Here is a 279,776-nt window from a genome sequence, read left to right on the forward strand (position 1 = left end):
CTGGCCTTCCGGTCTTCTGTGAGGGCAGGGAAAAAAGAGGCTAAGAAACTCCTCTGAAGGTCACAGCCCAGGGACTCTGGCCCAATAACAACAACAAAAAAACCCACGGAGATTTAATTATAAGATTATAGAACGTTTCTCCCCATAACCTTCCAAACAGAAAGCACCAGGTCCAGACAGCTTCACTGGTGGATTCTACGAAACATTTGAGGAAGAAATGACACAAATTCTCTACAATCTCTTCTGGCAAACAGAAGCAGAGGAGACACTTCTAAAATTCTATGAGGCCAGAAGGTATTACCCTAATACCAAAACCAGGTGAAGACATTACCAGAAAGGGAAACTGTAGACCAATACCTCTCATGAGCATAGGTGCAAAAGTCCGCAGCATAATACTGAATCCAACAATGTGTAAAAAGAAATACACACCACGACCAAGTGGGGTTTATTCTAGGTATGCAAGGCTTGTGCAACATTCAAATATCAATTAATGTCTTCAATTAAACTAAATAAATAAATACTGAAAAAATTCAGTTCATGTAATCTGTCACACTAAATGGCTGGGGAAGAATCATATCATTATATCAATAGATACAAAGACAGCATTTGACAAAATCCAACACCCATTTCGTAAACCGGCATAGTCAGGAACGTTCTCATCTTGATAAAGAACATCTACTATCTGCTAAATATTCTGGAAACTTACAACCGCTCTGAAAAATAAAGTCTATTAATTTAAAAAATACTGTGAAAAGCAAAACCAAAAAAATTTATTTATTTATGGTTTATTGAGGTGGGTAATCCTTGCATATGGCACAAAATGCAAACAGGGTGAAGGGGAAATCAGTCTCCCTCCCACCCCAAACCCCAGATACCAAATTTCTCTCTCCAGAGGCAGCTGCTATTAGCAGATTCTCTTTATTCTTCTAGAGATACTGTTTGCATATACAAGTGTATCTACCCTTAAAATGTATGTGCACCCACGTGCACGCGCGCGCACACACACACACAGACACAAACACACAGCCCCTTGCTTTCTCCCTTAAGGAGAGAAAGAAATCCTACCTTGAAGGATTTTCCATGACAATAAGCAGCCAAGTCTCTCAACCAGGTTCACTGGGAGATTTGAGATTTAAGGTCTACAGAAAAATGATGAGGGTAGTTTTCTCAGTAATCCCAATGACAGGACCTTTCTGATGCATAGGAGAGAAGCTAATTCATGGTCATAGTTTCTGGACTGGGCAAGGCCTGTTCCCCCCCTCCATGTGCTACTGCATCGTGTCTCCTGGCAAGGCTGTGTTATGGGTATTTAAATGGTCCCCTGCTTCTGGACATCTTTTAATTCTTTCTTCTTTTTTCAAGGGGGAGTGGCTATTACAAACAGTGCTGCAATGAAAATATCTGTGCATTTTAAGTCATTTTACCTCTGCTCTGTACCAGCTGTGTGATCTTAGGTATGTTCTGTAACCTCTCTGTGCCTTGATTTATTTTCTTTCATTCTTCCTTGTGTGTTAACATAAACAAGTCCTGTCCTTCAGTATACACAGAGCATTGCTTTATCCTGAATCCCAAAGGGCCCGACATGTGCTTTTGTTATTGTCTTTTCTAAATGTTCTGCAGATCAGATTTTGATTTCCTTTCCCCCCACAAGTATTGTTTAAGAGGGTTTAAAATTTTCTGAGTCCTGGGCCTTTGGGGAATTTGTTTATTTTACTGTCTGTTATGGGGAGAATTGTGTCGCCCACAAAGTTCATGAGTTGAAGTCCTGACTTCCCTAGTACCTTAGAATGTGACTGTATTCGGATACAGAGTCTTTCAAGAGGTTATTAAGGTAAAATGAGGTCATATAGGTGGGACCTAGTCCAGTATGACTGGTGTCCTTATAAGAAGAGATTAGGACACAGACACACACAGGGATGACCATGTGAGGACACAGGGAGAAGATGGCCTCAGAAGAAACCAATTCTGCCGATACCTTGATCTCAAACTTTTGGACTCTGGAACTACGAGAACATCAGTTTCTGTGGTTTAAGCCCTCCAGTCTGAGCTGCTTTGTTTATGGTGGCCCTGGGACAGGAATACACCGTCTTAACATGTCTTATTGCATCATGCTCTGCCCTACTTCCCCTTGAGGGCGTTTATGGAGTCTTTCTGTGTCGTCTGCTAGCATGCACAGTTTTTTGTGAATGTCTTGCTGGTGCATGAAAGGAAAGTGTGTTCTGTTTTCAAAGTGCAGAATTCAGTAATCTCAATTAGATCAGCCTTACCGACATTTACATGGATTCACTGCTCACTGAATCACGAATGGTCCATTCATGTTCTGGTTGTTGAAACTCATCTTCTAACTGTTTCTTTAAGAAGAGACCATGGAAACCATGTTCTCTGCATTCTAGCATGCTTTAAAATACTTGTCTGTGGCCTTTACACTTCAAAAAGCAATCAGGCTGGCTATAATATTCTGGGGACAGGGTAAGCCCAGTCCAGCACCAAATGCTGCTATGGGGTCTGAGGTCACCCTTACAGGTGACATTATTATTTTGCCTGGATGATCAAAGAATTATTTTGTTAAAGTTTAGTAACTTTACTAAGATGAGCATTCTGCATCAATTTTTTGTGGGACACCATGTGCCCTTTTGTGAAATTTAGTTTTCATTTTTATCTAAGTTACACATGTACATAGTTTAAAGGAAATTAGTCCTATAAGACTTATAATTTAAAACACTAGTCCTCCATAGCTGGGGACTCCCTCCTCATCATTACTCTCCAGAAGCAGACACTTTCAACTATTTCCTTGGATATTTACCTCGGTGGTAGACACTGTTGGCCAGCTGACCCAACTTCCATTTCTAACTCTCTTTTCTTTTGCAATACTCAGTTAGGGTGGCCAAGTGACCAGCAGGCACAGGGAAAAGTCTGCTATGAGGTTTCTGAAAAAATGGTTTCTTTCTTGTCTCTTCCCCTACTTCCTGCTAGAATATGGATGTGGTCGTTGGAGCTGCAACTGCCATTTTGTAACCATGAAGCCTAAAGAAAAGGCAAAGAGAATCTCAAGACATTGGCTGTCATAGCACCAAGCCTCTAAACTAATCCTAGAAGCTGCATACTTCCAGAATTCTTGTTATATGAGGCAGAGAAAGAAATAGAAAAGGGAAATTTGAGCCTTTGTAATTGGTGTTCGTGGTTTTCTTATTGTTTTTATAGGCAAAGTTTTTTCTAACTGATACAGCCCCCATAATTTACCATTGTAAGTGTATACCGCCATTTCTTATTTTTTTTAAGTTATGGGTAATTTTTGGAAATTGAGGATTTAGCTTTCTTACTCCCCTCCTCACAACACCCAGTTCCCTTCCCCCACCTCCCCAACCTCTGCTCTGCTTATCAGAGGTTCCGCACCTCTTGTCCTGTATGGCTTCAGATTTCTGCAGATATCTGGGGGAAATAGGAAGGATGTTGGGCTCAGTTCTCTGTCTTTCCCTTCTCTCTGGGATCCTGGCCCTCAAGACTCTAAGTTTTGCTCAGAGCCTTGTGTTAGTTTCTGGTGTACAGCATAGTGATTCAGTTATATATGTGTGTGTGTATATATATTCCTTTTCATATTCTTTTTCATTATAGACTACTACAAGGTATTGAGTAGGACTGTGTTGTTTATTTACTTTATATATAGTAGTTAGTATCTGCAAATCTCTAACTCTCAGTTTAGCCCTCCACCCCCCCTTTCCCCTCTGTTAACCTAAGTTTGTTTTCTATGTCTGTGAATCTGTTTCTGTTTTGTAAATAAGTTCATTTGTGTCATTTTCTAGGTTCCACATATAAGTGATATCATATGGTATTTTTCTTTCTCTTTCTGGCTTACTTCACTTAGTATGACAATCTCCAGGTCCATCCATGTTGCTGCAAATGCTATATATATTATATATATAAAAAAGTTGTTCTATTCTATTATATATATATATAACAACTTCTTTATCCAAACATCTGTTGATGGACATTTACATTGCTTCCATTTCTTGGCTATTGTAAATAGTGCTGCTATGAACATTGGGGTGTATGTGTCTTTTTGAATTATAATTTTTTCTGGCTATATGCCCAGGAGTGGGATTGCTAGATCATAGGGTAAGTTTATTTTTAGTATTTTAAGGAATCTCCATATTGTTTTCCATAGTGGCTGCACCAAATTACATTCCCACCAACAGTGTAGGAGGGCTCCCTTTCCTCCACATCCTCTCCAGCATTTGTCATTTGTGAACTTTTAAGTGCTCGCCATTCTGACTGGTGTGAGGTAATATCTCATTGTAGTTTTAATTTGCATTTCTCTGACAATTAGTGATATTGAGCATTTTTTTGATGTGCCTATTGGTTATTTGTATGTTTTCATTGGACAAATGTTTATTTATGTCTTCTGCACATTTTTGGCTTGGTTTTTTTTGTTGTTGAGTTATGTGAACTGTTTGTATATTCTGGAAATTAAGCCCTTGTCAGTCTCATCATTTGCAAATATTTTCTCCCAGTCTGTAGGTTGTCTTTTTGTTTTATTTATAGTTCCCTTTGCTGTGCAAAAGCTTATAAGTTCAATTAGGTCTCATTTGTTTATTTTTGCTTTTATTTCTATTGCCTTGGGAGATTGCCCTAGGAGAACAATGCTAAGGTTATGTCAGAGGATGTTTTGCCTATGTTTTCTCCTAGGAGATTTATGGTGTCGTGTCTTGTATGTAAGTCTTTAAGCCATTCTGAGTTCATTTCTTTGTGCATTGTGTGAGGGAGTGTTCTAACTTCATTGATTTAAACGCGGCTGTCCCGCTTTCCCAACACCATTTGCCGAGGAGGCTGCATTTTCTCCATTGTATATTCTTGCCTCCTTTGTTGAAGACTAATTGACTGTATGTGTGCTAACTGCTTTTCAAGCCGACATCCAACCACTGTCCCCCTGCATTTTTCGAGGTGTCAGCCTTGCTGGGCTCTGCAGCTTCTGGAATTGGCCACATCAGCATAGGGTTCATCTTCCCTGTATCTATTCAATGAGTTACTTTCAACCATCTGTCATCCAGCTTCCAAAGTGTTGTCACCATCTCCTTTTCTATTATTTCTGTCCTTGAGGATTTATGCTTTTAAAAATATCCTCTTTGTGTCATTTTGATTGAGTTTTGGAAGAAAGTGGAAGTGGTTCTTCAGTGTAAGACCTCAATCTCACCACCAGCCTTTGTAGGAAGGATTTTCATCTTGTTTTACAGATAAAGAAACTGAATCCCGGAGAGGTTACCTGACCCACTGAGGTCTGTGCACTGAATGTGGGACTTGGACCCATGCGCATCTTCCTTCCTCTTTCCAGTTTGCTCAGCAGCCCCTGGTTATGACTTGTTGGTTGGTCAACCCAGCAGAACGTAGAGCTGCTTGCATCGCTGGAGTGCCTAGAAGACATAGGAAGCAGCAGTAGCAGGTGTGAGAAGGGCTTTTGCAGCCTGCCCAGTGCTGTGTGGAGGCTGGTTACTTACTGCACAGAGTTTGGTCTGATGGTTAAAGCCATCAGCCACCTGGGTTGAGTGCTGACCCAGCCCTGGGCCAACCGTGTGACTCTCCCCAGCCTCAGAGGGCATTGCTGGCCCCACTGCGGGCTTCGTTGGAGGAATTGCCTGAGATGATGCAGGTGGAGCACCGACACATAGCCAACATCTATTACAATCTTCTTGGATGGTCCTCTGGACTGCAGGACAGCAGCTTTCCAACAGGAGAGTGCACCAGAATCCCTGGGTTGGCTTGTTACAACACAGATGCGGGATCCCATCCTTGGAGTTTCTGATTCAGTAGATCTGGGTGGGACCTGATAACCTGCATTTCCAACAGTTCCCAGGTGACGCTGCTGCTGCTGATCCCGGGACCCCACTCTGAGAACCACCAAGGAAGACTTTCTGGTTTGTATCAGGTTCAGCAGCCTGGCATTGGGCCATGCTGGGATCTGGCATCCAAACCCCCTACTCAGCTCATGCCGACCTTGGGTCTACCCCGGAAGATTAGAGAAGAGGGCAGGCTTATTCTTGGGGGACTGTTTGCTCTTTCTGAAGAAGGTGAGGGGGACACAGGGGACTGGCAGCTTCTACCCTTCTGTCCTGGCTGCTGCCTGATGGAGATGCTCCCCCACCAGATAGAGACCTGGAGGCCTGAAACCCTGTTCTACCCTAACCCCCAAGGCCCCGTAGTTTCCCGATCCTCTTCTGCCAAGAGTGCTCCTGGCCCTGGAAGATGAGAGGCCTTTGGAAGGAGTTCTGGGGAAACCCTGTCTAGGGCAGCTCTGGGCCAGGAGGCTGAAACTGGGGTTTGTCTTCCACAGTGGGTTTGGAGACCGCAGTGGGCCAGTCTCCAAGTTCTTCTTGGACCCCAGGGTCTCTGGCTATCTGCCCTGCCTGGCCTCTCGCTGCCCCAGTGTGGTCCTGGTTAAACAGTAGGGGCTTAGTCTACACTCTCCCCTTTTGGCCCCACTTACCAAGGGCTTCTGGAGGGCATGCCTAGGTTCAATTCAAACCAGGGCTCAGGCAGTGTTGGGTGGATGAATGAATGAATAAATGAATGAAACGAGGCTTCTCAAAAAAAATCAGCTCAAAGTGCCTTTTTATCTCTAAGTGGTTTGGTTTTGATCCCTTCCAGTAACTAAGAAAGAGAAACCACGATCCCCCCTGAAATGACGGGATCATAGCCCTCATCTGACTTTCAGTTCCGCCCAGGAAGCAGGTGAGTCGGAGGTCACCGTCCCTCCGTGATAGGAGACTATCACTGGGGGGTGATGTGACTGCCTCAGGCCTGCTGGGCTCCTGGCAGTGCCCCTCCCTGCACTGGGCTCCTCCAGCTCAGATAAAGGCATTGCCCGAGTTGGTAGATGCCAGCACTGCTGAAATCTGAACAACTACAAAGGAGGGAGTGACTGTGTCTGCTCTAGAGCTGAGTCTCGAAGCATGAAAGGCATTTCGTCCATAGCCGGCCAGTGTGGCGAGGGCGCACCTGGCAGAGGGAACAGCTGTGCAGAGGCACAGAGGCAGGACAGCTGCTCAGGGAAAGATGAAGAGTTCAGTTTTGACCTGTTACACCTGGGCTGTGTCTCCCCTCTCTGGAAGGCACCTGTGAACCCGGAGGTCAGCAGAGCAGGCTAGAGACGGGATTTGGTGGATACAAATGCCTTGGGGGGCCATGGGGAAAGGTCAGGACAGAGCCTCTGGGCCCTGCAACATTCCAGGGCCAGCGGGGAGTGAGGGAAACCGCCCTAGCTCACAAAGAAACCAGCAGAGGCGAGATCTGCCGGGAAGGAGGGTGTGAGCAGCACTGGACCCTGCAGCGGTCCAGGGGGATAAGGGTGCAGCGTCCCTGCAGGTGGGACTGTGGGAGGAGAGGCCAGAGGGAAGAAGGGGAGACATCTCCTGAGACGTGTGAATGCAAAAGGGAGGCAGGAAGGGCCAGGAGCCAAAGGGAAAGAGTAAGGTTTGGTTGTGTTTGTTTTCAGGTGGGGAGGCCTTTGAGACTGAGCCAATCAGGATTCTTCCAGTTGAAAGTGTCAGAAACCCAATTCACATTCTCCTAGACACAAAGAGGATTCATCGGCTGGTAGAATATGCAGAAGATTCCAAACTGAGGGATGGGAAAACTTGTCATCCTCTCAGGTGCTATGGACTGGCCTGAGAGTTCCCTGACATAAGACAGATGAACAGGAGAGAAGCACGTGCTTTGCTTAATATTTTTACATGGACATAGGCGTCTTCAACAGGAAAATGAAGCCCCCAGCATACTCTTAGGGCCCAGAGCGTACGTGCCTTTTTACATAAAGAATGACAGGTTATATTACCTCCCTCACCCTTCTTGCTACACACACAACAACAAAAAACAAAACAAAACAAAACAAAACAAAGAATAAAAAAAAAAGAACGACACATTTGGGGATGTGACAGGATGAAGGGGCAGGGGCCGGGTTAGAAAGTTGTGGAACAGTGACCAGGAAATATGTGGGGGAAACTAATAGAAAAATAAGGGTTATTTGAGTAGGTTTGTTTGTACAGATCCGTTTCAGCATCGAACCCCAGTCTCTGGTGATAAGAATGTTCTCTTCTTGGTGCAGGGAGGGCACCTTTCTCTTGGGAAATTTATGACCTTCTTTTAGGTAGAAGCGGGAGGGCAGAGAGCCCTCCCTGCAGCTCCTGTTTCTCAAGTACCTTCACCTCAGAGTAATCAGTATTCCAGAACAGAGTGTTTTGGGGTGGCATGTTCTGAACCCCTTCAAAACCAAATCTTGGGAAAGGCAGAAATGCTTCAAGCCTGGGGCTCAAATGCCACCCGCCTCCCCATCAGGAGAAGAGGGCTCCCTGCACCATCCCCACCTCATGCCTTTTTTCTCACCAAGTGTCCTGATCTCTCCCTAGGAGACCAGCTTCATCCACGTGGTCAGAAACGGCTCTAACAAAGGCTTCCAAGTTGCACCTGAGGCATTTCCCACCCCTGGGAAACATTAAATTCTCTTCCTGGGCTCCAGTTTGCAAAATCCCAGATCTGGGTTCTGACTGGTCCTCCTGGGCTAGGGGCCCCGCTGTGAGACAGTCAGCAGGGGTGTGGACAGAGGTTCCTGCTGTGGATGCTGGGTGGCTTCACACCATTTCCCTGTTTACACCTCCAGGCCAGGTGCCTATGATTTGGACACTGGATGGCTGGTCAGAGCAACCTCTCTCTCTGGGAGGACCCTCCCCTTAGTGACCATCTGGTATAACAGGAAATTGAAAAACCATGAGGGTCTAGGCCAGGGGACACTCAGACTGGGCTGGGGCCAGAGAGGCCTCAGTCCTGGGCTGTTGACTGGCTTCTCAGAGGACCAACACTTCATTTTTGATTATGTCAGTGCCTCCAGGGAGCTCCAGTCCTGCCCACCTCCTCTGTTGGAGTCTTCAGGAGATTGGAGTGGGCATCTGGGGCCACTTCACCGACACATACCCCTAGAGCCTGGGGTAGGAAGCCCCTGGTGGAGTGGGGGTTAGACATTTGGAGCCAAGCTGAGCCTCGGCCCTGGGGATGGCCTGGCAGGCGGCCCACCTGGCCTCCCCTCTTGAGGCCTCTTTCTTTCTGTTGTTTGGCCTTTGTTTGCCCCCAGTTTCCTAGGAAATTTGCTTGGGGGAAATTCCAGCTGGTCTCAGCTGAACCAAGAGTCCAGTCTGTGTTCATCCCTCAGGTTTGTCAGACTGGAGCCTGGGAGCATCCCTGGAGGCTGGGTGGGAAGAATAAGGCCAGGAGGAGGTGGGCAGGGGTACCAGGGGACTGTGAGAGTGTGAGAGGGGGAAGAGAGGATGAAATAGTGATGAAGAGACACAGAGAGAGGACCAGAGATGGGACAGAGAGAGACAGAGAAGGTCAGGAGTGAGGAGGGAGACCAGGTGGGAGAGGAGGCCTTGGGAGGGAGCCCTAGAGATGGCCCCACTGCCCCACCTGCACTCTGTCCCCAGGGGCCTGAGGTCAGTCTCAGCTCCAAGCAGCTTGAGGCATTTTGCTATCTGAGCCAGAGGCAGGAAAGCCCTGGGGGTCCCCTTTGGCCCTGCAGCTGGAGAGAAGGGAGTTGCGAGCTGCTGCTGGGGCCCTGGGCCTCCTGGGACGGACACATTTGGAATCCATCCTCCCAGGCAGTACCATCAACACCACGTGGGAACACTTACTTGACTGAGCCAGGCCACACGCCGCGCGGACCACGACCACACCACCCCCGGGCACTGGCTACAGGCCCGGGGCTCCCTCATTGTGACCAGACACTCAGAGGTCGCTGAGCGCAGGGCTGTGGCCACAGTCAACAACAGCCCAGGGTATTCTCAGCGGCAGACCCACTCATTCATCCAGCAACCCCCTCGGAGCACCCCAGAGTAGGCTCTGCGCTGCCCCCTGGGGACCTGGCCACTGGAGGGGCTTGCAGCTTAGGGGAACAGGCCAGTCAACCGTCTTGGGGCCACAAGAGCCCAGCAGAGGTGTCTGACCCAGTGAGGCACATTGGGGAGGCTTTCTGGTAGGAAAGGAGAAGAGGGAAAGTTGGCTGGAAAGGGTGTTCCAGGCAGGGAAACAGCCTGAACAAAGGCCTGGGGTAGGGGGGGAAATGCGAGGCCTGTGGGGGAAGCACGGAAACTGAGGGAAGAGCCAAGTCACAACCAGGCACAGAGCAGGCGAGTCCCGTGGCATGAGCGTGCGGAAGGGAGCCGAGAACACCCAGCACGATCGTCTGGGCGCAGGAGGGACAGCCTGGCAGGGTGCGAGCTGAGAGCTGGAACGAGAGAAAGGGGTCTCCTCGAAGGCAGACGGTGACGGCCTCTCCCTCAGGCCCATGTAGTAGGAAGAAGAAACTAAACCCATTACAGCCACATGAAGCGGGAATTTTCAAAGGGCACTGAAGTCCCAGGTTAGTGATGACCGTGGCCCCTGGCTCCTGGAGAAAGCAAGTGGGAATCCTTCTTGGAGGAAAGCGTCCCCAGTTTGGGCTCTCTGGATTTCCAGATTCAGTTCAACAATATATGAATTTACAAAACACAGAGACACACACATGGACACACACACACACAGTGAGAGCTGAAATAACACATGAGAAATGTAGGCATAACTCTTCCCACACCAAGAAATATAGGTAGTTGATATCACACTTAGAATGTAAAACCACCAAGTTTCAAATGTTTAGAAATATAAGAGATGGAGTGAAAAATAGTGATCAGAAGGGAGGGTATAGCTCAAGTCATAGAGCGCATGCTTAGTGTGCATGAGGTCCGATCCCCAGTACCTTCTCTAAAAGTAAAATAAATAAACCTAATTATCTCCGCCCCCTAAAAAAAGTTAAAAAAATTAGTGATCAAGGAACGAGAGGCCATCCAAAGCAGTCAGGCTGATTTAAAATGAAACCAAATGTGTAGACATTAAAAATACAAAATTTTAAAACAATTTTTTAAAACACTTTTGGGTTTTTTTGTCTGTCTTTTTTTTTGGTGGTGGGACAATTAGGTTTGTCTGTTTGTTTATTTAAATGGCGGTACCGGGGATTGAACCCAGCACCTTGTGCATGTTAAGCACACTCTGTACTACTGAGCTATACCCTCCCCCACAAAAATACAATTTTTAAAAATTAAATTCTCAACAGAGAGGGGCTTAAAAAGCAGATTAGATACAATGACGAGTTAGCTGGAGGGTGAAGATGGAAGAGAAATATGAAGAAATTACTCAGCATGCAGCAGAGAGACAAGGAGACGGAAAACGCAAGAGACTAAGAGACAAGCAGGTAGAGTGAAAAAACATGGCAGGGTCCAACCTGAGTCCCAGAGGCTGAGGCTGGAGGAAAGGGAGCAAAAGGAGAGATAATGGCAGAGAATTTTCAGGAACAATGCAAGTCGTGAATCTACAAATATAGGAATCACAACATATATTGAGCAGAACAAATAAAAATAATCTAAACCTAGGTATGGTTTGAGAGAAGTGCAACATTCAGACACCTCCTCTGAGCTCCCATGCTGCTCCCTTGGTCAAGGCCGGCTCCTCCGACTTCATAGCCGGGCTCAGGGACTTGCAGGGCTCACTCCGCTGCTCCCCAAGCCCCAAACTCTCCTGAGAGCTGCTTGTCCTCCCCCCTCCCCCTCCCTTTGGAGGCCCGGTGGCTGGCCCTTACCACCCCCTGCACCACTGCCCGGTCCCCAGATCTCACCAGGCTCACTCTTGCAGCCTCTCTGTCCTCAGCCTCAGGAGGCCTGGGTGCAAGTCCTGCCACTGAGCCTGAGCGGTCCTGGCCAAGTTCCTTGCCCTCTCTGGGCCTCAGCTTCCAGCCTCAGTTTGCTCCCCACCCCACCTGCAGGAAAGGCTGTGGCAGCTGCAGAGTGCAGCCCACCCCGAGGGAGTTTTGGATTCTTTGATGGAGGAGGAAGGAGGAGTCCCTTGGGTCTTAAAACATCTCCCTTCTTACCCTGAGCAAGTCCTGTCTTGCTGGGTGGTTCCTCTAGGTGCCCAACTGCTGCTGTCAAAGGCTAGACCAGACCCAGCCAGGCCTCTCTTGGGCACCCTGAGTGCCCTGCCTGGGATATAGGCCCGTGGCTGGCCAACGACTGATGGCCTCAGCCCAGGCTCAGGTCCTTCATCACTAATGTCAACAATATAAAATGAATCAACAGTGGGGAGGGTATAGCTCAGGTGGTAGAGCACATGCTTAGCATGCATGAGGTCCTGGGTTCAATCCCCAGTACTTCGTCCAAAAATACATAAACATAATTACCCCCCTCCCCACCAAAATAAAATAATTAGATAATACAATAGAAATGGATAATACAAAGAAATGGAAAATTTTGCTCATGCCAACCTAAGGATTATAATATGGGAAAGCTCTGAGGACTGTTTGGCCCACTAGAGGTCAAAGCCCAGTTACGCAAGTTTTCGAGACAAAGGGTTTACGTCAAACGACGTGTTATTGACAGTTTAGACAATGCAGATCTACGTGTGCAAAGTGAGCAGTGGGTCATGGGTCACCGTGGCCCCTTACAAGATGAAGACGGGAGGTTATTTCCTAAGGAGCAGTGACCCTCTGATGAGATTAAGAAGGAATGTCATCTCCTAAGGAGGTCTGGCCAGTGCAGCTGCACAGCTCACGCTGCAGGGGAGGGAGGAGGCCCAGGAGGGCAAAGGAAAATTTAATGTTTAAATTTTTCTCGTTTTGCCATAAAATAGGAACTTCACTTCCTCACCTGTAAGCTACGACCCTGTGAGTCTTGCTCTCCCATCAGCCAGCCGCTCTGACTCCTGCCATGTATTTATGACTCTTGTCCACTGAGCACCCACGGTGGGGCTGGCTCGACTCCAGAACCTTCTGGGACTCTGTTCACCAAACAAATGAGTCTCCAGGAGGCAAAATCAAGAACAAAGGGGAGAGAAAATGATGGACAGGTTGCTTCGCTCTCGCCAAGCCTTATCAGGTGGGACCAGACAACTGTCTCCAAGTTGCAGCCAGGGAAGAGGGGTGGGGGCTGCAGCCAGTGAGGGGCTGGCAGCAGGGGCTGCGCTGGGCTTTGGGGCCAGGCACCGGGACCCCAGGGCTCTGAGAAAGGCCTTCTTCTCCACCAGGTTTGTGCAGCTGGGCCCAGACCCAGCAGGATCAGGACAACGTTATCCCACGGCCAACGATTCACAACAGGAAATTCCTCCTGGACAGGTGAGGCCTCCCAGATGGTGGAAGCGTAGAAAACTAACAAGATGGCTACTGAGTTGTTCAGGCCTATGCTCTGAGCTCAGCTGATCTTATGACTAACAGGCTCCCCTCCCTCTGCACTCTTTTCTTAGAATAACTTAATTTTTTTCACTCTAGAGGTCTTGAAAAGGTCATGGACTGAACCTCAAGAAAATGGGCAGAGCCTCCTAAATTCCCCCATAACAACAGCAAGTTCTTATCAAGATGAAGACAGTGTAACACCCTGTAAAATGCCCTGATTGTTATCACCATCCCTGTTTCATTCAGGTTTTCTATAAAACCTCAAGACCCCAACCCCAAGACGGGTTCACAGTTTCCAAGGCTGATGTGACTCCCCTTTGCCAGGCAAAGCAGTGAAGCTGCTCTTTGCTTTGCTCTCAAAGCTCTGCCTCTGAGTTGGAATTTGCTTTTCAGGGTGCAGAGGCTAACAAGGGTGAGGCCAGGGTGAGTGGAGAGCTTGGAGCCCCATCTGTCTCTGTGGGTGGCCTGGGGCCGGGCCCGCGGCGCCACGGGTCTATCAGTGTCTCGCCAATCGGCAGAATTCAGCTGCCCTTGGGTCGGATCTGACTTTCTCTGACTATCCCACTCTAAGCTGCTTTGGCCTGTCATTTGAAGTAAAATAAAACAATCAAGAGATAGAACTAGTCCACTAATCAACTTAAAAATGGTTCCCCAGAAAAGCAGGACGAAGGACAGTGCTGCCCAGAAACATGTCAACCACTTGGGAACCATGACAGAGCTTTAAATTGTGCCTTGAATCATAGACACACGTGGGAGGGGGGCAGGCGTCCCCCATACTCGCAGCATTGAGAGCGGGCTCCCTGGACTGGAATCTGTCTCTGGGTCTCCTTAGGGGTCAAGGGGAGAGAAGAGGGGCAGAAATGCCAGGGAGCCTCTGTCCCTCTAGGCCAGAGGAGGAAGGGGCTGGGGCCAGGGTGGACTCCCTCCCCACCTCCAACAGTCTCCCAGCCTTGGGCTTGCCTGGGTGCAGCGTCACTCAGCTGCTCATCCTCCAGGAGACTGGGTCACTCGGAGCCTCAGTTTCTTCATCCTCAAAGTGGAAATTATACTCATCTCTCCCCCCAGGTTCAGGGTGAAGTGCTGTTCACCTGGGGGTCTGGGCAGGGAGGGCACCATGGAGGTGCACGGGGTGACCCCATCAGCCATGAGGGCTTATGGCTCAGTGGCCCGTGGCCTCCCTCCCTCAGCCCTCCCTGGACACTGGTCAGGCTTTCTGTCCACACAGCTTTTGCCCAAACCAAATTATCTGGGCATCTGGCTCCAGTTCCAGCAGACTCCCTTGCTACTGCACCCTCCCCAAATGGACAAAACCAGCAGATTAAATATCAGTTATGTCCCCATAACTTGCAGCTGGGTTTTCCTGGCCTAATGTGGCATTTTTCTAAGTGAGAGGAAGAAATCAAAGAGGCAGACTCCTGACATTTCCAAAGTGCCTTCGGTGCTCTGGTAAGTTCCAGGGAGACTCTCTCACTTACCCACCTGCCCAAGCCCTATATACACCTCTTCCAGGAAGCCCCAGAAATGTCCCAGCTTCGGCCACTCCAAAGTACATCCCCTCCTCAAGTAGGATTGTCTTTCCCTTTGGGCTCTGAGTCCCTGTCCTCCAGCTGAGGCCAGCCAGGAGCAATGGACCAGACAGCCCCTCCCTGGATGTGCAGGATGGTCTGAGAACAGACTCAGCATCCTTATCATCAACATCACCATCATTTCTCCTTCAAAACAGCCTTAGAGCTGGACCTGTCCCAGCTCTGCCACATGGGTAGTACCTGCATGCTTTGGGGAAATCCCCTGGCTTCTGCACCTGTCTCCTCCCCTGCAGAATGGTGGTAACAGTGGACAATAGGCCGGGTGAGCTTTTAATAGGGAAGTGAGCATATGGCCCAGGCAGTGCCAGGCACACCACAGGGCTCAGCAAAAGGGGCCAATTTCATGGTGGCCACTGCCCAGCCCCTGCCTGTCATTCCAGCGCACATGTGGTCCTTTAGTTTTAAGTAAATTTTAAAGAAAACTCACAATTGTTGAAATAAGAGAAATAAAATGTAGGAGTTCAAAAACTAACAATAGTGACAATAACACATCTTTAATAAATGGTGTAGAGTCAATGAGATATCCATACGGATGTAAGTGAATTTTGACATCCTTCAATTCTCAGTGTATTAAGAATCAAACAATGAGAAGGGTAAACAATAAAGCTTCTAGAAGAAAACAAGTGACTATCTTCACTGGGTTACATAAATCCTGGTTTTTTTTTAATTTTTACTTTTTTCTGCATTGCTTTGTTTTTGTTATTTTGCTTTGATGGGGAGGTAATTAGGTTTGTTTTTTTCTGTATGTATGTATGTATGTATGTATTTAATGGAGAGACTGGGGATTGAACTCAGGACCTCATGCATGCTAAGCATTCACTGTAACACTGGGCTATATTCTCCCCCAAAGATTTCTTAAAAAGCACATAAAAAGCGTTCATGTATAACTGAAAAATTGTCCTCTACCCTGGAATTTGACACAACATTGTAAGATCACTATAACTCAATAAAAAAAATGTTAAAAAAAAAAAAGACCACAAAAACAACAGGATAAAAAAAAAAAGAGCACACAAAAAGCACTAACCACAAAAGAAATGGTGAATAAACTGAGCTACACTAAAATTAAGAATTTCTGTTTATTAAGAGAGAGAAAAAGGTAAACTGCAGAGTGGAAAAAGATATTTGCAGTATAAATTTATGAAAAAGGTCTGTGTCTAGAATATACAGGAAACTCCTACAAATCAACGTGGTATAGAGGATCGAAACAGGAATGAATGATTTCACAGAAGAGGATCTGGAAGTGGTCAGTGCTAAAAGCACAGCTGTATTAGTCACCAAGGAATGCGATTAAAAGCATCCTGCCACATTATAGCACTGCTCACCGCCCAGCAGGGCTCAAGTGAAAAGACAGGAGCCACGCACAGCCGGGGAGACTGTGGCAGGACTCGGGTGCCCAGGCGCTGCTCATGAGTGTGCCCATGGCTACAGCCTCCTTGGAAAACCTGATGGCAATATCTTCCGAAGACACTCATCCCACGACCTGGCAATTCCATCCCCTTGGTACATGCAACAGAAAGTGCATGGATGGTCCCCCCAAATCTTGTACCTGAATGCTCACAGCAGCTTCATTCATAATAACCCAAACCAGAAACAACCCAAAGTCCATCAACAAGAGAATGGATACTTACCTGTGGTGTATTCACAAAATGGAAAAATACACAGCACTGAAAACGAGAAAATCACACCACCACAACAGCATGGACAAAGCTCACCAATGCAAGACGGAGTGAGAAAAGCTAGACACACAGAAAAGGACAAACGTGGGCAGTGCCTGCGGGGGTTTGAGAGACCTCGTGATGGGAGGCCGTGGCTGGGAAGGGCCCAAGGCAGCTTTCTGGGGCTGGTTTTACGGTAGCATCACTTGTGAAAATCCATCCTGTTGTATGTATTTTTGTTGTCATGGACTACTTCAAGAAATTACTTTAAAAAAGTAACAGTAATAATTCAAAAATCAACTCCAAATCCTGTCCCGGAAGAAAGCTGACATGGTGACAGTTTTCCCCAAACGCATCTTTACCTGGGTTAGGATGCATGTCACGCCATACATCCCATGTTGTTTCCTGATTCTCCGTTCCTACTAAACTGGAAGATCCTAAAGGCCGCTTGGCTTGACTGCCTGTGATGATCAGTTTTCTGTCAACACGGTTGGGCTATCGACACAGTTATGCAATCAAACACTCATCCGGGTGCGGCTGTGAGGTGTTTTGTAGATGTGTTCAATCTCCTATAAAGGAGATTATCCTGTATAGTGTGGGTGGGCTGGCTCCCACACATTGAAAGGCCTTAAGAGCCAAACCACTGGTTCCCCAAGAAGAAGAAATTTCGCCTGTGGCAGCACTGTCACCTGGTGGCCTGCACTGCACATCCCAGACCCTGACTCAGGTCAAACCTGGGCTCAGACGCTGGGGGTGCTTCCCCAGGAGGCTGCGGTGTGACCCCAGGTGCTCTATGTCTCTGGCAAGTGCCTCTCTGCTGGCATCTGGCTTTGGAGGTTTCTCCAAATTCTGCCATGATATTTAGAAAAACTAATGACGCGTCATTGACTTAATCCTGAGCCCAGTAACAAAACGAAGAGGCGGCACTCACGCCGTGGAGCCAGACAGCCGGGGAGCTGTCCCGGGTCCCCACTTCGCAGCCTGTGACTGTGAGCAAGTCACTGCACCTCTGCGGCCTTAGCGTCCTCACCTGGAAGCCCAGGTAAAAGTACCTGCCAGAAAACTCATTGTGAGGATTGGAGTGTGAACATGCAAGGTGCTTAACACAGCGCACGGAAGGACGGCTTCGCTAAATGCTGGCTAAGATGATTATTATTTGGTTTTTGTTACAGTAACCCCCCCGTTATCTGTGGAGAATACATTCTAAGTACCCCGGTGGGTGCCTGAAACCACAGAAGGTACAGAACCCTACATATACTGTGTTTTTCCTATGCACATGTACCTATGGTAAAGTTTAATTTATAAATTAAGCACAGTAAGAGATTAACAATAATAACTGATAATAAAATAGAGCAACTATAACAGACTGTAATAAAAGTTATGTGACTGTGGGCTCTTTCAAATATCTCATCATACAAATTTAATGACATTTCCCACCCTAACTACGCACTTACACGCTGTGGTTGTAACTTTTGCAGTTTGAGGTGCGACAACAAAACAACCTGAATTTCTTTTTTCTTCTTTGCAATTTCACAGACAGTGGATTTTTTTTTCATACTATAGATCTTAGCAACCTCATCATACGATTTTTTTTTCTTTCCTTAAGCGGAGAACTTAATTTGGTTTCATTCACAACTCTCCTTATCTCTTTCATCACCAAATCAAATCAAGGGGTGTACTGTGGACCCCAACAGGTCTCTGAGCAATGGGAAGGGTGGAGAGACATTCGTGCACAACCTCTGTTACTGCAAGGATGCTGCACGTGCGTTTGGTGCTCCCTCAAAGCTGACGTCACCTTGGCTTTTCCTTGTGGGGAGGGTATGGCTGAAACTTACCATGCACGAGGTCCTGGGTTCAATCCTCAGTACCTCCCCTAAATATAAGTAAATAAATATACCTAATTACCTCCCCTTCATAAAATGTGGCTTTTCCTTTCTATGATGAAAAGGCAATGGGATAGTGGCTGCACCAATTTACATTCCCACCAACAGTGTACAAGAGTTCCCTCTTCTCCACATTCTTGCCAAGATTTGTTATTTATGTTCTTTTTTGATAATGGCCATTCTGACAGGTGTGAGATGATATCTCATTGTGATTTGGATTTGCATTCCTCTGATATTAGTGATGCTGAGCAACTTTTCATGTTCCTGTTGGCCGTCTGCATTTCCTCTTTTGGAAAAATGTCTGTTCAGTTCTTCTGCCCATATTTTAAATGGGGTGGTGGGTGGTTGTTTGCTTTTTAATTGAAGTACAGTCGATTAAAAATAAATACACTTTAGAAAAAAAGAAAGAAAAGGCAGTGGGGCATTTACACGCACACACACCATCTCTTCTCCTGAGCCTGGGTTTTCGGTGATAAACAGAGTGGAGGCATCAAGCACATCCCCCTGCTGCACACACTGCGGAGACATCAGTGGTTCTGTTCAAACATCAAAAATATCTACAAGTCCCCGTGGGCGGGCTTTACTGCTGTCCCACCTGGTGTGCAGCTTATGACGAGGAATTCTGCCAACTGTATGTCACACTTTCTGAATGCAGAGCCTTGGGCAGTGTACTCGTGTACAACCAATGCCACACACTGGGCTGCTTAAACAACAGAAATTTATGTTCTCACAGTTCTGGAGTCCGGGAGTTCAAGATCGCTGTGCTGGCAAGGCCGGATCCTTCTGAGGCCTCTCTCCTGGGCTTGTAGCCCACTGCCATCTCCCTGTCTTCCCATGGTCTCCCCTGTGTGTGCGTCTGTGTCCTCATCTCCTCTTTCTGTAAGGACAGCCATCACAGGGGATTAGGGCCCCACACCCCATGACCTCATTGAACTGAACCATCTCATTAAAGACCTTATCTCCAAGTACAGTCACATTCTAAGGTGCTGGGGGTTCAGACTTCAACTTATGAGTCTGGGGAAGAGCAGGGACACACACTTCAGCTGATAACAGACAGGTTTTCCTACTTTCTTAGCAACAGCGTGACTGGCTTCTCTTTTCTTACGAGAAGAAAGAGCACGTTGAACGGCTTCTCTATGGTTTGGACATCTTCTCTGCCTTTATTGTCAAAATTCATCAGTTTTGTGCTTGAAAGAATTATTATCTTTTTTTGCTTGTTCCAGAAATAGCCCTATGGGTTTACCCAGTATCATCTTTGAAAATGAGCTCCCACCACTCGTACACTAACTGACAAAAGTTGCATCAATCACTGCACTGGGATCCAGGGCCAGATGGACCTGACAGAACCACTGTCCACTCCGCATCGGCATCCTTCCTCCTTGCTCCTTTCTTCTCTAGCTGCTTTGTGGAAGCATCGCACCTGCGGTTTTGCTGGCCCTGAACATGCAGACCCACACACTCTCTGCCTTTGCATTGCTTTCTTACTCCTGTATTTATGTTACAACATCATTCTGGGTTAGAATTAGAATTAGAATTTACACGTCTTATTGCATCCTGACATTTATGCCTTAGTGCATTGCTTTGAGCCATGTATTCCATCTCTGAGTTTTGGGGCTATAATGCAATACCTCAGTAACAAAGAAAATGCAAACAACACGTGTAAACTCTAACAGGCAAATGATATGAAAATGCGGCAGCTGAGGGGAACTGGCCACCAGCGCTCAATTGCGTCCTTCAAGGACCTGATGATTATTAAGAACATGGGGAGATTTCTGTGAGTCGTCATCATCAATCTTACATCACACATTGGTGAAATTTATGGAACAGATTTGTATTTGTTGCTCTTTTCTCTATCAGCGTAAACTCCCCGAAGGACCCTTGGATAAGCAAATCAGAATCTGCCCAGACTCAACTTGGGAGCAACCCTGTGCTCCGGCGATGGGAGGAAAAATCCAGAGTGGCCTCTGCCTTCAAGGTCTTACGATCTTTCATGAACATGTACACTGCAAGAGAGAGGCTGTGAAGATGAGGCCATGATGCAATGGGGAGTGGGGAGTGGGGCGAGCCAGGCTTTGGCATCCAAAGACCTGGGTCCTAATCCCAGCTCCACCATATACTAGCTGTGTCATGAACTCCCCCACCCAACTGTCTGGTTCCCACCGAGCACCAGCTCTTATGGGACCACCCTCAGGCTGCTCTTGATTGTCAAGTTGGGTGGGTCCTGAATGGAGCAAAGCCAATCAGAGCCCTTTCCCGGGAGTTTATTCGAGCCTGAAGCCAGGAGGGCTCATGGAGAGGGAGCTGCAAGATGCAGTGCTCAGAGCCTTCTTCCTGCTTCTGTCTGGCAAAAAAGTCACCTGGGGTGAAAGAGGATAGAGCCAGGTGGAGGGTGACATGAGGAAATTCTGCTGGCCCTAGAGAGCCTACTTCCAGTTTCTGAGGCCCCCTTGCATCTCTGTCCTCTCCGTATTTCAGTTTCACTGCCCAACTCTTCCCTGGGGACTAGTAGGACCCCACACGGCAGCCCCTTCTCTCACTCACCCTGTTACGGAAACGACAGGCCAGTCAAGACACAAGCACCACTCGGAGGGCTGGAGTACTCAGATGTATTACGCCGGCGGGCTCAGAGGGGCTTCTGCTCCGAAGCTCTGAGCACCTCCAAGACTGTGCGCATGAGGTTTTATTGGGTAAAGTACAAGCTTGGGGTATTCGGCCAATAGGCATGGAACAGCTTTAGCAGCATTATCATCACAAAAGTGGAGGCGGGGAGGCAGCAAACCAACATTCCAAAGCCAGATATGTATCTTTGAAAATCCAGCTGGCTAGCAAAAAACATGAACAGCAAACCAACACTAATTAACCTAGATCGACAAGTTAGTCCAGCAGAACTCAGATCGGTATTCCAATACTTAGATTTGTGAGTTATCTTGTTAGCCCAGCCCAGCCTCTCCTTCACATTCCTAGACTTGTGAGTTATCTTGTTAGGCCAGCCCAGGTTTTTCCTTCACAACCCCACCTGGAGGACGCCCTCAGCATTTGCCACAATCTCCCTCCCCAACCTCATTAACAAAACAACAGTTTTGGTGAATAAAGCTGGTTTTACAGGACATTCACAAAGTGAGATGGCAGCCAGCAGTCATCCAGTTTTCTGTTCTCTCTCTCTCTCTCCAACACCCCCAGCCCCCAGCCCGCACCCCCACGGACCCTGTCCCAAGCTCTCTTCACTCCCTGTACCACCTCCAGAGTCTCCTCCTTTTATCTCTGTGTCCACGTGCAGCAATCCAGCTGCACAAGGCCACTGCCACAAGCCCCAGAGTCCCCATAGTGACTGCCTGTGGTTCTCCATCGTGACTTCAATCAACTAAAATTTGGACTGTATCAACTTTTGCCCCAATTCAATGCTGAATTCTCCTCTGCTCAAGCCCCTGCATGAATATCCACATACCTTTAGCTTAAAATTTCCCGTTTTGCTATTCAGGGAGACACTGCTTTGCGAAAGGTCCCTGGTGTTCTCCTTGCTTGCTGCAAGTAATAAATCCTTCCTTCTCTCGGTCTTCGGCTTGGCTGTCTTGGGCTCAACACTCATCAGGAGGTGAACCCAGGTTTTGGGTAGGAGTGTTGCGGAGAGATCGGCCCCGGCCCCTGATGGGCCAAATAACCCAGAGACAAGGTCTTGGATCTTAGAAGAAAAGAGGCAATTTCATGCTTTGCTGGGCAAAGGGGACTCACAGCAGGCTAGTGCCTTCAAAACTGTGAACCCCCCTTGGGGATGGAGTGGGGTGGTTACATAGCCATAGCTCAAACAATAAAGCATTGATAACAATCAACAGATTCATTTTCTCATCAGAAGACTTAGAATGGCGTCATGATGCCTCCAGGCGATCCAGTTCTACAGAGGCCAGCAGTTAGATACCTTCATCTCGTAAGCACTCAAGGTGTGGTCTTCTTGGTAATTCAGGCTATTTTGTAAGATTACAGTTCTGTGACCTTCTCCTTGGAAAAGGACTCAGAAACCAAGCATGATTATTACTTTCAATTACTGGAATAAAATAGAAACAGTAAGATCAATAGCTTTAGTGTTAACAACGGGCCTGGAACTGTGAGTAGCAACCTGGTCAGTCAGGTCAGTTGACTGTTTTGAGGGCAAGCATAAGAATAAGCAATCTGTTAGCCTAAGTGCTGGCCATTTTATTAATCCTCCCTCAGGAGCTCCACACAGAGAGGCCGTGCAGTGTTCCCACAGGCACCTGTGGCCCTCCCCCGGCCCCCCGGTACATATGGCTATGCTGCCCGCTGGGCCCGGCTCAAGAAGACCTGTAGCGGGGAGAGCCCACCCTGACAGCCCAGTCGCTAGGGAGTCTCAAGGGGCCAAGACACTTGTTTCTGTCAGGGAGTCAAATACAGTTGGGGTCAATCTTGGGAGTCTTGACCCTGATGCAGGAAAACGGATGTGGGCTGTGAGAAGGGCCATGTCCCAGGTCTCGGTTGAGCCCCTGGGACTGTGCCCCGCCAAGCTGTGGGTCCTTGGCTTCGCATCAGGAAAGAATTCAAGTGCGAGCCACAGTTCAGCAAAGGTAGATTTACTTAGAGAGAAACACACTGCATAGAGTGTAAGGCAAGAGAAAGGCAAGGAAAGAGGGGTGGGCATTGGGTGCTCAGGTTAAAGCAAAAGTAGGTACACACTCTATAGACAGAGTGAGGGCCATCTCCAAAGAGGAGGGAGTGACAAAGGGTCTCTAGGCATGGTGTTGCCAGTTTTTATGGGCTCAGTAGCTTCACATGCCTACAAGTGGGACCATTCCAACTGTCCTGGGAAAGGGGCTGAGATTCCCAGGAATTGGGCCACTGCCCATTCTTTGGCCTTTTGTGGTTAGCCTTGAGACTGTCATGGCGCCTGCAGGCATGTTATTTATCATGCTGTTACAATGAGCATATAATGAAGCTCAAGGTCTGCTAGAAGTCACACCTCTTAATCCTTAAGGCCAACTAGGAGTTGAATCTTCCATCATTTTGGTGAATCTTCCACCTTTTTGGTGTTAGATTGCTGTCATTCTTCGAGTGGCTGTGCCCTGCCCCCTTCCCTCCCGTCTCAACCCCACATCCTGGTGGCTGGGGCCTTCCCTTAGCTCCTGAAGGGCGACTCAGGGTGAGGCCTCTACGTATTGCCCAGTCCTACTCAAAGACTGGAACAGGTCATCATGTCCTCGTCCCAGTCCTGGAATGCCCCCCTTTTGTCCCTAAATTTGTCTCCCCACCTGCCTGCACAGCCATGGCCAAGCCCGCTCCATGGGGAGGGACTTAGGGTGTCTCTGTGATGTCTGTTGGGTGGGGACCAGCCTCCAGGCCAGACCCTGCCAGCCTCAGTGCCACCAAGGTCCACCTTGATTGCAACCCCTGAAATGCAGTTTTGTTCTCACTCAGCAGCCCACTGCCTCTCACTTCCTCTTCCTCTTCCTAAATTAGCCTTATTTAAAATGGAAGAGGACCCTGTGGGGTCCTCCCTGGTACAAATCCTTTCCATCTCCCATTTATTGTTTGTAGGAAATACATTTCATTTAGCCTCCTTGATCTTCCCCAGTTTCCAAAGGGCAGATTCAAAGAGCTGCTGATTAGGGAAGAGAAGGAGTGCTGAGACAAGGGAGGAACATTCAGGAAACAACGGTGCAGCCTCAGGGCAGGTCCTGTCTCTTTCTCAAGGGATACTCGTAACAATATCTTTGAGCTCTTCTGCAGGAACTAAGGCTCCCTCTGAGGTGGATGATGGCAACTTTAGACTGAGTCCAAGATTCTTGGAGCACTGCCCTGTAACCTCACCACTAACCAATCAGAAGAGAGTCACACACTCTGCAGCTCTCACCCCAGATTTTGCCTATAAAAACTTTTGCCCAAAACCCATCAGGGAGTTTGGGTGTTTGGGGCACCAGCCACCCATTCTCCTTGCTTGGCCCTGCAGTAAACCTTTCTCTGCTCCAAACTCCATTTCTGTTTGGCCTTACTGTGCGCTGGGCACAGGAACTTCCGTTTGGTAACACATTGACGAGGGAACTTCAGGAGTTAGGTGGCCTCCTGACTTCTGGTAAAGTCCAGTTTCCTAGGGAAGTTTCTATCTAAGCTACTGCCCCCGGGTCACCTTCTGCCAGACCCGGTTCTCCAAGTTGACCCCACCTCCCCACCTCCTATTATGCCGTGGGGCTCCCAGCAGGAAAGAGAAACCTGTGAATCCCAGTAACTCCCAGTGCTGGCATGTCCTTGCAAGGGCTGTTGGGCATTAAGCCCCAGGGACAGGGCTTTGTGACTTTGAGTCTCGAGACCCCCAGTCCTCCCTCGGGGTTTGTTACTAGTATACCTCTGAGCCCTGTCACACAGGGACATTTGGGGCTCAGGGAAGGGGACACTGAGTCTCCTCTCCAGGCACTCCCCACCACCTGTGCATGATTCCAAGACCCACCTGAGTTTCCCAGCAATCGGCCTGGGTAGGGGGGTGCTGTCTTGGTGGCATCCCAGGCCAGCCTGAATCAGTAGCATTGTCTGCTGTTGCTCTCCTGTGCTGAAGTCAGACACCATGTTGTCTGGATTCAGCTCAGTCCAGGATATTATGGGGAAGTTTCTTGAACTTCCTTGACAAGTGACTATCCCCAGCACTGAGCCAGAGGGGCATTTATACAAAGCCCAGGGAGCTTGAAGCTTGTAACAAGCCCTCGGAGGTGCCCTGAGGATGCGTCCACGTGGCTGGCCGCTTTTGTAACATTTGGGAAAGTAAGACATTCTTTTTGTCATCAGATAAGACCACTGGCTCTTTCCACTCTGACCTCATCCCCTTCAACATCACCTCTGTGCGTGGGGCTGGCTTTGGCCTCAGCATGGGCATTTTGGAAATCCAGCTGTAGGAATGCTGAGTTGAAGGGTATTTGCTTTGGGTTGAGTGGAATACATTTATGTGGTCTGCGTTCCCCACTGGGTGTCCCCAAACACAGCCACCCAAATAGTATCCTATGGCGATCAATGGACAGGCCATGAAGAGAAGTGGGTAATGGGGGGGAAAGTACAACATTTAACAATGAACAATGGTTAACAAAGGTTGAAACCATACAAGCCAGAACCTAGATGGTGAAACATTCTTCCAAACACCAGGCAGGTCAAAGAGTACACAGGGAATCTGATCCTCATGGATGTCTGGTCCAAACTGTCTGTAGTAAAAACAAAAAATTTCAATTAACCATGCTGGAGGAAAGGTGGAATTGACGTTCTAGTCTCTCAATGAAAAATGGTATTACAAATTGTCATTTCACAAAGAGGTGATCAAAAAGTACTGAGGGGGAAGTAACAATGGAAAAAAATACACTAAAAAAATAACTAAAGTGTTATGTTAAGTTTTTGGATCTAATTATGCTTATGCTATTTATTATATTTTTAAGTTTTGCAATGTGTCCTGATTTCTTTACTCTTAATATGCACTTTCATATTTAATTTTATATTAGCAGGTTTTTTTTTTTTCACTTAAAGTAGCATCTAAACAGTCCACTTACTGTCCAGCTGTCCCCCTCCTGAGGGGGCACTGCCAGTCTGGGGGTAGTTCCGGCCATTTACCTGGGGACAGGGGTGTGTGGGATCCCCAGGGTCAGGTGGGGTGGTCTCCCTCCATGTTGCTGACAGTTACAGGGAGGGCTTGCTTTTGGCTCAGTGCCAGCGGGCTTGGTTTAATCCAAGATACAGCTGGGTGTTACTCAGGAGTTAAAACTCCCAAGAAGCCCCGAGTGTAATCAGGCTTTGTGAGGCCCCGTGGGCAGCCTGGCCCGCTGCTGGCCCCCCGCCTGCTCCGGCTGTGAGACTCCCTTCCTACAAGAGACACAGGGCAGGAGGTGGGCTGAGCCCAGAACCACGTAGCTGGCGCCGGCTCTGCTGCGCTCCAGTGCCCGTCCTTGGGTGCCTCCTTGTGCCTTGGTTTCCCTTTATAAAGACAGATGGTGGTGTTCCTCCCACACAGAGCCTTGTGAGGGTGAGATAGGTCAGTGATGCCTGGTATCTGGCTAGCTCTGCAAGACTGCGATAAACAAATGCTCCATGAGTTAACCACCCTTATTGACCCTTCAGCTGGATGAACCCAGGACCCCATGCCTGCTGAGCTATACACACACCCTTACTTTGTCTGTATTTCCAAGAGCTTCTTCTTGTTCTCTAATAGTTTTGTTTTATAGATTTCCATGCTTAACAGGTGCAGTATCTTTTCCTTCTTTCTGAGGATTCTAATCATAGTTAAAAATTTTTTTAATCTCCTGCATGATTTCTTGCCTCTACATTGCCCTGTTTATAACTGTTTTCTTGGTGTTCATTTTTCATATTATACTCATGCCTCAAATGTCTGGTGAGCCTTAGCTGTCCACTTCCATTTAAGAAAGAAGCACCAAGTTGCTTGGACACGATGCCCGCTGCTGGGGTTATTGGTTGTGGGAGTCACTGTATGGTAGACCAGTTGGACTGTTTTAATGGGAGCCCTGCTGATGCCAGTACCTGTGGGTCTTTTCTCTTAGGTCACTCAGATTTCCAGAGAAGGACATTACAGTGTCCTAGGTAGGGGACAGCAATCTAGGAGCCAAGGGGGAGGACGATGAGTTTTATGCAAGGTAAAATGGTCCCCAAAGATGTCCATGCCCCAATCCCTAGAACTTGTGAATATGCTATGTTACAAGACAAAAGCAACTCTGCAGGTGTAATTAAGGTTATGGACCTTAAAATGGGGAGAGAGATTTTCCTACATTACCCAGATAGGCCCGATCTAGTCACACGAGCCCTTACACACAGAGGACTTTCTCTGGCTGGAGGCAGGAGATACACAGGAGATGTCAGAAAGAGTCCCAGTGTGAGAAGGATTCGATGCGCTGTTGCTCTGAAGGAGGCGTCCTCTGCCGGGACTGGGGAGCCTCGAGTTGCTCAGGGCAGCCCCCGCTGACAGCCAGCAAGACAGCAGGGCCTCCGTAAGGAGCCCTCCCACACTGCTGGCGGGAATGTAACCACCATGGAGGACAGCATGGAGGTTCCTTAAAAAATTGAAAATAGTTACCATACGATCCAGCAATCCCACTCCTGGGCACGTATCCACAGAAAACTCTAATGTGAAGATACATGCACCCCAATGTTCAAAGCAGCACAGCTTACAATAGCCAAGACATGGAAGCAACCTAAATGTCCATCCACAGATGACTGGATAAAGAAGATATGGCATGCATACACACACACACACACACGAATATTACTCAGCCATAAAAATGAAACAATGCCATTTGCAGCAACATGGATGGACCTAGAGATTACCAGACTAAGTGAAGTAAGCCAGATAAAGACAATGATATCATATGATATCATTCTATATGTAGAATCCAAAAAAAAAGTACAAATTTTATTTACAAACCAGAAATAGTCTCATGGACATAGAAAACAAACTATGGTTACCAAAGGAGAAAAATGGAGAGAGGGATAAATTAGGAGTTTGAGATTAACATACACACACTACTATATATAAAATAGATAAACAAGGACCTACTGTATAGCACAGGAAACTATATTCAATTTCTTGTAATAAGCTATAATGGAAAAGACCTGGAAAAAAATGTGTGTGTATATGTATAACTGAATAGCTTTGCTGTACATCTGAAAGTAATGTTGTAAATCAACTACACCTCAATAATAATAATAAAAAAAAACCCTGGAGTCCTATAGGAGTCCTGTGGTCCTATAACCACAAGGAAGCCGATTCCACCAACAACCTAAATGAACCTGGAGGCAGACTCCTCCCCAGATCCTGCGGAGAGGAACACAGCCCCGTTCAGCAGGCGTTAGGCCACCTCCAACATCCCTTTGACTTACATGGGGGACCAGAATATGCCACTTTGGCATAGGGAGTATTTTGAGCTGGAGGATCAACAGATGCAGAAGGATGTCCTCCTTGGGCCTCCCTCAACTGGCTAAAAGCAGAAACTTCTGAAAAGTGGGGCGGCGAATCCCCTCTCCCAGGGAAGTTTCACAGACACAAAGAAGATGGAATGTCCGCGTCGAGGTGGACCTACAACCTCGCTCTGTTAGTTTCCCCTCCCACAGTCTGTCACCCTTGAAAGCCCCTTTCCTATGTCACTTCTCTAAGGACTTTTTATTTTGTTGTTAAGCTGCTATAGAAGCCCTGGTCCTACCACAGGTGTCCCCAGTTCACATGTTAACACGCTGCTGTTTGCTTTTCTCTTGTTTATTTGCCTGTATTCAGTCTAATTTTACAGGGCCCTAGCCGGAGAACCCAGGAGGGTAGAAAGAAAAAGAATTTTTCCTCCCCTACACTTACCACACTGAAGCTAGAGCCGTGCTTGGGTCTGTCAGAGCCTCGCCTCCAAAGCCTGAGGAACATGGGAAGTGAGCGGGACAGAGGTCCATCTGAATGGTGATTGCGTTTGGGGAATGCGAGGGGCACAGGGAGCCTGCTGGGGTGCCAGAGGGTGGTTACACGGGTGTGTGCTTGAGAGCACGTGGCAGGTGTGTCAGCAAATGAGTGAGACTAGTGTAGCGAGGCCACATGGCAGCGGGAGGCCCCAGGCTAATGCCCCTCGCCCCCACCAGGTACCGTGTGGCTCTGTGCCTCTGCTGCTTCCTCCGTGAAGGGGCAGTGATGCCTCATCTGCCTGCGGAAGACAACCTGCCTCCCCCAAGGGTCCAGGGCCTCACGCCTACTGTGTGCTGCAGGCCCCACTACGTGCCTCATACACTTTCTGTGATTCCTTCCAGTGGCCGCGAGGTGGTGGGCGCTGCTCTTCCCCCGATTTGGATGACAAAGCCATGAGACGATCATTGCCCCTCATAGCCTGTCCACCTCCTGAACCAGCTCTTAACTACCACCTGCGAGGCCTCCTTCCTGGCAGAGGGGCCCCTGGGGAAAGGCCCAGAGGAGAGACAGAGCCTGGCTGCCCTGGGGCCTGTGAGGGGCAGGGCGGGAGGAGCCCTGAGGGTCTGTGGGTCACTCTGAGGAGCTCAGGACTCGGGAGAGCAGAAGGAGCTGGTGGAGGGAGTCGGCTGGGAAGACAGGAGCCGCCTGCGCGTGTGAGCGGGCAGCTGAGGAGGGGCCCCCGGCTGCGGAGTCCTGGCTGGAGACAACGGGGGCTCCGGTCAGGTGGAGGAAGTAGGGTTGGGGACACTCAGGAATTAGGGTCTACAAACCGATGTCTGCTTGCATGTGGAAGGTGCGGGCAGCGGCAGGGTGGCCAGAGCAGCCGGGCAGGTGCCTGGCAGGTGCTGCCTCTCACCAAGGCCCCAGCAGTCTTTGGAGGACCAGGTGGGGAGGTGAGGGAGGAGGCTGCCTGCACATGTGGGGTTGCAGGGCCTTGTTTGAGGGAGGGGTGTCTGGACATTCCCCAGGCCTAAACTCAGGCCAAGCCCTGGGTTCCTCCGCCCCAAGCCCGCCCTGGGCCACCTGTGCCTGTTGTGGGCACAGCCTCAAAGGAGGTCAGCGTCTATGCCTGCGGTGTGTGGTGCAGACTGGGGCCTGGCTAACCAGCTGACGGGAAGGTCAGAGGGTGCAAGAGAGGGACGGGGAGTTCCGGAGACCCAGACCATGTCTGGTGCAGGTGGCAGCGAGGGGACGGTGTCAGAGAGGAGTGTCCTGGTGCTGCAAGTCAGCACCAAAGCCTAGGGGCAAGGCTGGGATACCAGCTGTCAGGGGGCCCATGACCCAGCGCCTCAGGCATGGAGAGGGACCAGCACAGAGGGAGGGAGGCCAGGGGAGGGAGCCTGTGTGGCCAGAGGGACCCTGGTGTCTCCGTCCATCTGTCCATCTGTTTGTCCGTACCAGGCCCACGGCTGGTGTTCCTGCCACTGTGCTCTTGTTTTTGGTGCAACAAATAACTTGCGCAAGTAGAACGATAAGAACTACAAATAAAGGGAAAGGGGCCTGAAATGGAAGGGCCAGGAGAGCACAGGTGCCTTTGTAAATGGATCACACGACTCAGTGCAAACAGCGGTATCTGAGCCGCATAAACACGGAGAGCAGAGCCATTTTCAGGTCTGGGAGGAAGGTCAGCAACCCCACATCCGAGAGCGGGAGCACCCCTGGGAGAGGGCTGAGGCCTCAGGGTCTGACCCTGGGAGGTCAGTCACCCGAAGTCCCAGTGGCAGACCCAGACCCCAAGGCTGGGTTTCCCAAGTCCTCTTGCCCCACTGCCACCACCCACCACGCGTCCCAGGAAGTTGTCACTCATCTGCCCACCTTAGCAACCTGCTTTTTATGGCAATGGGCCTGTCGGGCTCTCGTGGGCAGGGAAAGGGTCATGAACAAACCAAAACGAGTGGAGGTGATAGATGGCTGGGAAATGTGCCTCAAATAGGGAGTGTGAGGGGTTAAAGGTGCTGGGTTCGGGCTCCACCCAGTTCCTGGTCTGGCGTCTTCTCCTGCCAACCTGCACAGCACCCTCCCCAGGGCGGGGTTGGGAAGACGAAGCTCCTTCATTCAAAGTGCGTTCTGGGGGCGTGCCAAGATGGCGAAGTAGGGAGACTCACAGCTCGCCTTCTCCCACAAATGTACCAAGAATTACATCTACAAACCCACTGAATCGCACAGAACACCTACTGAACTCTGGCAGAGTGTCTCTCGCTTCGAAATACAGGAGGATTCTCACAAAATCCAGTAAGAGAAAAAAGAAAAAGTAAATTGGTGTGGGACCAGTCCTGCGGGGAGGCAGCAGCAAAGAGAGAAAGGCACCCTCACGCTGGGACGCCCCCCTCTCCAGCCGAGAGGTCAGCAGGGACAGAGCGGAGCTTCCGAGGCTCGGAGGAGACAGAACTGAGGGAAGCTGGCCTAGTGGAGCCCTGTGATCCCCAGCCCTAGACGCAAGCTGGCAGGGACCGGCTGCTGGAGATGGTGAGGAGCCCGGGCAGAGGGCTGCGGCCCACTGCACAGCGGCAGCCTCAGGGAGCTGGAGGGCAGTCTGAGCGCTGACGAGGGGTGTGTGCGGAACAGAACAGCCCGGGGCCCCCATAAAAAAGCACCAGGGCTGGTGTGCGTGAGGGGGAGGTGTGCAGCACAGCTGCTCCACAGCCGTCTCCGCTTGGGCCAGTGTGGGTGTGTTCTCGCGAGAAGAGGGGTGGGGCTTGGTCATAGCCATCACTGCTGCGTGGCTAAAAGCTGAGGCCATGCCTAGTGGCTCTGGAACGTCACAGGCAGGACAGATCTGTTTACAGCCCCAGGCGGAGAGGGCGGATTTGCTCTCTGGACCGTTTGTGGACCATTTGTGGACCCGTGCGCCGGTACAAACAGGCAGTGAGTGGAGTTCCTGCGCACAGCGGGGGTGAGTACGGTATCTACCACAGGCCTGCGCACCGCGCTGCATGCGGAGGCGGGGCCGGGGTCTGCCGCTGTCCCTGCTGGCGCACCACGGATTTAGGCGTGTGACTGCACGCTCCCTATGGCAGGCCCTAGCGCCTGTCATTGGCAGATCTGTGCTGGTGGTTCCTGGGTCCCAGAACCTGGGGGACACCAGAGTGGGAGGCCAACATTCCCACCGCTAAGGCGGGGACAAATGCAGCGTCAATAAAGAGTACTTTCTAAGCCCACATAACACGTGACAGACAACACCAGAGGGCACTTCCCAGTGGACATCTCCAGCAGAGGTGCACTCAGCAACTCTTCTTCCCAGATGAAGCGCTCCAACCCTGCCTACCACACACCACAGCTCAGAAATGGGTCTAGGAGCTTCTATTCCAGCAACAAGGGAGCAGACTGGGTCCTGTCAAGGCTGTGACAACCACAGAACTAAAAAGGAGGCCAAACTCAACAACAGTCAGGGCAGGCTCTGATCACAACACCAGCCACACCCCCAATCAAAGAGGTAACAGCCAACACACGTGGAAGACAGACGTGGAGACCAGCCACACTGAGAACAGCCCTCGCTACAAAACTATTATGCACACAGTCTACACAGGAATGCTGCCACTTCAAATACAAAAAATAAAACAGCCCTTCAAGACCACAGTAGGTGACTGACGCTTCTCAATCCACAGAGCCAGAGAAATATAAGTAACATGAAGAAGCAGAGGAACCTCTGCCAATTAAAAGAACAAGAGAAGTCCCCTGAAAGAATGAACAGTGAGATAGACCTTGACAGTCTACTAGGTCATGACTTCAAAAAGGGGGTGATAAAAGCACTGAAGGAAGTAAGAGAGACTATGAATAGAGACAGAGAATACTATGAAAAGGAAATAGAAACTATAAAGAGGAGCCAATTAGAAACAGAAAACTCTATGGCTGAGTAAGAGCTGAGCTGAAAGCTGTCAAAAGCAGACCAAATAATGCAGAGGAACGAATACGTGACTTAGAAGACAGGATAACAGAACTCACCCAATCAGAACAGCAGATAGAAAAGCAAGTAAAAACCAACAAAAGCAATATAAGGGACCTAGGGGATAACATAAAGTGTGCCAACCTACACATAATAGGGGTCCCGGAAGGAGAAGAAAGAGCAAAGGGGATTGAAAAGGTATTTGAAGAACTCATGACTGAAAACTTTCTAAACCTAAAGAAGAAATCAGATACCCAAGTACAGGAAGCACAGAGGGTCCCAAACAGGAAGCCAAACAGACCTACATCAAGACATATTATAATTAAGATACCCAAAGTTATGAAGATAAAGAAATGATTCTAAAGGCAGCAAGAGAAAAACAAAGAGTTAGTTACAAGGGGCCGTCATAAGGCTTTCAGCTGATTCTACACAAACACTGCAGACCAGAAGGGAGTGGCAAGATATATCCAAAGTCCTGAATGAGAAAAAGCTGCAACCTAGGATACTGTATCCGGCAAGACTATCCTCTAGACTAGAAGGAGAGAGAAAGAATTTCACAGACAAGCAAAAACTAAAAGAATTCAGCAATACTAAACCTATCCTAAAAGATGTATTGAAAGGTCTACTCTAAATGGAAAAGAAGCAGGAAGCTATAGAAATGAGAAAACCATAATGGAAATGTGATAACTACAATGAGTTGCAAGAGAATAAATATGAAGATGTGAAAAAAAAAATAAGGGTTTCAAAATCATAAAAGGTGGGAGAGGAGAGCAAGTAAATACAGATTTTTTTCTCTCTTTTTTTTTTCTTCATTTTTTTTCTTCATTCTTTTTAGGATGTGTTTGAGCCTACATGGCTACCAGTCTAAAGCAAACAGATATGGTAAGGTGTTAACATACTTGAAAAACAGGGTAACCACAAATGAAAAGCATACAATAGAGTCATAAAACCCAAAAAGAAACCAAGCTAATACAAAAGAAAATTATCAAACCAGAAAAATACCATATGACATCACTTATATGTGGAATTAAAAAAAAAAAAGACCAACAAACTTATTTACAAAATAGAAACAGACTCACAGACATAGAAAACAAATTTATGGTTACCAGAGGGGGAAGGGGGTAGGAAGGGATAAATTGGGAGTTCGAGATTTGCAGATACTAATATATGTAAAGTAGATGAACAACAATTTCATACTGTATAGTACAGAAAACTATATTCAATATCTTATAGTAACTTATAGTGAAAAAGAATATGAAAATGAGTATAAGTATGTTCATGTATGACTGAAGCATTATGCTGTACATTAGAAATTGACACAACATTGTAAACTGACATACTACGATAAAATATATGTAAAATAAGAAAAAAACAAAACAAAAAATACCTTAAGGAACCTCTAGGTTAGTATGTATTAGCCTCTGTCGACTATAAAGCCCTCCCTCCCTTAGGTGTTAATTACCAAGATTCAATACACATAATTCTAATTTTAGACTAAGGTTATTGGGAGTCAGGGGAGAGGCAATTTTTATCAAATTTACCTTGACTTCTTCAACAGAATTCCACCAAATACAAGACTTATTTTTGAAGTGGAATTAGTGGATATTGACTGAAATAGTAATGCTTCAGCTCTAAAGACATCAGCAACAATAAAACATAGCCCTGAAGGAAACTTACGCGTCTAATTAGAGCTGGCTACTATTATAAGCGAAGAGTCAGCTGGAAAATTCAAGAAGTTAGAGCTTGTTTACTTGATCCCCAACTTTTAAGAAGTATAATCTGTTACAAATTCTTGAAGTTTAAAATATTTTCCTACAGCTGTGTAAACTATTGGCTAAAGAGAACTGATTTTCCTGTTACCTCGTGCTGTAAACTAAAAGGCTCAATAAGAATTTATCCAATAAAAAATAGTACTAAAAATTACCAATATAGGGATAAATGACAGAAAGGCGTCCTTGCTGGGAAGATGGGAGGTTTATGCTAAATAAATGCACTAGCTTGCAACATGTTGTATTACTGCTTTGCAGATCAGAAGCGGTCAAAATGTTATAATTTCACATGGTTCAAACTAATGCATAACCATCAGATCCTTTATGAAAATGCTTTTCGAAAGTTGTTTTCTCTGAGTTAAAAAATAATACATTTGTACTGTAGAAAGTGTGGGGAAAGATGAAAATGACGAATGAATATAGTAAAGATCACTCATCCCTCAAACCAGAGATGATCATAGTTAATATTTTGGTACATTTATATCTACTTTTTCCTAAAATGTGTACATGGTATATTTTTCAAATATCTGAATCATGTTGTAAAGTGGTTTTATAGCTTTATTTTATCACTTATGAGTATGAACATTCCCTCTGAAATTGGAATCTGGATCCAAATCCCAGTTCTACCATTCATTAGCTGTGTGACATCATGCCTGTTACTTCATCTCTGTGAGTTAGTTCCTTGGAAAACAGGGAAAGAAGCTTGAATTCTACCGCAAATTAAGATGATTATTTAGGACATATTCTCCATCTGCTGGCTGTATATATATATATATAGAGAGAGACAGAGACAGCGACAGAGACAGAGAGGGAGGGAGAGAGTCACCACAGTTTCTGGCAGACAGTAAATACTTAATGTTAGCTATCACTAATAACTAGTATTTGGAAACATTTCAAGGCTACATTGTATTCTTTTTTTTAAAGATTGAAGTACAGTCAATTACAATGTGTCAATTTCTGGTATACAGCACAATGTCCCAGTCATGCATATACATATGTTCATTTTCATATTCCTTTTTCTTAGATTATTATAAGATTTGAACATAGTTCGTGTGCTATACAGAAGAAACTTTAAAAAAAAAATCTATTTTTATATGTAATGGCTAGCATTTGTGAATCTCAAACTCCCAAATTTATCCCTTCCCACCCCTTTTCCCGGGTAACTGTAATATTGTGTACTATGTCTACATTTACTATGTCTTACTATTCTATTTTGTAGATGAGTTCATAGTGTCCTTTTTTTTTTTTTTAAGATTCCACATATGAGTGATGCCATATGGTATTTTTCTTTCTTTCTGGCTTACTTCACTTAGAATGACAATTTCTAGGTCCATCCATGTTGCTGCAAATGGGATTATTTTATTCTTTTTTATGACTGAGTAGTATTCCATTATATAAATATACCACAACTTCTTTATCCAGTCATCTGTCGATGCACATTTGGGTGGCATTCATGTCTTGGCTATTGTATATAGTGCTGCTATGAACATTGGGATTCATGTATCTTTTAAAATTAGAGTTCTCTCTGGATATATGCCCAGAAGTGGGATTGCTGGATCATATGGTAAGTCTATTTTTAGTTTTTTGAGGAATCTTCATGCTGTTTTCCATAATGGCTGCACCAAACTACATTCCTACCAACAGTGTAGGATGGTTCCCTTTTCTCCACACCCTCTCTAGCATTTATCATTCATGGGCTTTTGAATGATGGCCATTCTGACTGGTGTGAGGTGATACCTCATTGTAGTTTTGATTTGCATTTCTCTGATAATCAGTGATACTGAACACTTTTTCATGTGCCTATTGGCCATTTGTATGTCTTCACTGGAGGATTGCTTATTTAGGTCTTCTGCCCATTTTTGAATGGGGTTGTTTGTGTTTTTGTTATTAAGTTGTATGAGCTGTTTATATATTTGGAAATTAAGCCTCTGTCAGTCGCACCATTTGCAAATATTTCTCCCATTCCATAAGTTGTCATTTTGTTTTGCTTATGGTTTCCTTTGCTGTGCAAAACCTTGTAAGTTTAATTAGGTCCCATTTGTTTATTTTTGCTCTTATTTCTGTTGCCTGGGTAGACTGCCCTAGGAGAACATTGCTAAGATTTATGTCAGAGAATGTTTTGCCTATGTTTTCTTCCAGGAGATTTATCATGTCTTGTCTTATAGTTAAGTCAAGTCTACATAATATTCTTTCATACAGTAATTGTTTAACCAAATATTTTATTATGGGGGAATTGGATTGTCAATGTATTTTCATTGTGACGTACAACGCTATAATAACCAAAAAACAAAAAACCAACCCCCAAACCAAAATGCATTCCAAGCACAGTCTTAGGCACGGGGAGAACCAGTGAACCCAGTGGACCAACAGCCCTGTCCTCAGGGCACTTCTGTCCTAATGGTGCTGGGAAGACAATTAGCAATAAACAGGATGAGGGAGAGGATTGAGGGAAAAGGCAGAAGGAGATGACTGGGGATCACAAGTGCCTGGTGAGGGCTGTAATCTTTAAAAGGGAGATCAGGGTCACAGAGGGGTGGGACCCGCAGGTGGGAGTGAGCCACACTTGCCAGCAACCAGGCAGCTGGCGTGGCCCCAGCGAGTTAGCCTGGAGGGTGAAGGGCATGTCAGGGAGGCAGGGGAGCTGGGCCACGTGTGCGAGGGCCCCTGCAGAGCGGAGGTCTGGATGGAGGCCCTGACGGATGGAAGGGCCAGTGAGGAGACCCTGGGCTGTGGTGCCGCAGGATTTGGGGGAGGGCCGCATCCAGAGACGAGCAGGACTCGGTGGGCAGAGCAGGTGTCCTTGTGGAGGTAAAAGTGCCTGCGGGCAAATGGGAGTGGGGAGTCTTGGCTGAGATCCTGGGATCCCGTCAGAGGCCTTCAGGTCACTCTGCTTGGCCGCCCAGCGTCACCCAGGCCACCAGGCTCCCCCCGTCCTGGGAGCCCTGTGATTTCACTGTTGGGCTCAAGCTTCCGGGAAAGCCCCCTCCAGGCAGCACCTACCTCTCTATTCTGTTTCTCTACATTCCAAACAGCTCTTCAGGGTGATGAAAAAATGCTGCATTTTCAAAGAGGATTTGTTCTGGTAAAACATCCCCTTTGCTTTCATAACTCTGCAGAAGTATCTGGGTCTTACTGGGTTTGCTCTCAAGAACAAAAGCGCAATAAATACCTTTTTCAAAGCACTAGTGCTTAACCCTTTAGCCTAGTCTTGGCCAGTTTCCACAGGTCCTTGGATTGTCATATCACCATTTTCTTTTTAATCAATAGATCCTGAATATGTTTTGTTAGAACAATTATTAATTAACATCTTTACTATTTGAAGCACTCATGCAAATTGATTACAAAATAAAACACCTAAGGCCCAAGGATAAATGGGCCAGGAATACAAACTAGTCTCTTTCTTTCTCTCTCACACACACACATGCACACACACACACAGACACACACATACGCACACAGACACATGCACACACACACACACACATAAACAGCACACATGCACACAGATACACACACATGCAGACACACACACACGCACAGGCACACACGAGCACACACACACATGCAGACACACAGACACATGCAGACACACAGGCACACATGCTGGGACCGGGGGAGGGGGAGGGGCAGCAGCAGGATGAGCCCAACAGATGGGGCTCCTGCCGCCCGCCCTGCTGTCAGGGAGGACCTTCTGCGGAGTCTCACTCACCCTCTCTGTAAAATGGGAACATAATCTGCTCGGAAGGCCTCCCGGCGGTGGACTGAGCCCAGGCCCCAGCCTGGATGGGGCTAAGCCAGTGTGGGAGTTTCTCATGGACACTTGAGGACTGAATTGTGTCTCCCTAAAGTTCCACACAGTTGCATTTGGAGGTGGGCCTTTAAGGAGGTAATCAAGGTTCAATGCGGTCATAAGGGTGGGGTCCGAATCCCACAGGACTCATGCCCTTATAAGAGGAAGAGGCGACAGAGGGACCTCGGGCTGTTTCCGAGGAAAGGCCAGGTGAGGACACGGAAGAGAAGGCAGGGGTCTACCAGGTGGGGGAAGAGTCCTTCCCAGAAACCGCCCCCGATGCCGCCTTCGTCGTGCACTGCTCACCTCTGGAACTGTGAGAAAGAACACTCTGCTGGTTAAGCTGCCCGGGCTGTGGCGCCTTGTTTGGGCCGCGTCTTGGGCTTGAAAGATGTCACTCTGCACACCCTTTTTTTCAACACGGGCTCCCGCCCTGCCCCTGGACAGCTGCCTGTCAGGCTCCACACACTCAAAACACCTGTGATTGTATCCTAAACAAATGCACACCCATGTTATATATACCACAAGCCCGGATTTACCACTCATTACGAAAGCTTTCGTAAAAAAGCAGGCACAATCTGCTGTAACTGTTTATTATATTTAGAAGTCTACAAATTTGAGCTTTTAAGAAAAACTCACAAAATACTCAGCTGAAACCACATTTCTGGTTCATCAAATTTCAAATATATTTTACTGTGCTGAACAATATATTCTAATGCTGTCTAAAACACAGCCAAATTATTTTTCTTTATTCATTTGTACACATTCTGTAATTTTTTGAAAACCAAGATTAAGATAAAAAATATTAAGAAAACTACCCAATTACAACGACTATTTTCTCATAAACTGAAATCCTTTCTGTGGGTGCATCTTCTCACCTTACTCATTTTGACTTCTGTACACTATATCGATTTACAAACGCACTTAGGGAGTTCTCACCTTACATTTCTCATCAATTCAAACAGCAAACATCTTGTCAGAAGATTAATTTGCTTAGCAATACAGAAGCTTAGGCTGTTAAAAGCACTCACTGAAGATTATTTTTAAATTTATAGATCATACAAAATAAACAATTTCAAAGGGACAGACGTCTTTAAACATTATTTTGAAATCACCTTAATATGTGGAAGTATATGAAGCAGTCTGTCAAATTAGACACCAGTCATTTTTGGTCTTTTTTAATTTTTTGCCCCCTTTTTAATGAAACGTATGTGGTGAATTTTGTTGCGCCAGGCCCTTCTTGCATCAGCTGATTCCAGTAGCCCTTAGCCCACGAGTCTCACAGCACCGAGATCCTCCCACGAAGGCTCAGTCCTTGGAGAGGTGGGAGGAGCCCATGTCTCCGGAGTCCCAGCTGTTGGAACCAAAGATTCCAAGAAAATAAAGCAGGGATGTGCACGGATGTGCCAGGAGGAGGGTGTGTGCAGGAAGTAACGCGGAACAGAAATACAATAAAGCTTCTACTACATCAAACCTAAGAATTTCTCAAAAGAAATGTTAAAAACCAGTAATGTATATATACCATGTGAAAAAGTTGCAAAACAATCTGTAAAACTGGCTGGTCTTCACTGCGGTCTGTGATGTGGTCACTGGTTCACTTAAAGAGGAATCTTTCCAGGAAGCACGTACTGAGAGGTCAGTATTAAGAACCGTAGCGATCCTAAAGAGAGAACCAACACTCAGCATCACTTCCTCATTCTCAGCATCACCAAAACTGTCCGCAATGACACGGAGCACCAACTGCCAGGCCGCGGGGCAAACCGGCGCCGAGGGTGCCAGGAACCGGAAGCATCCAGCCCCCGCTGCCCCACGCTGTGGGCCGGGCTGAGGGGCACAAGGCCACGCGGGGAGCCCTCCAGGAGGCAGGTGTGAGGGGAGAGAGGAACCCATTTGGAGTCTGAACCCTGAAACTGGTTCAGCCGAGAGATCCTGCAGCAGCAACCTGACCTCTCTGTGCCTGTTTCTTCATCTGCACAAGGGGGAAGTAAAAGGGGACAAACTGTAAAACGGGGACAATCACCTCTAAGATAGGGATGTCACCTCCTTGGAAGGACAGATGTGGCCTCAGCTGAACGAAGGGACATGCAAAGAGCTCGGTGAATTCTAACCAGAGGTTGTGTTACCAACAGTAGGAGCAGCAGGGCTGAGGAATCCTCCACGGTGGGGGCACCCTACACCTCGCCAGCCTGGGAGACCCCCTTAGAGGCACCCGAGTCCACGCTGATTGGGTCCTACCCCTATGGTCGTGTTTTACGTTAATAATCGCACACTAAAATCACTGGACGTGAGCAAGAAAGTTCACGAAACAAGCCTTCATAGAATCAGAGCCAGCCTTAAAGTGTCATTCACAAGCATGTTCCATCCTCGCCTCATTTAGAAGTTGGAAATACAACCTAAACACCCAACTCAGGCAATAGTTAAATACATTACACGTATTTTCACTCAACAGAATGTGGTTTCTGGGAGGGGAGGGTATAGCTCAAGTGGTATAGAGCATGCTCAGCATGCATGAGGTCCTGGGTTCAATCCCCAGTACCTCCTCTAAAAGAAAGTAAATAAATAAATAAAAAATAAATAAAATGACCTTACCTCCAAAAAATTAAAATAAAAAAAAAAAAGAATGTGGTTTCTGAAGAATTTTTAATTACGTAGAAGTGCTTGTAAAAAAACATCATGAAGAAAGAGAGAATATAAAACCGAATATACAATGTAATCCTTTAAAAATTTTAAACAGATATGCATAGAAATCTAGAATTAAAATAAACCAAAATACTAACAGAAGTTTTCCCCTGTGAAATGGGATTGTGGGTAATTATTTTCTTCTTAATATGTTTCAATATAGGACAAAAATAGATAATGATCATGACATTCCTGTAACAGTTCCTCTACAGTCATAAATTAGAAAATTTAAACAAACATGAAATTATCATTTCTGATTTTCTTGATGTCCTGGGTTACACTGTAGCAAACATATAAATCAATAATATAAAATCTAATTTTCCAGCAACTGAAGAGTGGTCCAAATCTCATTTTCAGAACTATGAACCCACCATCATGCTCTGTTAACGCCATCCCAGCTTCACTGACCTGAATTGAAGTCATGACTCCGTTAGCAAAGACGGAGAGCTTCCCAGCAACAGATCTCACCCCCTGCTTGAACTGGGCCATGTCGGGAGCCGTGGGCAGCACGCTCGTGAGGTTGTAGTTTCCTGCACACAGAGCACACGCTGGCTCATCACTCTAGCTCAGCAACAGCACAGCCGGCGCCCCCTCCCCTCCTGCTTCCCACAAGCAGCCGCTGCGTTTAAGGGAAAAGGACCCTGCACTGGGTTTCAGCACCAGCCTGGCTACGAACCAGCTGCAAGACCTCATGTGAGAAGATGCAGTACTAGGTCTTCGGACTGTCACAGGTTCAAATGCTGGCACTGCCACTTCCAAGCTGTGTGCCTTTGGAGAGGTTTATTACCCTCTCTGGGCCCCTGTTTCCTCCAGGTGCTTAACACAAGACCTGACAGGTAAGTACTCAGTAAGTGGCAGATGGGCAGACACCTGTGGGTTTTGTGGGCTCAGCGTCCCTTCCCCTCTTTATGTAAAAGCCCTCCCTTCCTCTGGGAAAAATCCCTTCCCTCGACCCCCCTAGCCGCGTGTGGACACGTGACCCGGAGCTGGCCAATCGGAGCCTTCCTGGGACTGCAGTATACTCAAGGGGGAGGAGCTGTTTGCTTGCTCCCTGGTTAACAGCGGGGATGAGTTATTGGCAGGGATGAGGCACCGCTGTAACTGGCTGTGATCAGGGCTGTCCCCCCTCCCACTGACTCTCAAGGAGGGAAGGAGGAAGCCTGTCGCGGCAGGAGAGAATGAGGCTCAGCCAGGGAGGTGAGCCAGCGTCAGGTGAGGCTGTTTGGAGGCTGTTAGCTGACTCTGAGCTCACTGCCAGTGCTCCAGGCCTGGGGGCTGACCCCTCACCTTTACCGAGGCTGGCGTCAGCTGGGTTTCTGTTGCTTAAGTTTTGGTTGTCCCAACACAGACATTAGCATGCTGAACCAACACAGGTGGAGTGTGTCACGTTATCACACATAAGGGGTCCCCAGAGCTGACAACCGGTCTTGCGTGGTGCACTTTTGTCACATAGTTATAATAAGGCTCGGAGACTTTGTGAGTGAATCCAAACCCTGCAGGTCCTCCAGGGAGCCAGCCCAGTTACCCCTTGGCTCCACACATGACCTGTTTACACCTGCCTGTCCTTTACGCAGTAGTAGTTCCTTCCAAGAACAAAATAGAAGGGACACCACCCAGAAAAGACAGTGATTGCCCACAGTGCTGTTCCCATGCCAACCATGCAGGAGGGGCCCCAGGTGTGGGTTCTTGCCTCTTTGCCTCCCCCCTGATTTTTTCAAGTTCTGTAGCCCTTTGCCAATGACGGAGCGGCAGCCCAGCCCAGTGACAGGACTTGGGTTCAAATCTCAGCATAGCGGTGTTGCCAGCCTGCAAAATGGGTCTTGGAGGAAACAAGGAGCTAGTGTGAGATCCTGAGTGCAGAGGGCCAGCATCACAGCTGCTCTATTATTTGGAGGGGTCCAGAGTGGCCAGGGAGATGTGGACCAGAGGTCAGCAGGGTGACCTCAGCAGAAGCACCTCACTTATGAGTTTCCAGCTTGAGAAATGTTTAAAGAGAGCACAGCTGAGGCAGGACGGTTATGGGACCACGATCCCTCACCAACTACATTCAGTCCCCAGGTGCTCCAAGTGCCCACATCATTCCTCTCCTCCTCGTCTCTCTACAGGATCCCCAATTTCTAAACCTTACAACAAGATGTGTCCCAGTGACAGAGTTCTGGTCAATGGGATGTAAGCAGAAACGCCTTGCAGAGCTGGGGCATGCCCTTTTCCTTCCTTCTTCCCCCTTCCTGCTAGCAGGGATACAGATGTGATGGCTAGAGCCAGAGCAACCATATTGGGCATGAGGTGAGATAGAGAATGGAGGTCATGAGCAACAAGATGAAAGGGGCCTGGCACCTTGGCCCCAGGGAACACAGCTCCCCAGAATCTGTGACCGAGAAACAAATTTGGACCTGATTTAGCCTCTGCGATCATGCAGCTTCATTCCTTCCTTAATCCTCACTAACAATCTAAGCTCCTGGGGGTATGATGCGTGGCAACTCCTAGAGGAGGTGACAGGTCCCCAGCAAGGCGGTGCCCTCCCAACCGCCCCTGCAGCTCTGCTGCCCCGGGCTCGATGGCTCCAAACTTGAGAAAACTGACTGAAGATCTCCTGATCTTTGCAAAGTCTCCTCCTTTGGTATCCGGGCACTGTGTCTCCTCTGAGGCTGCCCGGGGCAGCGGACAGGAAAGGACAGGCGGCAGTAGTTAAAGGCTGTCCAAGTGTGCCCAGGCTACACAATGGGCTCCAGGAAATGACAGCTCAAGCCACTTTCTCAGAAGAGGCTCCTTGACCCATGAACTAGTCAGGTACCCCATGACAGCCACAGGGGGTCTGGTGCAGAGAACAACACAGACCTGCTTTTCCAGAGCTCATCGCCCACTGGGGAAGTCACACCCACAACTGGCAGCACTGCCTGAGCCAGAGGCAGTGGGATCAGGAGCCAACGGGCCTGAGCGTCCTGCGGAGGCTTACACACCCACTGGCAGCGGGAGGCTGGGAAGGAGAGGAATTAAGGACGACTCCCAGGTTTCTGGCTCGAGTTACCAGGAAGATGGAGAGTCCCTTCTCCAGATAGGCCCTGGGGAGAGGGAGGGCAGGCCCAGGGCAGGGGAAGCAGAGCCATGCGGTGCTCAGGGTTAATGTGGAGGCCCTGTGTCTGTCTAGAAGGCCAGGTGACACTCTGCCCCATGTGGGTAGGCAGGCTGTCTGCTCGTCACAGGCACTGGGGATTCAGGCCCATAAGGCCACCTCCCACTTGGAGCTTCCACGGCCACCACATAGGGAAGGAAACAAGAACTTGCACACTGGCTTTTAAAGCTCCAGCTGGAAGAGGAACACAGGGCCTGTGCACCTGTCACTGGCCACGTGGCATCAGAGTTGGTGGAAAGTACATCCTCGTCTGTGTTGGAAGAGGAGCTGGCGCGGTGGGGACCATGGTTCCAGCGCTCAGCCTGATGGAGGGGCCCACTGACCAGTGCCCCGGCTCCGGGAGCTCAGCGGGTGCCCCAGTTCATTCATTACCCATCCATTCACTCCCTCAGCTCCCCCAAGGGCTTCCTCTGCATCAGGCACTGCTGGGCACACAGGGTCCAGAGGTGAGAAGGGACAGGTCCCACCCTTGAAGGGCTCAGGTCCAGTCTGAGGAGACGGTCATTAGACGGCATCACGCCCACTGGATGGAGCAGAAGGGCGGTGGCAGTGCGCAAAGGGAACCTAACCTGGTAAACAGTAAGATATGAGCCTGGAAAGGCCAACAGGGGCCACAGTCCGGCAAAGTGGAGCCGGCGGAGGAGCTGCACTCCAGCCTGGGGGGAGGATTTAAAACTCAGGACGACTGGGCTGGGCTTTGAAAGATCGCCTGCGGAGGTGGGCTCAGTGGGAGCCCAGCCCGGAGGCAGGAGGAGGGCCTGGCCTGAGGGAGGGCCAGAGCGCCCAGTGAGGACGCTGGCAGAGCCTGGGACAACCCCCAGGTGTTCAAACACTGAGTTTAACAGAACATCATGTACCAACGTCCCTGAAATGGAACAAACCAAAAGAAGGAGGGTTTCCAAGATGACACGAATGACAAGCGTAACGTGGAACCAAAGTGCTGCCGTGGCTGCCTTTCTCGGGCTCAGACTGATGAGACGGCGTCTGTGTGACTGAGCCTGGTTGGAGATGCCACCACACAGCTGTGACGTGTGACAAACACACGCAGCAAATAACCAAACAACACTGCCTGACGGCACACTGAGGTCAGTGCTTTGGAGGCCTCATTCCTGGACTCTGGGCCAGAGCAGTGAGGAAAGGAGAGCGTGGCCAGGTGCCTTGAGGGGCCCTCGAGATCCAGGGACAACAGCAAATAGGCCATGGAGCCCCCACGATGCTGGGGCAGTGAGGGTGGAGCCCGAACAGGGGCATCTACAGCATCCTGGCTTTTCTGGGTGAGCATGGTCTGATCCTAATGACCAGAGTGGTTTTCCGGAAAGAAATACACCGAGAGGGGAGCTGGGGTTTAAGCTTCTCTGTTCCAATATTGCTCTCACAAAGCTACCTCTGCTCTGTCACCTGGCACCCTCTGAGGCAGTACCCAGTACTCACTGTTTCTCAGTCCCTCCCCACAAGACCCTGAAAGGGTATGGCCCTTGAGAAAGGCACGGTTGAACTCTCCCCCAGGAAGGATTTCACTTCATCAGGGGGCATTTCTGATTTGGAACCATCCTTCCCCCAACCCCAAAGAAATTATAAAGGTATCCCATGATCTGCCCAGTGGCATTGATACGGCACAGATGGGGAAACATTCTCAGATAAGGGATACAGAATACTCTCCTACAACCGGCTTTTGCTCTTTGCTGAAAAGGACTCTAAATAAAATGTAAATATTTAATGAGAGTTGTTCAATGCTCTTACATTTAGAGCAGTTATTAAAGGCATCTGATGAGAGATGCAGATGGAGGGTAATCGTGGTCTGAACCATCCGGGCTTGGAATGGAGGTGCTGTGAGCAGCAGAACACGGGCCAGCTGGGGAGGGGCTGAGGGCCCTGGGTGGCCTCACACCCCAGGGTGTCCTGGATCAGCCTCGCACACCAGGGTGTCCTTATCCAGGACAGGAGCTTGTCTGGGACCCATATAGGGAAAAAAAAAATTAATGGATCTTTGTTCTCTGAAAGAGGGCAGGAAGGTAAACACAGGCAGCGGCAACCTCCTTTAACAATTGGAAAGGCCACTTGCTTAACCTCTAAGAGGTTTTTTTTAAACAAACAATAATGTGCCAGAGCGAAACTTCTAACAACTTGAATTACAAACACACACGTGGCAGGGGGTGAACCTGTTACGTTCTCTGGACTGACCTTCCCCCTGTGCCAGGGGACCCTGCGTGCAAGCGGGGTCGAGGTGGGGCTTCAGGGAGACCTCTGCAGGGGCTGAGCACCCCCTACTGGGCAGGTCACACAAGGGAGTCATCCTGACAGGAGGTCAGGACACTGAGAGTTCCAGATGAGAACACAAGTCCATGAGCCACATCTGCCCCCGCCCACCCCAGCGCAGGAAACACCCAGTCAGAAAGCCGCCCCTCCTGCTCGAGGCCTGAGGGCGAAGCACGGGATGCTCCTGGCCCAGAGGGCAGCACCCAGCACTGGCCCTGGGCCCCGCCTGTGGCTAGAAAGCTCCCTCTCACTGTGGCACCCAAGGGCCACGTGTGTCTTGCAATGTCCCCCAAACTCCAACACAGACGGCCCCAACCCCTTGGGCTGATCCCGTGACCTGCTCTGTTGACGCTGCTTCTGTCTGGGCTCAGAAAGCAGTTGTTCTTTGTGGCTGCAAGGCCAAGTGGCTGCGCATGTGGGTCACTCTAAGCCCAGGCCCAGCTCCTCCAGGGCTGCAAACAAGGAGAGGGAAGGTGGTCCTGGGCCTTGAAGGCCTTGGAGATCTAACCCCGTGGGCTCTCCTGCTGACAAGTGGGCTCCTGAAATGGCTGCAGAGGACCCTGCTCCTTTAGTGCCAGCTGTGACACAAGAGGGACCTCTGTCAGGACAACTTCCCCCTCCAGCAGGGGACGCTCAGCCCCTGTGGAGGGCTGCCTGCCCCTTTCCCCCTGTCCTGACTGAGGCTCGAGTGGGGCTGGAACATGGCTGCCCTACGGCTCAGGGACAGAGGCCCAAGCAGAGAGGGGCACGGTTCCAGGCATCCCTGACGGGCCTGTGCGATGAGGCTCACTCCTGGGGGCCCCCAGGCATCTCCTCATCGGGGTCTGGACCCTGCTCTCCACCTGCCCATTTCCTAAGCCCCACTGTGTCTCCCCAAGAAGGTGGAGGCTGGGGGAGTCACCTATTCTATCTGCTCTGCCTACCACTGCCATGTGCCAGACCCCTAGGTGGCACTTTACATAAAGCACCGCATTTATGCTTCAGTACAAGCTGGTGAGGTAGGTATTGTTCACCCACTATACAGAGGAGGAGACTGAGGCTAAAAGAGACCTGAAATACTCCAGGCGTCACAGTTAGGGTTGGGCAGTGTCACAGGAGCCCAGAGCTGTCACCTCCAGGGCTGTGACAGCACACCAATCAGACACCAGGTTCACACCATGCTCGGAAATGCCCAGCTATGACCATGTTTCAGGAGGATGACCTGCCAGGTAACTCTGGGGAGGCTGCTCACATTTCACGACTTAAGTCTCTTCACGAACGAAGACTGAAATAATAACTTCCACTCTGCCTGACTTACAGAGGTGATGAGCCATCAAATAATGGCTGCTAATAATCTTGGAAAAGTAAGAAGTCCTATCCAGAGACAACATATGCATGCCACAGGCGTGCCGGAGACCGACACTGTGAGCCCCCGCCACTGCCCCCATTACCTGCGGTCTGCTTCCTCTGCTCGTCGAACAGATCCGCTGAACTGATGGACGAACTTGCCGAAAGCCTCTCCAGACGAGCCCTGGTTTCATACTAGAGGGGACCAGGGAAAGGAAACATTAGGCTCCAAAAACCATGAGCAATTTTGCAAAGAATCACTAGGAGCCACAACAGCCAGGCTGGGGGCTGGCATGATACTCGGGTTGTGAGCAGACAGATCAACAGGAATGCCAGGGCCAAGGACGGCCAGGGGTGCGGGCGAGAGTGACATCTCTGTCACGGTGCTCCTCTCACCCAGATGCCAGGAGGCCACTCCATGAAGCAAGCTCTCAACAGACATTATGCTATTTTGTAACTGAACTTGAATGTTGTCAACTTTAAAACAAGGCACATATTAGGGGGTGGAGAATAGGCAAGTGGCAACTCTGAAGACTCTCAAAGTGCTTGTGGAGGTTCTACAGCCACAAAACAAAATCAGTTCACCTCAGATTCTCTATACTGTGCCGGAAGCCTGGTGATGACACGTATCTCTAAGAGTTTTGCATGAGCACACTAGTGCTTCTGCATTAGGAGGAAAACTTACAGCTCTCCATCTCCATTTGAGTCTTACTGCTTAGCCGGGCTCCACTAAGATACGCTCATTAACATTTCTGAGAAAAGAGGCAACTACTGAAAAGAAATTGATCCACCTTCAAGAAATATATCTATATACTTCATTTAACTACGGTCACAAAACTACAAGGAAAATTTCAGCTGTATCAAAAATTGCCTGAAATTTATTCAGAAGATATTGAATGGATTCAGAACACTGAGAAAGGAATAAGAGAACATGAGACATAGTCCCCACCTTCCAATCACTCCTCTAGCTGGAGCAGCAAAGTGGGGTGAATAGTCAGTAGGACCTGGGTGTGAGGCTTGGCTCCACACTTGGGGCCAGGGGTCCCCTGCAGCCTGAGTCCGTCTCACTCAGCATCCAGCACCTCCTCCCTACCTCCCTCAGCCCTGCTTGCTTCCTGCTCCGTGGGGCCCCCACGGAAACCCTCTGGACACTTACATCAGCTTGGGCTTGTCTTCCAAAGTACATATCTGAGGAAATGGCTTTGACATTGCCAAACTTCTTCTGGGCCTCATCTGTATTTTCAACTGGCTCATAGTCTGGCTTGCGGCGAGCAGTAGGTCTACAGTTAGAAACAGCCGAGACAGAAATGACATCAGTAAGACAGCGGGACAGGAGTTTCCTCCCATCATCCCCCTGTAGAGAACACTGGTTTTGACAATCAGCCACAGTGGAGAATGCCCCTGTGGGAGTCCAGGAGTCCGGCAGAGAGGTTCCAGCACTGTAGGAGCAAAAAATCCAAGACTGGATGCATTAATCAGGCTAAGAGGAACAGTTTCACTCCTCCTCCAGGGCAGCACAGCTCAGTGCCAAGAGAGATCCACCTGGCCTGCAATTTCTCCCGTGGGTGAGCGGGTGCCCGGTTTCCCCAGGTGTGTGGGACACTGCCAAGGATGCCCACTTCTTTCTCATCCCACCCAGAATACTGAGGTGATCTGCACAGCTTAGGGGCTGGGAGAGGCTGGAAGCACAGCAGCCAGCGCTCGGAACTCATTAAAGGCACGCGGATTCTACTAACCACTTCCTGGACTCCACTGGGTACACTTTGCCTGTGGAGCCCCCAGCTGGCCCATGGGTGCCCTCCAATGCTCTGCATGCCTCACACATGCACAGCCCCCATAGCCGGCTCCCTGCACATGCCCCCACAGATGGTAAGTGCAAGCCTTTGCAGACAGCTAGTGAGCATGTGCAGAAAGCCAACCTGACTCTGTGGAGTTGGCAGAAAGCACACAAACTTGAGCATTTCAGGGCACCATCCTAGGGAAAGCAAGCAGGAGGCTCTCAGCACCTGGCCCTGCTTTGTGGGATTGAGGGAAGACATACCATCTTAAGAATTCACCCTCCCCCCAAAATACTAAGAAGTGTGGAGTGAGTGCATCCATAGAAAATGTCTGAGACAGCCTCAGCATCTCTGGCAGGGCTCACTATTGAAAGTATTTCTCAAAGCCAGGCAGTAAAGACTGGAGGAGGGGACTGCCCCTTAAAATGCAAAGACAGCAACACAAGACTCCAAGGAACATGAAAAATCAAGGAAACATGATACCACAAAGGGAAGCGATAATTTTCCACTAATTGACCCCAAAGAATTGCCTGACAAAAAATTCAGAATTATTGTTTTAAGGAAGCTCATCAACCTACAAGAACACAGATGGACAACTCAGTGAAATCAGGAACAGAATACACAGACAAAATGAGACGTTCAACATAGAGACAGAAAAAAATAAATAAATAAAAGAACCAAACAGAAACTCCGGAGCTAAAGAATACAATGAAGAAATGAAAAGATGCAATAGAACACATCAACAACAGACTTAATCAAGCAGAAGAAAGAATCTGTGAACTTGCAGACAAGCCATTTGAAATTATCTGGTAAGAGGAGAAATAAGAAAAGAAAAGAAAAACAGTGAAGCAGCCTATGTGAAAGAAAGAAAACAATTACACATTATGGGATTCCCAGAAGGAGAAGAGAGGAAGAAAGGGGCAGAAAGCTTATTTAAAGAAACAGTAGCTGAAAACTTCCTAAATCTGAAGAGAGACATGGACATCCAGGTACAGGAAACTCATAGGTCCCCTAGACAGTTTCAACCTAAAGAAGTCTTCACCAAGACACATATAACGAAACTGTCAAAAATCAAAGGCAAAGAGAATTTTGATAGCAGCAAGAAAAAGAAATGCATTCCATATGATGGAACCCCTGTAAGGCTATAAGTAGATTTCTCAGCAGAAACCTTGCAGGCCAGAAGATAGTGGGATGATATATTCAAAGTGCTGGAAACACAAAAACAAAAACAACTGCCAGCCACCAGCCTTGTCTTATAGGAAATGCTACAAGGATTTCTTCAAGCTGAAATGAAAGGATGCTAATTAGTAACACGAAAGCACACGAAAGTATAAAACTCACTGGTAAAGGTTAAGTATGTAATCAAACTCAGAATACTCTAATTCTGTAACAGAGTTGTTAAATCACTTAAATCTAGTATAAAGGTTAAAAGACAAAAGTGGTAAAAATTAACTATAGCTACAATGATCTGTTAGTGGACACACGACATAAACATGTAAATTATGACATCAGGGACATCAAATTCAGGGGAGAAGAGTTAAAGAGTAGAGTTTTGAATGCAATCTAAGTTAAGCTGTCATCAGCTTAAAACACACTGCTGTAACTGTAAGGTGTTTCATGTAAGCCTCATGGTAACCACAAGGCAAGAACCTATAGTGGATCCACTGTGGAAAATCATCAAATCACTGAAGGAAGACAGCAAGAGAGGAAGAAAGGATCAGAAGGACTACAGAACAGCCAGACAACAGTGACTGAGAGAGCAGCAGTACATCCTTACCCATCAGCAATTACTTTAAATATAAATAGATTAAATTCTCCAATCAAGACACAGTATCTGAACAGATTAAAAAAAATAAACAAGATACAACTACATGCTGCCTATGAGAGACTCACTTCAGCTTTAGGGCTAAGAGTGAAGAGATGGAAAAAGATATTCCACATAAATGGAAACCAAAACATGTGTGTATCAGCCAAAACAGATTTTAAGTCACAAACTGTGACAAAGACAAAAGTCATTACAGAATGATTAGGGGGTCAATTTATCAAAAGGATATAACAATTGTAAACATTTATGCACCCAACACAGGAGCACCCAAATATTAAGCAAATATTAACAGATCCAAAGGGAGAAAATGTGCTGCAGCAGTAACAGGGGACTTCAATGCCCGACTTTCAACAGTGGGCAGATCACCCAGAGAGAAAGTCAATACGGAAAACTGGACTTGAACCAAATGGATCAGCAGACACATTCAGTGCATTCCATCCAACAGCAGCAGAGCACATTCTCAAGTGCACTGAGAACATTCTCCAGGATAAATCAGATGCTAGGTCACAAACAAATCTGAAGCATGTTAGGTCTTAGCAAATGTAAGAAGGCTGAAATCACAGTAAGTGTCTTTTCCAACCACAATGGTACGGAAATAGGAACCGACAGCAGGAGGAAAAGCGGCAAGTTCACAAGCATGAAATTCAGCAGCGCACTCGCGGGCAGCTGAAGGGCCAAAGCGGAAATCGAAAGGGAAACCAAAGGACATCTTAAAACAAATGAAAATGGAAGCACTTAAGAGATACAGCAAAAGCAGTTCTAAGAGGGAACTTTACGGCCAACAGGCACATGAAATGGGGCTCAACATCACTAATCATCAGATAAATGCAAATCAAAAGCCCAATGAGATATTACCTCACACCCATTAAAATGGCTATTATCAAAAAACCCACAAAAAACAAGAGATAAGTGTTGGTGAGGACTGGAGAAAAGGGAACCTTTGTACACCACTGGTGGGAATGGAAATTAGTACAGCCATATGGAAAACAGTACAGAGGTTTGCCAAAAAAATAAAAATAGAGCTACCATATGATCCAGTAATCCCACTTCTGGGTATATATCCGAAGGAAACAAAATCAGTATCTTGAAGAGATCTCTGCACTCCTATGTTCATGGCCGCATTATTCACAGCAGCCACAATATGGAAACAACCTAAGTGCCTATCGGTGGTGAATGGATAAAGAAAATTTGATATATATACATTCATACATACATATACAACGGAATAATATTCTGCTACAAGAAAGGAGGAAACCCTGCCACCTGCGACAGCACGGATGAGACTGGAGGGCACTGCACTACAGGAAGCCAGACAGAGGAAGACAAACATTGTATGTCCTCACTTATAAGTGGAATCTAAAAATTTTTTAAAAGTTGAACTCAGAGAAACAGAGAGTAGACTGGTGGTTCCAAGGGGCTGGGGGGTAGAGGAAATGGGCAGATGTTGGTCAAAGGGAACAAACGTTCATTTATCAGATGAATGAGTTCTGGGGATCTAAGGTACAGCCTGGTGACCACAGTCAATGATCCTGTAGTGCATACTCGAGCTGTCGGAAGAGAGTAGATCTTAAGGGTTCTCAGCACAAAAAAACAAAAGCCAACAAACAAAAATAGCCAAAATAGATTAAACTGATTTGAGGTAAGGCAAATGCATTTCTCATTTATAATGTATGCACATGCCATTTTACTTTTTAAAAAGCAACAGCAGGAGTCTTGTAAAAGGATTTCAGGCCACTTTAAAAAGCCTGAAATTTTTAATTAAAAAAGTGAATAAATATCCAAACCACACAACATTTGAAGGAATTTTCCCATTTAAAATAGGCCTGTTACTTCACTCTGCAGGTCCATGGACCAATTAGTAAATGGTGAACACGTTGTGATGCGTGTAAGACACTGCTCCACAGGAGGCAGGACACAAAATGAGGAGGATGACGGAATATTCCAGTTACCCAGGACAATCGCAGGTTACACCTGTTGTCCCAACGTATGGGCAGTGTCCCCTGCACTCTCAGAGGGTGGGACAATGCTTTACACAGTCCTCCATCATAATCACCAAATACTGGAGACGGTTCTCCGAAAGGTAGATAGATAAACAGACTCCAAGTTACAGAGGAATGAGCGCAGCGAGCTGAGGAGTCTCGCGTGCGCTCAGAGGAGCCAGAGGAGCCCGCCCCACGAGGCCAGGCACCGCGCGACTCCAACTACATGACATTCTGGGAAAGGCAAACAGTGAGGTCAGAAAACAGACCAGGGCGCGAACAATACTCTTGGAGGAGTAGAACATGGTCACTCACTGGTCCTGGAGAACCCCCTAGGGACGCACAGACTCCCCATCCACAGCCCCATGGCCCTGGCTCCTACCTGTCTGCACAGCCTGTGGTTTTCAGAACTGTGTCCGTGTCTCTGATGGCCTCTTTTTTCCAATAGGAATCTGAACTGTCATCCCAGCTAGAGAAAGAACTGCTCCTTAACTCCACTGGCTCATCGAAGTACCTGTGAGAGAGAGCGTGACAGTGACTCTGCAGGACCTTACTGATGTCCACCCACATCCGGGATGCGGGTACTGCACTTCCCCGCCCCCCTGAAGTTGGGGGCAGACATATGATCTGGCCAACGTAACGGGAGCAGACACAAGGCAAGTCACTTTCAAGTCCTTTCAAGTGCCCAGTCCTCCCTCCCCTTGCCTCCTGGAAGAGGTCGTGTTTCCCAGGTGCTGCAGCCTCGGGCAGGTGAAACTGCCATCCATCTGGACAGTCAAGGTGCCACCAGAAGGACAGGCAATCTGGCAAATCGCCTGCACCCTCAGCTGACTTTGGTGAACAGGATATAAGCCATCGCTGTGTTAAGCCTTTAAGATGGTGGGGGGACACTTATCGCTGCTGCATAACCTAGCCTATCCCAACAGCACATGACATCTTCGAGCGTCACCCATTACAGGTTACTCAGTCATAAATAATGCTGTGGGGCCTGGAGAACTGTCCCCACCTGAGGAGCTTCTTGTTGGCAGTCCTGCCCCGTTAGCCACAGTGTAAGGCACCACTCCTAACAGTAGCTACCACTTAGTGTAAGTGGTGCTTATCAGCCTCCTCCTGGACTCAGACACAGAGCTCCGGTTGCTGGTCCCTGGACCAGCCTGCAGATGCTCACTCAGCCTAGAGCTTGAGGTGAACTTGGTCAAAGCATCTCAGGGGAGAAGCTGGCCTTCTGGGCGGTTTACACTTTCATTAGCTGAAGCACCACTGAGCAGGACATTGCTCAGAGAGCAGAACTCAGTGGCAGCTTTTGGTCTTGTGAGGCAGGAGGAAAAAAACCTTGACCAAGAGCAGCAGGGTTTGCCTGGAACGGGACAGAGACTGACGGGCGAGGCAGATGTGCCAGAGCCCTAATAGCAAGAGCCATCTCAGAATTCATGTCAACTTAGGATGGAGAAGGCCCGGCCAGACATGCACTCCTTATGAAGACGGTTCGAGAGGTTCAGAAGAGAGAGGCAGATTCCAGATTCCGATGTTCAGGTCTTAGGAAAGGAAAAATGATGGAGGAGAAGGTGGAGGCTTTCAAAAGTGTCACCGGGCTTTCTGCAGAGATTAAGAACAGAGGTACACAGGAAACAAGGTGAGCACCAAGCTCCGAGGCCACGAGGAGGTCACATTCAAAGATGGAAGGCCTGGGCTGTCAGGGGGGCTCGTGATCAAAGGTGGACACAGGAAGGTGGCAGGAAGCTGTAAGAATAGGCCAGGGACCCAGATGAGCTAAGACTGCGGGGTTGGGAATAAGAATAAATACACTTTTTTTTTCTCGCAGGAAAACAAAGAGGGGATGGATAAACTTGTTGGAAGCAGATGGCATGACTCTATATGGATAATAGAAAAAAACCAGAATTTCCAAATGTGGTTTCTGCCTTCTCTGGTGAGGAGGTCATTAGGAACAAATCTTGTTACGCTAGCCTTCTCTCCCCAAGAAGGGAAACAGGCAGTGTTCAAAGTACATCTGGATTCCAGCTAGAAAATGACCAGGCTCTCCGGGGGCTGACCGGTGGATGAGCCCTGAGCCACAGGCTCTGCTTGGAGGAAAAGAGACGAACAAGCCCTGTGCAGAGAAGAGACCAGGACAACAAAGAGGCTTGGGGTCACATCTGAGAACGAAGTTTTGAAGGATATGGCGCACATATTGGCCTGCAAAGCTACCTTCAAATATTTGAGGGACATATTTGTAAGGGCCCAAGTGGAAGAACCAAGACCAGTTCTATGAGGAATTTTAAAACTACTTAATAAGCACCTATGAGGGCTCAGGGACTCCTCCACTGGGTGAGGACGTGTGGCAAGGAGACATACCCAGTCCCTGCTCACGTGGGGATGGCTGATCTCAGCTCAGAAACCCAAGGAGACGCGTAAGCATAAGACAGCGCTTCCCCCGGAGCTGCCCGTGGACTGAACGGCTGCCTCAGGGAGGAGGAGTGAGAGGGGGCTGCGTGGTCCCCCTGGAGGGCTCTGGCGGGGGCAAGCACTGGACAGGGGTGAGTCGAACTTCCTGGCTCTTCACAACTTGGAGGTACTGGGACTCAGGGTTTTTCCAATTTACTATCACTCTAAGGAAATATTCTTCATTCATATAAGCCAAAGGGTTTATCCTGGAATGTAGGGGCAACAGAATTTTTTATTTTTTCTTAATGATTGGGCAATTCAAAAATCAGGAGAGAGAAAGCCATTCTGTTAGGGTCCTGCTGATTAGCAGGAGCCCGTTACACAGGGTTCTCTGGGCTGCCGCGGGGTGGGGAGGGGGCGGGGAGGGCGTGGGTGCTCTTCCCCCCATTCACCCAGAGAGGCTCTCTGCTCTCACACCTTGTGGGAAGGACACAGCAGCTCACTGCGGAGCAGGCAGATGCCCAGCCAGGCCTCCAGACGCCCATGGGAAGGATGCGGTGAGGGTAGGGTGAGGATGGCTGTGGGGCACCTGCCTTTGCTCAGAAACACAACAGCTGACCTGGCTCTCTACATCTTTATTGACTTTTTTATGTTGCGATTTCTGGATCCTAGTCCTTAATGCTTTTCACTTTTATTTTCGCCCTCCCACTCTGTCTTCATCCAACCCTGAAGACATTCCTTGCAATCTCTTGCTAAGAGCACCCTGATATCACGTATCTGATTCATAGCTACAGACAACTGTGTATTCCCCACACCGGCTTTATAAGGCTGAACAAATTGTTCTAGTTTCATTATTTTGTACTACATATATAATTGCATTGTTTACATCCTGGAAATAATGGAACTCAATAACAACAACAACAACAAACCCCAAAGATATGGTTGATCTTATTTTTAACAGAAACAGCACTCTTTCATAATTCATAATATTCAATTTCTAATGGGCTAATGAATAATTTGGAAGCCATGAGAGCTCTTCGTGGTATATGCCTGCTTCCCGAGTCCACATTCATTTTACTTCATTTGTCAAAGTGAGTATTGTTCTGCCAACAGCGGTTACGACCCAGGAGGACCATCAGAGGCGTCTGCGTCCCTATCAGACAACCGCAGGTGAGGATAAATGACGCACCAGGGTCTCTGGCAGGAACCCGGTGTGTGTGGTCAACGTAAAAACTGCCACCTGCAATCTGGCTTCAAACCATAAATAATTATTTCATAGCAACAAAGGCCTCGAGGGCGAACTCCTCCGACGGAGCTTTGGGGGCGGGAGTCTCCCGACAGGCAGGTGAGGTCCCCCCGGAGCCTGTCAGGGGCCTGGGGCGGGCGAGACGCACGGCCCGTCCTCACTGCAGCGGCCTCTCCTTCCAGCTCAGGGGTCGCAAAGCAGTAGCGATGGGACTTCCAACTTCCTCCCTCTACTCTCCTAAGCTCTCAGCTGCAGGAGTTGTGACGAATGAGCACCAAAATCATCAAAAAGGTTCTGTGGAGAAGCCAAGCAGGCGAGGGCAGACCCTGCACCACCAGGCGTTTCCTCCACCCAGACTCATCCCTTCACCGCGGGCGCACCTCTCAGGTGACCTGACACGCATGCAGCCTTCAAATCAAGTTAGACATCTAATTTTATCCTGAAGAAAATGAATTTAAATATTTTAAAAGGCATGATTTGGGAGTCACCTCTAAGGGACCTGAAACCTGCAGCGTTACACAGGTTACTGATGAGAGGGGAGCATACAGCCATCTCTGCCCCTGAGAGCACTGACGGGGAGCGCCTCTCAACCACTGACCTTTTTCGGTAAAATATTTGGATTGAAATAATGTGAAGCTAGGCTAGGAGAATGGTTTAAGGATAATTCTCTGTATTACAACTCCTTACCTTCGAACTTTGATAGGAGAATATATAATTTCACGATTAGAATCTAATTAAATAGTTAACATGTATTTGTATCTGCTTTGTATATGAAAATGTTTCAAGCCTGTATAATTATCAGGTAACAGTGAGGCCCTTTGGGATGTGAGTGATGGTGTCTCTTGTAAGGACCGCCCGTTTACTGACAGGCACACATTCAATTTTCTTAAACTGCAAATTTGCAGGTGGCCTTCAATGTGGTTAACTTAAGTATCTAACAATAGTAATGAAACATTTAGACTGAGTCACATGTCTCTTGAACTGAGTTTCGATATAATAACAGCTGAACATGACGTGAATCATACATAGTCAAGCACTATTCCGAAAGCTCTGTATGGTTTAACTCACTTAACCCGCACACAGCCCTGTGAGGTTGATACTGCTGGTGTCCCTGACTTACAGAGGAGGAAGCTGCCGCACAGAGAGGCTGAACAGCTGGGCCAAGGTCACACAGTCACTAAGTGGCACAGCCAGGCTTCAAATCCAGGCCACTCTCACGTGCCCTCCTCAGCTGGTGCCCACCCCTGAGATCCCAGGCTTACTGGGAGCCCGTTTAGCAGGCCTCTCCCTGTGCTGGTCAGGTTCTTGGAGGAACCGCATGGACTGAGTCGATTCAAGTTTAAACTTGTTCTCCAGCCCCTGCTGGCAGCTTGAACCTGAACCACGGCCCCTCCATGGTCAGCTTCACACTGGGGTTAGACAACTTGTCCCTGCTGGACAGTGAGCGCTGAGGGACAGGGACTTGGCTTATCCTGGACCCCCTCCCTCAGAGAGCAACAACGTTTTCCATTCATAAATTCGCACACACAAACAGCATTTATTTAATATTCTATTCAGCCAGTTGGAGACTCCAGAAGCTGGTATTCTGAAACAAAAGAATATGCTGAAGGTGGAGTCGTGAAATATTCTAACTAAACAGCGTATGCCTTTGGGATTTTGTGTATTTCTTCCACTTCACATTTTAGATAAACACAACTTCTCCGCCTCTAATTTTAACTCTTGGTTGCTGATTTTATTACCATTTTACTATCAGCAAACATCATTCACCGAAGAATGCTTCCCCAATTTTTTTCCAAAGGGCATACTTGACTCCAGCCAAAGCTTTAAAAACAATGAAGTAAACTGATTTGTATTCGTTCCTAACGTAAATAAACTAGTAAGTCCATACCCATCACTGCTTTCAAAACAACACTTCAAGGATGTTTTTTTAACAGATTACCTTGAGCTGGAAGTAAAATAGGAGTCATCACTGTCATCACTATACTTTTTTCTCGGTTTTGCTGTGATTGGCGTCTCCTGTTCAATGGTCTGCATGTCGGAAGTCACTGAATGTGAAATACCACTTGAGAAAGTCGAGAATAAAATGGAACAAAATACGTTAGTTCACGGAGACACTTGTGTTCACCAAAGAATGAATGTTTTAATCTATACTCTCCATAAAAATATACTTATTAGTGTGGTTGAAAACATGAGCAATAAGAAAAAAATTTTTTTCTGGTATAATCATTGAAGAATACTGGACCTTGGTGAGGACTGTAACTGATTATACAAAATACAGTCATATATATCAGTTATGTTTGTGGCATCCACTTAATGATAAGTCAGAATTATTTCCTTTTATCTAAGAATCAGATCTGGAATTTTTCATGTTATAGTGAACACAGTCATCCCTCAGTATCCAAGGGGGGTTGGTTCCAGGACCCCAGCAGACACAAAAATCCGCTGCACTACTTTGCACTTTAAGTCATCTCTAGATTACCAATAATACCTAATACAATGTAAATGCTACGGACATAATTGTAAACACGATGAAAATACTAATGTAAACAGTCGCCCTTAGTGCTGTATGCGCAGCAAATTCAAGTTTTGCTTTTTGGAACCTTCTGGAATCCCCCCCCCCACCCAATAGTTTTGATCCACAGTTGGTTGAATCAGCAAATGCAGAACCCATGGATTCAGAGGGTGGAGAGCAGAGAACAACTGAAGAAACGGAATAATGAGAAAATACTTCTGAACTTGGAATTAACAAGGAAAAATTCGTTCATGATTAGCAAACTGGTTTAAATTCTTAAGTCCAAGAAAGCAGAGTCTTACATACCTTCTGCAGTTTCCAAATCCCATGCCAAGTCTCTCTGATTCTACCTTTTTTTTGCCACTCATGTTCATCTTTTCATCTTTCTTCATCTGAATTTCAAGATCCTTATAAGCTAATCGTAACGATGAAACACTGCCAGAAAAACCAAATGTTCCTTAATTTAGCTTTAATTCTGTGTTCTTAAGTTAAAATACTAAGAATATTACACATGTCACTCATACTTCTGGCTTTCTGCTTCCTTCCATGATGAACAATTATGAAGGCAAGTTGGCATTTTTTCCCTAAAGTTCTTTTATGAGTAGATGCTCAGGAGAATTTGAATGAGTTTACAGCCACTTTTTGGATGCAACTGAACCTACGTTACTGTTTTGGTTTATATTGCCTATAATCAGATAATAATAATTCATGCTACCTATTATAGAGTACACAGAAGTTATTTCTATACAGGATAGTAAGGAGCAGAATTTCTTACTTGGCCTAGTATTTTATCCCTTCCATGTCACATATCAAAAGTATTAGGTTAGTCTCACTGGTTTGCTTTGGTTAAAGATAAAATATACATAAATCTGACTTTAGAAATAGATAGATAAAGAAGATTACTTCATTGCAAAACGATTCTTCAGTTTACAAGAAAGTCTCCCTGAGGGTCTCCTTATGGACTCAGCCTCTGAGAGCATTTAAAATGGACTGGTCACTCCTCAGCTCCACCAGGCAGAGACACGTCCTCTATCTATCAAATATCTGTGACAAGTAATGCACCCGGGGGAGAGATGTGGCAAACACTGTCCTTTACCCTCAGATTTCTAAAAATGCTATAAGAACTTTATTTTTCTAAAGAAAAGCAGGCCTATATTAGCAATAAGAAGAGTATTTTATCATGTTAGCAAGATAGCAACAAAACTTCAGGACCTCGAAAAATGATACACCCACCTTATCAGGATTTCTAAGCCATCATCCATTTTGTAAAATTGTGTAAAATATCATGAACTCCTCATAGGACAGGCACTATATGAATCCCATTATAATATAAATACATTTCTCTATAGTAAGAGGGGATGACAACAGAATTTCTTACTAGGAAAAAATAATCTTGTTTTTGCTGTTTTGTTCCTTCGTGAGTCAAGCAGGATTTCTATTTTGTTTTAATCTAGCAGTTTGTTTTCTTTCCTATTATTCCTACAGATCAGGTAATGCAATATACCCACATTATTGCTTGGAAAATAAATGATACTCCTTCAAAGTATAATTTTTGGAGTAAAACAACAGATCTGTTTAAAATCATGAACAGATATACCTGTGGTAACAGAGTATCCCGAAAACGAATGAACAGGAATGAAAAAGTTCTACTGGAAACACATGAGATGGGGAAACCTTCCCTCTTGGGGTACCTGGCATGGGATTGGGTCTATCCCTTATTAAAAGGGTGTACTTTTATTTAATGATTTTATTTTGGGGGGAGGTAATTTAAGTTTTTGTATTTTGAGAGGACATGCTGGGGATTGAACCCAGGACCTTCCTGCATGCTAAGCATGTGCTCTACCACTTAAGCTATACCCTCCCCCTAAAAGTGTGCACTTTAACACCCAGGCCCTGGAAGCACTAATGGAATGAAGAAGTCCGGACTCCGTGCAGGGAGCCCTCCCAGCCCCGGCTCACAGGAGGGCTTGCAGACACTCAGGTCAAGTGCAGGGAGCAGCTCTGCCTCCTCTGACCAGCTGTGCACACAGACACCTCGGAGGATGGGCTGAGAAACCGCCACACGGGGAGGGTCAAGCTACTGCACTGAGAGCTGAGTTTCAGTCTGAGTAGACGAGAAACTGCTCCTGACAGCTAAGTGAATGCAAATAACTTTATTTACAGCCATTAGGAAACTGAACTTGCAGGAGACTAACAGAAAACACGGGCACCTTCTCTGAGCTGGCATGGCACCGGTTCGGGGAAACTGAGCTGTGGTGGGTCAGAGTGGGAGGGTGGCAGGGCGCGGAGGTGAAGCTGTTCTGAAGTTCCTAAATCAACTTCATATATACCCCCAGGATCTGCATCTTCGCTTTTGTGCTGTGTTAAACAGTCCTGATGGAAGATGCAAGTTAAGGGTGGTGGTGTTTCTACCATTAATACTCTAACTTCCATCCACCTGATGTGCAGGGAGGGAGCTGCTGCTTTCTGGATTCTATGTCTTTTGTTCGGATCAGGCAGGGATTTTAAACGTTCTCTGGGAAAATCTTATACATGAGCGACCTGGACAGAGTCCCCTTCCAAACACACTCAGATTTAACCTTCCCCCTTTTCCAGTGTCAAAAAACCCAGCTAATTTCAAAATGTAGACTAGATAAACAAGATTATACTGTATAGCACAGCGAAATATATACAAGATCTTGTGGTAGCTCACAGTGAAAAGAATGTGACAATGAATATACATATGTTCATGTATAACTGAAAAATTGTGCTCTACACTGTAATTTGACACAATATTGTAAAATGACTATAACTCAAAAAAAAATGTAAAAAAAACTCATCAGCAAAAAAAAAACAAAAAAAAAAAAACCCAGCTAAGTCAAAGAAATTAGCGAAGAACTAGAAAAAAGTGAAGTCTGTGACAATTCAGTAAATTTTACAGAGCATTTCAAATCATACTTAACCTAAATACAGTTTAGTGCTGCCCCCTATGTTCTGTGAGTTAAATGATGATGAGAAATCAGCAACAATTTCATACAATATGTGGTTTTTGTGACCAGTTTCTTTGTTAGAATAAACTTTTCAGGATTCATCCATGCTATAGCATGCATCAGTACTTTATTCCTTTTTATGGCCAAATAATACTCCACTCTTTGTTTATCCATTCACTAGCTGATGGACACTGGGATTGTTTCTGCTTTCTGGCTATAGGGATTAATGTTCCTGTGAACACATGTACAAGTTTTTGTGCAGATGTGTGGGTGTATCTTTTAATTTCTCTGGGTATGTACTTAAGAGTGGAGTTGTTGAGTCACGTGGTAACTCTGTGTTTACAATCCCACCAGCAAAGCATGAGGACTCCAGTTTCTCTACCTGCCACACAACTTCAGCAGGAACTGATGGCTGCCCTCCCTCACCTAGTCTCTCCTGCCAATCCACACATCCCTGAGGTATCAGTTTTCATAGAACTAAATTCTGCAGTATCCTCCTCACACACATATGTAAAAATAAACAGCGTTTGGAAAGCAGATCTCGGAGTTCTTTAATTGACAGTTTTAGTCACTGGAAACGTATTACTCTGCTCAATCAAACTTACATTGATTCTTCCTTAGGTGCCGCCCTGGCCGGAAGGTCTTCCTGTTCCTTCATTTTATCTACAGCTTGGGCTTGTTTTTCAATTTCATTAAAGCACGTATTCGCCAGTTTCTGGGCTCCCAAACTTCCTTTTTTGGCCCCAAGCTAGAAGATATAGTATAAGATTACATTCTACCCCAACTGTTTGGAAACATTTCCAACAACAGCTAATGTGCACTGAGGGGTATTACTTCGTCCTCGAGACTCTATGAGATTGGCATTATCATCATCCCCAGGTGACAGATGAGGACCTGATGCTCTTGCCATTAAGTGACTCAGCCAAGATCACACGGCCAGCAAGTGACAGGGTCAGGATTCAAACCCCGAGCCAGCCTCCAGAGCAGGGGCTCTGAAAGGAACCACGGCATCTGAGCTCTAAACCGATGACAACCCCCCAAGTTGACCAGATGGCATCACTTTTAGAAACGTAAACATGACAGAAACTCCCAGGGAGCCTCTGCTGGCTTTTTCCAGATTTTTGTCATTGACAGAGAAATGTTAAACACTCATTCTAGAAAATCTTCACTAAGTATAACATTCACCACATTGAACAAAAAACCACTTTTCAGTGCAGAGCGACACATTATAATATGGCTCACAATAAATAAAAGTAACGTGACAAAGGTGGCTTTCTTGAGTGCATAAGCCAAGCTAGAGCTTGACTACCAGATATTTTATACATAATACTCACTCCTCGTTTAGCTTGATTTGGTTTCTTTTTTATGATAGAGGAAACTTCTGTGAAAAAATAAAAAGTAGAAAGTCAGACCAATGGAAATATATAATTTTTCTTTTAGTATATCTTTTAAAAAAATTCTAAGGTACTGTGTATTATTATTTAAGAGACTATAACGTTTTCCACATTAGTTTGTCATCCAAAAGACTCACATATACGGGTGTATTTTAGGTTAACAGAGCTTCACCAAAATGGAGTCCTCAGGATTTCCATGTAGCATCCAAACTCAGAGAGCAGAGAAGTAAAGAGCTTGAGCTCACCTCATTCATCATTTCCTCAGGAGCACTTCTTATGCATATTAGAATAAACTAGGGGAAGGATATAGCTCAGTGGTAGAGCATGTGCTTAGCATACACAGCATACACGAGGTCCTGGGTTCAATTCCCAGTACCTCCATTTAAATAAGTAAATAAATAAATAAATACCCTAATCCCCTCCTCCCATTAAAATAAAATAAATTGGAGGGAGAGTATAACTCAAGTGGTAGAGAGTATGCTTAGTATGCATGAGATCCTGGGTTCAATACCCAGTATCTCCTCTAAAAATAAATAAATGAATAAACCTAATTACCTACCCCCAAAGAAAAATAAAGAAAATTTAAAAATAGAACAAACTCTCCTATTAATCTCTACTCCTCAAAAACTTTCAAAATTATTTTAAAATACAAAGTTAGCCAGGCATTATGTACACAACTAAAGGTCAATGAAGGGCTTTCCTACCCAGACCTACATACGGACTTTATCTTATCATATTAACCAATGAGAAATATAAGACATTCCATTTTTTGGTAGCATTACTTTCTAAATTGCACAAAAATACGTGATGCTTTTAGGTAAGTTTTCTTAAAAATAGACTTCTGGGTAAATTTTAATCATAGATTATAGATCCTCTGTTTTTAGAATTATACTTAAGAGACCTAGTAAGAATAAAATCTTATTTTTTTCTTACAAAGATGAGAATATGCTTTAATAGGAAAAGATAGCATAAAACCACAAACAACCAGATTAAAATGTATAGTCCTAGTGAGAGAATAACATCATTACATTTCAAGTGTAAAAAAGACATCCATGGAAATTTTCCTTTTCATCACTTTCTTTTAGATTTGTAGTATAAAGTCACGTAATCTGCTCCCAACCTCCTGCAAGTCTATTATTACATGATGAAAACACCTGGAACATTTCTAATACTTTAGTTATTTTTCACCAAAGCAACTGCTTTCCAATTAATGTAGTGTAATATACACTAACTTCAGGTTATAATTCCCTGATGATGAGAAATTAGAGATTAAGTTCACCTACGATAAAATCAGAAAGAGAAGGAAACGCTAAGATTTCTTGAGTGACTAGGAACAGTGTGGCTGCTCTGACTTCTGCTTGTGCTGGAAAGTAAACCAGCAAATCAAAAGCATCCACAGCAACTTCACTGGGTACACAGGTGGCTGCATTTCACAATCATCAACCTGGCTGAAGCAGAACAGCATTTTTCGCTTAAATAAATCTCATTAACAGATTACATGATGCCATATTATTCTGTAAGTTCTAGGCAGAAGGTAAAGACAGGATTAATTTTCCTTGATTAAATATCACTCTCTAAATCAGAATATAGGGTAATGCATATCACCTAAAGCAGCCTTTGCTGGTACATTAAGACCTTCCACGCTTGGTCCTTGTTCTGGTCCACCTGAAAGTTAAAAAATATTGATATTAACGTAGAAAACTGACTCATCAAACGTGCTTTTGAATATGTAATACATTCCATTTGCTCAGGACTGCATACCTTATCCAATTCCATCAATGGTTGCCTTTTTTCAAGCTCCATATTCTATCATTTTAAGAGTTTTGAATTAAAAGCCCATTAAAATAAAAGTGTATTTGGTATCCAGTTGCTTTGTAGAATAAAAATGTTACTGGTCTCCTTCACCAATATCATTTGGAATTCTACCTTATGATCTAGTGCTTTAAAGTAAGCTGTTTTGAGACACCTAGTACATATGTGGACCATACACCCAATATATATTAACATTTGGAAATTCTAATACTAATTATATCAATGATAAGACACCTAAATTTTCAGTTGGAAAGAAATCTGCTCTGTTTTCTAGTTTACCTAAAAAATGATCCTGGTTAGGAATTTCATCAAGCTTTTTTTCTTAATTTTAAATTTTATTCATTACTTTAAAAATGGATAAACAAAATGCAGTATATTTATGCAATAGCATATTATTTGGCCACAAAAAGAAAAGAAATATTGATACATGCTACAACATGGGTGAACCTTGAAAAAATTACACTCAGCACAAGAGGCAGTCACGAAAGATCACGTATTATGATTCCGCATATATGAAGTGTCCAGAAGAGGCAGATCCTTAGAGACAGAAAGCAGACTAGCGGCTGCCAGGGACTGGGGGCAGGGGCAGGGAGAGAGTGGGGAGTGACTGCTAATGGATAGTGGTTCCTTTTGGGGCTGCTGAAAATGCTAGGAAATTAGGTAGCAGTGATGGCAGCACAACCTTCTGAATATACTAAAACCCACAAAATTGTATACTGTAAAAGGGTGGACTTTATGGTGTGCAAATTATATCTCAATAAAGCTGTTATTTTTAAAATGGCAAGCCCAAATGGGGGGAGGGTATAGCTCAAATGGTAGAGCACATGCTTAGCATGCATGAGGTCCTGGGTTCAATCCCCAGTACCTCCTCCAAAAATAAACCTAACTACCTCCCCACCTCCCCAAATAAAATAATTAAATAATAAATGAATAAAAAAATACAAAAATATAAAATGTTTAAAAAAGTATTAAAAAAAAAAAAGGCAAGCCCAAGAGTGGTTTAGAGGAAACTCAAGTATTCTATTTTTATAAATCTGTGAAAAGGTAAACGTCAGTTAAGGCATTTAAATAGGCAAAGCAGGATGAGTGAGAAGATGACACTCTGTAGACAAAGAGCTGACAACACATTTGTTAATGACCTGCTATGGGCCAGGAACTGCTCTGGGCGCTGGAGAGACAGCAGTGAACAAGAACACAGAAGTGGAGTATTTCAGGCCACATATTCTACTTGTTAAAACTCTTTTGTTCTCTCCTTTTCATTGTGTAATCCTGAAACTTACTCAAGACTGTGCCTTGTCACTCGATGCTAACAGATGAAATTCTAGGTTAAGCCTTGAGATAACAAGTCTCCCGAACTCTCCACTGCTTAGGAAAAATTCCAGAGGGAGAAGATAGAGGAAAGTTGTTGCAGGTGCAGAAGGAGATGGAATTCTAAACAACAAAACCTTTCAGGAGAAATTCTTCAGCTAAGAATGCAGATTCTAATAGATTTACAAGAATAAAATCTTGTTCTGTATTTAGTGATCTTAGTTTTCTGTTAGTAAAACAAGCTGAGACATCTGGGCTTCAGAAGTTACTAGGACTTCCTGTGGCAGGTAACCTTCAATCTCAGAAGGCCTTTTATGCTAGTAAGTTGTCATAGTAACAATATTCAAATTATCACCTGTACTTGCAGAGGGTACAAAGCCCACCTTTTCTCTAGTCAGAAGAGTGTCGGAATTGTTTTTTCTCTTCTCTCCTTTGGATAATGAGCAACTGATCAATAGCTCAGGGAGTTTCCTTAAGAAAAGTCTCTCTCTGGGGGAGTGCGCAGCCCAGGAAAGAGACACACGATGAACATGCAAGCTAACGGACATGGTGATTCCCAGAGCTGAGACGTGCTGCACAAGAGGAAGACAATATACATGAACGTGGCTGTGGCGGGACACACCTCTCTGAGGAGAGGACTCGGAGCTGGGACCAAAGAAGAGGCGGCCACGTGACCACCAGAGGCAAGATTTCCATTCCAAGTAAAAAAACAGAAAGCAAACAGAACCAAAGGGCCAGCACAGTGCAAACCTAAGAAATAAAAAAACTGAACTCCACCGAGAAATGTGTAAACGTCTTCTCTGCAGGCATTTAGAGTCACATGCATAAAAAAAGAAATATGAAAGAAAACTCACTGGTTGCAAATCATACAAAAACCAGCCGTGTCGCGGTTGTTTGCAAGGAAAGAAAATTTTGTCCATATATGCATTGTAAATGTTTATCACTGGTCTTTAAAGCCCATCTTTGGAACAGAAATGTTACATTTCTGGTGGCTGGATTTATTAATGAGGCTTGGATATGCAGGAAGGCTTCCCCATCCAGGATGACAAAACAGTGCCGCCCACGTGTCCCCAGGACCTTCATGCTTCCGTGTTTTACACTTAACTCTCCAATCCACCTGAATTTAGCTTGGTGTAAAGAGTAAAGAAGGAATTCTGCCTTGTTTTACTATTTTTTCCAAAATGCTGGACACTCGTCCCAACTCCACTCATTGTTCCCCAGGATGCAAAATGTTCCTATCCTGATTCACTGACGGTCCTACTCCTGGACCAGGAAAATGAAAAACAGGCGTCTGAAAATCTGCTGTTTGATGGCATCTCAGACACTCCCACTCTTACACCCGTAATTCAACAGACGAAATGACTTCGTTTCTCACCACAAGCTCCCCGACTCCACTCTCACGCAGAGCTGAATTTACAAGAATAAAATCTTGTTTTACACTTAGCTACCTCCGTTTTCCTGTTAATAAAACCAACTGAGAGTCTCTTCGTGGACTCTTTACTTGATAAATGCCAATTATTCTCCAACCCTCCAGCAAAGTCCTTGCCAGAAACTGCCTCAGCACTATCACCCAATCTGAAGGTTGGTGACTGTCTAGTCCTTCCTGTTACACTAAGTTCCTCAAAGCGGTTCCAGGTTCAACTCACACGAGCCAGCACTTCCGAGGGTCCCACCCACTAGTTCACTGCTTAGCTGTCAAATGTTAACGTTTTTGTTGTTAATTCACACTAACATTCTGGGTAACAAAGAATGCTCAATTTTAAAACAGAAAGTGTTTTGATCCATGTTATATCACATGAGCAATTTTTTAAATGTAAGCAACTGATGTAAGTATGTTTACAATAAATGTAATCCTATAATAAAGCTGCCAAATGTTAATCGTTAGATATCAACTATTTACAGAATAGTTTAAATTGAGATCTTGTGTCCTGATTTTAAAAGTAACATATACATACTTATTATAAAAGTTCAGTCACTTCAAAACTATATTAAGTTTAAAGTAAAAATCCTCAGTAATTTCATTCTCCAGTGAACAATTTGATGTTAACTGTGTATGATTTTGGTCTCGTTATTTACAAACATGAGATCATATTCCACGTTCAGCAATCTTTCATCCCCACTTTATAATCGATCATGGGCATCTTTCCCTGTTAAATGTGAGGGTCTCATCTTCTAGTAGTTTCATGGCATGCCAGTGACGTGTAGGACAAGTAACAGGCCACTTCTCAGGGCTACCTTCATTGTCTGCTGGAGCAGTGTCCACGTCCCGCTGGTGTCAGGGATGGTTCGGGTTGTGCTGATGCCCACCCTGGGCCACTCACCTGAAGTGAGGGGAGAAAAGTCATTGGCAACAGAGCAAGAAAAGTCATAAGAAACAAATCAGAACAGGGTTGGACAACCTAGTAATTTAGACAGTCACTTTCTGAGTACCTGGATTAGTGGGAAGGAAGGATAATATTAAAAATTATCTATTCTTAAGATACATGCACCACAATGTTCACAGCAGCACTGTATACAGTAGCCAAGACATGGAAACAACCTAAATGGCCATCAAAAGATGATTGGATAAAGAAGTTGTGGTATATTTATACAATGGAATACTACTCTGCCATAAAAAGAATAAAATAATGCCATTTGCAGCAACATGGATGGACCTAGAGATCGTCATTCTAAGTGAAGCCAGACAGAGAAAGAAAAATACCATACGATATCTTAAAAAAAAAAAAAAGGACACTATGAACTCATCTACAAAACAGAAACAGACTCATAGACATAGTAAACAATCTTATGGTTACCAGGGAAGGGGGGTGGGAGGGGATAAATTTGGGAGTTTGAGATTTACAAATGTTAGCCACTATATATAAAAATAGATTTTAAAAAAGTTCCTTTTGTATAGCACAAGGAACTATGTTCAATATCTTGTTATAACCTTTAATAGAAAAAAATATGAAAATGAATATATACATGTATATGCATGACTGGGACACTGTGCTGTACACCAGAGACAGACACATTGTAACTGACTGTACATCAATAAAAAATAAATAAAATTAAAAAAAGAAAAAATTATCTATTCTTAAGTCTCTGTTTCAATGCTCAAATTCCTCAGTTTTCTTTTTTTTTTAATAAAAACTTTATTGCACAATGATTTCAGACTTACACAAACGTGGCAAAGATAATAGTTTCCACATACTCTTCACCCAGCTCCCTCTAATGTTAAAATACCCAGGGTACATTTGTCCAAACTGAGAGTTATCATTGGTACAGTATCAGCTAAACTCCAGACTTTATTCAATTTCATCGATTTTCCCACCAATGTCCCTTTTCTGTTCCAGGACCCACTCAGGAGCCCGCACTGCACCCATCACATCCCCTCAGTCTCCTCTGCTTGGTCACAGTTTCTCAGACTTCCCTTGTTTTGGGGACCTTGAAACTTTTGAAGGGGACTGATCAGGCATTCTGAAGAAAGCCCCTTAGGTGGGTTTGTCTGATGTTTTCTCACAACCAGACTAGGTCTGAGGGAAGAATACCAGAGAGGCAACTCACTGCCTCCCACCTACACGACTGAGCACCGGTGACGCCAGCTCCCATCCTTGGTGAGGGTGCTGCCTGCCCGTCTCTGCCCTGCAAAGCCACCGTTCTCCCCTTTCCATCCTCTAAGTCCTGGGAGGCGAGTCACTGAGTCCAGCGACATACAAGGGGAAGGGGAGGGGTGGAGACATATATGTATGATTTGGAATTTTCTCTATGAGAGACTGTACCCCCTACACACTTATTCAATCATCTATTTATATCAGTATGGGCTCCTGGATATTTATTTATTCTTTGGATTACAGCCAAAAGGTCATTATCTATTTTGTTGTTCAGATTGTTTCCACTTTGACCATTGGGACCTCTTTCAGGCTGGTTCCTGAGTCCTTTAGACATGTGCGCATCCACTCCCCCAGCCCCGGCCTCCTAGCACATCCCGACCTCTCGCTCTATAACGTGCTCCAGGCTCACCCGCCCCAGGAGCCCCAGTCCTAGGATCTGCCATCTCTTCACAGGCAGCCCTGGTTCCTCTTACTGGAGAATGGCATTCAGAAACCAAGATACGGGTGTTGGGTGTGACTGTTGTGCGGGGAATCCTGTCTCTGGGCCTCTGAGTGGACAGAGCTAGGTAATATACTTACGTGTGTACACACACATCTATAATTAGTTCTCCATCGTGTGTGTGTGTGTGTGTGTGTGTGTATATACACCCACATGCATATATATACACACACAGGGACACACTAAAGTGAACTAATGCATATTAACGTCTCCAACTCTAATCCACACCAAACTGTTCATCTCTCTCCTCTTTTTAGCCCATCATTTCTATTCTTAACATTTCTCCGCTACTAATCACAGATATTCTATATCCAGCTCTGTATTAAACACCAGCAGCAGATCACAACAGAGCGCCTTATGTTTTCTTCTTGTTCTGTTCCCATCTTGTTTGATTACTGCTTTGAGTAACTATTGACTCTGTCAATAATAACATGCATGTAATATACAAATTATAAAAGCCAAAAAAAATCGAGGTTTAGCAATTTCTAACAACTTCACGCAATTTTTACTTGAAAATTAGTTAAAGAAGGACTGAACAGCAGTTAAGCAGATATTGCCCCTACCCCAGCGGGACTGGAGGAGGCAGGGCCGCTAACAGAACATCCGAGGCTCTGAGCCTGGGCTCGCACACATTTCCTCACAGGCCCAGTTAGTAAATATTTTAGGCTTTGCAGGTCTTATGTTCCCTGATCTAAGCGGTTTGGGGAAAATCTACAAAAGGACCATGGATTATTGCTACTGGCGCTGTCGGACTACAACGATGAGGCTAAGGAAACAGCACTTGTTGAAGGCTTCCTCTGTGCTAGATGCCAATGCCTTTCCTCTGTATTAACTCATTTCTTTCTCACAGTAACCTTGAGATATGTTCTACAGACACAGCGAGATCGGGGCGATGAGATTCAATCTCCTTTTAGAATCTGTCTTCATTCTTTGTCAATCCCAAAGCTCTGAGCTGCAGGAAGACTGGTAGGAGGGCTTTCTCAGCCTCCCAGGGAGCGAGGAACAGGGCATGGGATACCTTCCAGCCAGCGGTGTGTGGGCAGAAGTGCCATGTGGTGTGCTACCCCTGGACTGTGAAAGATAGGGCACTTGCTTTCCTGATGTCTGCCCTCCTCCCACTGGCTGGGAAAGGTCATAAACTGGAGCAGCCACTCTGGACCCTGAGACGGAGCCACACAAAGAGAACAGCAAAATAAATACCTCGGTCAACCCTGGACAGCTGACCTGTGAACTGCTGGTGGGAAATTAATTTCTACGTGAAGTGACTATATTTCAGGTTGTTTGCTGTAGCCGCTTAGCCTGCAACCTAATGGAAACATTTTAAATATATGCCCTTTATAACTTCATGTTTATAACTTTATATTTGAGAAGCATACTTTAAAATTATGTAGAGTGTAACACATACCTCAGGAGAAGCATGGGAGGCAAAAAAATCTTCCTCCTTCAGTGGCGGCGACAAAGGCGGAACCACACAACTGTCGAGCCACAGCTGGAACAAAATCACACGCACTGCTCAGCACCTCACCTGCTCTAAAGAGTTTTATTTAATACCCTTCACTCCTTTTCTAGAGACAGATTTACTAATGATTCGTACTTTCCATTACTGTAAAGTCAGTAACAGGCCCACACGGGGCCCTGAGCACATCTTAGTAATGTATCAAGCCAGTAACTTCCAGGGCAAACCTTGTGGAAGATAAACACCTAGCTCCCAAGTCATTTCTGAGAAGGAAAGACGAGCTTCACACCTGCTAAGTACAGCCGAGCCTCGTCATCTGGATTCCGTATTTGCAAATTCACCTACTTGCTACAATTTACTTGTAGCCCCCCACCTGCCATCCTGCGGGGACCCCTGCAGAGCAGCAGAGAATCTGTCCCCCGAGGTGCACGTTCCCAGCTGAGGCTGAACAAGGCAACGTCCTGCCTCATGTTCCAGCTCCTGCTGTCCTTTCTGCAGTCTATTTAGTGACACGCTTTCCATGTTTCTGTGCTTTTTGGTGGTGCTCTCATCGTTTAAAATGGGCCCCGAGTGCAGTGAAGCACCCCCTCATGTCCCCAAGCACATGAAGGCTGTGACCGGCCTTACAGAGAAGACACAGCCTTCACTCAGCTTCACTCAGCAGGGGCTGTAGTGCTGTTGGCCATGAGTTCAGTGTTACTGAGTCAACAAGAGATACAAAATGAGGTGTCTTTAAACAGAAACACGTGTGAAAAAGGCTATGGGGTGAGTATTGACTGTACTTCCCCAGGAGTGGGGCCGCAGCACGCACTGCTCCGTGTTCACAGGACCTCGCTGAGAGTGACCGTGAACCCACCATATGTTACTTCCTCATAAGAGAATCAGCTGGAACGTTCTACTGTTTAGGATGAAAGCCCCCTTCTCCACCGCGATGAGGGTCCGTGTGAAGGAGCCCCCACCCCCACGGCCCCGCAGTGCTTACATCAGTGCCGTGCTTCCGGGTTGCCTGGGAGGCCAGCGACTTGATTCTCTCCCTGTAGAGCTGGGCCGCGCGGCTGTTGTACTTGGCATTGGTGTCGTTGGTGGCACACCCGTGTTGATGGAAGAAGGAAGACTGCAGAGGAAAGTACGTGGGGGACAGCAACACCACATTAACGAACACGTGATCAAAAATGTTACTGCATGTTACGAATGATTTTTTGAACAAACTAGTGAAAACCAAAATAATTTAAATCATGAAAAATTTTAAAACACATTTTTCCTTCTAAAAGGGGTGACACCCCCACAGACCTGCGATTGATCATCTGGTGAAAGCGGACGTGAGACCTGCATTAGCAAATGAAATCACTGGCCTGTCTTTTCTCCACTGAACCACCTCCGCCGTCCTGAATGTTATTTAGGGGGATGCTCTCCACTCAGGGCTACTTTTAACTCATGAGGGATTCATTTCAATTTGGATTCCAGTAAACTGGAATTTCTGCCAAGCAGGTCAGGAGCCACGCTCTCATCTTCTTCAGCACTATTTCCTCATTAGGGGAGACCACAGCACAGACATGGTGATAAAAAAGATGTTTAAACAATCAGAGAAAACTGCTTTCAAACGCCTCTCAAAGGTTCCATGTACAGTCATGAATTATAGTGTTCGCATCTTAAATAAAGCAAGTGTTTTAAAAACCTGTGTGAGCAATCCTTTTATTAAACCAACTGGATGAATAATGGTACCAAGCACACACAGGTACCAGATCCTAAGTCCTCTGCGGGCACCACCCCACTAAATCTTCAGAGCAACACTATCAGTCACAGTTTACAGACGGGGAAACTGAGGCAGGGGGTGGACAGCTTGCCCAATGTCACATGGGCAGAGCAAGGGGCAGACCACCCGAGCAGGATGGTCCCCATTCCGCTGCTTGAGCCCAACAACCACTGACGGACCCCTCCCCACCCCAGTCCCCCGACCTCCACTGGCTGAGGTGAGAAAGCTGCTCTCTGGAGATGGGTGGGGGCCTCTGTAACCTTAGGACGGCTTAGAAATGAGGACAGATACAATTAAACCCATGGTTTAGGTTGGAGAACAAGTTTGTGGACATAACGACAATGGGCAAGGGTTTCGAATAACATGCTTGAAATACTTAAGGCATGCATTCTCAACAGGGGGCGAAAATTGTTTCTTGGAAAGTGGAAAAAAAAAAAAAACTTAGTTATTACAGTAGCTTGGAGCCTTCCAAAGATCACTCGTACTGACAAAATCATATTCCTTAGTATTTAATTTCTCTCACTAGGGGAAAAAATTAATCTAATTTAAGTTTAAAGTAAGCTAACTGATTAATTTAAATTTAATTTTTCTGCTTAGGGAACAATAATATGGTATTTTGAAAACTACTATTTTAGATTTACAATTTTAATTTTAAATATTTAACTGATGCAGATATAATTTTGATTTGAAATGTGTGCAAATTTGATTTCTTGTACTTTGAATGTTTAATGGCATGTCTGAGGGAATTCTGCTTACTCAATCTACACCATTTTGGCATACCATTATAAATATATTTTGGTATTTTATAAATATATAATGGTACTTTTGTTTGTTTGGTTTTTTTGAGGCGGGAGGTAATTCGGTTTATTCATTTCATTTATTTATTTTTAATGAAAGTACTGAGAGTTGAACCCAGGACTAAACATGTGCTCTACCACTGAGCTATACCCTCCCCATCTTAACAGTATTTTAGATAAAGGGTGATTTTGCTAGCTAGATTTGTAGGGCTGCCACTTGGGTATTTTAGAAATCAGATATACTGAGTTTGTAAATGAAGTTTAAAATGTTTGAGGATCCTTAGTTAGGTTTGTAAATGGGGTTAAGGAAATTTGCTCTTGTAAAATTATAAATTAAATACTTTAAAAAGTTACTTTTTACACAGAAGTTACTAAGTTTATAAATTGACATATGATATTTATGTGCTATATTTGAAGATTTGGAAAGTAGGCTTTTTAATTTGTAGATTTAATAAATTAAGTAAAATTGAGATGAAAGAAGCTGGAAGCATTCCATCTGAGTACAAAAGTCACCCTCAGGCATTAAAAAACCATACTGTCATAAAGAAGCCTCCCAGGTCCTCCGCATCATCATTTCCCGTTTTAATTTCTTCAAAGCACTTACCAACACCTGTTACTTTCTTGTTTATTTACTTCTTTAATTGCTCTGTCTCTGCCTGTGGGAGGGGTCTCATTTGTCTATCACTGTATTCTAATCCAGAGCTTTGTGTTTATTAGGTTTTTAATAGATTTCTGGAAAAACAAGCCAGTTGGGTCGTCCAACTCCTCAGCCCACCATGCCTTTCTGTTGTCCAACAGGGCCTCCCAAGTTCTCTCGTGCAAATGTGAACTCCTTTCCTAGTGCAGCACACATGCACACAAGAAGGACATGGCTGAGATGAACTTACTGCATTGGCATTTCCTCCAACTTGCATGCATCGCAGTTGAAACCACGACCAGTTAGAATCCAACTCCGTAGATCTAAACGGAAAGAATATTCTTAAATGTTAATACTTTTTCCTCCCAGAATCAAGCCACTGAACTTTTGAGAATAAGGTTTCCTTGCTCTTCAGGATCCTAAAGAATTCCGAGTTTGTGCTGGCAGTGACAGATGCTTCCAGGATGCTGGGTCAGGGCAGCTGATACAAGCCACTCCTGGCCCCTGTCACCCTTCCTAGAAGACAAGGCTCCAGCTCTTGAACATAAAAACTAATTGTTCTTGAACTGACCTCTCTCTCATAACACCGGAATTTCAAAATAAAAGGTTTTGATGATAACGGACTCTGAATATAGTCAACCTGAGGAAGACACGTGAACTGTGTATCGGCTCCCATTGCTACATGAGGCGGCGGCTCCTTGCAGGTTGCTTCTTATCTTCTATTTAGATTAAGAGCTGTATGGAAGGTAAGAGTCGGTGACAGCGCTAAGAAGAAAGTAAACCACGGAAAGCAAGAAAAGCTGAAGAATTAGTTTCACTTTACCAGAACTGTTCGTTTTCAGCATTAGTCATTTTCAATTTGGTTCGAAGAACGAGTCACACTATCACTGATACTAAAACAGTTACAGTTTAGGACAATTCACAAAACTATTTCATTTGCAAAGATTCACTTGTCCAGGATTGTATTAATAAAATTAATGGGTTCATTTTCCAAATTTATATCCTCTTATGAATGCACCTCAGATAATTGTGAAGCTTGAGAAAAACAGGTTTTAATTAAGAAAATTTAAAAATAACATTTAAAATGAAAAGACAAACAGAATTGCCTCCTGTTAACAAGTCAGGTAAATGATAAAAACGGATTTCCCATAATTTCTACAATCCTTATGAGTTAAAACATAACCTCCTTAAAAACTGCATGAACTAGCTTCACTAATGGCTGCTACAGTTAGTATTTTTTTTGTACGTAGAGCAGAATGAATCTCACAAATAAACCTGACAAGGTTATCATGTAATCACATTTTTAAAATGAAGTAAATTACACTGTGATTAATCTAGACTCTTAGAGACAAGCCCAGGACGTTTCCAGGTAGCTATTTGTTTAACTGGCTTGATTGCTTAATATAAGGTCAGGAAAAGTGCTGCCTTTCTGAGCTAACAACATAAAAAGGTGCTCCTCTCACGTGCACTGAGCAGGCACCCAAATGACTCGGATCTGACCATCGTGGACACGTGCTGGGGGCCCGCCACCTGCCAGGCTCTGAGTCAGTCCATTTGCTCACTCCTCCCAAGCCCTGTGATGAGCACAAGCCTTCTCATCCCCACTTTCAAGAGAAGGAAACTGAGACACGGAGAGGTAAGGAACACGTGCAGAGCTAGCGGGGGATGGCACCAGGATTCAGACCCCTAGGAGTCAGGCTGCAGCGCCCTCGCTCCTAGTGCCCACCCAGCACTGCCTCATGAATCTCTGGGGCGCCCGCTGCACCCAGGCCCACATCAGCCTTCCCCTCCCACGTACACCCCTCAAGGAGTCAAGATTAAGTTCCCAGCCTGGCAGTCAATCAAGACCCTCCCAACGTCACACAGATCTTCCCCTCTGACTCTCATTTCCCCTCTTTTTCCTATGCATACAAAACCTAGCTGCTAAACCTTTCACTTTTCCCACCTCTACACCTTTTCTTAAAGTCTCAGCGCTGACTTCCTTTTCCCCAGCCTTGTCTCCATCATCAAAATCTCACCAGATCTTCAAAGTTCACGGCAAATGTTACCTCCTCCTTTAAACTTTGCCTATTATTTTCTAACCAGAGGTAGACACGATGCTTTGTTTCCACCTCTTTATAGTCCGTCTTCTTATTTATGTTGTATTTGAGCCTGTCCCTCCCCCTAGTCCAACAACAGCAATGCATGGACAAGATGGACCCCCTTCACCTGTCATAGCTCATGAAATACTTAATGGTGAACTTGAGAAGAAGCAGAGCTGGAGGGAGGGGGCCCCAGGAAACTGGGCTGTCACAGGCACTGGGGTGAAGTGCTCCGGCCCTGGGACCTGGTGGGGAAGGGCCAGATGCCTAGGTCCACTCTGTAGTCAGCTCCCAACACAGCTTTGCCATTTCCGTAGACACGTAAACTGCCCTTCCTTTTTTGTGGGGCAAGAGCCAGAGGTTATAAATGTTTTCCTTTGCAAAATTGTTGTCTTGAAATTCTACTTAAAAACAACAACAACAACTTTTTAAATAAACATTCCACCCACACCAAACTGTTAATGTGTTCATGCCTGGGAAATGGGACTGTGTGTGTGTCCGTGTGTGTGTCCGTGTGTGTGTCTGTGTGTGCAGCTGGCTGGCGGGGGAGGAGAAGGGAAGGGAGGCGGGGCTCCGGAGGAGCAACTTTCACTTCCTACTTTATATGCTCTGGGACTGTTTGGATTTTTTTCCCCCAATGAACTAATGTTTGTAACTTTTTAAAATCAATAAAAAATGTTTAAAGGGCAGCCCTCCACTTCTCACAAAAAAATCCTTAGTACCTTTATCATGCTTGACTTTCTCTTAGTCTAAGTCCTAGACTGATGCCCTTGGGTCACATATACAGTGATTTTTTTTAACAGTTGTTTTTGAGTTATTTATAAGCATTGTGATTCATACTGTTATATTTATCTAACTTTTAAAAGAGTAGTGATTAAGCCTGCAACAGCCCAAACAGATCCTGCTGTCCGGCCTCAGGCTCTCGGTCAGCCCTCAACTGGGGAACACGTCAGAAAACCACCTGATTTCCTGGAATGGCTTAGCTGGCAGTGTGCTTTGGTGGTGAGGAAAAGGGAGGGCAGGGTTCTACTGGGCAGGACTTAGCAGAGAGGAAGAGGGAAAGTGCACAGGAAGAGAGAAAGGAAGACAGGCAATTACACATTGCCTCGAGTCCAGGCACCCCGGGGTCTGTGCAGAGTGGGTCACCCCATGTTAACTGGTGACAGTCTATCTGGGGGGAAAGTAAATGAAGAATAAACTTGCCCTGGCAACTAAAGCCCTCGGCATTTGTAAAAAGAGACAAGGACAGGACTGGTGTATTAACAATATACTGGGACCAGCGTCTAAGAGAAAGAAAAGAAGACAGGAAACTGAGAGATACTCTAAAGCCAAGTAAGAACACATAAGAGAACTCCCTTTTCTAAATAATTACCTATGGACTTACACGGCTATGATATTTAGCCCATCATACCTTTATAGAAATTGATTTCTGAAAAAAGAACTCAGGAAAGTACACACAGTTTTTTTAGCTTAATATATGAAAAGAAAATTATGTTATTATTATTATATAGTTTTTGTGCCAGCATACAAAATATTACAAATTATAATCGATTTTATCCTACCGGAACAAATGTTCTCTATGGTAATCACGTTGTAATGTCAATATTCCTTAGTCATAACATAAAATAAAACTGCTTGCCATAATTTCAAACAGACTGCCTGCCTAGCTGGTTCCTTCCCTGGGAAGGGAAGTGGCAGGGAAATAGGTGACTGCCTGGGGGAGGCCAGTCGTACAGAGACCAGAGCCCCCGCCTCGGGGCGGCAGTAGGGGGTGCCCTGCAGAGGCCACAGCTGCTCAGGCACAGGCCTCACTCAGTTTCTAAGCCCCGAGCATGGCCAGGGATCCGTGTATTATTTCAGTTTACTGTACTTCACACCAGGGCACTTCTGGCCTCCCACTGGACTGTGGGGCTGTGTCCAGAGGGGTGCCTTTCTCTGGGGCCCACAAAAGCCCCACAGAGGCCTTTGACAGAGGGTCAGAGCAGAGAGAGGGACTTCACAGAAGGGTGCCAGGCAGCCAAGTCTTCAAATTAAGAAAATAAGACTTTCATACTGTAAACATTTGAAACTGCCACTAAAATTCATGCACAAGCCATTCCCCCAGGCTGTGCTATTAGTGTCCTTGGGAGCCAGAGCAGTAGTTTATGCTGGAGGCAAACCCCTGCTGTAACAAGGGGCCCCCGCCCCCCGTGTTAACCCTCCGCCTGGGGGAGGGTAGGCCGGACCCATTGCTCCTGACTCCCCTTCTACCAGGAGGCGTCAGAGCAAGGCTCCTCTGTGCCTCTGATCATTAGAAGACAATAAAGGAAAAGGAAATCCTGTCTCAAACCCTCTATTCTGACTGTGTCTTCAACAGCACTGCCTCAGGTCTCTCACACAGAGCTCTACGGAACGGCAACTGAATAGTAAATAGCTTGTTTTCGCAGTTTACTTAATTATGTAAGATTGAAATCTCCATTACTCATAATCAACCTCTCATTTCACTGGACGCCAAAGCAAACATAAAGGAAAAGGGGAGAGAGACCCATGAAACAGTGGAATCAATCCCACACCCCTAGTGATGGAAGACTCACTCACCGGATAAAACTCAAGTGAACACCGAGTGACCGGTGCGACCCTGAGCAGTCGATGCAGAGGAACACCCCGTAGGTTATGCTTGCCCAGCTGGGATTTTTGGCACCACAGTCGAAACACACCTGAAAGAAAATTTTTAAATTCAGTTATTAATTAATTCTGATTAACCAAATGAACCAATCCTCTGGGCAGTACAGGATTTGGCTTGAAAGCTGCTTCATCGTTACAGGTTAAACTGGTTATTAGAAAACACCTCACCTAGTTTTTTTCCCAAAACCTCAAATTTCAATTTATTTTATTACTATATTACATATAATTATATAGCAGTAGACTATTAATATAATGCATGAATTATATAATAAGTTCTATATTACTGCATATCTGTTATAACACTATGCAGCATGCAAAGTGAAGAGAACTTGGGTGTGTTTATCATCTCAAATATTACTCGTATGTAAGGCATCAACAGGCTTCCTACCAGTCATGTACATGAACCCGAGACAGGAATGTCCCCTGCTCAGCCCCTGGACGGTGGCTTTCTACCAAACGGCAGGTGTTCGTGCATGTCCTTCTCCCCTAGGCCAGAGAAGGAGGGCGTGGTAGCCAGACTCCGAGATGCCCCCTGGGATCCTGCCTTCCTGGTACTCAAGCCCTCACATAATCCCCACCCTCACTTTTCCCCGGTGGGCCTGTGACCAGTGATATGGAAGCGCCAGTATGTCACTTCCAGGATTAGGTCATAAAAGATGCTGGGGTCTCCTTTCTCTCTCTTGCTCTCCCTCCCCTGGATCACTGGCCCTGGGGGACACCAGCTGCCACATCTTGAGGACACGTAGCCCAGTGGAGAGGCTCGAGTGGTGAGGAACCGAGGCCTTTAGTCCAACAGCCAGTGAGGAGCAGAGCCTGGCTGACTACCACGTGAGTGAGCTTGGAGTGGAAACCTCAGCCTTCGGGCAACTGCAGCCTCATGAAAGACCCTGAGCCTCCCTTCCTCAACACTGATGAAGCCAACATTCTTCATCTGATAACAGGAGCATAAAAGTATTTGAAATACACAACGCTTGTCATGGAAATTAATAGTTACAATTAATCAGAGTCAGAACAACAGTTAAAAATAGAGATGTTTTTCATTGTTTTCAGGGGAGGGGGGACATTTTTTAGCCAGCTGAGCCACCCCCAGATTCCTGACCCTCTGAACCTTTGTGAGATAATTTGTTTTTTCTTTGAAGATGCTGAGTTCCAGGTAATTGGATACATAGCAATAGACACTAATACAGAGAGCTGCCCCTCTATGAAATGCTGTGTCCTTCATGCCTCCTCCACTCTGTCCAGGTCACTTTTATAACTCAGACGCACAGCTCATAACCAAGGAGCGTGCCCCGTCCTGCACTGAGGGGGCTTGGAGCTCCTGCAGGGTCAGGACGCTTCCCTTCACCTCGCCTTCCTCACATATCAGCACAGAGACTGGATGTGTATTTTTTTAATCTCCCACAGAGCCTGAAAAACAGTGACTAGCTCATACTAAGCATCCAGGAAATATATGTTAATTAAATGAAAAACTTACAAAACTTCTACGAGCTTGAAAATTATCACCAAGCCCCTCAAGACTGACTGAAGTCAAACAGTCTTTATCTGATAACAGGACATAAAATTACTTTAAAATACACAGTGCTTGTCATGGAATTCATATTTGTAATTACTTAAAGTCAGAACAACAGAGTAGTAAAAATTCCATGAACAGGAGATTTTTTAAAAGCACCCATCTTTTGGATACAATTTACAGGAAGAGCCACCTATGTGAAGGTTGTCCCAACTATAATCATCAAGAAAGATTTGGCTTCTGGCCTTTTGAGGGCAATACAAGAGTGAAATATTCACATTTCAAGGCTCCTCACTGTGCCAGGCTCACATTAGGTAAGTGGGAATAGCGGTGGCAGGGTGACAATTGACGTGAAAGGCACCAGCCATTCACTTCAGTGTTTACTGATTGCCTGCTGTACACCAGACACTGGCAGATGCTGAGGTATTAAGAAGTGGATGGTGGCTCGGACTCCAGGACATTTGATGAGTCCCTATCCCCCGGCCCCCAGGCCACTGGAAGAAAAGGACCCAGAAATGAAGACGCCCCGTGGTAAGAGCCATAAGCAAAGGAATCCCCTCCCATGGGATGCCAAACAGTGGATGACTCTGCCAAAGGTGCTGTCCCTCTGCAAGAGGCCACTGTAAGCCTGCACTTACTCAGCTACCAGCTGTCACTGTCACCAAGCACCTGGCTCACACGAAGCAGATGGACAAAGGTGGCCCGGGAGGAGTCGGCCCACAAGGAGCCCACAACCTAGCAGTCCTGGTGGGCAAGACAACCAGTTATAAGGTTGAATCTTAGTAAGCAAGGCCAGGATGCAAACAGTTTTCTAGACAGTGTCCAAGCAGCATTTGGGATCTCAAGAACAGAGTCTAGAAGGGCAGTAAGTGGTGAAAACCTGAGCAGGAAATGGCCCCATGCGGGGAGGGGACCCAGAGACAGGGAGTACACAGCCCAGAGCAGTCAAGTCCAGGAATCACTCTCCAGGCGGTCACAAGGCTGGCTATGTATGAAAAGACAGCAGCAGGGTTTCTAACAAGTGGCCTCTGCGTCCTCCTGACCCACCAAGATGAAGAACTGCAGAAAGTAGCTCCGTGAGAGCTGGAGCCCCAACTACCTTGTTCACCTGAGCTGAGCACCAAGCCTGGCACAAAGCAGGTACTAAATGCAAATACAGGAGTTGGGGCAGCTTGTAGGGGTGGAAGAGCTCACAAGCTGAGATTGGGACCTGTGGAATCTGAGATCAGAAGGCAGCTAGAAACAAAAGCGTGGCTCTTACAGATGCTGCCTATGTTCTCCTGCTAGAGCAGGGACTGCACTTTGTGTTGACATGCAATCCTAAACCAAAGTTGAGATGTGGTTTTCTAAGCAGTATATCAGTTCTTACGGTGGTGAAACACAGTTTTGGACTATCAATCTGTTTGAGTGTTTGCTCCATGTTGGGCACTGTTGTTGGCCAAATGAATCTTTGTAACAACCCTGTAAAGGTTGCTCATAATTAAAATAATAAAAACAAAAAAAGAGCTGGCATGTATTGAGGACCGATATATACAGGTACTTCTCTAAGTGCTTTACTTGGCTTTTCTCATATAATCCTCATAATAACCCCCTGAATTAGATCCAGCTTATGCCCCATTTTCAGATGAGGAAAATAAGGTACAAGTAACCTGCCCAAGGTGACACGGGTAGTCAAAGGGTCTGGACAGCAATTCACAAGCAAGCCCAAACATGTCCCTCAAAAGTATTCTTGGTATAAAGACAGTGAAATCGTATTTAAAAGGGAACCTTCCCTTTGATGAATTCAGTCAAAGAGAAAATATGTTGTGTTTCTGAGATAAAGCAGACAAAAATATAGTTTCTACACTGCTAACTGCAGATCCTAATCTAGTCTAGTCTACAGCAACCGCTCTTTATAAGCAGATCAATCTAAATTTGAAAATCAAGAAAATAGTAAAGAAATTGGCACTGGAGAATTCCTGGACCACTTCTCCTCCTGACTTTCCTACATTCACCGGCTATCACCTCCAATAAACCATTTCCTTCCTCACTTCTCTTAGGCTGTAAAAAATGTGGGCTCCTCTCCACCTAGATTATAAACAAAGACACCTAAACTTTGTAAAACTCAGCAACTTTCTATTCTATTATGTCATGGCTCATGACCATGCTGGTTAACAGCTGTCACTTTGGGGGTGACAGTGGCGACCGGACAGGACTCCTGTCACAGGAGAGGGGAGAGTCCACGCTGACACAACAGCCCTTTGCACTGTCCAGGTTCCACTCCAACCTGTGATCCTCAGCGGAGGGTGTCACTTTAGCCCGATGCATCATCACACCAATCTCCAAAGAGACCCAAAGAGGAGAAAGGGGAAGGTCTGTGGTGGGCTTTCTTAGCAAGAAAAAAGAGCTGGAAGCCACTGCAGCGACCACTTAGCAGCTTTATCAGACAGGGAAACTGAGGCTGCCATGAAAAGATACAGGGAACCAACCACGTTCCAACAGTCGCCCTGAAGAGCTTCAGAGGAGAGCTCAAGGGTGCAGAGGGGGCAAGGCGAGCTTTCTAAGCGCCCAGTGCTGCTAGCTGGAGTTTCTGACCCGGTGCATGCTTCCTGGCTGGGTCACAGGTGGCCTGCGGTGTTCGCTCCCAGCCTCGGTGTACGCTCCGCAGTCCTCTCTCGGGCCCCCGAGCTCGCCTCTGGCTCTCTCAGGAATTCAGTGTCTACTCCGCCATCCCCAAAAGCCGGCTCCGACTCCTGTAAGCTCCCTGGCCCAGTGTCAGGAAGTCACAAGCGTCTGCCCCCTGGACCCCCAGATGCTCTAGCCTCCCGCCCCCAGGACCCCCAGGCGCCCGCTCTGCCCGGGACCCTGGTGTGCTCCCCCTTAACCGCCCCCTCCCTTGCTGAGGCTGGCGGGCGGCGCACAGTCTGGACCCAGGCGAGGCCCAGTCGCTGCGGCCGCACAGTGCGACGTGTCACAGGCCGGGCCGGCTCCTCCTCCCGCGGCCGCGGCCACTGGCGCCGCAGGGGCCGTCCGCGGGGTCCGGTAGGGATGCCAAGCAAGCCTGAACGCGTCTGGCGGCCGTTACCTTGTTGGTGGGCACGGAGCGGAGGCGCTTGAAGATGGTCAGGATGTCCTGCTTGCTGGGGTCCCCCATGGTCACCAAACAAGCAGGGAGCAGCCTGGCCCTGACAACCGGGAAAGACGGAGCAGGAGCGGTTGCCGCCTCCGGGAGGTAGACGACGGCCGAGGGGCAGGGCTGCGCGTGACGATAAACCACGCCTCCCTATGGCCCCGCCCACTCCCCGCCTACGACCAGAACGCACGCGCCACTCTCCCCTAGGGCTCTCGCCTAGGGACTCCGCTGGCTCCACCCACTCGAGGCCCGTCCCCCGACGCTGCACGCGCGTGCGCAGGAGTCTCGTGCGACTTCGTCAGGCTTCCGCCGTTCTTTCACGGCCCTGCTTGGCGGAGCGGGTCTCGGTGAGGTTCGCGTATATGCGCGCGGCTGCGAGAAGCAGCGCTACTTCGGCTGGTGGGCCGCTACTTCGGCTGCTGGGCCACCACTTCGGCTGACAGACTGTCTCCTTGGCCGAGGTCCTCTCACCTCCTCCCTGTGAGGGCGGCAGAACCCGTCCCTCCAAGTGGCAAAGGAGCAAACTTTGGGGCAGGAGCCTCCTCGCCGTTTCCCGACGCCCGAGGACTCGAATACAGACGCTGGAGTTTCGCTACTCGTCTCCCCCCCCCCCTCCCCAAAACTAAGGCTGAGCCCTGGGTGAGAAGCTTCCTACACCGAAAACTGGTTTTCTTAAAGTTTCCGTTTATGTATGTCAGTGAGAGATGGCAGGTCCCCTGAGGCGAAAGGCGCTCAGTCAGAACTGAGGAATATGAACCAGAAAAGAAGCCGACCTTTCACACCCTGGGGTAACGTTGCTGGCTAGAAGGGTTTAAACGGTGGTGCCTATTTGGGAGCCACTAGGTGAATGTCACCTGGGGTTCGGCCGTTCAGGGGCAGGATAACAGGTTTTGGAGTCAAACGCGGTACCTTGGCTCCACGCGCAGCCCTGCCAGCTCCTTCCCTGCTCTGTGACCTCGGTCAGGTCACTTGTTTAAAGCTTGGTTTGCTCCTTTGTACACGGGGGTAAGAGAGGAGGAATCAGCACCCAGCAGCTTCCCAGTGAAGCCCTGGCAAAGGCTCTGGCAGTGGTCTTTCTGCTTTTAGAGGCGAGGAAGGAATGTTCACTCGACCTGTCAGGTTAGGTGCCCTCAGGGGAGTTGGAAGCTTGCAGGGAGTGTAGACTCCTATAAGCCTGGGGTTAGAACTTTTCCAAGGAAGGGAAATTTATTACCTTACAGAACAGGAAGTTACTTTGGCAGACAGTTCTTTGAAAATGCTTCCTTACATTGAGTCAAATATATATCCCTGTACTTTGTGCTAGTAGGTACTGGTTTGACCCTGCACAGAATACCTGGCACGGTAATGAGCCACAGTCCTAATCTTTCTGATGGGAAAGTTATATATGAGATTTAGGGTGTTGTCTACTCTGGTCTCCTGTATGGAGATCCCTGAGAAGGAAAAAAGTGTAATAAAATGTGGACAGTAACTACACTAACAGGGACATAAGGTGAGAAAAAAATGACATTTGTACGCCCATCATTGTCTTTTCTGTCATCTGCTTAAGTGTTCTTCATAGAACTTACTACCACCTAATACCATAATGTGTAATACCATATATATCTGCCTCCCTTCAATTGAATATAAATTTTTTTCAGATCAGATCTGTTGTGTCTACATCCCTATACCCAGCACCTTGAACGAAACCTGGCACATAGTTTGCATTCAGTAAAGATGTGTGGAATAGGCTTAGAATGTAGAAAGCTGCAAAGGATGTCACTCCCAACATAATAATGAGAATAGGCTGGGTAACCTTTAAGATCAACTTCTCTGGAGCCCATCAGCAAAGCAACCACGTAAACTAAATTCCAAAGAGAGACAAGCCTCTGCAAAGACAGGTGGAACACAAGAACTCTTTCACTTTTGGCAAAGCACTGGGGAAAGAGGTGGCTGCCATACAAGTCGGCAAGAGGAAATCAGTTAAAATTTTAATGACTTCTTAGAGGCCAAGCGTGGGCTGGCATGTCAGTTTGGAATAGCTAGGGGCCTCGGATACAAAGAGAGTTTACATTCATTCACAAGCTCTTTTCCGTAAATCTCCATCAGAAATCTTTCTTCACAAGAAGAATGGGGACAGACTAGAGAGAAACCGCTTGGTGGGCAGGCACCCAACTCTTGAGGGACAGGCACAAAACTGCACCCACTTCCCTTCTCTCCTAGAAGGGAAAAGCCACAAATTCACTCTCCCTCAGGGTACAGGCAAAGATCCATTGCTGCCCAGGGACGAGTAAGAGCAAAATCCAGTAATACCAAATCCAGGAGAGGATAGGAAATCCTCTTGTCCTCTAAAGAGGATAGGCAAAAATTTACTACTTCAGATCTTAGAATAATAGAACACAGGAGGGCTTTGAAAGAAGGGCCCAGCCAATAGGCAGGTCTACATTACCTTCTGCGTACTGTCCTTACCATTTATCTTTTTTAAAGACATCCTGGTGTGGCTGTGACCAAGTGAAACAGCATTTAGTTTATTTACTTGGTTCATTCAGTTGAATAGGAGCTTGCTGAAAGCCAGATGCCACTCTAGGAAAAACTAGACATGCCTGTACAGTCACATGCTGAATCACAAAGTGAGAATAAACACAGATCTTGTCCTTGCCCCAGTGGACTTTAGTTAGTGCTGAAGGGAAAACAAATTGCCAAGTTAAAAAAAAAGAAACAACACCACAGCATAAGAACTGAGTTGAGTTTATTCAGTGTCTTACTGAGGACTCTGAGGTCTATAACCCAGGAGACGGCATCTCCTATTTCTGAGGTACTGTTCCAAAGAGGTAAGGGAGGAGCCAGGATATATACAATAGAGTGGGGGGTCGGGGGGGGGGGGTTCCTGGGAAAAAACGTATAGTTGAACATTAAAAGATCGCTGCTAATCACAAAGAACAGACTTCTTAAGTTAATCATTGCTTTTCTGTATAAGAGAAGATGCAGGAATCTGGGGCCATAGACAATTTTCCTTGGTTGTATATTTTAACTGTCTAGGGGCCAGTATCCAATGCACAAATGCTTCCTGTTGTTCTGCATCCTGAATTCCCTTCAGATGCGCTGTTGGTGGGTGACCGCAGTGGCTAATAGCTTGATCCTTGTAGAACTGGAATAGCAGGTAATATTTTTTTTTTCTTTACAAAGTGTATGCTATCTCTTAGACACACCATTTCTGTATAGGTCAGGTACATCGGAAAATGAGCTCTTGGAGTCATGAACAGCCTTCTCTGATCTCCACCGACCCCTATATGCTCAGGGAGTACACCTGACCAAACTTGGGTCGGCTTGCTCACTGTGCAGCAGAGCCACTTTACTGCACCAGGTTGTGGGGACGGGTAGATGGCACAGCCTTTATTGCAGACGCTAAGCAAGGAGAAAGCAGCTTGTGCTCAAAAGACCAGAACTCGTCAACGGCTTTCAGAGAAGGGGTTTTAAAGGAAACACTTGGGGTGAGGGTTTTAGCTCGTGGTCTTTCTTCTGATTGGTTGGTGGTGAGGTAATAGGGCGATGTTTCAGGAACCTTTTGGTTCCACCCAGTCTGGGGTCTATGTGCTTGTGGTCAGCATGTAGTCAACATCCTCCACGGGTGGGGGGTCTTGGATTCTGCAGAACAACTCGAAGGTATGCGTCAGATTGTCCTGACAGTTGTTGTGAGGAGGGACTAGGGCTCTTTATCACTAAACTATTGTTTCTTGACCGCTTTTCCTTTGTTTCTTCATTCCCTTACATACCTAGTTAGTCGCTGCTTGAGTCTGCGTTTTGGAACTCAGGGAAGGCCTAGGAGACTAAAGCTTTTCTCCACAAACAAGAAATGAGGGACACAGAGGGGCTTTTGTACCCAGGAGGGCCCTGCAGGGTCCTGCTTGGTTTCACACTCTTGGAAGTTCACAAATGCCCCATTTTAAAAGGTAAAATGTTTAAATAATTATGTTATTGATTGGTTTTCCTTTTAAAAATAGAAATTTAAGCTGATACCATTACCTCCTGTAATGGGATAAAAAGATTGGGAATATCCTCTTTACTGCAATATTTACAGTATTACAATATTATTTAAAAAATTGGAAAGTGAAATGAAAACTTATGTTTACACAAAAACCTGTACTTGAGTGTTTATAACACATTTATTCGTAATAATCAAAAACTGAAAACAACCCAAATATCCTTCAACTGGACTGACAAACCACGGTCAGTTCATTCAGTGGGAACTACCCACTGATACGTGAAGTCACATGGATGAGTCTCAGATGAATTATGTGACGTGAAAGACAGAATAATCTCAAAAGGCTACACACTGTATGAGTGCATCCATATGATATCCCAGAAAAGGCAGAACTATGGAAACAGAAAACAGATCAGTGGTTTCCAGGGGCTGGAAATACAAGGGGGGGTTGACTGCAGAGGAGCAGGGGGAAGCTTGGTGGGGGTGATGGGACAGTTGTGTATCTTGATTGTGGTGATGGTTACATGACTATATGCATTTGTCAAAGTATGAACTAAACAGTGCATTTTACTGTATGTAAGTTATACCTTAAAATGAAAAACAAATGGGAAAAAAGAAATGCTTAGCAATATGAGACAGCATGTGGAATATCGTGCAGCCATTAAACTTTTTTAGTGGAAGCACATTTAAGGACATGAGAAAATGCTCGTGGTCAGACATTAAAAGCATGAAACAAGGCACCAAACTGTATTTAGATTATTATCCCCATTTTGTAAAACACACACACTGATGATGAGGATAACAAAACATGTGCATTTGTGCCTGTACAGAAAAAGGGCTAGAAAAAACACACCAGAATGTCAGCACTGTTACCGTGGATGACTTTAATGTTTTTCGGAACACTTTTGCTCAGTTTCCAAGCTTTCATCTGAACCTTTGTTCCTCTTACAATTAAGGAAAAGTCATTAACATTGTTATTTGAAAATAATATAGAGGGGCGGGAGCAGCCTGGCTGTCTTGACCTTGAAGTGGGCGATGAGCTGCACGTGGTTTCGCCTTGGTGACCAAATGCTGTTTTGTTTTGTTTTTTCCCCCCAGACCTCTTGGCCAGGCACCTGGGTTTCTGCGGCCAGTCCATGGGCTGCCACGCTGCACGTGTACACCGGACTTTAGCCCACTGACAGCTGGTGTTAGTTATCCTTTCCTCAGAGAGTGATGCTATTTAAGTGGTTCATTTGTTCATCTCTTCTTTCTTCCTTCGTTCATTTCCTAGCCCTTTCCGTAGAGGATTTGAAGAGGTCTAATGTAGTGTGACCTGAGTTTTGTTGGATGGCCCAGAATTGATTTCATTTTTTCTCTTCAGTTTAGCTCTACAGGCACTTAGGCAAGAGAGTAGATCAAGGCCCAGTCCCTGCACCAGGGAGCTTACTGCTCAGTGGGGCAGGCGGACGCTCCAGCAGTGACAGCGGGGTAGGGAGTGCTGTGATGCCGCGCTCCAGGGCACGCGGGAGGCCTTTCATATCCGGCGGCTTCCTAATGGGGTAACTCCCATCCTGGTAGGTATCTTTTAAAATTTAATTTAATTTAATTTTTTCATTGAAGTATAGTTGACTTACAATGTTATGTTAGTTTCTGATGTACAGCAAAGTGATTCAGTTATACATATATACATCCTTTTTCATATTCTTTTTCATTATAGGTTATTAAAAGATACTGAATGTAGTTCTCTGTGCTATGCAGTAGGACTTTGTTGTTTATCTATTTTATAGATAGTTTTATATATAGTTTGTAGGTACTAATCCCAAACTCCTAATTGATCCCTCCCCTACCTTTCCCCTTTGGTAACTGTAAGTTTGTTTTCTATGTCCCTGAGTCTATTTCTGTTTTGTAATTAAGTTCATTTGTATCATTTTTTTAGATTCCACTGATGTCATATAATTTCTGTCTTTCTCTGTCCGACTTACTTCACTCAGTATGATTATCTCTAGGTCTATCCACGTTGCTGCAAATGGCATTATCTCATTTTTTATGGCTGAATAGCATTCCATTGTATATATATACACAACATCTTTATCCATTTATCTGTCAATGGACATTTAAGTTGTTTCCATGTGTTGGCTATTATAAATAGTGCTGCTGTGAACATTGGGGTGCATGTATCTTTTTGAATTAGAGTTTTTTTCAAAAATATATATGCCCAGGAGTGGGATTGCTGGATCATAGGGCAAGTCTATTTTTCGTTTTTTAGGAACCTCCATACTGTTTTCCATAATGGCTGCACCAAATTACGTTCCCACCAACAGTGTAGGAGGGTTCTCTTTTCTCCACACGCTCTCTGGTATTTATTATTTGTGGACATTTTAATGATGGTCATTCTGACTGGTGTGAGGTGATACCTCACTGTAGTTTTGATTTGCATTTCTCTCATAATTAACGATGTTGGGCATCTTTTCATGTGCCTGTTGGCCATCTGTATGTCTTCTTTGGAGAAATGCATATTTAGGTCTTTTGCCCATTTTTTGATTGGGTTGTTTGTTTTTGTTATTAAGTAGTATGAGCTGTATATTCTAGAAATTAAGCCCTCATTGTTGCAGATGAAGCTGCATCGTTTGCAAATATTTTCTCCCAGTCCATAGGTTGTCTTCTTGTTTGTTTATGGTTTCCTTTGCTGTGCAGAAGCTTGTAAGTTTACTTAGGTCCAATTTTTTATTTTTGCTTTTATTTCTATTGTCTTGATAGACTGCCCTAGAAGAACATTGCCAAGATTTATGTCAGAAAATGTTTCAGCTATGTTTTCTTCTAGGAGGTTTATAGCATCTTGTCTTGTGTTTAAGTCTTTAAGCCATTTTGAATTTATTTTTGTGTACAGAGTAAGAGAGTAGTCTAACTTCATTGATTTGTATGCAGCTGTCCAGTTTTCCCAACACCACTTGCTGAAGAGACTCTCTTGATTGTATATTCTTGCCTCCTTTGTTGAAGATTAATTGACTATAGGTGTGTGGGTTTATTTCTGGATTCTCTGCTGTGTTCCATTGATCCATATGTCAGTTTTTGTGCAAATACCATGCTGTTTTGATTACTGTAGCTCTGTAGTATTGTCTGAAGTCTGGGAGGGTTATGCCTCCAGCTTTGTTCTTTTTCCTCAGCACTGCTTTGGAAATTCTGGGTCTTTTGTGATTCCATATAAATTGTAGGATTATTTGTTCTAGTTCTGTGAAAAATATCCTGGATAATTTGATAGGATTAAATCTGTAGATTGCTTTGGATGGTATGGTCATTTAAACAATATTGATTCTTCCAGTGCAAGAATGTGGGATATCTTTCCATTTTTTGGAATCATCTTCAGTTTCTTTAATCATTGGTTCTCAGGATATAAGGCTTTTATCTCCTTGGTCAGGTTTATTCCTGGTTTATTCCTAAGTAATTGTTTTATGCAACTTATTTTTATTTTTTATTATTTTTTGGGGGGGAGGTAATTAGGTTTATTTATTTATTTTTAGAGGAGGTACTGGGGATTGAACCCAGTACCAGGGCCTCATGCATGCTAAGCGTGTGCTCTACCCCTTAAGCTATACCCTCCCTACCTTCCATGAAATTTTAAAAGCGATTTTTTTTCCCTTTCCCTTTCTGATATTTCATTGTTAGTGTAAAGAGATGCAACAGATTTCTGTATGTTACCCTTGTATCTTGCTACCTTGCTGAATTCATTTATCAGTTCCAGTAGTTTTTGTGTGGAGTCTTCAGAATTTTCTATATATAGTATAGTGTATACAGCGGTGCATTTAATGAGCACACCTGGGGCAGGCACGTCCCGGCCCTCTGAGGCGGGCGCTCTCATAGTCCAACAGCACAGCCTAGTGGGTAGGGACTGAACTGCACTGCCCATGTCTGAATCGAGCTGGGCTGTGTGGTAGCTGTTGCACCTCAGGCAAGTTACTAACCTCTCTGTGCTTCAAGTTCTTCACCTATAAAAATAGGAATAATAATATTTACCTAGTTCATGGGACTGCTGTGAGGATTCAATGAGTTAATAAATGTTAAAGCCTTTAGAACAGGGTCTGCCATGGAGTGAAATACAAATGTACTACTATTATTCCCATTTTATAGGTGAGCAAACCAAGGCTTAGAGAAATGAAGTATTTCACTCAAGGCAACAACAGCTAAGAGAACCCAAGAGCCAAGTCTGCGTGCAGGGAAAAAGACCTCACGGCCCGTGCTCTTAACCACTGGCTCTGTTTTTATGCCTTTGTAAGACTGTCGATAAGTCTCAGAGGAGGAAAAAAATACTTTGCGTCAGATTTTGTTGTGGAAAACCAGCCTCCTTATACACAGTTTCATATGGATGGGTACATGGCTTGGACGAAGTGTTCGTGCCCAGTGACTGGGGATCCAGTGTCCATCTGGGGTCTGCATACTTTGATTTTTTTTATTGTTGTCCTTAGGTTTTTATTTCTTTTTTTTTTTAAATTGACGTACAGTTTACAATGTTGTGTCCATTTCTGGTGTACAGCATAATGTTTCAATCATACATATACATACTTTGGTTATTATCAGCCTGAGTTGGGATGGTGTTCAGGTTGAGACTATTTTCACAACAAAATGCCCCATATTTGTGTGTTTTATCATATATCCCATATGATTATGAAAAAGAGAAGATAGGAACCATTTTCCAGATGAGGAAACTGAGGATCAGGGATGTGAAGGGACTTGCCTGAGGATACAAGGTGCCCATCTGACCCTGGTTGGACACCTTACCCTCTGCTACCTGGCTGCCACCTAACCCTCCCTGCCCCTCACATAGGAATCATAGGAATAGCCGAGGATGAGATATCACATTGGTCAGTGTCCCTCACTCCCAGGGCTGTCTTTGTTCATACTGTCCCCACCTCCTTGGGCCAGACTGTGGTTGCTCTGTCTCTGGGTCCCCAGGGCTCAGCTCATGTGCCCCAGAGCTGGGTTAGGAGTGTCTGCTGGTCATATGAACAAATCAAGGAGCACACAGAATTACAGCACGGACTTGCTCAAAGTGTGGTCCTGGGCCAGCATCACCTGGGGAATTGTTAGATATGCAAACTCTGGGCCTTGGTCCCTAACCTGGTGACTGAGAAACTGGAATGTGGCCCAGCAAGTTAGACTGAAACACACTCTCCAGGTGTTTGCGAACCAGCGGTTTAGACGACCGCACCTGCTGTTGGGAGGTGGGCACTGGAGTTCAAACCCCAGTTCTGCCCCTGACTTGCTGTGTGGCCTAATGCAAGTCACTCAGTCTCTCTGGTTTGTTTCTTCATCTGTAAGATGGTGGTCATACATTGTGAGGAGGTTCATATCATCCTTTACAGGGAAGGGTGCTCAGCACAGGGCCTGACGTGTAGCTGATACACGCTTAGCCCAAGGCTGATTGGAAATAGAAGGCTGGGAAGCTGCCTGTCCCCCAGCAGTGCCAGGGTCAGCCTGGTTCCTCTGACCCTGTGCTCAGCAGTGGCCCTGCTTGGTAGGGGATGAGCCTCTTATCTCACCTTGGGTCTGTCCTCCTGGGACAGTGGAGTGGCCTCTGTCCCAGCCCCAGGCCTCTCCACCAGGGGACCTCAGGTCTGTCCACCGGGGCACTGTGGCCTGGGCCTTCTTCCTCTACAGAGGCCACGGAGGTCACTGCCCACCCGTCTAAGGGGAGAGGGGCACACACCTCCCACAGGTGTCTGGAAAAGGGGCTGGGGAGGGGCACAGAGCAGGCAGCTGCCACCCTGGGGAGAGCTGGGGCTGTGAGAAGGGTTGAGGGGAGGAGAGGAAGCTTCCAGGGCACCGACAGGGCAGGGTGCCGGCGCAGCAAGGTGTCCCGCTTCCAGACACCCAGCTCAGAGGCCCAGGCACTGCTCGGGCCTCACGTCCCACAGGAGTAAAGGACCCCCAGACCTCCTGCCCAGTGGGAACGCGGCCCACTGGAGGTGGGGGAAACAGCTCAAAGACCCCATAGTACTCCACCCTTAGGGCCTTGGGGCCGGGTTGGGAGGCCCTGTTTGTCCTAATACCCTGAGACTTGTAGGCTGGCCTCCAGAATCCGCCATGCACACTCTTGGGATCATCTTGCCCGCTGCTCCCGGGCTGCTCCCACCCGGTATCAGTGACTCATCCCTCCCTGAGCTCTGGAGTTCCCTGAAAGCGGTGTGGGCCCTCCTTCATCTTTGTCCTGGCACCACCGAGTCTTGCATACAGTAGGTGCTCAAGTAATGCTTGGTGAATGAATAAAAACCCAGGAACAGAAAAGTGGGAGGGAGCCAGTCAGCTCCCTGTCGGTGGGGGGCTACTCGGGGTCAGCTCCCCCAACCATTTGCTCCGTGACCACAGGCACGTCACTCCTTCCCCTCACTTGGCCTGTTTCCCCATGAGCAAGGAGGAGGCCCTTCTCAACCTCCCACATCACTATCCTGATGGATTGTAAGTGGTCCCCTCGAAGCCTGTCCCTAGTAAACAAGGCCTTGGCACAGCCCAGAAACACAGGCTGCCAAGAGGCCAGGCCAGGCAGGGGGAGAGGCCTCGCGTATGTCTAGGTAGTTAAGGGCCCTGCGGCAAAGCCTGGACACAGAGGCTGACCCTGTCCTCCATCTGCAGGGACTTCAGAAGACCCAGTGTCTTAGCTCATACTGTGGCAGCATCAGATCCCTGCCCGGGTCACTGGGCTAGAGCTTGCTTGCCCTCTGGGCATTACCAGGGGGCTTGGAGAGGATGAAGTACCCCCTCCCACCCCCCTGCGGTTAAGGACCCAGGAACTCCTGAGGGTGGTGTGAATGCAGCAGAGGTCCAGGGGGAGAAGGGGCAGCTTGGCCCGGGCAGTGGCTGTGGGGAAGGGGAAGGACAGAGAGGCAAAGAGAACTTAGTGGCCCAGCCTGGAGGGTATGGGAGGGGCAGCCAAGGATGCCAGAGGGTCCTGGCTGGGGACCAGGAGGCATCACGCATAATTACAGCGAAAGTTCTCATCTCCTGAGCACCTGTGGCCTTTCACGCCTCACTCTAACCCTCCAACTGGGGAGGCAGGCATCACTCTTGCCTGGAAAAAATGGGGCAGGAGTGAGTTAAGGTTTCCAAGCTGGCCCTGAGGGCCCGGACAGGCGAGGGCAGGTGGGCAGTGACGGCCCTTCGGGATTCCTTGTCGGCGCTCTGGAGATAACAGGAAGCTGAGGAAAGGGCCGAGCCGAGCAGAGGTGGTTTCCTCCCAACTTGAGGTTTCCTCCTGCGCAACCCCCTTGCTCTTTATCCACCAGTGGAGGGAGTGAGGAAGGGATTGCCCTCAAGAATCTGCAGACGTGGGTTTGAATCACGGTACTGTCACAGGACCTTGGGCAAGTCATTGACCTTGAGTTTCCAGACCTTGTGTCCTCTTCTGCAAAGTGGGGTGACTCTAGCCTCCCCCACAGGCTGGTATCACAGTACATGAGCTTACCAAGTACCCAGGACTGGCCGGCCCAGCAGGCCAAGCTCAGGCCTCAGGCACTGGGAGCCTGCTCTGACCCCTCCTTTCTGCCCTGTCCCTCTCTCTGAGGCAGCGTGGGGCTGGCAAGGCAGAAGCTGGTGTCTGCCCTGGGCAGCAGGCACCTGCAGTGGGCTCCAGTCCTCCTCAGAAGCAGAGAGCAGGGGCCCCATCACCATCAGATCAGCTGGCAGATGACAGTTTCACCCTTGGTCCTTAAGGAGCTGGGCAAGGTAACCCCCTCGCTCTTCCTGGCACCCCTCTGAAGGCCTGGTGGCCAGACGGGGTGCTTTTCTGGCAGCCTGACCAGGTGGGTGAGTTCAGCCATGGCAGCCCTCAATCTCTCACGTTGTCCCGGCCTCCTTTCAACCCAGGTTGCCCCAGTGAGGGCGGAGGGCTCTTCAGGGATTTTCCTTGGTGCCACATACCAGCTGGGACTCCTTGGGTAAGTCTGGCTCTTGGAGCCTGTTTCCTTCTCTGTAAAATGGAAACAGGGAGACTCAGCCCACCCAGAGCATGTTTTGAGGTGGGCATGTTCTTCGCAGACAGTGTAGATCAAGAGGGCCCGGTGCACAGCTGGTGCTCAGGAAATGTGTTCACAGAAGCTGGAGGATGAGTGGTCTCTGATCTGGTCCTGCTGTTCAGGCCTTGGGGTGGGAGGAGGAGGCACCGGCCTGCTGCCCACAGTGGGGGAGCCCAGGCCACACGGCAGCAGGTTTGGGGGAGAGAAGAACTCTGAGGGGTACAGGTGCCTCAAATCCCCAACCTCTAGCTTGGGAGAGGCAGTGGGAAGGGGACATGGCCCCTTGGGCAGTGGTCTTCTGCCTGGGGTCTTGCCCGGTTCCAGAGCTGGTACATAAATGCTGGTGGACAACCCCCCCAGCCGATGAGTGTGAGGCACGTGCAGGGCACAGACTCACACTCACGAGATCAATTGTTTATTGATTTTTTTTCCCTAAAATACTATACATTTAAAGAAACTCCTAAACTGAAAAGACTTGACAATTTTTGGTAAATCTGTAGCAAAGGAATGAGGATTTCTGCTGGTAAGTTCTCATGACAAACATAGACACACATCCACTCTCCAAGCAAGACATCCAGCTCACTGGAAACATTGAGTAAAATGCATAGCTTGTGATGGCGGCAGCCATTTCTCCAATGTCTGAGTTACACAAAATAAAGGTTTCCCTCCCTCCCCTGCCCCATGGTTACAGTGTAGCTTCCTGGCCCCAGCACGTGTGCTCCCCCATGATGAAGGACACCCAGAAGAGACTTGTGCTATGGGGTGAGGCCCAGCTTTTGTTTGGTCATGAGGAATACAGATGACTAAAATCTGCAACTGCTGGAAAGACACGGGGGTTTGTACAGTGTTCTGCTACGGAAAGGACTAAGGCTGGTTAGAAGTTGGACCCACGGCTGGCCAGTGGGGACAGACTTCCTACAGCAGGCTCCACTACAGAGAGGCCCAGGGCCCGAGCCCGGAAGGTCCCAGCTGATCAGCCAGGCCTGCACCCAAATGCCTCGGTCTTCAAGCAGTTTACAAATTAAACCCACTGTCAAAAGCCGTTAAACAGTAGACAAGCTCTTTAGATTCTCTGAATATCAAATAATATATACAGATATATACCAAGACATGACAGTCTAATATAAAGCATCTTAACTACAGATGCATTCGCTTGAAAAGTTAGTCTTATTTTTTAACCTTTCAAATCACTGATAAAATTGTTAATTTGCAAGAATAAAGTTTTAAGCACAAATAGAATGAAAATAGCTTTTAAATACAGCGACTTTAGAGAGTACTGCATAAGGTTATTTCTGAGGCTCACACTTGGACGCCCCAAATGCGGAGAGCATTCACAATAGAAAGCCAACCATGTGTTCTAGCTTCCTTCTGCAATCTCTTGCCTCAAACATTATCTGTCTAAATGAGCTACTGGCTCTCACAGCCTGCCCCAGGCAGCGGCATGGTTGATTAACAGCACAACGTGGAAACGGAGATATTTCCTCAAGACTGGTGTACATCAATCTGTGCCATAATTTAAGTATAAATGAATGGAAGAACAGGTATATAAAAAAGTATTAACTGTACACAGCCTTTAAATTAAAAACCTCAAAGTCTGCACTCAAAAAATGGCGTGTAAGTTTTGTTCATTTAAGTTGCAGGTGATGGGATGTGTCAGAGAAAAGTAATCAGCGGAGCAAGAATCAGCGTGACCCACCATTGACTTGGAGGAGAGGAGGAAAGACAAGGTCAAGACTATACAGATCCATGATAAGCCGACACACAGGGAGCGTGGGCGGGGGAGTGGGGCAGGGGAGGGCCCGGTGACTTCTGTTGTATGGCATCTTCCTGTGCTCAGAGTTGTCCATCTGCACTGTGGAAAGGGTGCCAAGTCCCAGGTGAAATGACCAGCTTGTCTGCCTTCAAGAGACACCACGAAGCCAAGAGCAACGGAACCATCATCTTTTGCAGGAAAAGGAGTGGATGCCCATGACCAGCTGGAGGCGCCGCTGCTGGGGCCAATGCTAACAGAGCTCCTAGGACCTCCGCCTCCATCCCTCCGCCAGCCAGCCCGCTGGCCTGTCACTGGATCGCCTCGACGTAATTCGCTGGGTACAGGCCAACCTGTCCGTTGTCCAAGCGTCCCTTGCACCAGCCCTGCTCATCCTCGTCCTCTATCTTGGTCAGCTCGTCCCCTGCCAAGACAAAAAAAGGAGCAGTCTGGTGACCACAGGGTCAGAGAGTCACCCTTGTGTTTTGGCCCCCACCCTGGGCCCACAGAGGGCCTCCAAATTGGGGGGGGGGGGTCCAGGCATTTTCCTAGGCTAAATGTGGGCTGAGGGCCTGGTTCTTTCTCTACGAAGTTGCATCTGAAGTTGCACATTTAGCCCCGGGGGCCTCTGAGAGATCTAAAGACCCCATCTCACCCAGTGACCTAAAGGAAGCTGCTCTCAGCTGCCATGAGGGTTCCCACAGAAACTGCAGAATTAAATGCTGCAGGACTTTTGCCTTCTTGACTGTCCCAGGCCAGGTCAGAGGAATCCTTTCACAGGGTCCCTGCCACCTCCCTCATGGCCAGGTACTGCTGTCCCCTGGGCCCCGCCTGCCTGATCTTCTCGTAGCTCCTCCCGCACTTGTTGCCATGGACTCGGTGCCTCCATTTAATGACTGCAGGAGGGGCAGGGACCCATCATTCTATCCTCAGCACCCAGCTCAGGGCATTTGTCCTCCGAGTTAAAGAAATCAACCCCTTCCAATGCGGTTCTGGAATCTCCCCATGGCTCTGTGTGTTAGTGTGGCTTGATCTATCATTTGTTTGTTCAAGCATGAAGGAACCTCTACTTCAGGCCAGGCCCTGGGTGGCAGAGGAGATGCAGAGATGAGAGACAGATGGACCCCCGGTCCCTCAAGGGGACAGACCAGGGACAAGGACCAAACGTGTGATCGGGGCCAAGGTGGGCGAAGGTCCAGGTCTGGCATTTCCCTGTGTAGGGCGGACAGTGCAGCCCAGAGCCAGGGATGAGGAGCCACCTGGTGCTCTGGCTGGTGACCCCCCAACAAAGGTGGCTGTGGGAACCAGCGGAACACAGGCCAGCTGAGGTTTCGCCTTTACTGCTCCATTTGCAGCTTCGTAATTCTTGTTGGCATTTTGGCCCACTTTTCAGGCTTAGTCGCATTTTTTCTCAGCTGTGCCTTGTTCAGCAGCATCTCCCTGACTGTGTAGCAGCAGTGCTGGTGGGATGCCTGTAGGGCCAATACCCGGGGCGGCCGGTGCTCCCAGGGCCACTGGGTTCAAATCCCAGGCCAAGACACCTGGCAGAGGCCTCAGCTCTGGGGCCTGATTTCCTCGTCTGTGGACTGGGGGTACTGTGAGGGCTGAGTGTTAAAATGTGTAAGGACCTTGGGAGGGTGCCCGGCACGTCGTGAGACCTCAGTAAACGTGAGCTGCCGTTACTCCCAGAGCCGCTCAGCCACCGCACTGGCCCTGGGCCCACGTCTGTCAGCGCTGGTGCTCGTGCAGGTCTGACTAGGCAACGCTGGGAGCGAGCACGGGGGCTGCAGGGCAAGCGTCACGAGTGCTAACCCTCCTCTCCTCCAACCCCCGGGCGCCCCCGCGTGCTCTGACAGCTGGCGTTCTCTCATCCGGCCCTCGCACGGCTCGGCTCACAGCGCACAGTGAGGTACCAGTTCTATGGTGCTTCCACTTCCACAGTGAGAAGTGCACCGAGTGAAGGCTCCGTAGGCTCCCAGGGCCCAGAGGAGTGGAGAGCAGCCAGAGCAGCTGAAGACGGCAGAAAGCAGCGTGGGCCGGGAACTGACGTCATGTCAGGAAAAAGGAAAATAACACAGGAAACAGACAAAACTAATAGGAAAGCTTTCAAGTTGTAAAAATGAAAACGGGTGATTAGTAACATTCATTTCAGTTTGCTTTTGACAATTCACTGGAAGCAGAAGGAAACATTTTAAGCCCATAAAGTTGCTAGCAAATCCAATAGGTAAGATTTAGAAAGAATCAGAAATTAAAATCAACCAACAAGTTGGGGGGAAACAACCCTCAGCAAAGGTATTAGAAAACTCGACAAAAGTGTTTGAAGACACACAGACACTTTCTACAACCAAAGAGGCACCTGATGGCCCACCCTGGGGCCGAGCGCCTGCTGAGCACAGAGGGAGGGGCGCCTTTGGACACAGCCCCCGGCCGGGGTCCAGAGTGGGGTCGGGTGTGGGGGTCTGCCCCAGAGATGGAGAGTGGAGGGCACCCATCAGCCTGTGCTGGTTGAGTTAGGGCCCAGCACCCACCCTGCCCTGGAGGAGCGGACGCTGGATCTGGAGTGGCTTTGGGGAGGAGGCAGGGGCAGAAGGAAGGAGCTTGGTGCCCTTTGGGCCCGCTTGGTGTCAGGCCTATCAAGCCTTTGTAGTTAGGTTCTAAGATAGTGCTTTTCAGATGAAGGAGTGCAACCCATTTTGGTGAATTGCAACCAGCATTAAAAAAAAAAAGACAGGCTAGAAAATCTCCACAGGGAGAGCTCACGTAACCAGGAGCCAGACTGTTCCGTAAAACCAGGGCTTCAGCTCCTGGCAACAAAGGTGTGTCGGTGGTAGCTGTGCACATAGTGTGGCTGCAGGAAGAGACTGAAAGCCACTGCCCTGAGATGAGGCTCTGTGGGCCCAGGTGCACACGGGGTGCTATTCTGGGGTCTCAGCTCCTCTGCCAGTGGAGGGCCTCTGGGGCCCTGTAGGGCCAGCTGCTTCCAGGGGGAGGTGTGGGGGAGCTTCTCCTGCCCCAGTGCCTCGCTGTGCGCAGGTCTCAGCCCTGCTGGGGTGGCGTCTTGGGCAAAGGCACCCGGGCACCTCACTGTCTTCTAAGCTTTCATGTTGAGCATCTGCTATTTTTGAAATGGGGTCACACAAATGAAACTAGCAGGAACTTTACTGGACTTAAGTAAAGCAACCTCCCGCAGCAGGCTGGATCGCCCGCCCCTCAGGCCAGTGGGGGCGGGGGAGGGCACCTACCAGCCTTGAAGCTCAGCTCGTCATGCTCCTGGCCTTCGTAGTCATAGAGGGCCCGGACCCGCACTTCTGTCCCGGAGGCGGCATCCTCGTCAAACGGATTTGAGTCCCCATTGGCGTCCGTGGAGGAGAACGGGTTGTTAGACTCGTCGTCTGACCAGTCCGTGGGGTAGCTCTGCGACTTCTCGTAGCTGCTCACACTGAAAGAAAAGGTCGACCCGGGGAACCTGAGTACAGACGGGGCTGGCAGAGGCCTGAGGCCCTGCCTGGAGCCTTGTCCCCGCCGGGGAAGGCCACGGGAGCCCTGGTGGTGGGCTGGGGACTCCTTCCGCAGGAGCACGGCCCCCTCAGCAGCACTGCGCAGTCAGGCTCCCTGCAGGGCCTGCACCGGCGCCCCGCAGAGGCAGGCCTGGGCTCTGGCAGGGCACCTGGCACTCCTGTCTTCCTGTGCTGGGTGCTGGGACCTTGACGAGGGTTAATGGAGGGCAGAGAAAAAGCAACACAGATGGTTAACTGGTGCCCCCCTCCCTGAGAAATCGAGAAGCCAGAGACTGTCCACCAGCCGGCAGCTGGGCCACCTCCTGCAGGCCTCATGCATTGCTTTGAGTGCTGAGGAGACAAGACCCTGGACAGAGATAGAGGAGAGACAGCGAGCGAGGTGGGAACCAGAGGGAAACGTTTGTTCACCAACTTTTTGGCCTTAATGTCCTCCTTCTCACTGACGGTGCTCCCCGTGTCGTCCTCGTCCTCGAAGGGGTTGTAGCTGGACAGTGACTGCGCTGACCGTGCGGGGTTGCTCGGGACACTAAGGTCACTACGGGGAGAGAGAGAGCTTTCAGGGGACCCTAGCTCGGCGGCCCCCGTGGTCCTGAGTGCTCCCAGCTACAGGATCACAGGGCAAGGGTCTGAAGGGACAAATCAGCTCCCTGTCCAATGGGAGGATATATTTTATGAGCAGACAGATTGTTTTAGCAAAACACTTGCAATACTGTGGCTGTTAAACACACTTAAAGCGTTTAAGAGAACAAGATTTCCACATCCTCTCCTTGCGCCTCAACGCAGTCTGTCCTGAACAGGACGAGCCCCGGGGTGGGGACGGGCTACCGCTGGAGCACAAGTGCTTCTCTCCATAGTCCTCCCAGCCTGGCCCTCGTTCCCACTGCTGACAGCTGGCAGGCCGGCCAGCCTGAGGGGCTCAGAGCCCTGCTGAGAGAAGGAAGGAGGCTCCCAGAGTTCTCCAGACCCTATGGCAGGGTGCACCCTCTCCTTCTGACTACAAGAAACCTCCTCCCTGGCTCTTCTGGGTCTGGAGCTTCCAAAATCAGAACCAAAGCCTGCTGAACAGCACTTTCTAGGAACAAAGAAGGACCCCTTTTGTGCTCCAGAGAGGGAAAATCCATCTGCACAACTATCTCAACTTCCTACAGTGTGCCAGGCCCAGAGGGGACCAGAGAGAACCTTGACCCCAGCCACGCCTGAGCGCTGACAGCCAGGGGCGGTGAGATGCAGTGACTGCAGGTGCTAAGCGTAGAACAAAGTGGTAAGGAAATAAGACAGGCCCCTGAGAGCCAGGCGCTCCATCGTGGACTCCGAGCTGACGGACCAGAACACCATGTCGCAGGACGGGGCTGCAAAGGCCAACACTACCTCCTGCCTCCAAGCCCAGGGCAGCACGGAGTGGGCACTCAAAATGCTGAGTGGATGGCTCAGTCAGAGCAGGGAGGGTAGAGGAGGGAAGGAAATGCCTCAAATGCCAGCAGTGACCCCAAATGGCCATCAGTTTCAGGCCTGGCAAGGGGCACTGGGCCTAAGCCTGCCCGCTGCCTACATCTGGACCACATGTCTGAGACCATCAGGTCCTCCTCCCTCCTGGCACTTTCTTCAGCTGACTTTGAGCGGGGTTGGGGGGGCCAGTGCTATGCAGCTGAATTTGTACAAGAGCCCTGGGCAGCCTAGGCTTCCGGGTCCCTGCCCCCAGTCACACGGGTGCTGACCTGACCCCTGGCTCAGGGCTCACTGCTCTAGTCACCTGACCAAGCCCGCCTGGCACAGCAGCTGAATGATGATCAGCCACATCTGCCCAGGGAGCCTGGGCAGGGACTGCAGGGCCCAGGGCTACAGAAAGGCCCCCAGAACCTGTGCTGACCTTCCAAGGAAGCTGCAAGCCTGAGATGTATGCCCCTGAGCATGGCTCGGAGGCTCCGGGCCTGGGGCCTGTGGGGCAGGCATGGCTTCCAGAGAGGGCAGCTCGCAGCTGCAGCTCTGTAGGGGACAGCAACACCTACCTGCTGGCGACTCTGAGGCCTCACCAGCACAACTTCCCAGGAGATTCTAATGATCTCATTGCCACCTCTGTGATCCAAACTCAGTTTTAGCAAATGAGGTCAGAAATAACCAATGCTGTCAGCAAAAAGAGGACACTTGGCAATGCTCTACCCTCAAATCGGGCCCTGCATACAGCATGGGGAAGTAAGTACAAACCTGGTCAGGACACCTGGGCCCGCCTGAAGGACACCAATGACCATCACCTCCACCTGCCCATGTGCACCTCTGGGGACAGGTAGTGACTAGCACCTGACATCAGTTCCTGCCATCGCTTGGGGCCCAAAGCACGTTTGTGGCCCAAGCAGGCTCCTCTCTGGATCTTCCTGCAGCTCTGGCATCAGGTGGACTGATGATTCTCCCCAGAGATGCCCTTGGGCCGCTGCCCAGCAAAGCTCGGACACCCAGGGAGTGTCTGGAATGATGCCCCTGGGTTTCCCTGCAAGGCCGCACTGGGGAATCTCCCAGGTGTCCCAGTTGGGGATGTCCTGGCCAGAGCAGAGGACCCAGGGACCCTTCCCAAGGGACTGAGGCTGCCCCAGTGCCCACCTGCCAGGCTTGTTCTGCAGAGCCTGGTCGCCTGTCTGGTTGATGCCCATCAGGGTGACGCCATCACTCTTCTTCTTCTCTCTCCGGCTGAGAGTACGATTCAGGTCTGCAGACCACTCCTGGGCAACGGGCAGCGGGGGAGAGAAGTCAGGAAGTTCATTTGTGTCAGTCTGAAACACTGGCCAGTGAGCCAGTGGCCTGCCCCACACAGTTAGTGACATTTAGCCTCGCTGCCTCTGCTATCCCGTTTCTGAGCAGACTTCAGGCTCCTGACACCCACCACGGACCACTCCTCACCATGCGAGGTGGGGCCTCCTTGAGGCCTGGAGATCAGTACCAGGCCCAGCTCCAGCCTGTGCTGGCCCAGCCTCCAGGGACGGGTGGATGATGAGAAGACTGGGGTTGACACTCAGGGGTCCTGCATCCCAGTCCCGGAGAGCCTCCCGGTCCTGCCCCTGCCCCCGTGGCACTCAGTCTCTGGCCCCTCAGGCCAGCAGCAGCAGCCAGAGGCCTCGCTGTTTCCCCAAGTCTCCAAAGCAGACAGAGCCCACCCTCCAAAGTGCTTGGCCTTCAGTGCTGAAGACCCTCCCGCCTGCCCTGAACTGTCTGGTTCCCAGTGAGGAGGCAAGAGAGCTGGCTGCGGGGGCCTAAGCAAGCCTGATGTGGGGAATGAGCCCTGGATGCAAACAGAATCAGGGGCCAGGGAGCTCCTCCATCACTGAGGGGTAAACCCATCCACTCGAGTCTCCGGGGAACGGCACCCTCCCCTGCCCCAGAACTTCCTCTTCCGTCAGAGCAGCGTGCTGAGGGCCAACAAAGCAAAGCACAGAGCTGATCTTCCTGAAGGTTCACTATTTTTCCAGCACGTGAACAGGCTTTTATCAACTGCACTGAAAACACTGGGACTTATTTTCCAGAAAAGCACATGTGCACACATGTTTAATGAATCCGTCCCCCACCCTACTTCCACCCATTATCTGACAATGGAGTTAACACTTGGTGTGACTGAGCCCACAGCTTTGCTCACGTGTAGTCACAGAATTTCAAGGCTGGAAACCATCTTAGAAACATCAAGTGTAACCTGCCAATTTGTCAGATGAGGGAACTGAGGCCCAGAAAGAAAAAGTGACTTGCTCACACAGTTGGTGGCAGATCTGGGCCCCTGTCACCTATTTATATGTTAATTATTTTCTTAACTAAAATAAGTTGACTGAGAGCTCAGCTGAAACTTCAGAGTCCCCACAGTGGCCTTTTGAATATAAATCCATCCTGATGGGGTGGCTTCCAACGGCCAACGAGATCAACACCAGGCCGACTGTGAAGGGAAGGACCCACTATTATAATCTGGACAACAGAACAGCCTGTGCTAGGCTGCAGCCATGTTTTTTTAACAGCACATGCCGCCAGAACCAGAATACGGACGCTGCACGCAAACCCATGTAGGCTGAGCACACAACACAGGAGGTTTGGAATTCAGTAAGTTAGCCATAAAATAGAAACTTACTTCGTCCTTGTGGCATGGGAAAAAAAAATAATTTCATTAGAGAAAGGAAGTCAAGCAAGATCCTGTAAGAGCTGCAAGCACGTGTCACGTGCAGGGTCCCCAGCCTGAAGCGTCCACAGAGAGAAGGACCACCATGGGCTCTGACCAGGACACCCACCCCAGTGAGGCTTCCTGTCAAGTCTTCCTTTCCAGACCATTCTGTTCTCTGGGTAGTGACGAACAACCCTAAGGGACCTGGGGGTTGGAGGGGGTGCATATCCCGGGGTTTCCTGAGCCTCTCCTGACAGTAACAACCACACCCCCCGTGGGGTGGAATCCAGCTGTGTGCACAAGACCCATCACCAACTCGCTTCTTCCCCGTGTGCCATCACCCAGGGGAGGAGAAGCTGGGCTGTGTGCTTTCTCCTCTAGGCCCACTTCCACTTGGGAAGGCCCAGGGCCCCTGCTTTGTCCCAGTGCCTCCGTGAAGAGACATAGCCTGCTCTTGGCCCCCCCGGAAGCAGATGTCCTAAAGACGGTGTTGGGGGTGTGCTCAGCTGCAGGGACCACACTGTCATATAGAGAAGCTTTCTTGAGAATCAGAAAACAGAGGCACAGGTATGAGGACTAACAAAACTACAGGCTAAGACAGGGCCAAGCAGGCTTCTGTGTGGTGGGCCCAGGGGCAGTACCCACTGTGGACCAGGTCACTGACTCCCAGCCACCGAGAAGCTTGGTGCTGTTATCATTCCATTTCACACATGGGAAAACTAAGTCACAAAAAGGGCAAATGACTTGCTCAGCATCCCACAGCTGATACGTGGCAAGGCAGGATCTCAGTGCAGCCTGGGCTCTGGCCACGACTGAGTCAGGGGAAGTCACGTGACCTGGGCCCAAGGCAGAGGGGGTCGCCTCCAGCGTCCTCCCTCAGGGAGGCAGTAGCCATGGGCGTGTGGGGCCCCTCTCAGCCCCTGCTTCACCACAAGGCAGGAGGAATCCTTTCCCTCAGAGAACAGGGTGGCGGGACTGGTAGCCACTGCCTTCTCTGCTACCATCAGGGGGCCAGGTGGGGCCTGGGGACCCAATTCTAGGGCTGGAAGAGTCTCAAGATTCCCCAGGCTCTCAAATTCTGCATATAAAGACACTGAACAGCTTGGTCCCACGAAAATGGGAAAAGAGGAAAGTTAATCCTACACCAAAATTGGTTGAACTTATATAAGGAAATAAGGAGAAAACCCTCACATGAAGGGTAAGAATGGCTACATGCTGGGGCCACGCTCCCCATCTGTCCTGGACCAGAGGCCGCTGAGCTGGTGCCCTGGGCCCAGCGGGCCTGGAGTGCACTGTGACTACTCCCTTCCTGGCTATCTCACAGGGTTGAGCGGGGAACCAGGGCTCCTGCATGTCCTGCAGCTCCTGGGACTCACCACGAAGGGAATGCCAGTGGCCAACAAGTGACCATCAAAGTTCTGAATGGGAAAGAACACAACTGCACCTTCACCAGAGATTCAGAAGACCCTTCGGTAATGATGCCTGAAGCTCCCCAAACGTTAAACATCCGCTTGGTTTCTTTGGCTGCCTCGTAAATAGGGCCCAGGCCAATGCAGAGTTGGAAGGAGAAAGCCTAGGACTTGACCCTGTGGGCCCAGGCCCCTCCCAGGACAGCGGGTCACAGGCGCAGACTCCTCTTACCTCAAACTGCGGCCAGTTCATGGACATGCCCGGCCCGTGGTTGGCTCTGAACCACCTCAGGTCCTCCACTGCGTCGGCAGCTTTGATGCTCTGCTCCAGGTCGTGGTAAATGTTTTTGTAGCTAAATCAGAGAGAGAAGTATGACTCTTTTGGAAGGAAGAGAAGGCCACTACTATTCCTGCCCAGCGTCTGGCCAAGCTGGCGCCATGGTCTGCAGCTACACTAGAGTCAACTTCACAGTGCAGATCAGATACCCTGTCCTGGCTCAGCTGGACGGTCAGCTGGCCACGATGCACCCAGAAAGGAGCCAACAACCGTGGCATGGAAGCCACAGCTCCAGCTTCTGACAAATTAGCTTTAAATCAAACCAGGTGGCAGCAGCCTGGCTTTGCTCTGTGTCAGATAATACAAAAGGTACCAGCATCTGGACCACATGGGCCATCAACCTGTGTGGTCCCATCTAATCAGGTCCAGAACTGAGTGTCAGGGAAGTTCCCCCTCACCCCTTCAGGAGAGCTGGAAGGCTTACACTCAGATGTGCAGGAGCAGTCCAGCAAGACTGCCCGGTGCTGTGGTGGCCACAGAACCTGCCAGCTATCTAGGGGGACCCTGCTTCTGCTTGACAGCTCAGAGCAGCTTGCCTCCCTAGGAAGCCGACCGTGTTGGATGGGAGTATGGGCCACGGCGGGTCCTGGTGTTCTCACTTCTAATCTGTATGGCTGGCAAGTCATTTACCTTCTCAGGGCCTTGGTGTCCTCCTCTGTTGCATGAGCATAACGCTACATGTTACCGGTTGAAAACTGTGTCCTCCAAAAAAGATACGTTGAAGTCCTAACCCCAGTACCTCAGAACATGACCTTACTTGGAAGCAGGGTCTTTACAGAGGTGACCAAGTTAAAATGAGATCATTAGGTTGGGCCCTAATCTATGGGCACCTTTTTATAAAAAGGGGGAAATTTGGACACAGAGACAGTGAGAGGATGGCCATGTGACTGGAGCGACGTGTCTACAAGTCCAGGAAAGCCAAAAAGTGATGCCAAACACCAAAAGCTGGAAGAGGCAAGGAAGGATCCTCCCTAGGGAAGAGCTGCCAGAGGGAGCGAGGCCCTGCTGACACCTTGATTTCAGACCCACAAGAGAGTAAATGTCTGTTGTTTGAAGCTGCCCAGGTTGTGGAGTCTGTTACGGCAGCGCTAGGACACCACTGCACCATCTGCTCCCCAGACGGGCCGGAGGACTAAGCGAGGAAGCGTGTCAGGCGAGGACAAGCGCTTCCACGAGGGGCGTCACACCACACCTGGAAGAGCCTGGCAGCCCCAGCCAGCCGTGCAGCCTGGGCAAGTCATTTCAATGCGTCCAGCCTCAGCTTCCTCAACAGTAAGGTGGGGAATGATGCCACCTATTTTATAGACACTCATAAGATTAATTAATTGGTGCAGAGTAGCTGTACAATGATGGTTGCGTTTGAGTTTTTTATACTAGAGGGAGACAAAAGGAAAGTAATCTCCTATTAACAACAAAATTTGACCTGTGAGTCATTTCTAAATGGTTCTGTTATATGGGCGATAGAAGTCTAGGTCCAGGGTGAGCCCAGACCACTGCCCTGATGAAGGGGTCATGGGACCAAAGAGGAGGAAAGTGCAGAAGAAAAATAATGGCTTCCGTGTTCCATTCAGAACTGAGTCCCTGAGGGTCTGTGCTTCTCGAGGGCCCTGAACCACTGAAAAGTCAAGGAGCAAGCTGGTGGCCAGTTGCTCTGGATGGAAAGGACCTCATAAAGGTCCTCAAAGTAAGCCCACACCAGGGGCAGGATGTGCCAGCCCAGGAACTGCTGGAGTCGCTCCTGGGTTGATTTCAAACATGCATCTGTCTCTGGTCCGAGCCATGGCCCTCCCTTCCTGTCCAGACGCAGAGGACTGAGCCTGGCGCAGGCAGAGTGTGGCCGGAGACCGTCTGACTCGGGCCAGCAGTAGCTGTTCCAGGCAGAGGGCACTGCACAGCTGCAGACAGACTCAGCCAAAGGGCCCTCCCTGGGCAGGAGAACTTAAGACCTCCTGACAAGCACTGCCACCTGACGGCTGGGGAGCCCAACCGACCTCTATTCAGAAGCAGCTTTCCACTGACTCCATCAGGACTCGCTTCCCGCTGACGTGCACTTACCTGGCCATGTTCGACAGGTCTAGGTGCTTCTGAACCTCCAGCAGAACCTCCCGGAAGAAGCGCAGGCGCTTCTCCTCAAACTGCTGGCACTGCTCGAACACCTGCTCCATGCCCTCCATGTACTGGGGGGTGCTCTGGCCCAGCTCCTTCAGGGACTTCTCATACTTCTCTTTGGTCTACGAGAAAACCCAGGCACACGAGATGCAGCCTGGCTCCCTCTGAGCAAGAGCGAGCAAGCGAGCCCGGCTCCGCACCACCCTGTTCGTCACCCGGCTACTGTCCCTCTCTACACTCCTAGCCCGTCAGCATCCAGATGGTGACAATTCTCAGGTGACGATATGAAGTCCGACACTTTGGGTGACCCCACATCCAAGGAGCACCCTGACCTACTTCCTTTGCACCCTAAATTCCTCGCCCGAGGACTCACGCCCCACCTCTGCTCCTGAGGGGCATTCCCACCCAACCTGGCCTGTGGAAATATTTGGGAAGCAGCCCCCACCACCCCACACACGCAGGCCTCCTGGCTTATCTTGGGTGTCCTCTCCACCACCAGTGTCATCCTTGAGGAAAGCTTCTCAGGCCTCCTCAGATTCCAAAACATAAAGAGCATGAGCTCTGGGGTCTGACAATTCAAGTCCCGGCCCCTACACTTCTGAAATGTAAGTCATGCTCCTGGCATCTGCCAGGCCTCTCAGCTGGAGTAAGACCCAGACAGGCAGATGCTGGGGAAGGGGCGGTCACTCGGAGGATCACTGCCTCGCTGTCCCCCGTTCACGTTACACACACATGTCCTCTCTCCCCTGGGGACAGGCTGTCCTGGGTCACCCTTGAGCCTTGGATCTTGCCCACAGCAGCAGTGGCTCAACAGCTACCACAGAGGCAAGATCACAAGGCTTTAAGCACCAACCAGACCTGGGGCCAGATCCTGGCGCCTCTCTTTTCCTGGAGCCTCACTCTCCTTCCCAGAAAGCGGAGAACTTCCACTGCACAGTGTTCTGGCCCGGCCCCAGTCCTGGGGCAGCTGCAGGGGGTAGGGAGCTGCTCCCCAAGGGGTTGTGACGCTTGCGCTAAGCAACGACCTCCCCTCTCCCACCTTCCCTTGCTACGTGACGACAGCCGTGAGGAGCAGTGGAGAGGGCACGGGCTTTCACACCACTGGGCAGCACGGGACTGAACCTCTCTGACCTTCGTTTACCCAGTCACAAAACAGAGATGCCACCACCTAATTCCCTGGGGCTCAGTGATGCTTGTCTGAGGCCTGAAAATGTGGGCAGGTCGTGATGCACCAGCCCGGGATGCCTGCTTCCCCGGTCGGCGTCTTGACCTGTTCCTGAAGCCCAGCTCCTTTTTCTCCAAATCCAGCCTGGGACTGTCTTCTGCAAACGCTGCAGCGGGGCAGGCCCTTGACAGTGGCAGCCTCCAGCCACCCAGCGCTTAGAACAGAGCAAAGGAGGCAGGTGGGGCCAGGGGCCAAGCCGGGAGCCAATTACACAGGCCCAGATCCTTGCTCCCATCAGCCCTCACTTTCTGGGAACTTTAAAATTACAAGACGCTGTCTAGTGTTTAAATCCTGTGATTCAGACCTGCCTGCAGAATCACTGCCTGCATCTGTGGAGCCCGTGACAGTTTACACAATCATCCCATTTGATCTCACTGATCCAGTGTGGCAGAAAGCCTTCCCCCTTCACAGCAGAAGAAACTGAAGGGTACCCAGGACGCTACATTGCCTGTTTGCCGTCTTTTCTTGACTGAAAGGCCCTTTCCCACCACTCATGAGCTCCCACAGCCTCTGCCTACACCCCTTTGGGGGCCCTCACTGCCAAGGCTGCTGGAGAAATCCACCCCTTCCCAGCCCTCAAGTTCCCTGTGGTCACAGGGCACAGGCTTTTCAGCATATTCTCCCACCTCCACCCCTCCATGGAGACTCCCTTCTAAACCAGCCGTTTTGGTCCTCCACACCTCTGCCCTCCCCTCCCAGGCTCTAGAACCTTCTACTAGTGGCTCCCCTATCAGCAATGTCCCAAACTCCTTACTTTGCCCAACTTTCAAGGCCATTGGCAATGTGGTCCTCATAACTTTCCATACCAGCTTGTCGTCAGCTCCCTGCTGTTGATCTTCACAGCTCCACGTCCTGTACAAGCTATTCCTTCCTGCCTCCCTGCCTGCAGCAACCCCAGCCGCCCCACCACCTTGTTCCTTGGGTGCGGGAATCACCCGGTCCCCTTGCCTGCCCAGCCCACGGCTCCGCCCCAGTCCTGAGGTGGGCACAGATGGCTCTGGTCAGGGCAGGAATGTGTTTTACTGATGCAGCCATCTATCCACCCATCTGACCAAGCGGCGACAAAGGTTCACTGTGTGCCAGGTACGTGAACGGGCGAGGCGTGTGCTTTCAACACGCAACAAGAAGTGCACAATTTACCTTGAGAACGTCTTGCTTAGATTTTTCTACTTTGTCTTGCAATTTCTTAAGCTGTTCAGGGTTGAGGGATGGGTCCGCCTTGCTGTTGGTTTCTCGCGATATTGCCAGCTTCTCCTCTTTGCACGCCGCGTGGTACGCTTTCTTTGCTGCTTCTACCTACAGGGAGAACAAGTTCCTGAACATGAAAATCCTCACCAGGGGTTACAGACTAGGGGAGTGCTTGTGCGGCCAAGAGGGGAGGAAAGAGCAGGTACAAAGCTGTACGTTCAGTATAATCACAACTAGTTAAAACAGGAGTTCATTCAACAAATACTGACGGAGTGCCTGCTTCGTGGTCAGGCACTGTTCTAGGCACCAGGGGTACAGTGCAGACAGCCTGGCCTTCCAGAGCTTACAGTGTAGCTGCGGGAGGCAACCACAAGAAACAAACCACAGAGTAAGTTAGGAGGTGATTACATGCCCAGGAGGAGAATAAAGCAGGGAAGAGAGGCAGGTGCACTGGGGTGGTCGTACGTAGACTGGCTGGAGAAAGCCACCCAGATGGCACGGAGCTGGGGGTGAGGGAGGTGTGGCTGAGGGAGGAGAACGACAGGCAGCTGAGACCTAACACGAGGGGCGGTGGTGTTGGGAGGCAGGGCTATAGGCCACCTTGTCGGTATCTTTTAATTACTATTTACATATATATACCCATACACACACACGTATATACAGATGCAGATATATATGTAATTTAATAGAAGCTTCATACTTAAGCCAAAGGCACAGCTTTCATTCTAAAGAAAGTTTAGAATGAGTTTGTAACTGAGGCCTCATGAGGGGGAGAGTGTCCTTACAAATGGGGCCAGGGACAAGAGGGAAGACAAGAGAGATGTGGCAAAAGCCAAGACAGAGAAAAGAAGGGAAGGCTGCTGTTACAACCCAGAGATGGAGGCCTGTCCTGGGTGATTCTGAGAAGGAGGAAGGCAGTGCAGCTCCTGAGAAAAGCTGTGGAGGGGGCGGGGGTGGAAGGAAGCAGCATGTCTGCCCCTGAGAAGGGGGAGGGACAGGCTGCTGGCAGGGGTCCCGCGTGTGCTGAGGGCTGGGGTGTAGGTATGACAGCCTCCGGCTAGCCAAGGCTGGGTGAGACGCAACTGTTTCTGTTGCTGCTTTCATAAAAATGAGTATCAGTATCACTGCAAATTTGAGAGAAAAATCCATGCAAGAGAAAGAATAATTTAAAATTACCTCCTTTACTAGTCCGAAGGGACTTCTAATAGACAGTTCCCGAGGGTTGGGGGAATCATTGTTAGTGGTTAAAAGCTTGGGTTTCCAATCTAGGACATTAATGACCAGTCCCCAGTGCTACCAACAGTTCTTCTAAAACTGTGCTACTCAAAATGTAGTCCTTAGACCAGTGGGAGAAGCATTACTTGCGAGATAATAAGACTGAGCATTCATGGGCCCCATTGCTGACCTACTGAATCAGGATTTCTAGAGGTGGGGCTGGGAATCTGGGTTTTAACAAGCTGCTCAAATTTAAGAAGCATAATCTATAATATAGATTTCTATAATAGTTTAATATAATTTCTATAATCGTTTAATCTCAGATAACCTTTGGCAACTGTAGATTTAATATTCTTAATAGACCAGAAGGTTCGTGACATGGAGTTATCAAAAAAAAGAGAGAGCTTGGGTTTTGAGCTCTAAGCCCTGTGTGTGGTTCTAATCCTGTTTCCAGGACTGTAAAATGGGTTGATGAAGATCATGTAAAGAAGGCATATAAAGCACTGAGCGTCTTGAACCTGGGTAACATTGGCCACCACAGGCTTCGGGCCTGAGGGGTGGCCCTTTCTCCAGCAGCTGCGGCATCCTGTGCCTAAAGCAGAGGCAAGAATTCCCGGGGGTGAGGGAGGAGCCGTGGCGGGCGGGCGGGCGGGCGGGGGTCAGGCTGCCTCGAGAAGCAGGCTGCGGGGGCAGGGAGGGGCCTGCGGGAGGGCTGCACCTCCTTCAGCTTCTTGGCCCAGGGTTTCTGTGCCTTCCGAAAGCCATCTTCGGCCTCCTTGGTCTCCTTGAAGCCTCCCATCATCTGCTTGTGAAAGGCCTCCTTCTGCCAGTTCTTGATCTTCTCGAAGTCCTCATTCATCAGCAAGGCCTTCACCTCCAGGTGCAGCTCGCTCACCTTCTCCGCCTCGGACATGACGGCCACCCAGGCCTTCTCCACCGTCCCGTACTGAGGCCCTGGCACAGGAGAGAAGCCGGTGGGTTACAAGGCACTGCGGACCGGACGGGCCTGGGGGAGTGGGGGACCTCCTCTGCTAACCTCCCTGAGCTGTTAGGATGGGGTTTAGGCTGGCAGTCTGGCTGCCTGGCTGTTTCCTTTGGTTGTTTTCTCTTGGTGCTGTTCCTTTTTTAGTTCCTGGGATGAAGAAAAGAATAAGGAACCAAAGCTGGATCTGCTCTGCCGTTCTTTTGTTAGAGAATTTGAGGGATTGCCCACATTTCCTTTTTGTAAAATTACTGAGCTCTTTAAAAACTCAAATTTCTTCATCCTGGAAGTTTTGATTTGCTTAAGGCTGGCTAGAGAAGACGGGGTCTTCTAGAAGAAGTGAGCTGACCTCTGCCAGGCTGCTCTGAGCCCACCCTCTCGGGCTCCTGCTGGCCCCTGGCCCTCCTCCTCTGGGTCACAAGTACACGCAGAGCCCGGCTCACAGCAGGACCCCAGAACTGCTTGTTGAATGAAAGACTGTCTCCTCAGCAAATGGAAGCCCTGTCCTGGGGAGGAAGGAGAGGAAGGGACAGGAATCTGCTCTGGCCCAGATGGGACTCTCTAGAGAGTGGTGAGGGGGTGCCTGAGTCACCTCACTCACTGTTCTCAGGAAGAAAGCCCATAATCTGGCCTGTCATTTTGCTGAGGGTGTGACATGGCTCGGCATGAGGTGACAAAGGAGAGACAGGCTACACAGAAGCTGAGGAAGGAAACGGGAAGACCCAGGGCTGCCCTCAAGGGACAATGACAGAGAGGCATGGGGTGGGGGTGGAATAAACATGGAAGGTTAGCCCCTCTGAACCTCTAACCCCTCATGTCTACAAAATGAGCAGCTCCCTGTACTGCCTAGGTCTTGTGGCAGAATCCACAAAGTGAGGGGGCCAAAGTGCTTTATGAACCTCATGTTCTGAATAAACAGAATGGACAGCACTGACAGCTGGATCCTAAGAGGGGATTCAGGCAGGTGGAAACAGATAACGCCAGCTACCGTTTACTGAAGGAGCTGGGCCCTTACCAGCCACTCCTTGCCCATGCAAGGCCACCCCACTCCCTGGCACCTGCTCTGTACCACGGCTCTGTGCTGAGCCCCACAGAAAACCTGTTTCAGCATCAGGGAAAAGACCAGCAGCTGGTCCAGACCCAACTGAAGCTGCCTGGGGGCCCTACCCTGCACGACCCCTTGTCCTGGCCTGGCTTCCCCGGTCGTCTCCTCTGAGGACAACCAGTCATGGTAGAAAAGCCGGTCCCCAAACACACCCTGAGAAACCCCCATCAATCCGCTTCTGTCCCAGGAAATCCCGTAATCAATCAAGGTCCCCTCTGCTGCTGGGAAGTGCATTCTGAGCACAGTCTGCATCCACAGCAGCACTGTCACTGAGCTCTTGAATCTTCTGAGTGTTTTGCTGGGGAGGAAGGGGAGGCAACACCTGCATCATACAACACCTGCAGTAATTCCTGATAAAATTCAAAATTAGAAAGCCTGCCGATGTCACTTGTTATATCTGACTTGTTACATGTCTTATCTGACTTGTTACATGGCCAAGCTTACAGATAAACAGTGTCAGAAACCACTGCACTGAGCAGCAAGGCCTCTGACTGGATAGGAGCCTTCTCAAGTCTGGGCCCTGAAGGCTCTGTTCTCAGTTAACTCACTGTTCCCAGATGGGAGTCCTGCGTCCCCAGGAAGGGGGAGGAGGCTCCCGCCCACTGTCTGTGCTGCTGGGTCACAAATTACAGCCCCCCAGAAGTGCGAGATAAACTCCCACCTCAGTCTTCCGAGAGAGGAAGCCAGCCCAGAGAGGGTCGATGATTGGACCTAAGCGCCTAGGGCCGAGATGCGTCGCGCGGTGGCCTCCCTACCCTTGTCCACAAGCTGCTTCCAGCGCCGGGCCCACTCGGTGAGCTGCTGCGCGTACGCCTTCTCGATACGCGCCCGTTCGTGCAGGCAGTTCATGAGGTCGCTGCACAGGCGGTGGCCATCATCAATCCGCTTCACTGTCCGCTTGTAGTTCCCGACCTAGAAACAGAGCCACGCTGTGAGGCCCCCACACCAACCCCGCTCCCGGGGCTCACGCCCCTCCCATTTGAAAGGCACCCTGCGTTGTTACTGACAAGCTCCCACTTTGATTACTGGCAGGAACGTACAACACAGTGATTCGGAGCTTCTCAATTCCACGTGGCCAGCATCCATGCTCTGCCCCGTGGGTCACGGAGGGGAAAGGCCTGTGAGGAAGGGCTCTGACAGAGGAAGCGAGGGGCTGAGGGCGCCCAGAAGGGCCTCTCACGCAGACTGAGGGGCCAGGGACAGCTTCCCAGAGTAGGTAATGTATAACTAGAGAGACGGAAAACAACAAAAACAAAAATAATTTTTTTAGTAACTCAGATTAAATAAAACAATCTTCTAATAAATAATTATAGACTTGGCTAAAGGCCTTTTGATCATCACTGGAATAAGCAGGTTCTCAGGTGCCCACTGCTTTGACGTCGTCACATCCTGGATTATTGTTACTTCCCAATTATAGTAATAAATGCTGTTTCCCACGTACTGAGCACTTGCCATGTGCCAGGCACCACAGTGTGTTTTTTACACCTCTACATATTGCCACTGCCCTAATGAGCAGGAATAATTGTCCCCATTTTAAGATGAGGAAACCAAGGCTTAAGGAAGTTACAATTTTTGCTGAGATCCCACAGTCACAGTCATAGAGGCTGGGATGCAGTTGAAAGCAATTTTTCAAATGGTTCCAGGTAGGAGTCATGATGGAAAACTCAGATTCTTATTTGCTTTGACAAGGGCCAAGGTGAGATTTGACTATTTTTTCTCACATACGAAAGGAGAGACTAGCTTATCTAAATTATCAATAATAAAAGGGTAATTGAAAAAATATTAGTGGCTAACTTCGAGTGAAAATCAGCATACAATGTTTCATTCTTTGAGCTGCTAATTAGAAAGGACACCACATAGCTGAAAGTGGAACAGCCAGAGGAAATACGACAGAAAAAACGATCTATTGTATTTTCAACTCTTTCCTCCTTCTATCTTCAAAAACTGTAGTCACCCTTCTGTCGGCGTTACCATTTCTGTAGGTCTCTACCTGGCTGATCACTCTCACATTTTCTGTTTAGAGTCAATCTGGAAGCTCCTAGAGAACGGAGGACTACTGTCCCCCTCTACAGAAAACGGTGCCGTTCTCGCTCTGCGGTGCAGCCTGGCTAATTCTGACCTATGAACAGTTCAGGGAGTTCAGACTACCAAGGGGGGGGGGGGGTTCCTTCCCTCCTGAGCTGAGGTAGGCAGGGGGAGAAGAGGCTACAGTGGGCTGGCAGGGAGACAGTGCAAAGGGACAGAACACACGGAGAGGAGCATTGGGAGAGAAAGGGACTCTAGTTCCTCCAGGAAGAGCTGTCCAGAGGCCAGAGCTCTAGACAGGCTGAGATGACCCCACCCCCGTGGGAACAGCGAGGACTCTGGGAGGTCAGGTAGTGTGGGTGGCCTTCTCCGAGGTCCGTATGACTTCCAGCAGGCTTGCTGAAGTGCATAAACAGCTCTCCGGCCCCATGATCAGTCACGGTTCCCCTCCACAAACCCCTCCTGCCCAGGTTGGCCTGGCTGTTTCCCCAGCGAGGAGAGCAGGTCAACAGCTCACCAAAACACAGCAGCTGAACTGAGCTTTCAACCCCATCCTCCAGTGGCCCCTTTTTAAGAAAGGAGAAAGCAAGCATTTCACAACCAGTTAGAAGTGACATCACGTGCTCACTTCCTTTAAACTAGGGCCTTGCCGTCATTTTGAAGTTAAAGCAGAATGAAAAACGCACCCAGCACGACACGACAGCATTGCTGAGCCGGCGGAAGAAGAGCTAAGAGAAGCACAGCCCGGCTCAGACCTGACGGTCGACGTGAAACCACGGTGTAGGTCTGGTTTTCATCTCACTGTTACCAGCGTATTCAGACTGGTAATCAATATCAGAATACACTGGCTCCCCAGAAACCCGCCTAGCTCTCTGAATTTCAAAACCCTTGAAAAAGATTTCAGGAAAAGGAAAGGATATTTCTTAACAAGGTACATGTTGGTACAAAGCATCAGCACATACTGCAGTTCTCATTCACATTTAAATGAGAACTCTTAAAAAGCAGCAAAGAATACGAAGGATGTTTCTGGAAGCACGTGTTTTAGGTTTAAATGCTGGCACTGCTGGGGCCAAGGGGGAAAGGGAGTGCTCATGACAACAGGCACAGAGATGCTCCAGCAACATCTACCCTGCTGTCATTTGCTCAAAGAAAAGCTATATATGGGCTGTGACAGATCATCACTTTAGTCCACACACAGTGACATTCATCAGGTGTCACTCCTTCCATCTCCATAAACCACCCAGTGGAGGAGCATGTGGCTTTCCCACTCCCTGAATAAGGCGCCGGCGGTCATCCTAAGAGCAGAGCCACTGACGGCCGTTTTTCTAAATTGAGATATAATCTATATAAAATAAAAATCACCCTTTCCAGGTATACACTTAGATGAATTCAGACAAATGTATACTGTGTATAACCATCACCATATCAAGGTACAGAATATGTCCACCTCCCCATAGGGTTCCCTTGTGTCTTCTTGCAGTCAATCTGCTCCCCACACGGCCCCTGGCAACCACTAATCTGATTTTTGCCCCTTTTCCAAGATGTCCAGGATAAGTGGAATCACACAGCCTGGCTTTTGTGACTGGCTCTGGCACTTACCATAATGCTTTCAAGACTGGTCCATGTTGTTGCCTTTATCAGAAGTTCATTCCATTTCATTGCTAAGTAGGATTCTATTGTATGGATATACCATCATTTGTTTACCCTTTCATCCTGGGACATTTGGGTTATTTTTGGTTTGGGGCAATTATAAATAAAGAAGCTATAAACATCACCTATCGGTCTTTGTGTGAACATACGTTCTCATTTCTCTTGGATAAATACCTAGGAGTGGAATTGCTATATGGTAAGTGTATGTCTAACTTCATAAGAAAAAAATGGCTGTACCATTTTGCATTCTCATCAGAAATGTATGAGTTTTAAAACTGGTTTGCATTCTCACTAGCACTTGGTATTGTCAGGTTTTTTTTTTCAATTATTTTAGCCATTCTATTTAGTATATAGCAATATCTCATTGTGATTTTATTTTGCATTTTCCTAATATCTAATGATACAGAGCAACTTTTCTTGTTCCTATTTGCCATTCATGTGCCTTCTTTTTTAAAACTGAGGGATAGTGACTGGTTTTCAAAATGCAAGAAAAATTAATTTCAAATATATGATAAATTGATCGTACATTAAAGTCAGGACATACAGTTAGCTATTTCTGCTTTATCAGTTCTGTAATTAAAAAGCTTCTCTCTTGCTTTTCAAAATACTAGCTTGATTTGAGATGACTAAATGGCAGATAACCTTGTGTAGGAATTTAAAATAAACAAGCTTTCTTCCAATCTTTATGTTCAATTGATTTGTTCATAAAATGCCCATTTAAAAAAACTATGTCTGAAGCCATCTATGTTCCTAACTTCCTTTAAATTCAGGCTCCCTTCCTCAGATATCAAGATGCTAAAGACATGCTCAACATGCAAGTGCCCGGGTGCAGGGGGGACACCCCTCCCTCCCCTCAGGGAACCACCTGGCTGAGGGAGGAGTGAGGGATGGAGGCAACATCCAAAATCAGTTTTCAAGGACAAGCAGGAAGCTGGACAGATTAAAGGTGAGGTGAGGGAAATGATTCCAGGCAGAGACGGTGTTAGCAAAACGAAGGTGTGACAGTGTGGAGGCTCTATGAGAAGTCCGTTAGAAAGAGAATATGAAACACAGAACGCAGAGGGACGACTAGAGAATTAGCTGGGGGCTGGGTGCAGAGGGTGGAGTGGGAGGTGGGGTCAGACAGTGAAAAGTCTAGAGGGTTGGGCATTCGTCCTAAAGAGAAGGTGTGAGCAGCTCCTGACAGCAGTGAGGACAAGAGCAGGAAAGCAGGAAGAAGGATCCGCTCGCCCTCCAGGGGGCAGACGGCGGCGGGGACAGAAGTAGCAGGATCCCAGCTCCAGGCACCTTGGGGGTGGTTCCTACAGGCTGGGCCTGTCAGGTGGAAAGAGCAGAACCATCTCCTTTCCAGTCTCTTCCAGAAGCCTCTCTCTGCCTCCCTCCACCCAACCACCAAGCTCTGCCTTGGGCTCACCAGAAGCCCATCTGGTCCTACTGTCCTCCCAGGAATCTGAGTTCCTCAGCCCCTTGCCCCTTTCTACCCACAGTGCCCTCCGCCTGAGCCCAGAGGCCCCAGCTGCCCGCCATCCTCCTGGCCATCTGTATGCTTGGCTCTCCTCATTCCTCTGGCGCCCCTCTGCCCCAGGCCCCAAGAATCCAGCGTCCGACAAGTCTTGGTTTTTACAGCCAGCTACGATGAGTCTGGGGCTAGAGCTGCAGTGATCCCTTGGCAGAAACATCTACGTAATTGGGAATCAGAGCAGAGACAGTGGGCTCTGCCTAAAAACCAGCAGGTTTATAATTACAGGGTGGTGGGAAGGACTGTTCAAACAGGTTGCACCAGTTCCTCGTTCATCCTCTGCGTGTAAACAGTCTGGAGCTGCCTTTCACAAGGACACTGGAGAATGGCTGCTTCTCTGACTTTACAGCCTACTTGCCTTGGCCAACTCCTTTCTGTGGAACACGGTGGCCAAAGGCAACAGGAAAGCTGGAGGACTTGGCAGTAGGTCAGTGGGACCCCTGGGATCCCAGGTGGATGAGAGGAAATGTGAATGCAGACGTGCAGCTCCGCTGAGCCTCCCTCCTGTCGGCCCCAGGGCCAGCTCAGTTACCGCGGGCAGGCAGGTCGGCGGGACCTATAGAGCGCCACATCTCAGTCACCTCCTACACACCTTCCATTTCATTCCTTTACCCTCCTCTTTGGTCGGTGACCATCAGGCTTATCTCACAGACAAATCACCTGATTACAACCAAAGTTCCAGGGTGAAACCAGTGGGTTTCAAGTGAGAATGGAACTGGGCAGGAATGCCCTTTCAAAGCTCATGGTGCCTCAGCCCTGAGGCATGAATCTCTTCCTGCGTGTGGCTCATCTCAACACTGCAAAGAATCCCAATGGACTCTGGATGTCCCCAGGGACCCTGGTGAGGTTCTGGCTGTCTCACTGCTGACTCAATGCACAACAGAGTGAGGGAGCGACAGCCCTCAGGCAGAGGGTGCTCCTAGGCCCATGCCCCAGACTGGCCTGCCCACCCCTAGCCAGCCCGCCTGCCCAAGCTCCCGGACGGCCTCACTCCCTGCCGTCCCAGGCTGTGCAGACTGGAGCCCGCAGCACAAAGGACATCAACCCTACACACCTTCCGACTGTGCCCTAAGACAGTATTAACCTTTGTCTTTCTTATCCACAGCTTTCTCAACTGCCTTTCACTCACTGGGTGGGTCTTGACAGGCACTCAGTAAAAATGTGAAAGGTTAAAAAAAAAAAAAAGTGAAAGGTAAAACCATAAAGCGACTAGAAGAAAATGTGAGCAAATATCTTTGTGACTTAGGGCAGGGCAGGACCCCTTAAACAAAATTTCAAACGTAAAAGCCATAAGATACATATACACACATTTGTGCATGTGTATAAATATTATTTTTAACAATTAATACTAGCTTTAGCATTATTAGGAAAATAATAAAAAGATGCAAACCAAGGAATGTCACCATTGGGAAGGTATTATTTTACAACATAGGGTGACAGGTCAGAGCATCTCTGCTCTTCTGTTTAGGCCCTCAATGCTCGTAGCATGAAGTTCTCTTCAATTTTTAAAAAAATTTTTTACATTAAAAATTAAGGATTTCTGTTCAGAAACCAACAACACAAAGTTAACAGACTGCAAATATTGTCTCTTAATCTGCTATGTCTAAACTGACAAGGGACTAAGCTCTGGAATATCTCAGAAAGTCCTGTACACCAACATGAAAGAGAGGGCCCCTGGGAAGACAGGCAAAGGTATGAAGCGGTAACTTCAGAGAGAAGCAAAAGTCCCAGGGGCTGAGGGCTGAGCGAGGTGCTCACACTGGTGGGACCTGAAGGAATGCCCACGAGAGCAGCGGGGCAGCTCTTCACCGCCGCAGACTGGCGCACCCCAGGAAATGGGAAACACCAAGTGTGGGTGAAGCTGGGCACATAGGACCCCTTACTGAATATACTGGTGGAAAAACAGCCTGGGGCAGGCCTGCAACACCCGGGAGTAATGAAGTCATTAAGCATACACAGGCCCGAGGGGACCCAGCCATGGTGCTGCTTTTTATCCCCACAGAAATGTTGGCGTGGGACACAGGGCATGTCGGAGACTTCTCTCTGGGGAATGTGGGGGTGAATGTGGGGGGCACCCCAGTGTGGCTGCAAGAAGGAAGTGCAGGACCATGTAGGCACTGCAATGGGAACAGACTCACAAAGTATGTGGAGAGGAGAAAAAGAAACAGAATGACAGGGCACGTGATGCCTTGATGTGAATTAAAAAGAGCTGCACATAAAGCAAGGATACAAAGTTTACAGGAACACATGCTCACGGAAGCCTTAGCTTTAGAAATAGGGAGAGGATTAGGTGCCAAAGGCAAAGAAAGAACTAGAGAAGAAGGTGGTGTTGACCAAGTCCCGTCCTACCTGCCCCAATTGCAGCTCTCTGCTAAGGTTCAGTTGGTCTTCCCCACAGAGGCTTCCCTGACACCTGCCGTCCCTGCCAGGCCACCAAGAGGGAGCGCCTGGGTCGCCTGCACTAGCAGACAGGCGACACCAATTCCCCACCACAGGGTCCTGCTGGCTGGTCCACCTGGGGGCCACGAGGGCCCTTCCAAACACCGCCCCCATGCCCCGCAGTCGCAGCTTGTCCCACATGGGTCTCAGTCTGGCATGTGAGCCTCCCCACCCCAGCTGGCCTACAGGCCTCCTGGTAACAGGCCCCAGACAGATTTCATCATCATCATCAGCAGCAGCAGCAGCATCATAATAGAGCATGTCTGGCTTTGCCAGGCAGTGTGCTGACAGCTTTACGTGTCACTCCGTTTAGTCCTGTGATGGTCTCAGGCAGTGGGATTTTACAGAAAGGGAAACAGGTTTGAAGAGGCAAAGTCACCCACAATCATACTGCCAAACGGAGGCAGATCTCACCTTCCAGAACCTTCCTCAGGGTGAGAACAAAGAGGGTATAGAGCCAAGACTTAAATGGTTTGATATTAGGAGAGGTGTGTGCTTCCAACTAGCCCCGCGGGTTCCAGGAAAGGCCACAGCAGAGTTCAAGACTGTAAGGCCGTGTACAGACCCCGCTCCTGAATCCCCGACTCCTCTGTGTGCCGGCAAGGTGCATGCCAGGACGCACAAACTTGTAAACTACTGAGACCGCTTGCCAAAGATGACGTTGATTTGACTCTGAGTGCTCATGCCCTTTAACCTGCGACCCAAAGGCCCACACACCACAACTGCTCCCTCTACACCCCGCAGGGGCAGGTTCAAGAGTGAGTCAGCTCTGCCAAGCTCACTGGACCAGAAGTAAAACCACTGGTGGTGACCCTCCAGGCAAGTGCACAGTCAGAGGCAAATGTTTTATCCAAAGCTGACACAGTAAGCCCAGAGCCACCAGGGTCTTCTCAGCTTGAAAGGCAAGGATGAAAGAAAGCCCTTTGAGAATTCCTTAATTACAGCCCTGAGATGGCAATGAGCTTTGGCTATCTCGTTTGAATCCATCAGCCCCTGGCCCTCCCTGATATGGCCACCTTTCCTCCAGCTCCTCTCAGGAGAGGAGCAGCAAAGAGCTGGCCCTGCCCAAAAATAAATGACCAGGTCTCCTGCCTACATTTCTATCCCTTCAGCTGTACCGTGGAGTTAGAACTGATTCTGTGAGGACAAATGCACCTGAATTGGGGGAGTTCATTGTACAGGTTGGGTTTCTTCCCAGTCAGACATGCTGTCAGCCAGGGAAGGCATCACTTGAAAAGACTTGGCCATTTCTTCATCTTGTCCATTCAGAGACAAAATGAAGAGGGGGGGGGCAGGATTAGGTGACCTCCAAAGGACCTTCACAATTCCAGAATTTCTAATTGAACAGTCTGCCAATGCCACCAGCAGGCTGGCTACCCACCAACGCACTCATAACTCAGTTTTTGAGGGTCTGGCAACACCCTCTTACCACTCACAAATATAGGATGAACACCTACTGTGTGCTGACGGCTGTGTGAGGGACTAGGGGTGTAGTGGTGAACAAACTGTCATGGTCCCTACCCTCATGGGACTTGTGATCGAATAACAACAAACAGTGACAAGTTCTGGAAGGAGCTTTCCAGCTGGTCAGGTTGCCTGGAGGAAGTGATATTTGAGGTAAGAGCTGAAGGGAACTCTAGGGCAAGGCTGCCTTCTAAAGGCTTGAGGCAGGGTGACAAGGCCCACAAAGTGTGAGCTACATGCAGTGCTTCCCCCGCCGTGAATACCCGCCGCCCCTGAAGCTCATCCCTCCCATGTCACTCGTTTCCACGTCTGCTGTCACACGCAAAATGTGATAACACAGCGGTTTTGAGGACAAGGACTGTGCTTTTATTCTTCTCCATCCTCCATGCCAGGCACACAGAGGGCACTGGTATTATCTTCTCAATGCCTGAACGGTGCTGGAAGCAGAGATTCCATCCCATGTAGACAGGAGGGGACTGAGAGGTTGCCGAGCGCCCAGCTAGAGGAGCAGGCAGTGGAGTAACTTATATCCTTTATTTATCAGTTCTTAATCCAGTGAGTCCCTTGAGCTCTCCACACAAAAGCTGAAAGAACTGACTCGGCACAGGATCAGATATTAACTTTGTGGATGGCAGATGAGCAGCTAACCCTTCTGCCAGGCACAAACCAGCAGGAGCGTGTCGCAGTTCCTTCACTGCACTTACAGGCTCTCAGTCAGATTCAGGGTCCGAGTTAGTTTACCTCTGAGTCCCCCGTGTCCAGGCAGGCCGGGAGGGCCCGGGGACTGGGCTTTTCAGTGTCACTACGCCCCCTGCAGATGCGCAGCAGCGCCACATCCTGTACACACATCAGGGCCTCCTGTCTCAGGCACCTTGCTTACACGCTATCCCAAACCCTACTCTGAAACCCCCTTTCCAAACAGGAGTCACAACTGATCTTAGGGCGGTGAAACCTGTGATGTGTGCTTGAAAACACCAAGGAGTAAGGGGTATCCTTGGAGAACCATGGACTCTGGGCTCTGCTGTCAGACGGTGCTCTGGCAGCCCTCATTTCTGCAGGACTCCATTCTAGCTCTCCCACCTACCTTCCAGCTCATCCCCACCCAGGCTCCCAACTTGCCCGGCACTGGAACACAAACAAAGTCTAGGAGCCCCTCACCTTAACACCCCCTGAACCACTGCCTGGACGAGCCCTGACCTCAGTGGGCTCCCCACTCTCAAAACGGGTTGATGCAGTTTACCTTGCAGGGCCCCGGGAGGGTGAGACACTGAGGCCCCTTGCTGCGTGTTTATCAACAGCCTCAGTTTCCAGCCACCTTGAACCTGACCTGTGTGCTCTGGCTCAGCTCTGACCCAAACTAGCCCTGTTGCTGCCTCAGGCCTCACTCTGTCCCAGCTCCTAGTTTTCAGTTCTCACCCCTAACACTCACCAGCCCCACCCCCAGTTCCTGAAATTTGTACTCATCTCATAGGCGGGTGAAGGAAGTGAGGCTCCCCACCCTGCAAGGGCACCCTTTGTTGTTTGAGAGTTTTAAAGCACAAATTCCAAACTTCAGCAACATCAAAGATCAACTGCATTATCAATCTTTTAGTGTTCAAGATGACAAACGGAAAAATGGATGAAATGGAAACCGAGAAATTCCAATTCTCAGATCTAACTCAAAGACAGAACACATAATAACGTAGGGAGGAAGGATGTGTCTAAACAAAGTTGTTTTAGACCTGAGGGACCTGCTCCTGAGCACAGTGCATGCCCCACCTGTGAGCCATCGCCCTGAAGACCCTGCCCTGGAGCTCCCGTCTCTGGGCGTGAGCACACATGCACACACGCATCCTTCAGCCAGGCGCCCAGGAGGCGGCGGGAGCACATGGCCGCCTGTGACCGGGTCACCACCCATCTTACTCTCCCTCACACCCCAGGTGGGTGCTGCGTGAGCGGCACCTCCCTGCATAAGAGCTGCTGACAACCCAGGTAGTGAGGCCAGCAGCTTTTGGCAGAAACACTAAACAGCAAACAGAAGCTTGGCCTCACAGCCCTCACACTCCACAGAGGCCATAGTCCTTTCTCCTCCAGCGCGCTCACGGTGGGAATCAGATCCCCAGCCCTCCTCAGTACTGGGGAATACAGACAGTGTCCCCTCTCACTAAATACTCCTGGCTGATAACTATGTCCCCGTGGGTAATCTCTCCTCCCAAGATCGCTCCTTGTTCACTCGTTCATCTGCCAAACATCTGAGTGCTTAGTAAGTACCAATCCTGAGCATCTCCCACGCTACCTCTCCTGCTCTCCCCCAGCAGAGCTCCACTTCCTCCTGCACACCCCAGCAAGTCCTACAGCACCTCACACAGTGATCTGCCTCCTCCCTCAAGGAACTCACCTCCAAACGTCACAGCCAAAGCTCCTGGAGGGCAGGAGATGGTTCTAGAATGACTCGCTCCAGTGAGTTCCTTTGGTATAAAGGAGTAAAATTAAGCACAAAAGACTTTCCCACTGCAAGACCACAAGGTTTCCTTTAGATTTGTACAGCCCTGTGGGTCACGCCAGTGAAAAGTGGCCTTCCATGGGAAAGAGGGACTTGCTGGCAGCTTGGAGAGATATGCAGCTGACAGCATGCACTTCTGTTGCCCAAAGCCGAGCAGGGCCAGGTCAGCCTGAGCAATGGCTCCTCCACTCAGTGAACACCCATGCTGGAAGACGAGGACAGCGGCACTGCTGATTTATACGAGCTGAAGAGTAATTTCAGGGAAAGCATCACACGGTGAGCAGAGCCTGCCTAGAAAATAAAACTATTTGCCTTAGCATCCTTCATACAAGAGATGTTCTTGTCTGATGACATTACACTGCAGTTAAGAATTTAACAAGGAGCCTAAGGGTTTACATCAATGACAGAACTTATTCAAGCTACTTGATTTAATCTATGCTGACAATACATACTGGCAACCTTCACCTAGTTCTTTTTTTTTAACAAGAAGCTGAAGACTTCTGTAATAGCACTGTATTTAGCTACTTAATCTCTCCATAGCAGTTTCTGCCATCGACTGGGTAATCAAGACAGTGCTGACAAATCACCCACAGGAACAGATTATATGGGGTGTGAGTGCCGATGACCCCATCTCCCATACCAGAGGGACCGAGCTCCCAGCCAGCACCTTTCTGGATGCCCAACACGACTTTACATGTATTCATTCCCTTAACTCTCACAATACTAGGAGGTGGTTACTATTATTATCCCCACTTCACAGACTGGGAAATTGAGGAAAAGAAAAATCAGTAACTTGCCCAAAGCCACACACACATAGTAAGTGACAAGGCAGGGAGTTAAACCTAGGCCACCTGGTTCCAAAGCGTGTATCTGGACTCGTCCCGTTGCCTCTCCTGGTCTATCCCTAACACGGCCTTTTGTGTGCCAGCCTCTCTGTACTGCCAACTCACTCAAGGCAGGTGCCAGTTAACACCAGATGGCAATGTCACCACAGTTATCAAACAGAAATTCTCCCCCGACCGTAAAGTATTCTGTCTATAGCTTGGGATCGGTAATGAAAAAAACCTGCATTTCCAAAGGCCAGTCTCACAAGGGCTCATAGAAGGCTCTGCAGCCAGCGCCAGCTCCCCAGGTGCTTCTGCACCGCTGGCGAGACCACTGCCTCCCAGGGGCCAGCAAGCAGGGCCTGCCTGTCTGTGCACCCAGACCTGCACGTGGGCCCTGAGCTCCAGCGTTATCCCAGAGGCTTCTCCACACTACATCTGGGAACTGCCTGTTCTGACCTCTACAAACTGTGAGAATGCACCTGACCACACCAGGGAGCCGCCGCTGCTGCTGAGTGGCTGGGACACACCCATAACCCTGGTGCTGCTCCATCACACCTGCCGCCTTCAGTGAAATGCTTCCGGGGCATCTGAGCCTTTCTGACTACTGAAATTTGAGCTTTGGCCTGGATACCCGCCAGGAAGGCTGCTACCAGCTGAGGGGTAGGGACTCAGGCTGTCACATTTCCCACAGGAATTCACAGGACCTAGCACACGGTAGGTGCTCAACAAACACATACTTTTAATAAAATGAAGTATTCAACTAAGTAAGGGTCAATAATGACCCTTCCCCCAGTATATACAGAAGAAAAGTGTTGAGAGAATTTTGAGCTCCTCGCTCATCTTTTAAAACATGGGCTCTCGTGATCACTTGTCTCTGTTAGGCTACAATATCAGATGGCATTTCATGTCAGACAAAACTGCACACCTAACTAATGCGTCCACAGAGCTAATGTGAGCTACTCCCCAGCTAAGCCCGGGCCTGCTCTCATCTCTCACAGCACTGGAGCCTTTTGTGTCAGGAAAGCACCCACGTGGTGCCGATGTCTGCATTCTTATTTCATCCTGGCAGCCTCCCTCGAAGACCAGTATCATCCCCCTCTTAGAGATGAAAACTCTGAAGCTCAGATCAGTCAAGCAACTTGCCCAAGATCACACAGATAGCTAGTAATGACACAGCTGGAATGAGAACCCAGATCTTCCCAACTGCAAAACCAGGGCTCTTTCTACTAAGCCCACAGCTGCTGGGAAGGCTCCAGAGGTTTTGCCACATGAACAAAATTTTATCAGAAATGGACCTTGCTTTAACCAGCAGGCAGGAATTACATGGGGCTCAGGAAGAGTGACCTCCAAAAAAACCCACAAAATAATCTGACTGGGAAAGGAGTTCCTCCTGGCACAGAATGACAGGAAGACGCGCCAACAAGCTAAGCTCAAGGGCAGCTTGTTCAGCCCTCTGGCCGCTTGCTTGCACTGTCCAGCATGACGGCGCATCACCGCCATCCATTTTTCTATACAAAACTTGAAAGTAACACTACCTCTCATGGCAAGCCCAGTAATTAGCATACATCACTCCAAGTCACATCATGACTAAACATGGAAAGGAAGCTCCAAGAATGGACAAACTGACAAGACCTTAATAAACACCTCCAACTGCTTTCGGTGTCAGACTTTTCTAGCAAGGTACCTTTACCACCGTCACTGACAGCTAAGCCACACCTAGATCTGACCACAAATGCCCAGCTAGTTTTGGGGCACACTCGTCTCATCCCCCAATCCTAGCCCCGCAAAAGGGGAGGCCATTCAGGCACCATTGGCTTAGTCTTTGCATTCATCTGGAAGAAATCATGGGCATTACCTCCCAGAAGCTATCACTGGACACTTCTACTCCAACTGAATCGTCATAAGTGACAGACATCTCTTCAAATGGTGAGGGAGCAGCAGGGAATGCTTAAACTCAGCGGTCAACTTCAGGTGCTCAAAATCTGAAGACAAACCTATAAAAGAAAAACATATCATTGTGGTTTTAAAATTTCCAAGGTAAAAAAACAGCCATCTTCACTTTACAACTTCCATTTCCGTTACTGCCTTCAGGAGAGAACAGTCTAAAATGTTTCCTGTAGGTGGGAGAAAGTCAGTAAACTCTGAACTCGCCACTGACATACGTGTGTAGGTTATATGCATGTGTGTGTATTTCACATTGACAAGTAAACCTTTTCCATATCTTACTGAAGAGCTCAAAGAGCTTTCTGAATAACAGTCTACAACTTAGATCAACAGATTGATAACCTTACTAATCTTCCTCATCCCTTGGAGAAAGAGGCAGAAAACATGCAAGGAGGACATGCAAAAGCAGAGTCCCTGCATCTCTGGGCTTGCCCTGTTCCAGCCTGTCCTACCCCTCCGGCAGGAATAGGACCTGGGGTAAAATGTGAGTGGAAATAATCCACCTTTGACACCTGACTCCACTCTCCACAATTTCCTTGTGGGGGGTACCGTCTCCCCCTTTCCATGACTGACTCATCTCAGCCACTGAAGGCCCAGATTCAGACCAGTTTATCCTGACACCATCTGTGTGAGGGTCACCTAGAAAGAGTAAATTAAAGACAAACAAGCTAAATTGATCACTTCTGAGCAACGATTCAATGTTCTAAATCCAAGCAAGGGTAACAGGGTGATTATTTCCCCTGCTAGAGGACCCTCGCTACCTTCACAAGCACAAATCATGTTGATGGAATGAGCAGTCCACAACCAGCTGAGATGCCCTGACTTTCTGGGGAAAAAAGTGACTCCACTCTCCTTTACACCACCCCGCATTCAGATCACACAGCCAGAGATCTGAAAGTTTCCTAACTGTCCAAAGTCTCAGCTTATCGCTGGGAGGGAAAAAGCAGGGCTGGGTAGGCAGAGTAATCTACATGTTACATCTACGAAGTGTAAGACTTTGTCCTAGGTACCTTCCCACATGTTATCACATTTAATCCCTGTGATTCCCTGTGAGACAGTCTAGAAGCATAGTAAGGAACACAGGCTGCCTGGGCTCTAATCTCAGACCCATTACTCATGAGCTGGGCAACAGTGGGCAAGTTACCTAACCACTCTGTGCTTCCAGGGCCTTATCTGTAAAAGAGAGACAGTAATGTAACCTACATCACAGAATTACTGTGAGGGTCAAATGTGGCAGTACACATAGGGGTGAACAGTATGTGGTCCCTAGTAAGCGCTATGGACATAGTAAATCATAATATAATTATTATTAGATAGTAATTATTAGCACTATCATTACTTTTATCTCTACAGCTGAGAAAACTGATGCTCAGGGAGGCTAAGTAACTTGTCCAAGGTCACCTAAGCAATGAATGATGGCGACCAGCAGGACACCAACTCTACCTGTTTGTTAATGTAACGTTCTATCATACCAAGATGTTTTCTAAAAACTATCTCAGATTTAAATAAATCATATAGGTGTCTTACAACCCAAGATCTAATTGCTAATTAAAAGGTTTAATCTGAAAGATTTAACAGCTTCCAAACTTGACCACAGCCCTGTATGGCCAATAAATTTAAAGTAAAGAGCATATTATGATACCTCGAAGCCAAGCACTCCAAATGCACACACGGTATAACCAGGCAGAGATGCGCAGGTGCCCCACAACACTCTTCCTGACAGCATGCTGGCAGATCTCTGCTCTGTAATCACAGAGGCAGCATGTCCTTTTAGCCCTTCAATATCCCAAAGGCTGGGCAGGCCACTCTGGCCTGGGCCCTGCTGCTTCTTCTTCCCGTATTCCCTGCCTGTGGAATCCCATGCTCTCAGCCAGGGCCCTCCTAGCAGCACCCCAGCCCATGACTGCAGCAGCAGAAAGTTTTCTACTCAAAGAGGCTGGTCTCTGCTCCAGGATCCTCAGGGAATATCTGGTCTTTTGGCTTATGCGGGTCTCAAGGTGGCAAATCAAGCCTCTGGCTGGGCTGCCTGGCCAGCTACAGGGAGCAGCTGCAGGGAGCAGGTACAGGAGGGAGCAGGTGCCTGCTCTGGGTAGAGAAGCAGCTTGACACCTGAAAAGCTCTGGTAGAGGAATTCACTTTCTATCTGAATTCAGCCCTGGTTTAGATGCTAATGGAAGATCAGTTCTGCACAAGATTTATTAAGAGCCTAATAAGTGCCAGGAGCCTAGAAGAGGCTTTTGTGGGATCAGCACAAAAAGACACAGTCGACTTCTAGGAGCAAGAACCTGAATCACTGAGTAGTGACGTCCTGCCCAGTAACAAAACCAACAAACACTGGAGCTGCTGAGGGCCCTCGTGATGAGAGGTGCACGTAGCTGACCAGTAAGAACTAGGGAAGTCCAGCTTTCCTTGGTCAAGTCACTCAGTGGCAACTTGGTAATCTTCCCTCAGTCCAGGGCCCTGTATCTCCCCAAAGCACTGTGCTCAGCCACTGCGACATCCCCAAGATCACAAGTGTGCGAGGGCCCAGCTGACCCCACTGGCACCCCATGTGGCCACAGCCCAGTGTGTAACGACTGCAGTGAGCTCACCTATCCGCGAGTGTGCTGCTTAGAGCCAGCTCCCTGCACAGATTCTCAGTTCTTGTTCCCCATCTCCCACTCACACGTTCTCCAAGCTCATATATAAGTGCCATTATCTAAGTAAATGTCATAATCTAAGAAAAACAGAATCTGGAGAGCCAATCTCTTTTTGTAAAATTGTGCAAGGAGTTTCAGACCCAATACAAATGACTTTTGGAAGTGTATGCCACCACACTTCTGACTTACAATGATTCAGAACTGATGGCATTTTCCTCCTGAACCCTTGAAGCAGATCTTGCACAGAGTCTCACTGAACTGTTCAGTCTCCTCTAAAAGGTCAAAAGTCAGCAAAGACATTCAAAGTCCTAGAGAAGAAACTGAGGCAAGGCATAAAAAACCCAACTACACATAGAAAGTAAGATGCAGAACTGAAGATCTCCTGCCCAAAAAGTTAGTGAGATAACGCAGATGGAAGCCTAGGATGGCGACGATCGGGAAAGCTCAGGTTCGCGAGCTCCACCACTGATAAGCTAGGTGGTGGCTGTGGGAAAGCCACTCTGTTCTCTGAGACCCAGTTTCCAGAGCTGTGTTCCAACAGGTTTGAGTGACAGTTAAACCAGGTGGTGCATGAAGGCCCCAGGATCCCAGGTTGCAGCCCATGGCAGGGCCTCCCTCAGTGGGAGCCTCATCCTGGGCCAACACCTTTGGCTCCAAGTGTCCTCACTACTTCTTCAGCTCCACGTGACAGTCATAAGGCAGACAGGAAAAAGAGAGGGCCTGGGGGACAAGGTCTTTGCCACAGAGAAAGCACAACTGGTATGAAAGTACAGGTTGACCTGAAAACTCATCCCTGACATTCACAGAGCAATGCCAACCTCTGGGAGTCTTGAGTCCAGACCGTAGTTGCCCAAGCAGAGTTCTCAATCGGCAACTACCAAAGCTCTCCTTTCCTGCCCTGCAGTAGGGGTCCTGCCCAACTGTCCACTCCTCCTAAAGCACCCTGGACCAGTCTCAGTGGCCCCGGTCTCTCCTGGCTCCCTCCTCCCTCTCTGATAAACCCGTTTTCTTCTCCCCATCACTGGCACACCCCATGGTCCATTCTTGAGTTTCTTCCTGTACCTCCCAGCAATGTCTCATCCTCTCCTATGGCTTCAAATATCACCAATATGTGGGAAGCAGCAGCTCCGCTTCCAAGAGTCAGCCTCTCAATAAAGTAAGGATGAGAGTATTTTCCTCACAGGACTGTATGGGGATTAGAGATGAGGAAGCAAAGTCACATGGTGCACATCTGACACCCCAAGAGTGGTAGCTGTTGCTTTTAAAATCATGACCCAGCAAACCACCAACAGGTAGTGAGAAATGCCAGAGTCTGGGGCTGGATGTGATTTTTGTTTTCCCATAAGGGTTGCTACTGGCATAAGCACTTGTATGAGGTCTTCCCCACCACCGTGACACTAGCGCCAGCCCTCCTCCGCTCAGCAACCCTACGCGCGCAGGAAGACTTTGTCACGCGCCAGGTGCTGCACTAAGCGCTCTGCATGCGCTGGCAGTCTGCACCACCAAAGGTGTTCAGTAACGATCTAATGAGTAAAAGACGGCCCCAAAGAAGGCTCCTTGTGCTGAAGTCATGTCTGTGTCAAATAAAGCAAGTCTGCTTCAACCAGGTGTGGTTCTGTTGCTTCACCTGGGAGCCCAGGGTAAGCATAAACCAACACCTAACAGCTCCCACATACCAAGCACCTTTCAGCACTGCCCAAAAAAAGAAAGTCAAGAATTATTATACCCATATAGCAGGAATGGGCTGCTATGAAAAAGGAGTGATTAGGACATAAGTAAATATTTTCACTCAATTTTTAAGAACCTTATTACCAAAATAAACATTTTAATGTTTGACTTGTATAGCAGAATGACAAGATTAAAGATGAAGCTAGTGACCTGGATGATAAGACCACAGGAATTTCCAATCACACAAAACAAAAAGAGTAAGAGATGGTTAAGGGACAGGGAGGAGCCATCCTCAGGTCCCACAGGCTGGAAGGAGCAGGGGGAGCCCTGCTGTAGGCTCCACTGTGCATCTCATTTACCACGCAGCCCTAGTGCCCCTCAGTACTGCATGTAGTAGGTGCTCAACAAAGGTCTGAGTGAATGAGTGAGTGAATAATGAACCAGGTCTTCCAGGCTTTCCCTCCTCTTTCCGAGGCCTCTGGGAGGAGTGCAGCTCTGCTGTGGCCACTCCGTGAACCGCCAGTCATCAGTGGAGCACTGGGCAGGCCCTCAGGCAGGCTCCCCTCAGAGACCTTAAAATTCCAGTTGCACAAGGGGCAGGGAAAGTGTGTTTCTGCCTGGGACCTTGTCTGCTCATGGAAGGTATAAAAGCAACAAACTTGAAACTTGAGAGCAAGAAAATCCTAAGTGTAAAGATGTACAAATCATCACACCCTTTCCCCTCCCCCTTCCTGAATAACACATGCATGGCCCCCATGTGTCCTGGGTACACTGGATACCCTCAAAAGATGTTTGATACAAATATATGTATGCATATGCATGACTGGGCCATTGCGCTGTACACGAGACTGACACATTGTAATTGACTGTACTTCAATTAAAAAAAAAAGACGTTTACTGAATACATTCTAAGAGACATTCTTCAGGAATCCAAGAATGACTGAGGTGAGGGAAAACAGTTCCAGATCTCCAGATTCCAGGGACTTCTGCAACTGATGAATGTAAACACTGTTCAGTGAGAGCCATTCCTAAAATGTATGCAGTCTCAAAGGTTAATGTAGGCTGCCAAGGGTGCCCTTGGCCCAGGCTTGGAGCTGGAATAACCTCTTTTCTCCCCTGTGGGCCTGATAACAGGTATCAGGTAAACAAAAGGTACACATTACATAAGTACATCTAACTCCCCCTTAATGCCCTTACTTTGATCCAAGAAGAAAAAACAGAACAAGTCATTAGGCCAAAAGGCTATTCTTATAAAGCAAGAACATTCTGAGTAAAGGCACATGTTCCCTGTCTCCTCTGTAAGCTGGCCTTGGAAAAAGCTGTGCCCTGCAGGGGAACACACACTAGATCTAAGGTTTGTTTCACTGTAGTTACCCAAGGTGGGAAATTCTTCACTAATTGGAAATGACTACAACTTCTCTAAGACACGTTTTGGCCTGGATGAGGGGAGGATCATTCCTTAAGTAAGGGATGGATTTACTCATTCATTCTGCAATACCTGCTATGTGCCAGGCACTCTTCTAAGTCCTCGGGATGGAGCAGTGAACCAGACAGATATGGTCCTTGCCTGCCTCAGGCTGACAGCCTCATAAGGCAGACTGACACGCAGTAAAGTAAAAGCAGAGACAGAGTGTGAGAAGAGCTGGATGGAGATAAATAAAAGAGTAGAGGGAAAAGCAGGAGGGAGGGGCTTGTGGAGGCAGAACGGTGGGGCCTCTCAGAGGAACCCAGGTGGAGGGCAAGTGGCCATGTGAAGGGCAGGGAGAGGCCTTTCCAGCAGCAGGAGGCCCCAGGGGGCAAAGGTCCCTGTACTAGCCCCAGCAGGCAGGAGCCCACACGCCTGCCTGAGGCAGCACTGAGGACTCTAGGGAGGAAGCTGTGTGGTAACGCAGATCTTATATCTGTGCTAATGGATAAAAATTCAAGCCTCAAGTGCTTGTAAGATATGCTACTGAAAACCAAGCAGTCTTCCATACCTGTCCTTTACCTGCTGTTACCTGTCTCTCAACATGTGATGTATTTAACAAAAGAGAAACACCTAGCCTTTGACTCAACTATTTCTTCTAAAACTTTTCCTACAGATAAACTCACCCAGAGTCAAAGGTAGGTACTCACTGTGGCATTGTTTTTAATAGGAAGAAAAATTAATAACACCGAAAGCTACCTCACTGTCCACCAAGAATCAGAAATGCTGGCACACCTCTGGAGTGGAGCACGGGCAGCCAGAGGAGAGAGAGGGAGGGTAACTGTGTGCACAGACGTGAGCGACGTGACGATGTCCCGCGTGCCGTGTGAACACAGTGGGTTGCAGCCCAGTAGGTATAGTCTGACCCCCCTGGTATTAAACCACAATTGGGTACCCACCAAAGTATGCCAATGCACAGGAAGTCCCACAGGGGCCTCAGACTTGCTCTGGGGACAGGGGGGCTTCCACATTTTGCCTCACAATCTTCTAAACAATTTGGAAATTTTGACTATCAGCATGTAATACTTTTAGGATACAAAAATTAGTTCATAAAAATACCCTACTTTGTTTCATTAATGGCTTGTGTTGGAAGGAAGGAGGGGGTCCCTCTGGGCCACGTGACTGCACCACAGCTTCGAGAGAGGAGTCCACGCACATATCAAGGAATGACCACCCCTCTGCAAACCCCCCCAGCTCTGCCTGCCACAGGTGTCCCCTCAGGGATCTCGGTCATCTCCCCACGGTGTCCTGGCTTCTCCCGTCCCTTCTGTCTATTCTCAACACAGTAACCCTTTCAAAACTCAAGTCGGACCACACAACACTCACTCCATAAAATTTTGCTGGATGAATTCAGGATGAGAAAAGTTGAATTGAAGAGTCAGGATAATTTTGATTTATACAGACTGAAGATCCACAGAGGGAAATAACCGGAGCATTTATGTGAAGATATTTTAAGCCCAGTGGTTAGAGTTCTTTTATAAACACCACTGCAGACGTTAAACTAAACCACAAGTAGGTTCAGCAACCCTAGTGGGGGATGTGTGGCTCAGCCTCGGGTTGTGTACCAACAGCCACACAGGAAGCCCTCCTGCCGCTCCGCGCCAGGGCCCCGACCACCCGGGGGCCCACAGGTTCCTGGTTCCTCCCTGCCTCCAGCTCTGACTCAGGCTATTCCTGTACGTCCAGTCAGTCCCTCTGAGAAAGGACGGGGTTTCCTACTTCTCTCTGGCCCTCAAGCTGCCCCCTACATGGTGGGTGCTCAGGGAGTCAGGCCTGCACCATTAGCAAAGCAGGAACACTTTTTTTTTAATGACTCTAATGTCTGGCACAGCCTATTTTGTTTCCAATGATTTTATCTGGGAAAGTGAACATTCCTCAAAGGAAGAGATAGAGATCAGCAAATAAAGTGACTTATATCTCTGGAACACAGTGTAGTACATTTACCTCAGCAACGGAAAACAGCTTGTGTGTTACAGGATGCTTGGTTTTAAAGGCTGCCCCCTCTGAGGGAAGCATGCTGAGGCCACAGCCCAGCAAGTCCCAGGCTCCAGATGGGGTGGGGAGGGTCCTCTAGAAGCAGTGTGGGCCAAACACTCAAAAGTGCTTCCAGAAATTTTTTAAAAAGTCATCGCCTCTCACAGAGCTTGGAGTTGCGATGGAAACCACCTCCTGAACCAGCAGAGGAGTCACAGCCACTTGATGGCACAGAGCTACCTGCTGCAAACTGAAGAAAGGGCTGGTGAGAGGAAGAGGGACTTCAGGGGTTCCACTGGGACACAGGGCCATTTCACGGAAAACAAACATGGCTCAAGACCCTTGAATATCACAGTTCAGAAGAGAAGAGAAAGAGCTGGGGGAAAACACGTCTTATTTTGTTTTAGTCAACACCACAGAGGTAGCCCTCTTCCTCCTACAGAAAAAAAATCTTGCTGAGTTTGGTTAAAGAAAAACAAACTTTTCTAAACAGGGAGGCTATTCCACGCTATCAAACATGGAGCCGCTTTGGCTCAGCACAGCATCGGTTCCAGAGCAGGCACCTTCCTGCTTTGGTGTGACAATCTGGCTTCCATAGCTTTGCTCATTCAACCCACCTGCACTGCTAAGCCCGTAACAGTTTCAAGACCAAATGTCTATTCTTTTGGCTACCACAGGGCTGTCAAAACCAACGAGGGCTCCTTGTGGCCAGGCTCTGTTCCACCAGCCTTGATTCTCATCACTCAGCTCTTCCTTCTCCTGTCACCCACTGTCTGTCTTCGCTGCAATCAAGGCAAACAAGCCGTCCTGTGGTCTGCTGCTTTCAGTTGCATAATTTGCATTTCCCGCTTGTCTGACACATCATGGTCCCACACTACTGTGCTGGGCCCTCACGGTCAGACCTCAGGGGTTTGGGGGTCTTTCCCAGTCAGAGCCAACCCTGGAGGGACGTCACAGTACATACAGCTTCCCATTCTGTCCTGTCACTTCACTGGGGACTCTGGGCTCATACATTCCAACAACAGTTGGTGAACCTCTCAAATACAGCTTAAAAACCAAGAGTTCAATCTGACACCCTCAGTCTACAATTAAGGGGGAGATTATATACCCTTGAGAAAGGATGGAAAGATATCCTGAGAGGCACAGAAGACAAAAATGACCCCAAAATACACCTTGGCAGAAAAATGCTGCTGCCTTTGGGGTCCTACTCATTTCACACGACTCTGATAGTATTTTAGGAGGTGAAACGGCACCTGCAATACTGCGCATGAATAAGAAATGGACAGAAAAAGGAAAAGACAAGACTAAGTTCATGTGAAAAGGAGAACTTCAGCTGTAGCAGAGACAAATGAGCCTCAGCACACCTTCTAATTCTCACTTGGTAAATGCAGAAATCAGACTGGTTGGGGTTTTTTATTTGTTTTTAATAAACTTCTAGTAAATTAACATTTATGAAACTAAATATGAAATTCCTCTAATGTCTACACTTCCAGAGTGTGTAGGACTCACTCCACTCAACCTTACATGGACACTAGTTATTCACACATGGACCCTGATGGACCAATGTTCTTTAGTGGGATGTTGTGCACATCTGAACACAATTAATCCCCCACAAGAGGCAAGAATGGTAGCAGTGATGGTGGTTAGTATTAATTACTAGTTAGTTAACTAATTAAATATTAGTTAATCAGTCTGGTTTAGGAAATCACTGGGTATACACTGCCAGGAATGCCAATTTTTAAAGAAAAATATATGTAGATAATCACACACGCTTCAAATAAACAAGCCCTATAAAGCTATCCTGAACATAATTTAATTTTTGATGACTCAGAAGTCATTTTTCACTCTTACAAAAGGGCTCTCAGGGCCAAAATTTGGAAGACTCTTCCTAAGTTCACCATTAAACAGCAGTGGGATCTTGGGTACCTTCTTAGCATCCCACTACCTTCACTGAAGAGTGCAGGATTAAACAAACGCAGATTTCTCTGAGTTTAAAATGTTTTAAAAGAACCTCCTACTGGCAAGAGATTATGGTTAAACTTGAGTGGATTAAAGCTAAATCATCATAAGAGAGTGCATTTGCAGTGACTTTCATGGCTGCAAAGTACTTTCCTACTTTATCAGATCTGACCCCTACAGCCACCCTGCAAGGGCATTCTCACAGGTCCCAAAAGTTCAGCTATGAACTCATTTTCATGTGAAACATGCTCTAGTCAACATAAAGCCTCTACTTCTGAGCATGTCCACATCACAGACCTTACTGGACAATCTTGGTGACACAGCATGGCACCTGTGCTACAGGCCTGCACGTATAAATGTTAAAGTTTAAAGTTTAAAGGGAATATCAATAGCAATTAATACGTGCATTTTACAAAATGAGTAAAAAAAGGCATGACTCTCAGTAATCACAGCCTCATGCACTGTGACGGGCACTCTGACCTGGGGTCCCAGGGCTTCCCACTGAAGACCCCTTGTCAATGGCTGCTGGGAGGTCAGGCCCAGTGACAGCTCTGGGGGTTCAATGTGTTGTGAAGCACTAGGTGCGGGCAGTGCCTCTGCTAGTGGCTTAATCCTGCTTCCAAACTATGGGCAGAAGAAAGAGCATCTCTAAACCCAACAAATGATCCCTCAGGTTTTTCTCTCAAGGTTAGTTTGTCCACCTTCTAGAAGGCATATCATACTGACCACCACATGGCCGGGGACATCTTGTCAATCACATGACATGCTCTCTAGAGGATGACCTACTCCCAGCTCAGACAATGCAGGCGAGTTAGCTACCCATCTGCCAGGTTCGAGGCCCACTTTTGTCACCCCCAGGGCTCCAAGGAGAATTTAGATCTTTTAGGTCCTTGCATCTCCCTTCACACACTATTCCCTCTCCCTGGAACTGCCTCCCAGATGAGTGTCAAGATACTAATTATTCTTTAAGATCAGGATCAAATATCACCTTCTCCATGAAGACTTCCTTCATTCCCAGTCAAAATTAAGCTTTGCTGTCTGGCCTATCCTGAGTACCATGTTTCTCTCTTACAAGACTCACTCCACTCAACCTTACACGGACACTAGTCACCCATGCATGTGTCTCTATCATGAGACAGGATCCGTGAGGGCAGGGATCACATGGTATTTATTTCTGTAACCCAATCCTAGCATAAAGTTAGTTGTAGTGAGTATGAAAGTCCTACTTCTTCCATTTTGACCATGAGATGACTTGGGAACTGAGCCCATGCTCGACACAAGACAGAAGAAGCCTGGATCTCTGACTCTGCTGTGCCCACCAGCCCCTGGGATGCCACTCTGGGCTTTAGGTGTGAGCCCAGCTCCCTTCTGCCCCCAATTCCACAGCCCCAGGGCTCACCACCGCCGACTCCTCTGTGGAGCCAGCACTCTCTGTTGCCCTCGTGTCCTCATGTCTCGCAGAGCCCCGCACGAGTGAGACTTCGCTCAATCCTGACCCAAGAAGTATACAGATGCTCATGTTCACACCACATGAAGTCAAGGGGAACATCATCAAATAATGAATTTGAGACTGACCGTCTTTCTTTTAAATTTATTAAATTGTTTCAAAAATGCATTTGAAAGTATGAAAGTGGGTCGCCTTAAAAGAATAAAAATCATTTATGAAAATAAAAACACCTCCATGATTTGGGTTATCCAATCTTTCAATCTGGTTTGAGTTAATGGGAAAATTTAAGAATTACAAAATGAAAGCTTCTGACACTTCAAGTTCAAAACTAAACTAAACTTATCCTTGAAGTAACCGCATTTTATTTCTTACTGATACTCCTAATCTTAGAGACAGATGCTAAATGTATAGTATAATGGCTTCTAATGAGATGTTGGCCTGAAAACTTTTAATTTGAACTAGTAGCATTCAAGTTCTCATATATTATATTATTTGTAGTTTAAATGTATTTACATGTGCTTCCTTGATTAAAAGAAGGAACATATTAAGCAAATGAAATTAATAATTTTAGAAACACTGCTACCAAGGCTGTAGCAGATGCAGCAAAGGCTTAACAGCATTTGGGCAACAGTAGGTGAGAGGGGCCATTTCATTATCAGTTACCATTGCTAAGAGGGGAACTGGCAACACATGAGCTGATGTAAAAATTTACTGGACAAAAACATCAAGTTTGTCAGGGAACAGGGTGGGTAGAAGGGAAAAGTCAAGTAGGACAAAACAAGGAAACTTGCCAAGCCGAGGACAGGAGAAAAGGCCAGGGAAAAGGGGGCCAAAAGTTCAAGCAGTCCTGCCCCTCACAAGGGTCTCATAGGGTCAGCGTCCACATGCCCTGCAGCCATGAGACATGCCCCAGCGTGGGCAGGAACTCCAACCTCTCCCATCCTGTCTTCCCACATCCAACGTTTATGAGCCCTGACCGAGTGCCGGACTCCATGGGAAGAGTGTTGAGGGGTTCACAACTGCCTTCAGAGTTGTGTGGGGTGCAGTTCCTCTCCTCACCAGGTGGCAGAAATAACAAGTCAGTATTTCTTGAGCACTTCCTAGGTGCTAGGCACCATTCATCCTCAGAACAGCCCTACGAGGCAGCTACTACTATCACCCTCATCTTACAGGCGAAGAGACAAGGCAGAAACGTGTTTAAGTAACTTGATCAAGGCCACAGAGCTAGGAAGTAGCAGAGGTGGGACTCAAACCCAGGCCAGGCACCCCAGAGCCTGCTCCATGGCCGGTCGTGCTGCCTCCTGGGTGAGAGGCAGGCTAGGAGAGGCAGAAGTGAGGAACAGGCGCATGACTCCGATAAAACAACAGGTTGGGGGTCTGATGGGATGGCACTCCAGCAAAGGCGCCAATAGGGTAGAATGTCAGCATTCGGTCATTCATTCCTTCAGCATTCATGGAGCACCTGTGAGAAGTCCTGTTCTGGAAGCATCCCTACTCGAGCAGCTCAGAGTGTCTGGGGAGGGAGACAAGCCTGTAAGCCGCACCTGCCTCGCTCCCAGTTGTATTCCACAGGTGGGCACGGTACCCACATGAAAAAGGCAATAATATGAGACAATGAACGAATGATGAATGAATCCCACCCCTGCTGCTTAATAGCTAGATAACCATGGGTAAGTTATTTAACCTCTCTGAGCCTGTTTCCTCATTTGGAAAATAAAACCAATACTGCCTATTACTCCTTGGGCTTGCTGGGTAGATGAAATACCTCAGTCGAGGGTGGAGCGAGCTGTTCTCCACCAGAGCGTTCAGGAAGGCTGGAACAGGGCATCCAGCACAGACAGCTTCCCAGCCCAGGGACACTAAGCTGGATCTTGAGGAGCCTATGGGAACCAGGCAGGTGTACAGGCACAGGGGCAGGGCATCCCGGACAGAAGAATCCTTAGGGAAGGGTGGGGGCGGGGAAATGGGGGTACAGAGGGGCCCACCCAGGATTCAGAGGGCCAGACAGCATGGGGTGGTGGCGCACATCCTGAAACAGGAACAGTGAGGAAGGAAGGAGGAACTGGTGTCACACTTCTACACAAAAATCCCCATGTGGTTTAAACTTCATGAGTTTATCATAATTTGTAATTTTCCCACTGCTGGCAAGGCTGAGAACAATTTTATACACTATTAATATTTACATTTTTAATTGACAGGGCCACACAGATATCATTGTATCATCATTATTAACAACCACAATGTATTTAGTTACACAATATCTCTCTTCAAAAAGAACCCAGAAAACTTCACAAAATCCCAAATCACTAGTAATGCAAGTGATATTACTAACTCTAAAATTTCACAGTTAAAATGAAAACAAAAGTGTAATGTTTTTCCAAGTAACCACAATGTCAGGTGGAACAGGAAATCCACCTTCACTTTCAATTTCTAGTCTCCCCAGGACAACCATTTAAGATACTTAAATCTAGTCACTTCTCTGCTCCAAACCCACCGCACTCAGAACTAAGCCCTAACTCCTCACCTCTGCTGCATCATGACCTGGCACTTGCTTGCCCCTTTCCACTCTCCCTCACTGGTTGGCCCTGTTCTGCCTCAGCCCCACTTACCTTCCCACTGTTTCTTGAACATACCAAGCCCATCTCTGCCTCAGAGCATTTGCACACGCTGTTCCCTCTCCTTAGTATGCTATTCCCTGAGATAAGTGCATGGCCTGCTTCCTGACACCACGTGAGCCTCCGCCCAGACAGAGATGCTCAGGAGCGTCCTGACCGTGCCCTCTCCTCCAGCGCCATCTCCCACCACCACCAGCTCTACAAGATCTGTAAGATCTTTACAATAATATACTGTTGTTAGCAATTTCACTCACAAAGCCGTATAGCGACATCTCTTGCATTATACAAGAAAGAAAAAAGACTAGTTACTCAGATAATTAACCACAAATGTTTCTTGAGCTGAGAACAAAACTTAATTTTTCAGTGATTATTAAAAAGTCACTTATTCTACAGTGTCCAGCTTATATAGCCACTCAATCAGAAGACCTTCCCACCCGAAGCCTCCTGGGCAGCCTCCAGAGCACCCAAAACTATGTTTTCTTTTGTATTTGTTGTTCAAAAAGGGGTCCACTCTGAATTGGTAGAAGCAGCTGTGTTAGTAACCAAAGGTCCAGTCAGTAATACCACACTTTAAATTCTTGAGTGTTAGGAACTGCTCTATCACTGAGTTAGCGTTTATATTTATAGTAGAATTTGAAAATGTTTGGCCAGACGAGTCCTCTATAATAAGCCCAGACACAGGCCCAGAACCTAGTTCAACACTAGGAAAATGGTTATTCCTGAAAAGCGGAAGAGGTCAAAAACTTTAAGAGACAGGAAACAAGACTATCTCCACGATTCCACAATGCTCTGGGACTTGCTCTAAATCCTGAACGATCCTTTAAGAAATACATATATTTCATCCAGAAGGAAATCTACTTCAGGATGACACCTGCACCCCAATGTTCATAGCAGCACTATTTACAATAGCCAAAACATGGAAACAGCCTAAATGTCCATCAACAGGTGACTGGATAAAGAAGATGTGGTATATTTATACAATGGAATACTACTCAGCCATAAAAACCGACAACATAATGCTATTTGCAGCAACATGGATGCTCCTGGAGAATGTCATTCTAAGTGAAGTAAGCCAGAAAGAGAAAGAAAAATACCATATAAGATCGCTCATATGTGGAATCTAAAAAACAAAAACAAAAACAAACAAACAAACAAAAACAAAGCTTAAATACAGGACAGAAATAGACTCACAGAGAATACAGACTTGTGGTTGCCAGGGGGGTGGAGGGTGGGAAGGGATAGACTGGGATTTCAAAATTGTAGAATAGATAAACAAGATTACACTGTATAGCACAGGGAAATATACACAAAATGTTATGATAACTCACAGAGAAAAAAATGCGACAATGAGTGTGTATATGTCCATGAATGACTGAAAAATTGTGCTGAACACTGGAATTTGACACAACATTGTAAAATGATTATAAATCAATAAAAAATGTTAAAAAAAATACATATATTTCAAAGCAATGAAATGCAGAAAAGTATCTCCCTGAATAATCCTGAGTGCCGGGAAGAGACGGCAAGGCAAACTTCACTAGTGACTACCAAGACCAGCACTGTTTTTCTTTTGACTGCAGACTCTTAAAATAAGAGGCCTTCCCAAAGTGGAAGCCTCAATCAAGTCCAAAAATAAATGAATAAATGAACATGAGCAAGAGAAGAAACACACACTCAGGCTTAAGGAGAACCAAGAGTCTGTTGGATGTCTGGACCAAAACGTCCAGGGTCATCACTTCCCAAGCAAACGTGGCAGCCTGCCCATCCTGCGCCCTCATCATGGGATCCCAAGGGGAAGTGGCTCCACACAGATGACACTGGTCCCTGCTCACACCACTGATGGGACCACTGCATGGCCCTTCACAGAATCGAACCCTGTCTCTCCCCAGCGTCGATAGTGGGAAAAGCAACTAACTTCTCCAGTTTTGAGAAAAATGCTATTGCAGCTGGAAAAACATTCTTGGATATCACAAATAAGATATTCTGATTCTAAGGAGCTGTAAATTTGTATTGAAGTGTGTGGAAGTATGAACAAGCAGATTTGAGGAAATATTATGGAGCCATGGTAACAGAAACCATGGAAGAAACTCCAGTTGCACAGAACTGTTTAAAAATAAACGGATACTAAAATCCAGCAAAAAGTTACAATGACTCACACTGTTTTCCTCAAATACTTATGAGAACAGCCAGTCCTCTGACAGTGCTCCAGGCTTTTTCCCCATTGGAGAAACGTGAGACAAAGAAAGTAAAAAGCTTTGAGACTTTTCTCTAACTTTACCAGCAACTTGATATGAATAGGACCTTATATGTTTTACAGTTTGATGAGAGTATAGAAATGTTCATTCATGAAGAGAATTGTTTTGAGGCTTTTAATAAAAGCCAAACTAATTAAAAAATACACGAGGGCCCAGAGTATGCTTCTCTGAGTGCTCAAATACCAGTAAATGTAGTCAAGAACTATAGCTAACTTTCCATCAGTAATGTACAGCCTTTCAAGGCATTTTGTGTGTGTTTGACCACCTGTCCCCTTTCTTCACTTGTGTGAACACCCCACCTCCCTCCCTCAGATCCCATTTCCACTGCATGTTCTTTAACTACACATACACACCTTTTAAGGTGGCAGCGGCACACAGAGGACCCTCTTGGGCCCCACATAGAGTAAACCCACAGATCTCAGGCCTGGGAGTCCCCATATATGCAGCACACCACGGCCTGAGACTGCCCTTCCTTGTCAAGTCCCACCCATCCCACAAGGGCCAGTCTGAATGTTATCTCCTCTGAGGACCCTCTGCCCACCATGTCCCAGTTTCATTCCTCTATGGAGCTACTGCTTGGCTGCTATAACCCTGTTTCCCCAATCAGGCTATTAGTTCCTGGGGGGACTCTGGTGCTGTCACAGTACCTGCAGCTGCTCAGCTGAGTCACTGAGAAGAGAAATGGAGCCAGGGAACGGACCTCTCAGGAAACCTCGGAGCCCTGGCGTGTCCGAGCCATAGTCCTCACTAGTCAGGGCTTGGCTTCTCCCTGTTCCCTTTCCCCAGCCCTATTCACTCTCTCTTCTCTCCTCCCACGAAAATCATTATTCTCCTGTCCAAAATGCCACTCTGACACGTGCCCAAAGACCTGTTTTGGACATTCGACATACTTGCCTACAATTCTGTCTGGAGACAGAGCACCAGGAAACTTTCGTGAAACAGCTCTGCTGCCGCTTGGTGAACAGTTTCAATGAAGTAGCCGTGCTTAGGCAACTCTCTAAAATTTACTTTGTTTAGGTTTAACTTTTAAATCTTTTGCAACATAAATTATTCATTAAGCCCCATAATCACTTCAATTTCAATCTAGTTTGTTACCAACAGCCCAGGAGAACCAACAAAACATACACCAGCTTTGAGGCAGGGGAAAGCATGGCCCACAGAGACAGAGGTCAACTTGGAAACATGCTCACAGCAGGAAAACGGAACACACTGAGCTACTGGAAAGACAGGTGACTGACCAGCAACAGCATCACTCACCTCCAGGTCTGGGAAGCAGGCCCGAGACACCACCACGGCAGAGGGGGCGTCCTTGCACATCCCATGCCGGGCTCCAGGGGTGTCTGTGAGAGCGCTCGCTAGGAACAGAACGACGCAGCCACCCAGGTCTTACTAGCCATGTGCACCAAACAAATCACATCACTGCTTTGTGCCTCTGGCTTTCCACTCATAAAACAAACAGGGATGATGGTGTCCCCCCACCCCCTACCCCCTGCAGACTTCTTAATGAAGATTAGCTTAGACAATGCAAGGAAGTGCCTGTCTCTTATGTGGCAAACAATAAATGTTGATTCCCTTCCCTGGCTTTGGTGTAAATCTAATGAGAATGACCTTGAACTTAGCACAAGACTCCTTAGGCCCTCAGTTTCCTTGTTCATAACGTAGGTGATCTTTAAGTTCTGCTTAGACTTTAACATGCTAAGCAGAGTCTGGGAATATAGACAAAGGATGGATGAGGCTGGCACTGGTTCAAAGTTTTAAGTGAAAATGTGCATGATGTCTTTTGTGTCAAAACAAAACATGCAGATGATTTTTTAATAAATCAAAGTAGCAATCAAAAAACGTTTTGTTTCTAATTAAGTTCACATATATCCATTGGGAATGCATTGGTAATCTATCCACCCTACTGCTTTTATTTTCCATTCTTTCCACACCTGTAGTCGCAGGATGTGCTGGGGATTCTAATAAGGTATGGAATAAACAAAAATCTCCATCCTCATGGAGCTGATGCTCTACTGCAGGTGACGTCAAAGGAAGTAAGTCACAGAGCAGCAGCTGCAGAGAACTAAACAAGGACAAGGGGTGAGGGTGGAGGCAGAAAGGAGACTGTTCCTTTAGGTAGAGTGACTAGAGCAGGTCTCAATGAAAAGGTGACATTTGAAACAAAATGGGAACAAGTGAGCCACGAGGACCTCCAGGAGAAAGGCCCCTGCAAGAGGACGATCACATGTAATGGCACAGAAGGCCTGCCTGGCGCGTCTGAGGAACAGTGAGACGGCTTCTGACGTATTTCCATGGGAGAGAAGATGGTGACCGAGGCCAGGCAGACAGCAGTAGAAACAATGACACATAAGTCTGGAAAGAATACTGAGGAGAAAACAAAATGGCCTCAATCTTTCAACTTCTATCCCATCACAAGGTCTACCCCCAACTCCCTGACAAGGTTTCTGGGCTCAGTCATTCAACGAGCACCTGCTCAGCAGCGATCATGCCCTGTATCCCCCCGAGCTCAGCTCCCCTGACCCAGGCTTTTTCAAGGCCCACTGGGGGTGAGAAGCAGGGAAGTGGGCCCTAAGCCCTCTCCTCTGAAGCCCTGTAGCTCCAAGAGGCAGGCAAGTCCAGCACCCCGAAGGTCCCATACTGCTGCGTGGCCATAAGAAGTCTTGCCTGTTCTGCACAGCAGACTATTCCCAGCTCACTTCCTCACCACCCCTACCCGCACGTGCAGAGTAAAACAAAAACCATCTTGCTAAATGCTAGATTTAAGCCAACAACCCTAAAAACCAATGCCATTTAAACTGAGCAGAATGTAAATGTTTTTGAAGCACACAAAGTAGTCACTTCAGGTAAGTTTGGGGGGGAGGTCTTTTGAAATCACTCTTTGGATGATCTGCATGAGCGGTTTAGTCTCTAAATAGTTCCCTGGGCTCACAAAGAAGCACAAGAAATGAATAGTGAATACTTAGCAGTGAATTTCTATATCCTGAGAATGAAAATTAAGGTCGTTCTGAAGATCCAGAGAAAGGTATGTCTGTTTATTTTATTCTTAAAATTGTCCTGAAGAACAAAGGAAAGCCCCAGATGTAGAAAACACTTAATAAAGCCTCCCTTTGGACTACACAGGGAGGCGTTAAAAGGCTTGGCCTTTCCTTTCCGATTATCTTACAGGAAATGAACTCAAATCTTAAAACGAGTTGTTGTATCACACAGTAGGCTTCAGAAGCAAGTCAGGGAAGTTCTTTCTCTTGGGAGGGCTCACCAAGTATGTACTGTGTGTCAAGGGCCACACCAAGCAGTGGTTGTACAAACACGCAGGCGCCAAACAGGCCACTCGGCAACTCCCCAGGGTCCTTGAGGCCAGACAGCCTGGCCAAGCCAGCACCCACCCCACGTGCCACCTGTGCAGCCTCAGAGGGCTGGCTCCTACTTCACCCGGAATTCCACCAGGGGAGGATTCTGCCCTCTTCTTCTATGTATAACCCAAAGCAGGTGCTCAAGAAATGAGACAGGACCACAAAGTGAAGGGAAGAGAAGAGCAGAGAGGAGCTGCTGTCTGGGCTGGATCCTGAAGGTTAGACAAGGTGACAGATTTTCTATGCAAGAAATTCATATTTAAAAAATACTACATTTAGAGTCATGCAGTCACCTTTAAGATGACTGTTTTGCCCCTGGTGTCTTTCCCATCCTAATAGCTGAAAGAAAACAAGTGATGGCCAGCCCATCACCCCCCACCCCCATCACTTCCAGATGGCTTTTCAAGTTCTGGATAGTAACTGTCTCAGGTTACAGAGAATCAGCAGCAAAGGTAGGCTGAAACTCCGAGTCACCAGTCCACCAGCTGTTAATTCAGCCATGTGATTTAAAGAGGAGCTGGAACAAACAGCATTCAGATATGTCCCCAAAACTCATTTTTCTTATGTAATGGAAACACATCAGCTGACAGGTCCATGCCTTGGGCTGATTCTTGTGGTGATACTGTTTTAGACCTCTGGTTGGCAAGCACCCTGGGAACGGGAAGACTCAGGCTGAAGACTTCCCTAAGCTAAATACTGAGTTGATATTCCATAGGTTTAAAAATAGAAAAAGTTACTTTAAAGGGACAAAAATGACATGTTCAAATCTGATGTTAATGTGAGACTGCAAACAGCAGTGCAAGAAAATATACAGGCAGAGTCCCAAGATTTGAAAGAAAAGTTATTGAGAGCAGGCCTAGCTGAGCCAGAAATGTGTTGCCTGACTCTAGTGACTTCCCTCCCCGCAGTTCCTGTGAGGACCAACCCCACAGCGGGAATGCAACACATCTATACCCAATTTTGCTTTTAAGACTGGAGTGGGACTGGAATGTATAGTGAGACGATGGAGCCAGGAGACTAGGATTCTAGTGCTTGCTCTGGCTTTTACTGCACAAGTCACTTCCCAGCCAGCTCATTTCCTCACCTACTAAATTAAGAGAGACACACACCTGCCCTACCTAGCTCTCAGGTGCTGTGGAAGGACAGTTAGAAATTGCTACACAAACAACACCACTGCATCTTGTGGGCAGTCCCTCTGGTCCTTTGCTTATTTACCAGTTGGCTTATCTTGAGCACCTACTATGTTTAGGGCAGATCACAGGAGCAAGATAAATTCTCTGACTTCTTAGAATTTGCACTTGAGTGGGATTTGCATATACCAGACAGACCTTTGATAAACTGTTGAATTTGGGAATGCTCCACCTAGCACCAGACCCAAATACTAGATTTCTAAAGTTGGATTTTTTTTCCCTGTCCCATTGTGTAAGTGCAGCCTGCTGCAGGGAAGCTCCTCAGAGGGTGGTGAGGCTCGAGTAGGACAATGCTAGTGATCAGCCTAACAAATGTTATCTATTACTATTATCACATAGTCAGCCATCAGAGATCTAAAACTAAAACTAAATGAAAAGAAATAACACTGGCATAAAAACTCAAATTCCTCTTTTTTAATTGAAGTATGGTTGATTTACACTGTTGTGTTAGTTTCTGGTATACAGTATAGTGATTCAGTTATACATACATATATACATACATTCTTTCTCATATTCTTTTCCATTATGGTTTATTACAGGATACTGAATATAGTTCCCTGTGCAGTGCAGTAGGACCTTGTTGTTTATCTATTTTATATCTGCTAATCCTGAACTCCTAATTTATCCCTCCCCCTCCCTTTCCCCTTCGGAAACCATAAGTTTGTTTTCTATGTCTGAGTCTGTTTCCGATTTGTAAACAAATTCATCTGTGTCATATTTTAGATTCCACATACAAGTGATATCATATGGTATTTGTCTTTCTCTTTCTGACTTACTTAGTATGATAATCTCTAGGTCCATTCATGTTGCTGCAAATGGCATTATTCCATTCTTCTTTATGGTTGAACAGTATTCCGCTGGGTATACATACCACATCTTCTTTATCCATTCATCTGTCAATGGACATCAGCTGATAGCCTTATGAGGGTTCCCTTATAATTAATTCTTTCTTTTTCTCTTGCTGCCTTTAGAATCCTCTCCTTAACTTCGGCGATTTTAATTATGTCTTGGTGTGGGTCTGTTTGGTCTACCTTGTTTGGGATCCTCTGTGCTTCCCATACCTGGATATCTGTTTCCTTCTTTAGGTTTGAGAAGTTTTCAGCCATAATTTCTTCAAATACATTTTTGATCCTCTTTTCTCTTTCTTCTTCTTTTGGGATCCCTATTATGCATAGATTTGGACACTTTATATTATTCCATAGGTCTTGTATATTGCTTTCATTTTTTTCATTTGTCTTTCTGTCTACTGTTCTGATTGGGTGACTTCCATTATTCTGTCTTCCAGATCACTTATTTGTTCTTCTGCATCATCCAGTTTGCTATTTATTGCCTTTAGCTCAGCTTTTGTCTTGACAAATGAGCTTTCTAATTTTAATTGGCTCCTCTTTTGGTTTCTAGTTCCTTGTTACAGTAATCTGCATTTCTATCAATAGCTTTCTTAATTACTTCGGTATTTTCAATACTCCTTTTTTTTTATTAATAGACTTTATTTTTTTAGAGCAGTTTCAGGTTCACAGCAGAATTGAGCAGAAAATACAAGTTCGCACACAGTCCTCCCACCCACACATATATACTCCCCTACTCTCAACATCCCTCATCAGTGTGGCATATTCGGTACAATCTATGAACCAACACAGGCACATTATTATCAACCAAAGTCCATAGTTTACCTTAGGGTTCACCCATTACCTCCTTTTTGAACTCAGGATCTGGTAGGCTGGAGATGCCTGTTTCACTGTCTGTTCTTTCAGGGGAATTCTCTTGATCTTTTATTTGGGAGTGGTTCCTCTGCTGCTCCATTTTACTTATATTTCTCTGACTCGCTAAGTTTAAGAGAAATAGTTACCTACTGTGGTCTTGAAGGGTGGTCTTTATGTGAGACTGTCCCCGTACAGCCTCCATGAGTCTAACATTTCTGGTGTGAGGGCTATTTTTAATATGGATGCCTGCCTCATCTCCTCAGTGTGTGCTGGCCGTTACCCAATTGACAGGGGATGTGACTGCTGTTGTGGTGACCAGAGCCTGCACTGGACGTTGAGCAGGGCCTCTGCTTTGCTCTGTGGTTGTCACAGCCATGTTGGGGGCCAGGTCTGCTCCCCAGTTGTTGGAACAGATGCTCCTAGATTCATTTCTGAACTGCTGTTTGAGGTAGGTGAGACTGGAGCACTCCTGCTGGGAGAGAAGCCACTGAGTGTTCCTCTGCAGAACTGTCCACTCTGTGGTGCTGTTACCAGTCACGCGGGCTCACAAGTTACACTGTTTTTGGCAATGCCCTTGATCCTGCCTCAACTGGAATTCAGGCAATGGACCAGGTATCTCTCAGACACTGTGCTCACAAAGTCACTAGCACAGATCTGTTGGTGAGAAATGCTGAGGTCAGGCACCAGGACTACCATAGCCACACACCTGGACCCGCCATGGGAGCTACTGAGTCAGCCCAGACCCCAGCCCCTCCTCTGCATATACACACCTGGTGAGCCCACAGTGGCTGTCACTGGACCCGCCCCAGTAACAGAAGCACCAGTAATCTGCTCAGATGCTCCACAGGCACCAAAAGCCATCTGTGGTGGCATGAATCCACACATCTCACACCACTGAGACACTCAGATTTCAGCCTTGCTTCCGAAGTTGAACAGCCCCTGGGGATCACCTGGGATTTTGGCCCTGCCTCCATGTGTAGGCAACCCAGTGGTGCTTGTGTGCTCCCAGAACTCGTAGAGCTGGAGCTGCTCCCACTGTGAGAATGAAGCTAAGGCGGGCCTGCCCCTCCCTTGAAGTGCACATGTTAACAATGGGGCTTCAATGGTGGACCCGGCTCCTTCCTGAGCACAACCTCCCTGGCTGCAGTCTGGACCACAGTCCAGCCTCTTTAGGCTATCTTCACGCAGCCAACCTCAGTCCTCTCCCCAGGTCTGTCCTCTGAAGCCCGAGTTTCAGCACCCAGCCCCTGAGCACACCAGCAGGCGGATGCCTGGGGCTGGGGGCTGCAGCGAGATGGCCAGGACCTTCTGTGCAGGCCTCTCTCTGTTCTGCCTGCCACAAACTGGCTACCACACTCTCTTCAGAGCCTCTGAAGCTCCCTTTCTGTCCTGGCTGATCTCCCCACTGGTGAAAGAGCTTCTCAGGGTGAGGGAACCTTTCCTCTTTCACAGCTCCCTTCCAGGGGTGCAGGTCCCATCCCAATTCCCTTTTTTTTTTCCCCTTTTGTCCTACCCAGTTACATGGTGATCTTTCTTGCAATTTTGGTTTTATGAGATCTTCTGCCAGCGTTCAGCAGGTATTCTGTGAGAATCGTTCCACGTGTACATGTATTTTTTTCCCTTTCTTTCCCTTAATAGAGGAACTGAGGATTGGACCCAGACCTTGGTGCACACCCAGCACATGCTCTACCACTGACCTATACCCCCCACCCCTGTAGAAGTATTTTTGATGTATTTATAGAAGTGAGCTCCACATCCTTCTATTCTGCCATCTTGATCCAGCCTCAAATTCCTTCCTAACTACTCAGTAGTTAGGACAGCATTTTACCCCCAAAATGGATTTTTATATTCTATGCAATGAAAGGAAAGAGATGCACTGCAGAGTAAATTGTCAGACTGTGAACCACGCAGGGGCAAGCCCATGCTGTCCTCACTTTCGAATCTCAGAGTCCGCACGTGGCAGAGGAGCACTCTGCCTACAGGCCGAGAAAGGAGGCTGCAGCAGGGGCTGCAGTGCTCCAGGGACTGCCCACACTTTCTCTCTAATACCCACTCACCTTTCACAGACTTAGAAGCCAAGTCACCAAGGTCAGAGAGTTCAGCAGAAAGTGGTGCCACCAGAATGTGACCCCCACACTAGGGACAGGGAGACCAACGGGCCTGGAGATGGAGGCCTGCCAGTCCCATTCCCTTCCCTTCAGGCTGGCAGGCCCCCGTCACCACCACCATCGATGCTTCCTCTTCCTCCTCCTCCTCTTCCCCGCCAGACCTTTCCCCTTACTGTGGGGCTGAGTGTTTAATCATGGAAGTCAGAATTTAGGAGGTTCAAGACTTTTTTTTTATTTCTACAAATGAAAAAGACCCAAGCATATCTCAAGAAAACACAAAGAAATGATATTATTTGCCAGGAGAGGTTGTCAGAGGGGTAATGGTTTAAAGTACCTGAAACTTTTGCTGTTTTTTAAATAGCTTTATTGAGATATAAGTCACACACAATTCACCCATTTGAAGTGTACACAATTTTTAATGTGTTCAGAATTGTGTATCATCACCACAGTCAATTCTGGAACATTTCATCACCCCCAAAAGAAACTCTGCACCCTTTAACAGTCACCCCACTCCTTTCTCTTCCAGCCCCTGGCAACCATTAATCCACTCTCCATCTATTTGGATCTGCCTATTTTGGGCACTTCATATGAATGGAATCATACAATATATGATCTTCTGTGACTGGCCTCTTTCACTGGGCACAATGTTTTCAAGGTTCATCCACTTTACAGCACATATCATTACTTTTTATTGCTAAGTAACATTCAGATATACCACTATTTGTTTATACATTACCAAGTTGTTGGACATTTGGGTTGTTTCCACTTTTTGGCTATTATGAAAAGTACTGCTATGAGCATTTGTGTACAAGTCTTTGTGTGGACATGTATTTTCATTTCTTTCAGGTACCTAGGAGTAGAATTGCCAGGTTATGTGGTAACTCTATGTTTAACTTTTTAAGGAACTGTTTTCCAAAGTTACTTGTTTCCAACAGTCAATCATACTGCTTTCCAAGCAGTTTTACATTCTCACCAGCAGTGTATGAGGGTTCTAAATTCTCCACATTCTCACCAACTTGTTGTTTTCTGTCTTTTTTATTATAACCATCACAAGGGGTATGAAGTGATATCTCACTGTGGTTTCAATTTGCATTTCCCTGATGACTAAAGCTGTTAAGCATCTTTTCAGGTGCTTATTGACTAGTGGTATATCATCTTTGGAGAAATGTCTATTCAGATCTTTTGCCTAATTTTTAATTGGGTTCTTTGTCTTTTTATTGGCAACTTTTAATTGAGTTCTTTATATATTCTAGGTGTGAGTCCTTTCTCAGATATATGATTTGAAAATATTTTCTCCCATTCTGCAAGCTGTCTTTTCACTTTCTTGATAGTGTCCTTTGAAGTACAAAAGTTTTTTATTTTTATGAAGTCTAAAAACTATTTTTTCTTTTGTTGTTTGTGTTTTGGTGTCATATGGAAGAAACTACTGACTAATCCAAGGTGATAGAGATTTATGCCTATTTTCTTCTAAGAATTTTGTAGATTTTTAGCTCTTTACATTTAGTTCTCTAATTCATTTAGAATTAAGTTTTGTATGTGGTGTGAAGTAGAGGTCCAAACTTATTCTTTTACATGTAAATATCAAATCATCCCAGCACTATCTGTTGAAAGACTATTCTTTCCCCCATTGAATTGGCTTGATCCCCTTGTTCAAAATCAACTGACCATAATCATAAGGATTTAGTTCTGTTCTCCCCATTGGTCTACATGTCTGTCCTATATGCCAGTACCACACTGTCTTGAATAGTGTAGACTGGCAGGAATTTTTGAAATTGGGAAGCGTGAGTGCTACAATTTAGTTTTACTCTTTCAAAATTTCTTTGACTATTTTGGGTTCTTTGCATTTCCATGTGAACTTTGGATCAGCTTATCAATTTCTACAAAAGAAAAGGCAGGTGGGATTTTGATAGGTATTGTGTTGAATTTGTAATCAATTTGGGAAGTAGAGCCGTCTTAAAAATGCTTTCAATCCATAGATGTGAGATATCTTTCCATTTATTTAGGTCACCTCTCATTTCTTTCAAAAATGTTTGTAGTTTTCAGTATACAAGTCTTGTACTTCTTGTTAAATTTATTCCTAAATATTTTATTCTTCTTGATGCTATTATAAATGAAACTGTTTCCTTAATTTCATTTTTGGATTATTCATTGCTAGCTCATAGAAATACTATTATTTTGTACACTGATCTTGTAACCTGCAACCTTCCTAACCAATATATTAGTTCTAATAGGTTTTTAGTGGATTCCTTAGAATTTTCTATACACAAGATCATATCCTCTATGAACATAGATGACTTTACTTTTTTATTTCTGATCTGCATGCCCTTTAGCTCTTTTTCTGGCCTAACTGCCCTGGCAGGCCGCCAGTGAAATGTGAATAGAAATGGTGAGAGTAGACATCATTGTCCTTTCAGTCTTTTACTTCCCAACCCTTTGAGTTTTCATTCATGCCTTTTCTCAGGTCAAAGACGTTCCCTTCTACTTCTGTTTTGTTCAATATTTTTATCATGAAGGGTTGTTGCACTGTGGCACTTGGGGTTTTTCTTAATTGTTTATTTTTATACAATTTTAAAGGTACTCTCCATTTACAGTTATTACCAGATATTGGCTATATTCCCCGTGTTGTACAATACGTCCTTGAGCCTATCTTACACCCAAAAGTGTGTACCTCCTACTCCTCCACCCCTATACTGCCCCACTGGCCCTCTTCCCCCTACCCCGCCCCTCCACCGGTCACCACTAGTTTGTTCTCTATATCTGTGAGTCTGTGAGGTTTTGTTTTTTTTTTTTCAATGTTACAGAATGAAAAGGTATCACCAAGGACCAAAGTTAACTTAGATTAAAACCACTTAACATTGTATACTTGGATGAGTTTTAAGTGTCAAATGGAGCCAAATAAAAATCTATTTTAAACAACTCAAAGAAAATAGCTTACTCTCTGGCTTTTAGAAAATGATAAATTTGTGATACTAAAGAAACAAGAAATATCAGAGAAAAAGATGGATGTGCCCCAAACTTAATTATTTAAATCTCTGCACAACAAGGTGTAACGTGGAAAGCAAAGAAAGAAAAACGGATTTGACATAACTGATAATCTTAGAATCCAAAATACATTAAAGACTGATATAAAGACTGAGAATACAATTCCACTACACAAAGAAATTGTCAAAGATGAACATACAGGAGGGAAGACAGCTGAGGCACAGACAGGAATGCTCACTGAAGTTCTCTTTGCTAAGGCAGGCCACATAACTAGTGAAAAGCCTGTGCAAAGTTCCCAGCCCTCTCCTGTCTGCCTGTCACCCACTGAAGAGGCTCACACTGCAGCTACAGGAGAGAAAAGTCTCCTGAATCAGCCTGGCCCAGAGTGACTGTGCAGACTTGCACCCCAATGTCCTACAAGGGACATGCAGAGCAGGCGAGAAAGAATTTTAGTTATGTAAGCCTCTGAGATTTGGACTTCACCTGTTACTGCAGCATAACCTAGCCAAGTCTAACATAGCAAATTAACGTGTGGGTAAAAAAGCACAACTTCCTTTAAAAATGGAAATAACTTGTAAAAATAAGAAAAATTAAAGTGACAATGCTAGTTTTGGAGGGGCTCTAGGAAAACAGGAATGTGCTCTAACACTGTTGATAGACTTCATGGAAAAATCTGGAAACATGGAACAAGGCAGATAATAGTCACCAACCTCCGACCCTACAGTCCCACTCTGGGGAATATGCCCCAAGCAAATAAACTCAAGGAAAAAATAGCTTGTACAAAATGTTCATCCCAGAATATTTATAACAGCAGAGACTGGAGACAAGTCAAACACTCACAAACTGAGAAAACGGCGAATTGACAAAGTGGACACCACACAGCCATTAGGCCATTATACAAGACAAGAAGCGGGCACTTTATATTCGAAATTAGGCATAAGCAAAAAAAGCAAAATAAAACAGTGTATTACACTGTATAGACATTCATTACACACAAGCTTTAAGGGCGAGGACTGTGTGTTTTCATCTTTGCATCCCCAGTGCTTAGCATGAGGAAGACGCTCAAATATTTGCTAACTGACTGAATGTCTGAATCAACAATCAACCAAGCGGGGGGTGATAAGAGCTGGAGGAAAATGTGGATGGAGTTGAGTGCTCCTTATTTCTGTAAAATGACTTCAGTGTGTACATTTTAAGATGCATAGATTTGAATTAGGAAAAGGGAAATAGTATTCTTCCTTCAAGTAACACAGCTGGATTAATGATCATGACTTTGCACAAAAACAAACTCACTAAACTCTGAGCTCTCCAGCACTAGGAAGGAGCCATCAATAAGCGGAGAGGCTGGCTGGCCACCAGTCAGTGCTGGGTAGTGGGGGAAGCAGGGTCAGGCCCCTAGGAGGTCGTTTAACGGCCTCACTTGTTTTGTAGATGCCAGCGTGTGGAGCAGAGTGGTGGATACACAACAAAGGTTCATCATTCACACACCTGGACACTTTCTCAGACTTCCCCCGTGTTTACTTGCAATTCATTCCTATTTGTAATACTAGAATCTTCTTCTTAACAATAAAAACCATATGCCTTCCTTTGGACATTAATGAAAAAGTTCACCAGAAATTCAAGAGCAGTAATACTGAGTTGCCATCACTCCTTCTCTTTTTTTCTTTGTCCTGGCCTGGTCGGTGCCACCTGTCTTCATCCCTCTTCAACCCTCAGAACACCACTGGAACTAACATTGTCAACTCCTTGAGTCTAATTCTCCTTTCACACCTACCTGGTAAAAACTCCGCCCTCCGCCTCCTCCACAGTTACCAGCAGCCTGCCCTCTGTCTCCCCGCAGCTCTCCCAAGCTCTCCCTGCCAGCTCTTGCAGACCCTCTCTCTGGTACCGCCCTTCCCTTCCACAGAACTCGGACCAGTGAGCAGTCAGAAGCTCCTCCCCTTCTTGCCACCCACAGGCTGCGCCCACAAGCTGGCCTCTCCATACACACTCACGTCTAAGGCTGACCCGCTTTCTCCCACTGCCCCAGGACCACACTCAAGCCATCAACCCCTCTATCTTCAGCCTTGACTCCTTGACCCTCGCTAGCTCTCATTCACTCCTCTCCCCTTCACCGGCAAGCTTCCTACCAAAGCTATGCACTCAAGTTCCCTGGTTCTTATCCCACCCGTTCACTTCGCAGCTTACTGCTTCCTCTCCCACCTTTCTAGTGAAAGTGATCAGAGAGAAAGCCCAAGGCCTCCCTTGTGTCAGGTGGCAGATACTTCTCAGGCTCCCCAGTGTTAAGTCACCCAGCAGTTTAGGTCTTCTCACTGCCTCTCCCAGTTTTTCTCCTCCTCAGACTGGGCCTTGGATGGTAATTTCCCGGGGTTCTGTCGCAGACCCATACGCTCTACCTAAGCAAACACTCTTGTTCCCGCACATCAACACCTTTAAACTCTGACACCTGATATGCACCTCTCGCCCCAAACTCCAGACCCATACGTCTGACTGTCTACGGGACGCCTCCACTTAGCCGTCATACAGTCCCTCAAATCATTTCCTCTCTTTCCCGAGCCCACTCCTATCCGTGGTTCCCTCCATCAGGAAATGGTCCCACCATTCACCCACTGCTCAAGCCAGAAATTCCCTTTCTTCCCACACTCAACCTTCTACCCCGCCCCATATTTGATCAGTTCCCAAGATCTGGCAACATTAGTTCTTCAGTATCTCCTGAATCTTCCTACTAAGCCAGTCCCCACAACAATGGCTACCTTTATTAAGACCACCACCATCTTTTGCCTAGATCACTAATGGCCTGACTGATCCCCAGTCACCAGTCTGATCCCCCTTCCTGTCAATCTCCATAATGCTACCATGGTGGATGGTGGCATGTCTTTTGGACAACCAGGTTATGCTTCTACTTGAAATTCCTCCAAGATGTATTATTGTGGCCAGCAGGGCCTCTCAGCTCTAACTACTGTCCCGCCATTCACACCGTGTTCCCAGTCACACTGTACTCCCTCCACCAGTTAACAATCTGCAGTCAGTGCCATACAAGCACCACGCTCCTCTTGCCCCTGCACCTTCCCACATGCTGTTCCTGCTGAATAAACGCACAAATGAAGAAGAGGAGGAGAAATTAATCTCTCACTGCCAAATAGTTGCAAAAGCAAAATTATAAAATGCCTTTCAATTAGATTTACAATATAAAAAAAAGTTTCAATTGAATGTGAGTACAGTGTAATATATCTAATATAATCCAGGGAGGGTGTCTAAAGTCCACCTCAGTCTAGGAGTGAAGATCAGAGGAAGATAAAGCCCCAGGACTTGTCAGGGTAAGTGATACCCCTGTCAGACTGAGCACACATCACAGGCACGGGTCCCTCCTGGCTTCTGACATGGTAACAGCAGTAACTCACTGTGCGCCCACCAGACTCTGGGCCATTCTCCACGTGGTCCCTCGCGCTCACAGCAAGTTTGTGGCTGGCCCAGTCTCACATATGGTCAAACAAAGGCCAAGCCGCCAAGTAACTCATCCCAGGTTTCTTCCCATGAATGGGGAAGAAGCTGGATTCCTTCACAGATCTGTCCCACTTACACCCTCCTGATACTCAGCTTTCCCTTCTCCACAATGCAAGGTGGGCTAGATGATCAGGGTCTTGCAATTCTGACTTTCTACCATTCCAAATATGGAAAAGGGTTATGACCTGTGGTCGCTAGAATCGCAAGAAAGTATCTATAAGTTGTGATTAAACACATTCAACAGATGCGGCTTCTTCTGTTCCCAAAATGTAAGCATTCTACACTGATTGCCCAAGCAGTCATATTCAACAAAGACTCATTTTACAGCTCCAAAGAACAAGTGTCCATTGATTTGCCACCATGTCAACCCAGCAAGGAGCCCCAGTTACACCACAGCATGTAAAGCTGCCTGCCAAAGACTGAAGCAGTTTTTTTCCAACATAATCTCAGAACGCCTTCACACAAGGGCATCTCACACACACACACACACACACACACACACGTGCACGCGCGCACACATCCTCCTAGAAACCTGCTGCTCCACTCTCACATCCAGCTGGAGATCAGGGCTAGTGAGCACATGAGGACACATGAGCTCATCATCGCCACCACCTCCCCCACTCACTTCAAGGTGTCCTTACATCCTAACCACAGCACCTAATGAGTTACAGGTGGCCAGAGATACAAGTGAAGGGTGTGATGAAGTTGCAGGGAACTGGGCTGTCGATTTGCACACTTCATTTCCTCTTTATTCCCTGGAATTCTCTGTGTGGCTCCACCCCATGGTGCCAGTCTTTGCGGGGCCCTGCCAGGGACAGCCATTAAGCTATATCAAACACTTCCTGAAGATTCCTTCTCTCAGTCAGAAGCTCTTGCCCAGTGGGATACTTCTTCCTTGAGCTGCAAGTTTTCCAACTCAAGAGCCATACTTAAACACTGAAAAAGAAAAGTCACACAGGCCCAGATGAGGCAGAAAGATTCTTCTGGCAAAAGTAGAAGGAAAAAATATAGAATGGGTCAGGAGGTTGTCCTTTGTTCAGAACAGAAAATGGGTGTATTCAACAAGGACCTATGTGACAGGGAAAGAGGGAAGAGAGACGCTGAGCACTGAGAGTGGGCAGTTACGGGCCGCCCTCCGAGCTCTGTGAAAGCAGGTTCCCAAGATCCGACAAAGGGCATCATTAATGACATGCATGAGTCAGAGTGGCCCCAGGTCAACCACTTCAGCTTTTCAGCCCCTCCACTTTGAGCTCCCCCTTCTAGGAGCAGGACTTCCTGTCACACAAAGGGCCTCTGTGGTCAGTTCCGCGGCCTCTTCCTGTGCAAAGCGACAGCACTTTCTGAGGCTTTTCCCTCCCTCGAAAGTCTGACTGAGCACGTGACCCTGCTGAACCCTCTGTAGGGGCTGCAGCCCAGCAGAAAGGGTGAAACTCACCCACCCTGAAATTCACTAGAGACAGCGAGAGAGAACACCACCAAGAAGACAGAGCGCATGCATGCGAGCACCTAGACCTGAAATCTGTATCCTCAGGGCTTCACTGGACAAGCTGGCGTGTCTAGCCCCCTCAGGCAAAAAAATCAAGAAGTCCGTGATTGACACTGCTCATCTGTACAATGGAACCCAATCTGTCTGGAGGTGGTGTGGATCATATGGCATCTGTCTGGGAGCTGGCACAGTGCCAGCGCGGGGTCTGCGATAATCAGTAGCTGCCAGAGTGCTGGTGACTCTGGGCCAGCCTCAGTCAAATCCGCCAGGCGCCATCATGGAGGCATTCACTTTCCCACGGCCTTGATGGACACTTGGATGACACAGCCTCCAACACACCACCGAGGCCTAGGAGAGGACTCATACAACACTGCATGGGAACACACAGGAGGGTCCAGAAAGGGAACACAGGGCTGACACTTCAGTGGGAATTCATCAGCTGGAGAAGTAGGGAAGGGCATCTCGGGCAGAGAAACCTGCGTGGCAGTGAGAAGGCGGCATAAACCAGTGTAGCAGAGGGTCACACAGGTCCTGAGAGCAAGCTCTAGGAAGTGGCTGTGGCTTCTAAGGAAAGGGGAGAGCGAATTTACAAAGCACAGGGCACCGATGGTTGCACCATCTGGTCGCCAGCCTGAGTTGCTCATTGTGCTGCAAGAAGAGTGACTTCTGCTCTGTCGCCTACCAGCAACAAAAAGTAGCACATCCTGAAAAGAGCCCATCACGAGAGGGCTAGGAAACCACTGACTAGACTCCACAGCCGTCAGAGCTCCAACAGGAAACAAACTGCTCAAATACTTCTCAAGCAGTGCTGTAAATTCGTGCTTTTGTAGTTAAAAAAAAAAAAGTTGTGCAAACCACAAAAGGATTTGGTTTTTAACTATTTTGTACGTGCCTACACACTCAACTATGGTGTCACTTTGTCAAGACACTATTCTATTTCATCCAAATGTACAAGCTAGCGCCAAAGCACTTGTTCTAGAGGAAGGGTAGAGAGCCAATGCGTGCCACGTGACAAACTGACAACTGAGTTCTAGCTTGACTGTGATTTCATTTTTTAAAAAGTTCCCATAACATGAAGGACTGTCCAGTAATTTGGGGAAATGAACAGGGAACCCACTTATCCACAATCTAAAACTAATAAGCTAAAATCAACCATAAAATTAATAGCAAAAGTTTCCCTTAAACAGAGAAAGAAGAAGCAGGGTTTGAACTAGCTGTGGTAGCTGTAATAGGTGTGAGTTTTAACTGCTCAGCCTCATTCTTCTTGTCTGTAAAATGAGGATAAACATGGCTGACCTACTTCAGGGGGAAGTAATGAGAAATTTAAATAACACATTATATGTAAGTGCCTGCATATAAGAGACACTCAGCAAATGTTCCTCTCTACCTGCTTGTCCCTAGTACAACTCCTTCTGGGCCCTGGATCTCACTGGCCATGACCCACTCCAAAGGGCAGGTATCACTTAAGCAATCAGGACATTCAAACCCATTCATTAGTTGTGCCACTAAAAATGCCAGGAACACAAAACAAAACTCTGCACTGTTAATCCATATATATGTATGTATTTTATGATGCTACCTGCCTAACAAACACTCCTAGTTACCAGATCACAAAGAATAGAAATTACGGACACTACCATGTGTGATAAAATGCCTAATTGCTATGCAGGTGTACTTCAGAGATCATGCAGGTTTGGTTCTAGACCACTGCAATAAAGTGAATACTGCAATAAAGCAAGTCACGTGAATTTTTTGGTTTCCCAGTGCATATAAAAGTTCTGTTTACACTATACTGTAGTTAATTAAATGTGCAATAGCATTACGTGTAAAAAACAATATACAGACCTTAATTTTAAATTCCTTTATTGCTAAAAAACACTAACCATTACCTTGAGCCTTCAGCAAATCATAATCTTTTTGCAATAGAAACATCAAAGATCAGTGATCACGGATCACCATAACAAATATAATAACGAAAACATTTGAAATTTTGGGAGCAAATGCTGTTGGAAAAATGGTGCTGATAAACTTACTCAATGCAGATTTACAACAAACCTTCAATTTGTTAAAAAAAAAGAAAAAGAAAAGAAAGAAAAAAAGCAATATAAGTGAAGTGAAATAAAATAAGGTATGCCTGTATATAATAAGTATTATCTGAGAAGTCTTGAGGAAAATGCCTTGGTTACTGTCTTAACTTCAATTGCAATACTAAACACACACACACACACACACACACACACACACACACACACACAGAGGCAGAGTGCTCATCCTTAATTAAATATTTGTCAGTTTAGCTGGCTCAAGAAATAGCCTGTGTTCTAAATTTTTTAACACTTTCAATAAAATATGTAATTTACTCTGATAAACTCAGTAAAATGATATTAAGTCAAAACAATGGTATTTCATTCATTTTATGTATATTTTCCCCAAGATTCTGAAAACATTTACTTTCTGAGTGCCAGAAACCTTGCTAACAGTTGGAGGAGGGAGTGAAATGTCAGTAAGAGCCGGCCCAGCAGTCCAGGAGCTCAGTCTAGCAGGAATGATAAGACAAGGTCCCATCTGACTAGACTGACAGGAGGGAGGGAGGAGGCGGCGGTGGGAGGAAGGGCACTTTGGAAGAGGAAGGAGGAGGCCAGCTGTCCGCAGCCCCTGGGAGAGTATGAGATGATCCAACCAATGCAAGAATCAGGAGCTGCTCTGAGAGAAACACAGACTGAAAACACCCACATCCCAAGGGCACAGAAAGCTTTGTAGTAGCATTCTCAGGTCCAAAATGTCAACCACTTTAGATGATTTTAAAATGTATATTTAGGAGTGGGTGATTACCCAGGAAAAAAGCCTGAACACTATGTACCAAAATGTGAAATCTTTTGATCAACAAAGTGTACTGAAGCCTTATAATGTGCCAGGCACCGGGTGAAGCACGTGGGGCACAGGAGTGAACGAGAGTGAGAAAGTCCCTGCTGACACTGCAGGGCCAGAGGACTTAAAGACAGACCAGTAAGGAATGCAGCTGCAGGTGGTGTGGGAGGCTGGGGGAGCCATGATGCCAGGTGGGGGACAGAGTATCAGGGGCTACTGTGGATGGGATGGTGGTCAGCAAAGGTTTTCCTGAGAAAGAGACATTTGAGCAAATACTTGAATAAATGTTAACATTTATTCACCCTCTCTGGATGGTAGAATATGTGAGGTTGGTTTTTCTTTTTGCATATCTGTATTTCTTCATTTTTCTGCCCTAATAATATATTAGTTGAGTCACTTTTGAAAACCTAAAAGGAAAATAAGGCAGCACCCGGCACTTTCTGTAACTTCCATAAACATGAAAGATTTCCGTTTAGGGAACCTATGTCCCTTATCTTTACGTCACTGCTAACTGGCCTGCGTATCACTTTCATTCACTCAGTACCAGTGTCCACACGTCTCCCAGCCCTGTCCAGCGTGCAGCTCCACAGGGCCTGGGCTCTGCCTTCTCTTCTCTACGCACACTTGTTTCCTGCATGACTTGAAACACCACCCCCACCCCCAACTTGGCTTCTCCAGCACCAGCTCCTCCTCTTACCTGCTCATCTTACCTCTACCCTGAGCCCAGACTCCTGCAGAGAGCCCTAAGAAGCCTCTCAGATGCACCGTCCCAATCCCACCCCTGCCCCTCCATCCCTACCCAGATCCCTGACTCCTTTCTTCACAGCCCACATTCCATCAGCTTCACCCTGAAGCAAAGCCAAAAAGCAGCACCTCCCACCAACTCTGTGTCAGCTACTCTGGTTCAAGCCACCAAACTGGAAACATGTCAACAGCTGCCTGTCACACTCGTCTACATTTCCTACCCTGACCTACAAGGTATTGTGTCACCTGGCCACAGGTTCCAGCTCCAGTCCTAGCCCCTGACTCTTCCAGTCACAGTGACCTTCCTCTGGGTCTCCAAATGTACCAGGCTTGGGCTACCTTTGGCCCTGCTTCCCCTCTGCCAGGAACACCTTTCCTCCAGGATCTGCGGGTTTTGCTGCCTCACATCATCAGATATCTGCTTACACATCACTTTCTTCTAAAGAAAGCCTTCCCTAACCTGTCCCCATTCCTCTGACACGTCAGCCCCTAACTCCGCTTTATCTTCTTAGTAACACTCAGCCCCACGTGACATACTGTATATTTATATACCACCTCTCTCCATCTCACAAGAATGCAAGCTCCTGAAGAACAGGGACTGTCTTGTTCACTTCTACACCCCAGCACTGAGGCGTAACAGGTGCACTATAAACACACCTGCAGTGAGTGAGTTCAAGGAGCACGCTAGGCTCGGCGCAAACACAGTATGACAGAATAGACCTGCGCTTTCAGCAGCAAGGCCAACCAGGTATCTTAATGACCTTCCCACTGAAAACATTTAAAAGCTGAGTAAAGTATCACTGCATCATTTTATTATATTATAAAACATAACAGAAGAAACTAAAGATACCAAAAAGGCATATTTAAAGAAGAAACCCTAAAACGTAAGTAGATAAGTCAGCTTTCTCTCTGAGGTGTTACATTTCATGAAGTTCCAGAAGGAGATAACATTAAGAATGGGGAAGAAGCAATATTCAAAGGTTAATTTCTCAGAATGCTGAAAGACATTAAATCACAGATCAAGGAAGCCCAATGAACTCAAGCAAGATTTTAAAAAGAGAGAGCTACACCAAGACAAATTAAAGGAAAACTGGAGACCTTCAAAGGTACAGAAAAGATCATAAAAGCAGCCAGCAAGAAACGGGATGTTCAACATGCTGACCAACAACAACTGCCAACTGAGATTTCCAAACCCAGCAGAACTAGTTTTTAAGAACTAAGAACTAGACATTTTTCACACAGATAAAATGTATAACACCCCAAAAACCCTTGCAGAAAAGGGAATTTAAAGGATATACTTGAGGCAAAAAGAAATTATCTCAAATGGGAAGCTTGAAGCACAAGAAAGAATGGTAAGTAAATATATGGGTAAATACATGGATTGACAGTATGAAACATAGTATCTAATTTCTAAGATTAAAAAATTAGAAAAAAATATAGGACAATGTTGGTGGGGGGAGGTTATAGAGTTATAATGTTTTAAATCCTTCCATCCTTCCATTAGTCAAGAGAAAAGTAAAGACATCACTTTAGATTTTGTTAAATGTGTTGGTTAAAAAGGGATATGAAGGATAACCACTAAAGGACTAGACAGAATTTAATTCCTAGACTAAGAGAGAAAACCAAAATGTAATGGGTTGGGGGGTGGGGCGGCAAGAGCATGACGGAACTCAGTCCAAACAAAAGGTACATGCGCGCACACACCCCCACCCAAAACAGAAGAGCCACAGCAAATAGAGGGCACAAGAACAGGAAAGGGCTACCTCTGTTCAGTACCATTTCTATTTAAATTGTACTAGAGGACTAGCAAGCAATAAGAAAAGTAAGTAAAAAGTATTAAGAATTAGAAAAGAAGAATCAAAACAGCATTATTTGTAGATGACGTTTTTAGCAAGGATGATGGACACTAATACTAACTGTCCAGAATGACAGCTCTTAGCTATGATTTTAGAGCTGTCTGTTGAAATGTGGTGCTGGGGGCTCTAGGAGACCACTGTAACTTTCACTGCATGGAGGAAGAAACTGAGACCCAGAGAGGTTAAATATCATGCCCAAAGCCACACAGCAAGTAAATGGTTAGTTTTGAAATTAAGTCTATCTGTCCCCACAGCTTAACCATGATGCCTGCCACAGTGATGGACAAACGACAGTGATACCACAGGACAAGCACCATCTGAGCTCTCCCAGAGGCCAGTACGTCTGTGTGATCACAAGGACTGGAGCATAGGAGAGGGAAAGAGCAACCTGAAGGAGCTGGGACAGTGGGGGTGGGAGGGCACCTGGGGCAAGGTCTGCAGCGGCAGGAACGCTCAGACGGAGCACAGAACAGCATGTACGAAGGTAAACAGGTATGAGAGTTGAGAATGGGCCAGGCAGAGTGCAGAAAAGGGAGCAGCTGAGTAAAAGGCAAGATAGGTGCCACCAGGCCAGGGGCTCTGAAGGTCACACTAGGAATTTATCTGGAAATTTATGGGGAGGGACCTGGTCAACAGCCTGTGAAAGAAAGTTCCCTCGGACAGAGAGCAGGGAACAGACCATCAGTCCTGTGGACCTGGGCCGTCCAATGCAGCAGCCACTAGTACTGAGTGCTTGAAATGCAGCTAGTAAAACTGGGGAATTGATTTTTTTTTATTTTATTTATTGTTAATTCATTTTAAATGTAAACAGCCACATATGGTTACTGACTAGGAAAAGAGGAAAGAGGAGAGTCAAGAGGAAGAACAAGCAGGATGCAGTACCCTGTGAATGGAGGGTGAAGGGAGAACAAGCACTAAAAGTTCCTAATCTCGGGAGCAAGGGAGGTGGTCATGCCACAAAGAGAAGCAGAAAATTCAGAAGAAATGACTGGGTTAGAATGGAAAATAACTGGTCTGGACCTGGTAAATGTGGGGTTTCCGAAGCACATCCACATATATTACCAACCAGCCGTATCAAACTCCCCAATATGGCACATTCTTCCTGACTTCCCTGCCTTTGCATATATTGTTCCCTCTGCCTCTCTTGTCTGCCTGACAAACTCCTCCTTTCTCCAAAACACACCACCGAACTGTGAAGTCTTCCCCGATCTCCCTCATTCTTCGCAGCAGAATAAGAATAAGGTCCTTACAGTGGTGTAAGAAGACTTACCACCCTAGAAGTCTCTGTACCCTTCTGGACTGTGAGCTTCTCAGGGGCAAGAACTCAATGTCAAGCAACATGGATCCCAGGGCCTAGCACTGTGCCTGACACAAACTGAGTGGACGAGAAGCAGGAAAGCTGAATGCCTGTCGGCAAAAGGGAACAAATCTGCTGATCCAGCCAGCCAGCATTCAGGTGGACTGTCCCTCCAGGTGGTGGCCTAATGGGTGGCTGGGAATAAGCACAGAGTTCACTCAGGTGCCTGCACAGCCATCAGTGAAAGCAGTCAGGTGCCGGAACAATCACCATTTACATATGCTTCACATCATTTTTCATCATTCTGACAACTTCCACTCATCCCAAATTCAACCTCTTCAAACTTAGCAGTCTAGTGGATGTGCCTAAGAATAAATTTAATGCCTTAGAGTTCAACATTAAATATGCAATGATTTCTCCTCAAAAGTGAACCTGACGCTTCTCCGCATGGCCTTGTGGCTTTGCTGTGTAGCATTCTTCCTGCATGGGGGAGGGTCAGATCTGACAGCTAAGTGAACCTGAGCTGAACACCCGCAGAGGTGGTAAATTAACAAAATGTTTCTGTTTTCCAAGTCAACAGATATTTGGTCATCAGTCCACTGTGCTATTTTTCCTTTATGTGTCAGCACATACCAGAAAAGAACCATAAATAGATCACTTCATTGTCCCCAAATTGCCCTGCGCTTCATTTATTTTGCCAAATAAGCACTCGAGAATCAAAGAGAGAATTCCAAATTGGTAAGTTCAACATTTTAGCCCTGTTAATTCCATCAACAACATCTTGTCAATTAAGCATTTTCCAGCAAAATCATTCTCCCTTGATCTCCATCAAGGACTCCCCTGCAGAACAAATCCTGGTGGGAAACAAGACTGAGTATGAAATTTGTAGCACAGGCTTCATGCTAACAAAAAGAAAATTTAAATCCCGTACTATTCTGATGGCCTTTGGCATACATTTCAAATTCAAAACACTTACTGTTAGATTCTTTAAGTTATCCAAAAATAGAACATTATGTTTCATGAGTCTATACAGAGATTCATGTCTTATGATTCATGTATGACAGAGTCTAATGAGAAAAAAAAAACTATGCCAGATTCCCAGGGCTGGAGGAGATGCTGAATAGACACCTAGTCTGTCACTTGGCATCAAGGCAGAGCTGTGAGGTGCAAATGCATTTACAGCAGCCTGGTGAAACATGACTACAGTGCCTTCAACCTCTATGGAAAGGGGGCCACTGCAACCCATTCATTCATACATTCACTCATTCAAATTAATGGCCCACAGTCTCCTTTGTTACTATCCACCCACCCACACCCACTCCCCATATGCACACACAGAGTCCTCTCTACCTGCCTCTAGGGCCTAGGACCTACCTGGGCTACTGGGAGAAGTTTCTTCAAAGCCTTGGGGGAGGTTCTAAGGCCACCAGTAGAAGCTGGCCTGGAGAGAATCCCTGAGCAGACATGGAAGTGAAGAAGGCCCAGATGACCCCAAGAGCACACACTCTCAGAGACTTCTGGGCCAATGGCTGCCTCAGGGGCTGCCTTCAAACCCCTCCTCAGTCTACAGCAAAGCCAGCACCACATCCTCCTTCACATCTTTAAATTTCACAGGCAGAATCAGAATTTACACTAATGCGGGCAGAATCTAGGGGCAAGGAGGAATGTCAAGTATTACTTATTGGCTGGGACAATTATATATTAATTACGTGTGTGTGTATATGTATATATGTGTGTGTGTGTGTATGTGTATATATATGTGTGTGTGTGTATATACCCTAACCATATATATAATGTGTATATATATTAAGAAGGCCAATTATATATTAAGAAAAGGAAGCCACTTAAAATATTCTATACTTAATATGTACTGAAAGTATAAGAGTACATATAAAATGCTAATTGGGGAACAAACATAACTAAACTGCAGGAGAAGTGAACTAAGCAGACTCCTGAAGCAGACTCCTCATCCTTTCTTTAACCCCCAGATGCCATCACCTGGCTCACCAACTGAAAGCAGCAGCTTCTCTGAGGATAAGGACAAAAAGTGCCTGCCAGCACATCAGGAGGGAAGACACAGTTCCGACCAAGCACATTAAAACATTGCTTATGTAGCCTTCATTCCCAAGTTTTATAAATTAACAAAGGTATAAAGTTATCAACCACAATTTCAAGTACAATTAAAACATTTATGAAAATGCCTATTTTCCTGTAATATATTTGTTTCAGAAATTCTTCAAGACATACACTCTAAATACTTCAGAAAACACAAATCAGTGCTATTCTATAAACCTCTCCAAGGCATTTTAAGGTGACTTTGGGCAGACAGTGGGAGCCACATCAAGGTCTAAGAACAGCCACCCACTGTTCTCAGCATGCCTCTATTTGCATCTAATTCCCATACTTGAATATCAGAAGGATTCAAATTCAATTTTTAGGACAGACTATTTTTAATTGATTCTGGATGGTTATGGGTAAATTTCATTTTATTAATTAAATCATTACCCCCTTTATTTACATTATAATGTATTGGTTTAAAGTCTATCCTATTCCAAAACCTGGCCAGTCCAGACTGAGAGTTAGCAAGACAGAGCTATCAGTGTTCTTCATAGGAACCGAAATGCTTCCAGAGTTCAGGGTTTTCCTTTCACATCCTGAAGAATCCTCTTTCAAAGAATAGTCAAGTACTTTTGTTTGTTGTTTTTTTTTTTTTCAATTAGTTATGACTTTATTAAGCTTGGATTTCTCATCTAGCTGACAATCATATAATGCGACTTTCTTGTAACGGTAACAATGAGTAAAACCTAGTTTAGGGAAGAAGCAAGAAAAACTATAAAATAGAGCACTCCACTCTGTTTTTAAGAAAAAAATCTCTCAGAGGGAGAAATGTCAAAGCTATATGTGCTTGAGGTAATTCATTGCACACCTATGCCAAATGGTCCTCACTTAGGGAAATCACTGAATAAAAGCTGAGTATTTGAAATGAAACAAATGAAAATGGACTCATCAGAACAAAAAGCCAGTCTTGGCCAAGTCCTATTAATCTTGAAATAACACACAGATAAAGGAAAGGCCAGTGGCCCAGAAGTCAGGAGACCTGGGTTCTAGACTCACTCAGCCATCAACAAGCCATTTGACCTTGGACAAGTCAATAAGGCATTTCACCTCAGTCTTAATTCTTTGTTTAAAAAAAAATGAAAGTGCCCAACTATAATGACTCCAAGAGCCATTACAATTCTAAAGATCGTATCCCCACCTTTTTAATTATGGCACCACAGAAATAATAGAATTATGTGGCTGAGCAAAACAGAAGACTAACAATGTATAAAAAGAAAGAGGGGAGGAAAAAAAAAGGAAAGAGGGCTTATTTTCACTACTGGCATAAGTCTCAGACCTGCAAGACATGCTTCAGTTTGAAGCTATGATACCTCTTTATTATTTTCATAAACGCAGCATTAAAGTTCACCTAGAATTAGGTAAGGTATTTTATTATAAAGAAGGAAGGGACTTGAGAGATACTCTGAATTATGAGTAAGGACGAAAACTAAACACAGAAAACAAATTCATAGATACAATATGAAAGAGATTGATGGTTGCAAGAGACTGGGGGCCGGGGCGTGGAAGAAATGGGTGAATTTTTAAATTTTGTTCTAGTTTAAATAAATGAAATTTAAAAACAAGCAAACAAAAAAAGAGTAAGGACAAAACCTGATTAAGGTCTGAGAGAAATATTATATCTTGGGGGGATTTCTAGAAAATAGGAAACATGCAAACCTTGAAGTGTTAGAAACACACACACCTCACTAGGTAACAACCTAACAAGAAAATATACTTCTCTATGTGGCACAGACAGTACCAGCATGGTGCTTTCTGGAGAACAGAAAGAGGACACTGCCTTTCTAATGTTCACAGCAATAGGTAATCTAATTCACAGATTCACTTAGTGATGAGTCACTCAGGTATCAGTATTTTTTAAAAAAATCTTCAAATTAGAAATGCAGTACTGCATAAGTAAAGGGAAAGGAGAAGGGGTCACAATTTTTCAATTTCAGAATATGACTTCTAAGATAAGAAACAATTAAACATGTATGTAAAGCTGCTCCATTATTGAAACAAAAGAACTTTTACATTTTGCTGTCCAATAAAAGTGAAAACAAAGTGTCCAGTGACAGCAGTCAGATGGGGAAGAGGGCACAGGGTCCAGCTGAGAAGAGAAATAAGAAAAGAACAGACTGAGGAGGAAGACTGGAGAGGGCCTGGAGCAAGCCACATGCTAATTCTGGGATTCTGGAAGAGACGATCATGAAACAGCAATTACAGTCAACTAGAAAAGCTACTTTGTTCATTTGCTCTCACAAGTCCCAGTTATAAGTTTGTAGATTAGATTTGGCTGTTAAGAAAGGAAATGGCAGCATGTGATAAACATAATGCCTGACAGCAGGGGGAAAAAATCCAACCCTCTATTAACAGTTAACTAAAGTAATTCGTTTAGCGACACAGTAAGTAAAAAATCCAGCCAGAGGTATGCAAGCTAGTCTAAAATATGCCAAAGTTTTAAATTTATTCCATTTATTTTGAAATGAAGCATGCACATATGTCCTAAAACTAGAAATTATAAAATATAGACCTTCATTTGTTTGGGTCAAAATCTATTCACCAAGAAAATGCAAACATTTACCCTGACATTTTCTCAAAGCATTTTGGATAAAACACTCCACACAATTCAGTTGATATTGAACAGGCGGAACATTTCTGTCAAGAAGCTCTAAAACTAGGTGTGCTTAAAAGGAGAGATTTCTGTTAAATCAATCACACCAAGGGAAAAAAAGAATCAATGAAAATTCTACTTTCAAAAGGTTTCCCTTAAAGGAAGTATAGGTTCTAAGTAGTACGCTCACATTTTTCTGTCTAAGGTCGGCTTCAACTGCCTAACTTTGCAGATCAGCTTCGGTACCTGCCTCCTTCCGACCCTGCTGGTATGTCTGACCTCCAGCTCCCAGTCGAATTCTCCCAGCACATTTCATCATTTCCTGTTGGCTGCCGACTCCTTGAAGCCGAGATAAGGCCATTCCCCTCCACTGCTGCATTCACCCCCAGAGGCACCAGGTTCTCCGAATGCCGCTGTGAGCCTGCTGGGACCATCACAGAAGAGTTTTCTTTTCATAAAGTAGCCAAACAGAAATCTCAGTATTCCAAAGAAAATCAGAGAGATGAATGAGGTCTGAGAACAAAAGTCATATCACCACTCACCTAAAATCAACCTGTATATAAACTAACTTACACTCTATGTGATAGTCTTAGAATCTCTTCTTGTATTTGGAGTCCTTCCACTTAGCAGGAAAAAAAGACATGCTCTATATCTAAGAAGCAGGCACCAAAGGAGTTAATGTGACAGGGACTTACTTGCACATGTAAAACTCAACTTCTCTCTGTGACCACACACCACGGCAAAGCAGCTTGACTGGGAGCTGCAGGGGAGCCAGATGCAGGCTGGTGCTGGAGATAGGCAGGGGACCCCCGGGGCTCTCGGGAGAATGACTGCCTCCTAAGAACTAGGGCACTCAAACATGCAAATGTGATCCTCTAGGAGTAAAAACCAAACACAAAAACATCTTGTTTCCTAGAGTTTTACAAAGAATTGAAAGTGAAGGAAAAAAAAAAACATGAACGTTAGGTGAGAAGGAAGAATCCTATCTCCTCATTTTAAAATGTATGTGCCCACAAGAACAGACTGTGTAGTTCCTGTTAGATAAAGAGGAGGCACCACTCCACTGTGCTGCCTGAGGCCAGGCCAGGGCAGTGTGGAAAGGGTCCGGGCAGGAAGGGGTTACCAGGAACGCTTCTGAGCAGTGCTGTTTCTTGAGCAGTTATGGGTGTGCTGCCTTTGTGAAAATTCACTGGTATACATACTTATAATATGTGCACTTTTATGTGTGTGTGTGTGTGTGTGTGTGTGTGTGTGTGTGTGTGTGTATATGCCTGACTAAAAAGTATTTTAAAGACTTATGAAACGGTATCAATATATATAAACACTACAAGAAAGAGCAGGTACTGAAACTAATCTGCAAGAACAAGTATTTCAAGGGCTCAGATTCCCCAAAGTACTCCCTCAGAAAATACACAATTGACAGAAGAATATACTGCAAGGGGAAATTATGCTAAGTGGAAATACATCCTTTACCAGTGGTCTTGCTACCCATTTTCAAAAATATTAAGTTAAAAATAGCCATCTACTCTCACCTCACAACACAAAACAGAATAGGTTAAAAATTTTTCCAACATCTTATGTTTAGAAATTCCTTAATAGAAAACACCAACAAAGCAGACCATAGCAAAAAAATCCTCGATTATTTGACATATGATAATAACTCATACCACTTGGGAAAATATTATACCATCTTCCCTTCATCCCCCATGTACCAAAAAAACCAGGGAAGTCAACCCAATGCGGACTTCACTGTACTTCATAGCCAGCTTGGTTAAGTCAATGACACCCTTCCAGAGGTGCACACACCAGAGTACCAGGCTGGCCACTCTCGGCCAGCTGCATTCTCTGCTATGCAGTGAGGCCGGCTGCTTCATCTCAGGGCTTGTTGTGGGACAGACAGAATCAGGAACTGAGTGAGGGTCTAATGGCCCTAAAGGTTATTTCGTACAGTGATAGACACTAAGGCTGGAAAAGGCTAAGCTACAAGCCAAAAAATGCTTCTGGAGATGACTTCAGTGTAGTCAGCCACACCAAGACAGGCTTTCTAAAACTAAAGGCATGGCAGTTATCTTTCAGAGTATGTGCTTTAACTAAATTTATGCAGCACAAAAATATGGTCATGAAAGCCCTTTTCTGGAATATTTTCTTCCACTAAGGAAGAATCAACACCCGAGTTCTAGCAAAGCAAGCTGACTGTCTCTCCTTGTTATCAGCTAGCATGACAGAAAACTCTGCTTTGCCCCAGAGCCCCCACCACTTAAGTGCTCTTGGTGATGGGAAGGGCAATTATAACAAGGCATAGGAGCCTCCTTCATTTTTTTCAAATCCAACAAACACAGCCTGCTCAATAAACATGTATGTAGTATTTATTTATGGTTAATCATGAAAATAATCCTACGACGGTAAGTATTGTTACCACCTCCATTTTCCAGGTGAGGTAACTGAGGTATATTACTTGCCCTGTGGCCCTGAGCTGGTACGTCGTGGGGCCTGGATTGGAACCCAGGCAGTCAGCCTCCTGAGTCTGGCTGTTAACCTCTGCACCACACTGCCTCTCCATCGTGGCCTCCTTGAAGGATCAGAAATGGGTCTTGGAGCTGCTGCTTAATAAAAATTTTGTATGAACTAAATTAAGAATGCAGATAGCAGTAAGACTATGCAGTAACGAGACCAGTTTTCCAGGGTGGTCAGGGCACTTTCTCCCTCCCCATAACTTTGGCCACACCTCAGTGTGGCTTCCTGGAAGGAGTCAAGCTCTCCTGTCCCTCTGGCAGCTTGCCTATCCTGAGGCAGGGGTACACCCCCTGAGGTGGTGCTGGGACAGAAACACTGCTCCAGAGAACCCCACGTGCTAACCTCTAGCATGTGGAGCCTAAACTGGTATTTCCATTTCTGATCTGGTTTCTGTCACCAGACTTAAAACAATTGGGCACTCATTCAACAAACACTAGAACCAGGCACAGTGTTTAGGGCCTCAGGGCCCCATGATTGAAAAGCCAAAGTCCCTGCCCTGCATTGCTCACAGTGCATGGGCAGGGCAGAAGTCTAAGTAAATTAGAATGGCATGAGCTGAGAAATGCTAGAACCAATGTGCCCCAAGGGCTGAGGGAATACTGCGACGGGAGCTTCACAAAGCAGGGGACACAACTGGGGACACAGGTTCTACAAGAGCTTACCACCAACCTACTCAAACCATGTGGATTACAGCAGAAAAAAATTCCAGAAGCAGAGAGTCCAGCAAGTTAGCTGAAGACTACCAGTGCCATCCATTACCTCAACCATTACTACCGGCGGCTGAGTACACGCACATCAGCAGGGGGACTGGAGTGAACAGTCGTTAACCTCACGTAACTCACAGACATCAGGACAACATTGACCAGGCTACCTCTTCTGTCTGGTACCTTTGTCATATGATTGTCACACGGTGGAAACAGCTACCTTTACCGAGCTCTTTTAAAAGACTCCATAAGATAGGTACTACTACCCCTGTTTTACAGAAAGGAAACCAACACAGAGAAGTTTAGTGACCTGCCCAAGGTCACCCAGCTAATAATGGCAGAACAGGGATTCAAACTCAGGATCACCTGATACTTCAAAGTCCATCCTCTTTCTACTACACTCTTATGCCTCCCATGGAACTAGAGCTGTGAGGAGAATTAGGATATTTAGCAACAGATCATGTCATATGGGGAAAGAATAAAATTTCTATGATGTCAGTTTTCCCCCATTCCTCTATTGGTCTGTCCTTGCTCTAATACCACACTTTTTAAAAAAACAGCTTTTTTGAGATTTAATTCACATAATATACAATACAGCCACTTAAAGTGTACAATTCAATGGTTTTTAGTAAATTCACAGATATGGCAACCATCACCTCAGTCAATTTCAGCACATTTTCATCACCTCAAAAAGAAATCAGGTACTCTTTATCTATCTCCCCTCTCCCCACCCCCTTATGTCTTCCCCCAGCCCTAAGGAACCATTGCCTCTAACAAGGTGATTCTTAAAGAGGTTATGGGCACACAGTAATTGGGTTGTTAATAAAATAGCACAAATTGCAGTTCTGTGCTTCATTCCCCCCAACTGGGCTAAAAGCTAAGAACTGAGCCAGGACAGAACAAGGGAACAGCCAGACAACTCAGAGGCAGGGGCTGGGGTGAGACGTGGGGGTACCTGGCAGCCCCACACCAGATGAACTCAGCAGTTCACGTCTCTGAATTTAGCAAGCCCTAAATGCAGAGCTAAGCCATCTAGCACCTGAAAGGATGGCAGAAGTCATGCAAAAACCCTAGAAGAGCCTCTCGGGTCACAAGTCCTTAAACCATTAGGACTGCCCAACCCCCTACCTCCAGGCAGGCAAGCACCAAGATCATACAGGCTGCCACAAGCTGGGGAAAACCAGAATAGCGTTGTTCTGAGAAGCCAAACTACTCAGGACTAGCAAGACTCAAGGCTTTGATGAACAGGTGACTCCCCAATTCTCAGCTTGTCTATTTGCTCTTCCTCTCAGCCTTCCTCAAGTGCTGAGGAGAGTTGGGGGAAGAGGGAACTACAGACCATTCATACACTCCTGGGGAGCCCTGATTTCTCTGCCACACTTCTCCACACAAGACATCAAAACCCAGCTGTGTGCAGCATCAAAACACAGTGGGAAACTACTTGGCTCTTAGAAGGAATGAGCTACTGACAGATGTAATGTGAGTGAATCACAGAAACATAACAGCGAGCAAAAGAAGCCAGACACAAAAGGTACACACTTGTGTCACAGATTTACATGAACTTCTAAACCTGGCAAGACTAATCTAGAGTGACATCAGTGTGTGCCTGGGGCCGGGGAACTCACTGCACAGGGGCAGAAGGAACTTTTTGAAGTGATGGAAATGATATATGTCTTGACTGGGACAGCGGCTACACAGGCGTATCCATTTGTCAAAGTGGGTAGATGGGAGAGAAGACAGGAGAGGAGAGAAGAAAGAAAAAGAGGCAGAAAGGCATCCTCTACAGAACTTTCTCTTGCTCCCGGCATCTGCATCAGCAGTACAACAGCCACTGACATTCACTAGGAAAAGCACTGCCAGGTGCATCTGGTTCAAAGACTAAATGCAGTAAGTTCTACGTAATGTTAGCACTAAGTGTATTTTATTAACTCTCAATTATTAGAATAACTGATCCCCTAACATAGACAAATGATTGTGATGAGCCCAAACGGTCCACTTTCTAACCAGGTAAGCTCAGTTCTCTCCATCGTCACTGCAGTAAAAGTGTGACGATGCCAGCCAGCGACTTAGAAATGGCAGCTCTCAGTGACAGGTTTCAATGGCTGTTTGACAATCAGTAAACAAGTAAAATCTAATACGATAATTACAGGTATTAGCTTTTCTTTTTTTTTTTTCCAAATGATAAGTAAGTCTTACATTCTAGAAACCTACCGTGTTCATAAATAGGTTATATAAAGACATTCAGATAGGTCAATCTTTTTTTGTTGTTTTTGTTTCTTGGTTGGGGAGAGGGTAGTTGCTATGTTCAAATCCTGCTTATTAGCCTTTCATATTTTTCATGAACCAAGACATAAATACAGCCATCTTACCTCTACTCTTCCCACATATACACATTAAAAAATGATAAGCCAAGCCAAATTTCTAACATTTGCAATCAAAGTAGGTGCCAGGAGAAGCTGAGCTAAGTACTAGTTCTATCTTTGGCAAAGTGGGGGGAAAAAAAAAGTTAAAACCTTTTATATAAGCTTCTTTGCTTCTTTGGCACTTGCCCAAAGCTTTAAAAAAAAAAAAAAAAAAAAGCCAGGCTAATTAAAGCAGAAAGCCCAATTAAGAAAAACTTCAAAGCACCTAATGTGATAGAAAAAAATGTTAATTTCTTTTCTTACACATTTTATAAATGCCAGCATGAGAAGCAGCACCTGGACTTTAACACATCTCTGTGGTTAAGATGTCACAGAGCCCGACCCCACCCCACCCTGCCCCAATCCTGGGAATAGCTCGAGCCCACTGTGGGTAACACACCCAAGGAAGAAGTGCTGAATTCAAAAGAGAAGTGGTGAGCAAGGGCTGTGGTGAGTTTTGGGGTACTTTCAGGAATAAAGTTAGAGATACGCTGTGCCAATGTTTTATTGGAGGTTTACTGCTGTGATTTTCCCCCTTGTTTATTTATAGGTACCTTCTCTCTGCTAAACTCTGGAAGTCACAAACTAAATAATTCACCACACTTTTCCTTAAGTAGCTTAACGTTTAGTAGGGTGGACAGACACTCACCCAGAGGACCACACAATGTGACAAGTGCTATGTAACAGAACCAAGCAGGAGCGAAGGGGGTTGAGGGGCCGGGAAGAGATCTGGGGAAACTTCACAGAAGAGGGAGCACTGTGCTGAGTCAGGGAAGAAGGGGTTGTGTTTCCTCTGGCTAAGGCTTCCTCTTCCCCAAGGGGACAGGGCAGGGGCAGGGCATCAGACGGAAGCTCCCAACTTCACTGACCAGCATCTTTCATTAAGAAATGCCCAACACAAGGCTGCCCACTAAGTACATTTAAGAAAAGAAAAAAACCTACCACTTCACATTATTCCATTTCAAAGGCATTTTAATATTTTTAAAAGTATTTTAACACTAAAAAGCAGGTCATGTAACTTCAGAATAGATGAAAAGCCTCAAACTAAATACCTTCAGCTTTGTGAAAAATAATTACACGTTTGGTATCTTGACTGCACCACAGTGAAAATACAATAAACTTGTGTTCAGAAACCCTGCAAATAGAGGATAAAATTAGGGACTATTTTATGACATTTTATACACATTTGCCAGGATCTTTACATAAAATGACTCCACACATCGTGATAACCTGGCAAGGTGGAGTACTGCCCCTAGTTCTCAGGTGAGGAAGCTACAGCCGAGGCAGGTGGCGTGCCCGAGGTCACACAGCAGCCGCAGTGCGCCGGCGCGACTGCCAGGCTTGGTTCCCTCCGACAGCGGAGCCCGCCTTGGGCCCCACAAACACGCGGTAGGAGTTTCTAGGTGATCTCTGAGGTCCTTATCAGAACTAAACATCTATTTTATTGCTGCTGCTTTGGGGATGGCAAAGGAAGAATTCAGTTCGGGCACATTTCATTTATTTTTTTGGTGGCCCCAAACAATCAACTCAAATCCTCTGTGAAAACCGGAGAGGTATAAGTATGTAAATACATGAAGCAATGATTACAAGCATTCCATAAGTTACCTTCTCCTTCCTCCTTCTCCACTTCAGAACTGCGGTAAGGATAAGACGATGGGAAAGATGGAAAAGACCAAGAACCTCTCTGTGCCAAGAAATAAGAAACATTTGAACTCTTATTCAAGATTTTCAATACCGTACTTCAATTTGATATGTAATGAGAATAGATTAAGTGTTTAATAAATGAATCTAAAGCCTGTAGGCACTGTTGAGTGTTATATAAATTCAAGTTAAAAGACATGGTCTCAGGGTGGAGGGTATAGCTCAGTGGTAGAGCACATGTTTAACATGCACAAGGTCCTAGGTTCAATCCCCAGTACCTCCATTATAAATAAATAAATTTAATTACTTCCCTCCACCAAAAAAAAAAAAAGACATGGTCTCTAACCTTTAAAAGCTTCCATTCTCAGTCTGAAATATGATTATAAATATAATATCAACTACAAACTTAAAAGTGTACCTTGTTTCACAAATTTTACATTTTTCTTCTACTTTTACCATTTAAAATTGAAGTCTACTGTACTAAAAAATCTTTTAACACAATGTTCCCAGTCATACTTCATCATGGGATGAGATTCTGCCATGTGAGGACACAGGCTACGTAACCCTAGAGGCTGGTCCCCTACAGGGCCCTCAAGACATCTGCATGGGGAAAGCAGAGCTGAAAAGGGCCAAGCAACAGAAAGGCACAGAGGTGAGCAGATGTAGGACCTCAGCAAGTTTCTAAGCCTCCTGCTCCTCTACCTGTAACATGAAGACGGCCTCAGTAACCACCTCAGGGCCTGAGAAAATTAAGAGAGATATTATACACGTAGTGTGTTTTTAAATGGTAGCCATGGTGACCATCTCCTGATGGCAGAACTGGAAACTCCTGAGCTTCTGAGGATGCTGATCACGACTAAAGTCAGGGAAGGGTCAAAGGGGCCTCTCCAAGGACAGGGTTGAAACAAGGTAGGCACATACTTAGGTGGCAGCAGCATAAAGTTAACCTCCAGGAAATTCCGACAGCAGGCAATCAGTAAATGTCAGAAAAATCAATGAATCAATGCCACAATAACCCAAAGGAAACAAATCCACAATGACCACAAGGGGTGAAGTATGGATATGGACGGGCTGGTTCAGGTCTCATGAAGAAAAACAAAGTGAGGGGACTTTGCCTAGAGGCTGACTGGGCTGAGCACCTGAGAGTGCCAAATCCAGAAGCGCTCTTGTAGACATGCTGCGAGCAACCTGGCAGGAGTCACAGGGAGAAAGCAAGCCACTCAGCCTGGCAGTGGGCGATCTGCATTTGTGACAGGTGACCCGTCTTAAAACGAGAGGCACACCTCCCATGTGTGAAACTAAGCTAAAGATGGTGGATTACAAAATAGTTTAAATAGTATGACCCCATTTGTTTTTAAAAATCACATTTGTGTGTGTGAAGTGTTCATCAAGATGTCGACAGTGATTTTCTCCTTTGAAAAATGCTTATTTGTATTTTACAAAGTACATGCACTGATTTTATAATGAAGGAATAAATGAGTTCCTTTATGAGTTTTTACACCTGGACAGATGACACCAAGGCAGAGTTCGAAAGGGCTGTCCAGAGCCCCACTGCTGCACAGAGGGGTCTGGGACACAACAGTCACAAGTCCTCTGTAAACCAACAGATTCAGGGAGGTCACAGGCAAACCCCTGCCTGCAGGGCTTTCATAATATCCCCCCTGCCAGATAAATGGAGGGAGGAGTGTCACCTGTAGCTGGCTTCACCAATTTTGCAATATTTCTTGGGGTAAAGAGAAGATATGTGATTCCTGAGCACTCCACATAATTTACTCCATAAAGTCTGAGATTTTGCAAACCATTTCTGTAAAGAAACATAAGTTCTAGGAAGAGTCAACACTCTCTAGCTGCATCCAGAAGAAGGAGGTGCTACTCCCAGCCTCAAACCTGCAATCTCACCCACAGTGTGGAGGTTCTTTAAAACCTCCACATTACATCAATAAATTCCACAAAGAGGCAGGTCTAAGGGAGGCATCTGGTGTATAAGCAAGTCTTAGTTTGCTGGATGAACAGAACCAAATGAAGAGGCCCAACCCTGGCACCATCCACACACAGGCAGGGAGGAGACTCACCAGCCAGACAGCCCCTTCCCTAAAGGGGACAGAGACCCCAGTGTCCTCACAGTCCACAAGACCCACAGAGCTGGTGATCACCAAACCCCAACAATTAACATGCACAAAGACCTGCAACAGGTAAGACGAGCTGGACCCACACACTGGAAGCAGGGCTAGGGGTAATTTTATAAACAGTCGCAAGTTAGGACTGACTTCTGGAGCCAAGATCTTACAGTGTGGTCCCACCAAGTGTGCTTAGGTAATTCCTGCAGCGTGCACTCCCACAACTCATAGCTCAGTGATTGTGTTCACAGGTTAGCCGAGGGAACACAAAGACAGCAAGTTTACACTGTGCTTTTTCCCTCAGTACACCCTTCACAACCCACTCACGATCCGTGGCCTCTTAGAAAGTGTCTTGGGGTTCAGGAGGATGACCTAGAATCTTTCAATGGAATCAGTATTTCTCTACTACACTCACTGAAAGACCAGACATTCATAATTTGTAAGGCCAAAATACTGCACATATAAGCAATAGACCACATCCAAATCCATTAGATTCAAATGTTTTTTCCAACAAATCAGTGTGACAATAAATGGTAAAGGTTTTCTTTCTGTTCCATAAATATATTCCAACTAATTTGTAACCCCATTTTAATTGGAAGTATTTCCTGTTGGCACACTAATGATTTTTCTTCTTCAAAGGTGTCAAGAAATATTATTACATAGTTATTAGCAGCAGCACCTAACATTTGTTTAGATGCAAGTTTTTCTTCCTATCAAGGACTTGGGGAAGAACCAAATATGTTTAAGATGGGTAACAGCCTGAACAACTCTGGCAACAACCAATATCATAACACCTACACTATCTAAACAATATGGGATTCATTATATTTGTAAATTGGAAACATTTTTCTCTTTATTTTTTATGGAAAATGTCAAACATAAAAAGTAGACAGACTAGAATAACCCCTACTTTCAATTATCAATACATGGACAATCTTGTCTCACCTGTGAATGTGAAAATTGCTAAATGCTCATAGAAGAATGCAACTCAAATATGTCTTTACATGACCCAGCAGGTCCACAGCTCATGTCCTCATGCTGGGAAGAGGCACAAAGCAAGCAGAACAGGGATCCCGGCCTGGAAGGCCTAGCAACCTAATGGGGAACCAGAGCCACATACAACACGTATAAAATCAAGGAGTAAAAATACTAAGCCTGCGAGGTGGACCTCTCCAGTGATAAGGCATGCTCACATCACTGGAGTCCTTGATAAGACAGGATGAGGATGGCCTTTCACCTCCCAACTCATAAGCCCAGTCTAATAATGTAAAAAAAACCAGGCAAATCCAAATGAGGAGCATTTCACAAAACATCTGACTAGCACTCTTCAAAAACTCTCAAGGTTGTGAAAACTAAGGAAAGACAGAAACTGTCAAAGATGGAGGAGACTAAGGAATTTTGACGACTAAATACAATGTGATATCCTGGATCCTGGAACAGAGAATCTCAGTGGAAAAACTGGTGAAATCCAAGTAAAGTCTGCAGTTTAGTTAATAACATTTTACCAATGTTAATTTCTTAATTTTGACAAATGTGCAGTGCTTGGTTAAGCTGTTAACATTAGGGAAAACTGGGTGAAAAGTATACGGGGAATTTCTATGTTATCTTTGCAACTTTATCATCTATCTAAAAGTTTTCCAAAATAAAAAGCTTATTACAGAAATAAAAATTTTAACTGGCTAATGAATATTCATTATATCCTTCACAAGAAAAAGTCAGTGACAATGTGGTTTTCATTTTAAAATTCAGCCCAAGAAGATGAAACTTAAAGAAATAAAATAATTTGTTAAAAAGTCTCAAAGAAAGTAAGCATCTTGAAATGAAGGCAGGGCTCCCTGTAAGCTTAAGGCCACACTGGGTGATTGATAGCAGTGTCCAGCAGGACAGAGCATCTGACTGTGGTAATGAATTGTGCTGACAGCCAGTGACCTCCTAACCACAAGCCTGTGCCTGCCTGGTCTCCTCGCTCCAATCACAGCAGTGATGGTCAGGGGCTGACCCAGTCTCCCTGCACCCACAGTCTCCCCATCCCCTCCCCTCCAGCCTACCCTCAAAGCACCTCGCCACATTCACTCAGCAATCTCTGAGGGGCTGAAGGTTACAGCCAAGCTGAAAACAATAAAAGGGGGAGGTATTACAAACCACCATGTAGTAATTCATTTTAAAAAACAGTTGTTTATATGTCTCTAGAGAAAAGATGAACTATGATCAGAACTGTACACTAGGAAACCTGAAGTTGCAGATCTGAACAAGGCAGGGGCTGGAAGCAGCAGCAGCAGCAGCAGCAAATTCTACCTTCAGTCTTTCTGACCTGGAGACCACGCTTGGAATAACCAAGCCTGTGAGGGCCCACTCATGCTTTTAAATAGCTTTGTATGAGCTTCTTGTAACAAGGTCATCCTATGTCTGAAACAGGACACAATTCTAGAAACAAAAGCACATACCTGGAATGTCAAACTATGAACAGCATGTGGGGATTTCATTCATTATGAACTAGATTTAGAAAGACACAAAAGTAAGCACTTGTGACAGAGCAGCCAGATGTCTGCCGTGCACTGCAGCAGACACTCCTTGCACTTGAATGTCAGCCCAAAGAATCTATATGAAATATTCCTGCCCAAGATGCCCTGCAACAAAATTACTGAAAGGCAAAGAGAGAAAACCAGACTGATATTTTAAATACTCTTTAAAAGAGAAGAATAAGACAATCTAAAAAAGGTTGTACTTCTTCTCCATAACGATTAGAAAATGATAGAATCTGCCATGTTTCTCATCAAGGAGGCAATCCCTCTTGAGCAATTTCATTATTTCTGCTTATCTAGTAACTGAAGAGTGTCTTGCAAAATGCAGGTCAAAACTTCCCCAGTGCCCTGAATCATGCAACTGGGAACCTATACAATAATGTCATTGCTCAGCATCCCTCCATTTAGGCTTCATCCTTTAATGTCCCATTAAAAAAGAGGGAATATATGCCTTTTCCACTCATTTTTAAATGTTTTATTAAACTATAAACTTTCCAAATATGCCCTGGACTTTACTCATTTGTCAGTTGCAGAATTCATGGACAAGCTCTCAGGCCACATGCCTGAGCTCTGGCAGGTTTGACAAGCCCTGCACTGGTGCCAGGCACCCAACGGGGTGGGCACTCCCCGCTCGAAGCTGCTGCTCTCCATCCAGTCTTAGGCCTGTGCCTGTCCTCCCTCTCCCTCTCCCATCATGTCTCACTGCCCTTGTTTCCTTGGCACCTAGGACAGGGCTTAGCACCTAGGGGTACAGAATATGCCAAAAGAAGAAAGAAAAAAAAAACCATGAGAGAAATGGCAGGCTCACCCCTGGGCACACACAGCTCAGGTGTGAATGCCAAGCCTCAGAAATAGAAGGGCACCTTCAACCTGCTGCCTAAACAAATCCCAGCTCACAACCTACTGGCTGTGGAACCACAAGCTGATTTCACGCTGAGCCTCAGTTTCCTCAAATGTAAAAAGATCAGTGCCTCCCATCTCTTTTCCTTCTCTCTCCACACAAGGCAGCCATCTGGAACAAGAGCATCCACTCTACAGATCCAGCTGACCTCTGAGGAGGCTGTGCCAAGCCTAGCAGGTAGGTCAGGGAGAATTAGCAAGTCCACCGGCTGGCGCTGCGTATGAGCCACACCACACCATATCCATGGCACCTGTTACGAAGGTGGTGTCTGGGTCACATTCTGACTCTCCCATATCACTGTCTCACAGGTCCGAACCTGAGTGAGTTTAACATATTAACTCCCTCAAATCCAATGCCAATGCTCAATTATTAGCACTTATTAAATTCCTATCACGTGCTCACCACAAAGTAAGTGCTTTTAAGGGATACAAAGACCATTTAAGACAAAAAAAAAAAATCCCCATTCCTGTGATTTATTCATCGGTAAGATAAACTAAAATACTTCTGTTAAAATGCAGAATGGCAGAAGGGAAGCTTGCTTCTTCTTGTGGTGTGTTGACCAGGTACAGACTGGAAACAGACCCACAGGCTGGGGGAGAGACGGATGGGGACTTGTTCAATGGGGACAGAGATTCAGCTTGGGAAGTTGAGAAAGTTCTGGAGATGGATGGTGGTAGCAGCTGTACAACAATGTGAATGTACTTAATGCCACAAAATTGTGCACTTAAAAATGGTCAAAATGATAAATTTTATGTTATGTACATTTTACCACAAACACAAAAAGTTAATTTAGAAAAAAAAGACACAGACCCGCACATTTCTAGACTTCCTAAGTGACAGAGGTAGGGTCTCAAGGTGCAGGAGAGCCAGTCACTAGTGATGCTGATTCAATCAATTACCCGCTCAGATGGAAAAGTAAAGAAAGCTGGATTTTTACCTCACACCAAACCCAAAATCAGTTACAAATCAACTCCAGAAAGACTAAGGGTTAATATGAATTTCTCTTCAAATTTCTCTTAAAATTGTTAAGAGAAAATACAGAAGAATATCTTTATGGCCTTGAGGCAGAGAAGGATTTCCTTTAAAGAGTCCTTAAAAATACCTATCATAAAAGAGAAGATTACTATAGTCAACTACATTGAAACTTAAAATGTTTAACAAAAGACAACATAATGAAAGTGGAAAGACATGCACAAACTAGGAGACAATTCCTAAACTTCATATAATTAATAAATAGATTATTATACAGAATATACAAAAAACCAATATGAATCAATAAGAAAAATACAGACAACCCAAAGAAAAATGGGAGAAGACCAGATCAGGCGTGTTACCAAAGAGAACCCATGAACTGTTAACACTGTGTGGAAAGAGGCTCATCCTCCTCAGTAAGCAGGTAAGCTCAGGCCAGAACGAGACAACACTTGACATCACTAGGTGGGTACAATAAAGAAGTGTGACAGCCCGTCTGGGCGAGGATATGGGCAACGGAAACCTGCATATGTGGCAGGTGGGAGAGTTAACTGGCACACCACCTGGGGGGCTGGGGGGGGGGGCATTTCTGCCTGTTTAGCACACTCAACACCAGAAGGCAGAAGTGTAAACCTTAGAAAAATGATTGTGCCAGGAGACCTGTATAAAGAAGGTTCATAGACACAGAACTCCTAATGGTCAAAAAAAAAAAAAAAAAAAAAAATGGAAGCAACCCAATGTCTGCTGACAGGGGATGATAAATTGTGGCCTACGCATGTGATGGTTAATTTTACATGTCATGAAATGCCCAGATAGTTCATCAAACATTATTCTGGGAGTTTCTGTGAGGGTGTTCTCAGATAAGATTGACATTTTAATTGGTAAAGTAGATTGTCCTTCATAGTGTTGGTGAGCCTCAATCCAATCAGTTAAAAGCCTGGATAGAATTTAAAAAAACAACCATCCCCAAGTAAGAGGGAATTCTCCACCTGCCAGCCTTCGGTCTTCATCTGCACCATCAAGTCTCCTAGGTCCTGGGCTCCAGTCTCTGCAAGGAACTGGAACTGCACTACTGGCTCCCCTGGGCCGAGCCTGCTGGCCCGCGCTGTAGATTAGGGCCTGTTGTCTCCATAATCACCTGAGCCAGCTCCTCAAAACAAATCTCTCTCTGTATACACAGAGATCCTATTGCTTCTGTTTCTCTGGAGAACCCTAACACAATACATTTATATTGTATGGAATATTATTCAGTAGTAAAAATGAAAGTTGCAGGTTACTTGATTCTCTTTTTATAAAGCTCATAAACAACAACTGAATTTATTATTTATAGGTACATATATATGTACGCATACATATGTGTGTGTGTGCGTGCGTGTGTGTGTGTGTGTGTTTGTAAGTGTTCTCTTTTTAAAAAAGCAAGAGAATGATCAAATATCCCTGAATACTTTTACCCCTAGCAGGAAGCCCCAGCTAAAAGCTTCCCTGTGTTGCACAAGAGTTTCAAGCTGGGAGGCTGGTTTTGAGGTTTTTATAATTAAACATTTCTAAACTAGAGGTAAACAAGAAAAGTGCCATAAGAAAGATACAAGGAAAGAACCACAGGTGTTCAACAAATGCCAGGCTAAAGAAAGACCAATGCTAAGACCCACCCTCTCCCATTAAGGCTTTCCAGGCCAGTCTGTAAGGTTCAGTCTGACCTGAAGCCCTCCAGGGTCCAGAGCATTCAGTCCTTCCCTCCTTCTCTCACTTTGAGAACACTGGTCCACTTATTTTGCATGTGGAAGGGGAAGGTTAGAAATGATGACTAGGCTAATTCCAGAGAGAATACAGATCCAGGTTAACCCACCTGTTGCTGACTCTTTGTTCCCAGCACTCCTACTACTATGATGAAACTGCTCCCCATTCTGAGGTGCCTTTTACAATCCTCTTTTCCGCTCAACCCTAGGAATTTATTTCTGGTTCCTGCAGGGTGAGACCAGAAGCCGCACCCACGGTGGTGAAAGGCCAGTGGGAAGTGTAGACCTTAAGGACTGGTTGTCATGTGCTCCAGACAGAGCAGAAGAGAAACACAGGGCCAGCTCAGGCTAGACAGACACTGCCTCAGGGGTTCCTCTGGCCCCTCTCCCCACAAGCCTGTCAAGTCCCCAGGATGCTCTAGGGATTCACAGATGTGGAGGAAGAGTGCTGCATGCAGACCTTCCCATCATGCCTGGAGCTTAATGAAATGTCCACTGAATGTGCTTGCTGCTGGGAATATTTCTGTATTTCTTCTACGAATGTTTATATTTTTATTAGGATTAGCTGAAGAATATTACTATGTGCCTTCCAAACATCTGCTAATATATTCAACATAGGTTTTCTTTTTGTGTAGTGAATTGTTGTGCATGACATTAAATACTTACTATGCACCAAGTCCTGCTCTAACCACTTTACGTGAATTAGCCCATTTAGTCCTGACATCAGCTCTATACATGATACTCTTCTTGTCCTGCTTATTTTACAGATGAAATTGAAGCTCAGGGAGATGAAGCAATTTGGCCAAAGTCAGAGTTAGTGGATGGCAGGACTGGGACACACCACGCTCCAAGCCCTTAACCAGTTCTTCCTTCAGCTGACAAAATTCCTCATGTGAGGCTACCCTTGTACTTCTGGAATAAACCTTGCCTGGTTATGAAGAATTGATCTTTTAATACACTACTGTTTTCAAGTCATTTTATTTAGAAATACATTTAGAAGTATTGCAAATATATATAAACATATATATGCACACACACATAAGAAACTGTCTACACTTTTCTTTGGATCATGGGTGGAACAGGAAACCTAAACACCATAAAGAGACATATTTGACTGCATAAAAATCTTTAAATTTAATGGTAAAAGACATCTAAACAAAGTAAAATCAAATTATAGAAACAATAACCAGGAGGACATATTTGCACTACAAACAACAAAGGATTTATAGCCCAATATACAAAAAGCTTCTAAAAACTGGACTTTTTAATGACGGTCATTCTGACTGGTATGAGGTGATATCTCATTGCAGTTTTGATTTGCATTTCTATAACAATTAGTAATGTTGAGCATCTTTTCATGTGCTTATTGGCCATCTGTATTTCTTCTCTGGAAAGATGTGTATTTAGGTCTTCTGCCCATTTTTTGATTGGGTTGCCTGGTTTTTTGATATTAAGGTGTATGAGCTGTTTGTATATTTTGGAAATTAGCCCCTTGTCGGTAGCATTATTCTCAAATATTTTCTCCCATTCTGTAGGTTGTCTTTTCATTGATCAGAATGGCCATGATTAAAAAGTCTTCAAATGATAAATGCTGGAAAGGGTGTGGAAAAAAAGGAACCCTCCTACACTGTTGGTGGGAATGTAAACTGGTGCAGCCACTATGGAGGACAGTAAGGAGGTTCCTTAAAAAATTAAAAATAGACTTACCATATGATCCAGCAATCCCACTCCTAGGCATATATCCAGAGAAAAATGTAATTCAAAAAGACACATGTACCCCAATGTTCATAGCAGCACTATTTACAATAGCCAAGATATGGAAACAACTCAAATGTCCACCAACAGGTGACTGGATAAAGAAGATGGAATATATATATACATATATATGTATGTGTATACACACACACACAATGGTATACTAATCAGTCATAAAAAAAGAATAAAATAATGTCATTTGCAACAACATGGATGGACCTGAAGATCATCATTCTAAGTGAAGTAAGCCAGAAAGAGAAAGAAAAATGCCATATGATATTGCTTATATGTGGAATCTGAAAAAAAAAAAAAAAAAGGACACAAATGAACTTATCTACAAAACAGAAACAGACTCACAGACATACAGAACAAATTTATGGTTACCAGGAGGTAAAGGGGTTAGGAAGGGATAAATTGGGAATTCGAAAATTGCACCTCTTGAGGAGTGACGGAAATGTTAGCTATCGTGATTGTGGCGGTGGTTTCTTTGGTGTATACATCTATCAAAATTCATCAAAGTGTACATCTGAAATATGTATAGTTTACTGTACAGGAACCGTATCATAATAAAGGTGTTCAAAAAAAACTGAAAAGCAAAATAATCTGATGCTGAGGGAGAGGTGGGATGGACAAAAAACATGGATATAGAATTCATAAAGAAGAATACTAAGGGCCAATAAACATATGGAGTGATGTTCAATTTCACTAGTACTTACGAAAATATAAGTTAAAATACAATGGGATACGATTTTTGCCCATCAGATTAGCAAAAAAAAAAAAAAAAAAACCCAACAACAACACCTAGTGCTGGTGGAAATGCCCAGAAAAGGGTGTCCTCATACACTGTTGGTGTAAATATATCCTATAAAAAGCCTGAAGCAATTCAATCTGGCCTAACTGCCAGGACTACTGACCTGGAGAGAGAACCAGAATGCAGTACTCACTCATTCACTCAACAATAAACATCTGCCACACACATAGCACTTTGTTAGATCTTTGTTCTCAGAGAGCTTAAATTCAGAAGTATGAAAGCTAAAGGGAAGTGAAAACAGCAAGTTGCTGAATGATGCCTGCAGTACTTTTCCTTTTACTAAAACGTTTGTGAGGGCCTGGAGGAAGTTGCTGAGGCTCCGCTACACTGAAGCGGTCAACGCTGGTGCCTCTCGGCGTGCTGGGCTGCAGGCTTATTACCATCTTGCTGTGTGTACATCTTTTTTGTTTCGCCTGGCATGAGCATATAGTAACAAATGCAATAACCCGTAACTCTGAGAAATCTCACAAAGAATATTGCAAGCAGCATTTGTTACACACAACAAAGAAGAGCACAAGGTCCACATCAAGTTGACAGCAGAGCCAAAAGTCCACCCTCTGTCCAGCTGACTGATGCAGAACTGGGCTCTCACTCCCAGATGATGCTGTTTCTCCTCGCTTGAGCCCACTCACCCACACAGGGCAGGACTCAGGAAGGCAGTTACGCTCATATGGATGGTAAGTTTTGGGAGGAGGTCTGGCAACATTTCTTGAATTCATAAGAACTACGTATTTCTTGAGTTCCTATGGATAATGTGCTATGCTTTTTAGCCTCCAGAAGTTCAGGTGAACTCATCTGAGACAATACAAAAGTGTATATGCCACCTGGATGCATCCTGGTCCTTGGTTAATGTATTATCCATTTCATGGGTGCTCTCAAAGCATTTCCAAACAGGCTGCTCCTTGCCCAGCACTCATTCCTCCCCTTCCTGCCAAGGGCATTCCAATCGGGCTTTGTGGAATCCTCTACCCTCTGGAAACAATCGTCCCTCCCCTGGCTCCTTTGCAGGTTCCCTCTTAGTCTTTGAGACCAACCCACTGAATGTCACCCAAGGAAGTGCTTCTATGCTCAAGTTATCTTAGGACCACAGAACTGTGACCAGTACAGTTTCCTAACTGAAAGGAACACCATCCCTCTTGACAACAGCAGAGCACAGATAATAAGGGTATTATGAGACTTTGTCACTCAGGAGAAACAGCATGGGCCTCTACAAAGGACTGAGAAGTAGAAACTTCAAAAACACTTCAGATGTTCCTACCACTGCCCAAAACCCAGCGACAGTTACGTCTGTTATATCTTACAGAAAAATATTCCACTAAAGATAGAAAGAAATGAATGGCCCAGGTTACATACCTGCTTCTCCATGACTTCTGATCCTTCCTACTGGAAGCACATTCTCTCTCTGAAAGCATCTGCTATTTTTTAATTTATGTTACAGATATTGAAATATAGACATTGCCTCCACTAGGCTAGAAGCTTCCTGAGAGCAGAATCCCTGCCTAATTTACTAAAAGACCCCCTTGGCATAGTGGTCATATGTGGCAAACAGAACAACATGCTGCCCAGTTTGCTAAGCAAGTATTTGTCCCCAAATTTGTTTATGCCAATTGTACATACAAATGCATATGTACATATAAATATATATGGACATGTATATGTCACTGTGTGTATATATATACATGCAGGCACACAGTATACAAGCCATTAAAATAAGTATACACTTGTTTCTACAAGTTGCTAAAATTTTTTCAAAATTTTAAAAACCCTAACTAAATCATGGGTGTGGTAAGACAAGTAAGACAAGTGTGACGGATTGGGTGAAAATTTGTAAAATCCAGGACTTAGCAACTCAGGTTGCTTAATGCATCTAAGTTCTCAATCTTCTTCAGGCAAAAACTGAATATCGAACACAATACACTAAAGGTGTAGTTTATGCAAGAAAACAACTGACAATTCTGATCAGCAGATTCAAAGTAAATAAATGGTCAATCAAAAAATGGCACATGAAATATAATCTTTTTTTTAAGTTAGAAACAAAATGCTTATGTATTTCTTTTTTTATGATTCTTGCTTTATGCAGCTTCTTCAGTTAGCTGACTGCTGGTCAGTTCCCCTCCCATGAGACAAATGCTGAGTGACCATTGGTCAGGTGTCATGTCAAGTACTGGAGACAGCACTCCCTCATGGAAAATAAACTAGTGTAAGATTCAGCTGAAGAAGCTATGCACAGGCTTTGAGGCACCACATTTAGCATGGCACCAAAAGTATTTTTTCTTGCCATCAGTGAAAACAAAACAGCCATGTAATTTGCTTAAAGACCAAGACAAATTAATAAAAGTACCTAATTCAGAATTCTTAACTTCCAATCTAAAAGAAAAAGTCCCAGGCTTCCCTGAAGGTACTCTGCTGTGGATATGTTAACCAAATAAAACTTTGCTCCTGCCTGGTGCTTACCCACCTCCCCAAACTGTGCCTGGAGATGATGTGAAAACCTGCCTACCAGGGACAAAAGCATGGTGTCTGTGAGCTTTTGTGCCTGACCCAGGCCAGCTGGTTAGCTGCATCAGATGAAAAGGCTCCAAGTGGAAAAAACACTCCCTTTGCTCGGTGTTTCAGGGCATCTGGGAATAAGGAGCAGAGGAAACTAGAAGGAAGTAGAAATTAAATTTCTCTTGCCTCACCTGTGCCACAAGGTTGCAAAACTTCAGTCTGTTTGACAGTTGCAATATTAATTTAGTCTGGGGAAGGGCTGAACACCTCTCCATTACAGAGACACAGATCTCCTCTCCTTGGCTCATCAACAACGCTACAATTTAATAACAATGAGATCGTAAAGCCAAGCTGTTGTGACTAACTACTCCAGAAGAGGCAACTGCTTGCCCGCCCCCCCCCCCAAAAAAAAGCCAGGAGAGGGGGAAAGTGGCTGGAAAACAGAAGTGGGGCCAATACTTAATTTTCCTTATTCTAACTTAAACCATAGAAATGGATATATGTTGGTTTGTTTGTTCTATTTGGTAACCAAAGGTCAGGAAAGCCAGCTGCTTCCTATTAAAAACTGAAATCAGGAAGTGTGCAGGGATGACGTGACCAGAAAGAGACCTTTCCTTCAACTGCACACCTCACAGGACGAGGTGCTTACCCCCACAGACCGGCTGGCTCCCCCCAAGGGCTGCTCCCCATGGGCTCCACACTCTGCCCACCAGGGCCAGCAGATGGGCATGCTTGCAGGCTCTTACCGCCTGGCTTCACTTTCCTCCACATCTAGACCCAGTTCCAGGGCTCAGCAGGGTTACCCTTTACTAACTAGCACCCCATCCAACGACACCATCCACCAGCCCTCAGCCAATCCCACAGAAGGGCCTGCCTGAGAACACTTGCTAACAAAAAGAGAACAGCACAAAGAGCAGCCCTCACCCCCGCCCATTTCCCCAAACACATACTCACACTTCTGTCATCCAGCTTCGGGTGGTTAACCTTTGCCTTTACACCATATCATATTCTTAAAGAAGGGGTCAAATGCCCCACCCTATCACCACCCAGAAATCACCCCTCAGACTCCAGAGCTCTATCTCCACCTGGAGCCGTTGTGCCCACCTCCATCCCCATCGTGTCCTCCCCTCACTGACTGCTGGATTGATGTCCACTATGGGTCCATACAGAGCCACTAGCCACCTGTCTTCACCACACACCACCAGCACAAAGGACACATCAAGTTCATCTTGACTGAGCCTCAGAGTCTGGCACAGTGCAAATGCCCAGAGTCAGGAAGCTCGAACTTTAATTTCAAAATTGACAATTTCCTTGTTCTACATGGCCTTGTTCAGGCAACCCCAAGTTGATTTCCCTTTCCCCAGAATTAATACAGAAAAAGCAACCATTACACAAGGGAGAAACATGAAAAGGAAGACCAGGAGCCACACTGGGAGACTTTAAAAGAGGGCAGTGATAACTAGCAAAAGAAAACTTGCTGAACTGGAAAAGGACAAGCAATCCAAACTAAACAAAATAATGTCTCTGTCAAAGCCACAAAGCTCAGCCGCAGAAGTGGTCAGCAAGTCTGGCAAACATCCCAGCTGTTCAGGAAAGAGCAGTGGCCACCCAACTGGAACATCCGCAAGTGTAAGTCAAGGGCAGCAATAATCTGGTTAAATAAAATTTAAAAGAATGACCTTAGCACCCCACTTCGCTTTCCAGCCTTGCTTCCTCCAGACCAGCTCCATCCCACTGCATCTGGATCTCACACCCCACATTCATCAGGGCCTTGCAGGCACTGTTCTGAGGAGAGGAGGGGAGAGAGACAGATCGCTGCTTGCATGATGGTGACAGTCTAACGGAGGGATGGAGGTAACTCACACTGAGATCCGTGTGGGAACACAATGACTTCAGACACACAACAGAGATGGCAGGACAGGGAGCAAATTTAGACTGAGTGGCCAGGGAAGGCCCGCTGAGGAGGTAGCTGTGGTGCTATAACCAGAAGGATGAGAAGAAGCCCACCAGGCAAAGGAGAGTTCCGAACGTGGGAACCACACGTGCAAAGACACTAAGAAGAGGAGGCTGCTATTGCATCAAACATTTGCCTCTCTACATCCAAGCCCTACCCTTTCCTATCCACTCCAGAAAACGCTCCTGAAACCCAGAGCTGATCTCACCCTACTCTTCTGCTTAAAAACCTCTGCTGATTCCCAACACCTACATAATAAAGTCCCTGAATTTCTCAAGAGAATTTTATTGTATAGAAATTATAAATACACACACAGAGAGAAATACAGACATTTCTGCTTCCTCCATGAAGCCTCCCCTGACTACCATCTCCTGGCTGCACCCACAGGACCCTCTGGAGCTCTTCTCTGTGGAGAGCTGACCACCATACCACTCTGACAACTGAAGAATCTATCATCCCCGCCTCCACACTTGGTTATTGAGAAAAGACACTTCCCATGGCTGGGGTGTGTCCACATCTCTGCCCCACACACAGACCAGGATGGAGCAGCGTGCATCACAGCATTCAGATGAACACAGCACAGACATCACCACTGACACCGCAACGCAGAACTGTGTGCGAGTGGAGGCCAAGTGCTCACATCCCAGGCTACCTTCACTTTCTCTGCAGCCGGACACTGAGAGAAGGGCCTGTGCCAGGGAGCTCAAGAGTGTGCTATACCTACCAGCCCCATGGTATAGGGGAAAGGCAAAGACAGACATGCCTTCAAATCCCAGCTCTGCACTTACTGGCTGTGTGATGCTGAACAAACACCTTAACTACCTCTCTGAACCTGTTTCCCTTATATGTAGAAAGGAGGTAACAATATTAGCCTTGAAGCACTGCTGTGAGGGTTGGATAAAATGTGTGCTAAGTACCTGCCACCTGGAAGGTGCTGGAACACTGATCCCTACTGTTATCATTCAGGCTGGTCAGCTCTCCACAGAAAACTCTATCCTAACCCCCTAGACAACACCCCTAAACACAGCTAGCTCTTCCCCTCAGAGATCTCACTGGCCACCCACCATGGTGGTTTAAGACCATCCACTTTGAGTTCAGGAACAAAGACTGCACACACCCCTACCCGCACCATGTTCAGAAGTCAGGCACATGCCAAAAGCAGGAGTGAACCACTACCAAATAATACTTGAACCCATTTTCATAAGATACAATTCAACCTTCTGTTTCCCTTACCTCCCTCTGACCCTCCTTCAATACACACCGATATAAAAGTAGACAAGTGGGATTGATCAATCCTGCCTCTGAGTAATTAAGGGGAAAATATATCATGCAATGAACTGAAAATTTAATTCAAAGGTTCGTATCTCAACAACCCAGGAGAGTCCAGCCTCAGAGTCCATCAGCCAAAAGTCTAACTGCTCCTTGAACTACAGCAGCTCAGGAGTAAAACCACACAGTCACAGGCATGTGAACTACAATGAAACGCAGCAAAACACTTCTAAATAGCTCTCTGTACTAAACACTGTTCAGTTAACATTTCTCACCAAACTTCTTTCCCTTTCAAAAAGAAACACCAAACTAATTTGATCTAGTCTAATCAATCCATGCTGGCCCCAATATTCCAAAGAAACATTTTCAAAAACTCAAATTATTTACTGAGCTCACCACAAAAGTTACAATGGCACCACACACGTCTGGGGAACATGTAGGAACTTAAATTTATGATCTAAAAGATGGTCAAAGAAAAAGCACTTTTTTTCTAAACAAAATAGAAAACTCATTCCCATAGAGGGGAAAAAAAATGTAAGCCTCACTCAGGATTTAAAGGAATCACTGAATGATGCTTTTTAAATGCATCAACATTACTTTCCCCATGCCAGCTGCCTGGGCACCTGTGCTCATAGGTGGTAACAAACCAACAGGCCTGAGAACTGAGGGTCCTTGCATTATTCATGTCACACTTGTTCATCCAAATGTCTGCCCTCTATTATATGCCAGCACAAAGCTAAGAACTGTGGATTCCAAGGTAAATGGCAGTCCCTGCCCTCCACCTCACCTAGCTCCAGGCCCAGTGGGAGAAGACCAGCAGGTAGTCAGCCAGTCAGGCCATTCATGAGAAGCACTGGCACAGGTGCAGGCTTTGCACTCTGCAGGCCCAGGGGCAGGATGCCTTAAGGTAGGGGGAGGGGGATGAAGCTAGAGCTGAGTTTTGAAGGATGAGTAGAAGTTTAGCAGGCAAAGGTGAGAAGAAAGGACATTTACAACAGATGTAACAGGATTTGTGGAAAGCACACGTGAGGAGGGAAATACACAAGAAGTTCAGTATGGCAAGAGATGAGGTTGAAGAGGTAAGCAGGGACAGATCACAAGTGTGGATTCTACTGTGATGGCAACAGGGAGCCACTAAAGAATTTTAATCTGGTCAAACAGCCCAACTGCTCTCTACTGCTGATAAGGAAATAAAGACTTAGAAGTGAGAGCCCCATCAATTTTGTTTCATCAGAGTTAAAAAAAAATGTTAAACAAAATCCCTCCTCCAACATTCAGTAATGGAAATCATGGCCCAAAGACTTCTTACATCTGGCCTTCTCTGTGCCTCAGTTTCCTCATCTGTAAAATGGACTGCAGCCACTCCATGGGGTTGTTGTAGGGACTAAGTGGGTAATACACTAAAGGGCTGAGAGCAGAGGAAAAGCTCCACGGCTGTTAGGTGCTGGTCATGGTACTGGCAGGACTAGCCAAACGTGAGGCACAACAACTGCCCAGGGGTCAGAAAGCAGACAACGATCTTACCGCCCCCTGTGAAGCTGCTGCATAGTGGTACAGGGGTGGAGCCCTCTCGAGCACCTTTGTGACTGAAGAGAAAAGAATAAACACCCATTCCCTGCACTTGGGGTCATAAAGGTGAGCTGAGAGGGACCAGGGACACACAGTGGAGCCACATTCCCTCAGTCTGATGACAGGTGACACTGCTGCCAGCACACATGGATGGGAATGGCTCCTTCCACCTTCTTCAGCTGTAGGCACATCCCCAGCCTAGGTATATCCCCACCCACCCAGGCACAGAAGGTTTATTGTCCCCTCATTTCTCTGTACCTGGCAGGCCTCCAGTCATGGCTGGAAATGAGACACTACCCAGAACTTACCTACAAGAAAGTCCTTAAAGCCTCTGTGCTCCGGGCTCTGGAGGGCCCAGAGTAGAGGAAGAGATACGGGATCCCAGCAGGCACCTCCCAGCCCCTTACTCATACGGCAGCCTGTGAAAGCACCTCTGTTGTCAAGGGACTTAAGATACACATGAAATAAAGAGAAAGCCAGGCTATCTGAAACTGATGAGAACAAGACCAACAGTCATAAGAGGGAAGAGATCTGCGTGCCTAGAACCACAATCCCCAGACCTTTGGATTTCACTAACTACAAATCCCACCCTCCAAATTTGAAACACTTTTCAACAAATAGTACTGAAAAAATTGGACATCCACAGGCAAACAAATGAACTTCAATCCACACCTTACACCATACACAAAAAATAACTCAAAATGGATCATAGAACTAAATGTAAAGCCTAAAACTATAAAATCTGTACAAGAAAATATGAGAAAACATTTGTGACCTTGGTTAGGCAAAGATTTTAGCTATGACACCAACCAAAAAAGCACAAACCACAGGAGAACAAACCGACTTCATCAAATTTTTTAAATTTCTGCTCTTCAAAAGACACTGTCAAGAGATTGAAAAGACAAGCTACAGACTGGGAGAAAATGCTTGCAAATCATATGTTTCATAAAGGACTTGTATTCAGAATATATAAAGAAATCTCAAAGCTAAGTAATAAACAACCCAATGTTTTAAATGGGCAAATGATTTGAAGAGATAGGTCACCAAGGAAGATATACAGACAGCAAATAAGCACATGAAAAGATGCTTAACATCACTGGTCACTAGGGAAATGCAAATTAAAAGCAAGTGAGACACCACTACAGCTCTACCAAAGTGGCAAAAGTTTAACACTGTCCATACCAAGTACTGGCAAAGACATGGAGGAACTGGGATTCTCACATGCTGCTCGTGAGAATGTAATATGGTACAGCACTTCAGAAATAGAAAATAGTTTGACAATGTCTTAAAAAATTAAATGAACACTACCATATCACCCAGCCATGCTACCCAAGAGCTACGATAGCATGTGTCCATACAAAGACTGGTATCCAAATGTTCGTGGCAGCTTTCTTTGTAATAGCCTCAAAAACTATAAATAGTCCACATGGCCACCAATAGGTGAGTGGATAAACAAACTGGCCATATCCATACACTGGGTTAAAAAGAATGGAATATTAGTATATGCTGCAACATAGATAAATCACAAAACAATTTTGCTGAGTGAAAGCCAGACTAAAAAAAAAAAGTATGATTCCATTTATGTAAAATTCTAGAAAATGTAAACTAATCTATAGTGACAGAAAGCAGATCAGCAGTTTTCTGGGAGCAGTGAGGGGTGGGCAGAGGGACTACAAAGTAGCTCAGGAAAACTTTTGGGGGCGATAGATATGTTCATTATCTTCATTGTGGTGACAGTTTAATGGGTGTGTTCATGTGTCAAAACTTATCAAGCTGTATACTTTAAATACGTGCAACTTATTGCTTGTTAGTTACACTTAATAAAACTTCAAAATTTTGGAGAATGACATGAGGATAACTTTTCATTTTGTCAAGTAAGAATACTCTGTAAAAGCTACCAGCTCATATTGCCAACACCAAAAGAAAAGACACCTTAAAACTAAAAGATACAAAGGTTACAATCTTATACTAAAAGAGAGCCCTTCCCAAGAAAAGGCAGTTGCTAACCTTAACATATAAAAACTACATTGTCATTTTTTTTCACATTGGTGAGAACACGGGTTCAGATCAGCTTTTCTGACCCTCTGGGCTGGGGACACCACCATCCTCAGGCAGCTCCCAAGCTCTTCTCCATCTCCAACCTGGCAGTCACTTCTGAAGGGGCAGCACTCCAGCTCCAGCAGCACTGGGACGCTCATGTGTACCGTGGGACACTGCAGCTAGGGCAGTGACCCGAGACACTGTGTCCATCCCCTCCCAGAGGACAAAAAGTCACAAGAAAAATGTGCCCTGAAAAGTTCCTGGAGCCCTGCTTTGCAGCTGCTGAAGTGAACTGACTTGTTTCAGGAAGAGCTATTTACCCTCGAGCTAGACTATCTGCGCTTTGCTGCAAAGAAGTTTTATATGACAATGTTAAAACTGTTCACTGGGAATCTTCCAGGCTAAAATCCATGGATAAAGTGAAAACAAAATATGAGCTCTAAAAAAGATAGTGATGTAGACTGGAATCCTTCTGACACTGTGCCAGAAAGCTAACAAAATCCAAAAAACCTCAATCAACCAAGCCCTAGAAGGAGACTGTGGTAAAATAACACAGTGCAAGTAATCCTCCTCCAGGGTGGCTGGTTTAATGCCTAGAACACTGAGCAGCAGACAGGCCTGCTATTGAATCCACCTCCCCAAGCCCCAGCTGTCAGACAGGGAAGGATACCTCCAAGCTCTGCAGGGTGTCATGAGCAGCAGAGATGGCATGGGACAAGCGCATTCAATAAATAAGTGCGGACTTTGTTATTTCAAGAAGCCAAATACTGCAATGAATCCAAAGCAGTGTTCTGCACCACAAGGACCCCCCAGTACACTCATGGGAACGCCCCACCCTGCACACCCACGCTCCATCCACACACACACTGTGCACACAGGCACCATTCGGCCACCTCTCAGCCGCAGGTGTATGTACATGACAGCACAGTCCACCCTCAGTGGGACACAGCCAGGGAAGAAGCCCAAACAGGTCTCACACCAGGACTAGGGTTCCTGGGGCAGAGGATTCCAGGGCCTCTATCCCCGGGCAAGGTCTAGAAAGGGGAGGCATGAGTTTCAGGTAGGCACAACCCTTGGGTCTCAGATTCCTCACCCTGACGGGGGGAGAGTCGCACTGGAAGAGGGCCCAGGACAGGAGTCCCAGCGACACACCCACCCTGGTGCCACAGCCCCACAGCCACAGAAAGAAGCCACAACAGCTGCCTTCTCCAACCCACCCCGCTCAGAAAGCCTACAGGTTCTCTCTTGCCAACCACCTCCATACCCCCATCCCCCATCTCCATCTTACTGGGCTTCAAAGCTAGAATCCTCCTACCCTGCCTCACTCTTTAGATTGGAAACTCCATTTAGAATGTCTCCGGGACTCTCTTAGGGCTTGACTTCCAACAATCACCCCCTGGTCACACAACAAAGGAACCCCTTCCCCGCCCCCTCAGCCTTGGGGCTCCTCCAGACACAACTGCCCAGGAAGAATGGCTGGAAACTGCAACATCAGACTAGCACTGAGCCAGACCCACAGTCCAACTGTTCCTCCATGACGTGAGATGACTATAGAGAAACTTAGAGAAACACCCTGGCATTTAGTCATGCTTCAAAATAACTCTAAAGGTGCAGTTTTGTGTTGACATGAAGTTGTGGCACGCCTTAGAAGGAAGCAGAGATACAAGGTTATTAAGTGTAAATAAAGAACTAGCAGCTGTTGATGCCAGGAGGATGGCAACTTGCAAACTTCTAGTCAGAATAATGATTCTGTTATGTCAGGGGCTGAGTCAAGATCACAAATACTGTTTCGTTCCACCCTCTGCAGAGGATAAAAAGTTTTTTAAAGCAACTTTTCAGGAAGTTACTCTGTTCATTGGGTAGTGCCTTAAAAATTAAAACAAGAAAACAACTGTCTTGTGTGGAAAAACCAGTGTGCATATAAATCTCCTCAGCCAAGTACTACATAATGTGTACTATAAATGTCACTCATGAGGCAATTATTTGGGCTGAGGATGGAATTATGCAATTTTGCTAACAGACACACACACACACACACACACACACTATATATATATAGTAACTTCAAGTGTCTGTAATGTCTACCATGTAGAGACCTGAAAGCTTGTTCCACTCATCTTCCCATCCCTGAGCAAGGCAATTTGCTATCATAGTCGTAAAAAATTAAATTTCTGACTGCTAAAGGAACCAGACAGAATGGACATGTCCAGGAGAAAATGATCACAATTTTTTGCTGCCATTTCTGATGATATCCTCAAGACTGGCTTGCTGAACTCCACAACCCCAAGCTGCATGCTGATTGAAAAGCACCACACTTCCTAGCTCTGATGGATGTCACTTAATCTCGCTAAGGCCAGCTTTCCACCTGCGAAGTTGTCGTAAGGATAAGTGTAACCGTGCATGGAAAAGTAGAGCTGGTAGGTACAGCACACTCAACAAACATTAAATCTTTAAAAATCTTCATGACAATGATGGTGATACCAAAAACCCGTTCAGGAAGGTGAAAGTCGGAAGGGAACTGGGAGGTAGGCAGTGAGCCTAGCCCACGCAGGCAGGATGAGGCCTGGACGCTCCGGCCCACCAGGCTGGCCTTCCCTCCACACAGGACATGAGTTATCTAACCATGGTCTGTCTCCGCTGACTGGAATGTAAGGTCTTCATCTATTGTGTTCCTGCTGCAACCCCAGTGCCTAGAACTGTGCCTGGCACGTGACAAAAGTTCAAATATTTGTTCAATATTGAATGGGCATTTATGAACCTGTCAGAATTGCAAGCAAAAATGCTTGTGTCCATTGAGGGAAGGGGAGATCTATTTCATGAAACTCAGAAGAGTTTCTGAGAGCAAAGACAGGTCAAGAAACATAGTGCTGAGTTTCAACCACGTATCTCAGAACACCAATGACCAAGGTTAGGTGAGATCAGCAGAAAAATTACACAGCAAGATCTAACAAAGAGGAGAGCTTTCCTAGAAAACAGAAGGCTTCTCAGGGGCCAACCACCATGCAACCAGCAGCTTACAGGGCAGGCCCCAGCCTTTAAGTCTGTGGTTTGGATTCGGGAACATACTTTGCAACTAGAGCCCCAGGTTAAGGAGGAAGCAGGAATTTATTGAATTTAAAAAAAAAAAAAAATCACTCTGCACCAGGAAGGCAGCCTAGAAGAGTCTAGTGAGGGTGAACCAGAATCAGTGCCTCAGAGAATTGAGGGATCCAGCAGAATTCCTTCAAGACCCCTCAGATGTAAAGCACCTTCTTTGCTCCCAAGGAGATTTTAGACACTCCTGTTTGAACCTGGTATGGATTCTGAGCTCCCAATCTTGCTTCCAGGTTACAACTCAGCCCAGCCACACTGAGGACTCTATCTCCCCAACATGCCTGACCCTTGAGGAGGCATGCAGATGCCAGACAGAAGGACATACACCAAAGTACAGGGCAAGAAAAGGGAAACAATAAACATCTACTGAACCCTACCCCAAAAAGGATCCATTGTTAAAACTAACAAGGCCCTTCGATACCTGGATGAGAGTACTTTCAGCGTTCAATGACCGATGGAATCAAGGTGATAAAAGGTTACTATAAACTCAAGCTTTAAAATTAATTGGTATTTTACTAATCAAATCACAGCATTATTTTTATAAAGAACCGATATATATTTTGTGTGTCTGTGTGTCTTTGTGTGTGTACAAGGGCATTAAAAAAAAAAAATCTATCTACAAAGCACACTTGGTAGGTACAGCCCTGAGCCAGCAGTCCCTTTGTAATCATCCTCTAAGCTCCTGGAGAACCAGGGGCCCTGTGGGGAACCACCAATGCACTGAACAGAGCACTTTAAGGCAGATCTGGGCCTGGGGAGTTATTAAGCTTCTGTGAGCCTGTTTCCTCAACTGTAAAGGGGGAATCAAAGAGTCATGTGGCAGGACAGTTGGGAGGCTTGGAGGTACACAATGGCTGCACTAAACAATGCTCTCTAAGTGCAGCACTGTCCCAACCAAGTACAGGACACATATTCATCCAGTCCTCACAACAGTCTTGTCATCATCCCCATTTTAGAGGTGAGGTAACTGAGGCACAGAGAGATGCAGAAACTTGCCCAAGGACCCACAATAAATTGCAGAACTGGGTAACCTGCCTGCAGAGTTCCTTACATAAGAAACTTGCTACATACACCTGCAGAACAGGACACCAGACTGTCCCATGACCAGAACTCAGCAGGGTTTGTCCCTGACACACTGCTCCCAGAAGGCTCTCCCACAGGGGAAAGCAATCTTGGACCAGGTCAGGGCCCCAAAAGCCAGCCCTCCATCAACAGCAGGAGTCTGCAGAGGGACCAGGGAGCAGGACTTTGCAGCCTCTGTGGATACTGCCAATTTGCCACCTCCACCCTTCTACCCACCCCTCAGGAGTTCTGAGGGAGCGACAGAGTTCACTTCGTGAGAGTGGACCTCCAATTTTTCCAATCACACTAACATTCAGTTTTTGTAAGACAAGGATTTAAAGGTTTGTGGGTTTTTTCCCACTGCCTCTTTACTTATTAGTTAAGAGATTATGTTATTTTCAACTATTTCTAAATTTCATGAACCTGCAAGTTCCTGGTGGAAGTTACAGACAAAAACGCACAGGTTCAAAGTAGCAATTCTGGAGATGAGCACACACAAACAGACAAAAACCTTCGAGGGTGACTTGTCTGAGCTTTAAAAGGAGACAATGAGATAGCCCAGCCCAGCTCACCTGCAGTCAGGCAACTTCAGATCCACACCTGCAAGAGCAAGAAAGGAAGAAAGAAATCCAAAACAAAATAACGAAAGTCTGGAACTTACTATGCCAACCACTGCACTCAGTTTTCATAAAAGGAGGCATCCTGCAGCACTCCAATGATTCAATCAAGCCATGTCCCCCATGACTTCCATGTGGCCAGGACTACCCCTCTGGCCCCACTGCAAGGCCCTTTCTCTGTGCAACTCTCAGGCAAGGCCTAGCTCTAGGCTCCAGCAACCTGCCCCAGTTCTAAGAAGCAGAAGAAATAATGGAACAAAATGTACTTGTCCAACCCAGAGTAAAGCTGGGGTCAAGGGCTGCTAAGGAACCGTGCCTTATGGTCCAAAGGTCCATGTCCTGAAATAAAGTAGCCCCATTCCATTCCATGCCACACCCTGCCAAGCTGGGGCAGCTGGGCAGAGATTTCTCAGGAAATAAAATGGGAAGCGTGGAAAGGACAAAGGGAAGCTAAGAGCATATGTCTCTGGGGCTCGGCAGTTACCACCCAGCTTAGTTGAGAAGCCATAAGGATGTCTTGGGACCCCCATCCAGCATCTACCAGAGCCTTCATCACACATACAACCAACAGCTCAGCCAGCTGCCTAGGCAACAGCCAACTTAGACATGTTTAGGCATCTGTGGAAACCAGGGCAAAGTACAACTTCCATGCTTGTAATAAAAACAGACTACCAAGCACAAAGCAAAGCATTACTCTAAAATTTGGGTTTATTGACAGAATAAACAGGGGTGGAAAGGGCAAGCAGGAACTAGGCAGCACCTGGCTGAACCAATGCAATCAGACTAGCCCTACAGTGCCGGCGTCAAAACCCACTGTGCCTGAGAAACAAAACTCTCGTTATGCTCCTGTGTTGTTTGTGATTATTTCCTCTACGTCTACCTTAGTATGTAGTAATGTCCTTCTGTTTTGTTGTGAATCTCAGCCTTTCTTAGCTAGGATAAGAGGAACCAAGAAAAGAGGACCTTTTGCCCACAATGAGGCCAGAGAACTACAGAGGAAGCAGCCTCCTGGGGGTGGAGGAGTACAATGGAGGCACAGCAGGAATCCAAGGAACGGACCTAAGGGCAAGAGTTGAGGTCTGGTCACTGCTTCTGGGGCCCTCCTTGTCCCTGCTAAGCACCTTTTCCTTTGCTGACCCTCAGAAATGAGCCACCAGGAAAACAAGACTCTACTCAGTCTGCAGGTGAATACCTAAGGGACAGTGGAAGGTGAAAAAGTCAGCCAGCGCATGGTGAAGGGACATGGCAAAGGGCAGAGTGACTTCAGAACAGGAAAACAAACAGGCCAAAAAAAGAAAAAATGCATAGGCACCAACACTATAAAGCCCCCAGGACTTCTCTGAGATGTCTGCCTCCAGCAAAGGCAGAGCTGGCAGCCTCCAGGAGAGCAGCATCTAGGAGCTACCCACGCAAAACCCAAAGGGTCGCAAGATCCCCTAGGCGGCCCTGATGTACGAGCTACACCAACACAGACAGCCTTGCACCGTCTTTCCCAATACGCGTATTTCAAGTGAGGAAAAGAAAACAAGACCAAGTTCGGAGAGAGACTGTGGTTCAGAGTATCATGACAGCTGAGTTGAGGAAGGAATGCAACCACAAGCACTTACAACCTTGAGAATGTAGAACATTAGCTCAGGTGATTAATACAGTAGTAAGGGCTTTTTTAAAGACTGTTTCTTGCTTATGAAAGTAAAGCATCTAATTCAAGTAAAACTAATATCCAAAAACTTAGGAGGAAATGCAACTCCCTTAAGAAAACCTCACAAAAGTTATCTCACAGAGACTTGAAAGTTCTAAAGGTCAAAGCATTTTAAAGGGAAAAAAAAATCCGTCAATTTTTTTCATCCATGAATATCAGAAAGATAAACCCAGAAGCAACAAAGTAGGCTTTGAAAACATTCTAAGATGTTCAGATCTTTTAATCTAAGATTTCTATTTCTGGGAATTTATACCCAGGAACTAGTTACACAAATGAAAAAAAAAAAAGAAAAGAAAAGAAAAATGAGATTATAAACTGTGAATTCATCTACAATAGCCAAAAAAAAAAAAAAAGTGGAAATAACCTAAAATGCCCATCATTAGGGGAATGTTTTAATCTCATTACATTAACAGGATTATGCAACCATTAAATATCTTTTTAAAGAATTAAAACATTGGAAAATAGTTGATAAAATATTTAAGGGAATCTGAATAATACAATTGTCACAATGTAGATTGATGAAAAGGGGACAGGCACGTGTAGCCAGTGCAGGCTTCAAATCCTCTCCCCTATTTACTACAACCTGGATGACCTTGGACTAAGCACATGATCTACCAGGAGCATCCTCATGTTCAAACTAGAACCTGTAGTGGTGAGTGTTGCTGTGAGGATGGACAGAGGCAATACAGCTCTCTCACCTCTTCTGAAGCTTGAAATAGTGGCAGTTACTGCTTCTAAGATACATAAAAATCCCCATTCATGTGGAAAGTAAAATAAAAAGTCTTCTTTATTCAAAGAAACTCTATTTTCTACATTGTACCTTCAGTTTTTTAAAAGACCTAAAGACAAGAAAGCAAAATAAAGTAAAATAAAATAAGCCTTTTGACACAAAAATGAAAAACAAACATCTGCTCTAATTTACCTGCACAGAAAACCTTCATTTGATATCACAATGTCAACAAAACGTGAACCTCTCACAATCTTACAAAGTGTAGTATAAAATGAAAGCTTTACAGAAATGTAATCTCCTCTCCCTTAAGTGCCTTTTTAATCATATGACACACCTTCTAAAATGCAGCTAGTGGAAGGTGAGGCAAGGGTACTCCCACCTGAGTGAGGAGCTCTGGGATCCCGGCTGGGCTGTTTAGAAGCCTCTCCCTCTCTGCCCTCATCTCCCTGCTGCATAAATTACTGCAAACTTTTGGATTATCTTGACCAAGTTAGCTGTAGGCATAGATCCTATCTTAAAAGACTACACAACTTGCCTCTTTTCTATGTTTCTGAGAAGCAGGGAAGGAAGATTAACTTAAAAGATTTGTTTCATATTTGAGGGCAAGTGACTCAGAATCCACTTAATCAAGACAGCAAGATGAGTGATGAGCATGGTTTTCGGAGTCAGGCTGAGGGTCAGCTCTGCAGGGGACCCTGTGAGGGTCACTTCATCTCTCAGAGCTTTGCTTTACTCGTGTGAAGTGGAGTTAACCATCTTGTTGCAAGAATTAAATGAGCAGGAGTGTAAAGCTTTTTGTATGGTCCCTCAGAAACCCCAGAACCCAGAGATCTATCCCAGATGGTGACCCCACAACCCCTGATCTACCTACCCTCCCCCCGCCTCCTTATTGGCTGCCCAGGCTCCTTAGCTGATGATACCTTCATGGGTGCAGAGGTCACAATTTCTTCCTTATTAAAATATCTCACGTCCAAGCTAAACAGTGCCCAGGCAGGCCAGCTCCATCCTCTAGCAATCAGTCAGCTACAAAATCCACTAATAGCAGGCTTCGAGGTCCACGTGGGGTGTGGAGCCTGCTCTGCGGTTCCTCTGAGGACCACAACTCACAGACTTGGCACACTCAGTTGGCGACAACATAATTGGATACAATGGAACTCAAAAGTGGTATAAAATATGAAAATGTTCACAAACTACGGCTTGGATATCACTTTATAATAATAAAATTTCATTTATTCAATAGGAAACTTCAAAGTACTAGCCACAGTTTATTCTATATGTTAAAGACCACCCTGCAGGCCCAAGCAGAGATCCCCATCACTAGGCTCCCTAGAGCTACAGACTTGGGCTGAGGCCCATATGGGGGTCCTGGCTGGCCAGCTTAAGTAAAACCACGGACCCTCTGGTTCCCCCTCTCAGCCTCTGAGCAATGAAGAGGGGAGCAAACCAACAAAGCTGTTCTGAAAACAAAATGAGGATTATGGGAAAGTTCCTTATAAACTGAAAATGCCTACCCAACCAAGCCATTTATATATATATATATATATATATATATATATATATATATATATATATACACACACACACACACACACACACACATATATATACATACACATATATACACACACATACATATATATATATATATTTTAACTATAGAGTTGAGTTATTACTTAAAATGTTAATTCTGAAAGTAAAACCGTAATGAAACAGTTTGGAAATCAAGGAGAAATTTTCCATAATTCTACAACCTTTAACTATAGTTGCTGTATATTATTTTAATACTTTACACATGATAAGTGTACATATAGCTTTACAATTTGCTTTTTCAACTCTTTATATTTTTCATCATCTAAGTATGAGCTATTGTCATCATCACACATGGTCCCTTCCAATTCTGAGAGTCACTAAGTCTAGTCACAACGACAGCCCCTCACCCCAGGGTAAGGCTTTCTATAACTTAAGTAACATTCAACTCAAGCATAGAATCGCCAACCCAGACAGGAGCAAGGCCTCTGTGTGGCAGGGCTGCCCTCAAAACTCAGAGAGCATAAGATCATCCTCAGGGCTTCACTCCCACAAACGGGACAGAATCAGAGAGAAGCTAGCGAGAGAAGAGACAAGACCTTCTACATAGCAAAATGGGAGGGTATTCCATCCTCATCAACCACCCCAACAGCATCCCTGTGACCCCGAGCCACCAAGGAAAGGTCCAAGTATACTGAATACACCTAGGCTCAGAAAGAATAACACATCTTAGAAGGATTTTCAAAAATTGGATAATACAACATCATTTTGAACCCTTTAAAGATTTGTTTCACTTGATTAGTGAGTTCACCTAAGTAGACACTGCACTTTGAGTGATACCAAAGTTACAGCTCCATGGACCAGGCATGGGGGTCTGCAGTCCATTCCTTCACATCACCCTCCCCAAGTCGAATGAGGAAGGGACTGTCAGTATGCTGGGTTTAGAGACGCTGAAGGCATTTGGCCAAGGAAGACCACAGTTACCTAGTTGTGGAGCTGGTACTCAAACCCAGGGCTGTGTGGCTCTGAAACCATGTTACCTTCTATACCTTACTGCAATATTTTTCTGCAAGAACTGGTGGTAAAAGTTACATACTAACTGCATGGATTTGTGAACATAAACCATATGAAAAGAGAAGCAGAACCCAGGCAGCTGCTATATTACCAACTAAAAACGTAAATGCAAGCAAAGACACTGAGTCAAGACTGACGCAGCCCTGCTCCGGAAGCCCCTCTCATTAGAGTTTGGCACTGCTTCCTAAGAACTTCCCTGGTAATCCTGGAGCCTCCAGGGACACAGATGACCTTTGTTAAAATGAGCTACCTGAATCACCCTCCCCCATCTGCATCCCCGACTTCTCAACGGACATCTCACCACTGCGCAGTTTCTGTGTCTACTACTCAAAACAGCTGTCCATTGAACTCCATCCTCCAGGAGGGCCTGAGCTGGGCCTGCAAGGCAGGTCACACAACCTGAAGCCTGTCTACCTCCCCCCTCAGCGGCCCCTCTCACACCCCCATGTTCTTCACAACTCCGTGTCTCTGCCTGGGACTCTCCTTCCAGTCATCACCACCTGGAGAGTGCCGGGGGAGTGGCAAAACCACTCGTCACCTCCCTGAAGGTCAGCTCTCTACAGTGTCCTGAGAGCAGTCAGATCCGCCCTCCTCTGTCTGTCCCTACTTTGTACACACTCCTATCTACTACTGTCACAAAGATGGGAGGATTGCTTCTGAGGCCACCTCCTGATCAAGAGTCACCTTAATCTTGCGATCCCAGAACTGTGCATACAGCCAAGTGTCAGAGCACCACACACTCAGTGGCAAGGAAGGCTCCCTTCAACCTGCCTTGCCCACTTCCCCTCACCCACACACACTCCCTCCAAACAATCTCAGCCCCAGGAGTGAAATTTAAATGAAAAGCAGGTACTGACACAGCAGCCTAAGGGAGTACCCAGCTCACTGCTGACAACTCTGCCACTCTATCAATATTTAAATCGCAGACGACAGGCCACAGGAAAAAAGAGCCCACAGATGCAAGTTTCCTGGTCAGAGAAGGGCCCATAAATACTAGCAGAGCTAACAAAGGAGGCATTACAGCCGGTCATGTAGTTAAGTGGACGCCATCCCTGCACAGCGGCAGCAACCTGGAGTTTACACTTCATCATGGGCCTTGCCCTCTGACAGCCTCATCTGCTGACCAGGCTTCTACTTTTGATGATTTCCTATTGCTTAATGTTCTGAATTCAATGCCTGCCTTTAACCTCCACCAATTCCTTCTCTGGCAAGCAATTTGCCTATGGAAGCTGACACATGACATCAGGCTTTATATCCAATGCCAGTGAGGCTGTGCGTGTCTGCCTTACCCTCTCCAGTGTTCTAAAGAAGTGCATCGTGAAATGAGCAAATATCCTTTTCCGTGTCTGGAGAGGGAATGATGTTGGCCAGTCTCCCTACAGGTATCAGACAGAGCATAACAGGAGGACAGGAGGACACACATATATACTACATTTGATACCTACTGTATACCATCCTATTACCTCCATGTCTGATCATTCAAAACATCTTTATTATGATGATTCTTTTCATCAGTAATAAACCATCTAACACCCGTGAGGCTCTAAGGTTTAGTGCTCTTTTGCATGCATGAGCTCTTCATATAGCTGATACTCTGTACTCTGTTAATAAACGGGGGGGGGGGGGGGAACAGTCCCTAAAACATTCAAAATCTGGCCAGAAGGCCACAAGAAGCCACTGTTTGACAACCATGGTCACTGGCACAATCCATACCCAACTCTCAAAACTACCCAGCAGCCTGGGCCCAGGGAGGGGCCTCTCAGGCTGCGGGGAAAGTCTCATCTGTGAGGACATATTTGATTAAACAAGTGAAACATCTGGAACTTTCAGTTAACATTTATTTCACAGGTTTCTCAAGTGCCAAGCAACTGAGAAGTAATCATCTCAGTGTACTCTTTAATCAATAAACATTAAACAAGTCTGCTCAAAACACCCAAGTCCCACAAATGTTTCCCTGTGGAAAGCATGGCACAAAAATAACAAAAACAAAATAAGTAAACTTTTGACAGGCAGAAAGGTGTTTAGTTACCCAAATTCAGACAAAAAAAAAAAAAAAACAGTCCTTTCAACAGATGAAGAAATATTTCCTCTGCAAGTGACACATTCTGGGATATTTACACTGCCAAACATAACTCATAATGACAACCACCAAGGAAGCAAAAGCTAATGGAAAAACCCCACACTGGCAACCAGGAGCCCTGATTCTGGTCCCAGACAGGCTGCTGGCTGTGTGATCCTACTGAAGTGGCGGCCAGGTCTGGTACCCCTTTCTTCATCATAAGAAAGAATATCCACCACCACCCACACCTCTCAGAAATGTTTTAAGGACAAAAAAGTGAGAGGTGAAAATGCTTTGGAATGTGTCTTCCATAAATACCAGTCATCATTATTATTAGCTCAAAGATGACCAGGAAAATAGGATTACAGAGTATCAGAGGTGAGAGGGAGCTTACAGATGGGGTGATCAAGGAGTTCCTAATCTGGGGTCCAGGCCTCTGATGCTGCCCACAAGTGTGCTTTCTGGAAAGCAGTCCATATTGTTATCAGATTCTCAAAAGGATAAGAACTTCTAAGATCCTCCTTTTACAAACATGAAAACTGAGACCTTAGATATGTGATTGTCCCAGGCCTCAGGGTTAATAAGGAAAAGGCTGGACAGAGCCCAAGGCTCCTAGTCTCCCTCCATGCTCTTCCCACTCTACCATTCCACATTCCAGGAGGAAAAAAGTCACATAAATCTCATGTAGCCTTAGAGTATGTTATACAAACCACCACACCGTGGTTTCTAAGGTTATAGAAAAATTTCCATCCTTATTTTTCTTTCTTAAGGCTTCTTGCTGAGATCTGTGATCATTTAGACAGTATTTTATTCATTTTTATATTCTTGTATCTTGTTTTCAGTGCCTACTGTCAAGAAATACTCAAATGATATTTTAATATTGAAAATAAAGACTGTATTTTAGAAAACAAACAAACAAACAAAAAAACCAGACTACATTATACTCTGTTTTATTAAGCAAACAGATAAATATACAATCATGGGAATAAATACAAGTTAATATATAATTTAAGTGAGAAGTTTTTGTTGTCTTGTGTTTTTAACCAAAATACCAAAACCTGTACTCTTAGATGGCCGTCGTCCCTCAAATAGTGACCTTTGGAACGACACGTATGCCAAGAATGTTGTATTGTACAGAATACTTTTGAGAATTCCTCATTTAAGATTATCTCCAGTCAGCATAGCATAATTGTCTGAATACTAAAAATCTGAAGGAATTCCTACACAGCCATCCCAGGGACCACCACTGGGCCCATCTGGAATCAGTTTTCAGGCACTGACATGCTTTCAGGTATGTAAAGGATCACTGCCAGGGCCATAAAGAAAGATCTCTACCTGTGGAATGCAAAGTGACTTCATAACTAAGGCACTGTTGCACTGCCTTCGAGTATGCAGCCACACTTCCAAACAATCTAATTGGAAAAAAACTGAGGCAGCACTATCGCTGATGTAAATGTGGTCATTACCCAAATAATCTACAGGGTGGCCTACACAAAGCCACCAACACAATCTGATGGCAGATAAGGCAGGCCAAAGTCAGATGGGAGGTTCAGGTAAGGGTGGCCAGAGAGCACTTGGTAAATGCTACTGTGATCTCTATAAACACAGGCGCCATTACTATTATTAAGGAACCTATGCCGTAGTTTTGATGTTTCATAACATCCTGGAATCAACTGATGACCCAGTCAGAAGCAGGAAACCTGAGCATCATGTCCTTGACTTGGTCTGCACAGACTTCCAAGTGAATAAAGAAATGAGAGAATTAAGGACAAATGCACCTCAGCTCCCACCCCAGAAATCACTGGCCATCAGTGATCTGGACTAGGCATCCAGGACCAGAGAAAGCCAACTTAATCTCCCAGCAGCAAGCTGTGTTCAAAACCCAGAAACTGTTTTTTGCATGTGCATTACTTTTAGATTATTTAAATATTATGACCAGCCTTACACATTTGAAACTGAAAGTAATAAAATTCCAGTTCCCCAACAGCATGAGCTAAGAGTGACATTTCCATTCAAATGAGTTTTTATTCTTCTCCAAAAAAAGTGAATTAAGAGTGCAGACCTAATCACTCATCTACTCCTCCGTGTTACACTACTTTCCCAAGTAACAAATATCGTCAGCCTAATGGCCAGTTTCTTCTAAGATTCAAGACAATTGTCAAAAGAAAAACACACCACAGAAAAGTTTTTGATGCAGGGGTCTCATATCTCAACTAATATAACCTCTCCAAGGAGATTGCGAAACTCTAGAATTAAGTTTAAATACACACAGATTATTGTTTCCCATGTGAATCAAGAGAAACCCCAGTTGCACTGGCTTCCATTCAATGCCTCTATGGAGAGGCTGCAGGCAGGCTTGTGAATCAAATGGAATAAAAACTTTCAGGCAAGGAGAGGTCCGGCATTTCAACAGAGCCCACCTGGTTCGTTCCCTTGCCCTCCAACCTGGCGATTCTAGGAGGGTTAAAACAGAACTTCAGCATATTCGGATAACTGGAGAGGAACTGACCGCAGAGAAGGGAAGGAACTGGTATGAGTTCACTGCCTGTGGCCCAGGTTTAAATTCTCTGAGCTGGCCTCCTGATTTTCATCAGGACAGCCAGGGAGTGTTTGGTAAACAGTGTAATGAGTAGCCGTGGAGACTCTGAACAGCCAACCCTCCTTAACCACAGAAGCACAGGACAGTTGGGGTAAAAGAGAGAAGACAAGGCCCAGGAATGGTGCACACACCCCAGCTGAAGGCCACCCAACCGGGGAGCAGTATCCTCAAAGGCTGCAGCTGTGTGGGACCCCAGGCGACAGCACAGCTCGATCCCTGACCAGCTTCCTCTAAGAAAACGGACTTTCTCTGGTGGAGCCAAAACCCAAGGAGCCACTGAAACTGAGCAGCAGAAATCACTATCCTCTCCAATCCCGGGCCTCTTTGGATGCCCCAGCAGGCTGGAAACACCAGAAGAGGATGGGTGCATAGGTTTCTAAAAATGACAGTCTGAGAAAATTCCAAGGGGCAAACGGACAAACACCCTCAGCTTCTCCTGCCTGTTCCCCCAGCCCTAAGACCTGCTCACAGAGGGAGTGCCACTCCACCCCACCCCACCCCACCCCACCATAGGAGAGGGACAGGGAGGGTGGGAAGGAAGGAAATGGAGGATGGTCATCAAAGCGCCCCAAATCAGCGCATCCGCTTAAGTGTCCTGCCTGCTCTGGCCGCCCCGTCCGCTCCAGACCACACTCGGACCAAGCCCTGCCCTCTAATTGGCGCTTACCAGCCCCCTCTCCTCCGGCGCGGCGGTAAACCCTTGCACCCCTCGGCCTCCCCGCTTCCCCTCCTTAAGTCTCTCCTGTAGTCTTCTACCTCCCCTGCTGCAGCAGCCCTTTGACCCGCCGCGGGCCCCGCTCCCCAACTTCTCCCTCCAGCAAGCCCTCAACCCGAGAACTCGTCCGCTCCTCTGTGGCGCCCCCGCCCCAACCCCAAACCTCTCGGCCCCCAGCCTTCCTCAAGCCCAGCCCACTGGCCCTCTAGATGCCCCGCGACGTCCTCTCCGCCCCCCGGACGCCCCTGAGCGCCCGCTGTGGCCCCTGAACACAACCCCCTCCCACAGCGACAGGAAGTTCGAGCGCCGGCGGCGCGGCCCCAGAGGCTGCCCTTGGGCTCGGAGCGCGGCCCCGGCGCGGCGGCCTGACAGGGCGCGGGCCCAGCCGCCGACCAGCGCCCGCGTCCGCCCGCTGAGCCCCAACCGTCGCGGAGCGCCCCTCACCTAGGCCGCCGCTCGCCTCCGACACGCCGCGCACCCAGCTCCTGCTGTGACTGCGTTTCCAGTCCCGGCTCCGGCTCCGGCCCAGCTCCCGCCCTCGCTCCGGCCGCGACGCCCAGCCCGGCCCTGCCCTGCTCTGCTCCGCCGCGGCCGCTTCTGCCGCCAGCCCCGAGCGCACCGCCCCCGCCGCGCCCGCTGTGCTCGCCCCATTGGCTGCTGGGCGCCGGGCGCCGCCCCGCAGTCCCTCTGGGAACTCTGATTGGGCCAGAGGAGTGACGAAGCGGCACGCCCCCCAGCGCGCCAAAGAGACCTCCCCTGGACGTCATTGGAGATTCCCCCTGTCAATCAAAGGGTAAGCGCCTACTTAATTGAGGAGAGGGCGGCTGGGGTCACTCTCGTCTAGTCGCTCCCGGGCTGTGGCTCCTGAAGTTTACTCTCCCGGACCAAAGTTTTTCAGTTTTGCAAGCGCCCAGAGGTGGGGGCCGAGGCAAAGTAGCCGTGCACTTGAGTGGGAATTCAGGGAAGGTAGACTTTCCTCTCCTACGGCACTTACAGAAGCCGATGTCATCAGGGCTTCCTCAGAGTCAGACAGCAAGAGTATATTCCACTTGAGCCGACTTAGGTTAAGCAGGACAGAGAGTGGTGTAGGATGTGTGTGTGTGTGTGTGTGTGTGTGTGAACAGAATCCACCGGAGGGTTTAGGAAACCGAAGCCAGGTAACTTGCTGGGGGGTGGCCCAGTGTAAATAGAGTAAAATGACAGAGCCAGGTCAGCCAGACCCCAGACCTGCACTGGTTCCACATCACCACCTTGAAAATAGGTACACATCACGAGGATGGCCCAGCTCTATGGAAAAACGCTTAAACTAAAATGTTAAAAGGAAAAGCTAGATACAGAATGGCAGGAACTCTTAAACTGCTACTATGTGTGGATAAGGACTAGAAGAGAGTCCATATGAAAAAGCAGAGTGTTTTTTCCCTTTCTAAAGTATTTGTTTTGTTGCTTTGTGTTGATGATAATACTTAAGAAAGAGGAAAAAGAAAGGCACCACAACGCTGTGCCAGGACCAGCCACTGCCAATAAGTTCCTGCCATTCCCCAGGACTCAGCCCACAGAGACCACTCTGCTTCCCCAAACACCTCTGGACCATGTGTGCAGAACTCAGTCATCGGCCAGGGTCTCCCAGGCCTCTGAGATCTGGGTAGATTCCAGGTACTCCACTATTCCACACCCTGTGTAGATCCATAGTCCTTCCCCCGGTTTCTGAACAAGTGTCCACCACTTATGCCTCCAGACTCCTGCTCTTGCCCTGTGCTCTCTGGTCCTTGCCATCATCCCCATCTCCATCTGCACACACACTCACACAATCCCCCTTCACTAGTGAGGCTAGTAGGGGTTCCTGGACCCCTGCTGGACACCACAGGGAGGCATTGAGCCTGGCACCACCTGGCGACACAAGATGCCTCCTGAGCTCTTTTGGCCTCTTGGCCCAGAGATCAGTACCTGGCCACATGACGCAGGCAGCATTCTGGCCTTTGGGCATTGGCTCTCTTCTCTCCCCTTCCTTTTAAGGACAAAAACAAAATTCCTCTCATTTCTTTCACTAGCAGTCTGACACTTGCTCAACTCTTTGAGCCTCACCTCTGTCCCAGCAGCTTATCAGGGCATTTTTCCAAAGAGAGGTCCCCTTTGCCAGCTATGAGCATCCCAACTTTGACTCCCACAAACATTTCACAATGTTGCAACCAGCTCCCATCAGACCCAGGCAGACCAGGAGCCCAGTCCTGCCTCTGCCCTTTCCCGACCTGAGAGGCCTTGGGCAAGTCACTGCAGCTCTCTGCACCTCTGTGTCCCAATCTGTGACATGGTGGTGATGACAGAGCCTACCTTACAGGGTTGTGTTGAGGAATAAATGGGCCAAAATGGGTAAAAGTGTGGAAAGTGGCTCTGGACGTGCAGGTGTGAGTGCTCAGTATCTGAGCAGTTAACGTGGTCATGCTTTGTCCCTGTCATTTTGCTCCCTCTTTCCCCCTAAATGTGCCCATTACCTGGGTCTGGGATAAAGGCTAACTGGTCCTTTATTAACCATTTCCCACTAATCAGTCAGGATAAACAGACAGCCCAGGTTAAAACATAGTTTCACAGAGACCAAAACATTCTCCAAAAAAAGTTATAACACTCAGATATACTTCTTGTGCAGTGATATATGTGCTTCTTTCAAGAAAAAAAAAATCTGTTGCAGATAATTCACTCAGTCAATAATTAATCCCAATGTTTAGAATATGCGGGGCAGGGGATAGGGTGGGTTCAGGGAAGGATGGATCTGGGTCCTGTTTGTGCTCCTGGGAAAACCCAGCAAGGATGTAGAGGCTAGAAGGACCACAGTGATGCCTGGAGGATGACAATGTTGAAGGCAATGATATTTAACTGAGCCAAGGTGGGCAGAAAGGACAAGAGCAAAGGCCCAGAGGCAAGAAATCTCACTGTCCAAGGAGGTAGAAGAGTTCTGCTTGGTCAGAGCATGGCAGCTGAGCAGTGAGTAGCTGTGAGATGCTGGCAAGCTGCTTTTGCCATACCAGGTCTCAGTTTTCTTAACAGTAAAATGCGCATAGTCACAGAGTTCTAGAGCTTAGGGAAACTGCAAAGATTCTTGAGATCACATCTGTGATGCTCTTAGGCTATAACTAATACAGTCAGTGGTTGTTGAGTGTTTTCTGCATGTTTTGTAAAGCTACTCTTTTTTTAAAATTGTGATTTAAAAAAATGGTTCAAGAACATGTCCTTTACACTGCCTGCAAATATTTTGGAGACACTAGAGTGTTATTGTTATCTGTTAAGGCTAGAGGAACACATTTTTGGATATATCTCGGAATGAAGCTCTCCCCTGCCAAGATGTGTAAAGATCTGAATTCCTTGTAAATGTGTCATTGATTAGGAGGCAATTACCTTGGACTTTCTCGCTTTGTTTTGTTTTGTTTCACTCTGACCTACACACGTCTGCTCACGTAAAATTGTATCAGCAAGTACATGGCTCGAATCACGTGCACCACGTTCAGCTTCAACGCCACTGGGCAAGACACCTGGGCCCAGAGCCTGAGCCCTCCCAAAGTCAGCAGGATATGGTCACATCAGCTGGACAGTCCTTCCAAAAGTGGGCATCTCCAGGATGCCCTGCAGTGAGATCACCCCGTTTCCCACGAGTTCCTCAGTTGGTTCCCATGCCTCACACAGTTGGAAAGCACTATTCCTGATGCTGATGTGGATGGATACTTCCATCTAACTTTTACTAAGTGGAAAGGCTCCTTTGAGTTCTGAGTTACGGTGTTGCCATTGGTACCAAAGTGGAACAAGTATCAACAATGAAACCAGTACATTCAAGTGAGTGTTTTGAAACTTTGAATGAAGACCTAGCAATGCCTAGATCTTATGTGATACATTGTAAAGTGTTTTCTACCACTCGATAAAGATATAAACTCCCCCAGGCACTCCTTCCTTGAGGCCCTGAAATTCAGGAGGATGAGGAGAGCCTGGATGCCACAGTAATTCCATTCCAATGTATCATCTTACCCTTTTTGGGCTCCTAGATCAGATAAACTGAAGGTCATCCTGTGATTGCAGAACAAGATTTTGCTTTACAGTCTTATGCATCTACTTGGTATGGATCCAGATTTCCTTGAAACAAAATAAAATTAGATGCTGAAGCTAATTATTTTTTAAAATGGAGCAGTCTCAAGATGTGCATTCATCAAAAAAGTGACATTGCTCTTACTAGTTCACTTTATAGAACATAAATGATACAATCTTGAACTGGTAAAAGAAGTTGTCCACCAACACTTAGGTTATAAAATAAATGTCCCCCAATAAAATGCTGCAATTGACTATGTGTAAGATATCATGGAAAGACTTCCACAGCTAAAAACATAAGGAGATTTTGAAACCATGGTTGGAGACAGTGGGGCTCCAGACAAGGCTGCCCTTGGCCCCCAGACCAGCCATAACCAAAGGAGCTGCTGACCAGGAATGACCTTTCTCTCAGTATCTGTGCCTGACTTTTTGAACCACCATCTGTGAAACACTGGACAGAGGCTCTGCTTCGGGGGTGTCCATGTCTCACCCAGGAGGGGGAGGCATTTGCAGGTGGGATGGACTCCCCCCGACCCCAACTCACTCAGGGCCAGAGGTTATATGTGGCTCAAAGCTACTGTCATGGCAGTAGTACAGAAGCAGTGGCGGAGGTTGGGCTCCCAACCCTACCCTGGTTAAATATTTAATTGGGTCCTGGTCACTTCCTGGTGTTGGAAGAAAGGAGGAGGAGAGGCCTGAGCCAGGCAGGTCCAGTTTTATCTTTTGCTAAAAAGAATTTTTTCCACTAGACAATTAAGAAAGTATAGGACTCAGTCAAAGGCTCAGGGGTTCCTTGTTTCTTTATTTTTGTTTGTTGGTCTGTTTGTTTGTTTGTTTGTTTTGATTTTTGCTTTGTTTTTGTAGATTTTATTCTTTAGAGCAGTTTTAGGTTTGCAACTTTAGGCATGTCACCTCACCTCCTGGCCTCAATGTCCTCGTCCGGACAGCGGAATGGCAGCTCACCCCTACTAGACAGGGCGCCTGGAGGAATTTAACACACAGCGTCCAGTGCACAATATTGCCCAACCAGTGCTGGTATGAGCCCACACCATTGAGCACCTGCTTGTCAGACCCACCTCCTCACCTATAAAGGGGAAAGTGGGCAGGGGAGGTGGGGGACAGACTTTCCAGCTCCCTCTCTCTCTCCCCCGCTTCTCCTGCACTTCCTGCCCCAAGAGATGCAGAGCACATTTCAGGGAAGGAGAAGTTGCAGCTCAGGGGAGCACCAGGCCCACTGGTACTATCACCCACGGAGGAATGCAGGCACCTCCCTCCATATCACAGGCCACCCCACCCTGCTGCCGCGTTCCCACTCCCACAGCCCTCTGCTCCTCCCAGGCCCCATTCAGCCTCCATCTCATCTCCCTGTTCACCCTTCTCCCTCTGGGGGAACCTCCAACCAAGTCTGAGACCCATCAGAATCCACCTTCCCATCCAGACAGCTCCGCTGGGGACAAGGGGTGGGGGAGGCCAACTCCACGTCAAGTTCAAGCAATTCCTGTGCCCAGTGGACTGCCCGCCTGTGGCCACCCACTTTCTCCTCTCTCTGGGCAGCAGGTGTAGATCCACGCCAGGGCCTACCGGGGTGGATCACAGATGGCTTTGAACCATCTGAACTAGAGCTATGTACACACCATGGCAGGAGCTCAGAAGTGTATGTGACAAAGGACTATTCCTTTGCTTCTCCAGGGGCATGAATGATGGACAGTAGTTCAGAATGGGTGGTCAGCAGGTAACAGGATGACCAGGTGAGTCCTTCTTTCATTCTAAGGTGAGGAAGCAGAGGCCCAGGGAAGTCAGGTGGGTTGCTGGAGGTTTTCCAGCCATCAAGGCCAGAGACCTCTCTCAAACCTGGGCCTCCTGGCTCCTTCTCGTGCGTTCTTTCCTTCTGCACAGAAACCCTATCTCTCCCTCCCACACAGCAGACATGTGATGCTGGGAACCAGGCTGGTCATGAATGAAAAATACTCAGTCCCCACTTTCCAGCAACTCATGTTGGTGGGGGCCAGAGGAGGCAGGTTGTGAGCAGTGTTTGAGAGCGGCCCAAGCAGTGCACTGGGTGGGGGGCCTGGAGGGCTCCTGAGAAAAGCAGAGTAGGAGCACGTCCTGGAAGTTATGCAGGGCAGGACTTGGAACGACACATCTGAGTGGTGGGGGAGGGGGTAGGGGAGTGGGAGGGCAGGCAGTGGGAGCGAGGGGTTGTCGGCCTGAGCTGCATCACAGGCAGATTCCTAAAGGCCATAGGCAAACAGCCCTCCTTACAGTTTAAGACCAAGGTCAGGGCGGCCAGCCAAGGGCATGATCCCAGGAGCCATCCTCCGGGCATTTGGGTCCTGGCAGTTCCTGGGTGGGCTGGGGTGTGGGAGAGGCCAGCCAAGGCCACCTCCCTCTGTCCCTCCGGCATCTGAACAGGCCCTTCCTGTTGTGACAACTCTATTCTCTGTGCAACTGGTTCCAGCCTGTGGCTCTGGTTTCAGATTGTGGCTGTGCGCTCACTGAGGCTTCTGGAAGTATCCCGTGGGCCCTGTGGAAAGCTGGCTGGCCAAGCACGGCCTGGCTTAATTACAGGTCCCAGCTTCCCTGTTTTGTGCCCAGACAGCAGGTGCCGGGAGTCAGGCCCTCCCCGAGACTAGGCCTGGGAGACTGCCACCACTCACAGGCTCGTGCAGTCGGGCACGCGGTCAGGCTTCACCCTGCACCTGCTGGGAGAGATCACATGCTGGGTGACTGGAGAGGGCCCCAGAGGCTGAACTGGCCCTGGCTTCTCCCAGCCCCCAATAACTATCACAGCTGCCGCCCAAATGACCCCTCCCACGGTGACAGCCCCCCAGTGGTGCTTTACACATGAGAACTGGTGTTTCCTCCCAACGACTCCCTTTGCACTGGGGACCTGAGAGGTCAAGTGGCTTGTCCAGGGTCATAGACTCCTCTCTGGGTCCCAAGCCATGCCCTTCACCCTACCCCACACCCCGCTGAGTCTCCCAGTAAAGAGGGCATGGGAAACGAGTATATGTATGTATATGCATGACTGGGACATTGTGCTGTACACCAGAAATTGACACATTATAACTGACTATACTTCAATTCAAAAAAAAAAAAAAAAAAAAAAGAGGGTAGGGAGAGAGCAGAGGCCATGTCACTGGCCAGTGTCCCCAGCCTGGGGCCTCCCTGACCACTGACCTTGGAGCCTGGCCCAATGTCAGGGACTATTTCTAGGCACTTGCTCTGTGGTGCCCTCACCTGTCTAGCGCACCTGCTCTCTTCTACTTCCTTGATGTGCCTTCACCTGTCAAATGGCCTCAATTTACAGAAAAGTTGCCCCAAAAGTACAGAGCTCCCACCTGTCTACCTCACCACCCACCCCCCTAATTTCCCCTATGATTTACATCCATGTTAGTGTGGTACATTTGTTATAATTGATGAACCAATATTAAATATTACTATTAACTAAAATTCATAGCTTGCATGAGGCTTTATTCTTTGTGTTGCACAGCCTATGGATTTTGACCCATGCATAATGACATGTGTCCATCCTTATATCACACAAATAGCTCCACTGCCCTGAAAAGCCCCTGTGCTCTGCCTATTCGCCCCTCTCTCCACCCTCAGCCCCTGGCAACCACTGATCCTTTTACTGTCACCATAGTTTTGCCTTTTCCAGAATGTCACAGAGATGGAATCATACATTCTGTAGCCTTTTCAGACTGGCTTCTCTACTTAGCAATACAGTTTCCTCCATGTCTTATTGTGGCTTGATAGCTCATTTCTTTTTATCTCTGATAATATTCCATTGCCTGAATGTACCACAATTTATTTATCCATTCAGCCATTGAAGGACATCTTTGTAGCTTCCAAATTTGGGCCATTATGAATAAAGCTGCTATAAACATCCTTGAGCAGATTTTTGTGTGGACATAATTTCGCAGCTCATTTGGGTAAATACCAAAGAATGGTAATTTTTTTTTTCGGTAAGGAATCATTTCTTATTTATAGACTTTTGTGTCATAGAAATGTAAGATCAGAAAAAGCACCTGTGAGAATTTTGAGTAAATATGAATAGAGTTATAGGAAAATATTTGAGGCCACCAGAACCATATTCCAGCTGGGCGGCGGGGGGGCAGCGCGGGGTTGGGGTGCGGCTGGCAGGGAGGGAGGATGATTTAGTGGGAGGAGAGAAGGATGAGAGGGAGATAAGTGTGGAACACCAACCCACCTGCCAGGTGCTGTCTTATCACCAAGGCCTGAAAAGTCGAGGGCAGGCAGAGGAGAGTGGCAGGTGCTGTGTCAGAAGATGGTTTAAAGCCTCAAGGACATGATGTTTTAACTGGCCTCAAGAATGGGCAGGATTTCAGCAGAGGGGTGGGGGGAAGTTGCCAGTTTGTAGGAACAGTGTGAGCTATGGTTTTTTTGTTTGGTTTTGGTGGAGGTAATTTGGTTTCTATTTGTTTATTTATTTTAATGGAGGTACTAGGGATTGAACCCAGGACCTCATGCATGCTAAGCACTCGCTCTACCACTGAGCTATATACCCTTCCCCTCCTCCCACCAAGCTGTGGTCTTGAGGCAGGACTGTCGGGCAGAGATGGCGCATGCGTGGCTGGCCTGGGGGTTCAACCACACCTGCAAATAGGAAAGCTGCTCCAGGCCAAGTGACAGGGCTTTCCAGGTGCAGGTGGGGAGCTGATGCTCCAAAGACGCTGCCAAGTCGAAGGGATTCCTGGGTGGCTGTTAAAATTTTCCATTTGTCCTCCTGCTTCCTTTCTGTCTCAAAGCCTTTCTGTTTGAGCTCACTTGCCTGGAGGAATGAGACACCCTCCTAGCAGGAAGTGAGTGCAATGTCACCATGACTGACACCCCCCCCCCCCATTTTTATAGCTGTGACTCAGCCCTCACCCAGCCCAGGGCTCTGCCATTTCACACCCTCCCTTGGCTCTTGCCCACATTCTGGCTCCCCAGCTGGGCTGCTCTCCTCCACAAGCTGGTCGGGTGGGACCTGGAAACTGCCTGCCAGGGGGCAGTGGGAACGGAGGAGGTGGACCCAACAACAAAGATTTATGATCATCACCACTAAGAATAGCAGGACAGCAACCAGGAAGCCAGGGTCCAGGTGCACAAGCTCTGCCATTCCTCTGTCCACCTGGCAGGTAAGGATTGTCATCACCCTCATGTCATCATGCTCACTTAGGAGACAAGAAAACAGATTCAGAGAGGTGAAGGCACTGGCCCATGGTCACACAGTCAGTCAATGGACAAGGGCTCTCCCAGGGACTCAGACTCCCGAGTCAGCATTGGCAGTCAGAGATTTACTGAGCACCTACTCTCCATCGTCCGCTCTTCTGGGTGCTGGGGCTGCTGAGCTGAATGAGATGACAAGTCCCTGCCCTCCTGGGGCGGACCCCTATGCGGGAAAGGGCTACTCCACAAGTCAGCAAGTGAGCAGAAAATCCACTCTCAGGGCTCTGGAGACTGGCCCGTCCTCTCCCCCCGGCGGTGCTCGGGCTGGCACAAGCACACTGCTCTCTTTCCTTCCTGTGCCCTGAAATGACTCTTCCCCTTTTCCAGAAGCACCAGATCAAAATTCTAGGTCACCTCTGAACGTTGGGACTGTGCAGCACAGGAAATTCCTAGAGGCTCAGAGGCAGAGAGGCCCTGCCAGCCGCCTGTGCCAGCCTTCTCCGTGACGTGCATTCTCTACCGCACCGTAGGGTACCAGGGGAGTAGTACTCCTCCCTGTGACCTCAGGCTCACTGTCTCATGAGATGAACCATTCTGCACCTGGGCAATGCTAACAAAAAAGCCTAATGTCTGCCTCCCCACTTCTGCCCGCTGCTCCTAGTTCTGCCTTTTGAAACACCCCCAATGCATATTAGTCCTCCTCACCTAACAGCCCTTCCATAGTCTGTGTCACCCCTAAATCTTCTCTTCTTGAGACTAAATTTTTTCACATTTTAAACCATTCCTCACACACCTTCTGGCCTTTCTTTGGCTTGTCAGTGCCCCCCAGTGTCTGCTGCCCCCCAGTTCTTCCTTATTTTAGCCTGAGGATGGACAGCAATGCCTGGGGTCAGCAGGATCCACACAGGAGAGGGCACAGACCACCACACATGAGCAGCATCTTAGGGTCCTTCAGTCAGTCATTCAGCCATCATCCACCTAGGGCAAGCTACACACAGGATCAGCACCAGGCAGGGGCTCTGCTGCCCCCATGGAGCTGATGGTTTTGTAGGGGAGAAAGGTAAAAAACAAGTAAATACCTAAGATAACTTCAGATAGTGATCAATGCTTTGAGGAAAATCAAAGAAGATGATGAAAGACTGCGGCTAGAGGGACGATCATGAAAGCTTCTCTGAAGAAGGTGCTCCCAACGATGAGAAACGCCAGCCCCACAAAGATCAAGGGAAAGAGAATTCCAGGTAGAGGGGACTGCCAGTGCAAAGGCCCTGAGGCAGAGGTCAGCACGGCTCATTCAAAAGCCACTATGGCTTCAGAAAAATGAGCAAGGGCAGAAGGGAGACTGTGGTGGGAGGCCAGAGAGATAAGGAGCTTGGGTTTATTCTAAGTCCCAGAAGAAGTTCCTTTCAATTAAGTTCCTTTCATTAAGTCTCCGATATGATCTGAGATATGCTTTAAAATTTAAGAGGAAGGAGAGACTAGTGTAGACAAGATTCTTCATGGAAGAGTCAGTGAAAGCTTCCGCCGCAGAATTAGAGAAAAGTCACAATCTCCTACGATTCCTCCCAAGAAGACATAGGAATAAGTACATGAAAAGATGCTGAACATCGTAAGTCACTAGGGAAATGCAAATCAAAACCACAGTGAGATACCACGTCACATCCATAAGGATGGCTATAATTAAAAGGCAAATAGTAAGTGTTAGCAAGGATGCGGAGAAATTGGAGCCCTTCCTACACTGCTGGGTAGGAATGTAAAATGGTACAGTTGCTTTAGAAATAATTTGGCAGTTTCTTAAAAAGTTAACCATTTATTTACCCATGACCTAGCAATTTCACTCCGAGCTATCCACCCAAGAGAAAGGGAAACATCTGTCTACATGAAGACTTGCACGTAAATGCTCATAGCAGCATTACTCACAATGGCTAAAAAGTGACAACAACTCAAATGCCATCAACCTGGAAACGGACAAATAAAATGTGGTATCTCTATCCATATGATGGAATATTATTCGTCAATAAAAAGATACGAAACGCTGATACGTGCTGCCATGCGCGTGGACCACGATGCTACGTGAAAGAAGCTAGATGCAAAACGAAAGAAAAACAAAACAAACAAACAAACAAACCTTCCACATATTGTAAGATTCCATTTACATGAAACGTCTAAAAAAAGACAAATCAACTGAAACAAAGTAGCTTAGTGGTTGCTGGAGGCTGGAGGTAGGAATAAGGAGTTATTGCAAATGGGCACAAGAGATCTTGTAGGGGTGATGGAGATGACGTAAAATCGGATTCTGGCGAGCATTGCACAACTCTAAATTTACTAAAAATCATTTAATTGTACACTTAAAATAAGTGTGTTTATGGTATGTAAATGACACCTCAATAAAGCTGTCCAAAAAGATGCTTTCTTTAGGGGGAGGGTATAGCTCAGTGGTAGAACACGTGCTTAGCATACACAAGGTCCTTGTTCAATCCCCCAGTACCTCCATTAAATAAATAAACAAATAAATAAACCTAATTACCTACTCCCCCCACCAAAAAAAAAAAAAAATGCTTTCTCCTCCAGTACTCAATGGATTTTATGCTCCATGACAGCAGAGATTGACTCATCTTGTTGAGCAAAGTGTCCCCAGGACCTCAGACAGCTATGGTACCCTGGGAGCACTCAGTAACTACCAGTAGAATGAATGAATGAATGAATGGAGCCTGCAAAAAGCAATCATCCTCAGCTGGGTGCATAATCCCTCAGAATCACCCTCTCCCTTCTCTCCCTCAAATTCCATCTTGAAAAATTTGTCTCCATGGCTGGTCTACTTCCTAGTGAATCTCCTGCCACACTGTGACCCTGGCCCACCAGACCCACCCCAGGCCCTGGCAGTGAAGTCCCATAGCCCCTCTCAGGGCTGAGCTCCCATGACCCAGCTCTCGTCACAATGCCCTACGTCCTGGCTTCCATGAGATGCTGAGCAGAGCTCCTCACCCCTCTCTGCCTGCTTCTTCTCACCCACTTCTTGTTGCTCCTGTGCCCTTGGACAATCTCCCAGAGCATCCATTCCCAGCTCCATGCTGATGGCCCTCAATTCTATACCACAGTTCAGCTTCAGACCCTCAAGTGCCAATGTGACATCCCACTGGAGTGTCCCCAAGATTCCTCAAGCTCAACACCCCTAAAACTAAACTCATCATCTTCCCTGAGCCCTGCTCACCTACAGAGCACCGCCATGAATGGGACCTCCTTCCAGAAGCCTGGGCATCCTGCTGGGGGTCTCTCTCCCCTTCTTCACTCAACCTCCCCGCCAAGTCCTGTCAAAGATACTACTTCCAAATACCTCTTTTCTCTCCAGAACACCATCCTCTATCATCTGGGTGACCATTCTCCCATCTGTCCTCCACATTGTAACCTGGGTGACCTTTTATAGGTTAAAATTCTTCTGGTTGCAGCCAACTCTCGCTAGCTCTGGCTAAAAATAGCGGTGGTGTTACAGGAAGGAGAAAGCCAGTGTTCCGTGCTATTGAAGGAAGAACTGGATGGTCAGGACTAGGGAAAGAAAGTGACTGGACGGCCTCCAGCCTCAGCCTCTGAAGCGCATGACCCTTTCTGGAACATCCTCCACCTCAACAATCAGCCTTGAGATCTGTCAGCTTTGTAGTTTCAGCTGGGTCAGCTTGGGGCCCAGCCTGCCCCAAGCAGCACAGACACATCCCAGGGGTCCACTCAGGGGACCAAACTCCTTCCAGACCAGGAGAATCACCTGTGCCCACCCCCTGAGCAAATCAGATCACTCGCCTAATCTTGAGAACCTGTCCAGACACAACCCTGAGAGCCAGCCTCTCTCATCCACTGCCCCCTACCCCTCCAAAACCTCTGCCCAGTTGCGGTCAGTTCCTTCCAGGCCCATCACGGCCCCTCCTAGGGACACTTGAGCAGCCCGCCCTCCGTTCTCACCCTCCTCTTGGAATATTCCTTTCTCGTCTCTCCCCTTCAGACTGAACTCTGTAGAACAAGACTCACCAGTCTCATTCAGGGCTGTGCCCCCAGCACACAGTGCTGTCAAGTCACTGATGCTCCTTCAGTACTGGGTGATTTGATGGGAAAGTGGGGAATTCTGTGTCCTGGGAGAGGTTTCTGCCTGGAACAGCCATGTGTAAGATGAATTTGCCTGTAAGTCCAGCTTCCCTGTAGTCTGATTTTCATTCTTATTCTGAAAGTTCTAACTTCATTTCAGCAGCACAAGATTCAAGACCTAAAAGCAAACCAGTGACTTTCTCGCTACAGTCGTTACATGGAAGCAATATTATATCATAGCCCTGAGTAATAGAACCTCACTGAACTGCTCCTGGAAAGTACTTTAATTAACATGAAACACTGCAAAGTTGACTTAATTCTGTCTGCAAGGCTCAAACCCCTTTTACACACATGCCCCCTGCTGGTCAACAGAGAATTGCTCCTGACTCTAAAGATCTGCTCCCAGGTGTACAGAAGCCTCCTCCACCAACCATCCCACCCCGCATACCTGCCTTAGTTCACATCCTCAGCTCTTCACTGCTATGCTACCCTCCAGCCTCTCCCCACCTCAGTCATCCTCTGAGCCACCTACAGAGTCGCCTCTCTAAGAATACCTCCCCTGTCACTCTACTCCTCAAAAACATTCGATGGTTCCTTGGTGCCTATGGAATCGGTCCAAATTCTTTATCTTAGCATCCAAGATCCTTCATAATCTGGCCCTAATCATTGTTCTGAAATTACCCCCCACTATTCCCCTGCCTCCCATCCAGCTTCCTCTTATTCTTTAAGACGCAGCTTGAAGAAACCACCCCGGAACCCCCAGCCCACCCAGAGCACAACTGTTGGAGCATGTATTGTTCCTGCAACTTCTCTGGCACTGAGCCTATGCTGTCTTTTTCATTGTTCTTATAAGATACATTTTGTGAACTCCTTGAGGGCAGACACCAGGTCTTAAATCTAAAGTTACAGCAAAAATGTCAACTAACACTGATATGGCGCTTTTGCAGTCATTAGCTTCCCTCTTCATAATGGCCATGCGAGGTAGGTGGGGCACAGATTATAATCTCCACCAGGCAGATGAGGAAGAAAAACCCAGAGAGGCTATGTAATTTGCTTGCAGTCACCCCGCAAACAAGCAGCAGAGCAAGGAGAGGGCTTGGGTCTTCTGATAGCTGATTCTGTCTTTGTTCCATTACCCACTGCAGTCTCTCTCATGCATCTTCCAATTTCCCAAACCTTATGTACGGCAAGGGACAACCAATGTTTGTGAATTTTATAATCTCCAATTTCAGCCCCTGGATACTGTCCTGCTACCACAGTGACCTGGTGTTTCTTTGTTAATGCAGCCTCCACTTCTGGCCTTCCGATAGGAAGCAGCTCCCTGTATTGGAAAGAGCTGGGAGGGAAGTCACATGCTCCAGGTCCCAGTGCAGCCTCTCTCTGCCCCTCGCCAACTGTGCGACCCTGGGGAGCCACCTCCTCCCCTGCATGAAGGGCTGGGCAGCATCCTCTGTCTCTTAAATTGGGTGCTGGGTGTTTTGTAGTTGTTGTTGTTAATATTTTTATTGAAAGATAGTCAGTTTACAATGTTGTGTCAATTTCTGGTGTCCAGCACAATGCTTCAGTCATACATAAACATACATATATTTGTTTTTCATATTCTCTTTCACCATAAGTTACTACAGGATACTGAATATAGTTCCCTGTGCTATTTAGTATAAACTTGTTGTTTATGTTTGTTTTTAATTTAATAGGTCCTTAAGGCTTTGTGGAAAATGTAACTTGCAGAAGTTAAATAACTACACTGCTGCCCCCCAGCAGCACCTGGGCCTGCCTGGCTCCCTCCCCACCTCCCCGCACCTTGCAGTAAGGGAGGTGGTGGCGTTCCTGTGCAGCAACCCTGGAGGCCAGCTTCCTGTTCCAAGCTGCTGCTGAGGCTCCACCTTTATTCCCTGTAGCACCAACAGAAAAGAAAAAATGTATTTACCTGTTTCTAAGACTCAACAGGGCCTCTGCAAACCTTGGGGAAGGAGTCAATCTTTCTTAAAACTCAGCCAGACCAAAACTAGTGAAATTCCCCATGTTAAGTCATTAAACATTCTCATATTCTTATGCTCTGCCTGCAAAGACAGCCAGGAGCATCCCTGTGGGGGAACAGGGTGGGCGGACGTCTTGTTGCCTAGAGGGAGGTCGTGCCTGGGAGTCATGGCTGCTCAGAAGAGGGTGTTAGTGATACAGGAAGAAGTGCGGGGCACAAGAGGATGGCTGTGTCCCAGGTCTCCGTTGAGTCCCTGGGACGTGCCCTGCCATCAAGTGTGGGTCCTTGGCTTCGTGCAGGAAAGAACTCAAGAGTGAGTTACAGTTGAGTAAAAGTAGCTTTATTTAGAGAGATGTACATGGTGGGGTGGGGTGGGGCTGGTTAATATAAGGGTAGATACACACTCCATAGACAGAGCACAGGCTGTCTCGGAAGGCAAGAGAGAGAGAGAGACTGCATAGCATGGTGTTACTAGTTTTTCTGTGCTCACAAGTGGGAGGATTGATCCAACTGCTTTGGGGAAGGGGCAGGGATTCCCAGGAATTGGCCACTGACCTCTCTTTGACCTCTCACGGGCAGCCTCAGCACTGTCATGGTGCTTGTGTGTGTGTCGTTCACCAGGCTAGGACACTGCAGTGTGCATAATGAAGCTCAAAGTCCTCTGGAGGGCGAAACTCCTGCCATCTTGGGCCTCACAGTCTGTTGGGGTTGACTTTTCTGCCATCTTGGTGCTAATCCTGTGTCGTTCCTTTAATGGCTGTGCCCTGCCCCCTTCCCTCCTCTTGTTGGGAAGGACTTTAGGGCACTGGGTGATGTGCAGGTCTAAGGAGGTAGGCTTTAGTCTAGGCTAGGGGCTCTCAGGAAGGGCAGGGGATTCTGTGATCAGGTATCTTAGTAGACCTTGTCCACAGGGAAAGGAGCCTGCAAGAGGCAAGAGGGGTGATGGTGAAGTCACTCCTGTAGCTGGGACAGGTGGTCATTTGTGGCCTGGACAATGTTCATGCTGTTGTTCATGTTCAGACACGATTGTGGAAAGGTTTTGTCTTAATTATCAGTTACAGAGTGGCCTGGTCTGACACTGTGTTCTGTGTGATTGTTTATGTTCCACCGAACTGCGAGGGCCAGGCCGGCTCCTGGTTGTCAGGGCTGCGTTCCCTTCCTCAGGGGTGGTATTGGCAAACAGAGCTCAGCGCTCGTGGTCCCTCCAGCTGGAACAGCCCCAGGTGCCTCTGTCCACCCCTTTCCGCTGTCTTTCCCTCGCCCCTCACCATCAGCTGTCAAGGCCCGAGGCTTGGGACAGAAGGTGGTCAGGGTAGCCACCGCCCCCTGCTCCGGGGCTGGGCAGCGGGGAGGCACACTGGCGCTTGCCAGCCCAGCACCGTGTTCCGGCCAGAATGGGAATTGGGCCCTGAGGCATGAGCTGCCCAGTGTCCTCAGCCACCACGGGAGAGACCCCCAGCAGGACAGAGCCCTCGGGGACTTTGCTCAGAAATTTGCTGTCCTGTAAAGACCCACCCAAGGACCTGGGAAGAGAACCAGACTACAGATGGGGCTACCATGCAGCATTATTATATAAGAAAAATCAAGGAAATTAAACTTGAAAAAAAAATTGGTCGATTGGTGGGCGGGGAAGCCTGTGGCTCCCTGCAAGGACCCTGCAGACCCCCAGGCTCTGTTCCACAAAGAGACCACCGCATCCACGGGCGGAGTGCGTGCGAGATGGACCACCAGGAACGTACCACATGCAAGTACAAGGATCCTATTTTTAATTTAAAAGCATATGAGATATAATATGGTTCAGGCTGGGACAAATCAGAAAAGACATAAAAATACCTCATCTGCCTAAATGAGAAACAAGAAACAAAATTTGATGGCATCCCTGTTCCCTCACAGAGGGTCCTGAAATGCCCCAGGGCACCCCGCTTGGGTGCAGCTCCTCTAAAGTGACACAGTGGACATCCTGTGGGTGCTGGTCAGTGAGCAGTGCCAGATGCCAGGCCCAGAGGCCAGCTGGCCAGGGTCCCTGCAGCAGATGCTCACCTGCCTCCCTGGACAACAGGAGGCTGATGGTCTGATGCTGGGGAGACCAAGGGCCAGGCAGCTCAGGGAAGCACCTCCCCTGGCTGGCTGGGAGAGGCAGCAGAGCTGGAAAAGGGACCTGGAGGGAGGGTGGGATCTGCCAGTCTCCTGGGGGAAGGATGACCCAGGCAGAGAAAAGTCCAGTGAGTTTGGGACTGGTAGACACAGTGTATATGGAGGGCCTTTGAACCCTCCCAAGCCTAGAAGGCTTAGTGGAGGGCCCTGAAGAACCACTGTGTGTTGGGCAAAATGGCCACATGTCAGAAAAATTCTTTGGGCCAGAGGGTGGAACTCTATTGGATGGGATGGGGCTGTGGGCTGAGACTGGTGGGGCCTCCAGCAGCGGTCCAGGTGGGAAGCCAATTGAGGAGGCTGTCACCGGGCTTGTGGACTGCTGGGCTGGGAGATGGGGGACATGTAACAAGACACCTTTACTCTGGGCTTAAGCACTGGCCAAAGAATGCTGGAGGGGTGGCCCATTTAGGAAGCAGGCAAATGATGAGTTTACTCTGGGAAAAATCAAACAAATCAAACAAAAAGCATCATTGTGAAAATGACCAGATGCTACAACTCTCAGACTTTGGGAACACTTCTCCCGCTATCAAACAGAAAAAAGTAATGGGAGCTGTAAGAAAACAGAAATTGTCAACCTGGACGATTCCAAATGGGGACCACTGCCGGAGGCCCGGGCCAGGTGCCCGACAGTCTGTTGACAGCCCAACAATTTCCCAAGGCCTGCTTCGGACGCCGCACATTTCCTACTTATGCATGTTCTGGAAGCCTTCAGAGGAAGCATCTGCCCCAGAACATGACATCACTAATGGAACAGTCAATATTTGACTTGAATCTGTTTAGCAGATACACTCTCACCGAGCAAGCTGGGCATCGGCAGACGACTCCTGTCCTCCAGCACCGCTGAGCTGCGCTCGGCGCTCACTCCCAGTCAGGGACTCCACCCTTTCCCAGACACATCTGAGAGGCAAAGATAAAACAGCATAACCCGGGCTGTCAGAACTGGGGGGTGGAAAAGCTGTGCGTAGAAGCTGAGGGTGGAGGCCGCTAGCCGCGTGGATTATGCCTCCTCTTGGGGAGGCAGACACAGTCAGGGCTGGAACAGGAGCAAGGTGGGGCAGGCGGTGGCACTTCTAATTTTCAAGACAAATACAGTTAATCCCCTTTTTATGCACTAGGGAGCAAAGGTCCAAAGAGCCACTGTCAGCCTTGGGACAGAGTAAGAAACAGCAGAGCCAGGGCTCAAGCCCAGGTCTGACGCAGAGGCCAGAAGCCACACCTGCCGCCAACACCAGGCCTGAATATCAGAAACACACAGAACACACTGACCAATAAGCTGGAACAACGTCAGGCTTCATGTGAACACAGCAGACAAATCTCCCCAAACTGCAGTTTGTTTGGACTCTGGCTAAATGCCACTTGTATTGCATTTCTCTCACTTTGTATTCTATCAGAGCCATTAAAAAAACAAACAAACAAACAAACAAAAAAACCAACGTATTCCCTAACTGGCATAGAAACATCATTAAACACGTGAGCACCCACACACACACGACATGAAGGAATGACGTGTTCACGCACGGGCACAGGGAAGACCTCCACCTTCTATGTCCTGAGAGTAATCCCGTTCCTAATACTGTAACCACAAATAGGAGGGGAGTTGAAAGAGAAACTCAGGACAGTGAGTGAAGCATCAGTGGACAGGTGTCAAATGTGACAGCAAAAGGCTCTTACTAAGAGGACCACCCCCAGGGGTTATTCGAGTGCGTCAGTCGCTCTACCGACAGACTCTGGTTGCCTCCCTGTATTTTTCTTTAAGTCCCTGGTGTCCAGGGTGGCTTCCAGCAAACACGTCACGTCAAGAGCTCATCTTGCTGATGGCTGCCAACCGCGCTTACCTCTGCGTCTGCGGCGAACCCAGATGCTGACGTCATGGAAGCCAACTGTCTGGGCTCCTCAGACCGACAGACTCACCTGCCAAATCCGAGTGACAGAAATCAGTCTCTGCTGAGCACCAAGACAAAGACCGTTGTAAGGATAAATACTGAGGAATATTGCTAGTTGCCTGTTTTCTTTCAAATCACAGTTAAGCTAAAAGGAATGAAACCAAAGCAGCTGTCAGATTAAATATTTTGCTTTTTCACAGCAGCGCCATCCTGTAAGATATTCAGGTTTTGGTTTTAATTTAGTGCAAACTTTTTAAAACGTGAATACCTTATAATAAACTAAATCACATGCTGAAGCTGTTATTGTCGAAAGAGCTTGTTTTATGCATTTGTGAAACAGTTCTTTCAGTCCCTAATGAAGTAGACTGTGATACTGTGATTTATAGTAAGAAATACGTATTTGGTCTCCGTCCCCTTTCCTGGCATGTAGCTCCTAAAACCCTTGTAATTTCCTTCCTAAGAGCTACAGGGACAGTTTTCTGTTATAATATATAGTTTTGTTTCCAGTTCCTGAAACCGCTAAGGAGCATAAAGATGAAACGGTATCTTTCATTATTCATAACAAGCCCCTTTCAACCACGCCAGTTTGTGCTGCTGGCTAGGGCTCCCAGGTAGCCTCAGTTGGGTGCTGGCTGCCAGGGGAACCAAGCACGGGTCTAGAGGGTTGGACCTTTCAGCCCCACCCTCCAACTTCCCAGGCGGGGAGAGGGGCTGGAGACTGAATGGATTGCCAATGGCCAATGACTTAATCCATCATGCCTACATAATGAAGCCTCCATAAATATCCCAGGACTGTGGAATCTGAAGAGCTTCCAGGCTGCTGAACACGTGGAGGTGCTGGTGTGGGGTGCTCCTGGAGAGGGCATGGGGGCTCCGTGCTCCTTCATCCACACCCCGCCCTCTGCATCTCTTCCATCAGGCGCTTCCTGAGTTGTATCCTTTACAGTAAACCAGTAATCTGCTAAGTAAACTGTTTTCCTGAATTCCATGAGCCACACTGGCAAATTAATGGAACCCAAGAACAGGGTTACGAGAACCTGCAACTTAAAGCCAGTCGGTCAGAAGCACAACCTGGACTTGCCATTGGCGTCTGAAGTTGGGAGAGTTGGGGGCAGTCCTGAGGGGCTGAGCCCTTACCCCATGGGATCTGATTCCACCTCCAGGCAGACAGTGTCAAAACTGAGTTAAACTGTAGGACCCCTGGCGCCCAGCGGAAGAACCGCAGAATTGCTTGGTATGGGAAAAATTCTGACACATCTGGTGTCAGAAGTATCGTGAGTGTGAGAGCAAAGGGGAAACGGAGTTTTCCCCAGTAACAGACTCTTTTACCTTCCAAAGAAGGGCCTTTATTTATTTACAGGGTTTAGGAAAGGAAAAAGGCTCTAGAAAAAGGAAATTCCAAAATAAGTCTCCAGCAAGGGTGAGTACAGTGACAAGTTTGACCGAGTCCAGGCTGGAGTCTTTTCCTCCCGCTGGTGGTCACTTCCAGGTTGTGAGCACCGTTCTCCCTGAGTCTCTTGATCGGCCCCCTCGAGGCCCCAGCGACTGGCCGGGCCGACTTCTCAGCTCTCGGTCGGCCCCGTCACCCTGCGCCAGCTCCTCGTCGTACCTAGAAACGAAGAAAACACCTCCGGGATTCAGTGGCAGTGGCGCTGTGGCTTTAGTGCAGTCACCGGAGAGCAGCCTGGCCCCGGCCCCACACGTCTCCAGTCCGCCTGTCCACCAGGTGGCCTTGGCAGCCCTCCAAATACCACCCAAGGCCACAGAACATATGGATACAACCTTGTTAAATTGCTACTGTGGACGGTCCCCACCCCCTGCAGCTGACATTTTATACAGGCCACCAGACTGAATTTGGCCGTGACCCCAAAGGAAAGGAGTGAGACACCAGGGTAGCGAGGGAGAGAAGTGATGTCTGCAAACACTTTATACACAGCCTCTCACTCAGCTCCTCTGGGGCAAGTGTGACTAACCCCATTTCAAACAGGGAACGGGGTGAATGGCCCACCCAGGAGGAGGGACCAGGTCAGGGGGAGGCTCAGTACTTCACCCATAAGGCCAGTGTCGCCCCCACCGGCTGGGAACCAACCGGCCCCTCGTGCACCAGGCTTGTGTAGTAGCGCCAGAGCCTACAGCCTAGGCTTTTGCATCAGAAAGAACCGGCCGAGACCTTAGCACCCTGACCATATGGCACCTGGGTGATCCCCGGCCTTTCTTGCTGGGGTCTCCTATTCCACCATGGCTTCACCACACCTTCAGGACTCAGAATGGTCGGCATTAAGATCCCCACTTCCTGTTTGAGGCAAGTGGGGCTCAGAGAGGTTCACTCAGTGTGCTACAGTCACATAGCTGGTATGTGGCAGAGATAGGATTAAGTAAAACCCAGGACTTCGGATTCTTAATTCAGAACTTCTCACCCTGCAGATCAGAATGTGAAGTTTCTGTCTACAGCTAACGTGTGTTCACAGGTGTTACTGCTGACCACGCCCTAAGGCTCCTCTGTTCCCCAAAGACATTCATATCAAACGCAAAAGGTACTATGATGCTCAGTTATGTTGCATTAGCTAAATTTTGCTGATGTCTGGAAAAGGGTGTGTTTCTGTTATGAGTTTATTCCCAGAATCAGAATCTCTGTGGGTTAGACAGCTGAGGTTGAAGGATACATTTTCTGGTGGCAAACGGGGCTGAAAGGGAAAGGTAGGCAGGAGGAAGGCCAGTTCGCGGAGTGTTAGTTACACAGCAGACACGACAGAGTTTCCCTCCACCAGATGGGGATGTCGGACCACATGTGGGTCCCCCTCCCCAGCTCTCCCTGTCTCCCTAGGGAGAGCTGATGCTGGACACCAGGCGTTCTGCCTGTGGGGGGCTCTCCCGGGAGCCGCCCTGGCCTCTCCCCACCCCTAGGGACTCCCTGTTCACATGTTATCATTCTATTTCCTGTTCCATGTCCACATTACTGACCAAAGGGCTGGACTGGCTCACGGTCACCCCCAGCACCTCACTCCTGGGGGTGGGTGTGCAGTACGAATCTGCTGAATAAACAGAGGGCAGACCCACATGTGGGCTACCAGTACCACCACACATTTGTGCTGGTCTGTGCAGCTTGAAAACACGGAAGAAACAGAAATGAGCAAGTAGCTGGCATCCGGGACGGGCTGTTTCCAGGGATGGTGTGGCCACTGATAGAGCGAATGTGGAGGAGAATTAGAGACCGGATGGCTCTTCCCAGGCCCCTCCTGTGCTAGCGGGCCCTTTTCCTCGAGCTTTTGACAGGCAGAATCCACTCAGTCAGTACAGTATTATTTAAAAGGCTGTGAAACCCTCAAAACTGGGCCCTGGAGGGAGCAGATGCAAAGTGTTAGGCCTTGTGGCTCCAAGGCCAGAACGGTGATCTGGGGTGGCAGCAAGAGCCCCTATTTCTGGGTGCCAGCACTAGAGGTGTGACTGTAGACAAGTGAGCCTGTACCCTGGCTTCCTCCTCTTTGTGTGGGACACTCGGCAGGACTTCTGTGAGCAATCAATGGAATGCAGAGTGCCTGGCATGGCAAGAGGACAGGACAGTGCCCAGGATGTCAATCCTCCCTCCCCAACTCTGAGTCCTCCCTCCCTCCCTGCCCTGGGTCCTTCCCCATTCCCCTGTCCTTCCTTCCCCACCCCGGATCCTTCCTCCATCCCCCGGGTCCTCCCTCCCTGCTCTGGGTCCTGCCCCATCCCTCCAGGCCCTCCCTTCCCCACCCCAGGTCCTCCCTCTTTCCCCACAATGCACCACAGCTGTTAGCCAACAGGGGACTCTGACAGGTCGTTTGAAGCACAGGGGGCAAGTCCTGAATGGAAGGACTCAGAACCATGGGCCCAGCAGTGGAGCCTCTGTATTACCATATCTGGGGAGAGGGCGGCTAAAAGGATTGGGCAGGCGGGGTAGGAGGGTCACCTTTTCGTCTTTTCAGCTAAAAGCATGAAGTGTCTGACCTTAAACTGGAAACAGCGCATCTCCCTCCAAAAGGCAATGTGTTGACAGGGACAAAGCCGCCCCACAGGCTCCCAACAGCCGGCTTGCCACCACCCTCAGCTGGATGAAGGGGGACCCACCCAGCCCCTCACACTCCTGGCCAGACTCCTCCCCCGCCACGCACAGCCCCCCGTCTGTCTCAGGGGCCATCAGGACTGAGCCTACGAAGCCCTTCACCACAGCCTGAGGTCCGTCACACTCACGTCACCCTGCACCTCCCACAAGGCCAACCCCGGAGGCTCTGGACGTGCCCACGCTGGCCCCACCTCCACGCTCTTCCTCTGCATACTCAGACCTCTCCGTGGTCATCAGCAACCCCCATGCCCACGTCCTCCCCCTCACACTGGAAGGTCCCCTTCACTTTCCTGCTCTGAGACCTGGCTCTCCCTGAAGACACCGCTTCCCCTGCAGCCCCTCGAGTGGGCTGTTTCCTCTCCCACGATCATGCCCCTGGGACTGGAGCCCCTCCTCCCCCAAAACCTCCTTCCCAGGTCAGCAGAATTCACCACCCTTACCCCCGCCTTGTCAGTCACCTCTAATCCTCCAGGTCACTGCCCCTAATTCCTTAAGATTCAGGCTCTTGGCTCACTGTTGTGGGTGACTGCAGTGACCAAACAAACGAGACCCAGTCCCTGACCTATGGCCCTGTGTCTCTCCAACGACCTGTCCTCCACCCCGGCTCAGCCCCAGTCCCAGGGCAGCCGACTTCATCATGTTCAGTGACTGCACCCTGCACAAAACCTCAGCGTCAGCCTCTCTCTGACCTCTGCCCCTTCGCTTCCCAGCTCACTTCCCTACAGCCTGCCCCCAGCAACCCCCACCACCGGGCCACCAGCCGCCTCCCACCCTCTCACTGTCCTCATCGGCTCACATTCTGCTGCTCCCTGCCCTTCCCCCAAGCCTGGCAAGCACCCATCCCAGTCCTTCCACCCTCTGCCTACAGTGCCCCGCCCACAGCCAGATGTGCCGGGGAAACCACCAGCTGACTGGTCACACCTTAGGCTCTTGACCACCCCCTCGAGGCCCCACACACTTCCCCATGCCACACACTTACATCCACACTCACGGCAGAGGAGGGGACATGGACAAGCCTGGCCCCGGGCTCCGAAACCCCAGGCCGGCAGCATCACCAGCCGTGAGCCTGGCGTCTGTGTGCATGTGGCAAGTTCACCAGCTACTTCTGTTTTTCAAAAATGTTAAACGCACAATTCTCTTTTACAGAAGTACGTGATGTGACCCTAACATACTCAGTCCTTCGGGTCTGGGTGCCATCTCTTTCCCTCTCTCTCGGCTCCCCTTCCACTCCCTCCCCCCACCTCCAGCAGCGGTATCCGTGCTGACAGCATAATGCGTGTCCTTCCACACCTCCCAGCCCGTCTGCTCCCAGGGGACCCACCACACATGGACATGCCTGTCTCACACACACAGAGGGGCAGGGGTGCTAGGGCCGGAGTTTGTTTCACATGGATCATATTCCGCACCCTTTTCTGCAACTCGCTTTCCTCCCTCAGCCTCCCGGGCCCATGGCAAAGCTCTGGGTCAGTCCTTCTAACCTCCACTGACTGGTCTACGGTATGAACAAATTGTACCTAGTTCAGCCGCTGCCATCCTGACGGGCTCTCACTCTCCCTCACTTTGGGTTCTGGACCAAAGCCTTTGTTTCTGCACGTGTAAAACGGAGCCAATTACAACCCTCACCTCACAAGGCTGCTGGGGAAATAAAACAATGTGTGTCAAGCTGCTGTTGTCATTTCTCTTCCTCCCAACTCTGTAAGACTGACCATATTGTCCATTTAAGGTGTATGCGCTGTGGCTTAAAGAGATGGCGGCTTCCTCAGGGTCACACCGCTTTCAGGGGTGGACCAGAGAGTGGCCAGCACGTGGTAAGAGCTTTATTAAATTTCTTATGCACAAGACTAGACAGCAGCCTAGCACCCAAGCACTTGTCTGCTACAAGACCTATCTCATCGCAGCAATAAACAAAATATTCTACCAAGCAAGTTGAGTTCACACACACAGAAAATCCCAGCTGGGCCTTGGCTCCCCCCCGAGTCTGAAACACACAAGGCCAACTGCACAGTTACACAAACTCACAGAATTTCGTAGTTGCCAAGAACTTCCTTCGGGGGTGACTTGTTCCATTTACAGTCTGGAATTTCGCCATTAGGGACCGCGATATTGAGGGTGTCATTAATCAGGTTATACTTAAGGATTCGATCGTTGGCAGTGCTGGAGGTGAGAGACGGGGACGCATTAACCTGCGAGAGGAAAGAAATCACATTCTTCACTTGGACAGTTACTCCTCCAGAACGAGAGCGTGCGCTGCAGAAGAAACCCAGGCTACCACGCAGTGTAGGGGAGGCTGTCATTTCATACTGTTAGCATCCAGCACCTTCAGGAAGCATTTTACTATCCATTTTATTAGTCATCACGTGAAATATAAATAACACTTAAAGACAGGATTAGGAATAGAATCTACACACATCACGCAAATAAAAACTTAGGTCAACGTATATCACAAACATAATTTCAGTGTCTACCTATGTGCTGAGCTCTGTCCTAAGTACCAAAAGCTGGAACCTTAAGTACCAAGCAAGAGCTTTGCTGGAATCAGTGACCAAATGACCCTGAACAAGTAACATCATGGATTGAAGTCAAAGTTCATGGACCCCTGAGGGTACAGAGTGCATGCCTGGCATATATGAGGTCCTGGGTTCAAGTCCCAGTACCTCCACTAAATAAATACATAAATAAATAAATAAACCTAATTACTTTCCCCCTCTACTTACAAAAAGAAGAAGAAGAAGAAACAAAGTTAATGGACCCCTTTTCCTGGACCCTTTTTTCTGAAGAGTAAGGGCTACCTCACCAACAAAGCAGCATTGAGGAACCCATCCAGTCAATGGACAGTCAGTCCCAGAAGGCCTCTGAGGAGCTAAGCAATGTCACAAAATCCGCAGGTTCAAATGCAGGTATCTACTCCGTGGACAGTCCCGCAGGCCCTCAGTCAGTACCTATTTACTCTTATCTGAGGCACAGTTGGTGACATGCTTGGCTGTTTTCTCAGGCCACGGGAGAGAAGATACAGCAACTGTGTAAGAGGTGAGACTTCTCCCAAACAGACTGTGTCTCTGTGCTGCCAGCAGGGTGGCTGATGACACAGTGACAGGGGCTGTATGGACCTCAGGTGCCCCTGAAGTTACCACTGTTGTGTATCGCGTGACACCGTAATTCTTACTACAAACGTACTACAGTTAAGACCTGTTACTATTTTTTTATTATTATTATTATTATTATTATTATTATTATTATTATTATTATTATTATGGGGGGAGGTAAGTAGGTTTATTTATTTATTTATTCTTAGAGGAGGTACTGGGGATTGAACCCAGGACCTCATGCATGCTAAGCATGTGCTTTACCATTTGAGCTATACCCTCCCCCCAAGACCTGTTACTATTTTAGAAGTAACGTTTACAGTTAAGATCCTGGCTCATCAAGAAAAGCCTGACTTCCATTCAGGTTACTCTGCTAAAGATGGAGGAAAAGAAAACAGAAATACATTTATATCTACGTAGATAAGACTGAGCTGTCTGTCTGTCTCTGTGTATACACATGTATCTCTACACACACAGAATACAAGTCACCTGGAAGACACTGGAACACAGCTCACTTCCTAGTAACCTGGCTCTCCCGGTAGCTTCCAGTGTAGGGGTCCCCACTGACCTTCCCTACAAGGATCACCCTCTCCATGACTTGCTCTTGAGTCAGCCTTCCTGGCTCGAAAAGGGATTGAGCTAAAGGGCCTGAGCCGCCCCCGCCACGTGGGCATGGCAGAGGACATGGCACTCCGAGGCTCAGGCAGGGAGATGAGCCCACAGAACGGACAGCCTGCCCTCAGAGGCCTGGCTCCTCCTCGTGGCCGCAGAGCAGGACAACCCTGGCAGGGTGGGCTCCACGTCCAGGCCCAGGTGGGCGTGTCAGCACCACCGCCTCTGTCATCAGGAAAAGGGTGTGCGCACCTCGCCCTTTCTAGAGCAGCCATCACTACATCCTGTCTACGCCTTGAAATAGGCAGATGAACCCACTTCCAAACTATGTCTTCCTCCAAAGAGGACCACGCTCCTTATCTCTGGACAGAATGCCACCACTTCCCAAGGGCTTCCGGGTCTGTGAGCTCCTTTCCTGAACAGGAACAATGTCCCACAGGAGGACAGGGCAGGGCCTCCGGAGCACCTGCCCCCGTCCTGCCACCCCCCGACCCCGGCCTGGGAAACGTCTGGCGGGGGGCACCATGGAGCCAGGGGCGGGGCGGGGGCACCGGAAGGGTGGCAGGCAGCCAGGCAGCGGCCAGGCAGCGCGCAGTTACCTCGATGAGCCAGGGCTTCAGCCTGTCGTCGATGATGATGTCGTAGCCGTAGCACTCAAAGCAGTGCTTGTCGTTGTTCATCACCGGCTGCGGGGAGAGGGCCAGCGGGTCACAGCCAGTGCCAAGAGGGCCCCCTCAGACCCACCCAGGGGTGGACGCGACGCTGAAGCAGCAGGACCCTCCTCACGGTGGTGAGGTGCCGGCTTCCCATCTGTGACCCCGGCTCCCCAACTCTGCCCCGCCTCCTCCCTTCCTCCCCTTGCTCCCCCTGCAGGGTTCAAAGATGGAAGCTCTCCTCAACCTCAGAAGTGGGGTTTATGACGCAGTCACCGGTGTCTCCACGTCTCCTTCATTGGAGGCGTGATGGCCAGCAAGGAATATGTCCAGCGGCACAAGACTGTCCTCAGAGCGGACAGAAGTCCAGCTCCAGGCCCAGGGCACCCAGAGTTTAGGCCTGCGCAGCCTCGCCACACACACACACACACACACACACACACACACACACACACACACACTCAGTCCACCAGGCTGCCAGTCCCCTCAGGCTCTTTGCGATGCTCGGGGCCAACTTACCAAACTCTTTTCTGTGACAAAAGTCAAATCCACTTAAAATTTTTTTTTTTTTAAATTCCATTTCATAAACTATTTACCCAGTGCATACAAACCCACCAGCTGCTTGTTTACAACACAGATTCCCAGGCCGCCCGGGTTAAACTCTCCAGGAGAAGCCCACCAAGAGCAGTGCCACAGGCTCCCGGGGCCTCTAACGCCCCCCCAGCAAGAACACGGACACCAGAGTGAGGCCTTTCTACACATCAGAGGGTGCGTGGACCCCACTTAAAACACTGGACTTCGAACAGGAAACGCCTAAGGGGGAGAGAGCCCAGGGTAGCCCTACTCCCTGAAGGAAAACCAGCCTGGGTGGGCTGTTTCATCACGTGGAAATTTAGTGAAATCACATTTCCACTGAAAGTCTGGTGTCCTAAGTCAGTGCTCACACCACTGTCCCAGAAAGCCTCCACGGAAAAGGAAGTCGCTAACCGTGTCTGGCCCTTCAAGCCTGCCACCCCCATGCTGTGGCTCTCAGCTTCTCCGTCCTGTCCCGTGCCCTGGGTCCACCCCCTGCACCAGGCCCTTCTGCTGCCTTCCTGCAGCCTCCTGCCTCCCTCCCTGCCTCTTCCTCAGATTCCCGGAAGGCAACACACCTGGTAAAACAGAGTGACCAAATATTTACCAAGTGAATAAAAACTGAATACATAAATCCTTGCTCCCCAAACCCTCAGGGCCTTAGAAATCCAACAGCTTTTCAGGCCAGGAGGCTGAAGCCCAGGAGATGCTCAGAGGCACCTTCCAGAGGATTCAGGCTTGAGACAGGCCCAATACCTGGGGCCGGGATACAGGTCTTCTTGATTGAACAGCCAACGCATTCTCAAAGCTCTGCCAATCAGGGAGACGAAAGGGGGCCAGGAAAGGGGGTGGAAGGGCTGCTTTAATCAGGCATTAAGGCTCGCACATCGCCTATGTTATAGCCGCTGGTGCGTACCTTCCTAAAGCGTGAGTTAGCCTCCGCTGAGTGCGTTCACACAACAAGCCCAAGACATCAGTGTCGCGATCCGGATTTCACAGAGGAGCACTCGAGGCCCAGGGAGGGTGGGCGGTCACCTGTGCCAAGTCACCCGCAGTGCTTGGCTTGAAATCTGAGCCCAGGACTCCCCCTCACATCCCCACCGCGAACCCCACCCAAGCTGTCAAGGTTCAAGACACGGCTTCCATGGGGTGGGAGACGTGGCCCCTAAGATGCTTCTCTCCAACAGTTAACTAGACTAACTAGACCCTGTTTTTTCCCCTTCAAGCCCTCGCTGTAAGCTGGAGGCACAGACTGAAGGGAGAGAGGGCCTCAATCTTCCACTTGGAAGGTCTCACGTCAATATTTCTACATACGTCCACCTTGCTGCCAAACCCACATCACACTTTCTCCAGAACAGAAACGTCACTTGTTTCTGACTCCGTGGAGTGAACTCTTTCTTTTTACAGCCCCTCAGCTCCAAGTGTATGGGCACCGACTGCAGTCTGGGACTGGTTTCGGCACTAAAACAGCAGCCTGCGTGCTGGTGCTCCAGGGTTTATTCCCTCCTTTTCCTTCAAAAATAGACGCGCACCTGCTTTAGAACAGTAAAACAAAACACAAACGAAAACCGCGCACCAGCCAATAGATAATGAGACTTGAAGTGGAAAAAAAGAGAGGATCTCTCCAGCCCCAGATGTCTATGAAATAACAAAGCAGGAAGCCTGCGAACAAGGAGGCTACTGACAGTCCATCTCCAAAACATCAGCTTACGCCCAAATATTATCAATTCAGCGGACACAGGAGTGTGACGCTGACGTCACAAGGACTCTGCCCTCTTGCAGAGGTGCCGGGGCTGTGGTGGCACCGCGGGGAGCCGGCCCCTCCCTCCCCAAACCACGCTGGCCTCTGGCAGACATGTAGGAGGTGAGACCCTAAACACTGGTTTTAGCCAAAGAACAAGAAGTACCCCCAAAGCCCAAACTCTGGTTGGGTTTGTGTTTTCTCCTTCATGCTCTCTGCTCCCAGGGCTCCCAGCCACAAACGCTTCCCCCTCCCCCCGCTTCTGGGACTCATGGCCCCAACCCCACCTCCAACCCACTCCCAGGACTCACAGCCACGGCCTTCAGGGACTGCACGATGATCCAGTGGATCTCGTCGAACAGCTTGCTGGTCACCTCCTTGCCCCGGGTGCTCTCCAGGTAGAGCCGCAGGTTGTTCACGGTCCACTTGCCCCCGTGGATGTGGTTGTAGTCCTCCTGGTGACGGAAAGGGTGCGGGGTCCAGGCAATGCACCCAGAAGACCCCAGCGCCTGTTCTCACCCTTGAGCGTTTCCTGGTGCCTCCTCCATGAGGGGCAGGCACCCAGCAACCTGGCAGCCTGACCCTGCCCCACAGGGAGCTGGGCCTCCTCCTCCTCCATGTGACATTATTAAAGTACACTCATCCCTCAGTATGTGCAGGGGATTGGTTCCAGGACCCCACTCAGATTCCAAAATCCTTGGATGCTTAAGTCCCTTAAATACAATGGCCTTGTATTTGCATTTAACCTACACACATCCTGCCCATCTCCAGTATACTTTAAATCATCTCTGGATTACTTGTAATATCTCATGTGATATAAATGCTATGTAAATAGTTGCCAGTGAGCAGCAAATTCAAGTTTTGCTTTTTGGAACCTTCTGGGATTTTTTTTTCCCCAAATATTTTCAATCCATGGTGGTTGAGTCCACAGATGTGGGACCCTTGGATGCAGAGGGCCTACTGTGCGCAACTCTAGTCTTCTCACAGTTAATCATTTATTCCTTCCAGCGCACACTGCGGAGTGCCACCAGACGCCCCTTTAAGACCAAGGCACTCATTCTCCCAGCAGGGACCCTCCGGGAGCTGCCCGTGGCTAAAAGGGCCTGCCTAGTCCAAGTTTACACCTCTCCTGGGGCAGTCCGCAGCCAGTGACAGGTTGATGCCAGGGTTCTGGCCCCTACCTCCAACAGGGACAGCTCTGCAGGGCCACCCAGCTGCACTGTGTCCCAACTTGATGCTCTCTTTGCCTGGTCTGGTCCCCTCCACTACCAGTGTTGCTCCTGACATCCTGTGCAGTAAAACTCCTACATGCTCATCTCTGCTTCCTGAAGAAGCCATCCCGGGATGTACCCTGCCAGGCGCTCCGGTTCAGGAGCCCCGCACACAAGCCTCCCTCACAAGGTCCCATCAGGAAGGCTCAGGCTCAGAGAGGTCCCGCTCCTTGTCCAAGCTTTCATCCCGGCTGCGGCCAACCTGGGACCTGAGCCCAGCTTTACTGATGCCAGTTCAGTGCTCTGTCTATTGCTCTGACCCTGATCATTAATTCTCCACATGCCGCCTCTTTTGGAGGCAAAAAGCTAGAAAATACTGAAGTAAAGTAGAAATTTTAAGATTGGGATTTCATTTTCCAAGTATAAAGTGGAGAACTGTGAACTAAAATAAACCAGCCTAATAATGAACAAACACCACAGACTCAAAGCAGACCCTGCTTATATATAAAAACCAAAAATTAACCATATTTTTTAAAGTACCTCTTCAAGGTCAGAGACAAATTCCTTTTACATACTAGTTCTCATTAAAATACCTTAAAAGATGAGGTGTTCAAGCTTGTTTACCTCAAAGAGGCTCAAATATATCATTCAGTGTTCGTACCCCTCAAAAAAGGACTTGTATTCCTAAAAGAAGTTACAGAAAATCCTGGCTAACTGTCCAGAAATCCCTTTCCTTTCCCAGTCACAGATTCTCATCACTGTCAAGAATAATTTGTTTACTTAAAAAAGTTCTAGAGGCATAAAGTATACACTTTCTGGGGGTGGGGGGGTATAGCTCAGTGATAGACCAGTGCTTGGCGTGCTCCAGGTCATGGGTTCAATCCCCAGTGCCTCCATTAAGGGACAAAAATAAGTAAGTAAATAAAGTACATACTTTATGCAAAAAAGTCTCTTACACATGCCTAGATATAAAAAACCTTAAACATCTGGTTTTGGGCCTGTAGGAAAGTTATTTTATCACAATTATCTCAGAACACTTTTATCATATCAACTCACAAACATCCCACATTTCAGGACCCATCCCTGCTCCTTTATCTCCTTCGAGGCCTCATCCTCCACCCTGGGAAACCCCCAGCAGTCAGGATTAATCTCGCCTCCTGGCGGGCCCCCCCCACCCCCCACCCCCCCCCACCCCCCACCCCCGTGTGCTCAAGGCAGCACTGAGGTCTCCTGCCCTTTCCTTATCATCAGTCCTCTGCCTGCTGGATTCTGAGCTTCCTGGGGGTGGGGGACATGTCCTGGCAACCTGCCCCAGAGTAGGGGGCGGAGATCTGCACCCAGAGGCACTCAGTGGGCATTTCAGTGGCCAATAGAACATCTATTTTCTCTGCAGTTCTAAATTAGAGCCCCGTGAAGCTTTCATTCAAGGCTGAAACTGAGCTTTCTCAGACTAAGCACTTCCTTACATCAAAAAGCAAAGCACCGACAAACAGGGCCAGCGTGGAAAGCATGCTGCTTCTGGTGCAGGTGGAGGTGCCAGCCTGAAGCACTGCTTCTGCTCTCTCCTCCTGTGGTTTTTAAAAACTGGCTTCTGTTTCTTATTGATGGAAATAGTGACCCAGCTGACTGGTGTCCTGAGAAGGCCCTTTGAATGGGACCCTCCCCATTTCATTCTGGCATCCCTGGGGCAAAGAGGCTTTGCAGGCCAACACACTGCACACTGTCCTCAGGACACTGAGTAGACTGGAAGTCAGTCACTGTCACCTCCTACCCCATCCAGACTTCGTTAAATGTGCGACTTGGCTATGAAGGGTCTGGGGTCAGTGCTCAGCTTTCTCCAAATGACTGATAAGTCTTGTGCTGTGTCACGTGGAAGATATTTTCCCAATTCTTATGAATAAGGCCTTGGCCAAGTCAGTTCTCCTCTAACTGTAAATACTGTAACGACGATGCTCTCTCGGTTTGCTCTCGGGAAAACCTGGTGGGTAGGTGAATCAGGCCACACGCGGAAGCCAGTTGCCACCCTCAGTGAATGGTGACCATTGTCCTTTCATGACCAGCAAGGTACAAACCAGGGATCCTGTTTGCAGATGAGGAGGCCCAGGGAGGCGGGGGGACTTCCCCAAGTCACACAGAGGGTAAGTGATGGATGTGGGACTGAGCCCAGCTTGGTCTGACCAAACCCTTCAGTCGGTTACTCAGAAAAGCTTGTTTTTCCTCTAAAACGACAGGGGTATTCAGGCTCCCATTCAAGCAAGATCCAAACAGAAGAGTCATTCATAAAGAAAGGAGACCTTCAGGACTTCTTCATTAGGATGGGACTGAAGCCCCAAAGCCTGCCCAGAACCTACAACGTCCCACGGGTCCTGTGTCCTGGCCCTCACTGGCTTCTCCAGGTCCCTCTCACTCCACCACCCTCACTTCTTTCAGCTCTTGCAATGCTTCTTCCTGCCACAGGGCCTTTGCACCTGCTGTGGTCTCTGCTCAAGCAGCCTCTGACCACCTGGACTATGGGCCCCTCCATTCCATGCTCTTCCAGGCCTGCGTTCCTTACCTTCAGAGCATGCATCTCAGTCTGTGATGACATGTTCATCGGTGTGATGATCTGGTGACCATCCCCCCCCAGGCTCTAGGCGCCATGAGAGCAGGGAACAAGGAAGTTTTTGCCCATCACCATAGCCCCAGCGCCTGGCACTGGACCAACCCAGGCAGGTGCTCAGTGATTATCTGTTCAATGACTGAATGTCCTCTCATATAATGCTCCCAATAACCCCATGAGGTAGTAATATTATCACCTTTTACAAATGGAGAAACCGAGGCTCTGGGAGTTAAAGGAACTTGCCCAAGGTCACAGAACTAGAAAGACAGGGCTTGAAGGTGAGACTTCCTTTCTCCAAGTGTCCCACTGCCACCCCAGGCTGACACTCCTGGGACAACCACACTGGATTCCTGGGGCTCCCACTCCTCACCAGTGCCAGGGCATCTTAAACACACTCCTGTACCCACCCGCCCTCTCCTGCAAAGAGAAAAAGAAAGAAATCCACAGTCAGTCCATTTCCTTAAGTTCAAGTGACAAGAAACACTTACCCCATGTTTCTGAATGGCGACGTTGGTGAGATGGACAAACATGTTATCTAACTCGCTGGTGCTCGGGGTGTATTTCACTGTGCAGAAGCGGCAAAATCCAAGTTTATACCTAAGTGGGAATTCAGATTAATTCAGTACTCTGAGGATAAGCGTAAATAAAATATAACACTTTTTCTCCTAAAAGAGCTGCTCTTTTTGCTTTAAACCTTTCAAAAAGCTGCTTTTTAATTTTTCATGGTTCTTTTTACATAACAGCTTTATTAAGACATAATTCATATGCCATATTACTCATCCACTTCACGTGGACAACTCAATGGTTTCTGGTATTTTCGGAGCTGTGCAGCCATCACGACAATCAACTGCACAATGTCTGCATCCCCCCAAAAAGAACCCTGTGAACATGAGCAGTCACTCCCCAACCCCAGTGCTGGGCAGATAACAATCTGCTTTCCATCTCTAATGTTTTGCCTGTCCTGGGCGTGTCATATAAGTAGAACTGTACACGTGGCCTTCTGTGTCTGGATTCTTATACTGAGCATGCCCGCAAGGTTAAAGAGCTGCTTTTTTTTTTAAATTGAAATACAGTTAGTTGAAAATGTTGTGTCAATTTCTGGTGTACAGCATAATGCTTCCATCATACATGAACATACATATATTCATTTCCATATTCTTTTTCACCATAAGTTACTACAAGATATTGAATACAGTTCCCTGTGATATACAGTATTAACTTGTTTATCTATTTTATATATATTAGTTAGTATCTGCAAATCTCAAGCTCCCAATTTATCCCTTCCCACCCTCTTCCATGCTGGTAACCACAAGTTTGTTTTCTATGTCTGTAAGTCTGTTCCTGTTTGGTAAATAAGTTAGTTTGTCTTTTTTTTTTTTTTCAGATTCCACATATAAGTGATATCATATGGTATTTTTCTTTCTCTTTCTGGCTTACTTCAGTTAGAATGACAATCTCCAGGTCCATCCATGTTGCTGCAAATGGCATGATTTTATTATTTTTTATGGCTGAGTAGTATTCCATTGTATAAATATACCACAGCTTCTTTATTCAGTCATCTGTTGATGGACATTTAGGTTAAAAGAGCTGTTTTTTATTTTCAAGATTCACATTAGCATCGAGGTTTCCATCTTACACGACACAGACCACGTGTCAGGCACGTTGAGCTCCACTGACCCTCCTAACGGCGGGGAGTAGGAAGTATCACGTCAAAGCAGTCAAGAATGGAAACGGGGGGAGGGTGCAGTGGCAGAGTGCCTGCTTAGCACACATAAGGTCCTGAGTTCAATCCCCAGTACCTCCAATTGAAAAAAAAAAAGAATGGAAACAGAACTCCAGCTCTTACATGTAGCAGCGCAGCGGGCGGTACGTGGACACCAGAACATACAAGCGCAGGTCGAACTTCCTGCCGCCGATTAGTAATGGGTTGTTGATGTACAGAGAGATCACATAGGCTTCCTTCGTAGACTGAGACACAAACCTGGGCGTGTCAGAGAAGTTGAAATTAGATGCAAAGACCAGAGGTGACAAACTCGCTGCCTCCCATTAAGTGAGAGGCCGGTTCATAGGGGAGAAAATGGAGAGGTGGTGCCCACAGAGGACCCCCGATCCCATGTCCCCGCCCCAGGGGACAGTGCCAGCAGCCCCTGAGACTCCATCAGGGAAGTGTTTCCTGCACTGACCCACCCCAGGGGCTACGTTCAGTAAGACTTAAATGCAGTTCCCTGCCACTCCTGGGAACACAGAGTGTGGTGTTCCCTGCCACAGCTGGAAAGGATGGCACTGACGTGACCTCCAGGCATTTCCTGGCAGTTAAGGACTCAAAGGCAAAGAGTGAGCCCTAGACTAAATCCCTGGTGTTTTTGCTTCCAAGGGGCCCGCAGCCCCGGGAGCAGATCCACCCAGCCCGCCACCTAGGTCAGCTGTTGTACTGGGTGCACGCGCTGCCTGGCGCCTGGGGGTGGATGAACTCGGTCCACCCCCACCTCGCCCCCCTCAGGCTGCTGCTGAGTGTCCCCAGTTTACCCCGATGAGAAATCTAAGAGTCTAAACAACAAAATTTACCCAGATGGTAGGTGTCAGACAGGAGTTCAAGCCCAGGTACCCAAGCATTAAGCACGTGCCTCACCCCCTCAGAAACACTGACTGACCAGTTCTCCCCACCACTTTCAGAACAAAGAGTGGCCCACGAGGCTCCCTGCTGCTGAGACCTCTGCTGGTTTACGTGCCATCCCTAGGTGAGATTCTACGACTGATGGCACTATTGTGGTCACAGAGCCTTGCCCTGGGCGCCATGTGTACACAAAAAACTGCACGCCTGGAAAAGCAAGTATGGGCCACCCAGCCCGTGGCCAAAAGGCTGAGGATGACACGAGACTTCTGCCGGGAAGCGAGCAGAATGGGTTCCCCACTCACGAAGATGTTTTGCTGTCTCGGGACCACTTTTTGATTTGTGAGAGCTTGTTGATCAGGAAGATGCCCTTTCCCTGGGCTTTGCCGCAAGGCTTCATGATCCAGGTGCTGGAGGGGCTTTTCCTGAACTCCTCCACAAACAGGTTGTAGTCAGCCGGCAGCATGTAGGTGACCGGAACAAAGTCTGAGAGGAGACAACGGTTAGCCAGCCCGAAGGGGGCCAACAACAGCAAAACACTGCCACCGCCTTTCCAGGGCCTGTTTTGTTCCCCCACGCCCCCACCCAGCATCTCACAGAGTGAGGACTTCCACCATTCAGACCCTGAACAGCACAGGCACACCTCGATTACTGCACTTCACAGACACTGCATTTTCTACAAATTGAGGGTTTGGGGCAACCCTGCACCAAGCAAGTCTATCGGAACCATTTTTCCAACAACCTTTGCTCACTTCATGTTTCGGTGTCACATTTTGGTAATTCTCACAGTACTTCAAACTCCTTCATCTGTGATCAGTGATCTCTGATGTCACTACTGCAAAAAGAGAACTACTCGCTGAAGGCTCAGATGGTCAGCATTTTTCAGCAGTAAAATATTTTTAAATGAAGGTAGGCGTATTGATTTTTCCGACATAATGCTATTGCACACTTTAGTGTGAAGATAACTTTTATTTGCAATTGAAAACCAAAAAATCAGTGTCACTTGCTTTATTGAAGTATATGCTTTATTTTGGTGGTCTGGAACCCTACCCACGAGATCTCCGAGGTCTGCCTGTAACGAGTTCTCTCTCTTAGCTGTGTGCTAAGTACTTTACAAATCTGTATCGTTTAATCCCATGGCAACCTGTGAGCTAGGTAGGTACCGTTATCTTTCCCATTTATCAGATGAGGAAACTGAGGCCCAGAGAGGTCTCATATAATTTTCCCCAGGTATGTAAAGGGATTCTGAAACTATCTGACAGCCCCGCTGTTCTCACCACATGGGACAGGGACACATGGCTCTCCCTTGGCATTGCTGGATACAGTAATGACCCCTCCTGGCAGCCTGTAGCTCAGGAAGTGGCCCCCTGGTCCTGTGCACATTCAGGCGCTCACACAAACTCAGATTCCAAAGTTGAGCCACCGCCCTCTCCCTATCCTGGAGACATCTGGAATGAGGGAGGCACCCACTATTTGCACAAACACGTTCACCCATCAAAGCCAACAACAGTCACCATCTCATGCCTTGTGCCACTGACGTAAAACCTTTAAACTATTTAAAACATAAGGCCAGCAAAAAGGGCACGAACCCAGATAGAGGTATTTTCCATTTTCATCTTTTTCTGCCAGAGGACTCCCTTCCTTCTCCAGCTCCTTCCTGTATCTTTTGATGTTCTTCACCATCAGATCCTTCCGCGTCAGTTCATAGTGGTTGGGAAAGTGGTTGACTATCTGATCGTCCGAGAGCCGGTAGCCGGTCTCCACACTGAAGACACTGCGGATGGTCTGCACGCTCATCCTAAGAGAGAAGCACAGATGGGCGTGCAGGACGAGGCTCGGGCACGTGCGCGTGCAGGCAGGTCTCCTTAAAGCCCTGGGACTCCTGACCTGGAGCAAGATCCCTCAGGGCTCACCTGTCCCCACCCGGTCCCCACCCCACAGCGGCACAGGGTACGGGCCCAGTGACTGTACCTGGACTGTCCGAGGCAGGAGCACTTGTGACTCTTCCCTGAACGGTTTCACTCTCTGGCACAGAGTAAACCCTCAGTAAATGTTTATCGGTTAATAATAACACTGATTATTGATAATAAACTAAAGAAAGACAGACGCCTTCAGACTCTGAAGTCAGGAAACTCACTGACTCAATATCTGCACCCAAAGCCAGGAAGGACAGGGACCCCTCAAAACCCAAATCCCAGGGGTTATTAAGGGCCCTGAGTCAGCACTTTATATTCCTGGAGAGCGAGATCCCTGCCAGGCCAGCTAGACTGCAAAGCCCCCAGTGAAACGAGTTGAAAGAGAAATGGATTCCTTCTCACTCTCTAAGAAAGCCAGTCTCCCTGCCACACCAATCCGTCCTCACTCGCCCCCCAGAGAACCACAAAGGACAGAAGGGCTGGCACCCACAAGGGAGCCGCGGAGCCACGAAACAAGGCAGGTCATCCAGTGGCCTCTCACTCTGCCGTCCCTGCCCCCAGCCACCCCCACCTCACAGCACCAACCAGAGGTTTCTTTTGATTCCATAATCATTAGAATAAAAGACTTAATTTTTTTTTTTATTATAGGAGAGCTCAACCAAAGGCAGAAGCAGAGGGGAAAGTGTAACAGTAGCCCATTACCCAGCTTCAGGGGTCACTAGCCAGTCTTGTTCTATCTATACCCCAACCCCTCCCCACAGCACTGGCTTTTTTTGAAGTAATTCCCAGACATTATATCATCTCATCTAAAATATTCCTGTTGGAATCTGTAACACTTAAGGACTCCTTTTTATACCATACGATTTCTTATTTTATACCATTATCACAACTTAAAAAAAAAAGGAGTAGTAATTCCTAAATATCATCAACTATTACTCAGTGTTCAAATCTCCCTGTCTGATCAATATTTTTTACAGCTTTTGCAAATAGAGGCCAGGCCCTCTGATTTGGTGGCTGATGGCCACATGGCCACAACATCCTCTGTTCACTGATTCGGTGGGTGACATTCTTCATCACGTAAGACAAGCTATTCCAAGCTCGCTGTCCCTTTCTTGCCAAGAAATGTACAAGACATTTGTGGAGAGAAGCCCCTGTTGTCCTTAAGGGCATCCTGGACCAGCCAAGCCCCAGCGGACCTGCCAGCTGACAGGAGACGCATGAGTGAGCCCAGACAGGATCAGTGAACTCCTACCAGACCAGAAGAACCACTCAGCCAAGCCCATAAACTCACGTGCAATAAAAATGGTTGTTGTTTTAAGCCCCTTAAATTTTGCAACGTTTGTTACTTACCATCAGTCTGGCGATAGATAACCCATACGCCCCCTCCAGCACAGACACTGTTCACGTTTTCACCCTGCTGCTACTTCCTGCCCATATGCAAGCTATTTCTGCAGACTGACTATCAGAATTCAAGTACAATTTCATGTTTTTCTTCACACGTGTTCCATTTTCCAAGTTGTTTTATAATCATCATAATCATTTTAACGGTTATACCATAATCCACTTGGTTAATGCAGTTACCTCTCCTCAACCACTTCACATTTAGTTGTTTACAATATTTTTCCCTGTCCAGTTCTTAAGACCTGACAGTACACTTAATGGTTAAAACATTAGATCTCAAGATATCAGATAGCTAAAGTGATCATACTATTTAGTCCTTTGTTCTCTCTCATTCTCTTTTTTGGTTAAGAATAGCTCCAAAACGCTTCTCGGCATGAAGAAGGGAACGCTCAACTCCCCCCCAGCATTTGACTACCTACCCAGAGAAGCCAAAAGAATGCACTGAGTTCTGCCGGGCCCACGGCACAGGGCGGCGGGACACCAAAGGAGCAAGGACAGGACAGTCAAGTTCAGCCTGGATCAGGGCTCTGGATAAATTACCTCATTTTACCTTTGACAAGAAAGAATGTAAACCTGGCACTAAACCATGGGCAGATGCTAACCACTCCATAAATCCCTCCCCACCTGCATTCCGTGCTCCTGAAGGAAAATCAGGCTGTGGTTTAAAGGGCAGGTAACTTGACTGCTGTCAAAGCAAAGCTGGGGTCACCCCTCCATCCACTGCTGGAGCTGGGGGCTGGGTACTGCCTACTCTGTGCCTGGGCCCTGCCACGCTCTGGAGAGGCTCAGATAAGCCAGGCAAGTTCCTCACTCTCCAGGGGTTCACAGTGACACCTAAAGAGGGGACAGGCGGGGAAACCACGAACCATGGCACCCGGTGTTTGCTGCCATGGCATCTGAATAAGCAGCCTGGGAGGCTGCGAGAGGCAGAGGTGGCTTCCAGGGCAGGTGCGCTGGTGCGCAAAGGACAGTGACGCACAGGCTGATGGGACGCCCACCACATGCCAGGCGCCCCAAGGGCTGTGCTTTACTGATTCACTGAAACCTCAAACAACCGTGTTTACAAAGAGACGCCAAGTCCTTTGCTAACGGCGACCCAGACAGCAGAGGAGGGGACAAGATAGGACTGAAGCCACGTATGGCTCTGGCTCCAGGGTCTGGACATCTAATCCTCAGATGCACTGTGTCTCCGAAGGGTGGGCTGATCAGGGGCAGAAAGCACACCGTGTACAAAGCTGTAAAAGTGAGACAGTCTCGGTAGGTCAGCAGGGAAAAAGGTGCAGCTGCCGCACTGGGGGTGCTGCGAGAGGGAACTGGGGAGAAGGGAAGTGCCGGAGGGAGACCGAGTACCATCTCTTCAGGCAGCGCAGGGAGAGGGAGTCTTGCAGGGCGGGGGAGGGATGCACAGGGTGAAGCCCCTGCAGATCATGATGTGCTCCCCATGTTCCCCTGCCCCCTCAAAGATTCAGTGCGATGCTCTGCACCCAGGAGCTGCAGAGGGTCGGGGATGAGTAACCCACTGACCGGAGGGGGTCGGGCGGGCTTGTTTCTCACCCAAATTCCCACAGTGTTAACACACTCAGCTGTGCTGAAATGTCCCTGGGCTTCTTCCCTAGGCTGACACCTGGGAGCATGGGACCCTCCACCACGTGTCCTGACCGAGGGCTCACAAAGAGCCTGGGGGTAACCAAGTGCAACAGGCGGGACCTTCACAGGTGAGACCTGCACTCTGCTGCCAGAAGTAACACCCACCAAGGGGCTTCGGACAACAAAGCCCTGCTTTTTTACACTCACCAGTAAAAATTCCAGTCCTCGTTTTCTGTCACTTGGACCCATCCTCTCTTCTCAAAGTTATTTATCAGCACCGACTTCTCGATGTCAGTGACCCATTTCACTTTTCCTGCCATAATCCTGGAAGAGATCAACCTTTCAGGGCCATGAAACTTCAAAGAACTGACTTCCCCTCATCCAAGGAATCCTTGACACGAGGCGAGCGGACGTCCCTCCCCACGCTCAATCTTCCCCTCGGTGGTGCTCAGCCAGGGCGGGTCACCCCCAAGGGACATCTGGCATTTTGTGTGTGGGGTGGGGGTGGGGGTGGGGGATGCCTCTGCTATCAAGTGAGCAGAGCCAGGGGATGCTCTCAATGCCCTCCAGGGCACAGGAGGCCAGCCCCCCGCCCCAAAGCACTCAGCCCAGTGTCAGCTGGGCCAAGACTGAGCATCCTGGTCAAGGGTGAGATAAAGGCGATAAACTGTGACTTGCATCTGGGAGCCGCACAGGAGAGGCACCGGGGCTGCGAGAGCCGGAGGCAGCTGGGAGCACCCACCCCGATCTGAGCACCCCAATCCCCTCAAGTGCTGCCCATCTCCCTGCTGCCTCCCCTGCCCTGCTCCAATTCACTCTCTTTAACTGTGGGTGAGCTTTAGGTGTTTCTCTGACCACATCACCCCACTGGTGAATAACCAACGTGGTTCCCACTGTACTTAAAATACAAAGACCCTCACCTGCTTTTCCAGGCATATCTTGTGCCACCTTCTCCCTCACCTGCTCTGTTCTTGCCACACTGGTCTTCTCTGCCTCAGGGCCTTGGCACATGCTGGGCGTCTCTGCCTATAGGACGCCCCCCTTCCTCTCTGCTTGGCTAAGCTACCTCCCACTTATCTGCCAGCATAAGTGAACATCACTTCCTCCACAAAGCCCGTCTGACTCTCCAGGTCAGGGACACAGCCCCTCAGCATCCTGTTCCTGCTCGAGGGCAGGAGCTGGCTTTCCTCGTCACTGCTTTGTGCCCGGGTGCAGCACCGTGCCTAGCATACAGCAGATGCTCGATTCAGGCAGAATGAGTGACTATGGTCCCAGGCCTGTCACCACTACCACGTGACTCTGAGCAAGTTACCAGACCTCTCAGGACCTGTTTCCTCCTTTGAAGTCTGGTTTTCAAACGACTCAAGCAGCCCAGGATTCCAGGCTCCCATCCCAGCTCTGACCGCAGAAGGGTGCCTTTGTTACGCTCCTGTGTACACCTTCGTGTGAAAACGGGGTTCCATGAAAAACCAGGCTTGAAAGCCAGGGGACCTGACGAGCCTCATGGGCCTTTTATGAAAGGAGGTACCTCCCCATGGAATTGTTATGGCATCACATGTGGGGCAACTAACAGGGTGGAAAGGGCATAGGACGTGGAGACGGGGCCGCCTGCTGAGGGGCGTGTATTTTCCGCCACCAGCCCACCTTACTTTATTGCCATCTGCAGATACTGTATTCTTTACAAATTGAAGGTTTGGAGCAACCCTGCATCAAGCAAGTCTACCAGTGCCATTTTTCCAACAGCATTTGCTCACTTCGTGTCTCCACATAACATTTTGGTTATTCTCATAACATTTCAAACTTTTTCAATATTATACACTTCTTGTGGGGATCTGTGATCAGGGATCTCTGATGTGACTACTATGACTCACTGAAGGCTCAGTTACCATTTTTTAGCCATAGTGTTTTTAAATTAAGGCACATACATTTTTTCTAGACAAGCTGCTATTGCACATATAGTGTAAAGATAACTTTTACATGCACTGGGAAACCAAAATTTTCATGTGATTTGCTTTATTGTGACATTTGCTTTGCTACAGTGGTCTGGACCTGAATCTACAGCATCTCTGAGGTCTGCCTGTATCTGACTTCAGCCTGCACAGCCCCGCATCCCTGAAAACTCCTGCTCGTACTCTGCCCCCTAGAGTCCAACTGCAGACACAGGATTTGGGTGAGAATTGCCTCCCTCAACCAAGCAATGTCCACACCACGACCACCGGAGCTGCACAATTCAAACACATGTCTTACTGGGCGACCTCACACCAGTCACTGACTCCCACCCGGAGACGACGCAGAAGTAAAAGCAGCAACAAAATAACAGAAGTAGTCCTTACACTAGCACTGTGCTTTAGTCACTAAATAGTCACAAAATGCTCCCAGCGGTATGATCCCAAACCCAGCAAGGCAGGTGGAGCAAATATTCTCATCCTCAGTTTACTGAGCAGGAAATGGAGCCTCTGAGAAGGGGAGGGCTCCTCCCGGCCCCCTGCTGCCTCTACTCACCGCGTGCACAAGTGGTCACCGAGGCAAACATCTCAGGCCAGACCTACCATAGGTACCACTGGAGCCAAGGGGAACGTCCAACTTCTCTTCAGTTTCACTGACTCTTGCCACGGGTTCTTACCTAAAATAAAATTAACACACAGAAGGAATGTACACAGCAGCACCAGGTCAAGAGATGCTCTAACAGTTTATAAATACAGCCGAGCAGTAACTAAACAGAGTATTCAGCAGACGGCATCTTTTGTTTAACAAGTGCTCACCAGAGCCTCCGGGTTCTTCTCTTGTTGTGATGAGCATTTCTGAATTACTTACTTCCTGGCTTCTGCTGACCTCTCTAAGCTGCCGGGCCACCCCTTCATTTCACGCACCCCTTGCTTCGGCTGAAAGCAGCCCCCGCTGCTGTCTGGTGCTCACTCTCCCTTGTGAACCTGTGTCCACGCTGTTCCCCGACCCAACACCTTTCTCTGCTGCTGTTCATCTGCGCACAGCACAGTTCAAAGGCCACCTCCCCCAGGAAGCCATTCTCACCACCTCCTCGGAGCCCTCCCCAGACCTCTCCTGCCATCGTTGTTCTGAATTTTGATTTATTTACTTACTTTATTTGGGGAAGGAGATAATTAGGTTTATTTACTTTCTTTATTTTTAGAGGAGGTACTGGGGATTGAACTCAGGACCTCTTGCATGCTAAGCACGCGCTTTACCACTGAGCTACACCCACCTCCCTTGCCATCTCTGTTGACACGGGGAACTTCTGACCTCGCATTTTAGTTCTGTGTACATTCCTTCCATAAATGCGTGAGGGTGGGGACTCTCTTAGTCACTGTTTCCTCCTCATCCCACTGCCTCCAGATTTAAGAGTGAGAATTTGCAGAAAAGGTCACAGTCCATTTGCCAACCCTATTATCTCCAGCCCACTGGCACATGAGAGACCAATAATGACTCCTCGTTGTGAGTCAGTGAACGGACAAGTCCTTAAGGGTCAGTCCTTTGAGCTTGTCTCTTCATTTCAACAGCTGCTTCCCTGGAAATGCTTGGGTTGAATTGTGTCCCCCAAAACATATGCTGAAGTCCTAACCCTGGTACTTGTAAACATGACCTTATTTGGAAGTAGGGTCTTTGCAGTTAAGATGAGGCCATTTGGTGGGGGGTGGTGACCCCAATCTGATGACATTGTTACGAGATGGAAGGTCAGACAGACATACACAGGCAGAGAATGCCACATGAGGACACAGGGACAGACAGACATAGAGGGAAGGTGACTATGTGAAGGAGGCAGAGATCAGAGTTACACTGCCACAAGCCAAGAAATGCCTGGGGCCACCGGAAACTGGAAGATGCAAGGAATCCTTCCCAGCATCTTCAGAGAGAACACAGCTCTGCCAACACCCTGATTTCAGACTGGTGGCCTCACTGAGCCGCCCAGTGGGCGGCACTTCAATACCACAGCCCTGGGAACCCAATACAAGACAGAACCACCCCAAACACTCGGGGAGAAAGAAGAATAAGAAATGCACGCCTACACAGTCTTACATATACATGTGGGGGACAGAGCACGGTAAAGTGCTGAGCAAAGACAAGATGGTCATTTACGGTTTTAAAAATAAAGGGAAAAATAACTAAGGCCACCTCCTTTAAAAGAACCCCTGTTCAGAAATGCACCAAAATCAGTGTGGAAATCAGCACTGAGAACTGATGAAGAGCAGTCTGGGGAGCCCCAGGAGGGACGGCGGCTTCCTCCACACCCGAGGCTTAGAGGCCAGTTCACTTCTAGCGCTGATGCGTCCGTGTCTGACAAGTTCTGGCAAGTTCTCTTGGGTCCTCAGCCTCCCCAGTGACAAAAACGGGAAAGTGACAGCTCCTTGGCGGCACCGCTGGGATTACCGCAAGGTCAGGCAGGCGTGGACCTGGCTCGGAGCAGGTCCTCCAAACAGTTAACTGGATTTGACATGAGCACACCAGGCAGAAAGAGCCGCACCCTGAAGCTGCCCCGACTGGGCTCCGCACGCTCCTTGGTCCAGCCCCTCCTCACAGGGGCCTGAGCTCCACCCCGCCCTCGCGGAGTAAGTGATTACGTATGTACACCACCACGGAAACAATGGCTACACTTATTAAGCACCGGGACGAGTCAGGCTCAGGGCTGGGCGGTCTGTGCGAATTCCTCTCTACTGTGAACATCCTTATGGCCCACAGGGTGCTGGAAGGCAGGTATCTCCCCACCTATAGACAGGAACGTGGGGCTCAGAGAGCAAGAGGCAGAGCAGGGACGGCAACCTCACAACCCACACCCTCTCCTCCCACACGTGCGCGCACATCAGTTTACCCCTCTCCTCCCACACGTGTGTGCACATCAGTTCCCGTGTCCCCCATGTCGATCCCCCAGCACCCAGCCAGGGCCAGGCACAGCAAGGGGGCTCAGAAGTCATCTGCAGGACAGGCAAAGGAACCAGCTGGCCAATCCCCACAGTACAGAAGCCGGGGCTGACGCCTCCCGAATCCTAGGAAATACTAAGCCTTTTCCTTAGAACAGCAAATAGATAAATACCTGATGTCAGATTGTTTTCTTGTGACTTCCTCCTAAAACAGGAAGAAAAAAAAACTGGAGTTAACGGTACTGTGTAAGGAACGTGAGACGTAATCTCTCTGCTGGTTCACACGAATTGATGCCTCAGAATTTTAAGCCTCTCCGCCGGCTACTTCAAAACTGAGCGTCATGAAAACCTAACCAGGAAAAAGAGAGTGATGTGCTGGTCCTTATGCTGATCACAGCTCAAAACTGCAGTGGGCTGTCACCACGTGAGGTATGTCAGCCTCGGAAAGCCATCCTGAAACCAGACAATTGTTGGTTATTTTTAGAACACAATGTGGGGCCTACTCCTGGGGCAAGTGGGCACAACCTTTGCAAGCTTGAGAGCAGGTTCCCACTGGGACATCCCTGGGCGTCCAGGCCACCCACGGTCTAGATTCTCATCCACCCAGTCAGCACTGACAGCCACTCTGTGCCAGGTGGGGGACCGGAGACAGAAAGCTGCCTGGGTCAAGGCGCTCCTAGACAGTCCTGACCAGGGGAGGCAAGAGACGCACTGAGCAAGCAGCAGCCCTGGTGGCAAAGTGCTTTAACAGCCCAACAAAATCCAACTGCGGTCCTGAGGAGGAAGTGACTATTAATTCAGTCCAGCAGCAAATCATGCCAGCTCCATCCTCAGATTCCAGATCCCTCTGAGTCCCTCTCAGCGTCCCTGCAGTCTCGACCAGTTTCCTTGACTCCAACCTCAACCCACTGCAACCTCACCCCAGCAGCAGAACCATCATTTTACACACACAGAGCAAATCATGTCACTCTGCTCATAAGCCTGCAGTGGCCTCCCACAGCACTCAGAACAAAGCTAGCAGCTTGCCCGTGACCTACAAGGCTGGCCCTGCATGACCTGGGCCCCCCATGCCTCTCAGGCCTTGTCTCCCAGCACCCTTTCCACATGCCTTCCCTCTCCAGCCCCTTGTCTCTTTCAGGTTCTCACACCCACCAAGCTGCATCCTGTCTTAAGGCTTTGCTCTTCCCCCACATCTGGCCCTTTCTCAAAGGTCAATTCCTCAGAGTGGCTTTCTCAATCTCAATCTCCATCCTCCCCATTTACCACTTTCCTTCTCTGTGGCACTCAGGTTGCACACAACTGTTTAGTCCACTGCCAACTCAAAGCATGGTCTGCAATCCTGCAGCACTGGCATCATGACCTGGAGCTTGCTGGAAACACAAATTCTCCAGCTCCCCCAACCCCCCCTCCACCACACACAGTGATGTATGCAATCAGACTCCTTGGGAATATGTGTCTTAACAAGCTCTCAGGTGATTCTTACACATGCTCAAGTTTGAAAAAGAACCAGTCCAGTTCCTTGGGGACCGTATGTCTTCGACACAGATATGTCACATCACGAGGGCAGGAATGCTGTTCCGCCTTATCTCCTGATGAGTCCCTGCACCCAGGACAGTGTCTAGGAATAGCAGGCACTCAATCAATATTTGATGAATGAACAAAGATAAAGACATAAATTTCCTCCACATACACAATTAAACATGTGCTGTTTGTACCAAGCAGTGAAGCAGGGACAGCCCAGCTCAACAGGGGCTGTCAGTCCTGCAGGGGAGAGAACCTGGAGACAGTCACCCACAAACACTTCCACAGCTCTACCCAGGCAAGAAGTAGGAGGCCGGGAGTTTAGCTGATTTCCGCTGAGCAAGGGAACATCTCAGGAAATCTCTGTGTCTACGACCCCATGAGGACAGAACTTTGCCAAGAGGCCCTTCACTTCCTGGAGTTATGACTACCCCTAGACAAAAGCCAGGATAACGGCTCAGGAGAAACAGCAAGCAGGGAGAAGAACTTACACTCGTTGGAGTCATTTTACTCTTCTGGGTCCAGCCATTGAGAAACGGGAGCCCTCTCTGACCCCATGCCCCCTACCCTAGACACTGATCACTACCAGTTTCAATAAAGTCCCAGCTAGGCCAGAATCCTAGGACACTTGGATTCTTTTCCAGCTAGTCTTTTTTGAAAAGGAAAAAAGAGACATCTTTAAATGACAGTGTAAATGACAATCCCACAGTGTCCCAGTGCATTCTGTCCCAGCTGTATTGCCTCTGTCCATCTCCTCACCCCTCTGGGTGACAGTGCCCTGAATCCAGGGCAGAGCCAATCTTTTTGTACTGCCACAGCCCAAATATGCTCATTAAATGTTTCCTGGACAAAGAACCACTTTACAAAACTCACACAGCTTACAAGGATAAGAAACTTTTACTTCTAGAATGAGTCCTCTGTCATGCCCCAGCTACCCTATCGGGTGGTTGACTACCCACCCCTCGCCCCACAACGATGGGGAAACAAGGAAGAGAAATACCTAGGTCCAGTCCCCAAAAGAGAGGCGGGCAAGGAGGTAAACATTTATCTCTTGTCTCCTGTCCAGAGCTCTAGCCACAGGTACACCGCGCCCTGCAAGATGCCAAGAGAAACAATACAGATGGCAAGTGAATGAAAAAGCTTAGGAACAATGAAATTCTGGGATAACCAATAATAAAAAGCATGCAGTTACAAGGATCGGGCTGCACAAGTTATGTCATAGGAACTGAAGAGGAAGAGGGGCACAGTAGTCAGCGCAGGCTTCCTGGGGGACGCTGATACCGGGAGCAGCATCTAAACCGCACGGTCGTGGCCGCGAGGACCGGCACCCACAATCGCTCGCGCATGCGCACTCGCCCACCCACGCACTGCCACACCCTCGGTCCTGGGAGACGGCGGCGGCCTCGACGGCGGGACCTCACCTGTGCGCGCAGAGCGCGGCGGAGCGCCCAGGAGCGCGGAGCACTGCGGCCCCACGCCGCGCCCCGACCCCGCCTCCAGCCCCACTGCGGCGCTTGCAAACAGGACAGCGTCCTCTATCCCGCGGACCGGCCCGCCGCCCGCCGGGCTCTACTTCCGGGGCGGCACCCTGGCAACCGAAGACGCGGCAGCCGGCGCCACGACTGCTTCCGGGGTCAGACATTCCCGGCTTGTCGCTACTCCCCCAGCTTGGTGGTCCGCCAGCCTCAGGGCTGAGATCCCACGAGGAGCCAGCCGTCCACCCTCTGTGGCCTCGCACCTTCAGGGCCCAGAAATGAGGTTGAGAGGGGTCGGGGCGCGGGATCGAGCCTGATAGTGGGAGGTAGGGCGGGACGGTGGCTGGGGCCCTGGCTTCAGTCCGCTGCTCAGCTTCAGTGTCTGTAAAACTGGGACTGTTGGTCGCACCTGCCTCGCAGCGTTTGTTGTAAGGATAACATACTAAGGTGGGCTCAGTAAGTAGTAATCAGTAAATGGTCTACTCAAAGGTCACCTCATTTGTGAAGTGTTCCCTGAGCGTGGGACAGGTATAGTTAGTTCCTCAAACTAGAATTTTTAAACCCCTTCTCTTAGGAAGAGGCAGCCTGGCCTAGTGAGAAATTTAAAACTCAAACCAGACCTAGATTGAATCCTTGCTCCAAATCCACTAGCCATGTGGCTTTTGGCAGGTCCTGTCAATTCTTTGAGCCTCAGTTTCTTGTCTGTAAATGGAGACAACAGCACCTACGTTGAAGGATTGTTTGTTGGGAAGATAATTAAAAAAAAAAAAAGGCACTTCGATATAGCACGCACTACTTGCTCAAATACTTGTTGAATGAATAACATACTCAAAAAAGAGCATGTAACCCAGACATCTGTCAGCCGTGGAAGTGCACTTAGAGGCAGCAGGAAAGAGGAGAAACAGAATTTATATCCCTGTTCTGTTACATTCTAGCGGTTTGGGCTCAGGCAAATCTTAGCTTCTTGATTACAGTTTCTTCATGGAGAAATGGAATAATGATCTCCATCTCTCAAAGGTGAAAAAGAGTGTAAATTCGTAGGTGAATAGCACGTAGGAAGGTGTTTAACATGTTTTACCCTGTCCTTCTGAGTGCTGAGTACATGCCATTCCAAAGGGCATCACCAGCAGCCAAAATACCAGAAGGCTTGGGTACAGACAGTGGGAGGAGACCAACATCACAAGAGCAAATTGGGAAAAAAGGAAAAGTTCTGGCCAAAGTGAAGGGTTAACTGGGAGCCAGGTAGTCCCAGGAGAAAGACAGGAAACTAAGAATCTCAATGCTAATCTAATTATGTAAATCTAGTTGAGAAGTCTTCAAAGGTTTTCCATTGCCATCAAGATAACACCCAGTTTCCTTAATATGTTTTTAGTTTTAATGTAGTTAAAATCTGTTAACCTTTTTCCCATACAGTATCTTGATTTCCTCTTGGGCCTAGGAAGATCCATCCTCACAAGTTGTAGAAACATAACTTATAAGAGGCCAAAAATACAATCAACTAAGTTAAATGATAAACTGAAAATATGTCCATCATCTGACAAAGCATTAGTTAACATCCATAATATACAAAGAGTTTGTACTAATCAATAAGAAAAAAATACAAAAATTGTCAGAAGAGATGGAACTACAAATTCTGGAACAGAAGGATAAAGAAAATGGTAAATATAAAATGTGAAAAGATGTCTAAGTCACTAAAAATTAATGATATTAAAGTGTTTAATGAAGTTTTTTTTGCTAACTAAATTGGCAAAAATTTTAAATATGATTACAACTAATGTTAGAAAAAAAATGGGAAAAAAGGCCCTCTCAGCCACTACCTGTAGAATATTAGTGAATATTCGTGTAGCTTTGGGAAGGCTGGCAATTTGTCAGTATTCATCAGAATCTTAATATATATTTAATTATGTGCTCTTTGATCTAGAAATTCCAATTTTAGGAATTTATTCCATTAGATATACTCTAGAAGGTAAATAAAGATATGTGTATGAGAACATTTAAAACAGTATTATTTCTAATAATTAAAAATTGGAAAAAATATGAATTTTTTTAGCAGAAGTGTGATTGGCTAAATTAAAAGTTCATCAATTTAATGAAACAGTATTTACCTATTCAAAGGGATAAAGTGGACCTACATATGCTGACCTGGAAACATATACATGATTTCTTAAATGAAAACTGAAAATTACACAACTTTGTATAGTGTGATTTTTTCATTTATATGTATTAAATATAATTTAAGAAGCATAAAAAAGTCTGAAAAATATACACAATTATCATTAAGAGCCATTCTCTTTAGAAGTTGGAATAGAAGGTACTTCTTCTTTTTACAGCCTATATTTTTTATTGTCTGAAATTTTTAGTAGTACAGAAACATTTTGTAATTTTTAAAAGCTTTAATAGAATAAAGTAAAAAAACAAACTGTTTAAAATTTTGAATTGATGAGCTGAACATATGTATACCTTTTTCACACCCCAAAAGTCTCACTGAAAAATCAGAAGAAATAGAAAATGCAATAGAAGATTAACCCATCCAGGAATGTAAATACCAAAAGCATCCAAATAAAGGAATTTCTCTAAAAGTTTGTTTTAAGATCATCTGTTTCTAAATCATGCCTTTATGGTCACTGAGGATCCATTTGCCATCGTGGGTGACCACTGGTGCTTGTAATCCACCAGGCAGGCAAGAGGGATTGCTCATGTGTGGCAGTCCCATCTTCCTTCCATGGGTACACGGACACAGTACAGTGGGAGATAATCACCTGGTGATGTCACAGCACAAGTTATGGCCGATCCCAGTTTATACGTCTGAATGTTCCGTTAACAATTGTATAAGTGCTGAATTTCATTTGTGCAAATATATATCAGTTGTTAAATTCTCTTCAAAGACATGACTCCTTTTTGGTGTTATTTAAACTACAGAAGTCATCTTAATCCAGTTTCCAGATTCGGTTTTCTGCGTAAGTGCTCATCCGCTAGAAATCTGTGACATAGTTGGAAGACTAGGAGAAATACTCCCAACAAACAAAACGGAGAGGAATTCCTGGAAAATGAGATAAGAATGGATGAATGGGGCAACCTCAATAAAAATGAGGACACATACTCCCCACTAAGCAAAAGAGAGAGGTTCCCAAAAAAGTGAGTTTTCTGAACAAAGCCCTGGAATTACCCTGAGATAAGAAGCAGTGATGTGGACAGTTGGCCAGAAAATTAAGAAAGGTAATCACTGGTCAGTGTCCTTAGAGAGCAGATAACCCTCCAACATTTAGGCTAAAGCCGTGTGTCGGTCTATTTTTGCTGTTCAAACAAAAACACCAGAGACAGGGGGGCCTTTTTTTTTTCTTTTTTAGTTTTATTAGGTAGAATTATTACAGTCTGACTGCATGTGTACATTATATGAGACTCGGTGCCTTCTAAACAACACATTTATTTCTCGCAGTTCTGGCGCCAGCAGATTCCTTGCCTGGTGAGGGCTTGCTTCCTGATTCATGATCATCTTGCTGAGTCCCCGAATGGCAGAAGGGCTGAGGGAGCTCTCTGGGGTCTCATAGAGGCACTGATCCCATTCATGAGGGCTCCACCTCATGACCTCATCACCCCCAAAGGCCCCTACCTCCTAACACCATCACACTGGGAATTAGGATTTCAGCACAGGAATGGAGTGGGGGGTGCAGGGGAACATGAACATTCAATTCAGTCCATTGTACTTGGAGAATAGTTTGTAAAAGAGAGAGTTCAGACACTCAGCTAAAACATTAGAGACCAACAACACTCAAGAAAGGCACAAAATTCAGCAAAAGGAAAACAGAACCAAGGAAACAATCAACACAGTTAATACACTCACTCAGGAGTCAGCAAATTAGTGGCCAAGCCCAGCCCACTACCTGCTCCAGAAAGCTAAGAATGCTTTTTATTTGTGACCATTTGCAACTGATTTGATGATAGGCAACACACTCACTTTGAACCCCAGTTAAGTGAAATTTATCTCCCCTCCTCCCGCCTAGAGAAATCCATTCTTCTCTTTAGTAGATTCGTATTCCAAAAAAAATTATACTCATTTGTTATTCTATTTTTATTTCATCAATAAAAAAGTTGTGAAAACGTGTGGATCTTGTACGTGGCAGAGCCTGGATTTGAATCTAGGAAGTGTATTTGTTCACATTACTGCCTCCCTGAAAAATAAAGTGCTGCCTTCTGGAGAGACGGGTGTACTTTCTAGGCGATGCTCAGAACTTTGCTTGCAGACATTCCTGAAACCTCTCCAAGGCCGGGGCAGCGCTTTGAGTCCATCATCACTTACGTTTAGCACCATCTAGTGGAGCCGGCACTAATCTGAAGCCAGACTGGCCAAGTTCACACCCCACTGCTGCCACTGCCCCTCCATGTCTTTAACCCCAGAAGGTGAATGAGAACAGATCACAGAAGATGTGCTTACTGCTGGCTCACTGTTTCCCAGACGAGACTTCCCTGCAATGGCTGGCTTCTGAGGCCGGTTCCTGGGGGCCAGATTCTGCCAAGGGAGACTTGAAGGGCCCCACCTTGGGATGATCTGGCCCAGCCCCTTCCCAGCCTCTGCTGTCTGGGGCTCTCTCCTTCCTTGGCAGGTGGCCCCACTGCTCCGCAGCTCCCAGGGAGCAGTGCTGTCATCCTGTGGCCCTGACACCCTTCTCCGCCCCCAACATGGCACATCCTTCACCCAGCTCTTCCCTAACAAGGCTGATGACAAAGTCTGTCCAGGCATCTTTTTTACAAAGAAACACGAGCCTCGCTTTGGCTGAGGGCGAGAACCAGCTACATAATCTGTGGGGCTCAGTGCAAAATGAAAATGAAGTTACCCTTGTTCAAAAATGATTAGAAATTTCAACACAACAACAGCAGCATTAACCAAGTGCGGGACCAATCTGCATTCATACTCTCCTCTCCTCACGATTACTGGCTTTGATATCATATTTACATCTGATTGTTTTGTGTATCCTTTAACCGCTTATTGTGGACACAGGTGATTTTATTACTTTCGTCCTATAACTTTCCTCCTAGTTTGTGTGTGTGTGATTTCCTACCTTTACCGTATGTTGTCCTGGGGAGCCTTTCCATTTCATAAGTTTCTTGTTTCTAGTTGCAGCCTTTTCTTTTCTACCTCGAGAAGTCCCTTTAGTATTTGTTGTTAAAGCTGGTTTGGTGGTGCTGAATTCTTTCAGCTTTTGCTTATCTGTAAAGCTTTGGGTTTCTCCATCAAACCTGAACGAGAGCCCTGCTGGTTATTAGAATTCCTGGTTGTAGCTTTTCCCCTTTCGTCACTTTAATTATATCGTGCCAGTCCCTTCTGGCCTGCAGAGTTTCTGCTGAAAAATCAGCTGATAACCTTATGGGAGCTCCCTTGTATGTTGTTTGTTGCTTTTCTCTTGTTGCTTTTAATCCTTTCTCCTTATCTTTAATTTTTGTTACTTTGACTACTATGTGCCTTGGTGTGTTCCTCTTATGGGACTCTCTGCGCTTCCTGGACTTGGGTGACAATTTCCCTTCCCAAGTTAGAGAAGTTGTCTTCTATTATCTCTTCAAATATTTTCTCAGGTCCTTTCTCTCTCTCCCTTCTCTTTCTGGAGCCTCTATAATGCAAATACTAGTGAGCTTCATGTTGTCCCAGAGGTCTCCAACTGTCCTCATTTCTTTTCATTCTTTTTCCTTTTTTCTCTTCTGCAGTAGTGATTTCCACTACTCTGTCTTCTTGCTCACTGATCTGTTCTTCTGCCTCATTTAGTTTATTCTTGGTTCCTTCTAGTGTATTGTTCACTTCAGTAATTTTGTTCTTCCACTCTGTTTGGTTGTTCTTTAAATTTTCTAACTCTTTGCTAAAAACTTCTAACTTCTCGCTCTGTGCATCCATTCTCCTCCCAAGTTCTCTGATCATCTTCACGATCATCACTCTGAACTCTTTCTTGGGTAGATTGCCTGTCTCCTCATCATTTAGTTCTTCTTGTGGGATTCTACTTTGTTCCTTTGCCTGGAACATATTCCTCTGCCACCTCATTTTTGTCTAAAATTCTATTTCTATTTTTGTGTATGTGGTAGGTTAGTTACGTTTCTTGACCTTGGAGAAGTGGCCCTCTGTAGGTGACCTGCTATGGGTCCCAGTACTGCCCTCTTCTCTTGTCACCCAGGGGCCGGGGGCCAGCAGGTCCCAGGGTAGAGTCTGGCCTGCATTTGTGGACTCGTTCCATAGGCTGTAGGATTGTTTTCTTGCTTCTGGTATCTACTCCTTAGTGGGTGAGGCTGGACTAAAGTCTTTTGCAGGTTTCCTGGCAGGAGGAGCCGGTGCCTGCTTACTGGCCCTCTGGTGGGCAGGGTCATATCTAGGGGCGTGTCTAGAGGCAGCTGTGGGCTCTGGAAGTCTTTAGGCAGCCTGTCTGCTAATGGGTGGGGCTGTGTTCCCACCTGGTTAGTTGTCTGGCCTGAGGCCTCCCCGCACTGAAGCCCACAGAGGCAGCGCAGGGACTGAACCAGCTCTTTCTGCTCTGAAGACGCTGCCCTGGATTTCTACACTAGAACTTTCTCATTAGGGTCCAAAGTGTGCTTGGATGTTAATTCTCCAGCCTCAGATTGTGCCATGTTGTGGAAGAACTGGGAGACCTCCTTTATGATAAAATGACAAATAGGGCAATATCTTGGTGCTACTGACCAAAGCAAGATGTCAGCCTCCAGGAAAGTTCATGCAAATGATTGCTCCCCAAAGTCAGTCCATCTGCCACCAGCTTTTATGTCCCCAGGGTGAGCCACAGCCACCTCCCACCTCCCCAGGAGACCTTCTAAAACCCAGCAGGCAAATATGGCCCAAGTTCCTATGAAGCCACTGCTTCCAGCCTCGGTCCCGGTTGCGCATGAGATTTTGCGTGTGTACTTTAAGAGTGAAGTCTCTGTTCCACCCAGTCCTGTGGAGCTCTTGCGATTAAGCCCCACTGGCCTTCAAAGCCATACATGCTGGGGGCTCCTCCTCCTGATGCTGGAGCCCCAGGCTGGGAGCCTGATGTGGGGCTCAGAGCTCTCACTCCTGTGGGTGAAGCTCTGCAGTGTAATTATTGTCCAGCTTATGGGCAGCCCGCCTAGGGGGTATGGGCCCCATCATATCACCAGTGCACCTCTCCTACTGTCCTGCTGTGGTTCCCTCTTTATGCCTGCAGTTGAAGATCTTTTTTTGTAGGTTCCAGTCTTTTTTATTAACAGTTGTCCAGCAGTCAGTTGTGGTTTTGTTGAGCTCATGAGAAGAGGTAGGCTCAGGGTCCTACTACTCCACCATCCTGACTGGAAATCTGTTTTCTGTTTCCAGGAATCTGACCACTCCAGGTGCCCGAGGTAAGTGAAATCATTCAGAATTTCTCTCTTTGGGACTGGCTTAGTTCACTCAGTATCATGTCCTCAAGTTCCATCCCTGCTGTAGCACATGTCAGAACGTTTATCCTTTTTAAGACTGGATGATAGTCCATTGTATGTGTGTACAGTTTTGTTTATTCATTTATCAGTCAATGGACATTTGTTCCCACCTTTTGGCTATTGTGAATAATGTCACTCTGAACATGGGTGTTCAAATACCTGTTCAAGAGCCTGCTTTCAATTCTTCTGGATACATGCCCAGGAAGGGGATTGCTGGAGCCTATGATAATTCTGTTTCATTTTTTGCAGGGTTGCCATACTGTTTTCCACAGTAGCTACACCATTTTTTTTTTTTTTAGCTTTGAGACGTTTTATTTTAAAAAGCTGGCAGTCATATACATAAATGAATAAGAACTAAAAATTCATCGTACATTTACTTCATTTCTTAGCATTACCTCATAGTAAGTCTTTAGTGTTATTGATCTTGGCTGCCATATAAGGAGATTCTTCCTTGACTGGGTGATTTACAAGCATAATTCATCGATGAGCATCTCTTGTTTTTCCTTTATTGGCAGTAGGGCTGACAGCTAGTATTTTTTGAAAAATTTGTTGTTTAAGGGGCTAGATATGTGATAACTTTTATTTTAATTTTATTTACTTGTTTAATGGACTGGACCCCAAGACCTCATGCACGCTAAGCAGGCACTCTACCACTGAGCTATACCCACCTCCTGGCTTACACCCATTTCGGGTTCAAGCTCACCTCTGGGATAGCCAGCCCTGAAGGCAGACTTTGTTAGACTTCATTTTGGTTTTTTTTGGTGGGGGAGGTAATTAGGTTTATCTATTATTTTTATTTTAATGGAGGTACTGGGGATTGGACCCAGGACCTCGTGCATGCTAGGCAGGCATGCCACAGCTGAGCTATACCCCCCCCCCATTGGTAGACTTTAAAAAGCTTGCTTTACCTGAGGCTCCATATGCTTCATGGCTTGTAAAGCATAAAACGATCTGCAAATCCTGCAACAGCAATGGTCAGTCCAACTGCTACTCCCTGGCCTCCACCAGGAGTCAGGCTCATTCCAGCCCGGAGACCACAGCCACCAGCTCTACACTCCACTGCCCTGGCTGCAGCATTTTATGTTCCCACCAGCAGGGCCCAGGGGTTCCAGTTCCTCTGCATCCCCACCAATCCATACTTCCTGCCATAAAAATTGTTGTTTAATAGCAGGGGTCCTAGTGGGTATATCCCCACTTTTAAAATATGGCATCTGAGGCTTGAAAGCTGTCAATAACTTGACACAGTCTACAAAGCCCATTAATATTATCAATCCCGCTGTGACTGGCACTGAATGGCCTGCCTGACTCACGCCGCCACCAAGAAGGCCGGCTTGCCATTGTCAAGGTTCCAGCCAGGACCATTCAAGGATTTTGACGGTGCCCCAATCCAGTTCCTTGAAGCCATGACGGACCCCAGCACTGCCCAATGTGTCTACAGAGCCCAGCACCAGCCCACCACCCTGCTTGGGCCCTGCCCTGCTGGTACACAGACCGATGCTCCACCCTCAGAGCCTCCAGCATCCTCAAGGCCACCCTCAGGAGGTGTGTGAAACAGGAAGACCCAAGGGCCTGGAATGAGAAACCGGGTCCTAACTCAGGCACACCCCTTCACCTGCCTGGCCTCAGTTTCCTCTTCTGTAAAGTGGACCTGCAGTTCTTAGCCCATCGGGTTGTTGTGAGGATGAAACGGGCAGGTGATGGGAAAAATACACTCATCTGTGAAACAGATGTCTACCGAGGGCCCAGTGTCAGGGTGCAGGTGGGTGAAAGCGTGCACGGCCTCCCCTCTCACGGTTTCCAGGCCAGGTCTTCCTCCCCCAGAGCGGAGGTGTGGACAGCAGCGGCCGCCGACAGCGTGGCCAGCCGTCTTGCTGAGCGCGGGCCGAGTGAGCGGCTGGGACTGCTGTTATTGTTTTGAGAAAATCTGCTATTGTGCTGATAAACTCAGCTGTCAGAAGGGATGTTATTTCTGGGTGAAAGGAGATTCTGCAGGACGGGGGCTCCTTCCTGCCGGCACCCACGGGGCCTCGTCCCTCCTGCCAGACCTGACTTGAGCGATAACCTGGGGCTGTGAGCCTGCCCCTGGCAGGGGACAGTGGTGGCCATCGCTGCAGGATGTCCACAGCCTGCCGCCCAGGGTCTCCACAATGCTTCAGGGGCAGATATCACCTGCTCCCTGACCCTGGATTCCTGGAATTGTGTGACCGAGTGGAGGCCTGTTCTCCATCCCCCTGACAGGTTACATGAGATTAGGTTATTTCGGTCACACGGGCCATTTAGATTTTTGGCCTGAGCGCGTGTCTATTAAATTGTCGTGGCTCTGGCTGGTTAAGCCTCTTAATCTGCTCTGAAATGCACCGGTTCTGTTTTCAATTGTGATACTACTCTTGTCACCAGCACCACGGGCTTCTCTCATTCTACCCCGGGCTCAGCCTGCCAAGTACCACTGGCAGCTGTAAATCTGGGTCCTGATTAAAATCCTCACTCTTGGCTATTTCCAGTCTGAGTCATTGTGCTTTGTTTTATTTAATTTTAATTTATAGTATTGAGTTTTAAATTTACATACCTCAAAGTGCGTAAATCTTAAGCATTCAGCTCAAGGTATACTTACCTGTGTCTTTAGCCTTGCAACCACCGTCCACATCACCCCCTGGGAAGTTCCCTCCTGCCCCTTCCCAGCCAACACCCACCCCTCCTCTACCACACAGATTAGTTTTGCCTGGCCTTGAACTTCATACAGACGGAATCATACAGTATGTCCTCTCTGGTATCTGGCCTCTTTCACTCACCATAATGTCTACCAAAAAGTTACTGTTGTATGGCTAGAAACATAATACATGTTCATTGCAAAAGCTACAAATGATGTACAAGAGAAAGAAAAGACCACTTAATAACATCCACACCTGTTCACCACTCCTGACCTTCTACTGTGTACTTCACAGAACTTTAAAGACAAATGAAAAATACTCTTCAAGGTAAATCAGTTCACATTATACTTACTCCATACCTGTTTACCTCACTTACCACAGCCCAGGTACAGATGTGTTTCCGTGTTAGCGTGTGTGGACCCACCTCAGACTTTCAACGGCTGTGTGGTATAGTGCTGTTTATCCCCTGCTGATGGATGCATAGGTTTTCCCTGTATTCGATTTTGTCATTTAGACAACAGGATTCATAAGAGCCGAAAACTTCTGTCTGTCTGCTGTGGTCTCCCCAGCAGTTTAATTATGTTTGCAGGAAAATTCCTGAAACTGGAATTGTTGGCTCCCAAAGGAATGCACATTCTTAAGTTTTTTTGTTCTAGATTCCAGAAGGATTCTTTTATTCGTATGTTCATTCTGCCAGTTTCTATTGAACATCTGCTCTGTGCCAGGCACTGTGTCCTTGTGGAACCCATACACCCCCCTCCACCCCGTACAGAGAGGGCCCAAGGCTGCTTTCCCATTGCCCACCCTCACTCAGTTATCATGATCTTTTAAAACATTCCCTACTGGGTGAAAAAGGGGCATCTCATCAATGTTTTCAATCACATTTCTGTAATCACTCCTGTAATTACCTCATTGTATTTGTGTTTCAGCCATTTGTACTTTATTGCTGTCTTCAACACATATTTTTTGAAAAGCCCAGTATATGTTAGGCATTGTTCTAGGTTCTGTGACTATAGCAGCAATAAAAGGGGGAAAAGATAGGCAAAGATGCCTGCCCTTGTGGAGCTTATATGCCAGTTGGGGGAGACAGATGATACATAAAATTACAATGTAAATATAGAGTGTGTGAGAGGTAATACATGCAGGGGAGAGTAATAAAAATACTCCAGGGAGCCAAGGATTTCAGTGGTAAATGGGATTGCCAGGAAGGCCTTGCAGGGAAGACGAAATCTGAGCTAAGAGTTAAGAAGAAGAGAGGACAAACTTGCAGTATCTAATGGAAGAGCAATCCAGGCCAAGGAAACAGCAGGTGTAAAGGCCCTGAGGCAGCCATGAACCTGTGTTTGAGGACTAGCTAGGAGGCCGGTGTGGCTGGAATGGAGTGAGCAATGAGGACAGTAATGGAAAATGAGGCCAAAAAAAAGGTAAAATTGGGCTGGATTAGGTAAGGTCTTGAGCACTTTGGCTTTTACTCTGTGTAAGACAGAGAGCCCAGGGGGATTTGAACAATGGAGGAACACGATCTGAGTCTCATTTGAATCTCATCACTCAGGCTGCTGTGTTGAGTATGGACCACAGAGGGGCAGGAATGGAAGCAGGAAAACCAGTGAGAGGACTACTGCAAGAATCCAGGCTGGAGATCTCCTGGAAACAGTCAGATGCTGAACGTGTTCTACAGATAATGCCGACAGCATTTGTTAGTGAATCAGATGTGGGGTATATGAGTTTTCCATCACTGCGTGACAAACTGTGGCAAAATCTAGTGGTTTAAAACAACAGTAAACATGTATTATCTCTCACAGTTGAAGTGAGTCAGGAATTCAGGAACAGCTCAGCTGGGTGGTTTTGGCTCAGGGTCTTCATGAGGCTGCAGTCAACTCATGGGCCAGGGCTGTAGTCATCTGAAGGCCTGACTGGGGCTGGAGGACCCACTTCCTGGAGGGCTCACGCACCTGGTGCTGGCTGGTGGCAGGAGGCCTCAGTTCCTCCCCACGAGGGTCTCTCCACACCATTGAGTGTCCTCATGTGGGCAGCTGGCCTCCCCCAGAGTGAGTGATCCAAGAGGGAAGAGCCAGACAAGAGCTATCCTTTCAGCATCTGGCTTTGGAAATTCCGGTTCAGCCATGTTACAGTCCTTAGAAGCGAGTCCCCATGCCTGGCCTGCGCTGCAGGGGTGGAGCACAAGAGAGAGAGAGAGAGAGAGGGGTCAGAGACAACAGCAAGGTCTTTGGCTGGAGCACCTGGAAACACAGAGCTGCCGTCAGCTCAGACAGGACGCCTGTGGAGATGCACGTTGGGGCGGAGGTGAGTTTCACTGGCTGCATTTTCCTGAAGTGCCTCTTACACATCAGATGCGGAGACGGAGGCGCTTCCTTGAAGTCTGTTGGTTGCCCACTTCTGTTCTTTATTTGCTTTCCTGGGGGCCTTAGCCATCTGTTTTTAGACCCCTTTGTCCCAGCTCATGGTGGGGCTCTGCTGTCACACAGCCTGGATCCAGACCCTGTAGCTAGGAGCCCCCATGGCTACAGGTGGTCACGTGGCCCTGCCTTGTCCTGTGTAGAGTCAGCCCACGCCTGCCCGGCAGCAAGTCTAAGCAGGGCTGGCCTGACCCGGGTCTCTGAACCCAGTGCCCAGAGGAAACTCCACACCGTGATCCCCTACAAGCATCTCTCAGCAGGTGTGTACGGAGTGCCGACTACCTGAGCTGTGAACAAGCCGAGTCCACCTTAGTCCCAGTGCAGGGCGGGCAGTCAGACAATAGACAAGTAAACAGATTAATAAATATGAGACAGCTGAAGGTGCTGCGGAGGAAGATAAAGCAAGCGAGGGAAGAAGGGAAGCAGCAGCCCCACCAAGCACGGGGTGACCGGACAGTGACGACGCGTGACTTGGGGGTTGCCCCCCCACTTCCCAGTAAGTGAGGGACACCGAAGCTCCGATGCCTTAGGCCTGGGAAGGGAAGCCCCCACCTCTCCTCCCTCAGCATCCACGCCTCTCTACCCCGCAGCTCAGCTGGCCTGAGCCTCAGTCTCCTTGCCTGTAAAATGGGGACGTAAGACGGTTCCCAGAGGCTTCACCACAGCTCTGTCCACAGAGGACCTCACTGACCGGGGAGTACGGTGAGTACAGGCTGGATGTGCAGAACACAGAGTGAAGGGGGTGGAGCTGCAGGGGAAGGGGCAGCCTGGGCACTTCCACCAGTTGGATGGAGGCTGGGATGGCCCCATTTAGGCACTCCCAGAGACTGCAGGCATCATTTCCCCTCCAGTGCCTCTCCACATGGTTGCCAGATTCCAGTTCCCAAAGATCTAGTCCCTCTCCCGCTCAGAAGCCTTCCATGGCTCCCAGGTACTCACAGGACAATAGGGCCAAACCCGCCTTTCTGTCCCAGTTGAAATCCAGCCCCTTCTCCAGGGTGCCCCCAAATACCTCCTCCTCCAGGCAGCCTTACATGCCTGCATCCTCTCTAGGTCCCCAGCTCTTATTTTCCCTCCCCTGGGGCCCAGAGCTTTCTGTCTGAGAACCACCGCATACTCTGTCCTGGTTTTGTCTCACCTGGAGCTAGGCATTTGCTTTTCTCTCTGACTCAGCTCCGGCCTGAGACAAGACCAGACATATTTTTCTTCCTTTTCTTTTTTTAAAAAAGGTGACGTATTTCCGATATTAACAGAAATTAATACACATCGGTAAAATACAGAGAAACATGAGGCAGAACATGGGACCACCAATCCTCCTTATGCCTGGAGGTGACCACATTCCCATTTTGCCATGCCATGTTTCCTCCCGGACTTCTCCATATGGATTTTTTTTTCAATGTGGGATTGTACTAGACACATTGATTTGTAAAGTGTGTTATTTCATATAATAGATGACGCATCTCCGA

The 279,776-nt window shown here is 47.3% G+C and overlaps 3 protein-coding genes and 2 long non-coding RNA genes across 14 annotated transcripts; 2 read left to right on the forward strand and 3 right to left on the reverse strand.

Moving 5' to 3' along the window:
• The first annotated feature begins 5,064 nt into the window (after window positions 1–5,064).
• On the forward strand, window positions 5,065–7,888 carry LOC116667537. The gene is made up of 3 exons (XR_004324358.1): window positions 5,065–5,906; window positions 6,637–6,720; window positions 7,484–7,888. It is a non-coding gene; the product is annotated as an uncharacterized LOC116667537 (long non-coding RNA).
• Window positions 7,889–17,556: 9,668 nt separating this feature from the next.
• Window positions 17,557–27,433, forward strand: LOC116667538. The gene is made up of 3 exons (XR_004324359.1): window positions 17,557–17,851; window positions 26,310–26,316; window positions 27,423–27,433. It is a non-coding gene; the product is annotated as an uncharacterized LOC116667538 (long non-coding RNA).
• An 11,361-nt stretch (window positions 27,434–38,794) lies between these two features.
• On the reverse strand, window positions 38,795–85,040 carry ARFGAP3 (ADP ribosylation factor GTPase activating protein 3). Its single transcript, XM_032492371.1, is given in 17 exon segments — window positions 38,795–39,877; window positions 41,305–41,426; window positions 47,716–47,806; window positions 48,768–48,891; window positions 53,576–53,707; window positions 58,761–58,883; window positions 59,640–59,768; window positions 62,908–63,050; window positions 63,637–63,683; window positions 65,302–65,361; window positions 69,052–69,088; window positions 69,090–69,137; window positions 72,314–72,397; window positions 73,347–73,478; window positions 75,802–75,874; window positions 80,210–80,328; window positions 84,871–85,040. Coding segments are annotated over 17 exon segments (1,551 nt in total). The 5' UTR covers window positions 84,940–85,040; the 3' UTR covers window positions 38,795–39,859.
• Window positions 85,041–97,259: 12,219 nt separating this feature from the next.
• PACSIN2 (protein kinase C and casein kinase substrate in neurons 2) lies at window positions 97,260–217,162 on the reverse strand. 3 transcript variants are annotated; one of them, XM_032492372.1, is made up of 11 exons: window positions 217,007–217,161; window positions 130,087–130,225; window positions 116,581–116,737; window positions 114,457–114,692; window positions 112,476–112,631; window positions 110,057–110,232; window positions 107,897–108,017; window positions 104,722–104,840; window positions 102,542–102,664; window positions 101,854–102,050; window positions 97,260–99,035 (listed from the first exon to the last, which is right to left on the reverse strand). In XM_032492372.1, the coding sequence occupies exons 2-11, from the start codon at window positions 130,144–130,146 to the stop codon at window positions 98,923–98,925; spliced, it is 1,458 nt and encodes a 485-aa protein (XP_032348263.1). In that variant the 5' UTR covers window positions 130,147–130,225; window positions 217,007–217,161; the 3' UTR covers window positions 97,260–98,922. The 3 variants fall into 3 exon arrangements, with proteins under 3 accessions (XP_032348263.1, XP_032348264.1, XP_032348265.1); XM_032492373.1 differs by lacking the exon at window positions 130,087–130,225 and having other exon boundaries at window positions 217,007–217,162; XM_032492374.1 differs by lacking the exon at window positions 102,542–102,664 and having other exon boundaries at window positions 217,007–217,162.
• Window positions 217,163–237,208: 20,046 nt separating this feature from the next.
• On the reverse strand, window positions 237,209–265,907 carry TTLL1 (tubulin tyrosine ligase like 1). Of its 8 annotated transcripts, none has more exons than XM_032492375.1 (13): window positions 265,770–265,907; window positions 265,349–265,440; window positions 263,001–263,032; window positions 260,506–260,579; window positions 258,164–258,280; window positions 254,642–254,850; window positions 253,358–253,538; window positions 252,288–252,422; window positions 250,930–251,038; window positions 246,943–247,086; window positions 244,264–244,350; window positions 241,989–242,152; window positions 237,209–237,494 (listed from the first exon to the last, which is right to left on the reverse strand). In XM_032492375.1, exons 5-13 carry the CDS (start codon window positions 258,274–258,276, stop codon window positions 237,365–237,367), a joined length of 1,272 nt encoding a protein of 423 aa, XP_032348266.1. In that variant the 5' UTR covers window positions 258,277–258,280; window positions 260,506–260,579; window positions 263,001–263,032; window positions 265,349–265,440; window positions 265,770–265,907; the 3' UTR covers window positions 237,209–237,364. The 8 variants fall into 8 exon arrangements, with proteins under 8 accessions (XP_032348266.1, XP_014408586.1, XP_014408587.1 ...); XM_014553100.2 differs by having other exon boundaries at window positions 260,459–260,579; XM_014553101.2 differs by lacking the exon at window positions 265,770–265,907 and adding an exon at window positions 265,541–265,559 and having other exon boundaries at window positions 260,459–260,579.
• Window positions 265,908–279,776: the final 13,869 nt, after the last annotated feature.

This window comes from Camelus ferus, chromosome 12 (genome assembly GCF_009834535.1).
Source record: "Camelus ferus isolate YT-003-E chromosome 12, BCGSAC_Cfer_1.0, whole genome shotgun sequence".
Classification (NCBI taxonomy): domain Eukaryota; kingdom Metazoa; phylum Chordata; class Mammalia; order Artiodactyla; family Camelidae; genus Camelus; species Camelus ferus.

Bases quoted from the DNA above. Each gene is read 5' to 3' on its own strand.
- PACSIN2 (XM_032492372.1), bottom strand. From the start codon at position 130,146: ATGTCTGTCACTTATGACGATTCAGTTGGAGTAGAAGTGTCCAGTGAT. The intron at 114,693-116,580 runs GTAGGGAGGCCA...CTCCTGTGCCAG, and splicing joins GAAGCAGCTTGTGGACAAGG to GGCCTCAGTACGGGACGGTG. The intron at 110,233-112,475 runs GTAAATTGTGCA...GTTTTCTCGTAG, and splicing joins CTAAGCAAGACGTTCTCAAG to ACCAAAGAGAAGTATGAGAA.
- TTLL1 (XM_032492379.1), bottom strand. From the start codon at position 258,276: ATGGCAGGAAAAGTGAAATGGGTCACTGACATCGAGAAGTCGGTGCTG. The intron at 253,539-254,641 runs GTTCGTGCCCTT...GTCTCCTCTCAG, and splicing joins TGGAAAATACCTCTATCTGG to ACTTTGTTCCGGTCACCTAC. The intron at 252,423-253,357 runs GTGAGTGGGGAA...TGACACGCCCAG, and splicing joins CGAGACAGCAAAACATCTTC to GTTTGTGTCTCAGTCTACGA.